Consider the following 215,579-nt stretch of genomic DNA (forward strand, 5'->3'; position numbering starts at 1 on the left):
ATATATATTTCAACTAACAGGACGCTCTGCATGCACCTACACACCTGCACAGCAGTGCTCCAAGGGCGAGTGTTCGTGCTCCTGAAAACTGATAGAGAAGCCCAACATCGTGCTGCAATGCAGAGTTTAGAGGCAGCATGGCAGGGAGGGGAGGACAGAGCATCGTAACCTTGGGCAGGCTCAGATTAAAAATGGCTATTTGGCATCCCCTGACTCTGGGCTGAGTCCTGGTGAGCTGCTGAACAAGAGGGATCTGCCTCCCCCTCTCTGTCCTACCAGCTTTTCCTCTGGAAAACGCTGAGTAAAGGGATGCACAAAACTTCTGTTCAGTTTTGGCAAGGGCTGGCGGGCAGCTTGCTGACCCCTGAGTGCTCTGGGGTTCTGCTCTGGGCTCAGGCCCCTTGGGGGCTGGTATGCTGCTAGCCACATGCTAAAGAGGTGATGCTGGGCTGCTAATTAAGCACTGCAATCAGCTGAGCTCTCAGCAGAGCACGCTGCAATGAACCCTGTACAGACAGAAATTAATACCCAGCAACCTAATGGGCAGAAGTGCCCTCACCTGTATTAGCCTAGGAGGAAGCCAAAGCCTGTGGATGAAGCTTTTGGCACCACTGCTCTAATAACCAGCAAAGGTCTCAGAGCTAGCTCTAAACCCATCCATAATTTGGGAAGATTTCCTCAAGGTCAAGCGTGGGGCTTTTGCTTAATCTGCTTGTACTGGATGCAAAAAGAGGTGTCTGTGGCATCACAGGGTTGGATCAGACGCTCATGGAGTGGGACTGGTGGCATGTACAGTCATTAAAACATAGGGATTAGAGCCTTCATCCTGAATCTGAGTCTAATCCATTACCCCCTTCACAGGGTATCACTGGGAACAGGAGCTGATACCCTCCCTTTAGGCTAAAAAAAGCTGTTCTGCTTTAAAAAGTTTGGTTGGGTTAACAGCACTGTGTCCAAGATTTCTGCTACAGAGATGCCCAAGCCATAAAATACATAAATTGCCTCTTTCTCCTCATTTTAGCATGTCATTTCATGCTTTTATATAGACATATATTTTATTATGCACTCTGTTCCTTAAGATATCATTGCTTTTATCTTGGCCAGTTTATTAAAGATAAAGATATGGCCATTCCCATGCTTTCTCCAGGGTTGCAATTGGCTGAGCAGGATGAGAACATTACGTTAACAAGAACATATTTTGCTGTACACGAGACAATCTCTTTGGGAGGGGAAGATGTGAATCATTTTCCTTCTCTTTTTCTCCCTTCCGATATTTCTCTTGAAGCTCATTTCAGTAGCGAGACATCTTCGGCTTCCCCTAAACTAAAGCGAGAGACAAGATGCAAGAGCCATTGATTCACCTTAGGGAATACTTTGGAGAGATCAAAAAGTGCTCATGTGCAAGCTGTTTCCTGTGGGAGGAGCGTGGCAGCACAATCAATCCAGGAATGCATTGTAAAATCAATGCTCTGTATAATTAGGGCACTCCAAGGGTAAAAAAAAAAGAGAGAGATCTTCAAGGCATAACAGGAATCTTGAAGGCTGGAGAAATCACAAGCCCCTGAACAAACAGATTCTAAGTCCGTTTTGAGGGCAGGGAGGGAAGATCTTGGGGGGATTGATGCAAACTCTTTTTATCTTGGTCCTGGCTGCAGAATGCAGGGAGCTCTGGGATGATGATCACACGTGAGATGATCTCCTCCGTTCTCAACGGGGACTACCAGCACTTCTGCACCCTGACCTGTTTGCTTTGGGCTGCTGAAGGAAAATAATTTTGGTGGCAAACCTCTTTGGCACCCGTAAAAGATGATTTGGGAGGAAATATGTGCCCAGGAACCAGCTTGGCTGTGCGTCAGTGGCCAGGATCAGGCCTCCGTGTTTAAATCCAGGCAATGCCAAGCACAAATCCAGGCTGAGCAGTCAGTGGCTGGAGAGCAGCACTGAGGAGAAGGACTTGAGGGTGCTGGGGGATGAGAAGCTCAATGTGAGCCAGCAGTGTGCACTTGCAGCCCAGAAAGACAACCAGATCCTGGGCTGCAGCAGGAAAAATGTGGCCAGCAAGGGTGAGGGAGGTGATTCTCCCCCTCTACTCTGCTCTGCTGAGACCCCTCCTGGAGTACTGCATCCAGTTCTGGAGCTCCTATGACAAGAAGGATGTGGAGATGCTGGAGTGTGTCCAGAGAAAGGCCACGAGGAAGCTCAGAGGGCTGCAGCAGCTCTGCTGTGAGCACAGACTGAAAGAGTTTGGGCTGTGCAGGCTGGAAAAGAGGAGGCTCCCAGGTGACCTTCTTGGAGCCTTGCAGTATCTGAAGGGGGCTACAAAAAGGCTGAGGAGGGACTTTTTAGGCTATCAGGGAGTGATAGGACTGGGGGGAATGGAGCAAAGATGGAGGTGGGGAGAGCCAGGCTGGACATGAGGAGGAAGTTGTTGAGCATGAAAGTGGTGAGAGCCTGGAATGGGTTGCCCAGGGAGGTGGTTGAGACCCCATGCTTGGAGGTGTTTAAGGCCAGGCTGGATGAGGCTGTGGCCAGCCTGCTCTAGGGTAGGGTGTCCCTGGGCATGGCAGGGATGATCCTTATGGTCCCTTCCAACCCTGACCAATTCTGTGATTCTATGAAATCCAACCCTCCCCTTGCAATACTGTTGGTGGTGGAGATCTTTCCCCATCCCATCTGCACCTCCAGGAGCACAAAAAACCTCTCCCATCAAAGGATTATTATTTTTTTGCATTTCCATACCTCCAGCCATTTTTGAGACACTGAACAGAGCCAGCTCATAATTCCCAGCTAAACACAAATGTTAACTATAGATCATGAAAATACAACGGGGCGTAAATAGTTTTCTTTTATATGGTGCTAAATTATAAGCAAAACCAATTAAGTTGGAAGACAAAAACTCCTTTAGATTAGCAATCACTTTTGCAGGCTCTTGGTGAAAGCAATAATGGGATTTTGCCTGAAAAAGCCACTTTCTTGGGCAGAAGGAGGCCATTGCGGGCTGCCAGCTCCTTAGCAAAGCTCTCTGTTGCAAATTGGACTCTTAAATTTAAAGGCTAAGCCACCCTTCAGCCTGATTTTTAGTTATTCAATGCTAAAAGACCTCTGAAGACCCAACTCAGCCCCCAAAGATCGTCTCCAGAAATTAGACTCCCAAGCAGGGCAGGGAAAAGAACAAACAAACTCTCTGCCTGAAATGGCCACCGTGCTGGTTAATGTTCCTCAGATGGGTCATTAGGTCTTTTATGGATTGTCAGCATGGAGAAGTGCTCCTGGTTCCAGGGCAAAGGAAAGTACTTCGTATTAAAATACATGGCTCTTGTGGGACCCAGCACTTTCACGGGGCTGCCTGCAAATTTGGCAAGAGCCCTGAAGTTGAGAAAGACAGATAACCCTGCAAATCAGGAGAGGCAGGTTTTCATCAATAGAAAATTACAGATCCCTGGTGAGAACTCCCATCATTATCTATCAAGAAATAAATTGGCCTGAGTTCCTCTTAACTGGTTCATCTGCTGGATTCTTGTGGTGGGGAGGACCTTTGCCTTCCAACCAGGCACGGGTTTATTGGGTGGTTTAATTGCTTGTAAGAATAACTCTTGTTGGAGTGGTGGTAAAGCTGTTTGTGCCCCAGTTTCAAACAAAAGAGGGTTTTTTGGAAGGGTTTATTGGCCTGGAGTGCTCTGACCAGTGGCCCAGGTGGGAAGGGAAAGGTTTCTGTGGGGAAGTGAAGTATAAAATCACCTAGTTGGAAAGAAAAGACCTTAAGATCATTGAGCCCAGCCATAACCAAACTTCTCCCTGTACACAACTTTTAGTCCACGTCTCTAAGCACCTTGTTCAAATGTCTTTTAACCACCTCCAGGGATGGTGACTTGGTCACCTCTCTGGGCAGCCTGTTTCAGTGTCTGGTAACCCTTTTGATGAAGAAGTTTTTCCTAGTATCTGACCTAAACCTCCACTGGTGCAACCTGAGGCTGTTTCCTCTTGTCTATCACTTGCTACCTGAGAGAAGAGGCCAGCCCCCATCTCACTACAGCCTACTTTCAGGTACTGCAGAGAGCAATGGGATCTCCCTTGAGCCTCCTTTTCTCCATGCTGAACAGCCCCAGTTCCCTCAGCTATGCCTCCTAAGACTTGTGTTCAGAACCACTCACCAACCTTGTTGCCCTTCTCTGGCCATGCTCCAGCGTCTCAATGTCCTTCTTGTGATGAGAAGCCCAAAACTGAGGTGCAGAGGTGCATCCAGTCTGCCTCTATAAATATAAGGTTAGACCAATTCCCATTCATATGAAACCAACTCCAGGAGCAGCACTTGGTGCCAGAGAGGATGAGGAGCATTCTCAGGGGGATGAGAAAGACTCTGGCAGGGCTGAGGGTCATCTTTGCTGTGTCAGCTTTAAGTATTTAAATAAAATCTTTTTGACTGGAAGGACCCTTTAAGGCCATCAAACCAAACCATTATCCTAAATAAAATACTCAGGAATGTGAAAGCTAAGTATCCCTTTTCCTTTGGGATACATAGGGCATGCTTGGTGTCTGATAGCAAGAACAAAGTTTGTTGGCCATCACCCACATGCACAGCACACAGAGTCATAGAGTGGCTTGGGTTGAAATGGACCCCAAAAAACACCTAGTTCCAACCCCCTCCTGCCATGGACAGGGACACCTCCCACTAAACCAGAGTGCTCAAAGCCTCATCCAGTCTGGTCTTAAACACTTCCAGGGATGAGGTGTTCACAGCTTCTCTGGGCAACCTGTTCCAGTGTTCCAGCACCCTCCTAGTAAAGAACCTCCTCCTAATGTCCAATCTAAATCTGCCCTGCTCGAGTTTAAAACCATTGCCCTTTGTCCTGTCACCACATGCACTTGTAAACAAAACATGGGCAAGGCCAACTCCATCAAAACAGTGTTTGGGCTCCCTTGGCAGGAGAAAGCTGCCGTGCTAAAAGGGTTGATTGTGCCTTCAAATAAATGCAAGGGTATGCCTGGAGAAAAGAACTGCCAGGAGGGTTCCTGGCACCAAAGCGTGTACTCGGTGGCCAGAGGACAAGGAGGTGGGGGTGATGCTGAAACATCCTCGCTATTGAGCACGAGTGTTTGCTGTCCTTGTCCGGAGAAAGGCGAGGATGGGGAACATGTGGAGAGGAGGCTTTTTCCAGGAGAGGGCACTCGTGGGAAACCGCAGCTCCAGCAGCTCCGGCCCCGGGCGGCGGGACCCTGCCGCATCCCTCCGGCGCCCGGCAGCAGCGCCACCCCGCTACCCCCTGGGTCCCACCAGTCCGGGGCAGAGGGTCTCCCTCTACCTCTTCCCCCTCCCCCCCCCCCCCTCCCCCCGACGCCCCAGTCTCGGACAGCAGGATCCACTTGCATCTCCCTAATCCCTCCAGTCTCGGGCAGCGCGAATCCCCCGACCCCCTCATCTCTCCGGTCCTGGGTAGAGGGGCATCCCCTGAGCTCCTGCATCCCTCAAACCCCGGACAGGGGCAATCCCTCTCATCCCCCCTGCTACAGACAGATGGCCTCCTCCGCTGGTCTTCTTCATCCCTCCAGCCTTGGACAGTGGGACGCCCTTGACCCCCCACATCCCTCTGCCACCCTCTGAGTAAGGTCAACAGCAACTGAGGAATTGATTAGGAGATGAATTCTCTATGCCTATCCATACGGCTCCTCTCTTATGCCCCCTCTATGCCGGATGGGTGCTGTTGTGTGCTTGTATTTCCTTTTGGTCCTGTTAGAAAAGAAAAGAAAAAAGAAAGAAAGAAAGAAAGAAAGAAAGAAAGAAAGAAAGAAAGAAAGAAAGAAAGGGAAGGAAGGAAGGAAGGAAGGAAGGAAGGAAGGAAGGAAGGAAGGAAGGAAGGAAGGAAGGAAGGAAGGAAGGAAGGAAGGAAGGAAAGAAAAGAAAAGAAAAGAAAAGAAAAGAAAAGAAAAGAAAAGAAAAGAAAAGAAAAGAAAAGAAAAGAAAAGAAAAGAAAAGAAAAGAAAAGAAAAGAAAAGAAAAGAAAAGAAAAGAAAAGAAAAGAAAAGAAAAGAAAAGAAAAGAAAAGAAAAGAAAAGAAAAGAAAAGAAAGAAAGAGAAAGAAAGAAAGAAAGAAAGAAAGAAAGAGAAAAAGAAAAGAAAAGAAAAGAAAAGAAAAGAAAAGAAAAGAAAAGAAAAGAAAAGAAAAGAAAAGAAAAGAAAAGAAAAGAAAAGAAAAGAAAAGAAAAGAAAAGAAAAGAAAAGAAAAGAGAAGGGAAAATAAAACAAAAAGAGGGAAAAATAAAAAAGAGGGGGAAAATAGATAAAGAAAAAAGACGATGTAGAGAAAAAAAGCCCTCAGGCCAGTGGTGCACTATGTGAGAGGGAAACATCTTGTATGCTAATTGGCTTTTGGTACTTACAGCAAGATTGAGACTTGTAGCGTTGCCACAGATTGCTGGAAATTCCTCCGATAAGCTGACAGATGAATGTGTCTCTCTCATGGAGAGGTGAGAGAGCAGCAAAATACTTCCAAGAGCACAGGCAGCGAAGCAGAGATATTTCTGGCATGTCAACACGCTGGGGCGGCGAGAACGCTGACCACTCGCTGCGGGGAGGATGGGGGGAGAGGGGGAAGAGAAGGGGGGAAAGCAGCGGGCAGGCACAAAGCGCTGATCCGTTGGCCACGTCCTGCAACCCCCACACTGGGAAGCAGCTTTTTCTATGAAGAGCTCCATCAGATTGAATTAGTGCTTGTAAAGCAAGGTGGGGATGAGCAGGAGTCGTTCTGCCTGAATCTGGCCCATAGCGATTTGTACACAGGAGTGCAGCCAGGAAAGATGCAAGCTGAGATTAAAGTCCCAGCAAAGCTTCTTGTTAGGGCTTTCTTTATCCATAAACCATGTTAGTTTGTTTGGCTGAGTTTTGGGATTTCCCCCCCCCCCTTAAATTTGAGAGTTACTCTTGCTCATTAACATGGGCAGGGTTCACCTCCCCCAGGTCCTCAGCCCTGCTGTTAAAGTGATGCTCTTTGGATGCTGAGCCTAGCAGGATGGCAGAGGACAAGGCTGAACCGCGCTGAAGCTTTCTCCCCAGCACCCACCCTTCAGGCTAAGCCTCTGCCTTCCCTCTGTGCTGTAAAAAATGAGGAGAAAAGCTCTGAGGCACAGGGATCTTAGGCATCTAGCACCAGGGCACAAAGGCTGTCACTCTGCCAGAGCAGTGCTCTGTCCTGAAAAAACATCAGACCCTGCAATTTCCTCTTTCTATTCCAAACACTAGGAACAAATGCCATGGGAGCAGCAAGTTAGAGTCCCAGAGACAAGGTGCCTCGCTGGGCACTGTGCCACCACACTGCTCCAGCTGCTTCCACCTGCCCCCCACAGCTCTTGGGCCTCCCTCTACCTGCAAAGACTTGAGTGCCATTTCTGGTGGTTGAGATGATAGCTGCCATTCAAGACATTTTGCATGATATTTGGGGTCATTTCTGAAGGTTTTCATTTGACTGATTTGTTATCTTTGAGTAGGAAAGGGTGGCTGAAACAGAGTCTACCCCCAGCTGTCAGCCATGTGCAGTGGTGGCTGTGGATCCCTCCTCCCCATTTACCCCAGAGTAGCATTGAGACCTGGGCAGTGCTCAGGTCAAACAATATTGCTTCTTCTTTCCATCTACCCAAACTCATTTGCAGAAGGGTTTTCCTATTGGTTTTGAGTGCACAAGGAGCAGAAATGATCCTCTGGCTTTTTCTTGAGCCCTCAGTTTCTAGACTTAGGTTCAGCTTTGTATTCCCTGAGAAAACTCTGCATCTCACCTTGAGCAAGGTCACTTTCTACTGCTGTGCCTCAGTTCCTCCATCAACAAAATGGGCTTAATAAGACTTCCCTTCTCCAAATTGAAGTTTTCCTCACTGTGTCTAGTTTTGTGTCACTTGCCCACATCTGCACCCCGGATCCCATGGGACTCTTCATTTAATGAGCACGAGAGAGCCTATTATTATAACCTTCATGCTGTAGCTCCATCTTTATCTCTGTCTGCTGTTTGCTGTGGGAAATATCTCAGCTTTCTCTTTTCGTTTGCCATCAGCAGTCGCAGCAGCTGTGGTGCAGGACGCAGAGATCTGCAGCTGAAGTCTAAATGCAGTTGACAACTGTATGAATCTTGCGGCCAATGTAAGTAGCTAATGCAAATATCAACAGTGTAGTGAGAAACACTCGGAAGCAGTAAGTGACTGATAGAAAAGTGATTATATGGACTTTATGTTGAAAAGTAAATATTTACTCTCCAGCATTGACAGATGCCTCAAGCACCATAGATCTAAAAGGGCATTGATTCGCGCTCCTCCAGCCTCTCTTATCTCCTACTTATGAAAGTATCTGGCAACTAGTACATCATCTGCTTCCTCCACAGCCCAAGTGCCTCAGAGCAGCCACTCAGGTAATTTGTTTGGTATCCAACAGAGCAATAGTTAATTGTAGTGCTCGTGGTATCGCGTGCGGGGCTCTGCCGGAGCCTCCTGAAGTGCAGTCATCCAGCGATGCTCCTGCTCAGACTCTGGGCCAGCTCCTGCCTTGCTCTGCATCCAGCCAGGCATTAAAAAGGAATTAAAAAATAAAAATGAAAGAGTCTTAGCTGCATGAAATTTTATCCCTCAAAGAAGAAGCAGGAAAGAAAACGAGGGTGGGAAAATGCGAGCGTGCTCTTTAAGAGCAGGCTGGTGGCCGTGGCTCCCTGTGCTGCTCTCCTCTTTGCCCTCCTGGAATTGCCTTGAAATAACTGAAATGAAGTTGAGCTGCTGGGAGGCTGTCAGGTTTGTAGGACCTCCTTGGCAATCAATTTAACCTCCTGGAATAATTTTTTTTTCTTCTTCTTTTTTTTTTTTTTCCTCTGCTGCCTGAAGTTGCTGAGTCAGTGGTGGGCATCCGGGAGCTGCCTGTAAAGCTGGTCCCAGTCCCTCTTCCCCGGAGAGCCACCCAGGGACTTGTCTCCCATGCAGAACTGCCAGTGGATAAAGCACCTTGCATTGCTCCTCCACCTCGTTATTTCTGGAAGGGACGCTCACGGACGCCGTGGTTTAAAATGACCCGTGTGTGATTATACTGTCATCAGCAGGGGGTGGGATGCCCTTTTGGGGATGGCTGTGGCTGTGTAGACTGAGTGTAAACCAGCTTCAGCCTTCCTGCTCTGCTCAAGGGGCTAAGTCCTTCGGGATGCTCCAGCATCAGACTTCCCCTGTCCTTTGAGTGAAACAGGCATCTTCTCCCAAGCAATCAGCAACAGAAGAAGGGGACACAGTCTCAAGCTGTGCCGGGGGAAGTATAGGCTGGATGTTAGGAGGAAGTTCTTCACAGAGTGATTTGCCATTGGAAGGAGCTGCCCAGGGAGGTGTTCAAGAAAAGCCTGGGTGAAGCACTTAGTGCCATGGTCTAGTTGACTGGATAGGGCTGGGTGCTAGGTTGGACTGGATGATCTTGGAGGTCTCTTCCAACCGGGTTGATTCTATGATTCTATGATTCTATGATTCTATTCTATGATTTTTGCATCTTGTTGCCTCTAAAAGAAAGAAATTAACTGAGGTGCCTCACTTTTGTCCCCTTTTGGGGTTCTCCTACCTCTAGAATAATGGTTTTTGCTGCAGGTGGCATTGGTGAAGGCTGACAGGGAACGTTTGTGCATGGAGGCAGTGAAAGGCATCGCTCCTATTCATTGGAGCTTCTCCACGCTTCACACTGCAGCAGTTTTGTCTCCACAGTTGATAATCACTCACCTCAGAAATAAATAATCCCAAAGTGGAGGATACAGAGAGTCATTTGCAGAAAAAGGGAACTAAGAGCACTTTATGTCTCCTATGGAGCCTTTACATCAGTTGGAGGAATCCACCCAAGCAGCTATCTGTATGTTGTACTCAGAAATTACTAACTACACAAACACTTCTCTTGTATTTTATTTGCTTGATGACAATTACGACTGAGAGTCTTATTCAGTACCTTCTTATCCCATGCTCTGCCTGGAACAGAAGATGGACTTGTCTTGAAATGCTGTGATCCAGTGAGATGCCACCCAGTAAGGACAGTTTACTCTGAGAAAAGCAGTCACAGAATCAAAGAACCATGGAATGGTTTGGGTTGGAAGGGATCTGCTGTTCCCTTTTGGTTTGGAAGGGAGGCTGAGGGAGCTGGGGTTGTTTAGCCTGGAAAACTGGAGGCCTTGTTGCTGTCTACAACTACCTGAAGGGAGGTTGTAGCCAGGTGGGGTTGGTTTCTTTTCCCAGGCACCTATCAACAGAACAAGGGGACAGAGTCTCAAGTTGTGCTGGGGGAGGTCTAGGTTGGATGTTAGGAGGAAGTCCTTCCCAAAGAGCGTGGGAAGAGTGGCATTGGAATGGGCTGCCCAGGTGAAGTTACCATGCCTGGAGGTGCTAAGCAAAGCCTATATGGGGCACTTAGTGCCATGGTCTGGTTGATTGGACAGGGCTGGGTGCTAGGTTGGACTGGCTGATCTTGGAGATCTCTTCCAACCTGCTTGATTCTGTGATTCTCTGACCTTTAAAGGTCATCTCGTTCAAACCCCCCCGTAGTGAGCTGGGACATCTTCAAGTGAATCAGGTTCCAACCTGAAAAATCCTTCAGATTAAGCCTAGAAGACAGCTGCAGTGTCAGGCTTTCTTCCAGGAGTTTCACCTAAAAGTGTGTTTAAGGGGAAAAAAAAAGAAAAAAGGGAGTAAGAAACATATTTGCCAAATTCATCAAGCTGTGACCTTGAGACATAGGTCAGTAGAACATCACTGCCTCTGACAACAGGGTCGTGGCACAAGGGGACAACCATAGCGACTTGGAAACAAATCTTTGCTGAAATAAGACATTTCAAGGAGAAATTTGCTGGCAATGGGGGTTTGGGTGTTTGCAACACTTTCAGATTCTGCCTTTGCCTTCTCCAGAGCATCTAAAGCCAATGAAGTAAATGAAGTTATAGGTGTTCTGCATCTGTATCGGGTGGCTCATTGCATCCAAATTGTGCTGCGAGTCAGGGCTGGGGCTTGATACGTCCTGCACCCACATAATTTGCAAGCTGCCTGTCCCTATTGCTCTCCTCCTCCATCAAGTCCTTCTGCCTGCATGCAGGAAAATGACTCCAGGGACTCTGATAAGATTATTCCTGTGAAGGAACAGGCGAGATAGGACCCCCCCCTCTGGCAAATCCACTTCTTTTTCCCCCTCTTTCTTTTGTAGGTGCTCAGGCAGGAAGAGCATGGGCCAACAGAGACATGTGTGTAAAGTCTCCCAGAGCAGAGAGGTGTGTGGCTGGAGAATTTTCTTAATATATTTAAAATTCAGATATCTTTTTTATATATTTTTTTTAATGTCAAGGTTTTGGGTTTTTTCCTCCCCTCTTGCTTCTTCACTTTTCCTGCAAAGCCAGCAGCAACGAGAGCTGCTGCCTGCAGTCTTAGGTGTGCATTAGCTTCCATTTGATTGCTGTGCAGCAACTCTTCTTATCTTTGGAAATTAACCATTTCCTAAGCACAGAGGAGATGTCTCACAACGTGAGCGTAATGCACCAGGCATTGCACCAAAGACTGCAGAGTGCACCACTCCTTCTGTCAGTGCTGAGGCTTTGACACCTACAAGAAAAAGTATATTCCAGCCCTGTCAGACGTGCAGAGCAGTTATGCAGAGCTGTCTTTAAGAAGATATTCTTCTCAGGACTGGTTTTGTGGTTGGGGGTTGGTGTTTTGGGGGTGTCTTTTTATTTTTTTAGGGGGTGTGTGTTTCTTTTTTTTGGTTTTGTTTTGGTTTTCTTTTTTTTTTTTTTTTTTTTTTTTTTTTTGGTGAGAGAAAATATTTCACAAAGATCTTCACCTTCTCTCTGTTACACAATTCAGTGCCACTTACAGTAAATTATTTCTGTGCAGCTTCCTTGTCACACCTTTGTAAATTCTGCTGCCCTCCGGTAAAATAGCCTCAGACTTTAAGATGCAAAATGATGTTGTTAAGATGGGGGACAAGACACAAGGCAAGCAAGGTGGCTCCTTTCTCTGTGCTGACTGCATGGATGTTAATGAGAATCATCCCCATGTACAGGTCTAGCAGCTGGTTGCTGTGCTTATTTTAACTGTAGGTGGTGTTTGGGGTTTTTTTTTTGGTTGTTGTTTTAAACAGGGAGAACTCCAAATCCCATTTGGGCTCTCTTATGTCACTAACCCCTGCAAATCAGGAATAAAGCTATTGATGAAACATCCATGTGCTTTTTAATTGCTTCCTTCCTGTTAACTAAATATTGTGGGATGCTTTAGGGTGAGCTATGAACTTTCCGGCTTCATCTCTTTTCCACTCCGGTGTTGTCCTAGCTGCCTGCTGTTGACTCCTTGTAGGTCATTTCCAGCAACATAAGCAAGACAAGCAAACAGCAAAATTGCAAGATGCAAATGCCCTTCATTTTTTGGCTTGGAGTCAAAAAATAATAAGTTGACAATAACCCTGCCAGAATATGCAGCAAGGGTGACTGCATATTTCTTCCTGCTAGCGTGACAGTACAAGGGAGCCAGGCACAAGCAAGAGACAAGCCTGTATTCCCCTGGATGCTGCAGCATGTGCCTTGTCTCAGGTTTTAAGGGGTTTTGGGGATAAAGCAAAATGATTCCATGCAACCAGCAGCTCATTTTCCTTTCTTCAGCAGAAAAAATAGGGGAGGGGGGAGGGGGAGGAAGAAAACCAGCAAACAAGCAAACGAAAAGAGCAGATGATTTAAAGTTTTGTAGAAATGATATTAAATGAAGCACAGCCTCGTTTGGAAAAGCTGCTGTGGGTGTAGGGAAGAAGTACTTTTCTGGCTGATGCTGCCAGTGAAGGTGGAAAGGCAGATGGGGACCACAAGGGCTGGAAGCGTGAGCCTGACCCTGCCTTGTTGGTCCTCAGCCCTCCATTGAAGTACCACCCATGTGTTTCACGGCCCCCAAATACTGCAGGGTGGAGTTGTCTGTATCAGCATCCAAGTTTCCGTGCCTCAAGGCAAACTTCATTCTGGTTGTCAATCTGGGGTCTGTTATCTCTGTGTTTCTTCCACCATCCTTTTGCAGGGGTTAGTGACATAGGAGAGCCAAAGTGGGCAGCTCTCATGCTGACCTGTCTCTTTTCCTCCTTGCCATGCTTTCCTGCCTCCACCAATCTCTCTACTTCTCTTCTAGAGTTATAACATATTTGATATCTTGCATTAGCATTCTTGGAGCTGAAGGGCTTGAGGTGGTTCCTCTGGTGCTTTCTCTCCAGAGAACACCTGGTTTACCACCACCAGTCACTTGGCACCAGGTGTCCACAGAAGCTGACTGCCATGCTGCCATGCTACCTGCCACAACCACAATGGGGACGTCCTTATGGTGGGGATAGATTAAATAGTTGCATGATCTCCTGGACTCTTTGGAGGTCAATATTTGGAACCCAGCAACCATCTGAAGATCTAGAGCTGGAGGTATCAGGATGCTGCAAAAATACTGCATGCAAGAGGAAAAAGCAATGGAGCCTGGCCATGGAGGGATGCTTATCTGCCAGGACTCAGATTTCTCCCAGCTAACCCCCATCTCATAGTTAGCTGAGGTCCAGTGCCAGAGGCTCTTTATCTCCAGCCAGGAAGAGACAGTGGAGAAGAATCCTGCAGTGAGCAGCACTTTGGGAGTTTTTGATAGATGCTGTCTACCTCATTACTGAACAATGAAACTTTATTGTTCCCTCTGTTCTATTGATTTTTATGTCTCCAAAGCACGCTGGTGAACTCTGAAATGAGTATCTGTCAGAGGAGGAGGACCGCTGCTGCTGATCTGCATCTTTGAAGTGAGTGTCTATGGATCAAGTCTTGGCATGCTGCTGCTGAATGCCCCTAGGAGGGAAGGGTTTCCCCAGCTCCTCCCCGGGGGGTTTGCAGGGGTCAGGGGCTGACAGCATGCTGAGTGTTTGTCCTTCCAGTGCACTCGGGTCGAGGGAAGGATTTACCAACCCAGAGAGCTGGTGGGGAGGGCTGCACCGCAACATGTCTCCTGGAGAATGGCAGCTCTTTGGCCAATATCCATGAAATTCAGCATGGATCTTCTACAACTGGCTTGGCTTAGAGATCGAAACTCCATCAATAGGACTTCATTGTAAACTCCAGCCTGGGGTAGTGCTGTGCCTGGCAGCTGCTCTCCATGGGCTGAACACTGGGAGGGGACTCTACATCTAAGATGAGAACAGTCTTTTTAGTCTTCTGTGACAAGACCAGGGGTAATGGGTTTAAAGTAAAGGAGGGAGATGTAGACTAGCTAGAAGGAAGAAAATATTTACACTGAGGATGGTAAGGTTGCCCAAGGAGGTGGTAGATGTCCCATCCCTGGAATCATTCCAGGTCAGGTTGGACACTGCTTTGAGCAATCTGCTGTAGTTCAAGGTGTCCCTGCTGACTGAAGTGGGAGGAGGGTGTGTGTGTGTGTGTTAAACTAGATGACCTTGAAAGGCCCCTTCCAATGTAACCCATTCTACAGTTCTATGAATTTATGATCTGCCCAGGGAGATGGTGCAGTCACTGTCCCTGGAGGTGTTCAAACAAAGCCTGGATGAGGCACCTAGTGCCATGGTCTGGTTGATTGGACAGGGCTGGGTGCTAGGTTGGACTGAATGATCTTGGAGGTCTCTTCCAACCTGGTTGACTCTGTGATCTCCATGATGCTCTCCCATAGATGCTCGTGGCCTCAGCCTGTGGCCACCCTGCCTGCAACACCAGATTAACTACGTGTGTTATTTGTTTTGTGTTTGTATATAGCCCTCAGGCGGGGAAGCATTTGCCCTGCAGTCGACACAGATATATATATCTGGGAACTCCACAATTAGTTAATATTTTATGCATAATTCATACAATTATACTAGATTTTCTGGGAATAATTAGCTGACTCTGTACCTCTAATGAACTGCAGGTTCAGCTACGACAAACACATCGGGTGACTCCAAGGGATAGCAACACGCAGGCGCCTTTAAGCAAAGTTCAGGCAGCTCCTAAATTAACCAAAGCAAATCCCTGAAGATGCAGTATTTATGTACTGAAGCAGGAGGGGAGGGCTCTCCTCTCACAAGGCTCACCAGCTACCACAGCCTGAGAAGCAAGAGAGAGGAAAATAAGAGTTACTTACCTTTTGCTAATTGGGAGCTGGGCAGCTCAGGTGAGACTTCTCCTCCTTCTGCTTTGATGTGGGTGATTGTGTGGAGCTGTGATGGGAATGATCCCTAGTGTGGAAACATCAGGCTGGAAATGGGTGTAAATGGCACTGAGATTTTCAGGATTAAACTGCAAACTTTTCTTCTTGTTCTGGTTGCAAAATTAAATCCGTTTGAGTCGTTCTGGGTTTTGAAACTGGAAATGAGCAGCTTTGTCAAAATGGTCATTTCCATCACAGCTCTCCTGCCTCTGCAGTATGGGCAGCAGGTCAAGGGAGGTGATTCTCCTCCTTCCTACTCTGCTCTGGTCAGACCTCACCTACAATGCCGTGCCCAGCTCTGGGGCCCTCAGCACAAGATGGACAAGGAACTGTTGAAGCAGGTTCAGAGGAGGCCACAAAAATGACTACAGGGCTGGAGCACCTCTGCTAAGAGGATATGCTAAGAGAGCTGGGGTTGTTCAGCCTGGAGAAGAGAAGGCTCTGAGCAGACTTTATTACAGCCGTTCAATACTTAAAGGATGTCTAAAGGAAAGATGAGGATGCAGTTATTATCAGGGATTGTGGTGACAGGACAAGGGGTGATGGTTTCAAGCTGAAAAAGAAGAGATTTAGATTAGATATTAGGAAAAAATTCTTCACTGTGTGGGTGGTGAGGTGCTGGAACAGGCTGCCCAGAGAAGTTGTGATGCCCCATCCCTGGAAATGTTCAAAGCCAGGCTGGATGGGGCTTTGAGCAACCTGGTCTAATGCAAAGTCTATCTGTCTATGGCAGAGAGCTGGAACTAGATATCTTTATGGCCTCTTCCAACCCAGACTATTCTGTGATTCTACAGTTCTAGGACTCCTCTCTCCTCTTGCTTTCAGGCTGAAAAGCTGACACAAACCCTGGAGCAAAGCCAGCACCCTGAGGGTGCTCTCAGCACCCAGCTGCTGCCTGCTCCCAGTCAGGGATCCTTGCTCCATTGTCACTCGCTTATGACATTAAACACAGCGCAGTGATCCCAAGGCAGGAGAATATCCTCTGCTCCATCTAAGCCCTCACCAGCTCTTCAACCAGGTGCCACAATGCTGGATGCCTGAAGCAGCTCCAGGGCACAAATTCCTCCTTCCAGCTCCTCCCTAGTTGCCTCCTGTTCCCGGATGTGGGCAGAAACAAACTACTCACTGAAGATGACCTGAGAAACCTGGAGATCTAATACTCTGCTGCTAGCAGTCTGAAACATTACATTTTCCCTGGCCAGTTTGCTCCATAAACGAGGAGCAGGGCGAGCCTGTCCCACAGCAGGCAGCCACGCTGCTGGGGCATACATATCCACCACCAGTAATTGACTCGAAGAGGAGGGCTGGAAACTGGTAAGTATATTAACTTTATGTGCCTCTCTGACATTTAAAAAGTTAAATTAGATTTTCAACTCTGTCCTGGCTACAAAGGAAGACACAGAGAAAAGCCACGTGTGTCAGGGGGTGAGCACATTAGGGCAGGAGATGATGACACCTGTCTGGTTGAGTTTAGACTGACCAAATTCAGCAAAGAGACCTCGGTGGAGGGAAAAGGATGCTCAGGAGAATCATCCTTAAGGTTGGAATAGGCCTCTAAGATCATCGAGTTCAACCATCATCCCAACGCTACCTTGATGTGGTACTGGCAGGGTAGGTATAGGCTGGATGTTAGGAAGAAGTTCTTCACAGAGAGAGTGATTTCCCATTGGAATGGGCTGCCCAGGGAGGTGGTGGAGGCACCGTCCCTGGGGGTGTTCAAGAAAAGACTGGATGAGGCACTCAGTGCCATGGTCTAGTTGACTGGATAGGGCTGGGTGCTAGGTTGGACTGGATGATCTTGGAGGGCTCTTCCAACCTGGTTGATTTTATGATTCTATGATTCCTCAGAAGCATTTCTCATTTTTTATTAATTAGGTTATAACTCAATTACAAATGCAGGGCTCTTCATTCCTAACAAGTTTTCCATAATCTTAATTTGATCTCGTGTCAGAAGGGTACTTTCCTCTGATAACTAAGCCCAGCTAAGAGTTTAACTGGAATAATAGCCGATTAAAAGGGGTTAATAGATACACCTCAAACAGAAGTAAATTAACGGGAGACGCTGTCTGTTGGCTAATGGGATCAGAACAGTATTTGTTTAGTTTATGAATGATTAATCTCCCTCTCTTGGCATTCCTCAGATGCTAATTGCACTTAGGGAGCCCGTGTTTGTTTTCACAAGAGTTGGAGGTGGCAGGAGGAGGGCAACGGTTGGCCCAAAGGGGAGCTCCTTCACCCCATGTAATGGGCTCTTGGCACAGCCTGGGGGAATACCAGGAAAACCACACAACACCAGACCTGACCTCAAATGTGTGAAGCTCTTGAATTAAAGATATGATTAAAGTCAATTAAAGTATTTTATGAGAAAACAGTGGAAGCATACAGATGCACCCAGTGATGAGACTCATTTCACCCCACTGCCTGGAGGAGGGGGGAGGAATTTCACACCGCAAAACTCCTTGGCTTTTACTCTATGGAAACACTCCAAACTGATCACAGAAAAGCTAAAAGAAAGGCCAAAGGAGGGAAACCACTTCTCATGGCAACTTTTGCATTTGACAATTCAAAGCAGGAGAGCACAAACATTTGTCAGAAGCGCTGGGAGGGAAGCAGTAATTGCCTGGAAGCAGCCACAGATGCGGGGATCACTCCAGCTGCTGCTGCATCGCTAAGAGGTAACCAAATCATTTTCCTCTCTACACACTTGTCAGCATTTTAATCCTCCATTATCTTTGTACCTAACAACACAAATGTGCTATCTCAGCCATACTGTGAATTTACTAGCAAACAAACCATTTTAAACCAAAAAAAAAGGAAGAGTTTTTCATCCTAAGCTTAGCACGTGGAAGGCATTTGTTAAATAAAGCCCTGCTAAGCGGGGGCCCTGATTCAGAGAGGTACCAAGATGCGTGTCACCAAAGCCAGCTGGCACCACCCAGCTCAAACTTTCAACATGTTTGCAAATTGCTCATTGAATTTGGAGCCAAAAGGAGAGGTTCTGGAAGGCAGGTACCTATCCCAGGCTCAGCACCCTTGCAGATGGGCCAAATTAGCCTTGAAGCGATGACTGTCATCTGAAGAGGCTGAGGTACCTGGGCTCACCACATCACTGAGCTGTGACAGAAGACAGTTCTTTGTCTGGTTTTGGTTTTACATGACCCAGGTGATGGTGGGGTATGACTTTATGGATGATTAAGGCTCATGAATGAGAAAATTTGCCTAGTGGAGGGGAAGACTGGGGTGCTCAGTCTGCATCCATGATCTTCCACACCTTAACTTCAGCTGAGGGGAGGCTGTAGCCAGGTAGGGTTGGGCTCTTCTGACAGGCAACCAGAAACAGAACAAGGGGACACAGTCTCAAGTTGTGTCAGGGGAGGTCTAGGCTGGATGTTAGGAGGAAGTTGTTGCCAGAGAGAGTGATTGGCATTGGAATGGGCTGCCCAGGGAGGTGGTGGAGTCGCTATCCCTGGAGGTGTTTCAAAGGAGCCTGGCTGAGGCACTTAGTGCCATGGTCTAGTTGATTGGCCAGGGCTGGGTGCTAGGTTAGCCAGGATGATCTTGGAGGTCTCTTCCAACCTGGTTGATTCTATGATTCTATACCAAAGGATGGATGCTTGAACGGCACAAGGGACACGGGGAAGACCAAGCCATCACCATCATCACTTCTGCACAACACCTTTCTAACACCTTCCTTTCTCTCTCTCTTTCTTTCTTTCTTTCTTTCTTTCTTTCTTTCTTTCTTTCTTTCTTTCTTTCTTTCTTTCTTTCTTTCTTTCTTTCTTTCTTTCTTTCTTTCTTTCTTTCTTTCTTTCTTTCTTTCTTTCTTTCTTTCTTTCTTTCTTTCTTTCTTTCTTTCTTTCTTTCTTTCTTTCTTTCTTTCTTTCTCTCTTTCTCTCTTTCTTTCTTTTTCTTTCTTTCTTTCTTTCTTTCTTTCTTTCTTTCTTTCTTTCTTTCTTTCTTTCTTTCTTTCTTTCTTTCTTTCTTTCTTTCTCTCTTTCTTTCTCTCTTTCTCTCTCTCTCTCTCTCTCTCTCTCTCTTTCTCTTTCTCTCTCTCTTTCTCTCTCTCTTTCTCTCTCTCTTTCTCTCTCTCTTTCTCTCTCTTTCTTTCTTTCTTTCTTTCTTTCTTTCTTTCTTTCTTTCTTTCTTTCTTTCTTTCTTTCTTTCTTTCTTTCTTTCTTTCTTTCTTTCTTTCTCTCTTTCTCTCTTTCTTTCTTTTTCTTTCTTTCTTTCTTTCTTTCTTTCTTTCTTTCTTTCTTTCTTTCTTTCTTTCTTTCTTTCTTTCTTTCTTTCTTTCTTTCTTTCTTTCTCTCTTTCTTTCTCTCTTTCTCTCTCTCTCTCTCTCTCTCTCTCTCTCTTTCTCTTTCTCTCTCTCTTTCTCTCTCTCTTTCTCTCTCTCTTTCTCTCTCTCTTTCTCTCTCTTTCTTTCTTTCTTTCTTTCTTTCTTTCTTTCTTTCTTTCTTTCTTTCTTTCTTTCTTTCTTTCTTTCTTTCTTTCTTTCTTTCCTTCTTTTCCTTCATTCCTTCCTTCTCTCCTTCCTTCTCTCCTTCTCTCCTTCTTTCTTTTTTGAAGTTTGGGATGAATTGAAATGATTGGAGGGGAATCTCATTTTAATCTCAAAATTCTGCTGTTGCCAAAATTGCATGCAAAGAAACAGGATGCTCTTTTACTCTTCTCCATAAATAATGTTACTTTGTACTGTTCCCAGGTATTTCATTCATCACTGGATCATATAGAAAGCCTGAGCTGAATAAAACCTTCTGAAAGAAGATGAGGAGATGCACTCTGCCTTATAGATTATTTTGCAGTTACTGAAGTCATTTGTTTTCTCTGCCTGCTTTCCACAAAGCTGGAAAATCAACCCTGTACCTGGAGGCGTGACTTTTACTGGCATAAATTCCCTATTGAGGGAGTCACCTAGAAATATTGTGTTTAATAATAAATTATTGGATTATTTGCTTTCTAACTTGATGATACAAGGTGGAGGAAGTTCTAGCAAGACAGGTTTTGGATAAGGTTTGATAGTGAGCTCAGAGCAGGGGCAGAGTGGAGGTATAAAGCTGTCAGAGCCTTTGCAAAGTCTGAGTTGGGGGGTCTAGGTGTTGTTTGTTGCTGGCATATGGGAGCAGATGGGAAGTGGAGAAGTGCCAGAGCCTTTATGAAGCACCAGAGCATTTACTGAGCACCTGCAGGGATCACCTTCCTGAGCCATTTGATCTCCTGAGCTATAAGTATTTGTTTTTCAAACCAAACACTCCAGCTGAAGGCTCCTGAGAGCTTATGGCAAAATCTTTGGTCACAATGCTTTGTAAACCCACCAAGACGCCCATGAGCACAGGAAGGACCTGCAGACATGGCATTCAGCCATCTCACACACCCACCCTCACATCCACAAGGATTATTGCCTGCCCCTGCCCTGCAAAGTGAAGTGGACCTCGTGCTTGGAGGTCTCAGAAGTATAAGCAGATATGGGTGCAGGTGTGGAATGGTTATGCAAAAAGGAGTGAGTCTGTGCTACACCCTTCGTTAAAAACTGCTAAACTCACCCAAAGGCAGCCCTGGAAGAGCAGGTTAGACGTGGTGACAGATTTTGTGTGCAGCGGCTGAGCTTCAGGACCCTGTGGATGGTGCCCAGGGGCAAGCCCGGGGCTGCTTCTGAGGGACTGGTTGAGTAAGTGGTGCCCTCCAGCCCTTCTCCCTCCTGCTGAATGCCCACATCTTCAGCCAAAACTGCCTTTTATACAGCCCAGAGCAGCCTCCTAGGCAGCAGGCTGAAAATAGTCCGGCTTTTGCAGGAGCTTACAGCGGCAGGTAGGTGCCGAGTGAGGTTTTCAGAAGTGCTTGGGCATGTAAAGCACCTCATTCCAGTGCAAATGCCACCGGGCGTCTGCCTGCATCATTAGGCACCTAATTGCCTCTGAAATCAGGCTCCTGGGAGCGGGACGGCTGCTGCCAGCGGCACCCCGGCGCCAAGCGTCCTGCAGAGCTGCACCACTCTGCAGATCCCATGGGGCATGGAGCTCTCGGCACCGCTCTTGCACCCAGGTGCCCAGCTGGCTTCTCCCCGCCTCACTTTCCTCATGCAGTAGCTAAATTACTCACGTGCCTTTGGGAAGTCACAGAGTTGCAGAATTCCAGCAAGGTGGGGGTTGGAAGAGACCTTTGGAGATCGTCTAACCCAACTCCTCTGCTAAAGCAGGGACACCCACAGCAGGCTGCCCAGGATTGCAGCGTCCAGGCAGCTTTGGAACTTCTCCAGAGAAGGAGGCACAACCTCTCTGGGCAGATTGGTCTACAGCTCCAAGCACCTTCAAAGGAAAGATGTTTTTCTCACGTTTAGGGCTCCAGCTTGTGCTCATTGCCCTTTGTTCTGTCACCAAGCACCACTGGAAAGAGTTTGGTTCCATCCTCTTGTCCCCTGCTCATGAGATGTTGATAAGCATTGGTTCTCCCAGGCAACCAGCAACAGAACGAGGTGATAGATTCTCAAGTTGTGCCAGGGAAGGTCTAGGCTGGATGTTAGGAGGAAGTTGTTGGCAGAGAGAGTGATTGGCATTGGAATGGGCTGCCCAGGGAGGCGGTGGAGTCGCTGTCCCTGGAAGTGTTGACGCAAAGCCTGGATGAGGCACTTAGTGCCATGGTCTGGTTGATTGCCCAGGGCTGGGTGCTAGGTTGGACTGGATAAGCTTGGAGGTCTCTTCCAACCTGCTTGATTCTATGATTCTAAGATCCCTTCTGTGTCTTCTCCAGGCTAAACAGACCCAAGTCCTTGGCCATGTCCCACTGATGAGCTGTGCTGGAGACAGAGGTGTTACCAAAGGGCTGATTATTGCAGCTCTTACTAAAAAAAACCCCAACCCTTTTACCTGTGAACTTAGAGCACAGCATGACACTGACTCCAGAGAGCTGGGAGTAGGGTTAAAAACACCTCCCAGCAGAGGGTGGCAGGAGCTGCCCTTTGGCCATCCCTATTTCTAACTTGTCCTTGTGGAAGGGGCTAAAAGGCAAAGGGGGAGGGGGGGGTTGTTTCTTGCTCAGTGATGAATGCCCTGGCCAGGTAACAAATTCCAGGCTGGAATCTGCCTCCTCAGCAGCCCAGCGTGTGATTGCAGTGGGCACTGCATTAATTCCTGATATGTCGTTTTTAAATTGGTTTTACAGTTCACTGGGAGTGTGAGGCTGCAAGTGCCACTCACACACAACCAGGGGAAATAATACCAGAAACTGGTCTCTGCTGCTGACCCTCCGTGGCAGGGACTGGCAGGAAGGAGCAAGGACCAAGTCAGGTGTGAGCTGATAAACTGTGAGCAAGGAGCACGCCGTATGCAAACATGGAAATGCACACAGGCGCAGCCAGCTGGGGTGATGGAAATTACTCCTGTGCAATTGTTTGCTCCCATTACCTGAATTTCACCTGGGTGCACTCTGCAGGATGAGATTTTGTTTCCAAAAGTGCTGGGCAGAAACCATGTCCTGGGTAGGCAGAAAGAGTAATTAAGGGATGTGGAGCTGCTGTGCCAGGTGGGAAGGGTGGTCCTTGCACTGGTGCAGGCACCACCTTCTCTCAGACTAGTTCAGGTTGCCCAGTGAGGCTGCAGATGTCTCATCCCTGCAAACACTCCAGGTCAGGCTGTTTGGGGCTCTGAGCAACCTATTCTAGTTGGGGATGTGCCTTCTTACTGCAGGGGCTTGGACTAGGTGACCTGAAATGGTCCTTTCCAACCCAAACCAGTCTGGAATTGTAGAGCTTAGGGTCACAGCAGGATGATGAGAGCTGCAGGGATCATAAAGGGCTTGATCTGAACCAAGGACATGGGAAGTCCTTCTGGTATTGAGGAGTTAAGCACCATCTATGAAAAACTTAATTGTCAGATAAAAGAAATGGTCCAAATGGCACAAACTCGATGACACACTTGTGCAGAGACCCTGGAGACTCCAGCTAACTCCTCCCCTGACTGAAGACAAGTCCCTTTCCCTGCTGAGCAGCTGCATGTGTGTTCTGATTCCACGTTAATGCAGGCTTAGCAGCTGCCAGGCTCAGGCCCGAGCCTGTGCTGCCCAGGTGTGCCACCAGAATCCCCTGGACCACAGCATGAGCTGGTTGCCTCCATGTCCATCCCTTTAGGTTAAAGCATGGTCACACACCAGGTGTGCCTGCAAAAACCAGCAGCTTCCTGCCTCACTGATCTGCATGTTCATCTTCAGCTCTGCTGACTGCAGGGATAAAACATGTCTCCTGCTACATTTGGCCCCTGTTAGGACAGCAGAGCCACTGCAGCAGTTATTTCAGGCCAGGAGCTGCCTCCCTTTACCACCTCTGTGTCCCACTGGCTTGAAGAGCTACAGCTCCTCTTCACCACACACTTGGGGTGAGCTGCCTGCCAGAAAACAAGCAAGTAAAGAAAAATCCCAAACAAACAAAAAGAAAGAAAATACACACACACACACACACACACACCCCCCTTCATTTCTGTTCTGTGGAGGTGTGGGGTTTTTTTTAACCTGGAAAATGAACTAGAGCCTGTAAGTCCAGAATCCCACAAGGGTTGTAACAGTAAGTCACTTTCCGGTGTGTAATCACACTCGGAGAGACAAATATCTGCAGCGTGTCTGCATGGGCAGGATTCATGCCTGGAGAGCCACCAGCCTCCTCCAGCCCCTTTGAGCCATCCAAAGGCTTTGAGAGACCTTGGCACAAGTTTGCTGATTCCCCCTTGGTTGTCTTTTAATTTTTTTTCCCCTCTGAAGCAGACCCTGCTCTGAAGAATAATTTGCTCTCCATTCTGACGTGCCTCTGAAGGAGCAGGAGGCTGCGCTGATCTCCGTGCGATGTGTCTGTCATCTTAGTTCAGGCATTTTAATTTACACTGCAGTAAAAAATTTGGCACCCAACATTTTCTACTTTGAAGCACAATGGAGAGGCAGTGCCAAAGCTTTGACTCTGCTTGTTTCCCCCTTCCCATTTGCTGGGTGTGTGTTTGGAAGAAGGGACATCAGAAATACAACCCCACCACCACCCTCGCCACGCACCCAAAATCTGGGATGACAGTTTTTAATCCCAGCAGCTCAGGATTGCATTGCTGGCATGACTTTGCCAAGTGAATACCTCTGTGTCAGTCCAGAGGAGCTTTGCAGCACGCAGGAACACAGATGAGCTACCCTAAAGGATTGAGAGAGGCTGTTTCACTCTAGGAGTAGCAGAAAATGTGGCTTGCTTTGCTAGAGGACTTTGCTACCAAGGGGCATCCTAACTCCCTCGGGTGTCCTTTGGAGCTGAATTGGGAAAACCTCTGCTGGAGGGATGGAGCTCTGGGAGTCCCTGGAACCTTTTGCCTTCCTCTTTCCTTCCACCTCTGAGCAGGCTGAGGGTTGGTGCAGCCCCACTCTGAGCTCCAGGAGCCAAGCAGCCGAGGGGACTCCTCTGCTGCTGCAATGCAGGGCTGAGTGCAGGTTGCAGAAAACGAAGGACATACAGACACTGCAGAACTAGGTCCGGAGGCTGGAGGGGAGGATCAGAGCCCAGCCCGGTGCTGTTTTCCCTTTCCCATCTGTTTCTCTTTGGCTGTGCCCATTTTAAGCCAACGCTGTCCATAAAGAAGCAGCCAGCAAAGGGCACCTCAAGCACCGTTTAGGAGGTGAAAGGGCACGAATGCAACCAGGACTGCTTTGCACCGTCCTGCATTGCTTCCCTAATGCTTTGGCAAGGACCTGGAGCAAATTCATCAGCGTTTATCCCCAAAGCAGCTATTACCTTTGCCAGATAATATCTGGGGAGAGTCACCTCTCCCCTCCTGGGGCTGTTCCTGCTTTGCTTTTCAGGCAAGTAGCACTAATTGAGCTGGGCACAGGGAAAACGCAGTGATAGGAACACATCGATCCAAACCCCTTAAAAAAACTTTGGAAAAGAGGGGGGTAAAAAAGGAAAAACAAACAAACAAACAGATAGGAATCAAGCAGTTCTCTCTCTCTTGTCTTATTTATCACCCTCACTATTTTCAATATAAACCAAGGAGAGGATGAAAAAGAAACAAAAAGCCACAGCCAGTGGGGAGAGAGCAACCTTTCAGTTTATTTTATGCATATGAATTGTTCCTATGAATTAGGATTCTTTTGTTGTTGTTGTTTTGGATAATTTCCCTATAATTAAAAGAAGTGAAAGGTCATAAAGAGCTTCACAGCTCCAAATTTCCAAGCAAGAGGCTGTTTTCCCTGCTGCTCTTACCTTAGCCTTGATTCTTGCTGATTCCCACTGCCTTACTCCTGTACTTTTATTGAGCATCCTCCCCCACCCCCAACATAAATTAGCCCCAGATTTATTTATTTCTTTCCCACAGACCATCTTCAAAACTGCATAAAGAGGAATTTAAAAGATGAACACACCTGCAGAAGACAGAGAAGATAAAAGATAAAGAGGGAAGGTGGGGATGAGGTATGTTTGCTATTGCAGAGGGAGATGGGGAAACAGCCAGGCGTGAGGAACGGCGTGAAGGATTGGAGCCATCTTGGCGGGTCGCATGCTGGTGATGCCTCAAGGACAAGAAACAAATGATCAACTGTTGTGTTTGTGATGGGTTGGAGGGTAATGGATGGTGGGCAAGGAGATACAATCCTGTGGCTGGAAGGAATTAGGAGGGAAGAGCTGGTGGAGATGCAAAGAATCCACTCCCTGTGTAATGCTTTGGAAAATGTTATTGCTTCTGTTTTCTTCTGTCTCATATGCTGTCCTGATGGAGCAACTGAGGTTCTGGGTGTCCATAGAGTGGAATACAAGAGAGATGTGGAGGTGCTGGAGTGGGTCCACAAAGCTGTGGAAGGGCCTGGAGAATAAATCTGATGAGGAGTGACTGAAGGAGCTGGAGATGGGTTGTGTGAGAAAGAGGAGGCTGTAGGGAGACCTCATTGCTGTCTACAACTACCTGAAGGGACATTGTGGAGAGGCTGCTGCTGGGCTCTTCTCACAAGTAGTTGGAGACAGAACAAGGGGGAATAGCCTCAGGCTGAGACTGGAAAGGTTTAGGTTGAACACTAGGAAAAAGATTTTTTGAGGAGAGAGTGGTCAGGGACTGGAATGAGCTGCCCAGAGAGGTGGTGGAGTCCTCAACCCTGGATGTGTTTAAGGGTGGTTTGGATGTGGCGCTTAGGGCTATGGTTTAAGGTGAATCTTGTAGAGTAGGGTTCTAGGCTGGACTTGGTGATCCTGAAGGGTTTTTCCAAACTGAATGTTTCTGTGATTCTGTGAATGAAAAGTAACTTGGGCAAGGGATGGGAAACAGGGACTGAAGACCCAAAGGGCAAGGAGAGGAGGCTGCTAAGTGGTGGGACATGAGATTTCCCCTGAAAGCACCTTGGAGTGTCCTGGGGAGAAGAAATGCTGAGAATGGAAGAAGGAACAGAAGACATCAGGTGGAGACACAGCAGTTGTACGTGAGGTGAGAGGCAGCAGGGACCCTCAGTGCTATGGAGCACAAGGGAAGCAGTAGGGAGATGGGCAGAAAAAAAGCAACCATAAATATTTGAGCACCTGTAGTGCTGGTGACAGCTGTAATGGGTGTATATCAAAAGCTCCTACAGACCCTGGAAATTTCATTAACAAGTCCACAATGCCTGGACACATATGGAATTATGATACTCCTCATCCTTCCCCGTGTCAAAATCCTCCAAGCCTCAGCTACCTGAAAAAGTTGTTTATAATAGATCTGAGAGTTTACATCTTCTTAATGCTACCATATAGGGTATTTGCAGCTGGATATATTTGACTGATATAGAACATTCTTTATGGTGATCACTCCTTGATTAAAAAAAATATATTTTCTGTGTCAGGCACTTTCTGTCACCATCTGCCATAAATCAATTTGTCACATAGATGGTAATAAAACAAGAAGGGTTTGTTCTCTTTAAACATCACATCCAGGTGGGGTTTGCAGCATTGCTGTAGCTCTCCTCAAGTGCTGAACTCGGTGGTCCTTGTCCTGGTGGTCCCAAGAAAGCAGCATGGCTCAGAGAGTGTAGGAGGAAGAGGCAAGGATTCTCTCAAGCATCACTTGTGTCACAAGGATCACAGATGTGTCCCAGCAGCAGGGGTGAGGACTGAGTCCTGTGCCAGCCCTTCACTGCAGACCATCTCAAACAACGCAGATCCAGAAGGAAATACTTAAGACACTGAGATGTCTTGTCCTGAGCAATGGTCCCACAGGACGAGAGTCAGTATCTGCGAGTGTTTCTGTCTAGCTTAACAAGAAAGAGTCCTTTCTTTTACTGCAATGGCTGGCAGAGTCCCACAAAGTGATTCCAAAGCTGCATCTCCCCTCTGCATTGTATTCTCAGAAGTGCTACTCTGCCAAAACAAAACAAAACAAAACAAAACAAAACAAAACAAAACCAGCCTGAAACGTGCTACTCGTAGTGAAATATTCCTGGAAAGAATTTCCCAGCCTGGAATCACAGGACGAAGTTGCCTGTGCTGCAGGAACCTGCGTACCAGCCTGGCTCTTTGGCCATCCATCTCCCACTCCTCACTTCCAGAGCTTCTCAAGTTTCAGGCTGGCATCTCTGATCGTAAGTCTACTTAAACCGTTTTAATAGCACTAAATGGAGTCTGTGTTAGTGCCCTTATCTGCTCTCTATGTTTTCCGGGTCATACATGCTTAGTTTACTGTCAGAGACAAGTTTTTACTGCTGTCAGCACTGCAGCGTGGCAGTACCTGCAGAGCAGCAGGCTGCGGGCTGGGCTCTGCTCCTGCCTTGTCAAGAAAATTACCACCCGCAATCTGATTCCCGAATATTTGTCTGGTGCTTGCTTAATTGGTGCCGTCAAGAAAATGCCGGAGAAAGGAAAAAACAAAACGAACAACAAAACCGTCCCAAAACCCAACAACCGAAACAACCAACAACCAACCCGCTACTTAATGCAGAAGAAAAGGTGATGTTATCTGTTTACAGTCCTTTTGTGCAATGGCAATAATCATTAGCATAACAATGACTGACAATTAGCATTGCCCGCATTAAGTTTAAGGACGTGGTTTTGTTTTCCTTTCCATGCAAACCAGGGGAAAAATGTAGGAGAGGAGAATAAGCCCACAAGCATTTAACTAGGCATATGCAGAGGCTCTGGTTACATCCCCAGATCCTCACCTGCTCCGGGCAGGGGTCACCTCCAGCACACATCCAGGGTTCCACTCAAGGTGCTGGGGGCTGAGGGTGAGCACCCTGCCTTCAGCAGCCCCTCACAGCCCCCTCTGCCCCCCCGGAAACTTGGCCAGCTCTCTTTCAAATCATACCAGGCAGAACAATGCAGGAGAGGATGACAAAAGATGCAGAAGAGATGCACGCGTGGCTTCGTTTTCACCCCTGCTTCCCTCTGAGCGCTGCGGGCTGGATCTGCAGCTCCAGCAGCTCAAGGGGGAAAAAAAAAAAAAAGCATAATATAAAAAAGTCTTTGTCAAATTAATAGATTTAAAAGTAGAAAACCCCAGCTGAGAGTCCAGGCACGCTTCTGAGATCACCCGCTTGGGTTTTGCACCAACAGCACTGATGGAATTACTTTTGCTTTACACCAGCATAAATAAAAGCAAGATCAGGTCCACTATCGGGAAGATAAGGATGAAGTTTTACAGCCTCCTTTTCCTTATCACACTCAGACTTTTTAATACTTTGGAAGTATAATGAGCAAGGTTGTGCCAGTGCCCAGCTCTCCAGGCTTGTAAGTGCTTCTCACCCACCCCCACCGCTGAGTGGGCTCCCATTCCCTTCTTCTCTAGAAATTCAGAATGCAAGCTGCACCAGGGCTGGATAAACGATCAGTTGTTTATGAACAGATCATTTATTAAATCCTGTTTGGCTACAGTAATTCCTGCTGGTGTGAAGGTACAACAAATTGAAAATGAATAATCTCTCCTGCAAGTCGCAGGGGCGAGAGACCGCACTCCCTGCTCCCTCCCCGACTATATTTAGCACAGATACAGTAAGCTCATTCCTACATGGAAACCACTCTGCCCAAAGATCCTTTTCTTCGTGTCTCAATAGCAGGCTGCTGGGAGAGGCTGCAAAGCAGTTTGATGAGGAAGAGGAGGTCTGAAAGGAGGTTGTTGTAAAGTGGGCATGAGTCTCTTCTCTCTAGTACCAGGTGATAGAAGGAGAGGAAATGGCCTGACATTGTGCCAGGGGAGGTTGAGGTTGGAGATTGGGATAAATTGCTCTGTTGTAGGGGTGGTCAGGGATTGGAACAGATTGCTCAGGGAGGTGATGGAGTCACCATCCCTTGGCAGCGAGGTTGGATTCAATGATCTCTGGAGGTCTGGAAGTTCTGTGAAATGTGTAGACATGGCACTTTGGGACGCAGTTTAGTGGCCATGGTAGTCTTAGTTTGAAGGCTGGACTTGATGTTCTTAGAGGCATTTTCCAACCTAAACAATTCTATGATCCTAGGATATCCCTGAATGTGTAACTGAGGTTGCTTCTGCTGCAGGAGGCTGGTGGTGGGCATGGAGTTACTATAAACTGATCCTAGAGGCACAGCCCAGGAGCTGGGATAAATCCAATGGAACAGCTGTGACTTACCCAAGAGGTCATTCCAGCTTAGGAGTTATCTAGTTACAAGCATGTTGCTCCTGCTTCATCCAATGTGGGTCTTAATATAACTTTCAAATCATTGCAAAATGAACTTTGCATTTTATGTCCTGGGACTGTGAAAAAAATACATTGCTGCAGCATGCCCTGGGATAGGGACAGAGACAGCAATTTATATCATTTCCAGCAAAATGCCCTATGAAACATAAAGTAAACTGGAAAATCAATAATTATTATTAGAGTATCTCTGGCTCTCCAATGTGTGGAGCACTGTGCACCCCCACTCCTGGATCCAGCTCCTGCTCAGAGCATTTGCAGCCCTGGTAGCAGTGATGCAGCATGGAAAGGAGAGGAAACAGCAGAATAAAAACTGAGGCAGAGAGATATTTCTAGAAAGAAATCTCTGGCACAGCAGTAAGTGTCTATTCTCAATGCCCAAGTGCCCTTGCAGGGAATGAGGTGTCCCAGATCAACAGAAGCATCTTGGTTGCTCTCATGTGCAAGGCACCATGGGGATGATGCTTTTGGAGGCTAAGTGTTTCTGGCAGTGATATAAACCTACTGAGATGATGCAACTCTACCCTGGATCATTTCACATCAGGTTTTGTGCCATGTACTCCAGATCTGTCTGCTTAGCCAGGATATACCCCTCCCCAGGAACCCCTAGCCCTGTACCTTTCCTTGGTGCCGGCAGAGCAGGAGGAGGCAGTGGGACATTGCGATCCTTCACACAGGTTGCCCATCCCTTGTAGAGGGTAAAGCCCCACAGGAGTACCTTAGGATAGTTTTCATCAAGGTGGTATTGCTCTGCCACAGTGGTCCAAAGCCTTCCAACAGACAACAGATCCTATCCATGGACAGGGAGGAAAGGAGACCTAGGCTAGGATGACCGTAGGACTGCAGTCAGTGCTATCTGACTGCATGGGTGATTACCACCCCCTAAAAACATTGATCTCACTCCACCATCCAAGCACAAAAGTAACCCAAGGTAAAAGTAACCATCAGAATGAAATCCCAGGAGATTTTCAAAGCTCATGGTACACACAGATTGCTCTTCATAGAACAGAATCAAAATGATTTGGGTTGGAAGGGATCTTTAAAGGCCATCTGGTCCAACTCCCCTCCAGTGAACAGGGACATCTTCATTTAGACCACGGTGCTCAAAGACATATCCAACCTACCTTGAATGTTTCCAGGCAAGGAGCATCTATTATTTCTTGGTAACCTGTTCCACTGTAAAGCATTTCTTCCTGAATCCACCCTCCTAATCTTCTCGATTTTGGGGGCAGTACTGAAAAAAAACCAACAACCCAAACAAACAAACCATTGCTATTTTTTCTAATTGAACCAGCACTGCTGTTCTTGCCACAATAGTGACCTTGGGGTAGAGATTAACTCAGTGGTGGTGAGTCAATGTAGCCATTGCTCCTTGTCTTATTTGCTGGTCAGCAGCAGTCAGATGAGGAGCAAATAGCTACAAACTGGGACATAGAATCATAGAATCAACCAGGTTGGAAGAGACCTCCAAGATCAGCCAGTCCAACCTAGCACTCAGCCCTATCCAGTCAATTAGACCATGGCACTAAGTGCCTCAGCCAGGCTTTTCTTGAACACCTCCAGGGATGGTCACTCCACCACCTCCCTGGGCAGCCCATTCCAATGGCAAATCACTGGCTCTGTGAAGAACTTCCTCCTAACATCCAGCCTAGACCTCCCCTGGCACAACTTGAGAGTTCCAGCCTCTAAAGTTCTGTGACTCTGTGAGTCCATGTTCTTCCTTCCTTCCTTCCCCTGCATCCCTGATGCATCACAGAGCAAGACACGCTCCAGCTGGCACCTCGATGGGCTGGGTGTGTGAGCCACCCCTCTGCCTGGCTTTATTTTTAGTGCGTGCACAGAAGGCAGATAATGGCAATTGATGTGTTTTTTCCTTCAGGTTTAGGTTTCCTGTCAGCTGAGCCACAGATAAACCATAAACACGAAGAACAAACAAACAATTAGCCTCCCTCGGACCCAGGCGCAGAGGCACTCCGCTAAGGTTTATAGCCCTTTTCCAGCTTTACTGCCAAGATAAATCTTTCACCACCCGTTGCCCAACCAACCCCAACACAAAAAAAAAAAAGAGAGAAAAGTTTTTGTTAGGTTCTTTCCCCCCTTGCCCTTTTTTTCTTACAGTAAATGTTTGGGGGGGGTTGTCTTTAAGAAAGACTCAAACAAGGGTGCAGACAGATAGGTGAGGAGTGATGTGTAAATTATATATTGATCTGGAGGATGTGCTGGCTTAATTCTTCCTGGTGTGGGACCAGATGAGAGGCAGAACAACCTCTGCTTCCTCTGAGCTGTGGTTTCCACCACCAGTGCATCTCTGTGCACAGCATCCTTCAGCCCCATGCACAGTTCACACATTGGTGAGCAGGTGAGGCCAAATGCTGCCTTGTACAAGCTCCATCAATGGATTCATTACTCAAATTTACTTCAAAAATGAAGAAAAATTGAATAAACCTGTTTGGGAGTTTGTTTCACACAATCACAGAAACATCCAGTTTGGAAAAGGCCCTCAGGATCACCAAGCCCAACCTAGAACCCTACTCTGCAAGATTCACCTTAAACCATATTCCCTCAATACTGCATCCGAACAACCCTTAAGCACATCCAGGGTGGGTGACTCTACCACCTCCCTGGGCAGCTTATTCCAGTTTGTTTCCCATCCTCCATTTCTATTTACTCCCTCAGGTAGATTTTTTTTTTGGTGACTGAGTGGAAATTCCACTGAGTGGAAGGTGTCCGGAGAAGGATGACAAAGCTGGTGAGGGGCCTGGACCACAAACCCTATGAGGAGAGGCTGAGGGAGCTGGGGGTGTGCAGCCTGCAGAAGAGGAGGCTCAGGGCAGAGCTCATTGCTGTCTGCAACTACAGGAAGGGAGGCTGTAGCCAGGTGGGGTTGGGCTCTTCTGCTAGCAATAGAACAAGAGGACACAGCGTCAAGTTGTGCCATGGGAGGTCTAGGCTGGATGTTAGGAGAAAGTTGTTGTCAGAGAGAGTGATTGGCATTGGAATGGGCTGCCCAGGGAGGTGGTGGAGTCACTGTCCCTGGAGGTGTTGAAGCAAAGCCTAGATGAGGCACTTAGTGCCATGGTCTGGTTGATTGGCCAGGGCTGGGTGCGAGGTTGGACTGGATGAGCTTGGAGGTCTCTTCCAACCTGCTTGATTCTATGATTCCCTTCATGGTATCACTGGTGCATCACTGGTCTGAAAAAGACTGGTTCAGTTCTGGTGGTAAATTACTTCTGGCTTTCTATTTTATTTTTTTTCCCTATGACTGTGAATTTTGTCCAAACTTTGTGTGGCAGTTTCAACTTTGTGTCTTTATTGTCCAGTGAGGGAGAGCTGGGAGTGCTAGATTAATTTCCGTGGTGAGACCAATAAATTCAGCTCTCCTGCTGTAAAAGATACATTAATTTTGCTACATTCCCTTTTTTAATAGGCATGAAGCCACCTGGATAAATACTGGTTGCACACAGAGAGCAGCCATGGACCTGGGCACAGAGACTGTCAGCTAAAAGAAATAAATCAGACGTTAAGAAAACAATATATGCAGGGAATTTTCACTCTCCTGACTTTGCTTTTTAGCATTTTTTATGTGAGGTGAGGGAAAATTGTAGGCTCCAACATTCTCCTCTAGCTCAAAGACACCAAAAGGAGATGAAGAATATTCCCTGGTTTTAAAATATTTAATGCTTTGGATGTTTAATGGTGATTTTGATAAATAGAATAAAGGAAATACTAATCCCACGTGTGGTGCACTTGCACACAAGGGTATTCCCTCATTACAGCTTCACTGCCAGTGGGCAGACCCATGGACCATTTGTAATGGATTCTCTTAGGGATAAACAAAGACACTCAGGACTGAGCCCTGTGCTCTTCAGGAGTTCACAGAATTAGCCAGGTTGGAAAAGATCTTTAAGATGATCGAGTCCAACCTATCACCTTCTAGTTAATTAAACTATGGCACTAAGTGCCTCATCCAGCCTCCTCTTAAACACCTCCAGGAAAGGGGACTCCCTCACCTCCCTGGGCAGCCTGTTCCAATGCCAGTCACTCTTGCTGTGAAGAACTTCTTCCTAACATCCAGCCTGAAACCTCCCCTGGCACATCTTGAGGCTGTGTCCTCTTGTTCTGTCACTGGATGCCTGGGGGATGAGACCAACTACAATCTCCTTTCAGGTAGTCATAAAGAACAGTAAAGTCTGCCCTGAAAGTCCTCTTCTCCAAGCTGCACACCCCCAGCTCCCTCAGTCTCTCATCACAGGGCTGTGCTCCAGGCCCCTTCCCAGCCTTGGTGCCCTTCTCTGGACACATTCAAGCCCCTCAACATCTTTCTTAAATTGAGGGGTCCAGAACTCAACACAGAACTCAAGATGTGGCCTGACCAGCCCTGAGTTGAGGAGAAACTTTCTGCTGAGCAACAGAGGCTGACTGGAGATCCCCACTGGTATGACTGGCAGAACAAACTGGTGGCACCCATTGGCATGTCAGCTCCAGAGGCAGTGTGGTAGTTGGAGTATCCATAAAATAAAATCCCAGCCAAGCTTGGGAACTTGACTGCATGGATGAGGAATTTGGCTTTGGTACACAGCTCAGCATTCCCAGGGCAGTGCCTGCTGAGAGCTGGGGGAAAGTGCTTCTATTGATGTTGATCATACTAATGGCAGCTGAAACACACTGAGCTGCAGGCAGATGCTTTTGCTAGAGAGAAGATGCAGATAAGACACAATTTGGTACTTGTCACATTTTGTGGCTGTGCAATCAGCCAGCTCTGCAGCCAGCACTGGTCAGAATTGAGATGTGATTCTGTTGAGGAGGAACATCATTTAATGGACTCATTGCAAAACCTTCCTTCCTTGTGCTAGGAGTGGAAAGTAACAAATCTCAGGTTAGTGGCTGCCCTAGGGACATGTCCCTCCAAGGTCACTTAGCTCAAAGCTCTGAGTTTGAAGGAGATTCTCAGAAAGTGTTTGTTTGTCTGTTTTGTGGTATTTTTTCCTGTGTGTTTTGTGGTTTAGGGGTTTTTTTTGTGTGTCTTGTTTGGGGTTTTGTTTTGTTTCAGGGTTTGTTTGGTGTTGGATGCTGGTGTGAAGAGGGTCTCGGTATCACATATTCAGATGCCAATCTGAATGTATCAAGGATACATTGAACTGGTCTTTTTTTTTTTTGATGAATAATTGGATGGTTCTTTAGTCCCTGAGTCTGAAAATCAAACCCAGAGGTCTCTGGAGGCTTGCTGAAGTGAGGAGAGGCAGTGGTGCCAAATGGTGTCTGAAAGAGCTCCGTGTCCAGAAGAATCCTCTTCATGGCAACGTGTTCCCATTTCTTAGACGGATCTCTGTCCTGTGCTGTCTAGCCAGCTCATAGACTGCCTGCCAAATTCTCCTCACTGTGCTATTACCTCATCCCTCTGACACACCACTTCTCCAATTTGACCAATTTTTCCTGTCCTGTCTGAAGGATGAACTCTGTGAGACAAGGACTTTGCATTTGTTGGTACTCTGCATCCTCCCTATGCTCAGCCCAAGCACTGTGTGGATGGGTGGATGGACCTGAGGTCCTGCAGCAGTTTCTCTGCAGGGATCCCAGGGATTGAGTTTATTTGGGGTTTTTTTTGGGGGTTGTTTTTTATTTGGTTTGGTTTGGTTTGGTGGTTTTTTTTTTGAGTTAGTCTCATGGAATTCTAAAATAGTTTTGACTGGAAGAGACCTTTCAAGATGATCCAGCCCAACCCTCTTGCAGTGATCAGGGACTTTAACTAAAGTAGGTTGTCCAGAGTCCCAAACAACCTCACTTGATATGTTTCCCAGGGATAGGGCATCTACCATGTCTCTGGGCAACTTGAGTGAGTGACTGACCACCCTTACTTGTAAAAAACTTCTTTCTTCTGTCTAATCTAAACCTCTCCTCTTTTAATTTGAAACCATCACCCCTTGCCCTGTCACAACAGCCCCCCCCCAGCTTTCTTCTGGCCCCCTTAAAGCACTGAAAGGCCACAAAAAGGGCTTTCCTTGTTTTGCCTTCTCTTCTCCAGGCTGAACCACCCCAGGCTCCTCAACCTATCCTCAGAGCAGAGGGGTTCCAACTTTCTGATCATTTTTTTGGTCTCTTCTGGATCTGCTCCACATCCTCCTTGTTCTGAGGTCTCAGCTTGTTTCAGGTAGACAGGAGCCACCATCAGCGTTTGTCAAATGAAATAGGAGAAAATCTACAGGACAAAAGGTACAGCCATATTTCTTTAAAGCTCATAACACACTCCCATCACTGGCAAGAAGGAAACAAAGCAGGGAAGTGGAGAAGAAAGCCTACAGACGCAGTAGCCTCTGTGTGGCAGAGCAAACATCGAAGGCATTGCATGTAAATCACCATGCAAATGAGGCTGGCAAAGCTTTAACGAGATAAAGCTACCACCAAGCTTCCTGATGCAGCCCCAAGGCTAGAGAAGAGTATTTCACTCTATGTGAGCATCCAGAGCTGAGGCACAAACCCTGCTTGCAAGGAGCAGAATAAAAAGGGCAATTTAAGACAAGGGTGGCTGTAAGTAGCAGATGAGAAAACACAATAAAAAAGAAGATTTCTTACTCAGCAAGTGAATCCATTTACTTCAAAGGTACTACATTTCTTGGATACAACAGCATAACGTTTTTATTGGGGACTAATTGAGCCAGCGATATAATTACAGCAGTAAATTAAGGCCTGAAGTATACTTTGAATTTAGGAATAAATTTGTAAATACTTCCTTATCAGTGACATGTGGGAAAATGGTCAGGCTGATTTAGCAGGGAGCAATCCTTATGGACTGGCCACCTCCAGAAAATGATGAGCCTTCTTTCCACATAAAAATGAGTGATACATTAACTGCAGCCCTTTTGTTCATTGCTTGGTGCAATCAGCTTTACTAGTGGGTTAACAAAAATCTAATTAATAGTTAATTAAGGCTTGCAATCAAGTGTATCCGTTTTTGATAACTTCATTTGACTTTGACACACTACTGTGTCCAGTTTTTGGCTCCCCAGTTCAAGAGAGATATTGAGATAGAATCATAGAATCAACCAGGTTGGAAGAGACCTCCAAGATCAGCCAGTCCAACCTAGCACCCAGCCCTATCCAGTCAAACAGACCATGGCACTAAGTGCCCCAGACAGGCTTTTCTTGAACACCTCCAGGGACAGTGCCTCCACCACCTCCCTGGGCAGCCCATTCCAATGGGAAATCACTCTCTCTGTGAAGAACTTCCTCCTAACATCCAGCCTATACCTCCCCTGGCACATTGTGTACAGAGAAGGGTGATGGAGCTGGTGAGGGGCCTGGAGCACAGCCCTGTGAGGAGAGACTGAGGGAGCTGGGGGTGTGCAGCCTGCAGAAGAGGAGGCTCAGAGGTGACCTCATTGCTGTCTACAACTACCTGAAGGGAGGTTGTAGCCAGGTGGGATTTGGCTCTTCTGCCAGGCAAGCAGCAAGAGAAAAAGGGGACACAGTCTCAAGTTGTGCCAGGGGAGGTCTAGGCTGGATGTTAGGAGGAAGTTGCTGTCAAAGAGAGTGATTGGCATTGGAATGGGCTGCCCAGGGAGGTGGTGGAGTCACTGTCTCTGGAGGTGTTGAAGCCAATCCTGGCTGGGGCACTTAGTGCCATGGTCTGGTTGATTGGCCAGGGCTGGGTGCTAGGTTGGACTGGATGATCTTGGAGGTCTCTTCCAACCTGGCTGATTCTATGATTGTTGCAATGTTTACACCAGTGTGCAAACCACAGGTCAGAACTGATCCCTGTCTCTCAGTGCTGATGTCCACAAGCCATCAGGCCCTGGAATGGGCTGCCCAGGGAGGTGTTTGAGTCACCCACTATGGATCTGCTTAAGGGTCATTTGGATGTGGTGCTGAAGGTGAATTTTGCAGAGTAGGGTTCTAGGTTGGACTTGGTGATCCTGAGGGGCTATGCCAACTTGGATGTTTGATTCTGTGATTCTGTGAAATGGTTCCCAGATAGAGCTTCAAAGCTTCCAACTCTTTGCTGAGCTGCATATACTTGCTTACCTCCAGCTCTCAGAGCACTCTGGGATCTCCATGATGAGATGCAATCATTGTCTTTGCACCCAAAACAGAACAGAGCCTCACTGCTCCTGTCCCAGGTACCCACCTTTGAATGGGGAATTGTGGGTGCAAAAGCAAGGGAGAAAAGCTGCGTTGTTTTTGAGCCTCAGTAAGGAGCATGAGGTGGTCAGAAAAGCTCTCCTTCGAAGGACAGGCTGAGTGTGGGCCTTCAAGGCTGAAGCAGAGCTCTCTCTGCCTTTTTCAAGTCTGCCTTTTCTTGCTGCTTCCATCCATATCCATCTGAACCATTTACCAGGCAGGAAAATGAAGGTAAAGAAGCAACCAGCCAAAACCACTCTCATTTGGGTTGCTCCTTTCTCAGTCACTCTGTAGACAATTTCTGTCCAGGATAATCTCAGATTAATAAATCCAACTCCAGTTATGCCACTCTTGGTTTTGCTTTTGGGTTGGTTTTTCTTTGCAGTTCAGACAGTCTGAATATCTGAAGTGCAGAAGGAAGCTTCAGCCACAGAATACCCAGCAGAAAGTGCATCTTAGAAAGCAGAGAAGCCCTTGAATAATATGTTCCATGCAGAAAATGCCATCAAACTCTGCTTGTTTGGTGGGGTTTTTTTTCTTTCTTTTTTTTAATGCAAGTGTCTCCCTCAGAAACTGCTGACTTCTCTTTTATTATATTTAGCAATACAAACCAGCTGAGGGTTGTGTTTGGGCCCACTGCAGATAAAGTGGTGGGAAGACAGCGGCGGAGTGAAGGGACACTGATTTCTCTGGCGAAGATCCGCGCCGCGCTGCCACAGCTGGTGAATCTTATCTCAGAGGCTTTTTCTTGGGCATAAAACATTTAGCCTTTTGTGGCTGGGTCTTGTTACAAAGAGCTGAAGAGAAGATTCAATTATGCACCACGGCACGGGGAGAGGGAACGAGCGACAGCCGAGTCCTGACGCAAAGGGAAGAAAGTTGTGCAGGAATCAGCAGCTCCCTGAAGTGACCACAACGATGTGAAGCTAGAGAGAAAAGGAAAGATGAGAGCCTCAGAGTACCCTCCAAGAGAGACATGATCTTAGGAATGGGCTGCTTGCAAATGTGCTGTCCTGTGCTATCAAGATCTCTCTAGTGTTTCTCCTTGGAAGGGCTTGCAGATAAAGCAATACTGCTCTCCCCAGAGATTCCCCTCTGAAACAAAAGCAAGAGCTCAATGAAGCTCCCTCAAGTGAGACAATGCAGCTCGGGCTTTGAATTTATTATTGTAATTGCTACAGGCATTACTGATATCCTGGCTGCATCCTTGGCTGTATCCTTGCTAACCTTGCCTCAAAACCAGTCAAGACCAGGGGATGATATTGCACGAATGTAGCCCATTAGGCAGTTTTACACTCTTGCAGATGGACCTGACAGTATTAAACCCTGGCCAGATTTGGCCCAACACGGTGCCAATCCCTCGCTGAGCTGGAAACCTGCTCAGAGGTCGGCGTTGGCACCAAGCTGCCAGAATGCCCTGTGCCCTGCTGAGCCTCACCTCCATGTCCAGGCAGCCACTGGCAGATCCAAGAGCAGGGCAACCTGCTGGGTTTTCATCAAAGGCTCATTTATCTCTTGTGAAAGTACATGGCGTATCAAATGTTTTGCCTTGATTAACGATGCTAATTAAGCTAATGGATTTGAGTAATTTTACAAATGATATTTTCATGTAATTTTGTTTTTGCTCTGCAGTAGCCAGAGCTTACTGCCCTGTCAGCTTCTCTCCCTCATGTTCAACAATATGCATGGACATCATCTTAAAGGTCATAAAAACAAACAGGAGAGCTCCTCATGCTTCCCTCAGCCCTCCCCTTGCTGCCCGCTGCATGCTCCCTGTGTGTGCAGCAAAGCAGAAGGCAAAAGCAGGATGTGAAGTTGACAAAAGCCATAGCCCAGTGGAGAAAAAGGCTGGATTTGGGGGTAGGGATGTTAGATTGGGCTTCTAGAAATTTGGCTCCTCATCCTACTTCTACTACAAGTCTCCTGGGAGCCATCAGAGAGCTGTTCTGTTCTCCATCAGTAGATAGGATAAACTAGGTAGGCTGTTGTCTTGCTAAGGCAGAGGCTGAAGATGAATTGTGCACAACAAAAGTCCAAAAGTTTGGATTTGATGATCTTAAAGGTCTTTTCCAGTCTAAAGGATTCTATAATATAACTCTAGATGTGTAAGAGCTAGAGATGTTGAGCTAAATTTGAGCCCTGAAGGTGATGCTGGATTGCCAGATGAATAGAATCATAGACTCAAGCAGGTTGGAAGAGACCTCCAAGATCATCCAGTCCAACCTAACATCCAGCCCTGGCCAATCAGCTAGACCATGGCACTAAGTGCCCCAGCCAGGCTTGGCTTCAACACCTCCAGCCATGGCCACTCCACCACCTCCCTGGGCAGCCCATTCCAGTGCCAATCACTCTCTCTGCCAACAACTTCCTCCTAACATCCAGCCTAGACCTCCCCTGGCACAACTTGAGACTGTGTCCCCTTTTTCTCTTGCTGCTTGCCTGTCAGAAGAGACCAACCACACAGATTAGGTGGTGTGGCAAGGAGAAGCTATTTGCATGGCACAGAGGCTCCATGCACATCTAAGAGCAAAAGACATGAGTTGGGCATGCACTTTGGTGGGTGCAGCATTGCACACACTGAGGAGGTTTTAAAACCCTTGTGGCTTTTGTGTCATGCCTGAATCCTCCCAGGTGGAACTCATAGGTCTTTGTTTACAGGAGGCCATCAAGCAGAGAGCCACGTAACTACTGACCATGTAATTACACTGTAAGGCAAGTTCCACATGCTGACAGGGTAAATAAAATACTAGGTTATTTTTTCCCCTCTGCAAGGGAGAGAGTTATCAAGAGATATTAGGATTGCAAATTATGTAGTAATTATGGCTCCAATAACCAGGCAACTCCCACTGTCACTGCCAAGTGTTTTCCAGCAACAGGAGACTGTTGCATGCTGGGCCAATGTGAACCATGGACGCTGGGGACTGACATGAAAGCTCCAAACATCATTCCCACCTGTTCAGTGCCCAGGTTTGTCCAGTGTAGTTTCCAAGTACCTCAAAGGGTGGCTTCCACCACCAGCCCTGGGAGATGGTTCTGCTCACTGAAGGATGGATTAGATGACCTCAAAAGATCTCTTCCAATCCAAACCAGTCTGAGATTCTGTGGTCAGGAGAAGAAATGCTGAACTTCATCCCTGTAGCCTTGACTGTATTTACACCCCACAGTCCTCAATGGCACAGGTTGCTAACAACCACTCTGGCCCCTGGCTTCAGCCTCCTGAGTGCCTTAGTCTGATGGCTTCGGAGGAACAGAACAAGGTGCCAAAAGCAAGCAAATCTCTGTCCAACCTTACTAAGCAGCCTGCTAAAACAGTCATTACATATGTAGAGCTACACTCAGCTGATAGCACTGGGCACTATCTGCAAGCTTCAATCTTGGCCAAACTCACATAGATGTCTCATCTCTCATGCTGAGCATGCTTGCAAGAAGTGGCACACCTGGCAAAGGAGGCGGCTGTGTGGGTGAGGAAAAGGAATGAATAATGATTTGAGGGGGTTCATGCACTTCAGGTTTTGTGCTTGAACTAGAGCAGCATTTGAGGAAGCAGCACAGGTTTAGTGAACACAGAAACCAGGTCAATGGGTTAACAGTTAAATTGCATGGGGACATCAGGGTGTATGTCCTGATCTGCATGAGGGCCCCAAGGAAGCAGGCAGCAGTTAAAGCTTGGGGTCTGCCTGACTGCAGCAGAATTGTGCTGTGAGATGGTCCCTGTTTAGCCTGGGGAGCTCAGTCCTCTTCCCAAGGGATCTGCCCTCCAACAGCTCAGCTGCTGGAGGAGCCTGGGCTTTACAAGGTGTCCAGATTTCACACCTTATTGGGGTGCCTTTGCAGATGGGCCATGGCCAGGTCTCTGCTGAAGCTGAACGAGGTGTACCTGGCCCACTGCCCCAGGGTATCACACGGCATCAAACCTATTTCCTTGGCATTGTCACTTCCATATGAGCATAGCCACATACTGTTCCTGAAACTCTACAACCCTTTAATTCAGATTTTAATTATTATTCCTTATCATGCTCAGTGTGTTTCTGCTGCACTTTAGAAGCTGTCTCTTGTGGTTAATTTAACACCTGCAAATTCCCAGAGCTGTTAACCTAAATCTAGTGGATAAAGTCTTTGCCATGCATTTAAAAGATCACAAGGTCAAGTCTACCTGGGGCTGAGTTTTTGTTACAGAGGGTATCTACTGCACTTCCTCTCTAGGAGAGACCACTGTAGGCTTCCTACTTATTTATCATCATTATTGGAGACATTCTGCAGTTGGCTGAAATGTTATGCAACAAAACAAAATCTCAGTAGTGAGAGCTTGTGGGAATATTTCCTTACCATACCCTGCTTGAGAAGGATAAATGTTGATTCAGAGACTTTGGGTAGATCCATTATCCTTTTAGGGAAAGCATGATAGCGTTAATAAATCTTGGAATTCTGCTCTTTTTGTTTCTTAAAGACTTTCCCCAGCATGCTGACATGCTGAATAACTGGTTGGGATGTCTTTTATTTGTTTTGGGGTTTTCCCTCTAACTGGCAGCATTGTTGAAATGAATGGGAGCTTTTTTTACTGCTGCAATGCAAAGTCCTGCCTTTCCCCCTAAGCACATGTACAGTATGGAAAGGGTCACTAATCTTAGCTCATAAACCTCTTTCAAATGACAAGCTATTACTTCCTTGGCTGATAAGAAGAGAGACTTGGCTGCCCTTTTGCTTAAAAATGGAGGGGAAAAAAGAAAATCCTCGAGGGGTAAACTAAGGCCAAGCATTTCAGATGGTGCTAGAAGGAAAGAGAAGAAAATTCCAGCATCCAAGGTCACCACTTGTCACAGACTTATTGCCATCATCCTCTTCATTCCCACTCATCACAGACTTCTTGCCATCACCCCCCTCATTCAAACTAGAAAACTGTTCATCAGAAGATCTCCTCTACACCTGCAACTGTCTGAGAGGACTCAGTATTGTTGGTAACCTGAGAGAGAAACTGTGAGCTCTCATCATGGACCTTGGGTGTAATCCCTTGACCTCCCTCTTGTGAAATGCCAGATCCAGGTGCCTGACACTGAAGCCAGCCAAGAGATATATAGAATCACAGAATCATAGAATCAACCAGGTTGGAAGAGACCTCCAAGATCATCCAGTCCAACCTAGCACCCAGCCCTGGGCAATCAACCAGACCATGACACTAAGTGCCTCATCCAGGCTTTGCTTCAACACCTCCAGGGACAGTGACTCCACCACCTCCCTGGGCAGCCCATTCCAATGCCAATCACTCTCTCTGCCAACAACTTCCTCCTAACATCCAGCCTATACTTCCCTCAGCACAACTTGAGACTGTGTGCCCTTTTTCCGTTGCTGGTTGTCTCGGAGAAGAGACCAATCCCACCTGGCCACAACCTCCAGCACACTTATAAACTCCTAGGCAAATAAACCAACAGAGCTGCTCCAAAACCCCACTCCTTCTACCTTCCCTGAGGGTATAGAAAGTGGATGATGGGTCAAAAGGATCAGGAAGAGGCTCTGAGGTCTCCTACCAATGGCTCTAAAGGAGTGTCTGTTTTAACTTGAGTGAGGAGCAAGCAGGACAACCACCACAGCAGCCAATTATGCTGCTCTCCTTGAGCTTAAAGAAAATCTTTTAGAGGACATCCATGACCCCCCAGAAGTTCAATGGCAGATCAGATGCTGCTCGGAAGCACACATGATATTGGCACCTTCCTGGCACACCACTCCAAGGAAAGCCACCCATGGCCAATTCCTCCTGAAGATGAGGCAGCTAATTTGGGCACATAAATCATGGATTGTGGGGAATTGCATCGGTGGACTGGACTTGTAGTTCACTCTTATCAGTGTTTCTCAGGTCTCTGCTGGCGGTCAATAGCACTCCATTTGATGTGCCAAGGGGCATTATAATACAGCTGTAATTGCAGCCTGCTCATTTTGGAGGCTCCTCAGCAGTTGCAGATATGTGTTTAAGTCAAAGGAATTGTGCTGATGTGTGGCTGATGAGGATCTGGCTTTCAGGTTTAGAGGCACCATTTAGAATTTGCTTCAGTCATTTTGCTGCAGGGAAGCAACAGGGCAAACTGTTGGCATGCAGATGAGAAGAAACCAAGGTTCCTCCCCACTTCTGAAGAGATTTAAGAGTGTTGGTTTATAGCAAGGGGACCTATGCTGACCAGGTTAGGAGATCCAGCCCCACACCAACGGTACCACCTTCCCACCAGAGCATGAAGCACAGTTGCCTGCTCAGGTTTTCTCAAGTCTAGCTGACATGTAGACGTTCAAAAAGAAGTGGGAAGCTTTTCATGGTGCACTTGCCCTCTGGGGAGCTGGGAAACAGGAGCTGCCAGGACAAAATTCAGACCCATCTCCTGCCCTGCAGAAAGCTGGTTGGATGCCAGGGTTGAATGCAGGGCAGGAGTGGTACTTGATATGTCCTCAAACCCTTTCTACTAAAAAAAAAAACAAACCCTCTCATTTGCAGCTTGTCAGTACTGGGACCAGGCTGGTAGCTGGGAGTGTCTTGGTGTGATGCCACCACGAACATTACAAACTGGAAGGCATCTCATAGTCGATGTTCAGCCCCTACAAACGCAGCTGCCCTTCTCTGGTGCTTGCTCTGTGTCTTCCCCAGCGAGGAAGGAAACCTGAGAGCGCTTTCTGGTGAGAGCAGCCAGCTTGACAGGCTCATAAATATCGCACTGCGTACCCTTTCCTTGCTGTCCTTTGAAGGAAAAGAGTGACACTAGCAAACCATTTGATCACACTGGATTTGTGCCTTTTTGCAGTTCGCTTGAATGAGCTGAAGGGGAGAGCTGGGAGCAGCAGACACCAGGGGAACCACAGAATCAGAGAATTACAGAATGTCAGGGGCTGGAAGAGACCTCAAATGTCATCCAGTCCAACCCCCCTGCCAGAGCAGGATCACCTAGAGCAGATCACACAGGAATGCATCCAGGCAGGTCTTGAATATCTCCAGAGAGAGAGTCTCCACAATCCCCCTGGGCAGCCTGTTCCAGGGTTCTGCCACCTTCACAGGGAAAAATTTCCTCCTCTTGTTTACATGAAACTTCCTATGCCTCAGCTTCCACCCATTGCTCCTTGTCCTGCCATCAGGCATCATTGAGCAGAGCCTGGCTCCAGCCTCCTGGCACTCACCTTTACATCTTTATAACCATTGCTGAGGTCACCTCTCAGCCTCCTCTTCTCCGAGCAGCACAGTCCAAGCTCCCTCAGGCTCTCCCCATACCAGAGATGTTCCATTCCCTTCAGCAACTTTGTGACTCTGTGCTGAACTCTCTTAAGCAGTTCTATGTCCCTCTTGAACTGGGGACCCAGAACAGGATACAGTACTCCAGATGCAGCCTCACCAGGGCAGAGTAGAGGGGCAGGAGAACCTCTCTCAACCTACTAGCTACAGCCCTTCTAATACACCCCAGAATGGCATTGCCCCTCCTGGCCAAGAGAGCATTGCTGGCTCATAGTCAACCTCCAATCAGCTAGGACCCCCAAATCATTTTCCTCTTCTCTGCCTTCCAAGAGGTCAGTCCCCAACCAATACTGATCCCTGGGGTTGTTGTTTCCCAGGTGCAAGACTCTACCCTTGTCCTTGTTGAATTTCATTAAATTTCACCTTGCCCAACCCTCAGCCTGTCCAAGTCTCACTGGATGGCATGGACACAGCAGGGTTGTGGCAGAAAGAGAGGGCAGGCAGCACCTGCATGAACTCTTGGTGGCTTCATGGGTCAGGTCAGCTGGAACCAGCCCTGTTGTCTGTTGGGGACCTGGAGACAGGAGGGAGCAGAGCAGAACTGGGCACTGGAAGTGGTCTTCTTTGGAGATGTCATTGCTGGTGCATGTGGCTCCTGGGTCACACTGTTGACTTAAAGTGAGGGAGGATGAGGAAGAGGGATGAAGAGTGTTTTAAGCTACCTCAGTGTATTTACAGCACGAAGTGCATGACTTCTCCAGATACACCAATACATCATCATTCTAGCTGGGATTGCAAGGTGATGTGAGATGGGTTTCACCTTGATGACCCCAGGCATTTGGTGTCTCTGCCCCACGTTGCACATTTTCAGCCCCATTTCCCCTAACTGCACGTTTATGCATGAGGGGGATGAGTGCAGGAACAGTGCAGTGCCTTGGAAAACTAGTAAAAATCCAGCTTTAACAATGGGACTAAACCTCATATCTAATTTCTCTTCATTTTCAGGCTTTGTAGCTGTAAATTTTAGCTCTTGACACAATCTCTAGTTGGGACAGATTGGCCTTTCGAAAGCCATTCTTGCTCTCACTTTGGAGCTCTGGTTTGCCCTAAGATATGGGCTCTTAGTTTGCAAATGCAGTGTAAATTTATAGTGCTATGTAGAAGAGAATAAATGAGTCTTTATGCCAGGTCCTTGGATTTTTTACAGCTCCTATGAATAAAATACAAAGAGACTTGAAAGGCTTTATTAAATAAGAAGGTGGGTGTCTTGAGAATGATCAGTTGTAGGCATTGTAGTGGTGTTGCAAATTGTTGGTTTTAAAGCCTTTGGGGCAATCTATAGTTGATCCAAATGATAAACCCTTTGTAGGCTTCAGGGAGCTCTGACAGCTTCCCCCAGCTGGAGCTCTGTCCTGCATTTCCAAGGAGATTAATACAGAGCTGCATTTTTGTCTGGGTTGTTTTTTTTTTTTTGGCAAGAGGATGTCTCCTGACAACCCAAGAGAGAAGGAGAATCAATTCTTCATGTGACTAGTGGCTTGGGGTTTGAATGCAGCATCATGACCCCTCTGTGTTTGTTGAGGCTGCTCCATTGGTCAGGTCAGCTGGAAACAGTCCTGTTGCCCCTTAGGGAACTGAAGGCAGAAGGGAGTGAAGCAGGGCTGGGTGTTGAAGGTGTCTCCCTTTGGAGATCCCAGTGCTGCTGCATGTGGCAGCTGGGTCACATTCTCTGGTCACTTCAACCGAGGAAGAATCAGGAAAAGGGCTGAATAGTGGTTTAAACCATCCCAATGTATCTATGGCAGGTAGTGTGGGACTACAAGGGGCTGGGGAACAGTTTATGTAGAACAGAGCCAGTGAATGCCGGCAGTGAGCCACCACCACAAGCGCTTGAGATGGAACAGGGAATCTTTTTGTCCTCTCAGAGCATCTAGAATCCATCCTGTACCTTTCCCAAGTAAGAGCACCTCCACCCGTGAAGCTGATTTCATGACACAAAGCTTCATCCTGAGGCTGATCCCAAGGGCAAGCCTTGGCACTCAGTTTTCTGCACTGTGGTGTGCTTTCCAGCATGCTGCTTTCTCCTTTGACTTCTTTGTCTAAATGCCTTTAAAAAAGGCTCTCCTCCATGCAGAATGAAGCCTTTCTTCCTCTTTTCTTTCTTAACCAATATCACTCATTAGAAGAAGTTTTGTTACCTTAATGTCAGCCTGGAGCTGGATGCTTGAAGCTAAGGACCTTCCCCCACATCCTCCTCAGTGCAGCACAGAGCTGAGTCTAGCCCAGCAGCTCACATTGGTGTGGGGCTGAACGTCCTTCCCAGCATATCCTGGGAGCCTCACATGGAATGGGATGAAGCAGGGCTCCCCATTGCCCTCCAGCTCTCCAGGTGCTGCAGGACTGCATGCCAATGAGAACCTCTCCTGGCTCTTCCAGCTCAGAGCACAGAACAGCTTTTAATTACCCACGGAAGGAGAGAGCTCCACAGCCATCCCATACTAATGATGACCTAGCATCATTCTCCACACCACCTTCCTCTCTTAATGTGCATGAGTCCATATGGAGAGAGTGGAGAAAGTGAGAGAGAGGAATGTATGCAAGCCATGTATTGCAGAGCTATAGAAACTTACCTGACTATGTACAAATGCCTCCATATCCATAGATGAGAAATCAGTTGTCTGCTTTGTCTGACAAGGCCATGACCCAGCCATGATGAAGCAGCAACAGTAAATAACATTGTTATTTCATAGGACAACAGTATCACAGAATGCTTTGGTTTGGAAAGGACCTTAAAGATCATCTATTTCCAGCTTCCCCACCATGGGCAGGAACACCTTCTGCTAGACCAGACTGCGTGTCCAACCTGCTCGTGAACACCTCCAAGGAAAGAGCATTCACAACTTCCCTGGGCAGCCTGTTTCAGTGTCTCATCACCTTTAAGGCAAAAAAGTTCTTCCTAATATCCAATCTAAATCTACCTTCCTTCAGCTTAAACCCATTTCCTCTCATCCTGTCACTACGAGCCCTGGTATAAAATCCTTCCCCAGTTTTTGTGTAGCCCCCTTCAGGTAGTGGAAGGCCATAAGAAGGTCTCCTTGGAGCGTTCTTTTCTGCCACTTCTTGATGTGAGATGTTAAAATATCTACATCTAGATATATCTGTATCTATATCTCCATATCTATCTATATCTGCATCATCTCTAAATCTATATCTAGATATTCTATATCTAGACTATCCAAAGACTTCACTGACCCACTGCCCTCTCCCCCAGCCCCTTTCCTCTTTTCCAATGAGGAAATGCATGATTTGAAAGAGAATAACTTTGGGGAAGGGGAGGGACTTTTCAGGCTCTCAGGGAGTGACAGGACTGGGGGAATGGAGTGAAGCTGGAGATAGGTAGGTTCAGGCTGGACATGTTCAGGTTCAGGCTGGATGTGAGGAGGAAGTTCTTCACCATGAGAGTGGTGAGAGCCTGGAACAGGTTGCCCAGGGAGGTGGTTGAGGCCCCATGGCTGGAGGTGTTTAAGGCCAGACTGGATGGGGCTCTGGCCAGCCTGATCTAGGGTAGGGTGTCCTTGCCCATGGCAAGGGGGTTGGAACTGGCTGATCTTTGTGATCCCTTCCAACCCTGACTGATTCTCAAACAATTGACAGCTTCATGTCTTACATGCAGGGCCACTCACCTTTCTTGCTAGGGAAATCCCAAACCAAGCTCTTCCTTACTGCATTCACTTTCCTGTCCACATAGAGTTGGATGCTTTTAGTGTGTTTTTCACATTTCCACGTGGTAAATCTATCAGAGCACATCATTTGCTTTGCTCTGAGGCTCCCAGACCTCTGCCTGCCTTTCTCTCCTCACAAAATGAATTGCTGCCTCAAATATTTAAATACAAAAAAAGAACAGCACTGTACAGTATACAAGCAATTTGTTATCAGAGTCTGCAAACAAGGTAGAGAGGGGGAATATGCTAAAGTAAATTTTATGTATGGCCACTGTGTAAATTTGACTCTTTCCCCAGAGTGGTATTGTCACTATTAATCGTAATAGCGTTTCTAATATGGCACATTTCCAATAGTCCCCCCTTAATTAGGATTCTGATCATACAACCCCATTTCATTCCTGTTGTGCTTCCCCTTGGCTTTCTGAAACCTGCCCAGCTCTTGTGCAAAGGGTCATGGCTGATGGCAGGGACAGCCCTGCCTGCGGGTACCTGTCTGAGCCCCTCACACCTTGCATTCACCACATCGCCCAAGGACAGCCAGCATGTCCTTTGCACACCTTCTGCATGTGAAGCTCCCCCCCCCCCCCCCCCCCCCCGGCTCTGTGTTTGCAGAAACTGCCCCCAGTCTCTGTTTCTAACAACAGGCAATCAAGCAGGAGCTTTCCACTGGCTGAAGGGACAGGTTGTTATTCGCTCCTTGCTGGTTACTAAAAGGAGCATTCATGTTTGGGGAGGGGGGGGGAATGAGACAGTTTGGAGAGCAATAAAAGAGTGATGTAGGAAGAGAAAGGGAACAAGATCATTTCCAAGCAGTTTTAGCTGTGTGGAGTGTCCTTGACCGTGACTGCAGAGGGTTTCTGACAGCACAATGATGTGCAGCAGCCTTTCCTTGCAGGCAGGAGCCTAGGGACCACAGCTCCAGGTGAGCTCCACAGGGCAGGACAGGGCAGGGAGCTGAGGTGTGAGCATGAGCTGTCCACCTGAATGATGAGCAAGCTGCTGTCTTTAACTGCTTTAAATTGTGAATTCTCCACTTATATACACATGGTTTCATACAGGCTGTTCTTACCGCTGCCTAAAGCCTGCTACTGTGACTTCTGTGCCACCCTGATGCACTCATTTCAGTCTTCCCTATTTGCAACACACAACACTCTCTAGAACCCCCTCACCTCCCATTTAAAAGGACAGAAAATGCAACCTTGCACACAGGGAACACAACACACGTGTGCATTCCTGCCACCTGCATCAGCTACAGGCTGCTGCTGCTGTGCCAGCAGAAGGATTTTCCTGGGAAATATAAGCAGATTAATAAGGTTCAGATGAAAAGAGAGGCAAGGGAAGACAGCAAGTAGCACTGAAACAGTTTTGTTTAAAAGTGAAAGTAAATGCTAAAGGGAATCTTCACATATGCTCTTGGTGGGAAAGTGGGTTTTTGGTAGTAATCTAAGTGAGTTCCTGCTCTCAAGCAAGACCTTTGACCTCCTCTACCTCTCCCCACTCAAGCACAAAAGGAGAACACTAGTCTTATCCTGCCTTGGTTATATGCTCTGTATACCATGGAAGAGATGCATGAAACAGAGTCCTGTATCCCCACGAGATGAGAAGGGCAGGGGAGAAGATCTTCACACACCAAGGATCAGGAGAGCTCCTCTGCTTTCAAGGGAAGCATCATCAGTTTGTCTCTTCTTCTGTTTCACGTGTCCTTGGGAAGGGCAGAAAATGGGTCATTCTCAGCTGGGCTTGAACCAGCACAGCCAGGACTGGGGCTATTCCAGCAGTTCCACTATTAACCCTCCAGGGTTATAACCTGCCTTTAGAAAAGACCTAGAGTAGATGATCCTTTTCTTTTTTCCACCCCTGAGAAGTGCAGGAACAGAGCAATTTATATGACACCAAAAATAACCTGCAGTCCTTTCAAACACCCAGAAGAAAGAGAATATTCAGGGGTCTAGTAAATAAAGAGGGACAGAGTGGCTGTGACCCTTCCCAGCCTCTCCTGGGCCGAGTTCTCTGTTATTGCAGTAAATAAATAGTGATCTGCTCTATGGCTATTTTTTTTAATTTGGTGTTAATAAAAACACTTTGAAGTGCTTTGCTTTTCCTTAATTAAAAACACATCAAGCCATGGATAAAGCACCGTGGCACAGCTTGTTGTGGCATTGCCTTTTATGGCTGGCAAGCAAATTTCTAATAAAATGGGTTTTGAAAGGAATATTGCCTTCATTCAAATCTCCTATAAAAACTACCCATCCATTAATTCCAATTAATGACACTACAGCATTTCCACTAACACTGGTAGTAATTCTTGGCTAATGGATGATTTTCAACAAAATCAGAATCAATGGAAGTTTGGACAGGACCCTTGCAGAATGAATTTACTGCCTCAGTGCTAGCTGAAGCAGAGCACAGTGGGCTTCTCAGGCAGATAAATCAGAGTGCTTTGAAATGGTTTCTCAGCACCACTGTACAAAACCTATGCTATGGGTTTTATGGGGGCTTTACCGAGAGATAAAACATCCTTTGCTGCTTGATCCTGTGGGTGCATCACATGAAAACTGCCTTAGAACCATAGAATCAACCAGGTTGGAAGAGACCTCCAACATCATCCAGTCCAACCCAGTACCCAGCCTTATCCAATCAACCAGACCATGGCACTAAGTACCCCATCCAGGCTTGTCTTGAACACCTTCAGGGACAGCAACTCCACCACTTCCCTGGCAGCAGTTTCTGGATTCACTGCTCTGAATGAGCCTGTGACTTTTCCATTTGTATTTAGTTTTTTAATAAATACATAACATTTATAATATTTGCTGTTCTGTCACCAAAAAGAGGAGAGCTGATTACATACTGACCTGATCAGGAGGAAAAAAGAAGTTTCTGTCTGATAACTTCTAATAAAAACTGTGGAGCAGAGCAGGCAAGGCACTCTGATGGGGACAAGGGAAAGAGGAAAGGAGAATCATAGACTCAATCAGGGTTGGAAGGGACCACAAGGATCATCTAGTTTCAACCCCCTGCCATGCCCAGGGACACCCTACCCTAGATGAGGCTGCCCACAGCCTCATCCAGCCTGTCCTTAAACACCTCCAGCCATGGGGCCTCAAACACCTCCCTGGGCAACCCATTCCAGCCTCTCACCACTCTCCTGCTCAACAACTTCCTCCTCACACCCAGCCTGAATCTCCCCACCTCCAGCTTTCCTCCATTCTCCCCAGTTCTGTCACTCCCTGAGAGCCTTCAAAGTCCCTCCCCAGCATTTTTTAGGCCCCCTTCAGATACTGCAAGGCCACAATAAGGTCATCTCGGAGCCTCCTCTTCTCCAGACTGAAAAGTCACTCTGTGCCTAATAAGGGGCTTCAGCTTGTGATGGGAAGGGTTAAATTATTTCTTCCTCCTCCTAAAGAACTTTAATTAACAGCTGATCATGTTGCTTAATCTATGCATCTCTGCCTACTTGCCTGCTGTTCTTTTGTCCTTTTGGAGCAGGAGTGGTAAAACTGAAATTGTTGACCTTGAAAAGCAATCACTCTGCAATCACCTCATTGGAAGGGCTAACAGCATCTCTGGGAGCTCCACATAAACGCCAAAAAGGAGTGGACAGCAGTAAAAGTGGGATAGACTTGGACCAAATAATGCCCTTTTCCCCTTTTGCATACTATCAGTTTTACATCCTCACCAGTGTGACCTTACTGCAAGTGGAAACCTTTGTGTGTAAGAGCAGAAGGCAGTGTAGTTAATGTAAAATGAGGTATTTAAGGGTGCAGATCTGGGATGCAGTAATTTGCATCTGGTGATGAAAATGTGTCCAGCCCCAGAACATGAGCAACAGTAGCAAGGCAGTCACACAGGATGCCACACATAGGATCACACAGGATGTTAAGGATTCATAGAATCAAGCAGGTTGGAAGAGACCTCCAAGCTTATCCAGTCCAACCTAGCATCCAGTCGTAGACAATCAACCAGACCATGGCACTAAGTGCCCCAGCCAGGCTTTGCTTCAACACCTCCAGGCACAGCGACTCCACCACCTCCCTGGGCAGCCCATTCCAATGCCAATCACTCTCTCTGTGAAGAACTTCCTCCTAACATCCAGCCTAGACCTCCCCTGGCACAACTTGAGACTGTGTCCCCTTGTTCTATTGCTGGTTGGGAAGGGACCCAAGGAGATCACTGAGTCCAATCCCTCCTGCCTGAGCAGGACAATACTATCTAACACAGATCACAGAGGATCACATCCAGACCCCCTATCGAATCTATGGGCACTGAATCAGCATGGTCCATACCCTTGAAACACCCCAAAGTACTGACTCCATCCCACGATTGCTCTTGTCTGGATAAAAATCTCTCACTGTCCATGTGGCAGATGACTAAAGAAACGCCTGATGGGATGACAGCACATCCTGGATGGTGACAGGGCAAGTATTCAAACCTTTTCCTAAGCTCATTGACTGTTGTTGGCTACTTCCAGGCCAGCGGATACTGAAAATGTCCTTATCAGTAAAAGGCTTGGAGTGATCTGGGATCGAAGGCTTAAGAATAGAAAGGGAGGTTATTTATGCTTTATTTTGTGTATCAATACTGTGAGAAAAATGCAGAGAGCAGCAACATGAGAGATTGCTGAAAGAGAAAAGACACAATGGCAAGCTGGGAGATCACTACTGTAATTCTTTTCTTTTTGGTTTGGTTTTGCTGCTTTTTCTCTCCCCACCCCAGGCATTCATTTTCTAATGATTCAGCCAGGCAATTCAAGTCAAACCCCTCCTCTTTTGTAGTGTGGATTTAGGCAGAAACCCAAAGGGTGTTTATTTTACAATGTATTACAGAGAAATGGCATTAACAGCTAGAAGCACAAGCATCATGAGAGAGGGCAACAAAGCTGGTGAGGGGCCTGGAGCACAGCCCTGTGAGGAGAGGCTGAGGGAGCTGGGGGTGTGCAGCCTGCAGAAGAGGAGGCTCAGGGCAGAGCTCATTGCTGTCTACAACTCCCTGAGGGGAGGCTGCAGCCAGGTGGGGTTGGGTCTTCTGCCAGGCAAGCAGCAACAGAACAAGGAGACACAGTCTCAAGCTGTGCCAGGGGAGGTCTAGGCTGGATGTCAGGAGGAAGTTGTTGTCAGAGAGAGTGATTGGCATTGGAATGGGCTGCCCAGGGAGGTGGTGGAGTCACTGTCCCTGGAGGTGTTCAAGAAAATGCTGGATGAGGCACTTAGTGCCATAGCCTGGTTGACTAGATAGGGCTGGGTGCTAGATTGGACTGGATGATCTTGGAGGTCTCTTCCAACCTGCTTGATTCTATGATCCTATGGGCATCAGCTGCTCCCACAGCAGCATGCTCGAGGGCTCGGCTGGGTCCCAGCCTAAGTATCAGCATCCCTCCTGCTACCACTAGACGTGGAGGCAACTTAATAGAAACAGTCTTCAAATCACAGAGCCCTGTAACCTGTCATTTTCTGAATGGCTTTATTATAGCTTTCTGTGTCTGAAACAACCCAGGTTCATCCCTTGCCAGGTTAAAGGGATTGCAGGGGTTTCCCAGCTGATGGGAATGCCGTGCTGTGCCAGAGCTGGCAGCAGAGGGAAATATTATTTCAGCTGGTAATAAGGAGCATTAATGAAAGCAGCTACATCTGCTCAGTTGTCTCAACACAAGCTCAACCAGGATGTTAGAAATCTTTACTCTGGCTTTGGCATGGCTCAGGTGAAGATCTGGAGGGCTGCAGGATGCACCTGTGTACCACTCAGAGGCTTCCCAAGGAATCTGATCTCAAACCAGGGGATCTAGTCTCAGACTAGGTTTGGATGTTGTATTTTGAAAACTCGACTCCAACCTTCTCTCAGCATAGAAGGTGCTTAATGCTGAGCCATTCAGTAAGGTTTAAGCACTTGCCCAAAGCAAAGCAAATGCTTAAGCATTCACCTGGTTAAGGATTCTTTCCTGAACCAGGAATGAGACATGGTGTTTTTTAAAGTGATTGATATATTTGGAGTAAGTCAGTATTAATGATCAAGTAAATTAAAATCTGGAAGGCATCCAACTTTATAAAAGCTTCATCTGACACTGCAGCTCCTTGCAAATCGACTTTGTGTTCTGAAGATACCCACATGGAAATGGGCTTTCACTGACAAAGAAGTCTGGGGGCAGGATGCCTTTTAAAGAAGCTCCAGGAATTACACTGATGAGGTGATCATGAGGGTCATCTGGTGTTTAGACCAAACTGGAATACATATTGTTCAAAATAACCCAAAAAGAAGCACAGAATCATCGAAGACACTGATTGGAAGGGACCTCTGGAGGTCATCTAGACCAATCCCCCTGCAGTCAGCAGGGACTTTCCCAGCTAGATCAGGCTGACCTTGAATGTCCCAACAACAAATGAGGTCTCCACAACCTCTCTGAGCAGCTTGTTTCAGTGTTCCACCACCTTCATAGTAAGGAACTTCTTAATGGGAAGGGAAATACTGGACAGAGTCCAGAATAGAACATCTCTCTGTGAGACCTGGAGCTGTTTAGCCTAGAGAAAGAAAGTTGAGAGGGGATCTGATCAATATTTACAAATGCTTTAAGAGTGAGTGTCAAGAAGATGGGGCCAATCTCTCATCACTGATGCCCAGTGATAGAAGAGGGGCAATGGATACAAACTGGAATCCAGGAAGTTCCACCTCAGCATGAGGAAAAGCTTTACTGTGAAGGTGATGGAGCATTTGGACCAGGCTGCCCAGAGAGATTGTGGAGTTTCCTTCTCAAAAGACTTTCTAAAACACACCTGCATGTGTTCCTGTTGGCCTGCCCTAGGTAATCCTACTTTGGCAGACAGGTTGGAGTAGACGAGCTTCAGAGGTCCCTTCCAACCCTTACCATGCTGTGACTCCATGATCCTATAATGTCCAATCTAAATCTACCCTTCTATAGTTTGAAACCATTGTGCTATTGCTACATGCCCTTGTAAACAGCTTCCCTGCCTCAGCTTTCTTGTCCACAATTCATAGAATCATAGAATCAGTCAGGGTTGGAAGGGACCACAAGGATCATCTGGTTCCAACTCCCCCTACCCTAGATCAGGCTGGCCACAGCCTCATCCAACCTGGCCTTAAACACCTCCAGGGGTGAAGTCTCAACCACCTCCCTGGGCAACCTATCCCAGGCTCTCACCACTCTCATGGTGAAGAGCTTAAATGACTACATTCTGCTTTAAATAATCAGCTGCATGAATGTTCTTTGCCTTGTTTGCTTACTCCTCCTTACAGCAGGATGAGCCCAGGGTATTTGTGGAGGTGAAGATCAGCTCCGAATATGCTGCAAGAAATCTGAGCCAGGGAAAACAAAACTGATGTAAAGACAGTCCTACAATTCTGTGTTGCATGCTAATTGTCACTGAGAAAGAATGCCATTGGGCTTCCTCCTCGCTGATTTCCATTTGTCACTCATCCAGGGAAGCCTGGCTTGCCAGAAATCAGCCCCTTGCATTAGTCAGGGTTTGTTGATCAACCCAACCGAAGGACACAGCATTGCACTTATGTTTCAGAGCACATGCAGATTACTAAGAGCAAAATGGGACTCTGCCTGCTTAGTCCTGCCAGTGCACCACGAAAATTAATGCTACTAGAGAACAGCTAATCAAAAAATGCAGTCTACTGGTGACTGGAGATGTTTCAGACTCCAACCTTGATGCACTCAATGTGCTGTCTGCATAGGCGGAGCAGTCAATAGCATGAGGTTTTGTGCTGTGCTTCTCCTAGAAGGAGGTCAGTGGCTGATGTGGGCACAAGGGCTTGGACAGATAGACAAACAAATGAGAATGTGGAATCTGCTCAGGGCAGGAGGGTTTAGGAGACTTGTCAGAAGGGCAGACACACCAGGCTGGCAGGAGGTACAAGAAAGCCAGGAGGCCTCATGCTGAGAATGCCAACAGTTACCCCAGAGTGACAAAGATCATAGAATCACGGAATCAACCAGGTTGATTCTAAGTCCATCTAGTCCAGCCTATCACCCAGCCCAGATGTCAGGGTTTAGAACAATCCACCCTCTTCATGCATCATTATTGTGGACTCCACCAAAAGCCTGCACTCCTCACCAGTGCAAGATCCAGCAGCTACTCCCCCTTCCCAGGGCAGCGCACATGTCCGTGCCAGGGCATTGCACCCAAGGGCACCTGAAAGCCCCAGATACATCCCCCAGTGCCAGTGCTTTTTACATCATCTCTGTCCTTCAGTGATGTCCCCTTTGCTCCATCTAAAGCCATTCCAAGGGAGAGATCCCAGAGCTGCTGCGTATACTAATCTTGTAAAGGAGCCTCATTTTTGCCCAGGCTATCAGAGTAAAATGTCTCTACAGTGCAGTACATTTATTAAAGCCCTAATGGAATTAGAGTCCTCCCACCAAAAAGCCAGATGGTTGGTGTTTTTATGTTATTAGTTAATGCAATTTAGTATTAAAGTTTAGTTCAAAACAGTGTGGGTTGTTTTTGATACGGTATCTGCATAAACCCTGCCAGGAAGATGGAGTTAGGTTTAAATAAGGCCTTCCCTTCCCTTTATTAATGAAGTCAATTAAAAGAATGACCCAAATGAAGGGGTTGTTGAGGTTTGGAAACAGCCACCTTTTATTACTGCAGCCAGCACAGGCTCCAGGAGCTGTAATGCTGAGCATGAGCTGGGAAAGGGCTTTCAATGTCCATCGTGTTTAAGAGCCAGGCAGGGGAAATAAAAGCTGCAGAGTGTCGCAGGGGACTTCATGTTTTTGTCACCCTAAAGTATCTTCTTTGTGGTGATTGGCAGCTGCCACTGGCATGCGTGGGCTTGAGGAGGGATGTCCTTGGGCGAAGAGCACTCTGGTGGCCTCATGGTCCTCAGTGCTCATTGTTCATTTCAAAACCCTTCACTATACAGTGCAAAGGCAAACTCCAACGACCATTTCCAGGAAGGCAAAAGGCTGGATTGCACACAAAGTCACTTCCCTCATTTTATCCTCTTTCTGTCTTCTTCATTTTATAGATGTATTTTATGAGATAACATCAAGGACAGGCCCCTCTCACCAATTTTAGCAGAGAATTGGGGATGCAGAGCTTCCCCACTACCAGCTAAGAGATGCTCTTAGGGGCAAGCTGGATATTGTGTGCAAGGATCCAAGGGATGGTGTCCATCCCCAGGTGCTAGGGGACCACAGCCCAAGTTTCCTTGGCCGTTATGGGCAATAACTCTGCCCCTCAGGTTGGTGTCACCTAATTCCCCAGTGCAGTTTTATGTAAGACTGCTGTAACTTACTGGTGTTTTCCTTATATCAACTCCACAGCTTTTTCCTTTTCACAGCACACTGGTACTGACCGTTGACATTTAGGATTATAGAATCATAGGATTATAGAATCAGTCAGGGTTGGAAGGGACCACAAGGATCATCTAGTTCCAACCCCCCTGCCATGGCCAGGGATACCCTACCCTAGATGAGGCTGCCCACAGCCTCATCCAGCCTGGCCCTAAACACCTCCAGGGATGAGGCCTCAACCACTTCCCTGGGCAACCCATTCCAGGCTCTCACCACTCTCAAGCTGAACAACTTCTTCCTCACATCCAGGCTGAACCTTCCCACCTCAAGCTTTCCTCCATTCCCCCTAGTCCTTTCACTCCCTGAGAGTCTTCAAAGTCCCTTCCCAGCTATTTTGTAGGCCACCTTCAGATACTGGAAAGCCACAAGAAGGTCATCTTGAAGCTTTCTCTTCTCCAGCCTGCACAGCCCCAACTCTTTCAGTCTGTCCTCACAGCAGAGCTGCTCCAGCCCTCTGATCATCCTCATAGCCCTTCTTTGGATACACTCCAGCACATCCACATCCCTCTTGTAACACGGGCTCTAGAACTGGATGCAGTACTCCAGGTGGGATCTCAGCAGAGCACAGTAGAGGGGGAGAATCACCTCCCTCAACCTGCTGGCCACACTTCTGATGCAGCTTTACAGCTGCTGACTTGCAAATCATGAATTGATACACAATACATAATGATTCTCCCCTCTCCTCTCCTCTCCTCTCCTCTCCTCTCCTCTCCTCTCCTCTCCTCTCCTCTCCTCTCCTCTCCTCTCCTCTCCTCTCCTCTCCTCTCCTCTCCTCTCCTCTCCTCTCCTCTCCTCTCCGAAGCTGAATAACTCTAACTCTCTCAGCTTGTCTTCATAAGAGAGGTACTTCAAAGCTCAATGGTTATGGCTACCGAGATCACCTGGCTATGGAGTGCTCTGCATCTGGGAAATCTCAAACAGTCTGATGCAATTAAGATAAATTTCACCAGTGCAGAAAAAAAGAGTAGAACTCAACTTATCATTTACATGCCAGAAAAGCTTCAGCTTGATTTGTCCTTGCCTGTTTTTGTATTCTGTGTTAGCTTGCCAGCTGTCGGAGAGGACCCTGGGAACTCATCGAGGTGGCCCTGAAAAGGCACAGTGCAGCCAGCATAGAGCCTGGGGCAGTGCCCACCAGACAAAGGGCAGTGATCATGTCCGAGCAGAGCTCATCTCCATGCTCCTGACTCCAGAAGCAAAGATTATTCCAGAATTCCCAGTTAACTCAGGGTCAGGCTGGGGAGTCTTGCATATCCTATGCTCTTGCACACCCTAGCATGGGTATGAAGGGTTGAATCTTGGCAGGAGAGAATCATAGAATCATAGAATCAACCAGGTTGGAAGAGACCTCCAAGCTCATCCAGGCCAACCTAGCACCCAGCCCTATCCAGTCAACCAGACCATGGCACTAAGTGCCCCAGTCAGGCTTTGCTTCAACACCTCCAGGAACCACGACTCCACCACCTCCCTGAGCAGCCCATTCCAATGCCAATCACTCTCTCTGCCAAAAACTTCCTCCTAACATCCAGCCTAGACCTCCCCTGGCACAACTTGAGACTGTGTCCCCTTGTTCTGTTGCTGGTTGCCTGGGAGAAGAGCCCAACCCCACCTGGCTGCAGTCTCCCTTCAGGGAGTTGTAGACAGCAATGAGCTCTGCCCTGAGCCTCCTCTGCTGCAGGCTGCACACCCCCAGCTCCCTCTGCCTCTCCTTGTAGGGTTTATGTTCCAGGCCTCTCACCAGTTCTGTCACCCTTCTCTGGACACATTCAGAAGTAGCTCCTCAAGCTACCAGAAATTCTCATACCAAGGCATGGGTCACAGACGTTGCCTCTTAGTGCCTCTCCAGTAGGAAACAGCATCTGCCCTGGCAGGATTGCCTTCACCACAGTGGGATTTAAGGAGCTGCTGGATAAAATGGAGCCTGTTTCAGACGTAGGAGAAAGTTCCTTCTCCTCTCAGCTCTGCTGCAAGAGAGAAGCACTCCTTGGAAATTATTCTTGTTTCTTTTTTTTCCCCTTTCCCCTTCACTTGAAGCACTTCCTGTAAACCAGAAGATATATGACTCTTTCAAAGAGTTTTAATACTTTTACCAGTAACTCCACTGCACAGTTATGAAGAAGTGAGGCACTGGGGGTGAAGAAGTGCATGGCAATTTAGAAGATTTAATAGAAGTCGATTTTACACTTACACACATTAACATTCACATGGACTTGGTAAGGAGGGACTGGGGAAGGGGGGGGGGGTGAAAAGCACCATCCAGTCTTCTCGCAGCTACATGATGCTGTTTGCCAAAGCCTTTAGTTATAATTAGTCAGATTAAACTCCATCCATAGATAGCTTCAACTCCATCCAGAAAAGCTACCTCACTTTCTATTTTTACAAAGCATGCTGACAATAAGTACTCTCACATCTGACAGGATATATTGTCTTTGCCCACTGCCTCTTATAACCTGACAGTGAAAAATGTACACTTCAGCATCCAGGGAGTCGTTTGTTACCTCTCCACTTCCTTCTAATTAATGAAAACATAAGGGAAGAAACAATAACTGGGTCTACTCTTCAGGCAGAAAATGATTATTGCTCAGATGAAATAAAAAAAAATAGTATTTTTGGCACCTGATTGCCTCAGCAATGACATAATCAGCAGGGATTTTTACTGACGAGGCAATAAAAGTCCCTCTAACTGTAAATGCAAAATGCTTAAAGGTTTCTCCCTCCTCCTCCCTTTGCATGAAGTTACACCTACCATAAGGGCTACCTTGAAGGTGCTGCAGAAGAGGTGTGCTTTGTAGACAAATAGTCTTGTATGGAAAAATGAGAGGATGGACCCAAAAAACCAGCCCAGCCTGGCTTCACTCACAGAGCCCTGGAGTTTGGCATGGAGAGCTCTGACATTGCTGTCTTTGGGCCAGGGAGCTTATTTTTGAGCTGGTACATGGGGAAATTATTGATAGAGATGGAAACTGGAGTTCAGTGATGCACATCCCAGGCTCTTACTGCAACGAGAGCCAGCAAAGGGGCTGGGGGGGAGGACAGGGTGGGGCTGAGAAAATCACACTCACAGACCCAAAATGAGCTTTCCCCATGGCTTTGGGGTGAAAGGTGGGGGCTGCCCCAGGCTCTTCTGCATTTCACTGGGTTTTTTTTCCATGAGCATTACACCTGGCCAGAGCCTTTCTGCTTGAGATGTTCTTACCCAAGATCCACCTGTGAAGCATCTCTGGGGTATCTGAAGTCATTTCAGAAATGTGATATTCCCATTCATTGCCCATTCCATGGGACTCCTCATAGAAGTGTCCTGGATCTAATGACTGTCCTGACCTCCATAAATACAGGGCAGTACTTTCTCAGTTGATCAAAATCGCTGAAATGGTGCTAATCCATTTCTCAGCAAGCAAGTTGCAGAGAGCTGTTGGGATGAGAACAGATGTCTTCATTACCCACCAGAAGTAAATGGAAAACCAGTGCAATCCAAGGGAAGAGGGGAAAAAAAAAAGGGAAGAACAGCAGTGATATGTTGATATTCCAGCTCACGCTGAGTGGTACTTTATAGCCTGGTCTTGAATGAGACTATGAACAGCACAAGAGAGTTTAGTACTTCCAGGTACTAAACCCAAGCCTCAATTAACCTGTGCCTGTGTTTCATCTTCTCTGTAAATCCAGTGTTTGCCTTGCACCAAGTATAAACAACATATCAAACCGGGAAAGCATCATTATTGACCGGACACAGTGGCTTGCAAGGATGGATGCGTGGCTACCTGTGAGTAACTCACCCTAAAGAGGTTGAATGTCTTTCATCCTGTTAGGAAAAGGGTGGCTACTCAAGTTAATAATTGTGATGCACAGCCAGAAATAATTAGAGGCTGCAAGACTGGCAATCATAAATTACTTTTCTTTTAATAACATAACGAAGGCAGAGTCGCAGAGGTAATAGAAAAGTGTAGCTCAAGCAGAGAAGTTCAAATGAAAAAACCAAGGCCAAATCCATTTCTTTAATTCCTTTCTTGCACAAAGGACAATATAATATTCATGGTTTCCAATGGACTAACTTTAACTAGAGGTGATTTTTTTCCTGTCTAAGGGAGAGGAAGGAATAAAACCTTACAGGGGTACAGGTTTTATTCCTTACCTTCTGCCTATTTAAAGAGAGATGTGGAGGTGCTGGAGTGGGTCCAGAGGAGAGCAACGAAGCTGGGGAAGGGCCTGGAGAATAAATCTGATGAGGAGTGACTGAGGGAGCTGGGGGTGGGTAGTGTGAAAAAGAGGAGGCTGAGAGGAGACCTCATTGCTGTCTACAACTACCTGAAGGGACATTGTGGAGAGGCTGCTGCTGGGCTCTCCCCACAGGGAATTGGGGACAGAACAAGGGGGAATGGCCTCAGGCTGAGGCTGGGCAGGTTTAGATTGGGCATTAGGAAAAAGTTTTTTGAGGAGAGAGTGCTCAGGGACTGGAATGAGCTGCCCAGGGATGTAGTGGAGTCCCCAACCCTGGATGTGTTTAAGGGTGGTTTGGATGTGGCGCTTAGGGCTATGGTTTAAGGTGAATCTTGTAGAGTAGAGTTCTAGGCTGGACTTGGTGATCCTGAAGGGTTTTTCCAAACTGAATGTTTCTGTGATTCTGTGAATGAAAAGTAACTTGGGCAAGGGATGGGAAAAAAGGGACTGAAGACCCAAAGAGGGTTCTAGGTTGGACTTGGTGATCCTGAGTGGCTCTTCCAACCTGGATGTTTCTGTGATTCTGTGAAATGTGGCAGTGGAAAGATTTCCTCCACATCTGCAGAGGGATGCTCTGACTGGGTGTGAGTTGTAGGCAGGAGTGAGTTTGGCCTAACGAGCTGACTGCAGCTTGAAATTCCAGGAGAAATTCTGGCTATGAGCCAGGACTGCTAATGGGTGCACCAAAAGCACAACTCTCCCCGGGGAGATTTTCTTCAGATCCATCACCGTGATAGTTCTTCTGTCGCTGCAGACATGCTGCCAGCCTCCTGCTCAGCTTGCTCCCAGAGCTAGCACAGGAGAAATTAATAGGCTTAACACAGGTGGCTAAGATAGCATGGGACAAATTATCCTACAGTGAAACTTGGAATGATCGACTTAGAGCCTGTCTTTAGAAGCTGAAACTGAGGGAGGTGAATCCTCCTGAGAGCAGCAGCCTGGAGTCTGGCTTAGCTCCGGCTCAGAATGGAAGGAGTGGTGGAGTTGGGAGTGGTGATGGCAAGATCATCGAGTTGCTGCTCTCCATTGTGGTAATTTTCTTTACATCAATAGCAGAACATCCCTTTTGTCTGTAAAGTGTGACAGACTTATTAAAGCATAATGTAAAACTTGAAATGCAATAAAAGGAGGTGAAATCATTCCTAAATCAGCGTGGTTCTTGCAGCGAAGAGGAAAGGCTTCGCTTCCATGCCCAGACCTGTCTTGCAGAGATAATATCAGGATTTCAATTAGGAGTATCTTAAAGTCCTGAGCTCGAGGTTCAGTTGTCTTGGGTGGCATCAAGGGAGAGGGGAAAAAAAAAATAAGGCAAAAAGTATCTTTCCACATGAATATCATTAAATACAGTTTAATATATTTCCCAATAAGAATGTAAACATGTCTGAGCTGCAAATGGGCTCAGCTTGCATTTTACAGATAATGTGGGCTGGAGGTTCCAGTGTGACTTTTAAGTAGGAGTCTGCAATATCTTCTGTTTTAATTTGACCCATCCAATTTGATGGGCAGTCTTATTAATGCAGCACAGCTTCACATCAGAAATAGCCCCTCTGAACGATATGAAGCCTAATGCATTCCTCCCACGCTGGCATAAATATAATGTGTGGTAAACATCTTACACTTGGTGATCCTTAATGTAACTGATCAATCATCAATTTTCAAGAAGGGAAACCAACATTGGGTAGAAAATAGATCCACTATTGAGCCAGACAATTATCTTCTCTCCTGAATGAGCTGTTGCATGCCAAACCAGAACAAAACAGCTCTTTGGCAGAACAGTAAATGTAACTAATACCTTGAGGATGTGTTGGACAACATTATTTGTTAGTAGTGCTCCAAGAACTGGGAAAAGCTTCCAGGACTAAGGTTCATGTCCCATTAGTGGCACAAGAAAACACCTCATGGCACTACAAGGCCCCACATGAAGCAAGGAGCTGTTGCTGCCAATAATGGCACCTGATGACTTCATGGCTGCTAGAAAGACCAACTGCTGGAAGGACCAAACTCCAGCCCTCCTTGCTTCCATCAAGGCACCTTTCTGAATGGGAAAAGCAACACCAAAACATTGCTCATAATGGCCCCAGTGAGAGATGGGTGGTGAAGGTGGGCACTGTTAGGTAGGCACAGGATGAGCTTGCTGTCAGAAGCTCATCACCATTTTGGCCACCTACAATGTCTATGCCACCCCATGTGGGCTGGCTCACCTCCAATGCTATATGGATGGAGCTGTGGGACAGAGGAACTGTGTTTCACCTTCCTGACTGTCTTTGACCTTGCAGGGGAAACTAACTCAGTCTTTCCTATGGCAACTGTGACTGTTCTCACTGATATGAGAATAAGGGGAGAGATCAAAGAGATCATTGAGTCCAAACCCCCTGCCACAGCAGGAACATACAATCTAGCTCAGGTCACACAGGAACACATCCAGACAGGCCTTGAAAGGCTCCAGAGAAGGAGACTCCACAACCTCTCTGGGGAGCCTGTTCCAGTGCTCTGTGACCCTTACAGGAAAGAAGTTCCCCCTTGTGTTGAGATGGAACCTCCTGTGCTGCAGCTTATATGCATTGCTTGGCCCTCTGCAGGGATTTCTAAAGCATCATTATACTTTCTTCTGCCATGAAATGTGGCTGTTGGACTTGGCATGTTCCCCATATTTCAACCCACCCTGGAGCAGGACTCATCATCAACCTGCCTCTAACTCCTGCTGGAGATCTTGGCCTTGAGCTAAAAGTAACATGATAGAAATCCTTCAGCAAAATGAGATTATCAGCTGGTCAAGCCAGTTTGCTCTTTTAAAAGATGTATGTCAGTTTACATCAAACCTCTGTTGACTAATGGAATGTATCAAAGAGGCACTGTCAAGGATTTTGGGGCCACAAGTTTGACCTACCTTAAAATAGCTGTTATTAAATGAGAGAGTTATTTGAAACCCAAATGTCTTCTTCTTTTTGTTGTGGTTGTTTTAAGAGGAAAATGATACTCTGCCTGTGTATACTTGATGCCTTCAATTAAATAAATGTTGTGCCAGGGAGGTCTAGGCTGGATGTTAGGAGGATGCTCTTGACAGAGAGAGTGATTGGCATTGGAATGGGCTGCCCAGGGAGGTGGTGGAGTTGCTGTCCCTGGCAGTGTTCGAGACAAGCCTGGATGGGGCACTTAGTGCCATGGTTTAGCTGATTGGCCAGGGCTGGGTGCTAGGTTGGACTGGATGATATTGAAGGTCTCTTCCAACCTGGTTGATTCCATGATTCTAAAAACAAAAGATCCAGATCAGAAGAGAAAGAGAAGTGCTCTTCTTTACAAGTGGAAGGGTCTCTAGAAACAGAGACATTTCTCCTTCTGCAGCTTCCAAGCCTGGCTGGGTAAAGCAGCCTGTTGCTGGAGCTGCACTGTCATCGCTGCTGAGGCTGATGCTCAGGCAGAGAGATTCTGGCATCAGCTCCCTTCCATTAACATATTTTTTCTGTGAATGGCAGTGTTTGTCCTGCGGAGTGGAAAATCCCTCTGCTTGAAAAAAACGATCTCAAGGGACCACCTCTGAAGGGAAGGAAGAAATTTATTCGTTCAGGCTCACACAGTCTTGGTCCCTCTGCTGAGAATGACAACCAGCGTGACTCCGCGTGTCAGCAGAGGTCCTGGCTCAGGAACTGGGCTGAGAAATATGAGGTAATTTGATGGTGACATTAAAACCTGTCACCATCTGAAATAGCAAGGGGCAAAAAAAAAATAACAATATTTGCTAAAAGGCTGAAGATAAAATCACCAGATGAAATGACTGCTCCAGAGTGACCTTCTAAAAATACCCGCAGCGATCAGTCTGGGAGGCTGCAGAGATACACACCACAAAGTTGGAGGCTGTGCTCTGAAGCCAGGTCTTCCCTGGAGGAAGGTAATTTGCACCTTGCAAAAACGCTGTCCCCAAATAAATTACAGCCAGAAGGAATGGCAAAGACAACAGTCAAAAGGAGCCCTTTCCCTGTAAACAAAAGAGCAGAAGGGAAGGCTCCAGCTTCAGCCAAGAGCTTGGTCACTAACTCTCATTAGGGCAGAGGCTAAGGAAGAAGGTCCTAGAAAGCAGATTGAGACTGCAGCCTGGACAGACCCAGGTATTTTTCTTGGTGCTTGCTGCAAATGGGTATCCAACAATCAACTTTCCCTGCAAAACAGGCAACAATTAATTTGCTGCTCTGTTTTTCCTGTGCCAAACAACACAGAGAGAACAGGACCCCTTCTGCTGTGAGGACAGGCTGAGAGAGTTGGGGTTAAGCCTGAAAAGAAGGCTCCAGGGAGATCTTGTGGCCTTTCAGTCCTTACAGGGGATGATAAGAAAGAAGAAGATGATGTTTTTAGCAGGCTTTGTTATGACAGGACAAGGGATGATGGATGATGGTTTAAACTAAAAGATGGGGCCTTAGACTGGAGAGAAAGGAGAACATTTTTACACTGAGGGTGGTGAGATACTGGCCCAATTTGCCTAGAGAGGTGGGACATGCCCCATCCCTGGAACCATTTCAGGTCTGGTTGGCCAGGGCTCTGGGCAACTTGATGTGGTTGCAGATGTCCCTGCTGGCTGCAGGGTGATTTGACTAGACAGCTTTGAAAGGTGCCTTCCAAACCAACCCATTCCATGATGCTATGATTCTGCTGGAGTTTTCCAGGGAGCCCTTTGCAGCTGCAGCCCTGCCTGAATTCCCTGCTGACTCTCACCAAGGATGACATTACTGATAGACCCATGATAGGGCTGCATTGCCTATTCCTTGCATAAATCCCTTTTAATTCCACAATCTCTTTGCTGTAGGCAGGAGCACCAGTTTGCAGGCCCATGTACACTCTTAATTTCCAATGCATTAGCAGCACACTCCAAAGCTTCATTTCAAGACACAGCCAATAAAAATGAATTAACTGAACAGTCATTAGGATATAATGTGGTAGCGTTAAGGTGAGTCACAACACAATTACCATTATTTCTAATGGAGTTACCATGCTGTTACTGCAGAACAACACACCTCACCTCTGCCTTCCAATGGGCACACACCTCATTGCACACACACTGTGGTGCACGCTCAATTCAAGCACAGAATCCAAGGAGAGATCCAGCTTGCTTAGAATCATAGAATCAACCAGGTTGGAAGAGACCTCCAAGATCATCCAGCCCAGCCTAGCAGCCAGACCTAGACAATCAACCAGACCATGGCACTAAGTGCCTCATCCAGGCTTAGCTTCAACACATCCAGGGATGGCAACTCCACCACCTCCCTGGGCAGCCCATTCCAGTGCCATCACTCTCTCTGACAGCAACTTCCTCCTAACATCCAGCCTAGACCTCCCCCAGCACAACTTGAGACTGTGTCCCCTTGTTCTGTTGCTGGTTGCCTGGCAGAAGAGACCAACCCCCACCTTGTTACAGCCTCCCTTCAGGTAGCAATGAGCTCTGCCCTGAGCCTCCTCTTCTCCAGGTTTCACACCCCCAGCTCCCTCAGCCTCTCCTCATAGGCCTTGGAAAATTGCAGCCTAAAGTCAGATGTGTGGAAAAACCACAGATGCTGTTGGTGGGTGAACTTGTTAGAAAATCTGGGTATGTTTCAAGGGCATCAAAATGAGCCTTTTACTGACTGCACCAAGTTTTGGCTCAAGACCCTCAGGCTTCTTGGCATGGATTCCTAAAGAAAGGTAGATTAGACACTCATGATCTGTGGGCATCTTAGTAGGTTTTGAACCTGAAAGTCAGATTCAGCTTCATTCATGGTAAGAGCAGCAGGCAGGAGGTTACAGAATCACAGATTCACAAAGTGATTGGGGTGACAGGGATCTTTGGAGATAATCTACTCCAACCCTGCTGCCAAAGCAGGTTCACTTAGAACACCTTGGATAGGACAGTGTCCAGGTGGGCTTTGAATGCCTCCAGAGATGGAGAATTCACCATCTCTTTGGGCAGCATTTTCCAGTGCTCTACTGCCCTCAAAGTAAAGAAGCTCCTCCTCATGTTTAGATGGAACTTCCTATGTTCAAGTTTGTGCCTGTTACAGCTTGCTCTGTCACTGGGCACCACTGAAAAAAGGCTTCTAGCAGCCTACAGCAAAACATGTTGCTGAGGCAGACGTGGACTCCTGATGGCCCCATTAAGGAGAAGACTGCAGCAGCTGCTCCCTACTTCAATCTCCAATGAGACCTTTGGCTTTAGCAGTATCCTCCAGAGAGCTGGGGTTTGCTTCTCTCAGAAGTCCTGGTTTACAAGGTGGTCAGCAGACTTTTCACAGTGTTCATTTCACTCCTAGCTTTGAGATGTGTTAGCTGGTTCCTGGGAGATTCTTCATTAGGAGCCTGCAAAGGCAGAGAATATGGGATGTGACACAAATGTATTCTGCTAATGCTATAAATTAGTCATCTCAAATATGTATTTAATATAATAAATTTGGAAGACAGCTACTGTAGGTTAAGTGGCAACTGACAGCACTTCTAATGAGGATTAATATACATACAGGACCTACAGATTTGTTAAACTTCAATAAATATTTATTATAATCCATTGGTTTCTAACTCACACTTGGATAAATTGGCTAATGTTAAAATAAATAGAGAAGCATGACCGAAAGCAATGGGCAAAGGCCTGATGGTGCCACAGTAAGCTCATGGCTCATGACTGGGATAGAATCATAGAACAGAACTATAGGATCATAGAATCAAGCAGGTTGGAAGAGACCTCCAAAATCATCCAGTCCAACCTAGCAGCCAGCCCTGGCCAATCAATCAGACCATGGCACTAAGTGCCCCAGCCAGGTTTTGCTTCAACACATCCAGGGACAGCGACTCCACCACCTCCCTGGGCAGCCCATTCCAATGCCAATCACTCTCTCTGCCAACAACTTCCTCCTAACATCCAGCCTAGAGCTCCCCCAGCACAGCTTGAGACTGTGTCCCCTTGTTCTGTTGCTGGTTGCCTGGCAGGAGAGCCCAACCTCACCTGGCTACAGCCTCCCTTCAGGTAGCTGTAGATAGCAATGAGGTCACCCCTGAGCCCCCTCGTCCTAACAAAGACCAACTGACTTATGTTTTGATCCAGTGCCAGCTGGTTTAACATGATTTGCAGTAGGGCTTCATTACCAGATGTGCTCCAGAAGAGAATTTCTTTACTACTTTAGAGAAGATGATCCTTTTGAGCCAGGGCATAGAACCATAGAGTCACTGATTTGTTTTTGTTGGAAACAAACTTGAGGATCACCAAGTCCAACCAACAACCCAACACCATCATGGCTGTTAAACCATCTCCCCCAGTGCCATATCCACTCATGTCTTGAATATCTGCAGGGATGGCGACTCCACCACCTGCCTGGGCAGCCTGTTCCAATGCCTGACCACTCTGGCAGAAAAGAAAATTTCCCTAATATTCAACCCTGGCACAATTTCAGACTGTTTCCTCTTGTTCTATCACCTGATAGAATGAAGAAGAGACCAATCCCACCTGGCTACAGCCTCTCTTCAGGTAGTTGTAGAGAACAATGAGGTCTCCCCTCAGCCTCCTCTTTTCCAGACTAAACAACCCCAGTTCCCTCAGCTGCTCCTCATAAGATCTGTTTTCTAAACCAGTCACCAAGTTTGTTGCATTTCTCTGGACACAGTCCAGCAACTCAATGTCTTTCTTGTGTCCTTCCTAAAGAGCAGCCTTTGCTCCAATTATTCCAACAATCCCAGGAGGAAATTAGTTATTCTTGACTATATTGTAGCCTGAGCATGAAAAACTAACCTAACTTCTGCAGCTTGAGGAAAAGATATCATTTACTTTCCCTTATATTGGCTCCATATTTTTTAGTGGAAAGGAGCCAAGGCTGTAGCTGTAAGTTTGAAATGTAGTAAGCACAAAATTGCTCCCACCAAGCTGTGGTGTCCCACTAATCTGGGAAAGCTCCAGCTGGAGATACCTGGCCAGGGTCTGAGTGAAATGATGCCATCTGACCAACAGGGCATCTCTGACATAGCTCTTCCCAGAATTAGCTTGGTCACAATCAATCTTCATAGAATCACAGAGTAGAAGCATAGAATCAATCAGGGTTGGAAGGGACCACAAGGATCATCTAGTTCCAACCCCCCTGCCATGGGCAGGGATACCCTACCCTAGAGCAGGCTGCCCACAGCCTCATCCAGCCTACCCTTAAACATCTCTCTAGGCAATCCATTCCAGGCTCTCACCACTCTCAAGCTGAACAACTTCCTCCTCACATCCAGGCTGAACCTTCCCACCTCCAGTTTTGCTCCATTCCCCCCAATCCTGTCACTCCCTGAGAGCCTAAAAAGTCCCTCCTCAGCTTTTTTGTAGGCCCCCTTCAGATACAGGAAGGCCATAAGAAGGCCACCTCACAGCCTCCTCTCCTCCAGACTGAACAGCCCCAACTCTTTCAATCTCTCCTCATAGGAGAGTTGCTCCAGCCCTCCAATCCTCCTCATGATCCTGCAGCATGTCCCCATCCCTCTTGTACTATGGACTCCAGAATTGGATACAGTACTTAGAATCGTGGAATCATAGAATCAACCAGGTTGGAAGAGACCTCCAAGCTCATCCAGTCCAAGCTAGCACCCAGCCCTGGCCAATCAACCAGACCATGGCACAAAGTGTCATATCCGGGCTTTGCTTGAATGCCTCCAGGGATGGTGACTCTACCACCTCCTTGGGCAGCCCATTCCAATGCCAGTCTCTCTGGCAAGAATTCCCTCCTAACATCCAGCCTAGACTTCCCCTGGCACAACTTGAGACTGTGTCCCCTTGTTCTGTTGCTTGTTTAACTGGAGGCAGAGCACTGTGCCTAGAGGCAGCAGATTTGAAAGAGGTTTGAGCCTTTTAAGGTATGGGAGGAAGTTCAGTTGAATTTCAGAAGTGCTTTGCTGTAAGCAAGCATCTGATTCACTGCTTGTGCTTATGGAAACGTTACCAAGCACCTATCTGTCTGCATGGGTTGGTGCCTAATTGCCGTTGAAGGTCTGGCAGGAGCAGGGACTGCGTTAAAAGCTCCTCAGACATTGTAGACCAGTGTGGGAAGCACTTCACAAGAGAGACATTAAGAAGAGCAGGACATTTTTGGACTGCCTCTCATGGTGAGTGCAGAGCACCTTGGTTTGTGGTAGTATTTTTGCTCATTGCTTCATCTATGCAGTTTTTTGTTGTTGATATTTCCCCTCACTGAAGGATTCTTGGACCTTCCAGAAGAACTTTTACCCATATCTGATGATGAATTGCCTTCTCCTGTAAGTGCAACAGAGTGCACACACTGCTGGCTGGCACTGCTGTTCATTACCATCTTTCATGGATCATCTTGTTGGCTTCCTTTCCCATCGTTAGGTCTTTGCCTAAGATAACCTCCTTGACATTGTCTTACTGATATTTTCTTAACCTTCCTGGACCCTTTTCCTACTGCCATCACACACAGGCTTGCAATGAATATTTCCTCAATCCCAGGTGACAGATAATAATGTTTTCCTTAATTGCTAATCACATCTATTAACAAGATACTTTCAGGAGAGCAGTTCATTCCAGGCCACTTAGAAATTCTACAGGAGGGCTGAGGGTACGTGCCCTGCTTCCCAGGGAGACTCCTGAGCCTCAAGCCCTGGTGAGCTCTGTGCCACCACCACCGGACCTAAAAGTGGCATGTTTCACTCCCAGCTCTGGACAAAAGAGGAGGAGATATTAACCTTATGGATGATGTTGCTTATGGATGATGTTTACTTCTGCCTAGGAGCAGGTGTTGGTCTGTTGGAAGGTAGGAGAGCCCTGCAGAGGGACCTAGACAGGCTGGATGGGTGGGCAGAGGCCAATGGGATGAGATTGAACAAGGCCAAGTGCAGGGTTCTGCACTTTGGCCACAACAACCCCAAGCAGCACTACAGGCTGGGGACAGAGTGGCTGAGAGCAGCCAGGAAGAAAGGGACCTGGGGGTGCTGGTAGAGAGTAGTCTGAAGATGAGGTGTCTTCCAACCTGGTTGATTCTATGATTCTATGATTCTATGTTGACCCCATTCAGCAGTCCAAGTCCTATGTAATACATTTGAAGAGAGGGATCACAGACCCTAAAGGAAAGATGAACTTGTAGAGAGTGACTGATCTGAGCAAAGGCTTAGCTCAGCAGAGCATTGGACACAAAGCTGTTGGCACAGGTCCCTTGGGGACATTTCGCCTGCTCCTGGGCAGGCAGTGGAGCTTCACTGATGCTTCTGGCTGCAGTGGGTTGCTTGTTTTTAACACACTCAAAAAAGTGCTGCAGGATTTTACAGAATCACAGAATCCCATCACATCAGAGGTTAGAAGTGACCTCACAGAGGTTAGAAAGGTCACCCACAGCAGGCTGTCCAGGATGGCAATGTCCAGGCAGATCTGAATCTCTCCAGAGGAGACTCTATAATCTCTCTGGGCAGCCTGGTCCAGTGCTCCAACACTCTCACAGGAAAGAAGCTCTTCCTTATGTTTTGGTGGAAGCTCCTGGGTTCCAGTTTGTGCCTGTTGCTCCTTGTCCTGTCTCTGGGAATCACTGGAGAGAGTCTGCCCCCAGTCTCTCACCCCTTGCCTTTTAGGTATCGATGGGCATTGGCTCAGACGTTGTCAGAGTCTCAAACCTAGCCTCGTTGGTTAGGTAAAGCTGATGAGCAGATCCTCAGAGTTAGGCAACCCCAGCAACTCCAAGGACCTGAAGTGAAGGCAGAAGTAAATCCTGAATGAGAACCTCTAGGGCTACCAGAGGCAGGGTGAGGGTAAAATAAGGCAGTGAGAGTTTGGAAATGGGACTCCTCAGGAACTGAACATGATGCCTAAAGCCTCTCACACTTCTCTGAACAGCTGCTTTCTCTGTGCTAAATCAATCATACACCTTGTTACCTTACCTTGTATGCACAGAAAAGATGTGTTTGAGCAAAAAGGCTCAGGGTCCTTCCAGCATTCTTTGTCCTCACCAACCTGCATCTCTCTAGGTCTCTTGTTTGTCTCCTATCCTTCCCCCCAAACAGCCTCTTCCAATCCTGGCTCTGACCAGCCATCATCTGTGAGTTCAGGCATTCCTAGCCTGAGATTTGCCATGGAGGAGTCTGATGAAAAACCTGAGAGCTGGTTCCTGTTTAGTTGGGGTGGCATGGAGGTGCTGAAGGGAACTTGCACCATCTCCACTGCTGTTCTTGCCAGAGCCCTCATCCTTCTAAGGATGCTCTTCTTGCTCCTCTAAACCTTGCCAAGGATAGTACCTTGACATTTGAGGGTGCAGAGGGCACCATTGCATTTTGGCTGTGAGTTATTTAAGGTAGTAGATCTTCACAGAGCAATGCTGCAGTGCTCTATTAACCTCAGGAGATATTTCTGCAGCGTGCACCAAGCCAGGAGTGTCCTTTTTTTGCTGTTAAGCACCAGCACCATTAAGCTGAGAGGGAGCAGGAGGTGTCCTTGCTCAGGGAAGATGTGGGAAACCAATTACAACTTCTTATACAAATCCAAATGTCTCTCCCTAAATACTCTGTCTCTCAAACTGAGGCTGAGATTTAGCTTCTACAATAAGCCTGAACTGTGAACTTCTTTAATTTGCACATGGTTTCAGGAAATCTAACTCATCCCATCAGGAAAAGGAGGGGGGAAAAAAAGAAAGCAAGAAGAAAAAAGCCACTTTATAAAATGCTCTTTTGCTTGTTTCTTTATTCCAGGAGCAGAGTAATTTATGTACTCATTTAATTTTGCTCTGCCACAAACAAAACCACAGTATATAATGTGATCTCTGCTGCTGGAACACTTATTGTTGGAAGGACATCGGAGAAGACATAAATGTCCCTGATACAAAAGAAGATTCCCAGGTTTCAGAGAGATCAGGCAGATTAGAAAATATGGGAGTTTTGGTGAAATTTATGAGTGGTCCTTTGTTCTCTCCTTCATAGTATGATAACATAATAATCTTTTAAAACCACAGTAAGAAGCAGGTACCTGAGAGATTGGTGCTCTATAAATACTTAAACAGCTCGACCGCTATGAAGATCTTTTATTCTGCTGCATTTTTGCCCATTGTTAATATTGCTCCAACAATACAGGGGAAAAAAAAAACCCCACCCCAACCCTCTTATTACTGCAAACCAGTTGTGCTTGGAGGTGAGGTGGTTCATGCTTTCAGAGAAATACCTTCCAAAACAAAGAGCTTTCTATTGCCCAGGCAAACTGCAGGACCAACGTGCTGCTTTTGCTTCTATTTGCGTGCAGAGATACCCAAAACCTCCCAGCCAGCCCCTGAAACAGACCTGTTTTGTGAGGATGATGGTTGTATTTCACAGCTTCTGAAAAGGCAGAGAGAAAACCAACCCTTACCTCTTGCTGAACAGAAAATAACAGCCCACAACATGTGAATGGACTCACTAGCTGGTCAGTAACAGGCCAAGTTATCTCTAATGTCACCGTTTCAGCCACCAACAGCGAGATGCTGATAAGCCCCGGTGGCGGCTGAGCTCACCAGGAGGATAGGGGGAAAGCACACTGGGTTGCCCCAGCACCACCACCACCCATTCCAGCCATCTGCTTTTCCTCCCCAGGCAAAACAATCTCTTCTCCTGACTTGGCTTCCCAATTAAAGAGTGGAAAGCATCACACCATTGTCTCTCACAGTGGGATACGGAGAAGGAAGAGTGTCAGTTGTGTGCTATCAGTGATCATTGTTTCTGTTCGTTGTTAGCTGTGAATGTAATCTAATTCTCCCTCTCTTGCCAAAAGCACCAAATGGGAAGAAAAAGTTTAGGGAGGGGATGATAACCACATGAACTGTGGGTATTTATATCATAGAATCAAACAGGTTGGAAGAGACCTCCAGGCTCAGCCAGTCCAGCCTAGCACCCAGACCTGACCAATCAACCAGAGCATGGCACTAAGTGCCCCAGCCAGGCTTTGCTTCAACACCTCCAGGGACAGCCACTCCACCACCTCCCTGGGCAGCCCATTCCAATGCCAATCACTCTCTCTGGGAAGAACTTCCTCCTAACATCCAGCCTAGACCTCCCCTGGCACAGCTTGAGACTGTGTCTCGTTGTCCTGTTGCTGCTTGCCTGGCAGAAGAGACCAATCCCACTTGGCTACAGCCTCCCTTCAGGGAGCTGTAGACAGCAATGAGGTCTGCCCTGAGCCTCCTCTTCTGCAGGCTGCACACCCCCAGCTCCCTCAGCCTCTCCTCACAGGGCTGTGTTCCAGGCCCCTCACCAGCTCCATCACCCTTCTCTGGACACCTTCCAGTACCTCAACATCTCTCTTGAATTGAGTAGCTCAGAACTGGACACAGCACTCAAGCTGTGGCCTGACCAATGTTGAATACAGGGGCAGAATAACCTCCCTTGTCCTACTGGCCACATTGTTCCTGATATAGGCCAGGACGCCATTGGCTCTCTTGGCCACCTTGGCACACTGCTGGTTCTTGCTATCCATGTGGATAAAGCTGGGGCTGACCCCTGGGAGAAGTTAAAGAGACATGTTTTTAGGCACCATTCTACTGCAAAATGGTGATGCAATTGCTGCTTTCCACTTGTGGGAGAGTCACACCAGTGATCCCCTCTGGATCTCTGCACTGGTGGGACTGAAGATGTTCTCAAGCAAGGCGACTCTGTGCAATGGGACCAGCTAAGAGAGAGGTGGGACCAACCCTGCATGAAACAAAACAACAAAAAAGGTGCTTTTTTATTTTAAAATTCAACTTAAAAGAAACAAAATGGGGGAAAATCAGCTGCAGGAAGATGAAACTCTTCTTTTGAGTCAAACTATATATCAAGTCTTGTGGTGGTGTAAGGTAAAAGTCAGATCTCACAATGACTGAGGTGACTTTGAAGGTAGTTTCCAAAGCCCAGAATTGCTCTTTCCCAGTCATTAATAAAGGATAAAGCCAAGAAAAAAAATTGCTTTTATAAAATAAAGAATAACTTCTTTTCTTTTCTCCCACTAGGTGGTTGGGGTATTTGAGTTTTGGTAGGGATGTGCCAATTTGTCAGAAACTTCATTTCTGGAATGAATTTATCTGCACTGAGACAACTGCCACTGGTAAAAGCTAATTCCACCTACTGATGGAATTTTGGGTCAAAGTAAGAAAAAGAGACAAAAACAAAAACCCAGAGAGAAGGCACATCCCCAGCCACCTTATCAGCTAGGAACAGGACAGAGCCACACTCAGGCTTCTATGCCAATAAAACAATTAATTATTCATACAAGTTCTTATGAAGAGCAGAGGAAGACCAACCACTGGGTGACCAAGAGCCTACTCATCACCAGTGAGGTGGGGAGGTGACTGGGCCAGCAGGTTGCTGGGAGGTGTCCAGATTTTCCAGGAGCTCCCTTCAGCTGGAGGTGTTTGAAGGTTCTGGGAGGTTGAATGGGATGCATGATTTAGACACTTTGGCTTCATCCCAGGAAAATGCTGCAACTTCTGCAGGATGTGAAAACCTGATGGACCAGACTCTTATCAGAGGATGCTCTCCAGTCTTTTGGTTCAAGATCAGATTTTGGCCAAAAAAAAAAGAATCAACCCCCCAGAAATTAACACACACACACACACAAAAAAATATGCTCCAACTGGGTCAATAGTCTACATTTTTAGGGGGTTTTGTTATTGGAAATATTTATATTACAGTAGCTTGGTATTTTAAAAGGCTGTAAATGCATTTTTATATAATCAGCATTTTTAAAAGTCTATAAACATCCACTATGTTTGCCTGATGTACTATAAAAGCTTCCCAAGGAGCTGTTATTATCCAACTTGTCACCTCACACATGCTCTGAGGAAGACTTTCCCCCCCACCCCCCTTCCCTTCCTTGTCTGCTGTTAATAAAACGAAGCAAACCATTAACAGCTTTGGAGCCGCAAGGAGAAGTAGAGGGGCTTGCAATCTTGGACTCCAAAGGAAACGTCTGCAGCTTTGCTCCTCGCCTCTTTGAGATTCCCCACACGCCACAACAATTTCAAACAGACAAAATCAGTTTAGGTTACATAAATTCAAAAGCCCAAGCCTGCTTCTTTTAAAGTAACATCTTGCATTTTCTGTTTGGAGTGTTGCAATCTCTCGCAGAGCGCTGGGAGCTTGCTCCGTTTTACAGCCTGCTGTGCATCCTCCTCAGCTTTCTGTGCTTAAAGGAGCTTTAATGCAGAGTGATGATGCGTGCACATATGTGTGTAATTGTGGATGCATGGATCTAGAGGTGTATATATGGATGTGTGTATGCAAATATATACATCTCTATAAAGTCTAGCAAGACCAGAGGGGTGGTTTGCACATTCAGGACCCATCTCTCCTGGCATTGCCTGCATGCCAAAATCCTGGGGTTATTGGCACACAGAGCAAGCGCTGGCCCAAGCCCTGGTAAAAAGATCTGGTGTGTTTTGGTGAGCAACACAGATCACAGAATTGTAGAATCAACCAAACTGGAAGAGACCTCCAAGATCATCCAGCCCAACCTAGCACCCAGCCCTAGACAATCAACCAGACCATAGCACTAAGTGCCCCAGCCAGGCTTTGCTTCAACACCTCCAGGCACAGCCACTCCACCACCTCCCTGCGCAGATCATTCCAATGCCAGTCACTCTCTCTGGGAAGAACTTCCTCCTAACATCCAGCCTAGACCTGCCCTGGCACAGCTTGAGACTGTATCCCCTTGTTCTGTTGCTGCTTACCTGGCAGAAGAGTCCAACCCCACCTGGCTACAGCCTCCCTGCAGGTAGTTCACAGAAGCTATGAGACAGGAGGCAGTGGGTTTAAGGACAAAGGACAGTGGTCTAAAACTAGAGCAGGGTAGTTTTAAATTAGACATTAAGAAGAAGTTCTCTGCTATGTGGGTGGTGAGACACTGGAATGGGTTGCCCAAAGAGGTTCATAGGTTGTTAAATTCATAGGATAGACTGGATAGGAAGGGACCTTACAGATTACCTAGTTCCAACTCCCCCCTGCCATGGGCAGGGACACCTTCCACTAGACCAGATTGGTTAAGGCTTCACCCAGCCTGGCCTTGAACACCTCCAGGGAGGGGGCATTCATGACTTCTCTGGGACCCTCTTTGTGGATGCCTCATCCCTGGAAGTGTTTAAGACCAGACTGTATGAGCAGCCTGGTCTAGTGGGAGGTGTCCCTGCCCATGGCGAGGGTGTTGTAAAGATGATTTTTAAAGCTGGAAGGATGATCTTTAAAGTCCCTTCCAACTCAAGCCATTCTATGATTCTTTGATATTTCAGTCCCTTGGGGGCCCAAGGGTGACTATGGTGTAAATCAGTGGGCAAAGAGAAGACATCTGTGTGCAAAATGCAGGTTTGGGTTTAAAACAATCTCTTATTTGATGTCTCAGGCATTTGCTTTTGGCTCAGCTCTGTTCATAGTTTACTCCTATTCCCAACGTATCTTGGTGTCGGGACAGATTCTCAACCCCAGGGAACCTGTCAGGGCTGTGACAACAACTCCCTCACTGCAAAGAAGGGCATGATTGTGGCTGTGATAGCAAATGGCTCTTATCAGCTTCCCTGTTGCTGGCGTGGGGTCCTGCTGGGGCAAGGGGAGACATTCCTCCTGGGGACTTTGTGACATTCCTCCTGGGGACTTTGTGACATTCCTCCTGGGGACTTTGTGATTTTGGATGAGGCTGAAAATAAGGTGAGAGCCTGTTGCCTTTGCCACTGGGATTCTCTAGAATCCCAAGATGCTCCCAAGAGGGTAACAGGCAGCAAATTGCCCCCGTGCTGGCTGAGCACAGTATAAAGGCCTTTACCAGATGAATTTGGGGTGGCCCTGCAGAGAGCTAGGTTTGAGAAAGGCTTCCATGGTTTCAGTTATTGAGAAGATATGGGCTGAGGAAGCATCAAAAGGTCTTGCTGATGACTGAGGGGGAGCAGCTCTGGACATCTCTGTGGTGGTGGGAAAGAGAAAGATTAAAAACCAATGGTTTATGACACTGCAGGAAATTCCCAGTTACTCTGCAGGAAAATGAGCTGGATGTTCAAAAGGGATATTGATGGTCACAAGGACTGGGCTGGGGGAGAAGAGTGGGGAGAAGCACTCCTACAGGCTCTGTGCTGATTGTCAGTCCCTTTGGAGACAGCTAGTTTGGTCTCTAGAGTCAGACAGAGCTGCCTGAGGTCTGCTTTATGTTGTGGCCACCACAGAGATACCTCTGGCACCTCAGGGACACCAGATTTCATGGTTTACCTGCCACACCCCCTGTCCTGGGCTGAATGGTGACACTGTGGAACAGCCTGTCCTTGGGATCAAGAAGGTAGAGGGAAATCCAAGTTCCCAGTGTAGGTTCAGGAGAGCCATTAGCTGAGACAGCCAAGGCAGCCCAGGACAGTGAGCAGATATGTCAGCCGTAGTGGCTATTTCTGGCACTGCCCTCAGAGATCATGACATAGGGAAGCACTGTTGGGACCTCCTGGGAGCCCTTCCCACCTCCTGGCACTATGAGGTGGTTCCTGCAGGCGTTTCCCATCCCTAGATGACTTGCTATCAGCTCCCAACAAGTACAACAACCTCAGACAAGTGTTGCCTGACAGCCTCACACGGATGTCCTAAGTGGAAGTATCCGCTTGGATCAGCACTGCTGGGTCTCTGCACAGCTGTGCACAGACCCTGTGGGTGGTTGTCTCCATCACACATCACTTCATGTTCACTGATCGCTGGTGGGAGCAAATGGTGCTGTGCATATCATGTGGCTTCATGCAAACTTCACACCCCAGCTCCAAATCCAGCCACTGCCACCCAAGGATGTGTTGCCAGATAATGGCCCTGCCAGTCCCAGTCCCTCAAAGCCTGCCCTCAGCATTGGTCCATCAGGGTGCAATGTGAGGTGTCGTGATCCTTTTGGGTGAGCCTCAGCGTGGTGTAAACGTCTGGTGTGGGCAGGACAGGGCAGAGCATCAGATACAGGATGTGCTCCAGTATGGATGAGGGTCTGCTGCAAACAAGCAACCCAGAGTGGCTGAATGCAGCTAATGCCATGTCTGCCTTCATTTATCTTATCCAAGGTGACCTCCCCGGGGTTCTGCTCTCCTGCATGTCTTCACTTTGATGCTTGGTCTAACCTGAGTTTGCAGAGATGTTCACCTGCTTCTCTGGGTGCAAGCCCAGGACAATACTTGTGCTGCCAGAACTGACCCTCCTCGTACCACAAAGCAAAGCTTTGAAGGCTGGGAGGCTGCCATGACCTCAAGGCTCAGGAGTCACCACTGTGTTTGGTGACCCACATTAAACCAATGTGGCAGAGAGGGTTTCCCTGGGTAGCCATGGGGCTCCCCAGGGCTCCCCGTGTAGGGTCCAACACCTTCCCACCCTTCAGGTGCTGGAGAACTTGAAAGATGTGATGGAACAATGAGGTGCATAGGACCTCACGGTGAGACTTGGCCCACAGGACGAGGTCTTAAATCTCAGTTCTTCCCTCTGTGAGGCGAAAATCAGGATCACAGCTTCCTTCCTACTTTCTCACCTGAATATCTTTCTGCCACAGGGGAAGAAGCAGAGAATAAAGCAAGAAAAGGAGAGGAGAAGAAGAAATACAGGACGGAGCCAAAGGTCTTGCAGTGGGGACAAGGTCTTGCTCGGTGTCTCCCAACGCCGTTGCTTACCAAACATAGCCAGGGCCCCGTGCAACCTCACGCCGGTGGAGAGAGTAGTAAGATGAGCTTCCCTCTTTATTTGGCCTAGCTAAAAATAGCAGAGGGGAAAAAAAAGGCAGAGTCAGGACCCTGCAGGACCAGTAGTCAATGGGCTGCGAGGAGCGATTGAACTCCAAATACTGCTCAGCAGGCTCCAGCTGACGGGCTATTTTTTGCCGTGGTTGACTAAATATGGTCAGGGAGGGAAGAGCAGGAGAAGGGGCCACTGGCCCGGGAGTGCGTGTTTGGGATGCTTCGCTGGGTATATAAGCACTGGAAAGGTGGACTCGCTTTCTGACCAGCGCTGCCCCCTCCCCTTCTCCAGCATGCCCCTCACACACCCCGGGCTGTGCATCCCTCCGGGCAGCATGACACCCCCACCCCCCCACCCCCACCCCCGGCACTAGCCCCAGCCCGGGCTGACCCCCGGGGTTGGTGGTGGAGGTGGTAAGGGGCGGGGGGGGGGGGGAGTGATGAGGAGGAGGAGGAGGAAGAAGGGGGGAGCGCAGGCACTTCTGCAGGCGCAGCCCTTTCGCATCAAGGTGTGCTGCAATCCGGGCGGGCAAGGTTGCTGCTCCTTAACTCCTGCCTGGCCGGCAGCGCTCCACCGAGCCCCGCTCTCCCCCCCCCACCCCCCTCCTTCCCCAGCCCCGGCTCCGCCGCTCAGCCCCCGCGGTACCGCGCTGCCTGCTTCCCCCCACCCCCCCTCCATCCACCCCGCACCCAGCCGCGATGCAGCAGCAGCGGGGATGGAGTTGTAGTGGTGGTGCTGGGTGGAGGGGGTGAGGGAAGGGTGGATGGGGAGGGGAGGGTTTGCCTGATGGGTTGGATTTTTTTCCCTTTTTTTTTTTCTTCCTTTTTTTTTTTCTCCTCCAAGTGAGGACTAATCCCATCCCTGGGCCTGCTCTCTTTTTCCCTTCCTGCATTAGAGATTGGCTATAAGGAGAAGGCTGACGGCTGCAGCATGAAGCGCATTATTACCTTGTGATTCCATGACCCTCCTCTATGCATCCCTAACTCTCGAAAGCTGATTCAGCTTTCAGCTAGTGCTCTGGTGAGTCCTCTGCTGCAACAGAAGCTCCTAACTGGTATGTCTTTTTTTTTTCCCTCCCCCCCCCCCTCTTCTCCCTGCCTTGCCTTTAACCGCTACCAGCTCAGCTCGGTTTTAAACACTTTTCCTGGTCAATGCAGGACTGAGTGTCCACCCAACTTAAATGTGAGCTTTTGCATCCAGCAAACGTCTGTGTGTCTGTCTGTGTGTGTGTGCCGCGTGTGTGTGCCTGTGCAGGGATGTGCTGGGTGTGTGTTTAATCTGTGGATGGGTTAAGAGATCTTCTCCTCACCAATCTCCCTTTCTGCTTTTTGGTGGGGTTTTTCTGTGTATGTGTGTTCTGCCGTGGCACACTCTGCATTAAAACAAAAAAAAAAAAGGAAAAAAAAAAAAAAGGAAAAAAAGAGAGGAAAAAAAAAAAGCCCTAACAAACTGCAGAGCAAGCAGTGCACTAGAATAATCTGAACTGAAATGTTAGAACTTTGACATGCAACCGTTCTGCAAGGTTAAACCGGCCTTTAAACGCCTAATTCAGACACAGGCTGGCTAATGACACCTGGGGGGATTGGGGCTTGCTTTATTTATTTGCAACCAACTAGTGCTATGAGCTAAGACCAGCCGGAGCAGAAGGGTGAAATGTGGTTAAACTTAGCCTAACTTGCCGTGATCTCAATGCTGCGGTGATTAACTGTTAAAACGCTGAGAAAAAGAGCCTTAATTACAGGCGCATGGGTCAGGAAGGGAGCATGAGGAGGAGGCGAAGGAGAAGTTAGGTTTTCCCTGCAAGGGTTTGGAATTCAGGTTACACTTTCGATGTCAGTCGGCTGTTACTGCTTCTGCAGCTCGGAGTGGACTGTGGTCATTATGTTTCATATGAGAGTGGTGCTACCTTGTCACATAAATATAGAGACATAAGGGCTGTGAGGTGGATGCTGTGCTACATCCACACACGCACACCAGCGTAGGTATGTTTTACAGTGTGCATATGTATATTGTACACATCTTTATATACAGGCATATAAACGCTATATATAACTGTAAGCAGGTGTAACATATCACCCAGACACAAGGCATCTCATGACTGTGCTTAGAGTATGGATACAAGCAGATATCTGTATTGGAGAGAGTGTACACTCAGCAGTCATGTGTGACTGTATAGACAGAAATCTGTGATTTGTGCTGCCATTGTCATCACCAGCTTCGGACAGTTGTGTTTGCGGCTCCCTAGAACTGAGCCCCATGCCCAGCCCAGGCCCTCTGCCATGGGCTGTGCTGGGGCCAACACTTAGCTCTGCCTTGGCCCCACTTGCATCTCCTTCCTCCAGCTCACAGCCTGAAAAAGGGCTGTCTCCAAAGTCCCCAAAGTTTTGTGCTGCACTTTATCTGAACTCGAGCAGCACCTTGAGCCTGTGAGCCTGGGACAGAGCAAGAATATATTATACAGCACCCTGCTTTCCATCCACACTCCTCCTTCCCCTTTCACCTCTAGACTCTTCCCTTCTGTTCTGTATGCCCTTTGGCCTCTACACTATCCAGTTTTCCATTCATTTTTCTCTCTGGAACAGCTAGTTTTATTGAGCATGTTTTTCATCTAAAAGCAAACCCAAGAGCTCAGCAAGCCTTGAAGGCTGGAGTGAACCGGATGATGCTCACCCACCACCAGTTACTTTTGATGGTAGATGCAGGGAGGGAACCACAGGGTGCCTCTGGTGTCATCATTAAAAGCATTGTCACACCATTTGCTTCTCTACCAAAAGGCACAGCCCTGGAAAGCATGAGCCCTAAAGCAAATTTAAATCTCCAGGATGAACTTTGGTGTCGTGGTTGTGTCATTGGCTTCAGTCTCAGTAAGGATTTAAAAGGTCTCACATAGTCATCTCTTCAGTGTCCAGCAACCTCTGTCCCATTCACCTGCCTAAGCTGGGGACCATTCAGGACAGCCTGTGTCAAACTCATTTGAAGAGAGCAAATTGAGTACAAGTTGCAGATGTTTAATGGTCCAAGAAGTCTAGTAGCTGTCCTACTGTTGGCAGCCTGAAGGAAATTCAACGCCATGGAGTGCTTTGGCTGTCCAGAACCCCCCCAGCAGCACTTTGATTTTGGCTGGGTTTTTTGTTCGTTTTTCATCCAGAGCTCTCAGACTCTCCCTCACACTCCTTAGCTCTTTTTGCTTTAATTTCACTGCAGTCATGCATTACAATGGTGCCACAGCTCCATCTCTCTTCTCCTTAATCCAAACTAAAGGTTGAAATTTGCCTCGAAATGAGACAAATGCTGCTGGTTAAAAGGGCCAAGAAACTCAGGAGCTGAGGAAACAAGCTACACCAACCCGGGACCAAGGCATGTGCTGGTGTTGCTTGAGTGGTGTAAACCCATTCTGGGGGGCTGGAGGCTGAGCATGGTGGATTTACACCCCAGCTCCATGTGACCTTTGCTTTTTGGTGGTGCTGGAAGTCGATGGGGAGCGGGGAGATATTTACTCCCCAGCTGGCAGCGGTATTTTAAAAAGCAGTGGAAAAAGCATCGATGCAATTAGGTATTCCAAAGTGCTTAGTTTGCCACTTGCTAAGTTTACTTAAACCCTCTTTAAAGGGTTCATTAGAAGACTGTGAGGAACGGTAGCATTCATTAAGGCCAAGGCAGCCATTCTACATTCGCCTGCAAATTGGTATCGACCAGCGGCAGCGGGGCTAGGGGCGGCGGGCGCAGGTGAGCACACCCTGCCCACCCTGCTGAGCGAGCAGGCAGGCAGGCAGCAGGCAGCAGGCAGCACCAGCCATCCCCAGCCATCCCCTCCGCCCTCACTCCCTGCCTAAATCCTGCCTATAATAGTCTCCTATTCAACCCGGGCAGCGCTCGCAGCCCTGCCACTCGGCCCACATTGTTCGGGGAGCTTTAAAGCTCAGCGCGGCTGCGAGGAGGAGAGGGGGAGAGCGGGGCCGAGCCCCATGGGTGCACATCCCACGGGCAGCTGAGGGAATAACTCAGAAAGACTTTGGCCCGAGCTCTCGGCACCTCGCTTCGGATGCCTTTTGTGTTGCACAGCTGCAGGTGTCTCCCCAAAACCCTGCAGCTGGCGTGGAGCTCAACCAGATGACTTATGAGAAGTGATTTTTACTGATTTCTTCTTCTTTTCCTTTTTCATTTATTTTTTAAACACCCTGAACTGCCTCAAAGGCATATGCTGTCATTTGGGGGTTGCTTGTCTGCGAGGTAGTATCTCACTCCCAGTGACCAGCAGAGGAAAAAATCATTGGATTCACTAGGTAAGATGCTTTCTTCTTCCTATGCTTTAATCTCGAGTTCGTGATGACAGTCAATTGCTTGTCTGGAGCTGATGAGTTTTCTTACTCTGGCAAATGGAGCAGTCCTTCCCAGTGTCGGTTTGTAAATCAGGAGCTGGCCATTTGATTTTGGGCTTTCTGAAAGCAAATTGGCTTTTTGTTTCCAAATTGCAGGATGGAGGCAACTGGGAAATCTTACCTATTTAACTTTCCCTCACATGGTTTTGTTTCAAATGATACCTCTATCAGTATAAATCCCTTCCACTAAGCCACGTTTTGGTCTTTTTAATTGCTGGAAGTTTATGATTTGGAAGGGAAACACCTGCTTTTAGGTGGTGTGGGAGGTTGGTTTTTACTCTGTGCTGGTGATGTGACAAAGAGCCCCAGCCAGGGCAGCCACCGGACCTGCTGCTGCTTTGTGTCCAGTGAATTATCCAATTCCTCTGCTTAGGGACCAAAATCCATCACCTGCCGAGGGCAAAACCTGGGTTCCCCGGCAAGGAACGGGAGCTGGGGTGGGTGCATGTGTGTGTCTGCACATGGGCTAGGCAGGAGGAAAGTCTGCTGGTTTAAACTGAGCCGTAACTCACTCTCGGGATGCAAATTGTAAATCAGCCTTATTTTTCCTCCTGTGACCATATAAATGCGCATATTGAAACTACCTGCTTGAGAGACATACTTCTTTATATGCCCATATGAACCTGGCAAGCTATGGAATGTAAAGAAGTATGTATTTCAGGTGGGAACCCTTCTCAGAAGAGCAATGTGTGACCCCCCCCCCCAGGCAAAGCAGGGGAGAAAGACAGACAGATTATTTTATATTATGATGATTTTTTTTTAACTGCCTGACCTGGCAGACCGACTGGGGAGTCAATTGATGATCTTGTTCCAGCGCGTGTATTGTTCTGTCACTTTGCCTGTGTCAGCAGGTGGAAATGCTCATCAGGACATTAAATATTCAATATGCTGACTGCGGCATGGGCTTTGAAAGGCAATGCCAGAGGAAAGCTGCTTGTCCGCTCCTGGGTTTGAACAGGGATGCAGGCCAATCGCTCCCTTCTCCTGTTTCCCCCCATCAAGCCTTTTTACACCCCAAAATAAGAGCAGATAGCAAACAGAGCTGATTGATCCTTAGATCTTGGAAAAAAACAAAAGGAGGTGGAAGGGAATGGAAAGAGGAGAGAGAAAAAGGCTACAACAGTTGTGACTTGGGCGTGCAGTGGTTTAGCTGTAAATTCCTGTGCAAACTCCACTTTTTGAATCTTTCCCACATTAAAACTTTTTGTGCCTAAAACTTGGTGGTGTGACCGAGTCTGCAGGTCACAGCTAAAGCCAGAGGTGTAGAGGTGATCTATTTTCCCAAAGGAAAATAAGAAAATTAGCTCCTTTCACTAGTTTTTGCTTTTCCTTTTTGCCCTTTTCTGGTGTAAAATAGTCAGCCATTATTCCATGACCATACAGTCGTAGGTGAGATGAAAGAGACTGGGTTTAAATACAAGTTGAACACCCATCCTAGGTGGCAGTTGTGTCCAAGGATTTCAAGCTTTCAGCCCCACAGAGCTTCTGTGAAGCCTAGAAGGATGGGAAAAACCAGTCTCCAGCTTCCCAAACTCATCTTCCCATATCCATGGGGCAGCTGAGAGAAACGTTTTGCTTTTGAGTGATTTCGCTCACTTAGCTAATGGGCTCTGAAGGTGTCTTTTGGTAGACGTGGTGCCACACTGAGGGTCTTACCCGTTGTGGCATCCTCCCTGGGCATGGGGAGAGTGTGAGACTCAGAGGTTGGGCTTTGCAGAGTCTTTATCCAACTCTGCTCGTGGTGAGTGAGGTCAGCATTTGTTACATGTACGTTAAGGGGGATTGAACTGGAAGCAGAGGCTGGTGAATAGCAAGTTAGAAAAGCCAAGTTGGGCAATTGGGAGGTTTCCTATGTGTAGGATTTGGTGAGGTTCATTAAGAGTTTGAGGTTGTTTCAAGTAAATACCATGGCTGATAGAGACATGGGGAGTGCTGAGCCCCTTCCTCAGAGAGGAGCCTTTTCCTTACCAGCTGGCTTTGGGAAGGCTGTGTTTGCGCTGGATTACACGTCATCTTGTTCAGCATTTTAGGATGCTCTGGCCCCAGAAAGCCAGAGCTTTCCTGGCTAGCCCCAGTGGGGACTCTCTAGGCCTCACTGAAGGGATGCAGCATCCTCTGGGCTCAGCCCCACCAGCAGCTGCCCTGCGTGGAAATGGTCCCCAGTTACCCTACTTGGAGATATCCACTCTGTGAGTGGATAGTCCTCAGCCTTGGGTCCCCACAAGTATGGATCCTGATCATGTCCGGCCCTGTTTTGAGATCAGATATAAGTATGGAGCTGGTGGATGCTGGGAGATGAGTTAAGCCCAAGCAGAAAAGCTCTGACCATCAAGTTCTGTTGCAGTTTCGCTCCCTTGTAAGTCACTGATGATAGACTGAGTCTCTGGATGTAACATTAAATTACGTGTTACTTATCATTTATGTATAAAATTCCCTTCCTTGCCTTGCTGACCTCTAGCCTCACCTCTTCTCCTTTTTCCATCTCCTTCATTACCATTCCTATGTTGCTCTTTTATGTATCTTTTTGCTTCCCCCCCCCTTTTTTTTGTTTTCCCTTTTCCTTTTCCTCACTCCCCTTCCTCGCCTTCCCTTCCTCGCCTTCCCTTCCTCGCCTTCCCTTCCTCGCCTTCCCTTCCTCGCCTTCCCTTCCTCGCCTTCCCTTCCTCGCCTTCCCTTCCTCGCCTTCCCTTCCTCGCCTTCCCTTCCGCGCCTTCCCTTCCTCGCCTTCCCTTCCTCGCCTTCCCTTCCTTTTCCTTCCCTTCCTTTTCCTTCCCTCTCTTTCTTTCTGTTCCTCAGTTCCTCTTCCTTTCCTTCCTTTCCTCAGTGCAGGCTTTACTTGAACTCCTCCGTCACTGCTTCCCAGAACGTACAAAGGTGCTCATGGGCTGATTTACAGTAGTTACCTGCATCCCTAATGCAATTTTTATCTCCTTCCCCCCTCTCTGAATTAATACGCTTGTTAATCACATGGAATTGCTAACTTTAGGAAGTCACTAAGTGCTCAGATTTATTTTTTATGTAAATATTTTCAAAGCCATAATTCTGCAGGCTCTCTCTCAGCATGGGAGCGGAGGTGACAGGGGAGGTTTTGCTGTGGCACATGCCTGGAGGCATCCAGGCTGGCACAATAACAACAGCAAACTGGGGTGTCTGTACGTGACACCTCCAGAGCCATGGCATCCCCTTGCTGTTGGCACTGATGGAAGCAGATGATGGCTGCAGGCCTTCAGCAACCAGTTTATGCCATTCCTCTGCTTCATGGCAGAGCCACTTCCCTTTTGCACCTCTTGGGACTCAAACTGTGAGCATTCTATTGCACTAGATCCTCTCAATCTGGCAGCTAAAATTAAGCCTGTTCTCTTTTCATAAGCTGGTGAGCATCTCCCAGCCTTGAGTGCCATAGCGGGTGCATGGTAAGGAGCATCCCTTCCGGCCCTGCTGCTGTGCAGCCGCAAAGGATGCTCTGGCGCTTCCATCCATCCTGCCAACTGCGACTGTGCAGTGGTGGGCACAGAAACAGGAGCTTTGAGAATTGTAAAAGCCATAAATCCAGCAGACCAAATTAGTTAAATTTTTCTATTCTATGCCTCACAAAACCCAGCCGTTCCCGAGATGAATTCTCCACGAGTAAGCGGAACTACAGGCAGGTCTAAGATGGATATTTTGCACGTGCAGATGAGAGGACAGGGATGAATTTGTGCCACGCAGTTGTCCCCAGCGGATTGGGTCTTTTTCAGTTGTGTGTGGTTGTTCTGTTGATGATCTGTTATTACCACTGTTACTATTCCTTAATATAGGTAGACAGGTTGGTCCCATAAATTCCAACATCCTCTTTTATTTTTTTTTTTTGGGGGGGGGGGGAAGAAAAAATACAAGAAAAAAAAAGTGGTGGGGGGGGTGGGGAGCATGTTTGCAATTCAAGTTTAACAGTGCATTCATCAAGAGCAATAAAGCATTTTATTGCACAAGTATTTCAAGGGATGTGCTGGCCCCAGTAAAAGCATTAGTAAAGGGGTGCATCAGCAATCTCATTTAAAACTGTCGACCCAACGTGAAAAATGTTGCGTCGAAGAATAAACTGCTATTAAGCATGATTAGATTGACCTGCAGGACAGATATTTTAGCTGCAGCAGCACAAGTCGATCAAAGTGAGCATCGCTTAGATTGCAAATTTTTTTTTCTTTTAAAATATTTTTTTTCCTTTTTCTTCTTCTTTTCCCTCCCTCCACCCCCCCCCCCCCCCCCCCCTTTTTTTTTTTTTTTTTAATGCCCTAAATTAAAAATGAAAGAGCCTCGGAATATTTAAGACCAGAGAGTGACTTTCAAGGGGGGAACTGAGAATCGTGCATTCGATTCGAAGTCATTTGGAAAGGTGGGGAAAGGAGGGGGGAAGAATGTATTAATTGCTGCCCCTTTAGCATACATTGAAAGTATGTTACTCAGATCAACCAATCAAAAAAGAAATTGTGCTGACTCAGCATTCGGGCTAGTCTGCACGTCCGATTGCAGAAGAGATCAGCACTGCACTGCAGTATCTTTCCCTGCCTTTGACACCAGACTAGCTGGGCAGGGCTTCCCTTGTGTTTCCCAGGACTGGTTTAGGCCAAGAACAAGAGAAGGCCCTGAAGAGAGGAGGAGAGAGTCAAGGTTGCATGAGCCTCGAGCTGGTAACGATGCTTTTTAGTCAGTTAGAAAGAGCTTCCATGCGAGGTTCGCCCTGCCAGATGCAAGCGGCATGAATTGCTTGGGAATATATCTATTTTTAAAGACTTTCACCACATCTTGCACTTAGCAGTGACTGTGGGCGAGGGGGTGGTGTGTTCCTTGCAAGAGAAATATCCTCGCTCCTCAGCTCGGATCCCTCCCCTGAAAGCCCAGGGCTGATTTAAGTACCACACTTGTGACTGCCTCCCAGAGAAGATACTGGGTTTAGTATTTGCTGCGTTGATGCTGAAGCTGCTCTTGACCTCGGACAAGCAGGCAGTGATGCTGCAAAATACTTTCCCATTGGGGTGAGGAAGGTCACAGTGAGATCAGCCCAATGCTCCAAGGATAGGAGCTGAGGGCATGAACTCCACTGCCAGCTCACTGGGCTTGCAGATGAGTCATGTAGATCTTCTGCCTCAGTTTACCCCAGAGACAGAGTAGGTGCGGTGTTCAGAACAGAGTTATTGAAGCTGTTGCTTGCACTGCCAAGCTAAAGTTAGAGAAAGTAAGGAGAAAGTTCTTTACAATGAGAATGGTAAAATAGTGGAACAGTTTGCCCAGGGATGTGGGTAGGCATTCGGGATCAGACTTGATGTAGCCCTGGGCAGCCTGATCTAATTGGCAGTGTCCCTGCTCACTTCAAGGTGAGGTTGGAGCAGATGAGCTTTGATGGCCCCTTCCAATGCAACACAATCTGTGAAGCTGTGAGTCTGTGACCAAGGCAGGTTGATGCAACTACCTAAGGACAAGCTTATTCTGAGTTTGTAAGAACTTCCCTGCTTTGGTGTTAGCTTGCACAGCGATGCACAGCATGGATGTCGGGGAGATGGTACAGGGCTCTGCTGTGTCCCCTCTGCCCTCATGCTGAGCTCCCCAGCATCTCTGAGCAGGTGCAGGCAGAGTGTGATGTGCCAACGTGGGATCTCAGCTGAGACCTAGGGGCTATTGAAGTAGGAGTGAGCTGGGTGATGGGGTCTGTGAGCTGGCCCCACTGGGCAGATCGCTGCCTCGTGGGTGCTGGTTGGCAGTCTGGGCGCAGTGCCGCACCGTGCCGCATTGCTGGGACTGCAGAGCTTGTGCAATGTCTGCGTGGTCCCCAAGCTTGCCCAGTCACACCCACGCTCTGTGTGAGCACCTCAATGGGTATCTGCATGTACAGGCAGAGCAGTACCCCTATGGGCTGCTCCTGCTGACCGCTGCTGTGCCCCATGGTACTTTGAAGACATTTTTCTTGCTCAGTTTAACCATCATCAGCGCATGTCCCTGGGTCAGTCTGTGCTTTTGCCAAGTGGTCTGGATGGAGGAGCAGAGGCCTATGGTGGATATCCTTGTGTACAAGGCTTTCAGGCACAGACATCTCTTGTATGAAGCAGAAGTTAACAGTCAAGGAATTTAGCCATTGGAGCAGTTGCTGGTGGTGCTCAGCAGGCAGGCACACACCAGGGCTCAGGGGAAGCAGGACAGTTGACATCTCCAACAGATGCAGGCTTTTCCCTTTATTCCCACCCCCCTTTTTTTTTATCTTTTCATGAAGCACAGGACCCTGCCTGCAGATGCCTCACCATGCCCAGATATGGCCTGGGCTGCTCTCTAAAAAAGCCCTGGGCAGACTGATGAGCCTAGGAGAACTAAGGAACAACTGCTATAAATAGGACTCATTCTCAGCTGCCCTTCTGGTGGGACTGGATTAGGTGGCATCTGGGCAGCCAAGAGGCGTGAGACTCGTGACCACCGACTGCAGAAGTCACCCAGCAGCTGTAAGGGCAGCAGCCATGCCTGTGAAGCCCGTACATAGGCACGTCAACCCTGGCATTTGGGGAGCTGGATAAAGCTATGGGAGCAGGAATTCAGTGACCTAAGAGCAATCAAGAACAAAATTCACTGCAATGACTGGGACAGTGCTTCCAATCTGAGAAGTGGCCTGGTGTTGGAGGCAGGACTTGGCTTTTGGCTGTTGGTGCTGTTCAGTGCAAGCAAAGGAAGGTGATGGGAGGGATCTGGTGGCATGGGAAGCAAACTGTCTCAAAGAATTGTTGAGATGAAGAGCCTGATGTCCCCTTCTGGGGTGCTGTGGGTTAATTTGTTGGCAGTGAGATTATTGGAAGCTCTGATTTAGTGCTTGTGTTTACTTCAGGTAAACAAATTAACACAAAACCTTGAGTCTTAATAATTTAAGGCACCAGTTTGATTGAGGCTAGTAGAAACTAATGAGTCCCATGCAGCGATTTGATTCCTGACCTTGCAGAAGGTGGACTGTGTGTGTAGCTTATGTCCAGGTGGATCTATAACTGGTTCCCATATGTGAGGGGTACGTGCAGCGAGGCTGCAGGAGAGAAATCCAGCTCTAGTAGCAGCAGTGGAAAAGGACTGTGTTGTGCTTAAGCTCAGCCTTGAGTATGTGAAGGGAAAAAATGGATCAGAGAGCAGGGATGGTTTGGATGAACAGAGAAGTTGGCTGTGCAGGTGATACTTGGAGAAAACGTCCTGAAATATGTGCACAGGTGGAAAAAAAGCAGGGAGTGATGCTGCAGCTTGTCCCTGAGAAGGTCTGCTGCCGGACAGGAACCGGGATGTGTGGGCAGGCTGGGCAAGAGGAGTATTTCCATCCAGGCTTTGCCCCTTCTTGTCCTCACCGCTGTCAGGGCTATGGTGCCTGCAGCACGTTGCTTTCTTTAAGTGAAGCCTGCTTTGTCCTAAAGCCTTCTCTCTTGAGACAATAAGACTCACCCACGAAAATCTATTGTGCCATTTCTGCAAAGACCAGCAAAAGTCGCCCCTGTGTCGTCCCCTCCCTGTCCTCCACGCTCATTTGGCCTGCTTGAAGCTGAATTTATTCCTGGGAAGGTCCCCATCAATTTGCCTTGCTCTTTTGTTGACAAGTTTATTAAAAACCTGGACAACTACATATTAAACTTTTATCAGTGTCGAGGAAGAATACGTCCTTTGAGCGGCCACAAAAGTTATGGATTGGGTCTTAACGTTTCTTGTTCCCCCATTCAGCTGAGTCAGCATAACAAATAAAAGCTGCCACTTCTTTTTTTGCTATTCTTGAGAGACAGTTCACTTAAAGGTGTAAGTAACAGTGCCCAACGAGGCAAAAAGGTTTCAGGTCTGGGTAAACATGAGCTGGATTTCTTTTCTTTTTTTTTGGTTGGTCTTTTTTATTTTGGCCATAAGTCTTTAATAATTTGAACTATTAAATTGAAGCAGGAATAAAGTAGGAACCCTGAGGAAGGTTGTTTCTGGATGGCTCTGAGGCAATAGTATTTGGTAAGACAACTGGTACTTCGTAGTGTTTCAGTGAAAAAATGCTCCTGAGTTAATAATCTTTGTTGTACCACAAGTGATGTGCTTCCACCCACTGCAAAGGCGTGAAGAGGCTGAAGTGATGCTTGGTTGGGGATCATAGAATCATAGAATCAATCAGGTTGGAGGAGACCTCCAAGATATCCAGTCCAACCTGGCACCCAATCCTGTCCAGTCAACCAGACCATGGCACTAAATGCCTCAATCAGGCTTGGCTTCAACACCTCCAGGCACAGTGACTCCACCACCTCCCTGGGCAGCCCATTCCAATGCCAATCACTCTCTATGCCAAAAACTTCCTCCTAACATCCAGCCTAGACCTCCCCTGGCACAACTTGAGACTGTGTCCCCTTGTTCTGTTGCTGCTTGCCTGGCAGCAGAGCCCAATCCCACCTGGCTGCAGCCTCCCTTCAGGGAGTTGTAGACAGCAATGAGCTCTGCCCTGAGCCTCCTCTTCTGCAGGCTGCACACCCCCAGCTCCCTCAGCCTCTCCTCACAGGGCTGTGCTCCAGGCCCCTCCCCAGCCTTGCTGCCCTTCTCTGGACACCTTCCAGCACCTCAACATCTCTCTTGAATTGAGGGGCCCAGAACTGGACACAGGACTCAAGGTGTGGCCTGACCAATGTCGAGTGCAGGGGCAGAATAACCTCCCTTATCCTACTGGCCACACAGTTCCTGATGCAGGCCAGGCTGCCATTGGCTCTCTTGGCGTCTTTGTGCCACTGAGATGTGGATTCTTTGCTCCTTTTTCCTTAGTCATGAGATGAAACAAAGAGGAGGCCAATATGTTGCACCAAAGATGTTAAAAATAAAGCGTTAGAATCGCATAACCCAGTTCCCGTTTTGCCGTGAAGCTGAGTTTTTAGGAGTTGAAAGAAGCCTGAAAAATAGTCGGTGAGCAGGAGTTTGAACTGCTGCAACAACAGAGAGGCAGGGGGGGCAAAAAAATACAGTGAGGATCCCTGGGACTGGGCCACGGCTTTTAAACTCTGCCAGCTAAATAAATAATTAACTGCCCCGCAAACAGCAGCCTTGCCTGCCTGTCACCATGTCCAAGGATTTTTTAGTTCTTAAACAGGTTTGCTGGAATAATTTGTCAAGTCCAACAGGGAGGTTTCCATGTGACAGAGGATCATTTTTCAGCCCGCACCGCGGTGCGCCAAGGCAGGTCTGCAGGCTCCGAGCGACGCCGTGCTCGGAGAACAGTTAACATAGGTGTGCTTAGATAGATCATCACTCCTGCCCTGGGACGCAGCACAGCCCACCCTTGCCCATTCAGGGCCGTGCCAGGAGCAGGCAGGGAGTTGCATGGACAAATGCATCTTCCTCCAGGAGTTTATCTGCATCACCATTTGCTCCAATTATAACTAATTGGACACATATTGCATTTTCATAGCATCTAATTTTCTATTGATTTTAACGGGACTGCTGGTGGTTTGTACTATTAAGTGGTAGCTCGTATCAGTTGCTGTTTGGAAATGCTGAGTGCACTCCCCTGTATGGAATTATGCAGTCAGCACATGTTTTAAAACCTCTTTAATTGTTTGGCCCATAAAACGCACAAACTGTATTAGGGAATGGCTTTGTTCTCTTTTGAGTGTGTGAGTTGGGGAGGGGGGGCAAAAAAATCCAAGCTCCACAACTATTTCTATCACCAGTTTTGGGAGATGCAGCAGCCAGAGACCTGCTCAGAGTTTTAGATGATGCAGTTCCCAAAGATGTGCTCAGAGCAAACTGCTTTGGAGGGTCTGTCTCGGTCCTGCACAGAGCCAGAATATTTGCAGCTCCCTTCAGGTATGGACGGTCTGATTTGCCAGAACTGATCAAATTTGTGCTCAGAATGAGGCTGTTATTTATTTACAAGAGGCCTGGGATCAAAATTTAGATGAAGATAGAGATTCTCATTAGTAGCCAAGATTTTGATAAGGTAGCTTTTGACTATCTGTGTAACTAAGGAAAAAGGTGATTGATAATTGTAGGGTCTGGGGCTTTATCCTCCCTCATAGATATTGCTGCCTACCTTGGCAATCTATCCAAATAAAACCAGACTCTCAAATTAGCCGTTGCATTTCAGCACATACTCAGTGAAGCAGGATGAAAGCAATAGTCCCTTGTTCAGCATCATTTAAAGAAGAAAAGATTTAAAGGAGAGATTTAGGGGAGCAATGGAGAAGTAGTCTGGTGAAAAAAAAAAAAGTGTTTCTAGCAAAGCCTGTTGGATCATGGATATTGGATAAAGGTGTTAATGGCAGAGAAGGCAGATAAAAGGTGATGGAAATTCTGTTGTGGGGCAGCTGAGTTCCCCTGATGTGCTGGGGGCAGGGTGGGTTGCCACCGAGTTGCCACCTTTGCTGGTCTTTAGCAAAGCCACGTTGTGTCTGTGGGAGACAGGTGAGTTCATGGGGTGTATAAATTAAATAGACACTTTATTAAGTCCAGGTAATAGTTTTGGTTTGAAAGACTGAGTGGCTACTGCAATGTCAGCAACTACTTTAGCTCACCAAAGAACAGAGTGCTTTTTAATTAAGTCAAATAAAACCCAAGCATAAGACTCTCGAGCTTCACCTGGAGTCTCCTTTTTGGGTGGAATATCCATGAGTTTAGAAATGTTAATAACATTCAGTCCGCTTCCCCTGCCCACCCCCCCCCCCCTCCCCACAAAAAACCAAAATAATCTAAGTGGAATGAATATTTGATGTCTGCAAGGGAAAAGGGAAAAGCAGCAAGGTTGTATTTTCTGGTTTACAAATGGCACATTGTGCAGAATGCAGCGAGTGTGGCATTGATTTAAGCATCCTCGCAAAGACACCGCACAATAAAGTTGAATCATCTTGCAGTACAAGTATGGCTCTCGGGTGGGAAAAAAAGAGCAAAAGTGAGAGAGTAGACATTTTCCTGCCTTATCAAAAGCCACTTCATTTTGGGGAAATTTCCTCCAATTTAGTAATGTTTGGATGGAAATCAAATAACACATTAGCTTGAGGAAAGGGGGAGTGGGGAAGAAAAAAATCCCCCTTCCAAAGCTAATTACGGAGGGAATGTGCACTTCATTAAGATAAAGCTGTAGGAAATCAATGTTCTGTATTGTTGTTTTTTGCCTTTTGATTGGATTTTAGAATGATAAATTGTTAATGCATTTGATCTAAAAATGATTTGTTTATTCAGATGAAGAGCAACAGTACTTTGTCTCATTTGGCCTTTTAGCTTATAATGATAATGGCTTCAAGGGATGCTCATTTCTCAAAAGGGTATCGGACTGGAATAGGCAGGAGATTTCTGGGCTCAGAAGGATGGGCCCTATGCAAGAGTTCGTTGTAGGCTAATTCTATTGCATGTTGAATCTTCTGCTTCATTAAGAATATCGACAAATGCTGATAAATTCTTTGGCTTTTCTGTACTGTCTATAACATGTCTTTATTAGAATATTGAGGCCAAAGTGGAAAGCTCTTCAACAGAGCAGCTCCTTTTCTATTGCCTGCTAGTGATCCTATCTGCCACAGCAGTGATTTGGCAGTGGGCTGGAGGGAGTTGCCTATTCTTATGCCTGGAATAGTAACCAGCATAGTTGACACAGGGCCAAATGCAAACCAGAGGCACTGGGTGAAGGCTGGCAGAAAAGGAAAAGTGCTGCACAGGTTTGTTTAGTTGTTCTTGCCTTTGATTCGCCTCCAATGTGTTGCTCACTCAGTTTGCCTATGATTCTGCAATGCGTGCAGCACGTGCAGACTTTGCACAGCTCAGGGATGTGCCTGTGCTGTGGGCAGGCAGAGGTGGAAGCAGGTTCTCTGTGGGGCTTGATTCTAGCACCTGATCCTGGACCTAGTGCCAGAAAAGACCTCTACAATGTGTGACTCAGTTTCGTGAGGAAATGACTGGACCTGCTTTCACTTGGGACAGCAAACCTGAATTTGATGTTGTTTGGTGTGTGAGTTTTTAAGCCTATCTTCTTGCCCAGGTGGCTTCTACACCTCAGAAACCAACCTAGTGGCACTTGGGCTGATGGAGAGTTATACTCTCCTTGCTGGGAATCTACAAGCAAGCCCCAGCATGTCTCAGCCCTCTCCAGCCTATAAGATGGGCTGCTCTTTCTCAGCTGCTGGGAAAGCCTCAGCACCAGAGAGACATCATTAGTTTTGATTAATGGCATCCAGGAGAGAAAAACTAATTTTCTAAAAAGGAAAAGCTCACCCATAACTCACTGCAGAGAGTTTAAACAAAACGTTATGGAACATCCATGCCAACTCACATCGATTTCAGATCTGTTTCTGGGCCCTCCCCAAATCAAAGCAGGGGGGAGTGGAGCCAACACTTGTCCCCAGCAGAAGATGCTTGAGATAATCCCTGCACTGCTCTCCCACAGTTCCCCTTTCAAGAGATTCTATCCAAATCACCAGAGGTAGAGCAAATTCAGCTGGGGAGAAGAGCATGTTTTACTTACACAGCAGTGATGTTCAGACAGCTTGGTGCACACTAACCCAAAATCCATCTGCCCGTCAGGGTTTAGCTTGCAGGCTTTGTGCAGCCTCGGTCACCGGTGGCACTTCCACCTCCACCCAATCACCAGTAGATAATTGCTTTCCTTTGCCTCCTGCAAGTCACCAAAGGACGAATTTAATGCTTCCAAGTCTTTGCTGTCTAAGTTTCCATTTAGTTCCTTGGCTTGATTGTCTCTTGAAGAGGTACCTAGAGATAACTTGATTAAATTAATTGTGGACCCCTTTTACAAAAGCTATTCTCTCTCTTTCTCTCCCTCTCCATTTATTTATAGGCAGCTTAGAGTAACGGGTTTGGGCAGCTGAGTGATCCGCAGTGCTCACTGCTACCAAGCAGAGCCTGTGTTTCTTGGGAAGCTGTAGTTCTGGCCCAGTGTTGCAATATTTCTGTGTACAGTGGCTATAAGCACAGGTGCTTCTCCCTAGTATCATCTTGCAGTGTGGTGGGCAGTGAGAAGAGGGGAAAAGTCACCTTTGCCTTCCGATGCGTAGAGATTCTTTCAATAGGTTTATGCACATGGCAATGTTCAATATCTCTGCCCAGCCCTGGGTTAAGAGGGAAGGGCCTGAGTTTACTTGCTTCCATTGCAGGAATGATGGGAGCTGTTCTGATGGTTTAGATTTGATTTATGGTGTTATTTTTAGCAGTGGGGTGTTGATGCTGCAGGACTCTCCAGGAGGGAATCGGCTCCCCAGCATTGCAGCAATCGCACTAGTGACCTGGGCAGCAGTGGTGTGACAGGCATCTGCTTTTGAGGGCAAATTGCCTGATGATGAGATTGCCAGAAAGAAAAAAACTTGTGTTTTTAACATTTCCACCCCCACCTTCATTTCCATTCCACCCCTTCCCCGTTGGATGGCAAATGCAACCATCGCTTGTCTCAAGCAGATCTTAAACCCGGTGGAACCCCTGATTTTAATGCCAGATGAGAAAACACAGGAGGCTGCAGGGGAGGGAGGCAGAGTTTGGCAACCTCTAAAGAAAGAAAGACTTCAGGTGTTTCAACCTTTTGTCTCCTGTTTGCTAAGGAGAGCCCTGAAGGGAGAAGAGCTCTGCAGCTGAGTTACTTGGTTGCAGTCTGGGCTGGTCCTAGCAAAGGACATCTTTGCTTTACCTACTGCTGCATGTCAGGCGGCACCTGAGACAAGAAGACTCAAGGCACGGAGGAAGAGAGCAGCCCATAAAATACTGAAAAGAAGAAGGCAGGAGATGATAATTAAAGTATATGGATTAAAACAATAGCCTTTACTTATGTCACACTGTAATAGCAATGTGGCTCTCAAAACAGAACCAAATATCAGATTTTAAAATGCTCCAGGCTGTGGTTGCTGCTGCAGACTATTCCACTGCTGTTAAACCTGCCTCTTTAATTCAGACCTGCTCTTCAGCTGTAGCCTCTAAGGAGCTTAAATAAATCCTGACTGCCTGAAAGTGAAGCCATTTGAACCAGTGCAACGTCAAGCAGCAAGTTCAGAAGAGGTCCAGGCAGCTGGGAAAGAAAAGACACTGAGGAATTCCCCTCTTTGCTGGCTACAGCTCATGAGGCCAAATGCTTTGCTAAAGCTGGTAAAATGGAACCAAATCAACTGTTCAATGGATTTGGTCCCCTTCAACCAGCTGTAGCTGTGCATTGATCTCTCAGACACACCTTGGAGGATAAAACACTTGAACTGGACCAAGCCAACCCAGGTAACAGAAGACAAATGGCCACATGAAAACCGCTGATAAGGAAATTATGATGACTGGCACCTGCAGATCTATCACTCAGGCTCTAAACTGGTGGGCTGAGCCTGAGTCATTATGTGGTTGCCAGCCAGTTCTGCCTAATGGAGACCACTCAAGACTGATAATCTCTGTTGTCCTCCTATATTGATCTCAGCTATAATTCGAGTTCAACTCCAAACACTGCATTTCCTTGCGTATTTGCCCATGCCCACCCAGGAGCCTTGTGCCTCAAGTGTTTCATCTGCTGCAACAAAAAATAAACCTTTTGATCTGAAGCTCCCTCCTTGTGTTTTGTACCGTGTGCCAAGCTGCTTGTCCAGTAGGTTCTAGTGAAGAAATGAGTTGTTATGGGGCTAGAAGAGCTGGGAATGAGCTGGCAACACTCAAGGATCCCAAATGCCCCAAAACACAAATATCCATAGCCTGTTGTAGCCAACAGGTTTCCACTGTTTGGGAGATAAAATCTATGCTCCTAAAACAGGGTTTCCAGTTTGACTTTGTGGACCTAAAAGACTATAAACCATACATCCCAGTCTGGTCCTTATAAGCACTAATGTTATGCTAATGGACTTAAAGAAAATCACTCTTTCCCATGTAATAATGATTGGTGGGAAAGTAAGCTGGGCGTCATCTTCTCCTAACCATCGTAAATCTATAGGACTACCACAAGCTATGAATATTGCTGCTATAATGAGCCATTTGGATGCAAAAGCCTGATGTGAGGTTATTCATATCCTTATTTCTTCATGACACCTGGCCCAAGTTAACCCCTACCACAAAAGAGTGCAGAGAGATGCTTTGTTTCACACACTAGAAATCTGGTTCTCTTGATTCCATGTCGTTGGTCCTTTAGGTACCATTTAAATGTTCTTACTAGGGCCAAAAGTGTTCATATGCTTTAAGATAAGGATACTTGCTGGATCTAATGCTTAACATGCATCTAATATTTATGTCACTGGGTATTTAAAAAGACAAAGACATCAGGAGCAATGTTATTGCTGGAGTACCTCTTCTTGGCTAAAAGGAGAACAGTGCTTACCCAGCTCTCCTGGCTTGTTTTTCTGTACTTTAACAGTGTCTAAATATCCATGCTGAAATCCTCCTGAAGCCTACATGGGTTTATTTCCCCACATGTACCCAGTACTTCTGCCTGTGAACAAGTTCAGCCTGAAAAGCGCCAGTGGAGCTGGGAGCTCAGGTCTCCAGCTCACTCTTTTGGGATGCACGGATCAGTTGTCATACCGAAAAGATAAGGATGGGGACAGATCTTTTAGCAGGGTCTGTGTGACAGGATGAGGGGTGATGGTTTAATCTGAAAGAGATTTAAACTGAAGGAAGAATTTTTTTGCACTGAGAGTGGTGAGACATCAGCTCAGGTTACCTAGAGATGTGGCAGATGCTATATCCTTGGACCCATTCCAGTTCAAATTGGACAGGGCTCTGAGAAACCTGTTCTAGTTGAAGATGTGGCCAAGAGGATCAATGAGATCCTGGGATGCATTAAGATCAATGTATCCAGCAGATCATGGGGGGTTCTCCTTCACCTCTACCCTGGTGAGACCCTGGCTTGAATACTGCATTCAGCTTTGGGCTCCCCAGTTTAAGAGGGACAGGGATCTGCTTAAGAGGGTCCAGTGAAGGGCTACACAGATGATTAAGGGACTGGAACACTGCCTGACGAGGAGAGACTTGGGGCTGTTTAGTTTGGAGAAGCGAAGACTGAGGGGAGATTTAATAACTGCTTGTAAATATCTGATGGCTGCTGGTTAGAATGGGGGGGACAGGCTCTGATCACTGCTCCCTAGGACAGGACAAGGAGCAATGGATATAAGCTGCAGCATAGGAGGTTCCACCCCAACACAAGGGGGAACTTCTTTACTGTAAGGGTCGCAGAGCACTGGCACAAGCTCCCCAAAGAAGCTGTAAAGTCTCCTTCTCTGGAGACTTCCAAAGCCTGTCTGGATGCATTCCTGTGTGACTTGAGCTAGATTGTATGGTCCTGCTCTGGCAGGGAGGTTGGACTTGATAGTCTCTTTGGGTCCCTTCTAACCCCTAACATCCTGTGAGCCTGTGATGTCCCAGTAGGGTGATTGAAGTAGATGACCTTCAGAGATCCTTCTCAACCCAACCCATTCTGTGTCAATACTTCACCTCATGTGACTAGTTCCTCTACAGCTGCCACTCCATGAGACCATCTTTCATGATGAAACTGCTTTTTGTTAGGAGCTGTACAACAGGGATGTCAAACGGGGATGTCAGACACATTTCCATTGCTGCTGGGAAGATGCAGACACTCAGTTGTTACATTACTTTCTTCCTTTTCTGTGGTTCATCAGTAGTGAAGTGTACATACATCAACAAGTAGAAAGGTTGTATCAGAACTGAACAGAAATATTTCCTGTTTTTTTTTTTCCCCTTCTTCTTCTTAATGAAAAACAAAAACATAATGGAAGAGTAGGAAGCCACAGATGAACTCTTGGAGTTTATCATACTACCAGTTGATTTCTAGGAAACATGTAAAAGAAATCAGGGGGGATTTTATTTATCCATTTTTCACAAATGCAACATCTTTCTCAGCATCCAATAATGCAACCAAAAGAGTTTTGACTTGGCCTAATAGAATCACAGAATCCCAGCACGGTGGGTTCTGGAAAGAACCTCTGGAGATTATCTAGTTCAACCTTCCCTCTAAGGCAGATTCACACAGAGCAGGCAAGATTTGAATCATAGTATCATAGTATCATCAGGGTTGGAAGAGACCTCACACATCATCAAGTCCAACCCTTTACCACAGAGCTCAAGGCCAGACCATGGCACCAAGTGCCACGTCCAATCCTGCCTTGAACAGCCCCAGGGACGGCGACTCCACCACCTCCCCAGGCTGCCCATTCCAGTGTCCAATGACTCTCTCAGTGAAGAACTTTCTCCTCACCTCAAGCCTAAATTTCCCCTGGAGCAGCCTGAGGCTGTGTCCTCTCGTTCTGGTGCTGGCCACCTGAGAGAAGAGAGCAATCTCCTCCTGGCCTCAACCACCCTTCAGGTAGTTGTAGACAGCAATAAGGTCACCCCGAGCCTCTTCCTCTCCAGGCTAAACAATCCCAGATCCCTCAGCCTCTCCTTGTAGGGCTTGTGCTCAAATCCTTCCATTGAAGAGGACTCAAGCCTTTGCAACGTGAATTTGCTGACAATTTTACCTACAAAGAGGCAAATAAGCAGCTCCAACAATCCTCACATGAACATGGAGCCACCTTGCAGCCATGGGTTGTAAGGATGCTTGTGGCTTTCCAGACACAGCTCTACCCTTGGCAAAATAGACAAGTTGCCAGCATCTCTATAGCTCCAAGCCACACCTTGACACATTATCTTTCTCAGTCAATTATTTGCTTTGCAATTAGCAGTGGTGGTTTCTGAGCCCTCCCCAATCTCACCTCTAATTTCCACATCAGGAGCATCGAGTGAAGGCGTCTGCTGAGACAGAGATGCTGGTGTGAGCAGCAGCCGCCGAGTAAACAGCACCTTTATGCTGTCGATCCCAAGATTCACGAACAAGGAAGGATGGGGATGAAAGCACAGGGGAAAGGGAATCCTTAGCATGAATCCCTAATTGCTGGCAGTCTGGGCTGTGAATGATAGCGGGACTCTAGAGGAAAAGGTTGAGTAGAAACAGATGCTTCCAGCAGGCTGTGGCCTGGGTTTCCAAAATACCACACTCCTCCCTCCTGCTCCCACAATCTGGGTTATACTTTCTCATTCCCCAGGGCTGCCTCCAATGTAAACAACACCACTATTAAAATTCTTCCTTGGTAACGATAATTAAGTTACTAAAAAATGTCAAATGGGGAAGCTGGAGGCATTGTGACTTGAACAAAACCATGGAATAGAAATGAACATGTTTTCTCCTTAAAGAAGTGTGCTCCATATTTAGGTAACTCTAAAGCCACCTGTGCCTTGATGAGCAGGAAAGCTTCCTCTTCTGAAGCTAGAGAAGATGTAGATACAGGGAGATCCCAAAAGTCAGGAGGTGTTTTAGATACTTAAATGTAGGTCCCACCTATGCCTGAAGGTTTCTGATGGTATTTTTTATTGCCTAATGGAGAAGATCAATGTGTTTAGCAAGGACTTTCTGTAACAGTACTGCCTGTTATGGCCTAGATGAGGAAATAAGAGGTCCAAGCAGAAGGTGGTAGGTAGACTTCAGGGGAACTCTCTAGGGACTGCTAATATTCAGGGACAAACCAGAGGCAAGGGACTAAACTTTAGAAATATCCCTTCCAACAGTAAGTGCTTCAGTTCTGCTCACTCCCAAGTCACTCTTTATGGAGCTGCAGGGTTTTGGAGCAAATGGAGCTCACTCATGGCTGTCCACTGCATCTAGTTGCTGCCCAGGTCATGAACTCAGCCACAGTCTGAGAGTCACAGGATCACAGAATGGCAGAGGTTGGAAGGGACCTCTGAAGATCACAGTATCACAGTATCATCAGGGTTGGAAGAGACCTCACAGATCATCAAGTCCAACCCTTTACCACAGAGCTCAAGGCTAGACCATGGCACCAAGTGCCACGTCCAGTCCTGCCTTGAACAGCTCCAGGGACGGCGACTCCACCACCTCCCCGGGCAGCCCATTCCAGTGTCCAATGACTCTCTCAGTGAAGAACTTTCTCCTCACCTCCAGCCTGAATTTCCCCTGGCACAGCCTGAGGCTGTGTCCTCTTGTTCTGGTGCTGGCCACCTGAGAGAAGAGAGCAACCTCCTCCTGGCTACAACCTCCCTTCAGGTAGTTGTAGACAGCAATAAGGTCTCCCCTGAGCCTCCTCTTCTCCAGGCTAACCAATCCCAGCTCCCTCAGCCTCTCCTCATAGGGCTGTGCTCAAGGCCTCTCACCAGCCTCGTTGCCCTTCTCTGGACATGTCTAGTCCAACACCCTTGCTAGAGTAGGATCATCTAGAATAAATTACTCAGGGATGCATTCAGGCAGGATTTGAATGCCCTCAAAGAAGGAGACTTTACAACCTTTCTGGGTAGCCTGCTTCAGTGCTCTGTTACCCTCCAAGTGAAGATTTTTTTCCTTATGTTTAGGTGAAAACTCCTGTGTTCCAGTTTGTGTCCCTTGTCCTGTGACTGGACACCACTGAGAAGAGTCTGACTCCATTCTGCTGACACTCACCCTTTAGATATTGATAAGCATCCTAAATTGGATCTGCTTTGGTCAGTTTCCCATAAAGCACAGCTCTGAGTGGAAGTTTTACCACTGACTTTGAAAACCCCAAGATCAGGTCCTGGCTAAGTCATTGCAAGCCTTTAGCCAACCATCCTTAACTACATCAAATCTAATTGTCCTCCATATCCACTCAGAGGCTGCTCTGATGGCCCACCAGTCAATGCTGGTTTCCTGGAAACCCTATTAGCTTCTCAAACAAAGCAATCCACAGGACTCAGTCTTGCAAACCTTTTGTGCAAATATTAAATAACAGGGAATAATTAGCAGGAATAATCCTTTTTTGCTTGACCCTGCTCTGCAATAAAGACCTTTGTGAGCGAATGCAAACGTTAATTTGAGGAGCAATTCATAATCTAGAGCTGCTAAACACATCAGCCTAAGTACACTAATACTCTAATATCCTTATTTAGAGAGGGCTTAAGACAGATAAAAACAGGCACATTATCTGTCCCAAAGACTTGAGTCAAGTGTAGGAAGAGAAGGTGGCAAAAGGGGTGGTAAAGAAGGGAGCAGCTTCTACCTGAGGAGAGGCTGAGGGAGCTGGGGGTGTGCAGCCTGCAGAAGAGGAGGCTCAGGGCAGACCTCATTGTTGTCTACAACTACCTAAAAGTAGGCGTAGCCAGCTGAGGTTGGTCTCTTCTGCCAGGCAAGCAGCAACAGAACAAGGGGACACAGTCTCAAGTTGTGCCAGGGGAGGTCTAGGCTGGATGTTAGGTGGAAATTCTTGCCAGAGAGAGTGATTGGCATTGGAATGTGTGGCCCAGGGAGGTGGTGGAGTTGCTGTCCCTGGAGGTGTTCAAGCAAAGCCTGGCTGGGGCACTTAGTGCCATGGTCTGGTTGATTGGCCAGGGCTGGGTGCTAGTTTGGACTGGCTGATCTTGGAGGTCTCTTCCAGCCTGGTTAATTCTATGATTCTACTTGCAAACACATCTGTGGGTGGTGCAATCAGATCAGCTGTGCTCTGTGCATGGATTTTCATTGTGTGCATCTCTTTCCTTCACCTGTTTCTTGTGGATTTTGTGTTTTGGTTTGGGTTTTTTTTTTTGTTGTTGTTGTTGATTTGTTGTTGGTTGTTTGTTTGGGGTTTTTTTGTTTGGTTTTTGAGGTTGTGTTTTTTTTTTTTTTTTTGGTTTGTTTGGTTTTGTTTTTCTGAGAGGAGAGAAAGGAAAGGACAAGCAAACCAACAGGCAGATAATTGTTCTGCACTGACAGTTTGTCAAGTGAAGGAAGCACAATTTCAGCGAAGAGATCTGCATTACCGCAGCTCTTTGGCAGAAGTCAGTTCTCTTCCTCCCAGATGGCATTGACATATAGCCTGAAGGGGCTATCAGGATACAAAGCTAAAGATGGTTAAAGACATTAAAAACTGCACAGTGTGAGCACCATCTAGACCAGGACCATCACCTAGGAGGAAGATTCATCCTGACGTATGGAGCAGAAGACAGACCTTCTCCTGGTGTTATGTATAGCTGTGGAACCAAAGGTATTTCTGAGATAGAGGAAAACAAAATACATATTCCTGCTACTAACCATGTTTTTTCTGGTGGGTCTTTATTGACTCCTGAAGAACTACGACCAATAAATGTAATGATCTGCCTTCCTCTTTCTTTCTGGGTGAATGATAGCTCCTGCTGGGTGTTTATCACCGAGCGCAGTGACTGGCTTGAGCTGCTCATGTCTAACTCTGCTTCCCGGCAAGCTATTGAATGCATCCTCTTCATCACAGGGCCACCAGCGTTTCCCAGATCCTGTCAAGATTTCTGTTAATAATGAATATTGCACTCAGGATAAGGTCATAAATCTTGCCACAGGATGGAGGGAATTTGAATTTCTGCATTTCTTGAGTTTGGTGCTGCGTAAGTTGCTGTAATTAACTTGCAAGGCGAAGGGGCTTAATACTCTTGCGTCTTTTTAATGAGCCGCGCAATGGGTGCAGCTGGAGGGATAGAGAACTGCAAAGAGAGGACTTCACCTGCTGGAAAATAGCCTCAACATCCCCCAAAAGCAATGAAAATGTCAATACTATTGACACAACCCCTGATTAAAAATGACTGCCATAATCATGCATATGAGAGCCGTAGGACATTAGTTTGGATTTAGCACAAACAAGATGTGCTGCACGTGTTTTCCAAAGGCATGAGGGGCTGGGTGATGGTATCTTCTGTGCACCCAAGCAAGAACAGAAGAAGGACACCTCAGCTCCTACTCACAGGCTGCTCCTTTGCTGCCCAGCCCCAAACAGCGACTGCCTGCACGGCCTGAGCAATTTGCAACCAGAAGATGAAACGTCTCCGCGTTCACTTCTTTGGCTGAGGTTGAAGCAAACGTCCTCTGCTCTGTGTTTGACGTGGCCAGACAGCCTGTGCGTGGCTGGGCACAGCAGCCTGGCGGGTTCCAGCATTACCTCAGTTACTGCGGCAGCGCTGAGCTGTAGTAACACCCCTGCCTGGGGTGTGGGGACAGCCTTCATTTTGGGGCGTTCAGCAAATGGACTTACAACAGAAAACAGCCTGGCAGTGCCCCATGTACATTGTTTTCTGATGCAGTTGGTCTGCCTGGGTTGGACAGACTCCCTGTTTTAACGTTCATCTGCTCTTACTATATTCTTGCGATATCAAGGTACACCCAGGCATCTCAGCTGGCTGTAGGTGGCTGTGTTTTATTGTACAACACCAAAAATAAGCAATGCAATGCTCCATGTAGTCCCAGGACTGCAAGGTATGATTGTATCACAGAGCTGGGGCTCAACACAGAAGCATGATCTGCTGTGGGTGAGCTACTATGAGCTGCGTGAGTGATGATAGAATCATAGAATCAGTCAGGGTTGGAAGGGACCACAAAGATCATCTAGTTCCAACCCCTCTGCCATGGGTAGGGACACCTCACACTAGATCAGGCTGTCTAGAGCCTCATGCAGCCTGGCCTTAAACACCTCCAGGGATGAGGATTCCACCACCTTCCTGAACAATCTGTTCCAGGGTCTCATCACCCTCATGGTGAAGAACTTCCTAACATCCAGTCTGAATCTACCCACTTGTGGCTTTGTTCTAAGTGATGGAGGCAGAGCATGGCCAGCCTTTCTCTTGAAGGTACAAGAGATTGAACAGCACTGATTCTATGATTCTGTGATTTCTTTCCCATCTCCATGTGGGACAGGCATTTCACATCACTTAGCACCTCCTGTCGATAACATTTTGCTCCAGCTCTTTCTGCCCTCTCCCTCCTATAAATCATTTTTGCAGTGCATGACAGATCGCTTCTGCTTTCTCCTTTTCCCACTGAGGGGTGGGAAAAAAAAAGAGTAAGAGGGAGAGATCTGAAACTGTTTCCCAAATTATGCAAGTGTTCAGCTGTTAGCTGATATGCTGCCAGGGGTAAGAGGTGGCCCCGTGCTGCACTCACTCAGCAACAAATAATCAATTATCCTGCAGTCCTTTCTCAGAGTTGTGAAAGGAATTAATTTCTATTCCCCTTTGGCGAGGCAGCTCCTTCTCCTGAGCTTGGGATCCTTTCCCCCAAACCTCTGTCACCTCTTTGCTGAGGGACACTTAGTTGCTGAACAAGTTGCTGTAGGACAATTAGCTGGTGCCGTCTGTTCCTGGTCACAGCTGTAGATGGAAGTGCCTAAGTTCCCCCAAACCCCTGCTATAATGACCACAGCCATCCTTTTCATTCTCTTTCACTCTGCAGATTGCCAAAGCCCCTGATTTTGTGCTGTTGCAGCTTTACTCAAAGAGTAGGGAAAAAAAGTGGTACCCCTTCAAGGGGTGGCTTAGGGGACTGATCATGTCCTGCATCAAGTTGATCTGCCCACTGGCTTCAGTGAGGTGTGCTCTGAGTGCTGATAACTCGAAAGTGGTTAATGAAGAATCTTGCCATTACAGGGATTTCTGCAGATTTTAAAGGGAATTTCCATCCCTGAGCCCATTTCTACCTTTTCTGTGCTAAAAGTCCTCTTTTGTGAAATTCCAGCATGCTCCACGCTTTAGGAATGAATCACAGCAATGAAATACAAGTAGACTTTTGTCTAATATCATGGCAGCATTATTCCCAGGTGGACAGTAATCACAGCTGGTTTGTCCCATTTATCTTTGCAAGGGAGGTAGAGGCTTTTACACAAAGAAAAGAAAGGAGGAACATGTTGGCTCTTAAGTATTTAGGGGGAAAAGTGGATCACTTGAAAAATAAATGCATAATCCATCTTGCCATGGTGAGAGGCATGATCCAATGAGCCAAAAAAGCCTGGAAAGGACAAAACCTGGGACAATCCTTTGAGCTGGGATATGTCAGCCAGAGAAAGAAGCAGGAAAAGAAAGAGAAATAATGAATAAGCCATTTGTGTCATAGGACAATATTCAATAGCCAGCATGTCCCAAGTCCGAGGACCCTGACCCCAAAACTACCATTGCAGAGGCTTAAGAGTTAGCTGTATTCTTAATTTTAAAGCAGATGGTGGAGTGTGGAGCATTCAGTTTATAAAAAAGGGATTTAGGGAAACCAGGGAATAACCAGAAAGCAGCTAATTAGCTAATGCTGGGCAGAGAATGAGAGCAGCTCCAGACCCTGTATCTCTTAAAGCTGGGAGGAAAGCTGAACCTGGATCCAGAGCTTCTGCATCAGGCCTCAGGTTTATTGCCAGCCACTGCACAGAATTTATCTGGTGAATAGCCCAGCCTGACTTTGCAGATTTACCATGGGCAAACACCCACAGTGATGTTGACAGGAGCCTTGCCTGAAGCAGAGATGCTGGAGCTTGCTGAAGCCTCTTCATAGATCTGCCAGCAGATTTACTGCAACATCCAGCTGATGGTCACTGCAGCCATGCTGCCAGGTCCCTGGATTTGGAACAGGTTGGCAGGCTACATGGTGCTGTTAGGAAGCTGGAAGATATCTTGGCCCTTGTTTTAGACACCGTTGCTCTCCGAAGCATTTCTGTTTGCATCTGTAGGTATTTTTTTGCCCTTTGGACCAGGCAGGGTGAGGCTGGAAAAGCCCAGAGTTTTCCTGCTGATGTTGCTGGATAAAATTCCATGAGTTTACTAAAGTAGCACCAGCTTCTGTGAGTGAAGCTGCAGTTAAGCCTGTTTAAACACCCTGACTTCACTTTGAGGATGACCATTTCATTCTCAGCTGGATTGGAAGTGCTAAAGACTTGCCCATCTTACCTTTCATTTTACAGCTTGGATTGTTACCTCCAGTGTGGAGTGTGACACAGGAAATCTCTCTGTGGGGTGTTGGTAGGGTTTCAAGCATGAGCAAATTGATTCATGACTGGATTAATCTGATGCACCTTTTAAATGGAAAACTGACATAATTTTCCATCAGAGACCTGCTAATAAAGTGCATTTACTTAGTTAATCCGTTTTTTTCCTGTACTAAGTGCTCCACATATAAAAGTATCAAATCAATAGTCAAAGAGTATATAAAAATGAGACTGAGTGATCAGAAATCAGATGTGAGTTACTTGCAGCTTCTCAAAGGACTCTGATTTCTCTTTCTGCTGCTGCAAGTCCCATCCCCAAAGCTGCCCCAGGACTGTGAGGCTGCAGAACCGCAGGTGTCTCTGCAGGTCCCAGGGGAATGAGGGTGCACCGAGACACCTGCTTACAGGACTCTCACAGCATCAGCTCTCCTAAAACGCTCCCTATTTTTAGAAGCACCTAGTTTGAAGGTGCTGGGGTTCTCTTCTTTGTTAGGCTTTTATTCTTATTACTGCAGGAGGAGCTGAGTAGCAAGAGTGTGGGTAAGACAAAGGCATTTTCCAGTAGGTTTGTGCAAGGAGGATGTCCCAGCCTGCCAGGGAATGGGCACAAACTCCCCTTTTCTATCTTTTTGTCTGGAGTAGAGGAGTGCTATTTCAGAGGAAATGCCTGCACAGCCTTCTCTCTGCAAACACTGCAGCCATCACTCCACCAGTGCAACTCTCTCGTGTGAGCTAATTTAACAAGCGGTTGCTTTGCAGGCTGTGGAGAATTGCCTCTTACCTAATAATTCTGCTAATTTGCTTAACTTGCCCAGATTGCAAACGGCCCTACTCTGAACAAGCAGCTTTCTAAATGAACCCCCTGACAATTTCTTGACAAGAGGGGGAAGGAAGGGTGGCTGGCTTGGGAGGTTGATGCTCACAGTCTTTTATTTCTGACCTTTGGGCCAGCATTTCCGATTTTCTTGTTGGGAAAACTGCTTTCAGGAGGTATTTTCTTCAGGGATTTATGCTACCCTTTTGCTTGTAATTATTCTCACTTGATGCCTTCCATAAAGTAAAGATGCTTCTATTAGTGAGCTCTGGTCCTCTCAATTATCTTCCTAAGTCTATTTGTGGCTACGAGCCACGCCATCAGGACTGGCACCCTTGCAAAGCTCCTGGCCCGTGGCTCCAGGCAGAGAAAGAAGGAATGTGTATGGGTAGTACAGATGTCTGGGCCACCCCAGAAAGAAATGAAAACTGCAGTAAAGGTAAATGTCAGACTATTTAAAGACAATGTTAACTATTGATTTTTTAGAGGAGACTACCTCTTCAAAGGATGGCAAGCATGCCTTCAGATACAGACGAGGCAACCTAGATGGATGGCAGAGAGAGGGAGGTGAGCGAACTGGGAAGACGGAGGGTTTTCCCAGAGAGCAAACCGAACCCTTTATGAAGCCTCTGGGATTAAAGAGGTGGATCACTTCTTTCACAGTGTCCACCCTTCGACCCAGTTAAGAACCATGCTTTTTCCAAGAAACAAAGGGCAAAGAAGCACTGATGAGCAATAAAGAGATAAGCAGCAAAGCACTCCTTCCACCGGTGCTTTCCGGTGAAAAATGAACCCTCAAGCACACCCAGTGATTTGTTGTCTAAATGGCAAATCTCACCCAAGTTCCTGATTTTGCTTCCAGCAGAGCTGCTCATTGCTCATTCTCACACCCTGGAGCAACTCAGACTCATTACACACTGCTGTATCTTCCCAGCACCTGGGGTGGGATCTGTGCTTTCCGCTGGGGTGGCGATTTGGCCAGCTGGCAAAGAGGAAGGGGCAAAACTATTGTTGTCTTTTGTACCTACAAGCAGGAATTTGTGGGAAATTACAACTAACTTGTTTTTTTTTTTCTTATCCTTTAGTACCCCAAGATAGACTCTGATTTCATATGGTGTAAGAGAAAATTGAGCCTAGAATAAAAGCTTTGTTCTTTTAAGAAATACATATGTAAGGAAAAGTACACAGATGTGCAATTATATGTTGTATGCAATTAATATCTAGCATTATTAATAGCTATCATTGCTAATCAAATATCTAGAATGATTAGTATATCTATAGCTATTAATATCTATAATTGTTGATCTAATATACAGAATTATTATTCTAACATCTATAATTATCAATACCTATAATAATATGCAATCAATATCTATATTTGCATATATCTATATATGCAAATCATTTTATACCTATTAGAATCACGGACTGGGTTGGGTTGCAAGAGACCTTCAAAGGGCATTTAGTCCAATCCCCCTGCAGTCAGCAGAGACATCTGCAACTCGAGCAGGTTCCTCAGAGCTCCAAACAACCTGACCTGGAATGCTTCCAGGAATGGGGCATCTACATCTGTGGGCAACCTGGATAGAGTTGTGTAGTGTATATATATATAGTATCTTGTAGGATGCATATAGTGTGTACCTATAGCTTCCTTATGGCTTGTGCTGTGATATCCCTTCCAAAGCACCCGGGAGCAGATATTCCTGGCCTCAGATGCTGCATCTGCAGGGAATTGTTCCTTTCAGGCTGTAGCACAGCCGCTGCTATACATGGTGCTTTGGGAAAACGGCATGCTAAGAATTTAGTGAGGGGATTTAAAGGTCTTCCAGACCTGCATTTTCAAAAAGGGAAACTTCTTATCTCGATGGGTGTTTTGGAACCGGAGGAACAAAGAATCTAATCCAGCAAAGTGTAATGTCAGAGAGGGCAAATTAGTTTTGCGTTTGGATACAAGAGCTTTTTTTTTTTTTTAGAGGCTTATTTGGGGCTTAAAAGGCAAAAAAATTGCTATACACACCCACACAGCAAAGGCAATGGGTGATGCTGGGTGGTCACTGCTGACTTTGGCAGGTTTTGAATCAGGTATAATGAAATGATCAGACCCTCCCAGAGCCCTGCGCTTCCCCTTTACAAGGCTTCTGGGTGCTTTCGTTCGATGATCCCCACGGGGTTTATAACCCCCAGCTCACCTTCTTGGCAGCCAGCTCATGCTGCAGAACCCCCCCCAGCTCCTGGTAGATCCTAAACACAGTGCAATACGGTATTACTGCCTGGGGTAACTTCTGGTTTAGATGTATTATTTCAATAAGGAGGTCTTCAGACAGTGTTAAATGACAGATGATATAATTTTTGAACGCGATGTTCATCTGAATTTTATTTTCTGATGTTTTGACTCATTGACTTGATGTCTCTCTATTATGCACACACCTCTGGAGATGTTGCTGGCAATGATTATGCATAGCATTGAGTTAGTGAATAAAACCACTCCAGGAAGTGCTTTACAGATCACAGTATCGTTTTCTCTGTAATTGTCCCACAAACGGTGGAAGTTATATGGAGAGAGCAGTGTGCTCTGACAGACTGCATATTTCTGCAGCGTGCATCAGCTCTCACTTTGGCTTCTGAGACTTATTTCTGATGGTTCTTGGGGATTTAACTTTAAGACCAATGTATTTTAGTATCCATATACGCTCCACTGTTCATGTCATCCGGCAGCAACTGAGGATGAGCTGTCTCCTTAATATGGATGAGACACCAATTTATCTAAGTTATCACCTCCCAATCTCTCATTCGTCTCTGCTGTTAACTGCTGTGTTTCTGACATCCATACTACCAGCAACTTCTTCTCCTTCAATTGAAACCATAAGTAATTTTTGGCTGGAAGTTCTTGTTATGTATATAATGGCTTCTTCATCTCCCAGCTGGAATTCAACCATCAGGTGACTGAATCAGGCTCCGGACACTGCATTTGAAACCCATAACATTGCATAGATCCACGCAGTGCACTAAATCAAAAGTCAGGGTTTTTTTCTACCATCTGAAAATATATGACCAAATTAACATGTCCCAGGCTGACTTTGAACAGCTCTGCAGCCCTGATTGTGTACAGCCCAAGCATCTGACTGCAGAGTCAGCAATTCTTTCTCCCTTCCTGATGCGTTCCCAAACCACCGAAACTTAGCCCTACTCCTGGCATTCTCTTTATAGAAGGTCCTGCTGGTGTTATGTATCAAAGAAAGGTCTCATTACTTAGTTTCTGGTTCCTTCATGCCATTGCTCTCATTAATCATCCTGCTTTACAAGCCAGTACTGCAAGTCCTTAGAGCTGGCTCTCTCCTCACCCCTCAGAATGACGTTCCCTGCCCTGCTCCTCGGTGCTGCTCGAGCCACGGGGACCACTGACCCAGTGGGGACCACTACTGCTGGCTAGGCCAGTGCTGGGTGCCTGGAGATCTCTTGGCTGTGAGCTCTAGGCTTGAGCATCAATGCAGAGAAATGGTCTCCCCTTTATGCCAAGCTTCATCTCGGAGTGCCCAGAGATGCTCCTGCTGATAAATACCCCAACGCTGTCAGCTTTGTGTCTTGTAGCACCTCTTGGTTCCACCCCTTTTGCAGAAAAAGAAGAAAACTCCTTGGCTGTGCTCCAAATCTGTTAATCTAATCCCTAATTTCCCTCAAAAAATAATAAAACTCAAGTTGTAAATGGGGACAGGGAATCTCCATCATCTCCTTGTCTCCCATTTGAACTCCCATTTGATTTTATTTCCAGGTAGTTCCAAGATCTGGAAAAAAGATGACTTGGAAGGGTCCATCTCAGCATTTCCCTTTGGAGTGTAGCTCAGCTGTCCCAGCCCTGCTTCCAGAGCCCTGCCCTCTCCCCACAGTGTGAGATGCAGGCAGTTGCTACTTTCTTTGGCTGATATATTTTTCAGTCACACAAATTACTGACTTAAAGCAGTTGAAGGTGATTCTCTTTGTGCTGAGGATGAAACCTGGAAAGGCAAAAGAGCAGGGGAGAGCAGATCCTGCCTCAGCTGTAGGAATTCACCAGATTAGATGGTTTATCCATTTTAATTACCCTTGGAATTCATACATAACTCTGTGTGTGTGTGTGTATATATATACACACACATGAATTCATATAATGGCACACAATTAATTTAGATTTGGGGGCATTTCAGAGCAGGTAGTTAAAATAGTTTGCTGTTGATTAATCACTTACTAAATAAATTATTAGCAATATCACTGTTAGCATTATGCTTATTGCTACAATTTAGAGAAATTAAGGCAGTTCACTTACATTAAATTAAACATGAAAGCACAGATGTAATGTACCCCAGACAATATCTATTTACTCAGAGAACAAATGTGATGTGTGCATTACAGTACATTCGCTAGGTCATACATCTTGGATGGCCTCTTCATGTCACCACTAGAAACCTAATACTGACACACAGACGATTCCCATCTCTTTCCATAGGTATAAAAATAGGATCTGCTGGACTTTAGCCCTGGCTCTGCACTGCAGCGTGCTCCAGGCAGCTCTGGCTGCTCTGCGGATGCTGAAGGTAGCTCAGATCCATGTGGGATAGAGGGTGGAATGCAGCACTGCAACACGGGACTTGGGGAACAGGAAGCTCATGGGAGGGTAAAGGGCCGCAGTACATGTGTTCAGTTTTGGACCCCTCACTAGAAAAAGGACATGGAGGTGCTGGGGTGTGTCCAGAGAAGAGCAATCAAGCTGGTGAGAGGCTGTGAACACAAGCCTTATAGGGAATAGCTGAGGGAAGTGGGGCTGCTTATCCTTCAGAAGGGGAGGCTGAGACACCTCATCATCCTCCACAATTACCTCAAAGGAGGCTGGAGTGAGGTGGGAGTTGGTCTCTTCTCACATGCAACAAGTGACAGGACAAGAGGAAAGAACCTCAGCTTGTGCCAGGAGAGGTTCAGAATCATAGAATCATAGAATCAACGAGGTTGGAAGAGACCTCCAAGATCATCCAGTCCAACCTAGCACCCAGCCCTATCCAGTAAACCAGACCATGGCACTAAATGCCTCATCCAGTCTTTTCTTCAACACCTCCAGGGACAGTGACTCCACCACCTCCCTGGGCAGCCCATTCCAATGCCAATCACTCTCTCTGCCAACAACTTCCTCCTAACATCCAGCCTATACTTCCCCCAGCACAACTTGAGACTGTGTGCCCTTGTTCTATTGGTGGTTGTCTGGGAGAAAAGACCAACCCCCACCTGGCTACAACCTCCCTTCAGGTAGTTGGATATCAGGAAAAATTTTTTCACAGAAAGGGTTATCAAGCATGGGAACAGTCTGCCCAGCAGGGTGGTGGAGTCACCATCCCTGGAGGCATTTGGCTGACCATGGTGGTGAGGGACATGGTTTAGCGGTAGTTGTTTAGCAGTGGTGCTGGAATTGTGAGCTCAAGGCGAACGGTTGGACTTGATGATCTCAAAGGTCTCTTCCAACCTCAACAGTTCTGAGACTCTGTGAGTCTGTGAAATGCAACCCCCACAAAAAAAAAAAAAAGAAAAAAAAGAAAAAGAAGCAGAATTACAAAATAATCTCAACATTTTATCTCCTCAGCAGGACCTGGGACTCCTGTTACGAGCCAAATTATAGCCAAACTGCACAGAAACAGAGTAAATCTCAGCCCAGCTCTGTGAGGTGCTAAAGGCTTAAACAGATCATTTAAGCTGAATTTGATTTTTAAGCAGCTCTCTGCTGTGGTGGGAAGAGATTTTGTCCTGTGGGAAATAGGTATCCCTTGCTTTTGACAGCTGTCGTGTCTGGAGGGCATTCAGCCCGGAGTCTAAGGGAGCAACAGGGAGAAAGTCAGTAGAGATGAAGAGGACACAGAGCACCTCATGACACATTTTCTGGGTCTGTCTCTCTGTGGTTTTATAGCTATGGGAAATAATCTATAATTAGGTGTATAAAATAGCTCTCTGATCTCTTTGCTTCCGGCCCAAAAGAGCACAAAATTGATAACTCAATTATCGCTGCTGGAAATACAAATAAATTAAAAGCACCTGGTAGGAGGAACTCTAAGGGAGGGACACCCATGCAGCACAGCTCTGTAATTGTGAGCTTGGAGGCAATTAAAGCCTTGGGACTTGGGCTGGAGCAGGAGTGGTGCAAGACTGAGCCCTTCGCTCTCAGGAGAAGAGTCATGTTTGTTGTGATGGAGCCAAACATCCCCCTGCATGCTGATGGTACAGATTGGGTGAAGCACTGGGGCTGGTGATGTCACCTTCTCAATGCAGGAGTAAAGGCAGGGTGAAAGCTTTGGAAATGGTGGCATCCAGAGTCATTAAGATTGGAAAAGACCTCTAAGGTCAACTATTAACCCATCACCCACCTCCCCCACTAAGGCCAAGTCCCGAAGTGTCATGTGTACATGTTTTTTGAATGCCTCCAGGGATGGTGACTCCACCACCTTCCTGGGCAGTCTGTTTCAATGCCTGACCACTCTTTCAGGAAAGAATTCTTTCCTAACATCCAACCTAAATCTCCTCTGGTGCAAATTAAGGCCACTTTGTCTCATCCTACTGGTTCAGGAGAAGAGACCAACATCCACCTTATTACAAACTCCTTTCAGGTAGGGGTAGAGAGCAGTAAGGTCTCCTCTCAGACCCTTCTCCTCCAGAAAACAAGCTCCAGGAGAAGAGGATGAGTTTAGGTGGGTTATGGGATGAGAAAAAAGGCAGGGCTGGCTTTTAGCACTGTTCAGCATAAGAAAATAATTAGTGCCAAATCTTGTCTCCAGCAAATTCCTGGGAGATTTTGTTCTGAATTAACAAGCAGAGCAATGTAGGATACTGAGGGTCTTCTTCATTTTTTTGCCAAGTCATCCAGCACTTCCAAATCCCCTCTGTCCACCGAGGCTTGTGTTTAATGACTCCTGTGCCAAATTAACAGGCTATGCTGGTGTGACAATGACAACAGCCGTTAATGACCACCGTTAGTCGAAGCCACATGCTAAGCACTGATTTCAGTCTCTGCCACAGACTCTCTTTGCTAAAAGCCTTCTGGGCTTTTTAAAGCAATTTAAAATGTGTAGGACGAGCTGGCCTGTCCATCCCAGCTGCTTTGAATTCTATTGCCTGCAAGTGTCCTTGAATCAACAGGGAGCACCTGTAGGGAAGTGTGACCTGGAATGATGTGAAGAGCAGGAGGAAAAAAAGCCTTTGAAATGTCATATCCCATTCCAATGACCCGCTCAATAACCACTGAAATTATATTTAACAATCTGCCCTTTGATGCAACCTCAACCTGATCAGAAGGGCAGGTGCAGTTCTGTGGAAAGGTCTGGGTTTATGAGGTAACACACGCCGTGACCCCATGGAAAGCCTCTGATGGTGCAGCCACCCGAGATATGTGTGTTAGCCGCGGATGCTCCCTTCAGGAGCGCGGCGCAGGTCACCACCTGTTTAGCGGTGGATACCACATGGACTCCACACTATTCAATGTGGATCCCACCAGAGGCCTTTATTGTTCATTGTGACTCCATTTATATGGTCTTGAGCATAGAGCACACACCTAGACAGTAGCTGTTCAAGGCAAGATTGGACGTGGCACTTGGTGCCATGGTCTAGCCTTAACCTCTGTGGTAAAGGGTTGGACTTGATGATCTGTGAGGTCTCTTCCAACCCTGATAATACTGTGTGATACTGTGATACTGTGATAATCTAGGCAAGCACAACCCAGTCTTTTACATACATCATGCCTTGCTTTTCTCCTTAACCAGGTGTCCACTATCTCTTCTTCCCCACGGGGGGTATCCTGAAGCTGAGTTTGGATGATGGGATTACAAATGCACAAAATTAATCCAGGTTGGAAAAGATCTTTGAGATCGTCAAATCATAGAACAGTTTAGTTGGAAGGGATCTCAAAGATCATCCAGTTCCAACCCCTCTCCATAGGCAGGGACACCTCCCACTAGAACAGATCGGTCAAGGCTTCATCTAACCTGGCCTTGAATACCTCCAGGAAGGTTGTGGAGCACCTCTGTGCTCCATAACCTCCCTGGGCAACCTGTGCCAGCATCTCACCACCCTCATTGTAAGAACTTCTTCCTAACATCTTGCCTAAATTTCCCCTCTGCCACTTTTAACCAATTACTCCTCATGCTGTCACTACAAGACCTTGCAAATAATCCCTCCCCAGCCTTCCTGTAGGCCCCTTCAGATACTGGAAGGCCATGCCAAAGTCTCCTCAAAGCCTTCTCTTCTCCAGGCTCAAAAGCCCCAACTCTCATAGCCTTTCTTCACGAGAGAGGTGTTCCATCCCTCCAACCTATACCCATCCCATCCTATAGGCTGGATGTAAGACTGGATTTAGGTGTGGTTTTGGTGTGCCCTGAACAACAACACCACCAAAAAAGGTCCAAGTTATTTCAAAGGAACTAGCTTGGCACACAAAAAACTTTTAATAAGGAATATCTGCATAGCTAGAGGAGAGAGGAGCAGCCCAACCTGAAACAAAAGGGTTTCACAGGAATTAGTGTCTCACTGTCACATTTGTAAAAGGGACACATGCATTTTTCAGATCTTTGCACATTAATGGCTGTATTTGATTCAAAATACAGTCAGTGAACCCTCAGTAAATGGAATTAAATGGTATGTGTCTGATTTGAGGGTGACAATCCACCGATTGTTTCTTGTTTGAATTACTACCTGCGTGGCTGGGCACAGCGGTAATTGAAACTATAATGTTTCAGTCCTCTTCAGCTATAATTTATCTGAAAAGTTCATTCACTGCTATTCTTTTCTCCTTCCTGAAATCTCTCCCTTTACCATCAGCCATCTATCAGGCACCATATCCTTTCTGCATGTACAGATTTTCACCTGGCTTAGACTCAGCAGTTAAAGCACACGACCAACCAGCACTTCACTGAACCACCCCCTACCTGCTCCCTTTTACCCCCACGGGAGACTGGCTGGAGCCTTGGCTGCTCTGCAGAGTGTGGGGCTGCTTTTATCAGCCTCAGGTTCTGCCTTGCCTTTGGTTCAGATCACATCCTTAGAAAGGTTCTTCACATTTCCTTTCATAACCAAGAATTTCAGGTCTCGAGACCATCTCATTGCGTATGACCACAATTAACTGCAAGACCTGGACCTACCTCTGCAGCAATCGTTGTAAATGGAGAAAATCATAGAAGTGGAGGTCTAGGCTGGATGTTAGGAGGAAGTTGTTGTCAGAGAGAGTGATTGGCATTGGAATGGGCTGCCCAGGGAGGTGGTGGAGTCACCGTGCCTGGAGGTGTTGAAGCCAAGCCTGGCTGGGGCACTTAATGCCATGGTCTGGTTGACTGGCCAGGGCTGGGTGCTAGGTTGGACTGGCTGAGCTTGAAGGTCTCTTCCAACCTGCTTGATTCTATTCTATGATTATAACCAGGGTCATTTTCCTTGCAAATAATGCAAACCACAGGGTCTGGACACTCTCTCCCAGGATTCTTCTTTCTCCCATGGGACTAGACTGAGAAGCCCTTGCTAGCAGTGAGGCAGGTTCTTGGCAGAAGCATTTCTGTGAAGGTATTTGCATCTTCTTGAGTTGGTGCCACTGTCTGTGGTTTGGTTGTGATCAGGAAGTGATGAACCTTGGATTTTGTCTGTACTTTTGTAGTGATTTAGATGAAAATCCCACGTGGCTGGTGTGCAAGATGTGTGGGAATGTGGTAAAGCTATGAGGAGCTGTGGGGAGAGGAAGAGCTCTCTGTTGCCTGCAGACACAGAAGTGGAAGGAGGAACAAAGAGAAGATCATAGGAAAGATAATGAGATTAAAAAGATAATTAAGGCTTCTGGTTCCCAAACACCACAGTGCTCATAGCTGGGCAGGCAAGCCCAGAGGAAAGCCAAGTGCTGGAGTAAAGCTGGAAGCTGAGATGAGGCTGTAAATGTGAAAATGCTGATGCAGGGAGGGTCCTCAGCACCTCCAAGCCCAGAGCTGCTCTCTATCTCCAGGCATAAAATGTACAGAGATTCTTATGCTCTGGGAGGCATTCACAGCATTGATCTACCAACCTTCATCTCCACCAGCAGACCCTGGCACCTTGATGAAACATTTCTGTTTGAAGCTGAGCTGAGGAGATGGGTGGAGAATAGCAATGAGCAAGGACAGACTGGCATCTAAATGTGGAAGAAGAGTGGCAGCCCATGAAGAGCAGTCTGGGAAAGGGTTGGGGATGGAGTAAAACCTGAAGGACAAAGGCTGAGAGGGGAACAGGACAGCAGATGACAATTCCTTGGGGAATTCCTTTGCATGCTAGCACCAGGAAGACCCTCTTGTTCCTGTGCTGATGGTAGATCAGGAGAAGGAAAGCTCTCTTCCATCTTTTTTTCTGGGCCCTAAGGGCCTTGAATTGCCCCTTGAAAAGCTGGTGATGTCACATCCACCACTCAGGTGAGCACAGATCTCTTGTTGAGCTCCAATATAGTAAGTGTGATGGGCAGAAAGAAATACCAATCCAGGTCATAGAATCAAGTAGGTTGGAAGAGACCTCCAAGATCATCCAGGCCAACCTAGCACTCAGCCCTAGCCAGTCAACTACACCATGGCACTAAGTGCCTCATCCAGGCTTTGCTTCAACACCTCCAGGAACAGTGACTCCACCACCTCCCTGGGCAGCCCATTCCAATGCCAATCACTCTCTCTGCCAACAACTTCCTCCTAACATCCAGACTAGACCTCCCCTGCCACAACTTGAGACTCTGTCCCTTTGTTCTGTTTCTGGTTGCCTGGGAGGAGAGACCAACCCCACCTGGCTACAGTCTCCCTTCAGGTAGTTGTAGACAGCAATGAGCTCTGCCCTGAGCCTCCTCTGCTGCAGGCTGCACACCCCCAGCTCCCTCAGCCTCTCCTCACAGGGCCCAGCACTGCTCCTTGGGGCACACCACTAGTGCCAGCTGCCAGCTGGATGTGGCACCATTCACCTCCCCTCCTGGGCCCAACCTTCCAGCCAGTTCTTGACCTATATCAGAGTGAATCTGTCCAAGCCACAAGCTGCCAGCTGTGCCAGGAGCTTGTTGTGGCAGATGGCATCAAAGGCTTTGCTGATGTCCAGGTAGACTACATCCACAGCCTGCCCCACATTCACCAGCCAGGTAACCTGATCATAGAAGGAGATCAGGTTGGTCAGTCGGGACCTGCCCTTCCTAACCCGTGCTGGCTGGGCCTGATCCTTTGGCCATCCTGTAGGTCATGAATCTCCAACCAAATCCCCAGGAGCAAAAGCAATCTCAGCTGCCTCAGATAGGATTTTCACCCCAACTGAGACCTCAGGAATTAGCCTGCAATGTCCTCCCACCCCTTCCATACCTGCACACAAAAAGCACTGCATACACACAGACTATCTTTGGGGCTGTACTTCTTCATGCCTACAGTCAGAGCTGTACCAGTTTAAACCACCTTTTGCCCTTTCAAGTTTACAGGGTTTTTTGCTTGCTTCAGAGTGCAGGCTGAATAATTAGAGCAAGTGGCTCCATTTCTGAAAATAAAACTGGGATTTGTAAGTGTCAGAGGATGTTGGCAAGGCTGGAAGGGAAAGATAATTGACATCCCATTTGGGAGTCCTCTTCAAAATTTTGGGCTTTGGGTTTATTGTCAGTGGTGCAGTTCAGGCAGGAAATATGATAATCCTTGCAAGCAAACAAACAGCACAACCAAAACCAACCAAAGCAGAAGCTGAACTCTGTTGTGTGTCTGGCAGCAGAGGACTGGCCATGACCTGGATGATTTTCCAGCTTCTTTATACCAAGAAGGATTTTAGGGCATTGTAACACACACACAAATACCCAATAAAATTCTTCTAAATGGGGCTGGAAGCTCCCTTCAGCAAACCCAGGACCCTACAGATGAAGCCCAGCTGGGGTGCTCAGGGGTAATGTGGTTGTCTGAGCTATGGCTGCTCCAGGGCTACCCGAAACGCCTCAGTGGAGCCCTGCTGCGTGCAGCAACGCGGGGCTGATGAACTGCAGGCTCCCCTGGGCTTGCCAGGATCTCCAGGGAAGCAATGGAGAGAATTCATGTGGCATCCCACACCCCTCTGTGGTGAGAGGAGAGCCTGTCTGCTCCCCAGCCCACATGCCATAGATAACTAAATATCTGTATATATGACATGTATATATCTATATGCACCCACACTGCTGCTAGTGCAGGGGAGCTGTGCTGGGTGCACGCCACAGCCTGCATTAACCCTTGCCAGAGTCACCTCTCTTCTTGCAACAAACTGTGCATTAAATGCAGCTCTTAGGAGATGAGTTTGCATCAGCCTCTCAGCAGCTCCTGCTTAAAGGGCAGCTCTGCTGGGATAGCTCCAAAAGGGAATAAATTGTTACCCCTTATCCCACTTGCCCTGTTAGAAAATGCTTAGTCCTGAGATGGGCACCTACTGTTGGCACTTGTGGCAGGGCTTTGCAGTAGCCAACCATCCAGCCTTCAAGGCTTAGGGTGTTCTTGCTGCCAGTTGGGTTGAAGCAAAAATCTCAGCTATTTCTCATTCATCTGGATTTACAGAGCATTCACAGTGCCCTCAGCAGCAAATGAGTAATAGAAAAAAAGGATTAAAAAAGAGTTTTGAAATCCAAATGAGAGTGGAGCAGCTCACCACAGCACAGCCCCAACAGCCCCACTGCATCTGCTAAACCAGCTCCATGGTGCTGGGGGCCAGGAACAGTTTGCTAGATGGCCAAGAGAGCCAATGGCAGCCTGGCCTGGATCAGGAACACTGTGGCCAGTAGGACAAGGGAAGTTATTCTGCCCCTGTACTCAACATTGGTCAGGCCACAGCTTGAGTGTGGTGTCCAGTTCTGGGCTCCTCAATTCAAGAGAGATGTTGAGGTGCTGGAAGGTGTCCAGAGAAGGGCAGCAAGGCTGGGGAGGAGCCTGGAACACAGCCCTGTGAGGAGAGGCTGAGGGAGCTGGGGGTGTGCAGCCTGCAGAAGAGGAGGCTCAGGGCAGACCTCACTGCAGTCTGCAGCTACCTGAAGGGAGGCTGTAGCCAGGTGGGGTTGGTCTCTCCTGCCAGGCAACCAGCAACAGAACAAGGGGACAGAGTCTCAAGTTGTGTCAGGGCAGGTCTAGTCTGGATGTTAGGAGGAAGTTGTTGGCAGAGAGAGTGATTGGCATTGGAATGGGCTGCCCAGGGCGGTGGTGGAGTCACCGTGCCTGGAGGTGTTGAAGCAAAGCCTGGATGAGACACTTAGTGCCATGATCTGGTTGATTGGTCAGGGCTGGGTGTTAGGTTGGGCTGGAGGACCTTGGAGGTCTCTTCCAACCTGTTTGATTCTATGATTCTATGACCTGTTAGGTCACTTACCTTGGTCACTGACCCAATTAGCTAGGGGATGGTTCTGGAGGCTGTGAGACCTCTTAGCAACCCCACCTCCCCCTTTCCCACCTGCAAAGGATCTGGGGGAGTTTTCTAGTGATCCCCCTTCAGCTGCTCATTTACTGAGGGCAGAAAGAAGCCTCATCCCTTGCCTGCTTCAAAGGTGTTGCTCCCCAGCCTGGGCTGCACAAGCCTTTGGTATTACCACATGTTAGCTACTCACGACCTGATGGACCACACACCACCTTCTTGCCCAGCATCTCTCTCTTCCCATTCAGGAATTTTGCAAAAGACTGTCCCCAAATCTCCCTGTGTTGTATCTCCATTTCCAAATTGCAGTTGGGTGTCTTGCAGTTTAACAGCCACCGAGAGTTCAGCAGCTATGTTGCATCTAAATAGCTGATTTTTTCAGGCTCTGATTCAGGTCTTGCCTCCAGTGATATCAGCCTGGCTGCTGTGGTGGGAACACAGTGTGAAATGAGTTGAAGTGAAGGACAAAACCACTTGGGAGCACCAGCTGCAGCATGGGGAAGAGGCTGGCAGGCTGCACCTTGGCTCCACTCCACCTGTGCTGCCCTGGACATCGAGGTCCCTGGGCCTCTTGTTGTTGGCCATCTAAATTTGGTGCATGCCTTGAGTGCAAAACAATGTCTGCCCTCCTGGGCTGTTGAGCTTCTGCCTGAGAGACGAGGAACCTGGCTCAGCCCTGGTGCTGTTATGGACACCTCACTTTGCCTCCAGCTCAAATGCCAAGGTGCTGCCGTGACATCGTGCCCATAGCCCTAGAGGTTTTTTCCATGCCCCAGGAGCACCCAATGCACATGTGGTAGCCTTGTGCACCATCCCCTTAACCTGAGGACATGAAGCACCAAGAATTGCCTGGGCAGCTGAATTCTTCCCCACGTGGGGCTGAGCAAGGGAGGGTGGACAGAGAGGCTGTCCACACCTATCACAGAATCATTTCAGACCATCAAGTCCAACCATCAGCCCAGCACTATCAGGCCACCACTAAAACATGTCCCTTAGCATTTTCCTGTTCCAGGGCTTGACAATCCTTTCAGGTAAGGAACTTCTCATAATCTCCAACCTAAATCTCCCCTGGTGCAAGTTGAGGCCATTTCCTCTTCTCCTACTGCTTGTTCCTTGAAAGAAAGGACTCCCACCCACCTGTCTCTAACTTCTTTTGAGGGAATGCTAGTAAGCCAGAAAGTCTTCCCCAAGCCTCCTTTTTCTCCAGCCTAAACAGCTCCAGTTCTCTCAAAAGCTCCTCAGAAGACTGTGCTATAGACTCACTGCCAAGAAACAGGTTGTACCCTGATGCTTTACCCTGACCTGAGCAGGATCTCTCTGCAGAAGACCCAGAGGAGCACTTCAGATGCAGCTGATTCCCACAGCCCTGCACACACACGGGAAGAGGCTGCATCTCTGTTCTCCAGCTGCTGCTGTAGCTCCAGGTGTGCTTTGGGAATGCAATGCAATGATTAAGTTTTGAAAGAGCCCAAGGCACTTAATTCATGATTATCTGCAAGTCACTCATCCCATGGAAAAGTGTCTGCAGGAAGCCAGGCATGGAGCAGGGTGGCTCCAGCAACATTTAGCATGAATAACAATGATTATCTTGAGACCTTCAGCAAGCTGCAGGCACCACGACCTCCTTCTGGTTGTATGAAGAAAGGTCTGATCCAGCAGCATGAACCTTGCAAACTTCAGTAGGAGTGGTGCTGCAGAGCTGGGCTATGACAGACAGGGAAGGAGCAAAGCCTCTGCTGGGACAAATTCATCACTATGAGGGTGGTGGAGCACTGGAACAGGTTGCCCAGGGAGGTGGCTGAGGCTCCTTCCCTGGAAACATTCAAGATGAGGCTTGACAGGGCCCTGGGTGACCAGGGCTGGTGGGTATGTCCCTGTTGGACTAGATGACCTCTAGAGGTCCCTTCTGGCCCAGACTTTTCTATGATTCTGTGATTCTAAGATTCTATGATCCTATGATCCTGTGATTCTGTGATTCGATGACACTGCTGTGAGAACTGTGCTGCTCCTGACCAGTCCTCAGCGAGGCCACGCACCAGCACCCCTGCCCATGGAGCCACTGAGGCTGTCCCCAAAGGCCACGGTGGCTGTGCTGGCCAGGGGTCTGCCCAGCACATTCTCACACATAATTCCTGACCTCGAGTCGAAAGCATAATTCTTTCTGCCACGTCTGACATTTAGCTGTACAGCGATCCCTGCCAGGAAATTGCCATCATTTCAGTTCTGCTCCCAGCTACTGTTCTGATTTATATTTTTGTTTTTATCCAATTTTTCTGACTTGTTTTGGTAGGGTGGACAAAATGTTCTCACTCAAGACAGATGACAGTTTGCCGATAAGAGGAGCAACTTATCACACACAGCTCCGATCCTTTCTCAAATGCTTAGTCTGTTGGAACAGCTTTAAAGTCTAATGTGATATTGTAGGTTAGCCCCAAATCTGCTTTCCCTCCTGTATTTCATACTTTATGGCTCTGAGCATCAGTCCTGTTAAAACAAAACACTTCAATCTTCTTCAGATCATCCATGCTTTTCTTCCATTCCCCCCCTCCTTTCCCCCTCCTCTTAATTTAACTCTTTTAAAACTTCTTTTGCTTGGGCAAATAAAATAAACACCGAAGATGAGTGACCTCTTGCAAGCTTGGTGTCCTTGAGTCTAACTTTAGAAATCATTTGTCACAGGCACTGAAATGTGCACTGCAATCAGAATTAGCTGCCAGAATATTTTTTTTTTTCACCCAGACAATTATATTGTAATTTGAGTGGCATTCTTGAGGAGAGTTCATGGGCTCCAGCTTTCCCCATGTGCTCCAGCAAACTCATTGCCCTAAGAAAGAAAACTTCTGCCCTATCCTGCTTGGGAAAAAAAAAAACATTAAAATCCTTTTTGTTGTTATTTATCATATGGAAAAGAAATGAGAGGGAAAAGGAGTGAAGGAAGTTGAAGAGCTTTGAAGCCTGGACATAAGCCCAGTAGGCTAAGAGGGTATCACACAGCTGGGTTTGGCTCAGCTAAACCAGGCCATTCTACCAGAATTGGGTGAATAATTTACAATTAGCAATTTGGGCCAGGGAAAAAAAGAAAAAAATCAGGTTATTTGAAAACTTGCAGTTTTCCTGAGTGAAATGCCCTCTTCTGCTCTGCATTTGCATGCCAGCAAAGCACAATGTGCTCTGATCAAGTGCTTTCGCTGCTTGAAATTGTAGGTTTTGCCAGCGTGCCCCAGAAAGCTCCTGAAATCCTTGTGGGAGCTCCTGCTCCCATGCAGAGAGATTGTGGGTGGGTGTATGTCATACCAGGGTGCATGGGAAGGGGGAAGCATATTCCTGATGGCTGGATTTGGGTCCTGGGTGAGGGCTAGACAGGGAGCTCAACTGAATGAATGTATTTAAGGGGAAAAGCCTCTTTATCTGGCTCGCTAAGAGAGAGACAGAGTTAGTGTCCTCAAACTAAGAATGCTGAAGAATACCACAGGGGAATGCCCAGGGGTCAGGTCTCTAGGGGAATTTTGGCAGTCCAAAACCTTCAAAGATCTTTTGGGGGCTCAAATTGCAGCTGCCACTTTCCCTTTCTAATGGCAAGGCTACAAACGCCTCTGGTACAGATCTGGAAGGAAGGTGTTGGGTGAAAAGCAAAACTGCCTGGGCTCTACTTACCGCAGAGTGTCAGGGGAGGGCTCGTTCATCAGACATGCTGGAGCATCGCTCCTAGGTGCCACTGCAAAGCGGCTGCACCTGAGCAGCAGGAACCTCTCCCAGAGGGGATTGCACAGCTGCAGCCTTGCCGATGCAGAGCTGGGTCGAGCATCCCAGCCAGCACGGCTCGGGTCCTGCCAGCGCGGGGGACATCACCAGCTGCAGCCAGCAGCCGCCCTGCTAACCTCTGCCAAGGTCAAATCCCCCCAAGCAGCACGAAGGAGCCTCCAGGGACTCCTAAGACTGGCGAAGTGTGAAATTCAGGTCTAAACACATGTACAGGCAACAAGGTGCCTCTTTCACACCCAGTTGTTACCTGGAAATAGGGCACATGGAGTCTCTTACGGGCACAACCTTCATTTTCCCTCGGCTTGAACCCCTCTCTCCAGTGCTGGCAGCTCCCCCTGTGACTTCCCAACCCCTGTGTGTGCAGAGGCAATCGAAGGAGACATATTCACATATTTGTGTGATGGAGTGATCCTCCCTCCAGTAAATAAATGTCCATGTGTGTACTTCTCCCTTGTATCTGAAGAGGAGGTACCCTGTGCTCTGCTCTTTCAATTTGTCATCCTCCTGGGCAGAAAATGTGATAGGAAAAGCCCCAAAATTAAAAAAAGACAGAGTGAGCAGCCACACTTTGCACCTTTTTTCAGCACAATCCACCCCATTCTTTCCCTTCCTCTGCCTTTTTTCATTTTAAAGCTTCCTCTGAATGTAGGTCCCAGGTCAGCAAGGCATTAAGGCACTCCTGAAGTATCTCGGCCTGAAACCATATCCCACAGAAAGGCCACTTAATCATCTCTTGCATCTTCAACTAAAGACACAGTATTTTATCTGGGATCCAGAGTGTGTCTATAAATATCAGCCCATCTCACAGCCAGGCAAGTGCTTGGTCCATTAAAGAAATGGGTAATCTAAATCATGGAGCTGGCTGGGACTCACCCATGCTTAATCTTTATAATAAGAGGGAGCTGGACCAAAATCTGCCCATAGCTGAGACAGCAGGTCCACAGGACATATAGGAAGCTGCTGAGAGGCCTGGAACACAGCCTCTGCAGAGAGGCTGAGGGAGCTGGGGGTGTGCAGCCTGCAGAAAAGGAGGCTCAGGGCAGAGCTCATTGCTGTCTACAACTACCTGAAGGGAGGCTGTAGCCAGGTGGTGCTGGGCTCTTCTGCCAGGCAAGCAGCAACAGAACAAGGAGACACAGTCTCAAGTTGTGCTGGGGTAGTTCTGGGCTGGATGTTGTTAGGAAGTTGTTGTCAGAGAGAGTGATTGGCATTGGAATGGGCTGCCCAGGAAGGTGGTGGAGACACCGTCCCTGGAGGTGTTCAAAAAAAAGACTGGATGGGGCCAGTCCAACCTAGCACCAATCAACCAGACCATGGCACTAAGTGCCTCATCCAGGCTTTGCTTCAATACCTCCAGGGACAGCGACTCCACTGCCTTCCTGGGCAGCCCATTCCAATGCCAATCACTGTCTGGCAGGACCTTCCTCCTAACATCTAGGTCATACCTCCCCCAGCACAACTTGAGACTGTGTGCCCTTCTCTGGACAGGTGCCACTTTTTGTGGAGTGGACTGTGGTTTGTGCTGGTAGAGGAGCTCTGCCTTCTTCCTCATGTACAGCCTAAGCTCTATCTGCAAACCTCAGGGCAGATGCTCACCTGGAAAGACTATTTCCAGGAACATGATGCCATGGGTGACAGTGATGCCAGGGACAATGTCAGGCCATGAAGTGTGATGTGCTGCTCTGTGTGTTGTTATGGGTCATTTGATGTGGCTGGGAAGCAAAAGCACTGGAAGCCATTTCTGTTCTATTGGAGGAAGGGGAAAGGTGGTACAAAATAACTAACTTCAAGACAACCTGCCAGGGAGTTTGGATATGATCAAGAGGTCTGCAAAAAGTGGGAACAGTTGCAAAAATCTAACATGGAAATATATCACAAAGCTACAGAATGCCAACAGAGTGAGAGCAAAGTGTGGTGATTTCAAGGCATTTGGCATGTCTACTGATGATAAACTGCCCCACACCCATCTGCCCAGCCCAGAAGCTGGCGAGTTTGATGGATTTTTGGTCAAATCTCAGAGGGATGTCACTGCACCAGTTGATGGCTCCTTGGCAAAGATTTCATCTTGAGGGTTGGCACATACAGGATGTGATCCTCCTCCTTGATCAGCAACCACATGGACCTGGCACAGGCCCTGTTGCTCTTTTTTTGTTCCAAATGTGTCTGGGGAAATGTGAAGAGATCAAGGGTGGGCTCCTCTGTCTAAGAGGGACAGGGATCTGATCAAGAGGGTCTAAGGGAGGGCTACAAGGATGATGAGGGGACTGGAGCACTGCCTGATGAGGAGAGGCTGAGGGACCTGGGACTGTTTAGTCTGGAGAAGAGAAGACTGAGAGGGGATTTAATCCATGTCTATAAATATCTGAGGGCTGGGGGTTGGGGTGGGGAGGGGGGGGGGGCAGGCTCTGCTCACTGCTGCCTGGGATAGGACAAGGAGCAATGGATGGAAGCTGCAGCACAGGAGGTTCCAGCTCAACACAAGGGGCAACTTCTTGACTGGAAGGGTCCCAGAGCACTGGAACAGGCTCCCCAGAGAGGTTGTAGAGCCTCCTTCTCTTGAGCCTTTCAAGGCCTGTCTGAATGTGTTCCTGTGTGACCTGAGCTAGTTTGTGTGGTCCTGATGTGGCAGGGGGGTTGGACTGGATGATCTCTTTGGGTTCCTTCCAACCCCTAACATCCTATGATCCTGTGATCCCGTGCGAAAGGTCCCCTTCCTGTAAGACAAAACACACAAGAGTCTCCCTGAACACGGAGATCAGTTCCAAAGCCACCACGCCAAGGCAGCCATGCCCCATAAAGTGCTGGCTGCTCTTAGGAGCAAAATGGAGAGTTCTCCTGCTCATTACAGAAATGGCAAGCCCAGCCCTGCACGGCATGATTTCTTACATTAAACAATTTTTATGGTGGAGAAGACTTTTAGTGGCACTATTTGCAGACCTGGCCTTTCGCCAGCTCGCTGTCATTAAATCTGCCCATCTTAAGTATCAGCTGCACTTATTCAAAGGGGCTATAAATAAACCCCTGAAGCCTATTAAAGGAGCCAGCTTCCTCGAGCTGTTTGTCAAGCCCTCGGACAGGTTGGCATGGCCAGCGTTGGGGTGACTCTGGTTGGTGGCTGAGAACGGGCAGCACATCTCGGGATGGGTCTTCACAGGCTCACAGGTTTGTCTTCCACACTGCAAGATCCATGAAGGTTTTTGTGAGAGGGCAACCTCAGTTCATGCTGGCAACAAATAGAAGGCTTTCTGTTAGAGCTGGACAAGTCATAGAATCAGAAAATCAGAAACTTGTTCTGGCTGGAAAGATCTCTAAGATCACCGAGTCCAAGCATCAACCTAACGACACCATGGCCATTAAACCGTGTCCCCCAGTGCCATGTCCACATGTTTCTTCAACACCTCCAGGGATGGGGACTCCACCACTTCCCTGTGAAGCTTGTTCCAATGCCTGACCAACCTTGCAGGTGAGAAATTTTTCCTCATAGCCAACCTAAACTTCCCCTTGTGCATCTTCATGACATCTCCTCTTTCTATCACTTAGAATCATACAGTCATAGAATCAAGCAGGTTGGAAGTGACCTTCAAGCTCAGCCAGTCCAACCTAGCACCCAGACCTGGCCAATCAACTAGACCATGGCAATAAGTGCCCCAGTCAGGCTTTTCTTCAACACCTCCAGGCACAGCCACTCCACCACCTCCCTGGGCAGCCAATGCCAATCACTCTCTCTGCCAACAACTTCCTCCTAACATCCAGCCTAGACCTCCCCTGGCACAGTTTGAGACTGTGTCCCCTTCTTCTGTTCCTGGTTGCCTGGCAGAAGAGCCCAACCCAACCTGGCTACAGCCTCCTTTCAGATAGTTGTAGACAGCAATGAGAGCCTCCTCTTCTCCAGGCTAAACAACCAGAAACCAGCCCCCACCTGGCTACAACCTCCCTTCAGGCAGTTGTAGAGAGCAATGAGGTCTCCCCTCAGCCTTCTCTTCTCCACAGCAATCAATCCCCCTCCTTCCCTCAGCCACTCCTCATGACACTTGTTATTTAGACCCTTCATCAGTCCTTAACTACATATCTGAAGCTTTCAGGGATTTAACCTTCCCTTGGATGCAGGGGTTAAAATGAACTGCAGAGTGGGGTGAGAGGAAGAGATGGAGGCAGGATATTTTATAAGACAGGGAGGTGCTCCGATGTAAAATATGGAGAAGTCACCACTCCCAGGACGTTTATATGCCATCAGTCACACTCACACTCAGGACTGTCACCGTTCTGCCTCTTCTCTGGGATTTATCTGCTAAAACCCTGTCAAGCCCACAGGCTGTGGGTGCCCCACCACCACCCTGAGATGCCCACAGGTCACAAGCAGGATGCTCCAGGATGCAGCAGCCGCGCTTTGTGTCGCTGGTGCAGCCCCTATGAAAAATGGCTGGCAGCACTAATGTGTGCTTAATGACCCATGCTTCAGAAATGACTAAGATGCAGGAATTAAATTTACAATCAACTGCTTTTTTTCCCCCCCCTTCTTCTCTCTGAAACCTTGAAACCAAAGTTCCTTAATCAGAAAAGTCCATGAAAGTACCTCTTGGCTCCCAGGTGACTGCAGGCAGCCGCAGTCCTGAGGTTGGGTGTTGTCACCGTGCCAGGCGTGACATGGGGCTGCTTCAGCAGCAGGGTAAATTGATGACACAATCTCAGGAGAGCTCACTAGTTGCTGCCAGGTTTATTTTTGTAAGTGCAAACTAATGAAATTTAGAGGTTTTAATAAAAAAGGGGAAAGGGAAAAAAAAAAAAAGAAGAAGAAAAAATGATTAAAGAATAAAGAGAAAAAGAAAAAAAAGTAGAAGCTCCAATTTCAAAATGGGATTCGTAATGAAGCCTGCACCAATCACATTAAGCAAAAGAGCAGCTCAGGCTTTTTTTCCCAGAACAACTCCCTCAGTTTTTGGCAAGAGGCAAGGAGCTCCAGTTTGTCCCAGTAAAGCTCCCTGCTCTGGAAAAGCGATGGACCAGCAGAGTGAGCAAGGAGGGGCTGTGCAGGGTCCCTGCGGGTACCACACTGCCTGTCTGTCCTGGGATCAAACAGAATCATAGAATCAACCAGGCAGGAAGAGACCTCCAAGCTCATCCAGTCCAACCTAGCACCCAGCCCTAGCCAGTCAACCAGACCATGGCACTAAGTGCCCCAGTCAGGCTTTCCTTCAACACCTCCAGGGACATTGACTTCACCACCTCCCTGGGCAGCCCATTCCAATGCCAATCACTCTCTCTGGCAACAACTTCCTCCTAACAACCAGCCTAGACCTCCCCTGGCACAATTTGAGGCTGTGTCCCCTTGTTCTGTTGCTGCTTGCCTGGCAGGAGAGACCAACCCCACCTGGCTACAGCCTCCCTTTCAGGTAGCTGCAGACTGCAATGAGCTCTGCCCTGAGCCTCCTCTTCTGCAGGCTGCACACCCCCAGCTCCCTCAGCCTCTTCTCACAGGGCTGTGCTCCAGGCCCCTCACCGGCCTTGTTGCCCTTCTCTGGACACCTTCCAGTATCTCAACATCTTTCTTGAATTGAGGAGCCCAGAACTGGACACAGCACTCAAGCTGTGGCCTGACCAGTGTTGAGCACAGGGACAGAATAACCTCCTTTGTCCTGCTGGCCACACTGCTCCTGATGCAGCCCAGGATGCCATTGGCTCTCTTGGCCACCTGGGCACACTGCTGGCTCATCTTCAGCTACTATCTACCAGTACCCCCAGGTCCCTTTCCTCCTGGCTGCTTTCCAGCCACTCTGGCCCCAGCCTGTAGTGCTGCCTGGGGTTGTTGTGGCCAAAGTGTAGAACCCTGCATTTAGCCTTCTTAAATCTCATCCCATTGGCCTCTGTCCACCCATCCAGCCTATCTAGGTCCCTCTGCAGGGCTCTCCTACCTTCCAACAGCTCCACAGCTGCTCCTAGCTTGGTGTCGTCTGTAAACTTACTGATGATGGACTCAATCCCCTCATCCAGATCATCAATAAAGATGTTGAACAGGACTGGGCAGGTGGAAAGCAGCACAAGGGGCCTGGGATGATGCCTGACCCCCGGCAACCGACCTCTTCCTGGCGAGCATTTATCCCTTTCTCATTCTCCCATCACTCAGCCAAGGGGGCACCTCACTCACCGTGGCCTGAATTTTAAACAGCAGCAAAGAAATCATTTTAAAGAGGAGGGAAAGTAACCACAAACCCCCAGCAGAGGCATCTCAGAAAGTGAAGGTGAATATCCAGGAGAGCTGCTCAAAGGAAAAGACAACCTTGAACATTTCCCAACAGGAAGGATGCATAATTTAGAGCAAGCTGGAGGCATTTTGTAGCTTGTTTATTTTACAGCCTTTCTGCTCTCTTCTCTTGTATTTCTCCTCCTCTCTACTCACAGATTTGCCCCTAAATGCTCCACTGAGTTGGAGAAGATGGAGAAGATGTTTCCAGGAGCAGGGACAGGCACATTCCCAATCACCAAGCCCAGCAAAGGCTGAATATGGGGAATTGCTGTGATTTGCTTTTGCTCTGAAACAGCAGTTCCACAACCATGCTACATTAATGTGCACCAAAGGAAGTCACCCAGACAGGGAGATTTTCACCCAGACTCTCCAAACTCCTCAGAAGTGTCTGTTGCAGCCCTTCCCTCCAAACTGCTGAGCACCTGCAAGAGCAGAATTGGTTGTTTTTACTCTTGCTCTCCAACAGAGTCAGTTAAAATGCATGCAAGCATTTCAGGTGGTCAGCACAGCTTGGCCTGAGCTGGATTCAAGCCAACACAACCTTGAAGTACACACCAAAGGCAGGAGACGAGGAGGTGAGAGGAATCCTTCAGATCTCAAGCCACAGGTGCAAGTTCCCTAAGCCCAGTTTGTCCTCTCTTGGCTTATCTCCTCCACCACTGGGATTTGCAGAAGCCCTGGATATCTCCTGGGGACCAAAAGGCAAGTGAGATAATTCTCCAGATGAGATGTTTTAGTGGCAGCCCAGTAAAAGCTCTTGTGTGTGCCTGAGAAATGGTCACAGCAGGGTGAGCTGAACACGGGAAGTGACTGTCAGAAGAAATCAGGAGGTTAGAGGAGATCAGAGACCAGCAGACAGATTGTATTTGGGTCATTCTGTTATAGATATCCAGCTGTGCTGCAACTGGCAGTGCCTGGGCTCAGGTTTTTCCTATCTAATGTGTTTCTCCTGCCAGCTCTTTGGGCTGGTGGCCTTTCTGCAAGGACAAGGGAGGTTATTCTGCCCCTGTACTCAATACTGGTCAGGCCACACCTTGAGTCCTGTGTCCAATTCTGGGTTCCTTAATTCAAGAGAGATGTTGAGATACTGTAATGTGTCCAGAGAAGGGCAATGGAACTGGTGAGGGGCCTGGAGCACAGTCCTGTGAGGAGAGGCTGAGTGAGCTGGGGGTGTGCAGCCTGCAGAAGAGGAGGCTCAGGGCAGACCTCATTGCTGTCTACAACTGAACATGAAGGGAGACTGTAGCCAGGTGAGGTTGGTCTCTTCTGCCAGGCAACCAGCAACAGAACAAGGGGACACAGTCTCAAGTGGTGCCAGGAGAGGTCTAGGCTGGATGTGAGGAGAAAGTTGTCGTCAGAGAGAGTGATTGGCATTGGAATGGGCTGCCCAGGGAGGTGGTGGAGTGGCTGTGCCTGGAGGTGTTGAAGCAAAGCCTGGATGAGGCACTTAGTGCCATGGTGTGGTTGATTGTATAGGGCTGGGTGCTAGGTTGGCCTGGATGATCTTGGGAATTCTCTTCCAATCTGGTTGTTTCTATGATTCTATGACACTTAAACTGGATGAGCACTGGAGAGCATGAAGAAGCACAGAAATCATTTGGCATCCATTCTTAGCCCAATGAAGAAAATGAAGCTGCTGAGAAAAGAGCTAATGAGCACACCTAGGCAGCTGGGAAGAGCATTCATTGCCTGTAGAGCAGTGCAGAGTCTGAGCAATAAAATTTATAAAAAAAAAAGAAAAAAAAAGTGGAACCACTCATTTATGAGTATAAATTCTGTCTGGAGATCATGACTTAAACTTGGGGAGAAGATCCATGTGCCTGAAATATTAAAATCAATAGTTGTAACCTATTTAGAAAGAATTGAGTGGGCAAAGAAGGTGCATGAGGGACAATCAATACCAGAAGTGACATTGCTGCATTCCAAGCACCCACTAGAAACTTAAGAGAAAGTGACCCCAGGCACAAATAAAAGCCAAAAGAAGACCTTCAGCTCTCACTTGAAACCCAAGGATTTCTCTCTCCTTCATCACACATCTATAATATTTAAGAAAATCTCCCTACACTGTCCTGAGGAGCCTTTTTTATCATTATAGAATCCACCAGGTTGGAAGAGACCTCCAAGCTCAGCCAGTCCAGCCTAGCACCCAGCTGTGGCCAATCAACTAGAGCATGGCACTAAGTGCCCCAGCCATGCTTGGCTTCAACACCTCCAGGGACAGAGACTCCACCACCTCCCTGGGCAGCCCATTCCAATGCAAATCACTCTCTCTGATGACAACTTTCTCCTAACATCCATCCTAGACCTCCCCTGGCACAGCTTGAGACTGTGTCCCCTTCTTCTCTTGCTGGTTCCCTGGCAGAAGAGTCCAACTCCACTTGGCTACAGCCTCACTTCAGGTAGCTGTAGACAGCAATGTGCTCTGCCCTGAGCCTCCTCTTCTGCAGGCTGCACACCCCCAGCTCCCTCAGCCTCTCCTCACAGGGCTGTGCTCCAGGCCCCTCACCAGCTTTGTCCTTCTCTGGCCACCTTCCAGTGTTTCAACATCTCTCTTGAATTGAGGAGCCCAGAACTGGACACAGCACTCAAGGTGTGGCCTGACCAGTGTTGAGTACAGAGGCAGAATAACCTCCCTTGTCCTTCTGGTCACACTGCTCCTGATCCAGGCCAGGATGCCATTGGCTCTCCTGGGCACCTGGGCACACTGTTGGCTCATGTTCAGCTACTCTTTACCAGTACCACCAAGTCCCTTTCTTTCTGGCTGCTCTCAGCCACTCTGTCCCCAGCCTGTAATGCTGCTTGGGGTTGTTGTGGCCAACCTCAATTTGAATGATGTGAGCTGGAGGTTTGGGATGTTTTAAATGTTGTAGAAGAGCATTTTTTAACCAAACCAGGAGGATGCTCAACAATATCATCTTGACACCTGGGCAACCAATCACAGGTCCAAAAACTAGCTGCAGGCAGCACAGAGGTGATCTGTTTCCATCTTCTGTGATAGGTGCTGAGGGAAGAAAGCCTGAGCTGCCAGCAGGTGCCTTTGCTTTTCAGCAGTGTGAGGCAGGTCACCTAGAGGACTTCAAACAGAGAATATGGGGGATATTTGGTAACTCTTTGTTTAAAGGCTTCTAGGGGGGGAATCTGGCAAAATCTCAGTTGGGGAAGAGAGGAAAAGTGATCTTGGTTAAAACCAGAAGCTCAAAGGAGAAAGTTGGTTGAAGACACAGAAATTAAGGAGGAAAATCGAGTAACAATGAACAGCAACGAACCTCCAGCTGAAGGCTGTTAGGTGAAACCTGTGTCTGGCAGAGCTGGGGGCAAGAGGGAAGTGCTCTTTAGCTGTCAGTGACTGAAAGGAGTTGTCTAGACAGAATATCAGATATTAAAACAAGAATGCATAAAAGGCAGACACTAAATATTTAATTTCTCTATTTTTTGGGGGGGGGGGAAAGCTGAGTGATGTAATATTATGATGTGAAATACCTTCAGTTCCAACTCAGGTTGTTAAACTGCTGCTACAGCTAGAGGACTTGCTTTTGTTTTTTAACCAACAGCAATTGAACACAGAATCACAGTACATACCTGACTGGAAAAGACCTCTGAGATCATCCAGTCCACCTTTTAACCCAGCACTGAAGAGCCAACACCAAACCATGTCCCTAAGCACCAGATCCACACACTGCTTGAACACCCCCAGGGAAGGTGACTCCATCACCATTCTGGGCAACTCACTCCAATGTTTAAGAACCCTTTCAGTGAAGAAATACTTCCCCCGTACTCAACATTGCTCAGGCCACACCTTGAGTACTGTGTCCAGTTCTGGGTTCCTCAATTCAAGAGAGATGTTGAGCTACAGGAAGGTGTCCAGAGAAGGGCGACAAAGCTGGTGAGGGGCCTGGAGCACAAATCCTACGAGGAGAGGCTGAGGGAGCTGGGGGTGTGCAGCCTGCAGAAGAGGAGGCTCAGGGCAGAGCTCATTGCTGTCTACAACTCCCTGAAGGGAGGCTGTAGCCAGGTGGGGTTGGGCTCTTCTGCCAGACAACCAGCAACAGAAGAAGGGGACAGAGTCTCAAGTTGTGCTGGGGGAGGTCTAGGCTGGCTGTTAGGAGGAAGTTGTTGTCAGAGAGAGTGATTGGCATTGGAATGGGCTGCCCAGAGAGGTGGTGGAGTCTCTGTCCCTGCAGGTGTTGAAGCAAAGCCTGGATGAGGCACTTCGTGCCATGCTCTGGTTGATTGGTCAGGGCTGGGTGCTAGGCTGGACTGGCTGAGCTTGAATGTCTCTTCCAACCTGATTGATTCTATGATTCTATGATTCTAATATCCATCCTAACCCTCTCCTGGGACAACTTTCAACCATCCTCTAATCCTGTTACTTGTCATCAAGAAGAGGCTGGCCTCCTCCTCACTCCAACTACCCCTCAGGTAGCTGTAGAGAGTGCTAAGTTCTCCCCCTCATCAGCTGAGAGTTTCAAAGCCTGACCTGAGAACATCCTGGGCTGGCAGCATCTGCAGCATGAGGAGCTCTGCAGAAGACCAAAGCAGTGCTGACTTTGTGCCAAGGCATGAACGTCGCTGAGGAGGACGACTCATGTAATTATAAATCTGATTGTTTGATGTTGATTTGGTGGAAAATAATGGAGGAGCTGATAAGGGACTTGATTAATAACAATTTAAGGAGAATAACTAATTACAATCAACACCAGTTAATGGAAAGAGGATCTTATTAAATGAAATTGATATAATTTTTCATGAATGTGATTATAGATTTGATTGATTTAGCACATTTCATCAACACTGCTACGTTTGACTTCTGCAGAGCATTTAGCTTCATGTTGTCTCATTTGTTAGGGAGCTAAGGCAATGTAAAACCAACAGGACGTGCTAAATGGATGAACCCCCCCATGCAGCCTCCATTGGACACTCTCTAGTATATCCCTGCCCCTCTCGAACTGGGGAGATCAGAACTGAAGGTGTTCAAGGTGCTCAAGAAAAGACTGGATGAGGCATTTAGTGCCATGGTCTAGATGACTGGGTAGGGCTGGGTGATAGATTGGACTGGATGAGCTTGGAGGTCTCTTCCAACCTGCTTGGTTGTATGATACTATGAACACAATACTGCAGAAGTGGTCTCAGCAGGGCAGAGTAGAGGGGAAGGAGAACCTCTCTTGCCCTGCTGGCTATGCTCTTCTTAATGCACCCCAGGGTACCACTGTCCTTCTTAGCCACAAGGACACATTGCTGTCCTGTGGATAACTTTTTGTCCACCAGAACTCCAAGGTCTTTCTCCATGGAGCTGTTTGCCAGCATATCAGCCCCTAATCTCTACTGGTGCATTGTGTTGTTCTTCCTCAGGGACAGGACTCTACACTTACTCTTGTTGAACTCCAGTGGGTTCCCCTTTGCCCAAGTCTCCTGTCTGTCTAAGTCCTGTTGAATGGCTGCACAGCCTTCTGGTGTATCAAAAACCTCCTCAGGGACAAGACTCTACACTTATTCTTGTTGAACTCCAATGGGTTCCCCTTTGCCCAGCTCTCCTGTCTGTCTAAGTCCTCTTGAATGGCTGCCTTCTGGTGATTCAGGCAGTCTTCCCAGTTTGGCAGTATCAGCAAACTTGCTGAGGCCACACTCTATTCCCTTATCCAGGTCACCGATGAAGATGTTGAGCAAGACTGGACCCAGTACTGACCCTTGGGGAACAGGAGAGGAGAGATCTTATTACACAATGCTGAAAACTTGATAAACTAGGGGAGTGAAATATCTCTGCTTTAACATCTTGTGGGACACTGCAGCTATTTCTGGTGTCTGTGCCTCAAGAAGGATGGTGATGAATGGGAGAGGGCACACAAGAATGGCTGAAGCGTTGCAAAACATGCCTTACAGTGACAGATTCAAGGACCCCAATGCGCTTAGCTTAACAAAGGGAAGGTTAAGGGATGGCTTAATGACAATCCAAATGTATTCAGACAGGGTACAGAAATGCAGAAAGGGAGAGCTCTTCAATCTAATAGACAGAGCTATAAAAAGAGCTGGTGACTGGAAGCTGACACGGTGAAATTCAGACTGGGAAGGGTGTGCTTCTTCAGTTGGGGGAAGTAGCAACAGAACAACTTCCCATCAAACATCCTTTCATCACCATTGGCCACTTCAAAATCAAGCCTGCCTCTCTTTGTGTTTTAAGCCTTATCCTGGATCCACCAAAGATCACTGTGGATCAACACAGACACCCACACTGCATGGCATGGATGGGGTGATCCTTATTTGGGTTTAGAATGCTTCTAACAATGAATATTTACATCTTTGGGTTTATAATGTTCCTAATAATGACTATTTAGGTCTCTGGGCTTAGAATATTTCTAATAATGACTTAATAAGTCATTTGGTTTATAACATTCCATATAATAATGACTATTTACTTAATCTTCTCTGTGCCCTGAATGGGACAATTCCCTTTTCCCAGAGTTATTGGTCTGGCCTTGGTGAATATTCACACAAACACCTCAGAGTATTAGCACTTCATCTACAGTAGAAAAAGTACATCTACAGTAGGGCTGGAAAAGTACTGGAAAGCCAAAAAAAAAACCCCAAACCAACAACCCAGCCTACATCCTTCTGCTATTAAAAAAACCCCATGCAGCACCAAAGAGAGCAGCTCAAAGCAAGCACAAGAAGGACCTGCAATCCACTGGGCCAGTTAAATCCTGCTGATCCCCATCTATTGCTTTAATGTGATCGATATCTCAGGGAGGTGACACATCTGTGTTCTTTCAGAGCTGCCAAAGCTGAGTAAAAATGTGTAGCCTGATAGCACACTGATCTGCACCCAGGAAATGGCAGAAGAAAGGAAAGCCATGATCTGGCACAGCAGGAGCTCTGCCTGCTCTCTGTTCTCTGGTTTGGGAGCTGCTGAAATGTGTCCTTTTATGGGAATTCTTCATCAGGAGCCTTAGCTACAGACCCCTCACTTTGGCAACTTCATGAGATACCCATTGACATCTCCTGGGGCTGGTCTGCAAGCCAAAGCTGACATCTTACTATGCATCCAGATGCATGCAGCCTCCCTCTCTGGGGTCCAACAGGTACATATATATATATATATATATATATATATATATATATATATATATATAAAACTTTGATTACTTTTCATTTTTACTTTGGATACTGGGACATTATTGCTGGGTTTTCAAACTCTGAAAACAGTGCCAGGAAAAAAAAATATCCTTCTAAAGAAATACTCTGATGGATGGAAGTGGTTTGATAAGAACTGATATCCAAAAGTGGGGCAATTGAAGTTGTTCCATAATTGATTTATATAAAAGGGGTTTTATCTTCTGGTAAGGTCTTTACCTTTAAAAGCAGGTCTTTACCTTATATAAAGGATATAAAAGAGATGTAATTTGTTATCTTAACTTGTAATGAGATCAGCAAAGAAAGACTTTTAAGCCCCTCCACAGCTTATTCATGGTTTCACTGTGGTTCTTCAATAGCAAAATCTATGAGCTGTAAGTTTAGAGTCCATGAAGCTGGGAGGTTAGGATGGTGTCTTCTCCCTGCTGCCCACATCATGGACCCAGCTGCCTGTGCTGAGCACTACCAAGGCTCTGGGTATTGAGCTGTGCTGGATTTAGCTTTCACATGATTCAAGCCACCACTGCTGTCCACACCAGCTGCCACCTTGGGTGACAGGCAACCAAGAGGCACAGTTAATAATCCAGATTACTGATTAGTGAGGAAGAGGCAGAACTGTAGGATGCTGATGACTGCAGTAGCTAACCCCCTGTTACACACACACACACACACAATTCTGCATCTCCTGCTCAGGGCAGAGGGCATCACAAAGCAACTTCTCCAGCAGCTCCAAATCAATCTGCAAGAACCCTCTGCTCAAAATGCCATTTAATCCAGCTCTGTGTTAGCCAGCCAACAAGATTTCCATTGATTTCAGCTTTTGGCCCAGGAACTCCGCAGATGCTTTGGAACTGAAGAACTTAAGCAGAACGTTTCTGTTTAGTGAGAAAAAGCCTGAACCAGCACAAACTCTTTTAAAGCCAGGGCAACATCATTACCATAGAGATAAACACTGCTCTAATGTGGTTCACCCTAACAACAGCCCGTTTATTTAAACACTTCACCGTTTAATTTATGCAGCATTTTATATCCAAGAGTATTTTCATTAGGATTCCACTGCAAAACCGAAGGAGGCATTAAATCATTTAATATACTGACAGCTCACTTAATTTATTTAAGCACAGGAGTCTAATTCAAAAGAGGAGACCTTACATAGAGCCCTGTCTTTACAGTCCTGGCATACAAGGTCCTATTAATTTCAGAGCAGGGTGTTAGGTGAATTTAGCTTAAGATCCCTCTACGTGCTCTCCTTTAGGCAGCAACCTGCTGCATTGCTGCAATGGTCAGAGCTACCTTTAGGAATCCCTCCTGGTTCACACCAGCTCAGCCCCACACCTTTTGCTTCTGCTAATGGCTGTGGGCATCTATTCCTTTACATCTGGCATCTGATTTTGCTTGGTCCTTGATGAACCACAGAGCCACCTAGCACGGCTGAAGCAAGAGAGATCAGCAGGGTAACAGTGACAAATGAAGCAAGCCCTGAGGTCCTCAATGAAGCCTTCAATTTAACTCTTCCTAATTGGTGTTCTTGGCTCTGGAGTGCTCAGCAAAGCCTGAAGTATCCACTGCAATACATTTCTATCTCAGTTTGTATTGAATTAGCTAACAACACTCAACTCTTCAGCTCTGGGGTGATGTATGGTGAGGCACCATCAGCGCTGCCCTGGGGAGGCATGGAGCAGCATCAGGACTGACCACAATTGTCACATCAAAGCTGTCACATCTTGCCTGAAGCAAATCCTCCACTTGGTATTCTGGATGCTTGGCTCCTTGGACAATCAAGTCCTTGTGGTTTATTACCATGTTCCCAGATCTGCCGTAATAAATGGTGGAGAAGAAAATTGTCACCTATGACAAAGCTCTGGGTGATATTGGGGTCCTTGCTGGCTCCCAGTCTGGCTGCTTTCCAAGCCTAGTGTTGAAGCAGAACCTCAGAAACAATACCACACTGTCAACAGGGACATCATTAATAAACATTAGGGAGCTTGATATGATCTGGCAAAAGCAGTGCAATGAAATGAGGCACCAAAGGCAGGTGAAGAGAGAGGTAGAAGAGACCTGAACAGAGTGTTTAATGACTCACCGGACTGTGAAATGCAGCAGAGAGCAAGGCTGGGATAGAAAACCTGTTAATGAATTCAACATGTGTGCACCCTTTGAAGGCTTAGCTCCCTGTTCCCCAGTAATGTTTGACCCACCTGAAGATATTGATCATATAGAAAATAATAACCAGTAAGTAATAATAATAGCAATAATAGGGAGAGCAGGACCCTCATCCCCAATTCATATTTATAATCCAGCAAATATCTCCCCTAAAGCCAGAAGATTTATAGGTTTGCATCTATAATTAATAACCTTCTGTAAGCAAGAAAGGGTATATTTTCAGAGAAATAAATCTGGTGCTCTAGACCTGGATTTTGAAGACTAATATTTAAATCCCCAGCAAGACAGGGTTATTGATTGTATAAATGCTTATACGACAGAGACACACCACGCAGATAGAGAGAGAGAGAGAGCACTGTTCCTTTAGTTTTGAATTACAGAGAGAGGCTCACTTTTAAATGCAGTAGATGAAGGGAAAAGGAGGAAGATGGGGAGTGTGGCTTGATGTCTGCTTCAAGCTGTCCCCATTTCCCAAAGATCCATTTTGCATTAGTCCTGTAGCTAAGGGCAGGGCTGCTCCTGGGCGCCAAGACACATAAAGGGCTTTGAGACAAAGGCAATCGATCCAGGTTTAGTTTTATGGGAGAAATCAACAGTTAGGTTGATACAACAGTAAAAGGGCCAAGCAGGGTCAGGGCTAATGAAGTGACTCACAGCAGGGTAAAATTAAAACACCTCTCCTTTTCTCTGTCCTCCCTCACATACCTCTGCTCCATAAGTGACAGTCTGCATCTGCCTAAAGTCGCATGTGTGAACAACAGCAAAGCTCCAACTCGTTTGAGGCTGGGGACAGGTCTCTTGCCTTGGATGAAAGTCTCCATCTCCAGCAGCGATGGATTCACTGAGCAATGGAAACCCCTGGCCAAGGCAAGCACTGCCCTTCAGCTCTTTGTCAATACCACAGTGTGGATCACAGCTACTGCACACTGCCAGTAAGGCTCAAAGGTGCTCAAAATCACCCCTCTGGGACTGAATTTGCTGCTGGTGGTTTGAAGCTTCCTTCAAGGAGATGTCTTGTAGGCTTAGAAGCTTTGTAACTTCAGGTCTAAATCAAGAGTGTTGGGGTAACCCCCCCTTGCTACCATGCAGTTGTCCAACACCAGCTCATTCACAGAATCATAGAATCATAGAATCAACCAGGTTGGAAGAGAACTCCAAGATCATCCAGACCAACCTAGCACCCAGCCCTAGACAATCAACCAGACCATGGCACAAAGTGCCCCAGCCAGACTTGGCTTCAACACCTCCAGGGATGGCAACTCCACCACCTCCTTGGGCAGCCCATTCCAATGCCAATCACTCTCTCTGACAACAACTTCCTCCTAACATCCAGCCTAGACCTCCCCTGGCACAACTTGAGACTGTGTCCCTTTCTTCTGTTGCTGTTTGCCTGGCAGAAGAGACACTGGTCTCTTCAGGTAGTTGTAGACAGCAGTGAGGTCTGTCCTGAGCCTCCTCTTCTGCAGGCTGCACCCCCCCAGCTCCCTCAGCCTCTCCTCAAAGGGCTGTGCTCCAGGCCCCTCCCCAGCTTTTTTGCCCTTCTCTGGACATCTTCCAGTATCTCAACATCTCTCTTGAATTGAGGAACCCAGAACTGGACATAGTGCTCAAGATGTGGCCTGACCAGTGTTGAGTACAGGGGAAGAATAACCTCCCTTGTCCTACTGGCCAGCACCTGCATGCTCTGGTCTGCACTCCAGGGAGGTCTCCTCACTCTCTGAGCAGTCTCTGCAGTAAGGCTTCAAAAGGTTTGTTTGTGCTTTTTATTTTCTCAAGGTTTCTTTTCACTTTCCTGAGTTGTAACTATCAGAGAGGGAATGTGCTGGGTAAGCAGTCAGACCAAAACCAGGGAGGGACAGCTTCTCTGATGCAAGCAGGGCTTTACCTGAAAAATACTGAGAATTACTGGAAATTTAAACCTAGGCACTGGTCCAAGGTCAGGGGTGCAACCACCACCTCACTTAGCGGTTCACTTACCAACAGAGGTAAAGCACTTCTGCTGTTCTGGATCCTTAGATGCAGCCCCTTGTATTTCTGCTGTGCTGAGCTGTAGAACATCCACATTTCACTGGGATTTTACTTATTCAAGTTTAAACACTATTCATTTAAAAAATAAATGTCTTATGTGCTCAGCCATTTAAGGAGCTTATCCCTTATCCTGTGCCAGTGCTAGAGCCCTGTTCAAACCACATGGCACTGGCTGCTGTGAGCAGGGAAGGAGCTTCTTCCCCCAGAATTATGAGCTCCCAGAGGAGACAGGAGAAAGGAGGGAAATAGCAGCAGTAATGGTGCAATGCAGCAAAGTGGTGGCAACCCCCCAGGCAGGCTGGCTGGACCCTCCTTTGAGGTGTCAGTTCCATCAGCTCTGAGCTGCACGGGTAGGCAGATGTTCTCCTCCCTCCAAACATTACTTTCCAATGTCAGGAAGCCTCTGTGGATGGAGAAAACCTTCTGGTAAGCACACAAAGGAGTTGTGACGCTCCAAAACTCAGTCACCATGGAAAACCTTTTCCTATAGACATGTTGCTCATTGCATTCTCCATATGATTTCTAGCTGCATGAAGAACATGGGCTGTGAGTGTCCAGACTCTTACCTGAGGCTGTGAAATGGGGAATAAATTCATGGCTGTTGCTCTGCAAGGCCAAGGACAAATAGTACAGGGACGGGGGAAGCTGCAACCAGTGTGGGGTACTTAGCCAAGGCAGAGCTTTGCTGCAACTTCATTTTCATGATTTAGCATTCCTGCTGTAAATAATTGATACTAATGTAAGTGAGATAAGAGACAGGCTGTCTGTGGGCCAGGAGGAAGTGGATCCTGGTGACATCCACCCGAAAATGCACTTGTGGATTTATCTGAAATAAGAAGGGTAAAAAGCCAAATGGGAAGTCTGAGAGGTGGGAAGGGAGGAAGGATGAGGAAGGTGATCTGTGGATCGGCTCTAAGGTCTCTCATCTCTTTGAGAAAAAGCTACTGGCAATCATTTCCTTAACAAGAGAATTCCTGCACTAACGAGCACCTTTTAGCTCTCCCTGAGCACTGCTCTCACACTAGTCAATAAGCTGTGGTCATGCACTGCCAGAGAGCTGGGTGGGTAATAGCATGGTGTAAGGAGATGTCATTACAGGGGATGCATGGAGCAAACTCCTCCTGGTAAGAGGCCATGCTGACAGGAGAATGCCAGTGGGCTCAGTATATTTGATGCCTTAGGCTTTGGTTATCTGCAAAGCAGCTGAGTACCAGGAAGGAGCTCTCCTGCATCTTAGTCTTTGAAATTGGAGAAGGCAAAATTACATATCTGGTGCTGTGAGGGCAGCGGTGAGACAGGCCATGGAGACGTCTGGGGTGGAGAAGGGGAGATTTCCCCACTGGGAAATTTCAATCCAGCCTGCCCCAGGGGTCGTTTCACAGTATCTGTTTCTAAATCCTGGGTTTTGAGGCTGCCGTTGGCATTTCACATCCTCTGTGCAGCCTGTGCCTGGCAGCAGGCATTCACCTCATCTGGCATGATGTACTGCCTCTGTTCTTCTGCCTAGCACATGTGAACCAAGATAATGTCAGATGAAAAAATTACACACACCCCCATCAAGCCACCTCATGGGTCTCCACTTCTCTCCTCTATGTCTCCATCTTTACACCCTACCTGGCTGTACATCAACCCAAAGACCTTCTTGCATCCACTGTAAAAGGTAAGTACCTGATGGTTTGAAATCACTGGAAGAAGCCACCCATGTGTGAAATCTGAGTCATAGAATCATAGAATCAAGCAGGTTGGAAGAGAACTCCAAAATCATGCAATCCAACCTAGCACCCAGCCCTGCCCAATCAACCAGACCATGTCATTAAGTGCCTCATCCAGGCTTTGCTTCAACATCTCCAGAGACAGTGACTCCACCACCTCCCTGGGCAGCCCATTCCAATGCCAATCACTCTCTCTGACAACAACTTCCTCCTAACATCCAGCCTAGACCTCCCCTGGCACAACTTGAGACTGTTGCTTGTTGCCCTTGTTCTGTTGCTGGTTGCCTGGGAGAAGAGACCAATCCCACCTGGCTACAGCCTCCCTTCAGGGAGTTTCAGATCATTTCAAATTATCTTGCCTGGTGCTTCATGCTGGGGGAGACTTGCCTGAAACAAAAAAGGGAAAGCTAATAAAACCTGTGTGGGACAGGCTGAGTGCTTCCAGGGAGGCATTCCAGAGTTCTTCACTGTGAGAGTGGTGAGAGGCTGGAGTGGGTTGCCCAGGGAGGTGGTTGAGGCCCCATGGCTGGAGGTGTTTAAGTCCAGGCTGGATGAGGCTGTGTCCAGCCTGATCTAGGGTAGGTTGTCCCTGTCCATGTCAGGGGGGTTGGAACTGGCTGATCCTTGTAGTCCCTTCCCACCCTGACTGATTCTATGATTCTAGATGAGGAGAGCTGCTGAGGAGATGCCTCAGAAGGAGCAGCACTGACCCACCAGTGATACAGATGGAGAAAGCCAGAGAGACTTTCTCATCTCTAAAGTGACTTTATGAGTGAGTGAATAATGCATATTAGCATAATCCTAACTAAAAAAAAATAAAAAAATCCATACTCAGCATTTACTATTAATTAGTTATCAACATTAGCCTATTATTAATTATTAACATTTACACTATCAATCAACCCCTGGCTGACTGATAGCTTAAAGTCTTGCCTGAAGACTGCTACAGCAGTAGCTACAGCACATCACATAATGTGCTTTACAGTTGGGTTGTCATATCCTCATCTATAAAGCTCTTTACTAATGCACTTTACAACGTATCTTACAGTACATGGATGAAGAATGTGGCTGCACCCAGTAATAATTCCATTAATTATGAATAAAGCATTTACAAATGACATCCTTATTTAAAATTGGTGATGAACACATTCTGGTTTAATGCAGATGCACTGTGTAATTTGTAATTCCATAAAAAGCACTGCTGGCAGCATGGGTCAGGGGAAAAGGGCCAAGATCTTATGATCTTTATGTTGGAAAGGGAGAGCAAACAAACAAAGAAACAAACAAAAGGAAACCAACAGCAACAACAAAAAAAAAACAGTCCAAAGAGTGGAGAAAATAATTGACAAATAACAAAATGTTGGGATCAAAGCAGCCAAAATCCAAGGTCATCATAGAATTATCACAGGATCACAGGATGTTAGGGGTTGCAAGGGACCCAAGGAGATCATCAAGTCCAATCCCCCTGCCACAACAGGACAATCCTATCTAACACAGATCACAGAGGAACACATCCAGACAGGCCTTGAAAGTCTCCAGAGAAGGAGCCCCCACAACCTCTCTGGGGAGCCTGTTCCAGTGCTCTGTGACCCTTAGAGTAAAGAAGTTCCTCCTTGTGTTGCGGCAGAACCTCCTGTGCTGCATCAAACTGTTTTGGTTGTAAAAGACCTCTAAGATCACCCAGTCCAACCATCAACCTAAGACAATGGATTCCAACCATTAACCTAAGACTACTATGAACATTAAACCATGTCCCAAAGTGCCTAGCCCATGTCTCTTGAACACCTGCAGGGGCAGTGACTCCCTAGAGGACAGAGATAGGAAGAGATGTCTAAAGGTGCCACACAAAGCTGAAAGACCTCCTCCAGCGACCTTGCATTGCGGTTGTGCCAATAAAAGTCTCTCCTACATGAACAGTAAGTCCATATCTTCCTTGCTTTCTCTCATTTGCAATGTTTTCAGCTGGCTGGCAGCTCACCAAGACTCGTTATCCACCTAGAGTCTGCCTTTGCAGTACCTTGGTACCACTTTGTCCTATAGGCTTTTGGAGACGGCGGAATATTTATTGCACGCAATATTTCAGCCAGGCTACTTACGTCAAGAGGCTATAAATACACTCCTCTTCCTAGTTTACTTAAGGGATAAAAAGTGAGTGGCTAAGTTTGCAGACCAGGCTCAGGCTCCATTACTGCATGGCCTGTTCACTTTCATATACATCTCAATTGTTTGAAATAATTTTGCAGATTAATCCCATGAGTGGTTCTTGACTCTGCGATCATTTCCGAGTGCTGCTGGTCGAGCTGTGCTGTGGTCATCTTCCAGTTATTCCATATATTATGCAAGAAAGGTTAATTTAAACTCCTGATGTTTTTTTGGTAATAAAGCTGTGAATATTGATGTTGGTTTAGTTTTCAGCTGAGAGCCATGAGCCAAGAGTTTCTTATATCAAGAGTCAACCATTTATATGTCTGTTAACTGGGGATATAAAAATCCCAGTGTCTCGCTTCTGGCCATGTTGGTGGATGATGGAGAGCTTTGGTGGGTAGCAGAAAGTCAGGAAATTCCTCCTGGTGATTGCTCTCCTTAAGTTCATCAGTGTCTGCAGGAATTGGGATGAACAAGGTGCCTGGATAACCCACAGGCCATAATGCCATGTGTCTGTTAGCACATAGCCAAAGCTGTGCATGGGTAGTGAATGCTGAGGGTGGTGCAAATGTCTTCAGGCATAGAGAGAGCAAAGGAAAAGAACCACAAAATCCCAGCATGGTGGGAGTTGGAAATGACCTCTGGAGATCATCTAGTCCAACATTCCAGCTCAAGTAGGGTCATGCACAGCAAGTTGTCCAGGATCACGATATCCAGGTGAGTTTGGAATCTCTCCAAGTGAGAGTTCACAACCTCACTGTGCAGCCTGACCCTGGGTTCCAGGACCTTTGCAGGAATGAAGTTTTTCCTTATGTTCAGATGGAAGTTCTAGATATGTTCCAGTTCATGTCCATTGACCTTGTCCTCAAAGACATCTGAATCCATCATAAGAAAACTCATTGCCTTGGGAGGGACCTAGCTTTAGTTTCAGCCAGACCTTTTAGTAGGTGTCCCATGAAGATGAGCCTGCAAACCAGAGTCAAGACAGGCAGCAATTTCAAGTGAATTATAGACAGAACCATAGAATGGTTTAGGTTGGAAGGGATCTCAAAGATCATCCAATTCCAACCCCCTGCCATAGGCAGGGACACCTCCCACTAGAACAGGTTGCTCAAGGTCTCATCCAATCTGGCCTTGAACACCTCCATGGAGGGAGCATCCACAGCCTCCCTGGGCAACCTGTGCCAGTGTCTCACCACTCTCACTGCAAAGATCTTCTTCCTAACATCTAGTTTGAATCTCCCCTCTTCCTTTTTAAACCCATTACTCCTTGTCCTGCCATCACAAGACCTTATCAATAGTCCCTCCCCAGCCCTCCTGTAGGCCCCATTCAGATACTGCAAGGCCACTCCAAGGTCTCCTCTAAGCCTTCTCTTCTCCAGGCTGCAGAGCCCCAACTCCTGTAGCCTGTCCCCACAGCAGAGCTGCTGCAGCCCTCTGAGCATCTTTGTAACCTCCTCTGGACTGGCTCCAACAGTTCCATGTCCTTGTGCTGGGGACTCCAGAACTGCACCCAGGACTCCAGGTGGAGTCCACACTCTCTTTCCACATCCCATTCTGGCATTCATGGATGACAGTGCAAAGCATGACAGCTGCCATAGGCCTTTCCCCACACTTTTAAGTGAATAAACACAGGGAAATGCAATTGTTTGAAATTACTTCTGGAAAGGGAAAGGAGAAGATCCTTTTGTTTGTTGCCAGCATCACCAAAGAGGACATTCTGCAGCCCCAACCCAGGGAAAGCCAAGCAGCGTTGGAGAAGCGCCGTAATTCCCGGTCCCACTGTGGAAGGCTGCTTTGAAATTCCCAGTCTTTCTCCAAAGCAGCAGCAAGTTGGCTTTCAGAGCTGGCTGCCAGAGGATTTATTTATCAAGGCTTTGGCTGTTTGCAGCAGTGGCTGGGCAGCAGCAGCAGCAGCAGCTCCGCAGAGTTATCAAAAATCTATTTCCTCGGCGAGTCACAAGTGAAATATCAAACCCACTCTGAAAAGCCAAGTGCAACATTTACATTTTAATCTCACAAAACACTTTAGTTTCTGACAAACTGAGTTTTTTGGTCTGTGTGTTATGGAGAGGAAAGGCAGCAGGTTACAAGAGCCCTGGGAGGGAGAGAGGCTGTTTCGCGTGTGTGGTAGAGAGGCACAGTGAAGTCCCCGTTGTGGTGACAGCACAGATTGTCACCCTTCAGCACTGCTGGGGCCAGGGGAAAAAGAAAAGCAGCCTGGCCCCAAAAGCCAATGGTGTCTGTGCACCTTGGCCCAGGTGGCCAAGAAGGCCAACAACATCCTTGATTAGCCAGAAGGACCAGGGCAGGGATTGTCCCTCTGTCCTGGGCACTGGTGAGGCCACACCTCAAATCCTGAGCTCTGTTTTGGGGCCTTCACTACATGAAGGGCATTGAGGTGCCAGAGCAGGTCCAGAGAAGGACAATGAAGCTGGTGAAGGGTCTAGGGCACATGTCTGATGAGGATAGACAGAGGGAACGAGGACTGATTAATCTGGAGAAGAAGAGGCTGAGGCTCACTCTCTACAGCTCCCTGAAAGGAGGTTGGAGCCAGGTGGGAGGTGGTCTTCCATGTAACTAGCAACCCAACAAGAGGAAACAACCTCAAGTTGCACCAGAGGAGATTTCGATTGGACATGAGGAACAATTTCTTCCCCCAAAGGGTTGTCAATCCTAGATCAAGTTGCCCAGGGAAGTTGTGGAGTCCCCATCACTGAAGGGGTTTCAAAGCCATGGAGATGTGGTGCTGAGTCATTTCTGACTACAGACAGAGCCAAAACAGAGCTCCTGTGTGGTTCATGGTAGCCATCATTGATCTTGGCTGCCAGTTTAATTGATTAGAAGGGTTGGGTGATAGGTTGGACTCAATGATCTTAGAGGTCTTTTCCAACCTGCTCAATGCCATGATTTTGTGACCCAAGGGCAAAGAGCTACCAGGATACCCAGCTGTGAGCTCCTCCTGCATTGTGGAGGTTTTTCTGCCACCCCTCAGCAGACTGAATGTGCACTGGCAGCTTATGCTTCCCCAGACCCAGCCACAGTCCTCACTCCACTGCCTATTGACATTTTTGCCTAGAGGGATAAATTGGAGGTGTTGGCTGGACCCAGGCTCTACACTTTGCTGTCTGGTGACAAAAAGACTCTCTCCATTTCTTTTTTTGCTATCACCTGTAGTGCCTCCATAGAATTGCTGCAGCAGGATATGAATAATGGATGAAATGAAAAATCCCAGCCCAGTGCACAGAGGGAATATGCAGAGCGCAGAGCAATCACCTCTGTGAGCCTGGCTCTGTGCTGCCTTCAGGGGCCTGATGCCCACAAAACCCAGCTCAGCCTGTGACTCCCTCATAGAGTCACTTTGGTGGGAAGAGACCTTTAAGTTCATCTAGTGAAGCCATTAATTCAGCACTGCCAGATCACCACTAAACCATCACCCTCAGCACCACATCTGCACAGGTTTTTAATCTTTCCAGGGATGGAGTCTCCACCACTGCCCTGGGCAGCCTGTTTCAGGGCTTGACAACCCTTTTGCTGAAGAAGTTTTTGCTAATGTCCAAACTAAATGTCCCCCGGGGTGACTTGAGGCTGCTTCCTCTTGTCCTATCACTTCTTGCTTGGGAGCAAAGACTGGCTTCCAGGTCAGACCCCCCAGTAGGACTCAGGATTCCCTCCTCATCCTAATGTCTTTGGGATGGTCACATCCATTAATTTGAAAAGCCTTCCTTTGTGCTCTGTGGGATTTAATCTGGAGTTATGTGTGTGGACAAGCTTCCTTTGAATCTGCATGCAGAGCATCTCCAGTGGTGCAGGCACCAGTTAGGATGGGTGTCTGCTCCCAGCATGGGATGTGCTCGCTCTGGGGAACTTTGGCTTATCACAGATCCCTCCACTCCGGATTCACTTCTTAGCCTATTACTGCAGGTTTGCAAGTGAGGTAATGCTGGCAGCTGTGGGCAGGAGCCCCCAACCCAGGCTTACTTGCAGAGCTGAGAATGGCTCAGCCTTGCCATAAGCTGAGGAGCTCTCGGGGGCTGCAGAGGCGAGAGCTGGTTTCTGCCAGAGCTCACTTCTGCAGAAGCAAAGCAGTGAAATGTTGGACAAGTGCTTAAAGATAGTCCCAGAATGACTTTAAGGGCCTGTGATTTGGGGAAACTCAGTCTCTCTGCTCATAACTTCTCAATCAGAGAAGAAAATGCCTTTCAGAAGGCATTTGTTAAATGTCTTTTAATTTTTAAATGCTTTAATTTCTCCCTTGCAAGTGCAGCTCTGCTTTCGTGCACCACCTAATAGCACACTGCAAATGCATTTCCATGCAGCCATTTCTGAGTGTGCAATATCAACATTTGTGCTAAAACCAAGCAGAAATTTTTCCCTGAAGCAATATTTTGCTCAGTATTATTGTTACTTTTTTTTTTCTTTTTAATGATTTGTTTGTCATGGGGGCTCTTCAGCCTCCTGGTTTCAGGAAAGGAAGGTTCCTTGCTTCTCCTTTGTTTTCAAAGCCAGCCCTGGCAGCAAGAATGATTGTCCTTGTCCTGTCTCCTAAAAGGCTTTTACTTAGTGCTCGCTAAAATTAGGCTGCACTGAAAGCATCTCATTGAACCAGGGTTGGCCACCCTAGAATCATAGAATCAGTCAGGGTTGGAAGGGACCACAAGGATCATCTAGTTCCAACCTCCCTGCCATGACCAAGGAAACTCTATGCTAGATCAGGCTGGCCAGAGCCTCATCCAGCCTGGACTTAAACGCCTCCAGGAATGGAGCCTCAAACACCTCCCTGGGCAACCCATTCCAGGCTTTCACCGCTCTTATGCTGAACAACCTCCTCCTCATATCCAATCTGAATCTTCCCACTTCCAGCTTTGCTCCATTCCCCCTAGTCATGTCACTCCCTGAGAGCCTAAAAAAAAATCCTTCTTGACCACCACACAGAACCCATATTCACAGAATCATAGAATCAACCAGGCTGGAAGAGACCTCCAAGATCATCCAGTCCAACCTAGCACCCAGCCCAAGCCAATCAACCAGACCATGGCACTAAGTGCCTCAGCCAGTCTTTTCTTGAACACCTTCAGTGACAGCAACTCCACCACCTCCCTGGGCAGCCCATTCCAACAGCAAATCACTCTCTCTGTAAAGAACTTCTTCCTACCATCCTATTGCATGGGAGAAGGGCCATGCACTGCAGCCCGGTCAGATTTCCTTCTTCAGAGCTCAGCTTTGCAGCAGATGAGGGCTTCTGGTTGGAATCTGAGATGGAAAATGTATAAACATAGAGGCTGCTGCCACAAAAATATCCACAGGAGTTAATGGTTACCTGAGATGCTCCAGCTGCTGTGCAAGGTGTGCTTTAGTTAATCCCCTGTAGTGTTGTTATCCTGTCCTCACCATGAGTAGACAAGATGGTCAGAGTTGGTCCTGGTCCAAAAGCAAGGCTGGGGTAACTGCCGCTACAACAGCACACACAGAAGCACCAGCAGGACCTGTGTTGAAGGCACTGAGTAAGGTCACAGACAGCTGATCAAAGTGAGCAAAGTGCTGATTTCTGTCTGGGAACCAGCATTTAAGTGCTGATATTTTACCAGGGTCCTCCTGTAGAAGCTTCAATAAGCTCCTGTGCTTGCCCTGGCTTGTTGCTTGCACCTTTCCTTTGAGAACTGCTTTTCCAGGACATTTCATTGCTCCTGGTGCTACCATCAACCTGTACTTCTCCAGAAAAGACCAGGATTCACAGGCTGTGGGATGCTGTGCAGGTGAGAAATGCCTTCCTGAGAGTGGGATGATGAGCAGGATTGATCCAGGACAGGAACAGAGGGTGGGAATCAATGGTTATGTGCAGCTGTAGCATCATCTCCAGTGGGAGAGAGCATGACTGATGTTTAGCTCTCTAAAGCTGAAATAGACCTGAATCCACTTTTGGTTTTTCTCTAACTTGTGCCTCTGTAGCCCTGTAAAGGCTTTGAGAGATGTGCTGTGATGGACAGAGCTCTGCCTTCCCACACACCCTATCTTGGAGGGTCTTTTGTGATGATGGTGCAGTGATGTCCCACAGGGTCTCCTGCAATGAAGGCAAAAGAGAAGGTCTGAGATTGCACTTAGAGGTGGAAGCAAAGCAAATGGCTCACATCTGAGTAAGACTTGAGGTGACTGCAAGTGGGGGCTCAGGCTTGGTCTTCTCTACTGGCAGCTTGCAGGTCAGTGGTCAATGCTCTTCTCATCACTCATCAGCCTTCTGTCTCTTAGGCAGAGGGAGGCTGGCAGGATTAATTGATCTGTGTTTGATTTTCTCTTTTTAAGAGAATAATAACAACAACAATAGTGAGAATAATAGTAGTAACAATAATAGTAACCTTTATTATTCTCCACCATAAGCACAGCAGCAAACATTCCCCTGCGCTTGCATTTCAGCTCTCCAATGTGGGCCACTTTGTTCTTAATTCTGATTATTTTAGGAAGTCCTTTAGCACCTCAAACAGTCTCTGTAGATGAGGATTTATAGGAAGGTCTTGAGAGCTGTCAGAGTAATGTTTTTCCAGCAGTGAGAACTTAACCTCCCTTTAGATCTTCATTTCTGCTTTGTCCTGGCTTTGCCGTGTGAAGCTGTAGCCACGGCAAGCGCTCAGTTACAGCTATCAGGATGAAGGGGATGTGTTGTCAGTTGGTTCATTTTTGATCCCACTTGAATGTGCCAATCAATTGCCTCGAATCAAAGAAAGTGAGAAGGAGCCTTTAATATTTGTGGTTTGAAAACTTCAAGCTTACCTTTTTCTTCTCTTTGACTCTGAGTAAATGGTTGTTGGGCTCTCAGAAAACGCAACATTCCTAAATATCTCGAAGGCTCTCTGCCAAGCTGCTGGTGAAAAGAGTGTCCCTTCTCCTGGACTTTTTCTCCCCCTTCAGCTACTTCTGCATTGAATAATTTTAAATCATAATGCAAGAAAAATAATAATCAGGGACTTAACGAGAGCAGCGAACATTGTGATTAATGGAAGCGTAATGCGAGCTACTGTACAGCCATTAGAAGCCAGTTAGCTAATTAGTGTAATCACAGAGGTGGAAATAATTAAAAGACCATAAAATAGAGGTAGCCCAATAACTGTTTTCTTCTGACCCAGAACTGGTGAGAAGAGGATGGCTGTTGGGTTAGGAACAGAGAAGAGCAGAGACAGGAGGGGCTGGGAGTTAATCACAGTCAATGAGGACTCGGGGCTGAATCAGACAAGTATAAACAGAGAAGAGTTTATAGCAACATGACCCAGACTGCTGCAGAGTCCTCTGGCAATGATGCTTCACACTGCAGCATCCCTCTGCTGTCTTTATCCACTGCCACAAGTTTTGTGGCAAACTTCAAGCCACTGGTACCTGTGGTGAGGCAGGATCTCTTTCTTCTGTTCCCTTTCCTCTTTTCCAGCTGTTAAACCATCACTCAGCTTGCACTCCTGAGCTCTCTAGCTTTGGTTTCAGGAAAGGGAGAAATTAAAGTCCTAAGGTGCTCAAGATTAAATCCTGTTCATAGAATCAGTCAGGGTTGGAAGGGACCACAAGGATCAGCCAGTTCCAACCTCCCTGCCATGGCCAGGGACGCTCTAGGATCATCTAATTCCAATCCCCCTGACATGGTCAGGGACACCCTACCCTAGATCAGCCTGGCCACAGCCTCAGCCAGCCTGGCCTTAAACACCTCCAGCCATGGGGCCTCAACCACCTCCCTGGGCAACCCAGTCCAGCCTCTCACCGCTCTCATGCTCAACAACTTCCTCCTCACTTTCAAGCTGAATCTCCCCACCTTCAGCTTTGTTCCATTCCTCCTAGTCCAGTCACTCCCTGGTAGCCTAAAAAGTCCCCAGCTTTTGTGTAGACCCTCTTCATAAGGGGGCTGGAAGGTCACAATAAGGCCACCTTGGAGCTTCCTCTTCTCCAGACTGAACAGCCCCAACTCCTTCAGTCTGCGCTCACAGCAGAGCTGCTGCAGCCCTCTGAGCATCCTCGTGGCCCTTCTCTGGATATGCTCCAGCATCTCCACATCCGTCTTGTCCCAGGGGCTCCAGAACTGGATGCATTGCTCTAGGTGGAGTCTCACCAGAGCAGAGTAGAGGGGGAGAATCACCTCCCTGGCCCTGCTGGCCTGTTAGAGGATTCCCTTTATTTATATAGCTATGTATGGTTTCATTATGAGTTTCAGAGGACTAGAACAGCTGGCTGGAAAATGACTTGCTAAGAGGGAAAAGACTCTCTGGGCTAAGGAATTCAGCACAGTGGCTAGTGAGGGTGGCAGAGTTCCTCCCAGGAGCCAGACGCCAAGCAGACCTGCCCACCTTGTTCAGTCCTCCCCTACAGCCTTTGCACCCATTTGGAGCAAACAGATACAAATTCTTTGTCCAATACCAGCACAGAGGTGGTGTGGTGGTGAATCCTAAACAAGGCTCCTCCAAGGCTTCTCCCGATGGGATTGTTCAGATTCATCTCTCATTAATGAGAGCTGCTGGATGGTGTGATGAGCTGGATCTCACCCCTCATGATTAGAAGTGACCTACCTCTTGCAGATAGACAAAATAGCTCTGTGAAACAGGCTATAAAAAAAGCCTAACAGGTAATTTTCCAGTTGGAATGGGTCACCACTATGGCCACCTTCGTTGGCCCTTATCATTTCTGCCACGGTTTGTGTGTGTTTCATTTGACCTGGGTGTAATGAGCAAAGAGGAATAAAGTGGCTGCACACACACAATCAGTGATCATCTGCTGAAGCTGATGAATATGCCAAGACTGTTAAGTGGGGCTGCATTAGCTATTCACATGCCAAGAGCCATCCTTATTTACTTCTTCCTAGGTGAGTCTATTTTCGAGCATCTTTTGTACTCCTCTTGCCTGAGGGGTGGGAGGTTGGACAGAGGGTGTCACCACTGCCAGGTAACCAGATGATTTTCAGGAAAAATAGATCATTACAGCAAGCTGAAAAGAAGAAACAATGTGATGCCATTTAATGAAGGAAGGAATCATTTTCCCTGGTGACATCTCTAGTGGGAGGCAGAACTTTATCTCCTCTTTGCAGCTCAAATGAAGCATCACAGCAGAAGCATTAACTGTGCTTTCACGTTTCCAGGCTGTCTTTTCATTAACCTTTTTTTCTTTATTGCTGTAGCAGTGAACACTCTTTCCAGGGAGGGTTTGCAGGGCCATTGCTGGAGATTCGAGTCCAGGATGTCCCACCTGGGTCCCCAGGCTATGGCACATGTGGTGCAATTACAGCCCAACAGATGAGCCTGGTGGTTTCTGATGCATGTAGATGAGGTTGCAGTGAAGGGAAATCTGATATATGTCTACCAGCCTTCTGGAGAGGGGCTCTTGGAGCAGCAGGTCATGGTCAGCATTGCTCCAGGGACCCTTTTGCTCTCTCCAAATCCATTCAAGTGAATCTCATCGCAGGACATCCTTGAGGATGCAGATGTGAAAGTGTTGAATTCCTGGCAACGACAGTGTCTCCATAAGATAAAGGTGCCTTTTTCATCTGCACAACTCCCCTTGCCTCACTGGGCATCACTTAAACTTTCTGATTAAAGCTTTTCTAGAAAGCCACAGATGCTGCTGTGCTGGGGCTGATTGGCTGCGGATGCTTCTCACCCTCCCAGCCACATCCATCTGTGGTGAAGGCTGCCCTCTCCCGTCACACCGAGTGCCTGAGGGATGCCTTGGCTGAGCTGCACCCCAGCAGTGCAAAGTGCCCAGCACCCTCAGCCAGCACCCACCCTAGTCCCAGCTTCAGCATGCACAGCTCAGTGATGTCCCAGCCCAGTGAGCACAGCCCAACATGACTGTAGTTGTCTGGTGCCTTCATCTTCTCCTGGTGACAGTGGTCCAACCTGCATCCCCCTTTTCAGCAGCTGCTTAAGAAATCACTCAGAGTGCTGCATTCCCTCTGCAGAAGGAATTTTGTTGGACCAATTCCTGCCCTTCCAATCCTCCCCAGCACTTCTGACCATGTGGGAGTAGCTACCATACTCATCTGAGTTCTCTGTTTCCAGCTGAGTCTATCCACATGTAGACTATGTGGATGACAGCCTGGAAAGGCCACACTTAGCAATGTGCTGCTCCAGGGAAGTGTTTCTGTATGAGCAACAACGTGAGTCAAGCACCAGTATCTCTGGGGTTTGTAAACAGCTTATCTCTAAGAGATGATGAGGATTTCCCCCACCCCCTTGTGCTTTTTGACCTTATTTGCTGAAAATGAAACAACCTCTGACCTTCTAGGAGACACCATGGTTCTGCCATCTGATGTGACAACAGAAAACTGCTGTAGAAGTGTGAGCATTCTGCATCTCAGGTCTTTGGAACTGAGTTCTTGGACACTGGAGTGAGAATTGCAGCATCCCAAATCTGGAATTCAAAGCCTTTCCACTCTCCAGCCTGGAGCATGTCATCCTTCTGGGGCTAGTCACTGGTTCTACACCAGTATCTCATGTTAAAATAGAGATTTCTTAGACCTGCATCACCTGGAGCATCTTAAAGTTTTATGGGAGAGGTCAAACCCTCCCCATCCACCTTTCCCTGCTTCAGCCTCCTCTCACCACCTCCTAGGCTTCTGCATGGCTGCAGTGTGGGGCTCTGCAGCCCATGCTGAGCAAGCACAGTCCCCAGCTCGCACTTTTGACAGCACACTTCCTGAGCAGGATGCTTGTGGCTACCTAATCTTGTCTGTACAATCAGCCTTTGAGGGTTGTCCCTTCCTCCTCTGCTATTTGAGGGGACCACAGAGGCCTCTTCAAGAAGGCAGTGGGGCTCACTTCGGGGGTGGCTGGCAGGGAGAGCTGCAAAGCCATGTCTGTATCAGGGCTGGAGCAGCAGAAAGGGTTCTTTGAAGGTAAGAGGCTATTTGTGGGAAGATCTGGTTCTTGTGTTGCTCTACAGCTTTCCACTTCCCACCCATCACGGGTAGTTTAGAAGCTGTTCTTTCATTTAAGAAGCCTCTTTTCAAAGCCAGACTGCTTTACCTGGGCTGTGTCCACCAGTGTGCAGCTCTTTTCCTTTATGACTCATCCCCCGAGCAGGGACACCCCCCAAAAAACCCCACAGATGCTTTTGCCTTTTGCTGTGTTTCCCTCTAGATCAGGCTGGTGACATTCCCAGTCCCTGTGCTGGGGAATTATATCCCCTCCAAAAGCCTCGGAAAGCTAAAATGCCTTTCTGCCGGGACCATCTTCCCTTGTTTTACCACTAGATGGGAGAGTGAGACTGGGCTAACTCAGCTGCTCCCTTCTCATCCCAATAGGAATTACCCAGAAGGGATGAAGAATGCCTACAGGGCATCCTGCAGATCCTTCCACCTCTGGAAAGGAGAGTAACCCCAAAAATGCTTTGTCCTTGTTATTGCTAGCCTCAAAAATACATGGCTGGGAGGGACTGATGCTTGACTGGTAGTTTGCCATGGTAGTGGTGTCCCAGTGGTAGCCCCTCCACTCTCATGCAATGGGGATTCACTTAGACAAGGACTAGATATATGCTTGGGGTGAAATACTTCATTTAGGGGCATATCCACCCATCCTAGAGCAGAGGGATGTGGAGAAAGTGCTCATCTCTCTCATCCACGCCCCCACTCCTGCTTCCAGGAATTTGGGTGACCCCAAAAATTGTTTGAGGGAAGTAAAGAAGAAACCAGAATTTTCTCCCCTTTTCCTTCTCTCTTTCCAGGAGGAGAATTCATGCCCTGGTCTGAGGCTGCTCACCCCAGGAGCTGCTGCAGACAAGGCAGGGGAGAGCACCTGGTTCATTAATGTCTTATTAAATTTACTTTCACTGCGGCACTTGGCACCTCCTGAGACACTTGCCAAGGTGTTACTGGGGCTGGGTAGGTTTGGGAAACATAGCTGCAGAAGCACTTTCTTGAGCTAATGAGATTTCCCAGCACAACTGCTTTTATTATTATTACAAGATTTGGGGCTTTTAAAAAAGAAATGTTCCTTCCTTCCTGGATTTCACAGCTTCTGGAAGAAATCTGAGAGCAACCAAACTGCCCAGCTGCCAGTGTGACTGTGGCAGAGCATGACAGCCCTCTAACTTGGAAATTCTCTTGTAGGGGGTTTTGCAGTTTACTCAACCTTCCTAATTTGCAAACTTTTAGAGAAGTGACTCAACTGATTTGTTTAGTGCCTGGCACAGTTGTGCAAGCAGGTGAAATAACTCTAGTAGCCTCCCTGACTTCAGTGCCCTGTTGAAGCTTTCTGGCCTTGCCTCCACAGACAAGGTGACATTACCCTGTTAGAGAGAAATAACAGTGTGCTAGTTGGAGCCTGGCTGGAACGTTTTGCTGAGAAGAATTAGATGCTAGGCTGTGAAAAGGAAACAATGGTGATGGCTACTGCACTCATAGGCTTGCTGAGATGGATAAGAACAAGAACACAAACATAGATAACAGAGTTGCTCTCTGTCTCTGGGGCTGCATGAACTTCTTGGTCTAGTTGACTGGATAGGGCTGGGGGATAGGTTGAATAGGATGATCTTGGAGGTCTCTTCCAACCTGGTTGATTCTATGATTCTATGATTCTCTCTCTAAGCTAACTTGCTGCCTGACTAATCCTTCTGCTTCTTAACCCCCCTGGCCAATCCTCCAAACTCACCTTGAACGTAAGGCAAAATCTGGGGTAAGGTAGAGGGGTGGGAAGGAGGTGAAAGGGTGGTTGGGAGCCCCTCCTGAGGAGTCTGATTTCTGGGAGGGCTGCTGTGTTTCTGTATCACTTTTTAACTTGTGTATTCCTGTATCTAGCTGTACAGATTGTAAATGTCTGCTTGAATATCATGCTAAGCTGTAACTATAAAGCTTCATTCAATTTCCAGGGGCTGAGTCTAGTCTGGGCAATTATTCACAAGTGTGTGTGGGGGAGACAGGGAACACCCAAACCATCACAAACAGCTTCTTTGGAAAAGGAAGTTTGTTTTGCAGGGGACTTGTGTTTTCCATAAGCCGTGGTCACCCCACCCTGTACATGCAATGAAGCTACTGAGTCACCAGCATGAAGAAATGCCCAGCTTGAGCACATTGCTGAGGAGGACCCAAAATCCCCACCAGAGAGAAGCAGAGACATCTTTCTTCAGCTGATAGATAGAGTTGAAGAAATGTTGCCTGGAAGCAATGAAGAAAATAGACATTCCAAACCTGGCAGGTCTAGGGCATGTTTGTTTGTTCTAGCTGCTAGGGAGAGCCTGGGGTGACAGCAGCAAACAGGAGAGCTGGGCTGTGAGCATCCCCTGCCCCAGAGGGCCAGGGCTGGGGTCTATCCCATTCTCTGTGAAATGAAGATCTGATCCTGGTGGTACTTTCCAACCATAGTGATTCATAGTGATTAGGGAGGTAGTTCTGCCTCTGTACTGCCTCTGGTGAGGCTCCAGCTTGAGCACTGTGTGCATTGGACTGGCTGATCCTGGTGGTCCTTTCCAACCACAGCAATTCATAGTGATTAGGGATGTAGTTCTGCCTCTGTACTGCCTCTGGTGGGGCCTCACCTTGAGCACTGTGTGCATTGGCCTGGATGATCCTGGTGCTCCTTTCCAACCACAGTGATTAGATGTTGTGCTGAGGGATTTGGTTTAGGCAAGGGCTTGTCAGTGTGAAACTAATGATTGGACTCGAGGAGCTTGAAGGTCTTTTCCAGCCTGAGAAATTCTGTGCAATTCTGTGATCCTGTGAAGGTGAGAGTAGCCTTAAGATGTCCCTAATGGGTGGTTATTCACATACCTGCTTCTGGCCACGGGTGCTTTTGGAAGAAGACACTGCCTTTGGCCAACTGCCTGCTGCTCCCTGTACTCCTCAGCTGGCAGATACTGGGTAAGCAAGTGGGGAAAACAGCTCTCAGATGCTCAGGAACACTGCAATAACTCAGAACTGCTTTGTTATGATCCCAGCCTTAATCTTCTTTTCCTCTTATCTTCTCCTCACCAACCTAGAGGAAAATTAAAACTGAGGAAAAGCATTAAGAGTAGCTACAAAGTACCCCGTGGCAAGGTGCACCTTGTGAATACACAGGGCGCAGGAGGAGGGATGAGGACACCACAGAGAACAACTGCAAGAGATGCTGCAGCATGTCCTGGGTAATGGCTTTCAGCACACTGAGAGCAAAGTCAGACCTACTTCAGCAAGAAGTTAGGCTGATTAACTTTCTCTTTAATTACAAGAAGGAAATGACACATGCAAGTGTGCTAAGATAAGGGACATGTGGTGATCACCAAGTTAAAGCTGTGCCCTGTGAATCTATCCAGTTTGGGAGACTGAATCTTGAGCTCCTGCTGCTGTTGCAGGGCCAGAGGGAGGAGAGGCAAAAGGATTTAAGAGTGGCCAAAGCTGTGGTCCATGGGACTTGTCTGAGGAAATCTCTGTTACCTGTGAAATTTGAGCACTGATGAAAGGTTGGGACAAAGTCTGGCACAGCATGTGGGCATGCAAGGCATTTACTGCACTAGCAGCAGCCTCGGCAGCAGCAGAGGGTGCAAAGTTCAAGCACAAAGGCAGAGACCAGGATGGAACAGGGGATTAGCACAACACAGCCTGGCTGGGAAATATTGTGTCCCTGCAGGTTGCAGCCTGATCTCTTTGGAGACATCATGGCATCCACATGGACCCTCATGATGGGAGTCCACGAATTTGGGAAGGGGACAGAGGGGTCAACCTCTTTCCTAAGGTCCTTTTTCGCTCCCAGTTAAGCACAGAGGGATGCCTGTGCTGGTGAAGTTCATGGGAATTGCTCCATGGGTCTGGGACCTCTTTGGATGTCCAAGAGACAGTTGCATGACAGGAAGCAGAGAGCACAAATAAAGTGAAAACTATTAGGAAAATCAGCCTCAGGACCTCAGAGCATCCCAAGCCACAGGGCTATGTGCCACAGGGGCTGGCTGATGCTTGCTCTGATCCTGATCCAGCTGAGGTGCAATCGAGCCTTGCAGATGCAGAATCCAATCTCTCCTGTAGCACTTGATCCTGCAAGAAGTGGTCCTGCAAGAGGAACTACAGGGATGAATTCTCAGAAGCAACCAGAACTGGTGGGACCTAGGCCTTATAGGAGACAGCAACAGAATCAGCCTCATGATTTCCTCCCCATGTTTATAGGGACAACATTTTTCCAGAGTTCAAAGTCTTTTCTCTGCAGGAAGCATGTGATGTGCTTTGCAGTCAGACATAGTTCTGCTGCTCTGAACAATTAGAGAAATCAATTTCTGGAGCAATATTTTCTATGTTTGTAATCTCTGAACTAATTACAGGGCTGAAAAGGGAAAAAAAAAAATCAATCACTATCTGGAAATCTTTCCAACAGGGCTCACCACATCACGCTGGAATATACTCCTCACCAAGCTGTGGTGCTCGTGGCCACCTCTCAGATCATAGGGCCAGATGCTGTTGCTGTCAATAAATGTCTGTAGCTCACCGTGCTGCAATGGCAACGTTTACCCAGATCTGCAGGGCAGATTGGGCAGAGCAAAGGGCACAGTGCGTGAGAAGGGGAGCCACAGCCGTGCCAGCCTTTTAAGCCAGCAACAAAAAGAGCTCAAAAGGCTGCAACCCTGGGAAGATTATGAAGTGAAGTCAGTAAAAGTTCATGCCTCGGTTAGAATGTTGGGGCTTTTTGTTTGGTTTTTTGTTTGGTTTTTGAGATCAGGCTTTAGTATGCAATAGAAGAATTCAAGGTGAGACCCCGTCTTGAATGCTGCGTTCAGTTTTGGGCTCCCCAGTTTAAGAGGGACAGGGATCTGCTGGAGAGGGTCCAGTAGAGGGCTATAAGGATGCTGAGGGGACTGGAGGGGATGGCTTATGAGGAGAGGCTGAGAGACTTGGGACTTTTTAGTCTGGAAAAGAGAAGGCTTAGAGGGGATTTGGTAAATGTTTATAAGTATCTGAGTGCTGGCCAGGTAAGAGGGAACAGGCTCTGCTCACTGCTCCCTGGGATAAGACAAGGAGCAATGGGTGTAAGTTGCAGCAAAAGAGGTTCTGCCTCAACACAAGGGGGAACTTCTTTACTCTAAGGGTCACAGAGCACTGGAACAGGCTCCCCAGAGAGGTTGTGGGGGCTCCTTCTCTGGAAACTTTCAAGGCCTGTCTGGATGTGTTCCTCTGTGATCTGTGTTAGATAAGTATTGTCCTGCTGTGGCAGGGGGGTTGGAGTCGATGTTCTCTTTGGGTCCTTCCAACCCCTAACAACCTGCAAAAAGGGAAAAAAAAGGTAGAACTTTGGTGACTGAGAACAACCTCTTTAGTCTCCTAGCAAGAGAGGAGTGGTGTTAAATGGATATTTCAATGGCTATTACACTTCAGAAACACACAGAAAGAGGAAGGGTGTTCCTCTGATTGTGATCTCCTCTTGCTGCACAAACATGCTGTGTTGACCATGGCAACTCGGCTGGAACCAAAGCCCAAACTCTTATGCTGATGCTCTGCACTGCTTCCTGCACTCCACAGGCGTTGCTGGGATCTTACTTGAGGTGCTGGTGCCTTGCTTGTGCCCTGCAAGACCTCAGCATGTCCTTCCTTGGTACAGAGCTCTGTGGTAAAGGGTTGGACTTGATGATCTGTGAGGTATCTTCCAACCCTGATGATACTGTGATAGAAGAGTTTGTGCTGCTACTACATGAAGAACTCCCATCAGACATTGTTGGAGAATTCTTGTTAGCAGAGAAAAATGATAAGCATGAGCAACCCGTGCTGGGAAGACCTTGAATCCATCCTGGGAGCTTAGATAGCAGGCACAGGGTGGCTTCCCCCCACATGCAGCTGCAGGGGGTGGAGTGCAGCTGCAGGTGGGCAGAGTTTAGCCAGCCCCAGAGGCTGACCCTTAGAATGTTATAGTATGCTGACCTATTGATGCCTTACAAGTAACTCTGGACCCTCTGACTGTAACCAATCTTGGTGGAGCATGCCTCTTGCTAGAATGCATATAAGTCACTGTATCACAGAAATAAAGTGGATTTGACCATCCAACCATATTGGTGAACAAAGAGTCATCTTCCCATAGCACTCCACTGGATAATGCCAAAAGCACAGCGAGTGGTCAAGAGGCAAAGACCACGGTACAGATGATTCCCCTGCTGCAAACTGATGGTTGAATTTTGAGCTGTCACAACACCACAACAGATTTGCTCTTTTTTTTATTTGCCTTTTCTCTGATTATTCTTTATAGCTTTTTCCCCCAGAGCAGAGGAGAAGTGGGACTGGGGTGCATCCCTGCCCTCAATCTCTCCCCAAGCTGGGAGATTTGCACAGCTGCACCCTCACTGGCAGGACTTCAAGGTGATGATCCTCATTCAAGAGTGCAGCAATTCACGAAGGTAAAGTTCAGAGCATGCATTTGTCCAGCACTCACCTCAGGAAATGGGCCACAATTTATAGCCCCCTTTAAGAGCTTAGCAGGTTAGTTCTACCCAAAGAACTCAGATTTTGGAGCGTGAAATGAACTGGATTGTTAATTATTGCTCTTATTAACTACTGTTTGCATTTCTGCAGGACTCTCACATCCAGCTCAGAAGTTCCTGTGCATGGTACAGCACACTGGACACAGAAAAAGAAGCCCCTGGAGCTGCTGCCATCCTGCTCAGTGCAGCAGAGCCAGCCCAGAGCATGACCAGGGGTGTTTGTGGTAACAACTCTGCCTCGCCCCTGCCCGTTGCATGCACTCCCATGGGGTGGCCTTGATAAGCTGGGCTGCTTTCTGCCAAAAAGCAACAGTTAGAAAAGAGCAATACAGAGCACAGAGGCAACATTTCCCTCTTACATCCTAAGGCTGAAGTGACTTTAAGGCTAACAGGGAGCTGCTGGTTGCCATGTACTGTTCAGACTCTATGGGAACACATCTACAGTTGCTTCAATGTGTCTTGTCCTTTGGATTTTTACATGATTCTTCCCAGTGTAATAGCTTACTTCAGTCAAATAAAACTTGGAGTGCAAGAAAAACTACCTTGAAAGAGCACAATGATGTGAAGGCTAGAAACAATCTACTGTGATAGCAGGCTGGGAGAGCTGGGGTTGTTCAGCCCAGATTAAAAAAGGCTCCAGGGAGACCTTCTGGTGGCTTTTCAATACTCAAAGGGGCTGATAAAAAAGGTGGGGACAGACTTTTTAACAGAGACTGTTGTGACAGGACAAGGGGTAATAACTTCAAACTCAAGGAGAGATTTAGACTAGAGACAAAGAAGACACTCTTTACAATGAGGGTGTTAAGACACTGGCCCAGACTGCCAAGAGAGGTGGGAGATGCCCCATCCCTGGAAACACTCCAGGTCAGGTTGTTTGGGGCTCTGAGCCACTTAAAGATGCCCTTCCTGGCTGCAAGAGAAGTGGACCAGGTGACCTTGAAAGGTTGCTCTCCAACCCAAACCATACTGTGAAAGCACTTCCATTTCTGCCCTAGTAATGAAAGGCTGCAGGGTCTCTCTATCACTTGTTGGGGAAGACCTAAGAAAAAAGAGCTCAGAGCCATCAGAGAAGCTGCAGCTCTCCCTTATCCCTTTCACAATGACCACATCACAGTTCATACATGCTCATCAGCATAGTCCTGTTACTGTTTCCCAATAACCCAGAGGAACAGCATGGCAGTGCTGTTGCAAGGAGGGTGGGAGCAGGATAAGCAGGGAGGGATCACTGCCTTTAGCAACGCTCCTCTGGCCACCAGCCATCATCACATCAGGGACATCCTGAACTACAAGTTTGCATGGAGGTTATTTGGCTTAACAGCCACCAGAGCATGTGTCACCCATGAATTAGTCTAATCCATCCTTCAACATGTTGCACTTTTGGCTCTACAATGCCCTCAGGCAGCAGTTGGTACTCTTTAATAGGGACCGGTGCAAGAGTTTGCTGTAAGCCTCCTACCTCATCCTTTCCTCTGCAGCATCTTTTGCTCTTATAATAATAAATGCAGCGTGCAGTGCTGGGCAGGATGGATTCTGATGCTCCAGTTTGCAAAGGCAGCAGGGTCTTACAGAGGTGGGATAACACAAAGCATGGTAAAAAAATCCTCTGTGTGTGTGTGTGTGTGTGTGTGTGTAAAAAATCCCACTGCAAGCCAGCACTAGCCACCACTCTTGAAAAATCCCATCTTTATTCATGATATGTTTCCTGTGAATGCATTTCTTGCTCAAATTAGAGTTATAATAAAACTCTGACAGAGAGGGGGAAAAAAAATCTTGTAGGAAGAAATCCATTTCTGTGCTTCCTGTCCAGAGATTTGTTGCTTGATCTGCAACAGGAGATGTGAACCATGGATGTATTTATAACAGTGATAATAGGAAATGGTCATCCAAGCACCAGAATTCTGTACTGGACTTTATGCCTGTAAATAAATTGTTCATTACTCTGTTAACCTAATCCTGTAAATACATGCACACTTAACTGTATTAAAAATGCAAACGTTCCCAGGACCAGGCTTGACATGAGGAATACATTAACAATCCCCCTTCTTCCCTAGTCAGCTCTGTGGATCTTGTTAAAATGAGGATAGTAACCCATTTGATAGGCATTAATAAGGTTTCTGGCTGCACAGCCCAGAGATCATCAGGATCATCTCAGGTCCCATGTGGTTTACAGGAGTGAACTTGAAGAAACATCTTTCAACAGCCGCTAGTGACGGAGCAATTCCAGCTCTGGAATGCCTCCAGCCAACTGACTTGCCTTCTGTGGTACTACATTTGCATTCATTAAAAACAGAGTTTTAATGATTTATGGAGATTTGTGGAAGGGGAAAAAAAAAAAAAAGGCAGCCTGGAGCTCCTGACACTCCCAAAGCTTCTGACAGAGGTACAACACAGCATAAATCCACCCCGGTGTGAAATGCTGGATGAAAATCAATGCAGGGGGAGCTGCAAGTGTTAACATGACTTGTAAAATCAGAGTTTAGTCAAGCTGAAGTGCTCAAGGCTTCCCAAACCTGAGGAGATAGTAAGCCATGTAGTAACAACATTCTAAGCATTATAATGTTAGTAATGATACAATTAATACGATTAGTAGTCTCCTTGTCGTTGTTTATTACCATCACTGTCCTGACAGTTCTCAGCTCTAATGACAGATGGGGCAGGGATGGCTCCATCCTTATCAGAAACCACCTTTGTTCTCACCACTAAGCCCCAGCCAAGCAAAAACTTCCCTCTTCCCCTTCAGTTTTAAAACCAAAGCCACCAGCAGTGTCAGCCATGAGCAGAGCTCTGTATCCAGTCTGGCTGAGTCTGACAGGCAAGGGAGCGAAAGGAGATTGTCCTGAGATGATAGACCAGCAGATGTGAGGAATATCGAGGCCAGATGCTGTCAGCAAAAGCTGATGCATGTTCCCAGCAGTGCAGGGGACAGGACTATGCCTCCTGGTTACCTATTCCCACCTCCCTCGGCACAGGTGTCTGTGGATCACAGCAGGATAAGAACTATGCTCTGGCAAGCACTTTTCTGCAACACAGAGGATCATAGAATCATGGAGTGGGTTGGGAGAAGCCTTTCAAGGTCATCTGGTGCAACCTCCTGCAGAGACAAGGGACATCTTCAACTTGAGCAGATTGCTCAGAGCCCTGTCCAACCTGACCTGGAATGATTCCAAGGATGGGGCATCTCCCACCTCTCTGGACAGCTTGGGTCAATGTCTTGCCACCCTCAGTGCAAACAGTGTCTTTCTCCTCTCCATTCTAGATCTCTCTCTTTTAGTTTAAATCCCTCATCCCTTGGCCTTTCACAACAGACCCTGAGAAAAATGTTGTCTCCATCTTTGTGACTGGCCTTTTAAGTACTGAAAAGCCACATAAAGGTGTCCCTGGAGCCTTCTCTTTTCCAGGCTGAACAAACCCAGGTCTCTCAGCTTGCCCACCCTGACCTGGAATGTTTCCAAAGATGGGCATCTCCCACCTCTCTGGGCAGCCTGGGCCAGTGTCTCAACACTGCCAGTGTGAAAAATATCTTCCGTAGATCTAGCCTAAATCTCCTTTTTCTACTTGTCCCATTCATACCTTCCCCTTCACTCCTATTGCATCTTTCCCCTTCACACGTTTGCAGAGCCAGGAGAGAAACAGAGCAAGGCACGACTTGAGCTTGTGCTCACACCCAGGGCCCTGCCACCCTGCTCATGTTCCCTTCTGTGTTCATCAAGACTCTGCCCAAATCTCTCCCATCCTTTCCACCTCTGCCTTCCCCAGCTTTCCTTTCATCACACACTGTTCTCGCCTTTCTATGACCTTGGCATATGAATTCCAGCTTCTCCTATCCCTTACAACAGCTACAAAAATCCCCAGGATAAGCCAAGTCCAGGGCTCCAGAGCAGCCTTGCAGCAAAGTGAAGATTTGCCTATGAAGGCTGAGTCCTGGAGGCCTTAAATAGAGTTTGAAACTCAACGTACCCCTGGGGCAGACTCCTTTGCACTCACAAGTGAATCAACAAAGATGCTGCTTTACCATGCCACTGCCCAGCATCTTTTAAAGGCTTTTGTAGGAGATTTCTTTCAGGTGACCTCTGTCCTTCCTTGTCACACCTCCCTTGGACATGTTATCACCTCATCCAAATCCATAGGATAAGCTCTATCCCTTTACATCTCCCTCACTCAAGAGGTAGCATCTTTTGAGATGCTATATGAAAAAATCACCCCCAAAAAGTGATAGAATTCCTCTGCAGCTCTGAGGACAACCACAGCAGAGGCAAGATAGACAAAAAACATATGTGGAAAAGTGGGTAGAGCTGAAGAGCAGGGATGCATCACCCTGAAGGTGGAGCCAGTGATGAATGCAGCTTGGCATTCAGCTGAACAGGAAACATGGAGGGGTTTCCCCAGCTCAGATGCTTTTGACACACCACCACCTCTGCACAGCTGTTGTCCTTTCCACCCTGTTTATTTAACATCTAAACAGTCTGAACCAGGGCCTTACTCATCAAGCACCAGCCAAAACAATGTCCTAATGTCAATGCACAGGGAACCAATCTCATCACTGGCAGTGTGTGTCCAGGGAGCAAAAGTTTCCTGGTTTTCTTAACCACAGCATGTTGCTAACAGCATTTGACTCTGCACTCAAAAGTTGACTTTGCACTCCCAGTTTAGCCCAGTGAGTGAAAGCAAAACTTGTGAGAAGCTCATTGGACTCCAATGGGCACAGCAAGGAGGAGACAAAAAAGGCACCACTTCCCAGCTCCATCCTGGAGTCCTTACTTCAGAGGACAATGCAGAGGCAGCAATGCAAGCAGCACATTGTCACAGCCTCCATACCTGCTGGTGGACTACAAATTCACCACAAACCAGCAATGCTCTCAAGGCCAAGAAAGGCAACAGTGTTCTGGGGTGCATTAGGATGAGTGTGGCCAGCAGGTTGAGGGAGGTTCTCCTTTGCCTCCATTCTTCCCTAGTGAGGCCACACTTGGAGTATTATGCTCAGTTCTGGGCTCTCCAGTTCAGGAGAGACAGGGAACTACTGGAGAGAGTCCAGTGGAAGCCACAAAGATATTTGGGGGGGCAGGAGCGTCTGTGTGAGGAGGAAAGGCTGAATGATCTGGGGCTCTTCAGCCTGGAAAAGAGCAGACTGAGAGAAGATCTTTTAAATGCATATAAATATTTAAAGGGTGAGGTGATGAGAATGAGGTTGAGCTCTTTCCAGTGGTGGGCAGTGAGAGGACAAGGGTCAATGGGTATGAAATTGAACACAGGAGGTTTCACTTGAACTTAAGGAGAAATTTCTTTACTTTGAGGGTGATGGAGCCCCAGACCAAGCTGCCAGAGAGTTTGGTGGAATCTCCTTCTCCTTGAAGACTTTCAAAAGCCACCCTGGACTTGTTCCTGCTTTAGTTGGATGTCAGATTAGATGATCTCCAGAGGTGTCTTCCAACCCCTACCATTCTGTGATTCTCTGATTCCATTACCCAGGTTATCCTGTGTGCTCTGGATAATGAAGAAGTGATTGCACTATAAAGAGCTGAACACACAGTGCCTGAATTATTTATCTCTGAACATGCAGAAACAGGCCAAACTCCCAAGTGATGTGAAGCAGATCTCAAAAGAAACACAAAGGGAGCTGCAGAAGCTGCACTGGTAGGCAAGGAAGGGCTGCAGGATTAGGACCTCATGCATGCAGGTGTAACATCTGCTGAGATTCTTCCTGCCCAAGTGATTTATGTCCTGGAGGGTGTGGAGGTCTCAAGCGTGGGTGCTGGTTTAAAGACTCATCTGCATCACCAAGCACACCAAACCCTCTGCTGCCTATAAACTGCCCTCTGTGGCAGCAAGTCCCCAAACAGCAGAGAAAAAGGCCCAAACAAATGCATGTATGCAAATCAAAGGGCTCTGGGGTGCTCCCACAGCTTTCCTGCACAGCACCCCCCAGCTCTGGAGGGAGTTGTTCTTCCCCTGCAGCCACGAACCTCACTGTGCCCAGCCTCAGAAGGCCTGGCACTGGATTGCACCAATAAAGATAACACCGTGATAGCTCTGTGCCACAGGAAAAACAATACCCATATGTCTGCTGTCCAACTTCTTTCCTCTTTTTCAGTGAGCTCAGCTGGTTGCAGTAGCTGGAAGTACAGATTAAATTCCTTCCACTCATCTCTGCCACCACAGCCAGGCACACGGTTCCTACACAGTTTCTCTCGTCAATTTGATGCATGGATGCATCCCAGAACTTCTTCTTGAGCATCCCAGGGGTATGAGGAGACTGGGATACCCGCGGGGTAGGGGACAACAGGATGTAGGGGCAGCCCAGGACCTTTGTGGTGGTTGCAAGGCACCAGATGTGCAGTGGGATAGGACATTTGGGCATGTTTCTCAAGATGCACCTGCCTCCACCCCTGCTCTTCACTTTATTTCTTCTCACTCCTTCATCCCTCTCTTCATCCTCCCTTTGCTTGCCCCTTTTCTTCTTTTCAAAACAGGATTCTCTCATTGCCCTTCTCCCCCTCTCCCCTCTACCATCCTCACCCTATCCCTTCCATCCCGCTCCCTACCCTCCTCTTAGTGCCCCCTCTCCCTTTTCTTCCCCCAACACAGAACCTTCCCCCTGTCCTTCCTCTCCCTCCTCTCCCTTTCCTCCTGCCCTGCTCTCACCCATCTCGACCTTCTCTTCATCCATCCTCTCCCCTCGTCCATCCATCTCTCCTCCTGCTCCCGTCTATCTTTCTGCCCCATCACCTCCTGCCTTTACTCCCACTTTCGCGTTGGCTCCGCTCGCCCCGCTATTGGCCGGTTCCCCACCGGGTTCCACCTCTGATTGGAGAACCGGCCCGTCGGTCATGGCCGAGCGCCCGCCCTGCCTGGTGGCGGGGGCCCAGGAGCGCGGGGGCGGTGGCGAGAGGGCAGCTGCGGCGGCCGGTGGCAGGTACCGGGGCCTGGCGGGGGGATGCGGGAGGGATGGAGGTGACGGCGAGGTGGGAACTGTCCGCATGACTCCCCCCAGTACCACGGCAGGACCTACCGGGCGGTGCCGCACGTGTCTGCGGGAGCGGTGCGGCGAGTCGCGGGAATGGGCGCGGAGGGGCGCGGGACTCGCAGCGTGGTGAAAAGCCCCGAGAGGGGGCTCGCAGCGGCACGGAGGACGGGGGACTCGGGGCTGGGGAAAGGGCTTCGGTGCCCGGAGGCAGCGCTCCAGCCCCAGGCGTGCGAGCTTTTGTGTGAGAGCGGTGGTTTGATGGAGGGAGCTCCCGGTCCGCGCTGGGCAAATCCCGTTGGATGGCAAGGGAGAGGGGGGGAAAGTCACCCAAAGAGCCGAACACATTGAGATTTTTCCGTTTGCGTGTCATCTCCGGGGATGCTTCAAACACGGTGTTAGCACCTTGCAACTGAAATTCGTCAGAACTGATTCACTGTGGTCTGATGGATTTCCTTTTGTCGAAACCTTGCTTTTCTGCTGGGAATGGGGAGGGAAAGAAGGCAGAGAAGATAAGCGAAGGCACTAAAGTGGCGTGGCAAAGCGATCCTTGCAGCGAGTGCCAAGTGTGGTAATGATAAACCGGTCCCTGTTTCAAGAGGGTAATAACTGAAGTTAGGGAAGGAAGTAGCAGGCAGCATGCTGAGCTGAAACCGGAGCGCTCATCACCCGACCTACATATTGCTTCCACTAACCCATTTGTTACAGATCAGAAGCAATTTTATAATGAAAGTGTGGGGTTCAGTCCTGAGAGCTCAAAAGGCACCAGCAGGCAGCAGCCGCATGAGCTTGTTGTATTAATGTTTTATCACCACCGACTTGACTGCCTGATTTTCCCAGGCAACGTGCTGCAAACGTGAAGTTATCCCAGCCTGGCACCTCCTTTTATTTTGAATTTCTGGGCTTCTGCTTTCTCTGGTGCCACTTGGTTGTAAAAACACACCTTAAATCGGCCTGTAAGGGGAAGGAACACAAAGATCTTTAGAGAAGAATGGACCTGAGCTGTTGTAAATGTGAGGGAAAGGATGAAAAGGATGAAGTGGGGAGAGTCAGATAATGAAAGAGGAGGAAAGAAGTGTAGCTATTTATATGCAAAGAGACCTAACCCGCGGGCTACCAAAACCGATGAGAAACTGAAGCGGGCTGTGGGGGCCAGACCACATCCACCTGCTATAGGCTGACTTGGTCAAAACCATGCTGGCGTGCAAGGAGCATGTCGAAGTGTGACGGCAACATCCGAAGCCCTGTGAATTCAGCTGCACCTCTGCTGCTAATAACCTTCAGTTGCCCCGCACGTGTGGATCCAACCCACAAAGTGGCGGTGGCAAAAACATTAGGCAGGACCCTGGGATGACAAATGAGAGGGGAAGCAGCAGTTCCTGTGAGGGTTTGATATTCTTGGCCAGCAAACCCAGGAATTACCTGTGCAAGTACTTACTAGAAATCTTTGCAGAGATTAGAGACTTGCAGGCGAGAGAGAAGATGGGGATCAGGCACTAACAAAAGAAATGCCCACCGGCTTAGGGAGATCAGCATCCAGCTGCTCAGTGCCTCATGATTTCCGATTGCAAACGCCTCCAGGCAGCTTTAATCATTTTCTGTGTGTGTCTGTATGGTATGGAGTGTGCTGGGGATCATCCTACTCTCCCCTTTGGGGCTAGTGCCCTGCAGTAGCACAAAAAAATGAGTCATGACTTTGCTTTATGCCACTTAATTTGCTCAGTCTGCCCCAACAAGCAGAACTTGTTTTCCTTTCCTCTATTGTAATTGAGTGTATCAAGCCCTGAAGCCTGCCTTTGCCTTCAGGTTTAGTCACAACCCGTAGATGAAGGTGCCTGTTTCCAAATTTCCAAATATTCTGCTTCAGCATTTGGGTTTCTTGTCTTCCTCACCTGGTTGCTTGAGCTGCTGCCCCTAAATCGATTAGTCAGAGCCTGGGACACTCCCATCTTGCAGAATCCCACTAATGCAAGAGTTTCCCTGCACCTGCACTTTGGCAGGTTCCCCAACTATCCCAGCCCTCTCTAGCCTGGGATCTCCAGATGCCAGAGCTGCTCCTATGCTGGAGCCATTCTCCTTTCCCTTTTCAAAACTGGTTTATTGCAAGACCTCCCCACGATGTAATTAGTTTTATTCTGTCTCGGCTTTGAGTGACCTCCCAGCGTATGGGTGGTGCTGCAGAACTGGAGGATTTGAGAACAAAGAGTTTCTGCAAACACTTTGTGAGAAAAAATGCTTTGAGAGAGGTCAAGAACTTCATCTGGTTTATGAATCCTGGACAAAAGCATCTATCCTACTTGTGTAGCTGTGGTGAGTGATTGTAGGCAAGTACTGGGAGACAGCCACTAACTTTAATAGCTTCTGCATCAGACTTCTCGTTAGTACAGTGGAGAGCATGAGATGAGGCAGTGAAGTGTTTAATCTTAACAGAATAATGTTATTCTAACCTCAGATCTCTCTTCAGGCTGAATCTGGAGTACAGCTATGTTGCTGTTGTCAAAAATAATGCTGTTCCATGTCTAGGTTGTAAATGAGTTTGAGCAAGGGGAGTGTTTTAGTGATGGGAAATGCTCTACTTATCCTTGTTTACTTCATTTAGCAGCACTGAGCTATTCCAGCAGTTTTGGAAATCCGTGGAGCAGTGAAGACATTGCTCCCATATCTTCTCCTGTGGCACATGTAATTGCAGTAAAATTGAATTTGATTGCTATGATTAATGTATATTGCTGTATGGCATCAGTAGCCTTTGGGCATTTGAATTCTCAGGTCTTACTTTGTCCCCTTTGAGAAAGAAAATGAAATGCTGACAAGCATGTGTTGATGGCATCCAGTGGTTTGAAGAAGTGAAGACACAGAACAAGGAGACACAGTCTCAAGTTGTGTCAAGGGAGGTCTAGGCTGGATGTTAGGAGGAAGTTGTTGGCAGAGAGAGTGATTGGCATTGGAATGGGCTGCCCAGGGAGGTGGTGGAGTCGCTGTCCCTGGAGGTGTTCAAGACAAGCCTGGCTGAGGCACTAAGTGCCATGATCTAGTTGGACTGGATGTTCCTGGTGGTCCTTTCCAACCATAGTGATTCACAGTGATTAGATGTTGTGCTGAGGGCTTTGGTTTAGTCAAGGCCTTGTCAGTGTGACACTAATGATTGGACTCGATGAGCTTGAAGGTCTTTTCCAATCTAAGAAATTCTGTGATTCTGTGATTGGATAGGGCTGGGTGCTTGGTTGGACTGGATGATCTTGGAGGCCTCTTCCAACCTGGCTGATTCTATGAAGGAGTCATTTTCATGTTGAGAAATCAAGGGCAAATACTTATTTTCCCAAGAAATACTTTGATTTTGCAATGCTTTCCAACAAAAAGTACTTTTTGGCATTTTTATAGCCATGCCTTCCTGTTTGTGAGCTCAAGTGCTTTGGGCATGCTCTGAGGTTAGGAGTTTTATTTTTCTAGATGTCACTAAGAGATTAAAAATTACATTTAGATTCTAGAGTTCTGATCAGTGATACTAACCCACAACATCAAAATAGTCTCCAAAACATCCAAAAGCTCTATAAGATTTTCTGTTCCTTCATAGTCTCTCCTTACAAATCCAATATAGATCAGATTAGAAAACTGAATTTAGGATTTCTCTTTATTTTAAAGCCCCACAGAAAGCAGAAGTTCAGCTCTTGGCCCAGCTGCAAGGCTGCTGGATGGGTTTGCTGATGCCTGCTCTCTGTCACCAATCTGATCTCACACTGCTTCACCATAGATGAGGAGAGAGCAGATGCCATAGGGATTTGTGTTAGCATAAGAATTCCCCCAAAGTGGGATTTTGCCACAGTGCTTTCAAAGCAACTGTATGGCCTTTGTATTGCTGGAGCAGATTTAGCCTGGAAGAGGGTTTAGATCCTTTGGGCGAGATGTGGGTCTTAGTTGCAACAGAACCAGTCTTTTTGGGGGTGCTGCTATAACCCTGATCAACCTGTGATCCCTTTAATGTTGAGTATTTTCCTCTTATTTGGTGGAAAACCTTGGAAAGAGCATTTTAAGATGCTGAAGGAACTGAATTGAGGGGAGTGAAAAGTCGCTCTCCAACCTGGGCTACACTGATTATCTGCCTCCAGCATTCTTGTTTTAAATGAGTGTAAATTGATTTAAAATGCTACCTTTTTCCTTCTTTTTCAAGGAACAGTAAGGAATCTTCCTTGCCTAACCCTGCAAACCAGCCAAAATTTATTCCCTTGAGTGCTTGTTTGCTTTCTGGGGACAGGCTTGGGAACCTCACTTGAATTCCTTGTGTGAGCAAACCCCACAGTGGCAGGATCAGGTTCACCATTTCTTAGCGAGCACTGATCAAAATTCACTGATCAAAACTCAGACCTTAGTGAGGCTACAAACACCAAGTCAAAAATTCTACAGCTGGATGTGTTTAGAGGTCATTTGGATGTGGTGCTTAGGGCTATGCTTTAAGGTGAATCTCATAGAGTAAGGTTATAGGTTGGACTTGAAGATCCTGAGAGTCTTTTCCCACCTGGATGTTTCTGTGATTCAGTGATCTTGTCCAAACTCCCTTGTGCCACATCAGATTTGTGCTGCAAGGGTTAATTCAGTGCCATCTGGCTTTGTGCTTGATCAAATATTGTTTGTGTTGTGGTAGCCAACATGAGGCCAGAGCAAGCTGCGGGTAATATGCTTGGCTAATCCAACAGAAATATGATTATGTCCTGTTCCTGCTCCAGATCATATCTGCAGTAATGAGTGATTTAGTAACACACAGTAGTGGCTGTGCAGACATGGCTTGAGGGCTGTAGATACCCTCAATGCGATGATCTCTGGCCAGTGGGCAACAGAGAGACAATAACAATGTGTAGCTTAGGTGCTTCACTTGAAATCAGTAATTGAGAGAGAGAAATCCCAGTCCTGGTGCAGAATGACTTCAGGGAGTCACCTGAGAAGCAGAAATTGGGGGTATTTTGCCGCAGTGACTTCCTAGGTGCTAATCTGAGGTTAAGCGGAAAAAAAATGGGCAGCTGGAGTTTTACTGCACTCTGCAAAATGGTCCATTTCAAGCAGGGAGTTCATTTAAGTGCTGTGCTGTTCTCGTGCTCGACAGGAATCTCAAGACCAATACCTAAGAGGATTAGAGAACATCACTGAGTGTTAAACAAGATCCAGGCTAAGCGGTGTGCACCAGTGAGCTTCTGCTCCAGGGGCTGTTTGAGGAAGCTATTACTTGCTGATGTGGAAAAAAAAGAGTGGGCTTGTGTGGGAAATACTCTTCCCTTGGCTGAAGCCTTCCTGTGGTTTATCTCTCTTGTATTCCCACTTGATGCAGCGTTTCCACCCTCTGCCCATCTTATGGACTTGTGTGCTCGCTGAGGGTGGTGATAGCTGCAGAGGATGCTGACGATCACCACATTTCTTCTGCTCTGATGCATTTAGCAGTTTTAAAGAGCTCTCCCTTAGATCTGTGTTGCCTGGGTTGAGAAAGGAGTGGGTGAGCATCCAGCCCACCAACGTAGGGTTGAGCACCCCAGGTGTCAGTATAGGTTGGGGACTGGCCTGTTGGAAGGCAGCAAAGGGAAAAAGGATTGGGAGTCCTAGTTGATGGGAAGTTGACCACGAGCCAGAAGTGTGCTCTTGTGGCCAGGAGGGCCAATGCCATTCTGGGATGTATTACAAGGGCTGTGGTGATGAGGAGAGAGGTTCTCCTGCCCCTCTACTCTGCCTTGGTAAGGCTGCATCTGGAGTATTGTGTCCATTTCTGGGCCATCCAGTTCAAGAGAGACATAGAACTGCTTGAGAGAGTCCATCACAGAGCCACAAAGATGATTAAGGGAATGGAACATCTCTGTTTTGAGAAGAGCCTGAGAGAGCTGGGGCTGTGCTGCTTGCAGGAGACTGAGAAGTGACCTCAGCAATGGTTATAAAGATGTAAAGGTGAGTGCCAGGAGGCTGGAGCCAGGCTCTGCTGGGTGATGCCCAGTGACGAGACAAGGAGCAATGGGTAGAAGTTGAGACATAGGAAATTTCATTTAAACATGAGGAGGATTTTCTTCACTGTGAGGGTGAAAGAACACTGGAACAGGCTGCCTAGGGAGGTTGTGGAGTCTCCCTCTCTGGAGATATTCAAAACCCACCTGGATGCATTCCTGTGTGATCTGCTCTAGGTGATCCTGCTCTGGCAGGGGGGTTGGACTGGATGAACTTTGAAGGCCCCTTCCAGCCCCTGGCATTCTGTGGTTCTGTGATTCTGTGAGCTGGAGCCCTTGCCACAGAAGGCTCGAGCTAAAGGCAGTCATTGGCAGGTAGAGCAATAAGGCCTTATGGTGCATGATTTTCCCTAGGAAGTCTCCACTTACTATGAAGAAGAGGAGCTGGGAGGCAGCCTTTTCTCAGAGTAAAAGAAATGCAGCACAAGGTAGTTTGGATGTTGAACTCCAACCTTTTGTTCCCATTGTGTAGAAGAGGCAACATGGAGACTCTGGCCCATGCCAGAATTCTCTTAAAAACACTTTGTAACACCTCAGGACATCACATAAAATTCTTCCCATGCTGCAGCAGAAATCATGACTTGTATTTCATCTCCAAGTATTTGAACCTTTGGGTCCATTTGAAAGGAAAAGAAAAAGCCCTGAGACCCCATGATGGAATAGTTCTTCAACAGCAAGGATTCATGTGAAACCCTCTTCTGGCTGACAGTCTGCAGTAGCACAGTGTGATGGTTTGGGAGTTACCTCCCCCCCCTCCCCTCCCCTCCTCTTATGAAGTCACCCAGACTAGGCTCAGCCAGCTGGAAGTTAGGGAATGAAGTTTTACATTCACAGCTTAGCACAATATATAACCAGATATTGACAACATATTACAAGTAGATACAGCTATATACAGAAATGTGCAAGTTAAAAGTAATACAGAAACACAATCCCCCCCCCCCCAGAAATCAGACTCCCCAGGAGGCGCTCCCAACCACACTTCCACCTTCTTTCCACCCCTCTGCCTTATCCCAGAGTCTGCCTTACGTGCAAGGTGAGTTTGAAGGATTGGCAAGGGGGGTTAGAAGCAGAATTAACTGGGTTACACAGCCAAAACAGGGAGAAAAGCACAGACACTGACTCTGACAGGTAGAGACTCTCACACTGTCTCATCTATGGTTGTGTCCTTGCTTTTATACATCTCAGCAAGCCTACGAGTGAAGTAGACATCACCACTGCTGCTTTTTCACAGCCTATCACCTATTTTTGATCACTGAAATAACCCAGTTAGCCTCACACTACACACAGAGGCATGGGGGGGAGATCATAGAATCAACCAGGTTGGAAGAGATCTCTAAGATCATCCAGTCCAACCCATCCCCCAGCTCTATCCAGTCAACTAGACCATGGCACTAAGTGCCTCATCCAGTCTTTTCTTGAACAATTTGCAGTAGAAAGGAGGGTCCAGGTTAGGGTATAAATAGTTCTGGCTTCCAGCCCAATTGTGTTTCTGCTTTTGCTGTTACAATCAAGCCTAAAAATAGATTCCCAATATCCTGCAAGAGGAGTGCAGCTTGGTGTGACACAGGAATTGATCACTGAGCAGGGAGGGGGAAAGACACATAAAGGAGATATCTCAATGAAAAAGCTGTTATGCAGCAATGTCAGTGAAAAGCCTGTGGAAAAGCTTTGCTACTCCAGCCTGTCTGTTGTCCTCTGCTTGTGAGGAGGATGCAGTAGTTCTGTATAATATTAACCACCTACAGCAGAAGGCTCTGGTGTTATTTGTGCCAAATCCATCTTTCCCACACAGCATTTCATGGTCTCATTTCCTCTTGTTTACCCTATTTGTTTTTACCTTCGTTGTGATGAGCCCAGGAGGATGAAGAGTAGGTTTCTGTAAACCATGGTAGATGTCAGTGTTATTGGGTTATATTTATCCTGTTCTCAGCATCCTTGTGTTGTGTAACACAGGATATTGCAATTTCTGCATTTTTATTGCTCCTATCTTTAGCAGCAGCAGAGGATCATGCCTCACATTCTTCATTCAGGTTTTGGCCAGTTTGTTTTGTTTCTTACATCAGAAAGGACTTGCCTGAATCATAGAATCATAGAATCAACCAGCTTGGAAGAGACCTCCAAGATCATCCAGTCCAACATAGCACCCAGCCCTGGCCAATCAAGCAGACCATGGCACTAAGTGCCCCAGCCAGGCTTGGCTTCAACACCTCCAGGGGGAGCGACTCCACCACCTCCCTGGGCAGCCCATTCCAATGCCAATCACTCTCTCTGACAACAACTTCCTTCTAACATCCAGCCTAGACCTCCCCCAGCACAACTTGAGACTGTGTCCTCTTGTTCTGTTGCTGGTTGCCTGGCAGAAGAGACCAACCCCACCTGGCTACAGCCTCCCTTCAGGTAGTTGCAGACAGCAATGAGGTCTGCCCTGAGCCTCCTCTTCTGCAGGCTGCACACCTCCAGCTCCCTCAGCCTCTCCTTGTAGGGTTTGTGTTCCAGGCCTCTCACCAGCTTTGTCACCCTTCTCTGGCCACATTCCAGTATCTCAACATCTTCTGCATGGAACCAGAGAAGGGATAGGAGCTAACTGGCAATCACTGGAGAAAGCTGACTAATGGCTCCTGAATGATGTCCTGAATATTAAGCATCTCTAATTGGGCTGTAAAATGATGGAAAAAGAAGAATCTTATCAGTGCTTATTGATATCTGAAGGTTAAGTGTCAAGAGAATGGGGCCAGACTCTTTTCAGTGGTGCCCAGTGGAAGGAAAATGGGCAGCAGCCAAACTAGAACAAAAGAAGTTCCACCTAAACATCAATTCTTTTCTGTGCTGGAGCAGGCTGACTGCAGAGGCTGTGGAGTCTCCTGTGGATAGATTCCAAACCCACCTGGACATTGTGATCCAGGGCAACGCTGCTGTGGCTAAGTCTGCTTTAGCAAGGGGGTTGGGCTGGATGATATCCAGAGGTTATCTCCAGCCTCCACCATCCTGAGGTTCTGTGTGATTCTGTGACAGTAGCACCATGCTGGACACAGAAATCACTGTTAGTGTGTCTGTAGTGGAAGAACCATGGAGTCACCCAGCTCTGTGGCTGGAGAGCTCAGTACTGTGCCAGCACAAACCCGAGCTTATGGGCAGGAAAAAGATCCTAAAGCAAGAGTGACATTAGGGAGAGGGAGTGAGGTATTAAAGCATAAAAGAACCTTTTGTCTGCCTAATCTTTGCTATGGCAAAACTATAGTGACCAAGTTCAATCTGCTTTGTGCATTGGCACTGCAAGGTTTTAAGGATGGTCTAAGGCAGCTGCAGCCAATTGTATTTGCACAGATAAGCTGGAGCAAAGAATTAAGCTCAGAAAATCTGGCTAGGTTTATCTTCAAAGCATTTCCAAGCAGCTAATTGAAAATTATCCAAGCCACCTTCCTGATTTCTTGCATATTATTGCCTTAATTTGCCAGCAAATGGAAAGTGCTTGGAAAACTCACAAAGGATTTGTGAGTGCTAAGCTTTACTACTTGGAATTTATTTAATTATAAATGTGTCCTTGCTCATGTGATAACTTAAAGCCAGTTTGTGCTGCTCTCATCCATGCTTCAGACTCCAGTGGGACTAACCATGTAAAAACAGGTCTCTGACATGAGCAGTGGGCCAGGGTATTCCTGTTGTCATCTCATCCAGATCACTCTTTCTCCCTGTGCTTCAGCTGTCCCTGCAGCACTGATGGTGAGCACAGTGTTGGGTGTATGGTCAGCTGGCTGCTCTCTTTCTCATTCATGAAACCTTTCCTGGTATGTGGGATCATAGAATCAGTCAGGGTTGGAAGGCACCACAAGGATCATCTAGTTCCAACCCTCCTGCCATGGGCAGGGACACCCTACCCTAGGGCAGGCTGGTCACAGCCTCCGCCAGCCTGGCCTTAAACACCTCCAGGGACGGGGCCTCAACCACCTCCCTGGGCAACCCATTCCAGGCTCTCACCACTCTCATGCTCAACAACTTCCTCCTCACATCCAAGCTGAACCTCCCCATCTCCAGCTTTGCTCCATTCTCCCCAATCTTATCACTTCCTGATAGCCTCAAAACTCCCTCCCCAGCTTTTTTGTAGGCCCTCTTCAGATACACAGTGTCCCTTCAGGTAGTTGTAGACAGCAGTAAGATCTAAACCAGCGAGTGGATTACACATGGCCCATGTGCCACAACAGAAGGAGTACTGATAATCCTTTGAAGCCAAACTCTCTGAGAAAAACTCATTGTGTCCTACCAGGAGAAATTAAATCATGGAATCATTGTAGAATCATAGAATCAATCAGATTAGAAGAGATCATCCAGTCCAACCCAGCCCTGGGCAATCAACCAGACCATGGCACTAAGTGCCTCATCCAGTCTTGTCTTGAACACCTCCAGGGATGACGACTCCACCACCTCCCTGGGCAGCCCATTCCAGTGCCAATCACTCTCTCTGGCACAACTTCCTCCTAACATCCAGCCTAGACCTCCCCTGGTACCACTTGAGGCTGTGTCCCCTTGTTCTGTTGCTGTTTGCAATGTACAGACCCAGATGGATTTGTCTCTTTCTGAAACACTGTGAGCTTGATACTTGGCTGGTGACTTTCCCAGATTGAGAGCATCTGTTCAGTAAGGTCAGGCTCATTTGTATGTCAAAGAGAATAACTGAGCCGGCCCTTTGCAACCCCTGAGCATCATCTGAGGCTGCTCCTCCCTGGTTTACAGGATGTTTTCTGATCATTTTTAATGTCCCATTCCTATTCCTTAGCAAATATCTCCAGGTATGCCATAGGATCAGAAAAAAAAAGATTAAAATTGCTCATAAACCATAAACTGTGCTCAGCTACGGAAAGCAGGAGTTATGAATAGATGTTATTTGCCACAATAATACCCTATAAAAGTCAAAACCCATAGAATGAAAGGGAAGATTAACTATTATTGGGCATGCTTCAGCAACTGGAATTATTTTGCATGTCAGTTACGAGTTAATTTGTAACATTAATCTAATCACAGACCTCAGCTGGGGCACAAAATGTTTTTAATTAGTCCTGTGACTTTTAAAATGATCACCTGCTGAAAAGCTTGCAAGTTTTACTATGATTTAATGCTAACTATTAGGGAGGGGATATCTTTCCAATACAAATCATATGCTGTCATTGCCTTGCTGGTTTTGTTGTGTCGAGACTTGGTAATGTTGGCAGCCTGGTAGCAGCTGTGCAGCTGGGGGCAGGGGGGGTGGAAATCGAGTTAAAATCTTGCTGCAAAATGAGCTGTGAGATAATAGCATTGGGACTGAGTCAATGTAAGCAAGAGATCACCAGCTGAGTCATTAAAAATAGAGATGAATGGGAGGCAATAAATGGATGGCTCGGATGAATAAGAATGATTAGGAAGTGTAGTGAAGTTGGTGGTGGGGTTTTTTTTTCCCCTGAAGATTATATTTTGTCCTCTAAACTGGCATATGGCTCCTATGAAAGCTCATATTCCCAGGGGATGTGTCACTGCCAGCTTATAAATACTTCAAGAGATAAAAAAGCAGCTTGGTGGGCAGCACTGGTGAGCAGAAGTGGGCATCCTGCCCATGGCACCTGGTTGTGAGTCATTAGCCCAGGTCCATCAGAAGATGGCCAGGATGTGGGCTTTGGAGGCAGAGAAGGTTTCTGTGGGGGAGGAATCTGCTTTTTGGAGGGGAGGACTGGTTGATTCCCTGGAATTGTTTCATTTTGTGCTTGCTGTTAAGTAGGGCTAAGAGTAAGCAAAGTCAAAGGGAGGATGATGTGGGTACCTGAGGGTGATGTGGGTGCCTGAGGCTGGCAGCCAAGACTTCTGCTGCTTCAAGGAAAAGAAAACTTCAGTGAAAAGCTTTAATCTCTTTCCTGACTCATGAAACATCAATATATAATCATGAAGTATCAAAGGAGACATCCCAGTGCTCATGAAGAGGCAGTAGGAGTGTTTCCTGCAAGGTGAAGATGTGTCACTTTGGGGCCTCTTGGCTCCTGGTCACATCAGCTAATTAACAGATGGTCTTTTTCTGTCCATTGAAATCAATGACAGCAAAATCAGTCCCTAGCCAAGCAACTTTTCTTTACAAGTGCAGTCAAAAGTAATACCAGAGTTATGCTGGACATGGGGAGCATGCAGCTGAAGTCAGCCAGCTGCTGATTTGGATGAACATTTGATTTACAACAGGGTAACAGGAACAGTTCCTCCCCTTAGAGCTTTATCCAGTACCTAATCATCCCTTCTGGCTTTAATAACGGGAGAGAGCTAAAGCACTCTTATTTATCGTTGCCAATATTGCACCCAAAGATGAGAAAACAGATTTAAAGCTGTAAGAGCCATAAGAACATTGGAAGGATGAAAAAGTGAGGGAATACAACCTTTCATCCAAGGCATTATTGGATTACCCATAGGAGTCTGGACCTGAAAAGCAGTTCCCTCTTGGCTTCCTGGCTCACCCTGCCCTACACAACCATCACATTCCTACTCAGATCTGGACCTTGAAGTATTCTGTGCACTCTGCTGCCCAGGCAGGGTAATTAAGATAGAATTGTCAGCCAACAAAAATTGGATCTCATTTGTTCAACTTACCTTAAGGACCAGACCTGTTGTAACACTGCTGACCTGGATGTTTAATATTTGTTTGTCTATATGGTCTATCCTCTGCTCTTTTGGGATGAGAGCAGGACTTTGATGCTGCTTTAATCATCATGCTTTGCCAGGTCCTCCTGCCCTGGTGCCTACAAGAGGTACAGGAAAGCACACAGGTGCTTGTACATGCCTCAGCTACCAGTATGTGTCAATAAGTTGTTCCAGCCACACACAGATGAGTATTAAATTCCTTACCAAAGGCTTCTCTGTTCCCAGTTTACAGTGTTCTGAACATGATTTGTCTTCTTGGGGAAGCAAAATGCTCTTCTTACCCCATTCTCTGCTGATGAGGCTGTTGCCATCTCACAAGGAACCTCTCAAGTATATATTGGGAAACACAGGATGCTTTGAAGAAGTTCTCTAACCAAAGGACTCTTGCCTGGCACTTGTTGTGTATTTAAGACCAGCATTTAGAGCTCTTTTCCAGCCTTAATGATTGTATGATTTCATGTTAATCATGGTACTGTTGGGTTGATGTTTGGATTTGATAACTTTAGAGGTCTTTTCCAACCTTAATGATTCTATGGTGGTCATGGTAGTGTTAGGTTGATGGCTGAACTTGATGATCTTAGAGGTCTTTTCTAACCTGAATGATTCTATGGTGGTCATCATAGTGTTAGGTTGATGGTTGAACTTGATGATCTTAGAGGTCTTTTCTAACCTGAATGATTCTATGGTGGTCGTGATAGTGATAGGTCGATGGCTGAAGTTGATATCTTAGAGGTCTTTTCTAACCTTAGTGATTCCATGATTCTATAGTGGTCACAGTAGTGTTAGGTCAGTAGTTGCACTTCATGGTCTTAAAGGTCTTTTCCAACCTTAATAGTTCTATAGTGGTCACAGTAGTGTTAGGTCAGTAGTTGCACTTCATGGTCTTAAAGGTCTTTTCCAACCTTAATGGTTCTATAGTGGTCACAGTAGTGTTAGGTCAGTAGTTGCACTTCATGGTCTTAAAGGTCTTTTGCAAAGTCTATGATTCTATAGTGGTCACAGTAGTGTTAAGTCAGTAGTTGAACTTTATGATCTTAAAGGTCTTTTCCAACCTTAATGATTCTATAGTGGCCATGGTAGTGTTGCATTGGGAGTTGAACTTTACGATCTTAGAGGTCTTTTCCATCATTAATGATTGTATGATTTTATAGTAGCAGTGGTAGTGTTGGGTTGATGGTTGGACTTGATGACCCTAGAGGTCTTTTCCACCTTTAATGATTCTAGGAACCTTAATGCTTCCATCATTTAGAATTCAGCCAAGGTATTTAAGCAAACATGCTGGCGGGTGCCTCATGATCAGGTGCTGCAGTGCACAGGAAGCAGTCGAGAGGCGGCAGTCTGCATCGGTAATCAGGTTAGAGTCAGCTGCCTGTGCCCTGCAGCTCGCTCCCAAATGGCATGTAGTCTAATTAGTTATAGAAAGGATTTTACTGAATAGCTGTAAACAGATCTGAGGGCTTGGAATCAAATCAATCTGACTGTGGAAACTTTTCAGGATAATTATAAACTGTTATTGGCAAAGGACTTGTAACAGTGGGGAAATTTGTAGCTCTGATGCTGTCCTCTGTGGTGGGAGGAAGGACAGAGGGTGTGAGGGTCCATGTCTAAGCAGGGTCTTCCTCAGAGGAGGAGAAGGGGCTGCAGCTGATAGAGACCTTCTCTCTTGAGAGATTTTTTTCCCAGTACTTTAGGTGGAGAGCAGGCAGGAAGAAAGGGATCTGGGGGTACTGGTAGATAGTAGCTGAAGATGAGCCAGCAGTGTGCCCAGGTGGACAGGAGAGTCAATGGCATCCTGGCCTGGATCAGGAACAGTGTGGCCAGTAGGACAAGGGAGGTTATTCTGCCCTGGTACTCTGCACTGGTCAGGCCACACCTTGAATACTGTGTCCAGTTCTGAGCTCCTCAATTCAAGAGAGATGTTGAGGTGCTGGAAGGTGTCCAGAGAAGGGTGACAAAACTGATGAGGGGCCTGGAGCACAGCCCTGTGAGGAGAGGCTGAGGGAGCTGGGGGTGTGCAGCCTGCAGCAGAGGAGGCTCAGAGCAGACCTCATTGCTGTCTACAACTACCTGAAGGGAGGCTGTGGCCAGGTGGGGTTGGTCTCTTCTGCCAGGCAACCAGCACCAGAACAAGAGGACACAGTCTCAAGTTGTGCTGGGAGAGATCTACACTGGATGTTAGGAGGAAGTTGAGAGTGATTGGCATTGGAATGGGCTGCCCAGGGAGGTGGTGAAATCGCTGTGCCTGGAGGTGTTGAAGCAAAGCCTGGATGAGGCACTTAGTGCCATGGTCTGGTTGATTGGCTAGGGCTGGGCAATAGATTGGACTGCATGAGCTTGGAGGTCTCTTCCAAGCTGGTTGATTCTATGATTCTTTGAAGATACCTTTAAGATCATCATGCCCAACTTAACCCAGCACTACCAGGTCTAAGAAAACCTTGTCACTCAGCACCACATCTGCATGGCTTTTAAACCCCTCCAGGTATGAGGATTCCACTACTGCCCTGGGCAGCCTGTTCCAGACAACCCTTTGGGGGAAAAAATGTTCTTAATATCCAACCTAAACCTCCTCTGATTCAACTTGAGGCCATTTCCTCTTGTCTTATCACTCATTAATGGTGGCCCAATACCTGAGGTCCCTCCACACCCCAATAGCAGTAAAATGTATACTTACTAAAAAAGGAAAAGATGAACAACATTGGAGGCTTTTGAGCATGGTTTTACATAAAAGCATGTGCAAAAATTCTCTTTTCACAGATCAGGATGGTCCTGGCCCAGACCTTTGCCATCTTTCTACTGATGTAAGCACCAAAAATCTCATCTCCTGGACAGGCAGGTCCTCACTACCCCGCGACGCCACCCTAGCCACTGGCCCCACCTTGACCTGCTGCTCAACTCTGTGTTCCCGTTCATGGCAATGCCCCGGAATTCAGCTGGAGAAAATGGCTTTTGCTTCACTCAGACACTTGATTTCTCCTGCCCATCTCCTTGTCCCAGAGAGGTTGGTCAGACCTTCGATGCACTGAGTGGGGAGGAGGCCTGCAGAACCTTGCTGAGCAATGGCACAGCATCCTCTGGTGTGCCCAGCCCCTCTGATTCTTGTGCCCATCCCCTCTGCTCCACCACCCCAGGAGAAGAGGAGACCCAGTTCAGCGAAGGGATTAAATACGTCTCGGCCGAAGGGGAGGAACTGGCGTGCGGCTGGGGGGGCTTCACCCCTGGGTGCTTGCAGCTCTTTAACACATCCAAGGGTGTCTTGTTCTTCCTCTGCGTGGCCTCCTTCCTGCAAGGCATGACGGTGAACGGCTTCATCAACACGGTCATCACCTCCATCGAGCGGCGCTTCGACCTCCGCAGCTACCAGAGCGGGCTGATCGCCAGCTCCTACGACATCGCAGCCTGCGTCTGCTTGACCTTCGTCAGCTATTTTGGGGGCAACGGCCACAAACCACGCTGGCTGGGCTGGGGCGTGCTGGTCATGGGCCTGGGCTCCCTGCTCTTTGCCTTGCCCCACTTCACCACGGGACGCTACGAGGCACGTTCGGCAGCAGAGGTGGGCGTCTGCGGGGGCAACCAGAGCCTGCCCTGTGCCCAAGCTGCCTCCAGCCTTTCCAGCTACCGGTTTGTCTTCATGCTGGGGCAGTTCCTGCATGGAATGGGGGCCACGCCGCTCTACACACTTGGTGTCACCTATTTAGATGAAAATGTCAAGACTAACTACTCCCCTGTGTATATTGGTGAGTCAGGCTGGAGGGGCAGCTCAGACCCATGGGCTTGAGTGATGGGCTGGTCCACCTACCTCGGCAGAGAACCATTTGCCTTGACTCAGAGCCTTCTTGGACAGTTTCATGGCAGACACTTTTAGTCTTTTGCTCCCCATAGCGGGTGAGGTGGTACTTGGAGGGATGTGGCAGCTTTTGGGGAGGTTTTGATTATTTCCAGGCATGAACTGTGGGTGCAGCCAAGTGTTTTTACTCCTGTAGCACATGCCTTGCAGATCAGGAGGTGCCTCCTGATCCTGGCACGGGGCCAGCTGTCCAGCATGCTCCAGCACGTGTGTGGCATTAGAATCTCTGGCAAACAACCACAAAATCATGCCCTGTCCATGCAAAGGGACATCGTCCCTTTAGCACTGCAGCAGAGCAGGGATAGTTGCTGGGCTGTGCAGGTACTGCTGGTGCAAAGCACAGCCAGGAGAAGAGGTTCAAGCTCTGTGTTGCTGATCACTTCTTCGCAGTGAAACTGGTGGAAAGTGGTGACATCTTAGCAATTAGTTCATTTAGCAGAAGGCTGTGCAGAGAGAGATCACAAGGTGATCATCAGCAAGTGCACAGAATCACAGAATTCCAGGTTGGAAGGGACCCTCAGGAGCATCTGGTCCAACCTTTCTTGGCAAAGATCTTTGCATGGCAGCAAACAAACAAAATAAGTGCCAGTGGTGCTGTAGCATCAGTGGGGAGGTAATGCCACTCCTCATCACACAGGCAGTCAGGCTGTGGCTTCAGGATCAGGTAGATCCCTGCTAGGTCTGGCTTTCCATTGAAGCAGTTTTGGTTGCCCCATGCTATCAGAATTCCCTAGGATGGGTGTGAAAGTTTCCCTGGGACTTAATGTGAGAGGAAAGACTTGTTAAAACTGGAATGTCTGTCTTGTGGGGAAAGACTGAGAGCCCTGGGGCTGTGTAGCCCAGAGAAGAGCAGCCTGAGAGGGAATCTTAATGCTTATAAATATCTGAAGGTTGAGTGTCAAGAAGAGGCCAGTCTCTCTTCAGTGGTGCCCTGTGACAGAACAAGGGGCAATGAGTACAAACTACAGCTCAAGAAAGTCCACCTCAACATGAGGAAAAAGTTCTTTGCTGTGAGGGTGCTGGAGCCATAGAGCAGGCTGTCCAGAGAGGTTGTGGAATCTCCTTCTCTACAGAGATACCAAACCCTGCTGGCCATTGTGATCCTGAGCAAGCTGCTGTGGCTGACCCTGCGTTAGCAGGGGGATTGGACTGGATGGCATCCTGGCTTGGATCAGGAACAGTGTAGCCAGTAGGGCAAGGGAGGTTATTCTTCCCCTGTACTCAACACTGGTCAGGCCACAGCTTGAGTCCTGTGTCCAGTTCAGGGCTCCTCAACTCAAAAAAGATGTTGAGGTGCTGGAAGGTGTCTAGGGAAGAGCAGCAAGGCTGGGGAGGGGCCTGGAGCACAGCCCTGTGAGGAGAGGCTGAGGGAGCTGGGGGTGTGCAGCCTGCAGAAGAGGAGGCTCAGGGCAGAGCTCATTGCTGTCTACAACTGAACATGAAGGGAGGCTGTAGCCAGATGGGGTTGGTCTCTTCTGCCAGGCAGCCAGGAACAGAACAAGGGGACACAGCCTCAAGCTGTGCTGGGGCAGGAGGGAGTTGTTGTCAGAGAGAGTGATTGCCATTGGAATGGGCTGCCCAGGGAGGTGGTGGAGTCGCCGCCCCTGGAGGTGTTGAAGCCAAGCCTGACTGGGCCACTTAGTGCCATGGTCTGGTTGATTGGCCAGGGCTGGGTGATCTTTTGGACTGGATGATCTTGGAGGTTTCTTCCAACCTGCTTGATTCTATGAGGCACTTAGGGCCATGGTCTAGTTAATTGGACAGGGCTGGGTGCTAGGTTGGACTGGTTGATTCTATGATATCCAGAGATCCCTTCCACCTCCACCATTCTGTGATTCTGTGAGCTGCCTGCCTTTGTTTCTCAGTGGTTCAGGGGTATGTGAGGTAGACAGAGGCTGAGCATCCCACGTCCAGGAGTGACTGGGCTGGCTCAGGGGGGCAGGGGCTGCTGGGCACTGGCAGCACTGGGCAGCAGCCCTGCCTGAAGTGCTGCTGTTTCTCTAACCAGGGCTTCTTTTCCCTTTCAGCTGTGTTCTACACTGCTGCAATCCTGGGGCCTGCAGCGGGTTATCTGGTAGGAGGAATGTTTCTAAATATTTATACTGAAATTGGCAGAGAGTAAGTGGCTGAAAAATCATCTTGTTCCTTTTCCTTTATGTTTTATGTTGCCTTTGGGGTGAAAAAAAAAAAAAAACCAAACCCAACCCAACCAACCAAAACAAGAAAAAACCCTACTGATGATCTGGAAGTATGATCTGGTGCCTGGGAACATGCCATGGGTGTTCAGTGATGTTTCTGGGGGTGTGGGGAGGCTGAAGCTGGAAGGGTGGTTCGTGTTAGTGCTGTGGCTGGAAGAAAATTGCTGACAAACCTGTCAGCTTGGATCCTTCCTCACGCTGCACTGCCTGGCCTAATGGGGCTGTGAGCAGCAGGTGAAGTTTCTGAGTGAGTTCCCTGATGAGCTCCCAGTAATGCTGCTCAGCTCTCTCCTTATCCAGCCAGGATGCCTGGGCCCCCTCCATGCTTTGTAGTATTTGGAATTTATTTTTATCTCTTTATAGGCTCTTTGGCAGATGAATGGGTTAAAAAGGGGGAGAAAGTTTCCAGGGCATGCAATGGATTATTTCCACCAGTATTCCATCAGTAATCTAATTGAGGATGCCTCTGCTAACTGCAGAGGGGGTTGGACTAGATGACCTTTGGAGGTCCCTTCCAACTCACACCATTCTATGATTCTATGCTTGCAAAGGATGACTTTGGGGTGGAACAATGGTTGTAGCAAGCTCCAAAGTGCATGTGAGATGCGGAGAGGTGAATGTGCAAGCTGGAGATGAAGGGAGGATCAAATGTTGTAATTTCCTGGGTTCTTTCCTGTGCTCTCTGGGGAGGCAGTGCTGTGGTGTGGCAAGGAGGGCTGATGGCTGCCCTGTAGATCACAAAGGAAGAAACCAGAGCTCCATGACATCCCCCTTTGTGTCCCCCCAGGTCCTACCAGCTTCACACTGAGCTGCCCTGCTACATCTCAAACCACTTCTCTCCCTTGTGTCCTCTCCACTTTGTTTCTTGCAGGACCGACATGGCCCCAGAGAACACACTGTGGGTGGGGGCATGGTGGATTGGCTTCCTCGGGGCTGGAGCAGCCTCCCTCCTCATCTCCATCCCCATCCTGGGCTACCCCCAGCGCCTCCCAGGTACACTGCTCGAGGGACTTGGGGCTAGACTTCATGGTCACCATGGGACTTACATCCTCACACACAGCTGTAGCTAGGGACGCTGCTGGGAGAGGAAGATCTCCCAGTGGATTTCATCCCCATGGCTTTCCAGCTGCCTGTTTCCCTGCTCCTCCCTTGCAGCTGTTGGCAGCTGGAAGATGTCATGTTGCATCCTCCCCTGGCAAATCCAGTACTTCCATTGCATCCCATCCCATGTCTCACTTGCTCCTTGTTCCCAGTTGCCTTTGCTTTTCAGGATCCCAGCGGTACATCGTGATGAGAGTGTCAGAGGCTCATCAGCTCAAGGATGGGAGCCACAAAAAAGCATCAGATCCAGACTTTGGGAAAACAGTTAAAGATCTACCTCGGTAAGGACCCCACATCTGAGGTTCAGGGAACCCTCCCCAAAGGCAAGAGCAGTGGGCTCCAGCTGAGCTTGCTTTCTGTGGTGCTGGCTAAAAGGTTTGGCCTGTCTCCAAACATGCTTTCTCACAGGGGAAATTGCAAAGTGCCTGCTCCTATCAGCAGCCAGGGGCTCTTGGCAAATGGGCTGAGCTAGACACTGTGCTGGGGACCGTGTGGGAGAGCAGGGGACAAGTGGCTGTTCCTGCCTGTGGTTTTCAGAAGCTCATGTCTGAGTGTGATCCACCTGCTGTCACGGGCATCGCACTGAGGTTCACTGAGAGCAGCTTGGTGCCAGCTTCTAGGTCACAAGACAAGCACAGGCATTGCCACCTCCTTCCCTCTCCCTGGCAGCTTTATTTCCTCCAGTCTGCTTGTGTTAGCCTCTCCTGGGCAATCGGGTGTTGTTCGAGGTCTCCTTCTCTCCATTCCCTCAGGGCTTTTCTTCCTTCCCTCTGCTTTTGCCTGTGTTAAATCCCTGTTCTGTCCTTTTAACATGAAAAGAGTGGAAACAAACCCTTCAGTTCTTACAGCTCCATTCCAAACCCAGGGAACAAGATATCCTGCACTGGAGCTTTCAGTTCCCATCTTTCCTTTTTTTGTTTGTTTTGCCTTTTCATCTTGCAGCCACATTTTATGTGTTACTACTTCTCATCTCTCTTGCAAAGCAGTGACACAGCAGTGTGTTTGATCGCAGCGCCGCTGCTTAGCTCTGAGGTGTGGGTGGGGACCAGAAGGGGTTTGATGAGAAAAGGTTTAAAGGGATGCTGGGTGGAAACAAGTGAGTGAATGAAATAAAGCGTAGCCTTTTCACCTGGAAACATTTGCTGTAGGTCTTTGAAATTCTTTGATGTTGAGTTGCATTGGGATGAAGGGCAGAGGGAGAGATCCTTCTTTATTTACAGCTGGGGTTTAGCTGATGTTCAGGCTCAGGATGCTGCAGAGGTCTCTGAGCATCTTTCAGATCTTGCAGTCCAAGAGGAGATCTTTCCTTTTTTTTTTGTTTTTTGCATTGTCTCCCAAGACTGCTCTTAGGGAAGAATTTGCATCCATGTTTGAAGGCCGCCCCCTGCAAAGGCAGACACAGAACCCCAGCATGGTGGCGCTTAGCAGGGACCTCTGGGCATCATCTAGTCCAACCCCCCTGCTAAACCAGGGCCACCCACAGCAGGTTGCCCAGGAGCACAATGTCCATGCAAATTTGTAATCTCTCTGGAGAAGGAGGCTCCACAACCTCTCTGGGCAGCCTGCTCCAATGCTTCAGCACCCTCATGCCAAAGAAGTTTTTACTGCTGTTGAGGTGGAAGTTCTGGAGCCCTCAACATGAGAAGGACATGGAACTCTTGAAGTGAGTCCAGAGTAGGGCCACGAAGATGCTCAGAGGGCTGGGAGCAGCTCTGCTATTAGGACAGGCTATGAGAGTTGGGGCTCCCTAGCCTGGAGAAGAGAAGGCTTCGAGGAGATCTTATAGGAGCCTTCCAGTATCTGAAAGGGGCTACAGGAGGGTTGTGGAGAGACTATTTACAAGGTCTTGTAATGACAGGATGAGGTCTTGAGTGACCTGTTCTGGTGGGAGGTGTCCCTGCCTATGGCAGGGAGTTGGAACTGGATGAGCCTTGAGGTCCCTTCCAACCTAAGCCATTCTATGATTCTGTGATTCCTTTGTTCTATTTCATGCCCATTGGCCCTTGTCCTATCACTGGGCACCTCTGAAGAGTCTGTCCCCTTTAGCTTGCTGAGCATTAAGAAGATCCATCTCAGGCTGTTCTTCTCCAGGCAGAACAGCTTCAGGTCTCTCACCCTTTCCTCTTCACAGAGATGCCCCAATCCCCTCCACATCTTGATGGCCCTCCACTGGACCCTCTCCAGTGATTCCCTCTTTCTCTTGAACTGGAGAACACAGAACTGGACCCAGTACACCAGATGAGGCCCCACTAGGACAGAGTCAAGAGGGAAGAGAAATGCTGCCAAACCCTGTTCCTCTGCCAGCAGTGACTTCTGAACCTCAACTGTGGTGTTTGCCTTTGTGCTGGCAGAGGAGGCTTGCAGCAGGTGCTCAGCACAGGAGTTTTCAGCAGCAGCCACCCTGTGTTGTGTCAGCACAACCACTCACATTGGTCTGAAAGTCTTGGAGACTTCATAGGAAGTTTCCCAGGGGTTAAGGCAGCTTTATGATGAATATTACATTGAAGAGCTTTCAATACTGTTATTAAATGGCATTCTTGACTGGCTGCCATGTTCCGAGGTCACAGCTTATTCTCCACCAGGAAATTAAATCCAAACCCTGCACTGAAATAATGATAAGGTTATGACTAAACCCAGCAGACACAGGGCATCAGAGAGGGATGAAATTCAGTGGTTGGTGCTTTGCTTGCTTATCAGGAGCAAAGCTCTCACTGTTTCTCAGTGAAGGCTGGCTTGACAGCAGGTGTGGAGGCAATCCTTCCCCAGGAGCACCTTCCTTCACCCCTTCCTCCTCGAGAGAGAAAATACTGGAGGTTGGCAACTCACATGCAACAATTCAGACCAGTCCAGACCTTGGTGTGGTTATCATTTGAAAGCAGAATTTTGTGTTCCCTGCTTTTGATTAGCAAAAGGGAAGTGCCTTCAAGGCTCGCTCCTCTGGAAACTCGCAGTCAGGAGGAGGTCACATCTGTGCCTGCAGCTCGTGGGGGGGACACATGGACCAGGCTGGAGAACAAGGCCAAAGGACTCTGTTGCTTTTGTTTTCGTAAGGGATAGGGATGCTGCACATTTTCTCACAGTAGGGACAGTTAGAGGCTGACAAAGATAAGCAGATGAAACAAAATATCCTCCCGTGCCAGCAGGTTCTTTGTAAGCGAGCTTAATGAATTGCTGGATCCACAGTGCTGCCCCAGAGCAGGAGCTTGCAGGAATGCAGCCCGTGCAGCTTAATCCTCTGCCCTCAAGAGACTTCTGTCTTAATTCTTGGGTTGAAAAGGCCTGATAAAATTGCATTTTCCTTTCTCTGGTTCCATATGGTTGCTCTCATGAAATAACCCCTGCTGTCAGTGCAGAGGGATTCAAACAGAAGACATGTGGAGCTGTGCCAGGAGGGGAGGCTTTGTCCCAGTGAGCTGCAGATCAGTTTGTGAGGGTCACTAACTTGTGTCAAGCTCTCAGCTTCAGGAGGAGAAGCTACAGTCAGTGTTTCACTCATCCCTCCTGGCTTAGCTGGCAAGGTGGGCCCTGGCTTTGTCTCATGGCTTTACTACAGCTTCCTGTGTCATAAAGGGAGGTTGGTTTATGTTCCTCTGGGACACAGCTGCTGCCCTATGTTCCCTTGGTGGTGGTGACAGCAGGTGTGCTGGAGAAGACCCCATCCACATGTTCTAAGATTGCTTAAATACCTGCCTGTCATTGATGGCTCCTTAGCCTGTGGCCATGCTCAGGTACATGCTGGGATGCCCTGGGCATGCAGATGTTCCTCAGAGGAGCAGGCTCTGCTTACACAGGTGGTTTCACTCACTCAGCAGGACCACTGCCTGAGGAAAGCCTAACCCTATGCACCCATTTCAGACTCATAGAACCACAGCAGAATTTCAAGCTGGTTACAAAACGCTGCCTGCAGAGCAGTGTCAGCCCTCTTAGTCCAATATCCGAGGTAGTGGCAGATAATTGAGACCATCCCACAAGCCTGAGGGCCTTTCTGTGTCTCAGAGCTGGAATCAGAGCTGGATCATCTTTCTGCATATAAGCTACACGTGGCATTTTTGAGCCATATCTGTGGCTCTAAATCCCAGTGGGTAGAGAAGAAAATGTATTTACTCAACTTATATATTAAGCTTTAAGTGTGCTGAGATTGTGGGAGAGAGCTTGCTGCCTGTTTTCCAGTGGGATATAAGGTGCCTTGAAGGTGCTTCTTCCATACAGAAAGGCTTGCCTGGTACTTCCCTCAAGCTGCAAAAGATCTGTGGTTGTCAGAGATTGTTATGAGGCTGTGGGTGTGCATGAGCAGCAGGTGTGTACTTGAGGGTATAAGACAGCTTTGTTGTTTGACTTGAGCATCCCATGATAGCTACCATCAGGCACTAACAACACCTTGAAATGCTTGAGATGTGGGGAGAGTGGTGTCCTTTCAGTGTTACCCCATTTAGGAGGGGAAGATTCTCAACCTGGCCCTGGAGGTTGCCACTGAAATCATTCAAACATAAGTGGTGGGCACCCTGGATGTTAATTACATCAGACACTGTGGGTGTCCAGTCCTCATTTTGAACATACAGACCCATCTGGTGCCTTTATGAGGTCCACAGAGAAGAGTCTCAGATTATTTACTCCTGATTTAGGGGTTTGGTTGATGTCCCTCAGATTTCCCTGGCCACTGGCTGTAGCAAACAAGTCTGTAAAATGTGGCTAGTTAAGTACATCTGAGGTGCCTGAAGTTTGTCAGCACAACATCCAGCAGGAGCAAGAACCAGAGCAAGTTAGCACATGAAAGACATGAAAACACTGGCACAGGTTGCCCAGGGAGGTTGTGGATGCTCCCTTCCTGGAGGTGTTCAAGGCCAGGATAGATGAGGCCTTGAGCATCCTGTTCTAGTGGGAGGTGTCCCTGCCTATGGTGGGGGGTTGGAATTAGATGATCTTTGAGGTCACTTCCAACCTAAACTATTCTATGATTCTGTATTTAAAAGGGGGTTTTAAGGACAGACTACACCCCCCAGAATGAAGTTCTTCACAAAGAGAGTGATTGGCATTGGAATGGGCTGCCCAGGGAGGTGGTGGAGTGGCCGTCCCTGGAGGTGTTCAGGACAAGACTGGATGGGGCACTTAGTGCCATGGTCTGGTTGATTGGACATAGCTGGATGCTAGGTTAGGCTGGATGAGCTTGGAGGTCTCTTCCAACCTGGTTGATTCCATGATTCTATGATTCTGTATATGGAGAGGTGAGGGTATCCTCCACATCCTTCCTTGGTTGGTAGGACACTATAAATGTAAGTGGAGGAACTCACTGCCCTTTTGTGCCCCCATTAGCAATATTTTGGGGGTTTCCTTCAAAGAGCCACACCTCAGTGGGATGCTGCCATGTCCTATACATGGTCCTGCTGTCTTGATGCTAGGGGACGGACCTGAAATCAAAATGTGCCACAGTGATTCAATTCCAGTGTGCTTTTCCTTCCCAGATCAGTACTGCTGCTTCTGAAGAACCCTACCTTCATCTTCCTCTGCTTAGCAGGAGCAACTGAAGCCACCCTCATCGCTGGGATGTCCACATTTGGACCCAAGTTCCTGGAGTCTCAATTTAGTTTAAGTGCCTCTGAAGCTGCTACCTTTTTTGGTAAGGAAAACAGATCTTTGCAAGCTTTCCTCCCTTCTGCTTACCAAGAGAAGAGCACCACAGCCTCATTTAGAATGGAGACAAACACTCTTTGCAGTTCATTTACAGAGCAGTTCCCATCTTCAGCTATTAGCTATGATCGTTTCCCGTCAGCACATCTGCACCAAGTGCATTTTCAGAGCTGTATCTACTGACATCAGGAAGAAATATGCCACTTCTGTAGCCATCTGTTACCCTCTAGAGGAAGGCAGGATTACTGTAGGCTGTTCCATCACCAGACAGCATTAACTAGATGTTTCCTTGAATGAGGAATAGCCAAAATGGAAGAGCTGTTTTGTCAGCATCCTGAAACTGGGAAGGTCCTCACTTAGCTGCTGTGTTGCAGACTGAGGAAGTGCTGTCCAGCAAGACTCAGTACTTATGATGTACTCCTCACAGAGTCTGATTTGAGATATCTGGATAGGAAAAGCACCCTCACTAGGCTCATAGCACATTACATGAGCTCTTGTGGAGGACCACCTACTGCAGCAAAGTCCATTGAACTTCCACCAAGAAGTCACACAGCATCCAGGGGCTTACTTTCACACAAACACTTTGCAGTCAGTGTGTTTAGAGGTGAAAACTCTTTGCTGACATTGCTAAACTTCCTCGTGGCTTTTTTATCCCTTTTTTTTATCCCCAGGTTATCTGGTTGTTCCAGCTGGAGGAGGAGGCACTTTCCTGGGAGGATTCCTTGTGAATAAGTTTAAACTCCGCTGTTCAGGAATCATCAAACTGTGTTTACTCTGCACAGTGTCCAGTCTGCTGGCTATATTCATCTTTTTTATTCACTGCCCCAACATGCCAATGGCAGGAGTAACTCAGATGTATGGGGGAAGGTAAAAATATTCATCTTTTCAGTCTTGTGCTGCATGGCCCTGGTCAAGATAAAAGGCTAAGTCAACATATGGTGCTGATGGTAGTCATATGTAGATGTGTTGGTGATGGAAGATGATGGCCAGTCAGTCTTACAGGCAGATGCTGAGGGTGAGACCCAAAGCACAGATGATAATTTTTCCATCTAGTTGCAGTTTATGGAAGAGGCTCCCTCCTCAGTGAGGGAGTATGAGGTTCTCACACATTAGAGTGTGAGGTTCTCTACTCCTCAGTTGCCTTTGCAGGATCCCCCATCTCTGTCCATAGAGATCTCTATCCAGTGGGATAAACTAGACTCAAAGTGGGCATCTCCTTTCCAAATGGAAGTGTCTCCCTCTGAGCTGGTCACTTCAGTTTAAGGAACCTTGGTAGCTATAGGAAAGAGACAATTCCAGGACATGACTCCTGTTCATGGTGAAAATTGAGTGAGATGAAGCCCTTCTCAAGGCTGGCTTTATGCTTCCTGGGGTTAAACCACATCTCCTGCCATTCCACCTTCTCCTTCTCTTGCTTCTACCCATTTCCTCCTGGGAAGTGATGTTCAGTGTCTTCCCTCTGACTGAGTCTGTGTTTCCCTTAGTGCTTTGCCTGGTGGCCAGCTAAACCTGACAGCAGCCTGCAATGCTGAGTGTGGCTGTCTACAGGAGACCTACAGCCCTGTCTGCGGGAGTGATGACATTATGTATTACTCTCCCTGCCACGCTGGGTGCAAAGAAGTGTCTGAAAACCTTAGGAATGGTAAGAAGGTATGTCTGAAAGTACTGTGCATCAACAAGGTGGTGCCACATCTTCCTAGGAAAGTTTTGGCCAGCTCTGCAAGTCTCCACAGGTTTGAGCTTTGCTGCAAATCAATGTAAAAGCTTGGTGCAGGATGGATGCTCTCAAGCACCACCTGGGATGAAGGCAGAAGGTACCCTGAGGTCACCCTGCTTTGTTTCTCTCAGTGTGTCCAATGGGTTTTGCTTTGCTCTGAGTTAAATTGGGCTGAAATCTTTGGTCCCAAAGTCACCCATGCAAGTGGGGAGCTACTTTTTGCCCCAGTTCTTACGTTTTGGGTCTTCAATGAACCAACTCATCCTTCCTGCTTCTCACTCACAGAGACAGGCACAGGCTTAAGAAGGATCTTGGTGAGAATTAACTTTCAAGGGCAGCCTGGCTAAGCTCATTTCTCTTATTGAAGAACCTGTTTTGAAACAGAGTGCATTGAGAATGCATCTTGATTTTTAGCTTTGCTTTGCTCTGAAAGAAAAACCAGCTGGTTTCTGTGCTCCCTGAGCTTCATTCTTTCTGAGGCTTTGACTTCCTCCATATTCTCTGTGGCAAACCACCCTCTGACCTTTCTTTCCCAGGTCTACCACGAGTGTAGCTGCATTGAGAAAACCCTCCTGCCTGGCTCTGGTGATGCAGAAGCAGGGAAGTGCAATTCCTCTTGTGCAAAAAGACCCCTGCTCCTCTTCTTCATGTTCATGGTGATCCTCTTCACCTTCCTGAGCAGCATTCCTGCCCTGACCGCCACTCTGCGGTAAGCATGGGATCATCTTGTCCTGCACCAGTGCTGAAAGAAGCCCCAGGGTCCACTACTCATAGAATCACAGAATGGTAGAGGTTGGAAGGAGCCTCTGGAGATCATCTAGTCCAGCCACACTACCAGAGCAGATTAACCTAAGGCAGGCCAGACAGGCATGCATCCAGGCCAGTTTTGAAAGCCTCCAGAGAAGGAGATTCCGTAACCTCTCTGGGCAGCCTGCTCCAGAGCTCTCTTGCCCTCACGGAAAAGAAGTTTCTTCTCATGTTGAGGTGGAACTCCCTGCGTTCCAGTTCGTATCCATTGCCCCTTGTTCCATCATGAGGCACCACTGAAGAGAAATTGAGCCCTTCTTCTTCACATCCACCCTTCAGATGTTTGTAAACCTTGGTCAGATCCCTTCTCAGCTCTTCTTTGTCCTTCTGGCCCAAGCTGTGAGGAAAATGTGTTGGGAACCAACTCATCACTGGCAGCTTGAAAACATCTGCACCAACTCCCTTCCTTGTCTAGCTGGGAAAGCAAATTTAGCACTGGCAGTTCTGTCCTCTGATGGGACACACATGTGTGCATTCCAGTTGGCTACAGCTGTGGGTGGTAGACATTGCGCTGGGATGAAGCTCAGTCTCCAAAGGCAGAGGAGGTCCCAAGTGTTCTGGACCCAAGTGTGTGGTATGGTGGGGTGGGAGGTGCCATGCAGTCTGGCAGCCTTTTAAACCACCCCCATTCTGTTCCCCAGGTGTGTCTCCGACAGGCAGAGGTCTTTTGCACTCGGGATCCAGTGGATTGTGGTACGGACGCTAGGTATGGAGCAGGGTGAATCTGTGTGCCAGCGTGGCCCGTTGCCTTTGTGCAGCACCTGCCAAGCTGTTACTCAAGACCAAAGCACGTTGGGTTGGAAAATAAGTGGGTGGGATGTGAGCTGTTGAAAGGAGTATGATTTCTTTTGTCTGATGTCATTCATTAGAACCTAATTTCCTTTTCATGTGATGTGTAAGCTGAGGGAAGGGTTCCATAACATGTCACAGATGAGGTAGGGGAGCAGTGTCCTGGCAGAGTGCCCTTACTTACAGAAAACAAAAAGAGGCAGAGGCGATGAAGGTCCTGTGTATGTCTTTTGGTTCTTGTGCAACACCTAGGTCAGGTTGGTCAGAAGACCCACTGGGCTCTCAGGTGTCAAAACTTCAGCACATTTCAGATGCTTCTGGCTTTAGATATTGTGGGATGACTGTGCTTAGTCATGGTGGTAGCAGATCCTGATGCTTTGCTTAGTCATGGCGGTAGCAGATCTTGATGCCTTTCTCCAAGCATCTTGTCTCTGACAAGGCTGGTGCACAGGTGCTGCCCAAACTGAGAGTCCTCTCTCTTTCCCCACAGGAGGCATCCCTGGCCCCATTGCCTTTGGGTCCATGATCGATAAATCCTGCCTGTTGTGGCAGGACCAGTGTGGTGAGCAAGGTTCTTGCTACGTGTACCAGAACTCAGCCATGAGCCGGTACACCCTCATCGCTGGACTGGTCTACAAGGTGATGCTGCCTGTTCCATCCACTCTCTGAGCAAGCCAGCAGGTCTTCAGGAGACAGTGTTTTGCTTTGGCATAGAGTGTTACAAAATTAGGTTTTCCTGATCTGTTGTGGTCCCCCCAGCCCAAATTAGCCCTTCACATCTCTCAGGGAAGGCAAAAGCTCTATTTGCTTCTTGCCAGGTAATGGTGCTCCGGGCACCATCGCTCTCTAAAATCCCCATTATTTGCTAGGCTAACAGCTACTGCTGCACCATATGAAACAATCTCCTCTTCTCCCAACAGTTACCAAAGTGATTTTTGCTTGGAATGGAGTAAAATACACAACTGCAGTGTGTTAGTGAGAGTGAGGGATGGCATCGTGGGCAGGCTGTAAAAAAACATTCCCCAGTCTCTGCTAGAAATAAGAGTTTTACTCTCTGTTTCTTATTTATTAGCTGAAAACCATCATTTTAACTGCTCCCAAGCAAGCACTTACCCTAGATAGTAGTGTTTAGCAGTTGCTGTGATAAAAAGGCTTTCAAAAGCCTTTCAGCAAATGGCTCAGGTGGTGTCAATCCACAACTCTCTTCTCTGAATGACTGTGGAGCTGAACAGCTTTTCAGATTCTCACTATCCCTCTGCTATGGGGCTGGCTAAATTCAGATTCTTACTCTCTCCAGCTCTGCTGCCCTTCAGCATCATCTAAGATCTCAAATTGCACCAGGGAATGTTTAGATTGGAAATTAGGAAAAATTTCTTCCCTGAAAGGGTTCTTAAACAGTAGAACAGGCTCCTCAGGGAGATGATTGAATCTCCATCCCTGGAGGTGTTTAAAAGAGGGAGAGATGTGGTGCAGAGGGACAATGGTTTAACACCAGACCTGATAAACTTAAAGGTCTTTTCCAACTGAAATGATTGCATGATCTTCCCAAAACCTGCTCAGCAGATCTCATCCCAGATGAAAGCTAAGCACCTGGTTGGAGGGGGGCAGAGAGTAATGAGATGTCTTCATGGCTGCAGGTGCTTGGGACAACCTTCTTTATAGTCGCCTGTTTACTCTACAAACCTCCACCAGCAGAGTCAGCTCCGGGCAGCTCAGACACGTCCGAAAATGGCAACGGTGACCTCCAGGAACACAAACCTTCACTGCCAGCTGAAGAGGACAGCTAATGCTGTGTGTGTGCAAGTGACTTTCTCAGCCTCAGAAATATAAGCAGAGGACATTATGCAGTAATATTATCACTTATTTTCCCCCCCCTCCCCTTTTTTTTAGTTGAAGATAAATAATTTAATTAACCACTGGTGTACTTTTTACTTTCCCAACAGCAGAAGCACCTTCCAAGTGGTGTGCTGATGCCATATGCAGTTCTTTAATTTAATTTAATTTAATTTAATTTAAAGAAAGGGCTACCATAGCTTTATCTCTGTGGCAGGCCAGGACCACATTCACCACTTGTGGAAATAAGCACCGGTAACTCCAATGGAGCACATGGAATCATCAGAGGATCTGGGCTCTAAACATCTCAACTGTTAAGTCAACTGTAGCAAAGATTCTGTTGGGACTTCCTAAGCCAGAGAAGAGCCCTGCTGTCCTGAGGTCTGCATGGCAGAGAGGACAACTGGTCCTTAAAGCTACTGTATGCAAAGCACATGGTGCCAATCTGCCTTCCTCCTTTCTGTGACACACAACATTGCTCCTTTTGTTCAGGAGCAGGTTATCTAATTATGCAAATTTGTCTTACTGTGCAATGGGAGATGGGTCTGAGGGGAGATTTGTCTACCAAATTCATCAGTGCACTACAGGCAGCCAGCTCCCAGAGCTGCTGAGTGCTGCACCTCCACTGCCTCACTTCATCGCAGGGTTTACACCGTGGTGACACTTCGGTTTCTTTTCTTGTCTCGTTCCAAGCTGATGCCTTTTGTAATGTACTGTGCAAAACTTGAACTTACCTTTTGCTGGTTTTGGGTGTGGGAGGACAAGGGGTACAGATCTATGCATGGTGTTGGGAGACAAGGGGTACTGATCTATGCATGGTGTGGGATGACAAGGGGTACTGATCTATGCATGGTGTGGGAAGACACATCTATGCAATGCTTCTCTGTGCTTGCTTCATAAAGACATTGAGTTCAGGTAGATGAGAAAAGTCAGAGTGGATTAGGTTTGTCTCTTGACCTCTAGCTTAAGGGCTAGCTTGCCCTGAAGACAGACTGCCTTGTGGACAGGGGATGCTGACTTGTAGCTGGCTCGTTTGTGAGTAGAGAGGGCAGCATTCCCCAAATGACTTTTGACTGTGCACTTGCAATATTGACCAGGGCCTTTCTGAGGGGAGAGAAGTGGAATTTGGATGGGTGTATGTCTGGCTTCCCTCTCAACCCAGCTCAGGTGAGGTTAGTGCTTAGTCTGCCTGTGTTTGCACAGCCATACAATCCATGTACAGCTGAGAGGGAGGGCTGTGGCCAGCCTCTTGACACCTACACTGTATAAATCATGTTTCTGGGGACAGGACCTATCTTGCTGAGCTGCAAACTGTCCCTTCTTTTGTGTCAGCCACTACTTTGCAGATGTTTCCGTATATTTTGTGTATTTATGCTTTTGTAAATGGACATGGAATGGGCATTTGTTTCCTTTGTTAGCAAAGGACCAACTCTCAGAGAAGAACTGAGGCCAATCCTGTTGCAGACAGGAATGGTGGCACTGGGAGTGTAGTCAGTCTTCAGTGTCAAGAAAGCAAATTCCCTTCCACAAAGTCAAGTAGTGACCCTCTTGCTTCTTCCACACTTCCCAGCCTCTGCTGGGAGAGATTTGAGCATCCTCAGTAACTGCCTGAAAGGCTAAAGGTGCTACGGGTGAGTGGCTTTTGGCTGCTTGAACACAGGCAGCTGGTGCAGCCTTGATAGGGCACAGCATGCAGGAGAGCCCTGTTTTTCCAGGGAGGCAGGATTAGTCTCCCTGATGCAGGAGGTAATCCTGACACCACCCAAACGTCAGAAGCTTCTTCACAACCTCCACCTGGGTTTGGAGCTACTTGCAAACATGAGCCTGTCTCTAAGCCTTGCCCAAAAATCTCCCTTCCCAGCTTACAGGCACTTAGGGTACAAGCAGGGATCTCAGGTGGGGAAAATGCACAAATGTATTTGGGAAACATATTTTGTGTCTGATGTATTTATGAAAGGAAGAAGGTTTTCCATATACATATATATGGATATTGCAATGCAGTTCTAGTGTCTATAAAATGAGCTTTATTTGAGTGTGATCTTTCCAGAGCAAAAGAAAAGCTCCTGGGATTTAGGGCACTGTGTTGCTCTGGGACTGGTAAGTCATGGATTTAAGTAAGCAACAACAAAGTGCTCCTGTTCCACAAACAGGTTATGTAGTTGTACAGGTAACTTAAAATGTTTGGAAGTACGTTTCCCAGTCTCAGCTGAAGTGTTATATTGCTATAAAAGCATAGAAATATAATCAGTGTTTCACAGGTACTTGTGTGTGTGGTTTTCCTCAGCTGTCACCCTTTCCCAGATGCTCTTCTCAGCAGAGGTGGGCTGGATCTGTTCTGCCTGGGAATTCCATCCTGAAGCTCGTAGGGTCAGCCTTCACTGTAGGTCATCAATGTGTCTTTATGACAGAGTGGCTGGAGAGCAAGCCAGGAAGAAAGGGAGCTGGGGGTGCTGATAGATAGTAGCTGAACATGAGCCAGCAGTGTGCCCAGGAGAGCCAATGGCATCCTGGCCTGGATCAGGAGCAGTGTGGCCAGTAGGACAAGGGAGGTTATTCTGCCCCTGTGCTCAGCTCTGCTCAGGCCACACCTTGAGTGCTGTGTCCAGCTCTGGGCCCCTCAATTCAAGAGAGATGTTGAGGTGCTGGAAGGTGTCCAGAGAAGGGCAATGAAGCTGGTGAGGGGCCTGGAGCACAGCCCTGTGAGGAGAGGCTGAGGGAGCTGGGGGTGTGCAGCCTGCAGAAGAGGAGGCTCAGGGCAGAGCTCATTGCTGTCTGCAGCTCAAGGGAGGCTGTAGCCAGGTGGGGTTGGTCTCTTCTGCCAGGCAAGCAGCAACAGAACAAGGGGACACAGTCTCAAGTTGTGCCAGGGCAGGTCTAGGCTGGATGTTAGGAGGAAGTTGTTGTCAGAGAGAGTGATTGGCATTGGAATGGGCTGCCCAGGGAGGTGGTGGAGTGGCTGTGCCTGGAGGTGTTGAAGCAAAGCCTGGCTGGGGCACTTAGTGCCATGATCTGGTTGACTGGATAGGGCTGGGTGCTAGGTTGGCCTGGATGATCTTGGAAGTCTCTTCCAGCCTTTTTGATTCTATGATTCTATGATCATGTTTTCTCCAAGGAAGAGAATTAGGATATAGGTTTGTACTTCAGTTGTAGTGTTAATAAACCCTCTGGTGGATACAGAAGCTGCAGGAAACATCATCTGGCTGGTGGAGCCCTGTGGGTTGCTGTCTCTTACAGACTTTCATTCTCTTTCTGAGAGTGTGGATGATTGCTTTTAAAGACAAAATGAGGAGTTTGGTAGCTGGGGAGGAATAACAAAAGGGGAAAAGGACATCTCTTCACTGCCCTCCTTTGTCCTCAGACCAAGCCCATTGAAGTCATGGAGACCTACACTAGGTAGATGAGGTCAAAGTCCTGTGTCACCTGTGGTTTGTTTAAGAAGTGATTTAATGCTGTTAAAAAGCAGTGACTGCTATTGAGGAAAAGCCACAGAGAGGTAAAACAAGTGAGCACCCAGGAAGGAGTGCAAGCAGGAAGAAGTGGATGTTATTTACTGGAGACAAAAGCCCAGGTAGTCAGTGAGCCATTTTTCTCTAGTGAAGAGTTTGTTTGGAAGCTTCCTGGAGGTTTTAAAATGACAGCAAATTAAAGCTCTGAATGTGGTACACAGATGGGTTTTGCCCTGTTCCTGCAAATGCGACCTCCCTTCTGTGCCCAAGTGTGTAGAAGAGCCTCAATGCTCCTTGTAGCTCCTCAGCTTTCCCTGCTCCCTCCCTCTGCTGCAGACAGGAGTGGGGAAAACCACTGATAATTTACTTTTTCTACTTAGATTACTATAATCCAGGGAGGAAAAGAATTCCCAAGGGATTGGAATGGATTGATTACACAAGAAAACCTCACATTTTGGGGGGGTTCGTTGCTTTGTTTGTTTTTCCCGGGAGGCAGAGATCCTCGTCCTGACCCCATGGCTATAGGTCTGCGTTTTGCGTGGGATGAGGTAGGGACCACGGCTGATGCCACTAGATGGCAATGGAGACACAGCACGGTGGAGAGGGGCTTGTCCCAGCATCTCTGTGTGCTGGGGACGAGCAACTCCTTGGTGCTTTATAGAGCAGACAGAAGCAGACTGGTGCACTGCATTCCGGATTTGCATTAGCAAAGCCCCCGATGTGTTTTATAAGGGCCAAGGTAAACGTCTAGCGTCTAGAACCAGATCACTGCAGGGAGAACAGATACCCTCTGTGGCCAGAAACTGATGCAGCAGGGGAGAATTCGAACAAACCTGCTGCTGGCTTCTGCAAATATTGCTAAATTCTTCTTTGAAGCTTTCCTTTCCCAAACAGAATGGAGAGCTCTGAGCTGTCACTCCAAGGGCAGTTTTTTCTCTTTACGACTTCCCTGCTTGATTTTCTTCCTTCCCTAAATGTGATTGCTGTGATCCCTGTTAGTGTGAGCCTCTCACCTTGCTCTGGGTGCTCTCCAAAACAGCACCATGCCTGCTCTGTAGTGCATTTCAGGCTCATCTTTGTGTTCTGCCTCGGTTTGGGAGGTAACCCTTGCTGATGCCCCTTTGCTGTCATGCATCATCATTGTCCTGTCATCACTAAGCTGCAAATCATAGAATCATAGACTCAATCAGGTTGGAAGAGACCTCCAAGCTCATCCAGTCCAACCTAGCACCCAGCTCTGCCCAATCAACCAGACCATGGCACTAAGTGCCTCATCCAGGCTTTTTTGAACACCTCCAGCCACAGTGACTCCACTATCTCCCTGGGCAGCCCATTCCAATGCCAATCACTTTCTCTGCCAACAACTTTCCTCCTAACATCCAGCCTAGACGTCTTCCAGCACAACTTAAGACGTGGCAGAAATCTGCTCTAGTGGAAGTTGTCCCTGGCCATGGCAGAGGGGCTGGAACTAGATGATCTTTAAGGTCCCTTCCAATGCAAGCCATTCTATGGCTCTGTATTTTTTGGGTGAAGAGGCATGTCAGTCACCTCAGCACTGGAGCATGTCCTGGGTCAGAGCTGGAGCTGTGTAGCTCTTTCCCCTTCCCTGGCAAAGCTTTGGGTGGTGGAGATGCCAGGCCTTTTGGAAAGCATAACAGGCAAAGGGCTAAAAACTGACCCTGGAAAGGAAGAAGGGCTGCAGTGGGAAGCAGTGAAGCTGCCTCTGCCTTGCCACAAGCTGGCAGAGGGGTACCTGGCAGAACCAGATCCATCTGGACCATGCAAAGAGGAATTCACAGATTATTTTTTAGCTGATTCTGCCCACAGCAAATCTCTTTCTTGGCTATCTCACTCTACTCTGCTCTGCTGAGACCCCACCTGGAGCCTCCATCACAAGAGGGATGTGGAGATGCTGGAGAGTGTCCAGAGCAGGGCCCTGAGGATGCTCAGAGGGCTGCAGCAGCTCTGCTGTGAGCACAGACTGAAAGAGTTGGAGCTGTTCAGTCTTGAGCAGAGGAGGCTCCCAGGTGACCTTCTTGTGGCCTTCCAGGATTTGAAGTGGCCTCCAACAAAGCTGGGGAGGGACTTTTTAGGCTATGAGGGAGAGCCAGGAGTGGGGGGAATGGAGCAAAGCTGGAGGTGGGGAGAGTGAGGCTGGAGGTGAGGAGGAAGTGTTGAGCATGAGAGTGGTGAGAGGCTGGAATGGGTTGCCCAGGGAGGTGGTTGAGTCCCCATGGCTGGAGGTGTTTAAGGCCAGGCTGGCTGAGGCTGTGTGCAGCCTGCTCTAGGGTAGGGTGTCCCTGGGCATGGCAGGGGGCTTGGAACTGGCTGCTCCTTGTGGTCTCTTCCAACCCTGACTGAGTCTCTGATTCTATCCAAGCTGAAGTGGTGTTTTGCCCATTTAGTATCAGACTTCTCAGGTCTGACTTTCCTCTAGCTTAGGAGAGAAAAAGAATTGATTGAAATCAACCGAGCGAGCTGAGCCAACAGAGGAACAGAAGTGAAAAAATAATTAAGCTACAGGAGGGTAAAATCTTTACATCCCCACAGGAGATCCTTGTTTGTGTTTGTTGTGCAGCAAAGCTTGCCTGGCTTCCCTCTGGCTATGAAGGATGCTGGGTTTGGAGGACAACAATAACCTTGGGGTGCTCCAGGCTAGTGGAGAACCTTTTATTGAGCCCAACAGGCTCTGAATCAGGCTCATAATTAATAACTCCTCTGGCTTGCTTTGAAATCAAGCAGCAATAAAGAAAGACTGGTGGGTGAAAGGAAATGTGTGTGTATCACCAGGCTGGCAGACTCAGCCCAGGAGAAGTGGTGGTGTTGATGGTGGTGGTCAGGAGGTGTGTGAGGTGGCTGTGGCTCTGCTGCAGAAGCAGTGATGGTTTGCAGAGATTCACAGCTTGCATCCAGTTGAAAGAGGCCCTCAAAAGTCATCTTGTCCAACTGCCCTGCAGCCAGCAGGGACACCTCCAACTAGGTCAGGCTGCCCAGGGTCATATCAAGTCCAATCTCGAATGCTTCCACCGCATCTCTGGGCAACCTGTTCCAGTATTTCACCACTCTCATAGTAAAGAACTTCCTCCTAGTGTCCAACCTACACCTACCCAGTTTCAAACTGTTGCTCCTTGTTCTGTCACTACAAGCCCTCCCTAACCAGTCCCTCCCCAGCCTGTAGGTCACTTCAAATACTGAAATGTGTTAGAAGGTCTCACCAGAGCTTTCTCCAGGCTGAACAGCTCCAACTGTCTGTGAAACTCTCTCAACCTGTCTTCACAGGAGAGCTGCTCCAGTCCTCTGATCATCTTTGTGGCCTTTCTCTGGACCTGCTCCAGCAGTTCCATGTCTCTCTTTTATTGGGGGTCCCATAGCTATCAACAGTTAAGTTCTACCAACAGCTGAAGGGGATGTGAGAGGGCTGAACATACTGGTAGTTACTGGGACCAGATTATTCCCTCTGGAACAGAATAAATGTTAACATTTTCTTGTGTTCCCTTCAAGTTTTCACACTGACCTGCACAAAGCAATTCCAGAAGATGAAAACAAGACCATTCTGCTCCTTGTAATAAGATGCTGCACTTCTTCTCCAGCCAGTGACCCTCTGTCTAATCTCCCTAGAGGTACTTGGAAGGCTACATGAAATTACATCTGTCACTTGTGCTACATTTTGCCAGCTTCATTCCCAAGCAACATTCTAGTTAGGAAACAGAAGGTCCTAATAAACCTAAAAGTTGTCTAGAACAAGATGAGGCCACCAAAAAAAAAAAGATCTCATTATGATCCAATCTTTCTACTAGGAGGGAAGCAGAGCTACAGTCAAATTAGTATTGGAGGAGTTCAGTGAAACACCAATGCACTAGTAACTATAGAAACTGTAGCTCCAGACATGAGTGTTCAACATATTAATGTGTCCTGGTTCAAACTAAGATGAAAAATGTCATCTTCTACCATTCCAGCAATTTGCTTTAAGGATATAACATCTGCCCTGAGTGGAGCAAAGCTTGGAAAGTCAAAGAAATCACAAGGAAAGCTTTCCCCCTCAGCAGAGGTCAGCATTAAAATTCAGGAGCTATCAGAGACTTTAAGGCATTTCCAGATAAAATCTGTCCAGCAGTTGTCATCTGTGCAGCATCTAAGAGAGAAAAGATATTTCTAATAGGAGAAATGAGCTACCCAGCATCATGTGCCTGTATGCCTAAGGGTGGGCTGGTGATGGATTTGCCTTGGGAGAACATAGAATCATGGAATCAGTGAGGTGACCTCCAAGATCATTCAGGCCAACCTAGCACCCAGCCCTATCCAGTCAACCAGGCCATGGCACTAAGTGCTTCATGCAGGCTTTTCTTCAACACCTCCAGGGGCAGCGACTCCACCACCTCCCTGGGCAGCCCATTCCAATGCCAATCACTCTCTCTGACAACAACTTCCTCCTAACATCCAGCCTAGACCTCCCTTGGCACAACTTGAGACTGTGTCCCCTTGTTCTTTTGCTGGTTGTCTGGCAGAAGAGCCCAACCCCACCTGGCTACAGCCTCCCTTCAGGTAGTTGCAGACAGCAATGAGCTCTGCCCTGAGCCTCCTCTTCTGCAGGCTGCACACCCCCAGCTCCCTCAGCCTCTCCTCACAGCCCTGTGCTTCTGTCACCCTTCTCTGGACACCTTCCAGCACCTCAACATCTCTCTTGAATTGAGGGGCCCAGAACTGGACACAGCATTCAAGATGTGTCCTGACCAGTGCTGAGCACAGGGGCAGAATAACCTCCCTTGTCCTGCTGGCCACACTGCTCCTGATCCAGGCCAGGATGCCATTGGCTCTCTTGGCCACCTGGGCACACTGCTGGCTCATGTTCAGCTGCTATCTACCAGCACCTCCAGATCCCTCTCAGCCACTCTGTTCCCAGCCTGTAGTGCTGCTTGGGGTTGTTGTGGCCAAAGTGTAGAACCCTGCCCTTGGCCTTGTTCAGTCTCATCCCATTGGCCTCTGCCCATCCAGCCTGTCCAGGTCCCTCTGCAGGGCTCTCCTACCTTCCAACAGCTCCACAGCTGCTCCTAGCTTGGTGTCACCTGCAAACTCACTGATGCTGGACCCAGTCTCCTGGTCCAGATCATAAATAAGGATATTGAACAGGACTGGGCCCAGCACTGATCCCTGGGGCACACCACTGGTGCCAGCTGCCAGCTGGATGCAGGCACTAATTTTAGTGTAATTTGAAGAGGGGTTGGAAGGAAGTGACAGAGTTGGGCTTGATGCACCAAAAAGGTTGGATTATTAATTTTAGGGTGAGCAATTAATTAACTTCCTTCCCTGAGCAGTAAATCTGCAGCAGCTCGAGGGCAGGTTGTGGCACAAACCATGCTGAAGGCAGCAGCTGAGGGAGTCAATTGAAATGGTGCCTCTGCCACTGCTAGCAGAGAGCTGGCACTGCATGGAGGTGTGGTAAGCTAGAGTCAGAGCAAAAGGGTATTGAGCACCTCTTTTGACATCAGTCAGGCTCAGTTAGGGCTTGTCCAACTGGCTGCTCCTCATAAAGAAGGGCAGCTCCTCCTGGGGAACATCCCAAACTGCTGAAGAAATCCCACCTGGGACTTTCTGATACACAGATAATTTGTATGTAGCAGCCTGTAAAAACTTGATTCTCCTCTTTGCTATGGTTTGGTGGTTTTTTTCCCCCAGTTCCCAACCAGCTAAGCTGGGAAGAGTCTTCAGGTTTGTGCAAGCCTTTTAACACTTCCTTTGGTTCTGCTCCTGGAGTATTCCCACCCTAAACCACTGCAGCCTCTGTCTTTGGTTCTCTCTCTCCTCTGGGGCACTGAGCAGTGTGTAAGCTGTATCTGCATAAAGCAGATAAGCAGGAAGAGAAGCGATGAAGAATCAGGGCAGTTTATCAGTGGTTTTCAGCTATCTGACACACGGTAGGTCAGTATTGTTCTGGACTTGAGAGCATTTCTAGCATCTTATCTGCTGCTTGTCTTGCTCTGTTTCAAACGATGCACTCCTCTTCGAGATAAGCCTCACCTCATTTTTTCGTAGCCCTGTTGCTGTTATCACTGAGATCTCAGTAGCTCTGTGTGAGATGGCTCACGGGAATGCCTAATTGGGCTTTACATTCCTTGTGACTCCTGTGAAGGCTCCAGAAGCAGGAGGGGGTCTGGTCCTTCTTGAGATGCACCCAAACTGCATGCTCCAGCTCTGTGGGTGCTGGGGCTCAGGGGAGTCCCTGCTGCAGCCCAGAGTGAGCTGTGAAGCCTCTCAGCCTCTGCCTTCAAGCCTCAGAAAACCCAAAAGCCGTAGGGAGAAGCAGAAATGTTCCCACATCACTCCTGCAATGCTCTCCTGTCCATCCCCGAGGGTGAGCACAGGGAGTTGTGGGTACAGGCAGGATGCAGCTGCTCTCAGCCCTGGGGGTACCTGGGGAATCACCTCCCTTCAGAGCATCCCAGGGCCAGATGGGTGGTGTGATCCTTGGGAGGAACAAGCTGGAGAGCTGGAAGGAAGGAGATTAAAAAAATGGTAGCTTGTACTCATGTTTTGCTAATCTAATTAGGCAAAAGAAGCATCATTAATGCTCTGCATGTCTAATTGATTAACATTCCCACTAAGCACACATTAGCAGGGCTTCAGAGCTGCAAATGCCTCTTTGCCTGAAGTTCCAAATGTGTTGCTATGTATCTGGAAGGTGCATCTCATTTCTGTCTTTGGGAAGTACTCAGCATCTTTATGTGACTGTTAGTGAGGAGAGGAAAGAGAGGAGACAGGAGAGCAGCCCAAACTAGGAGAGGAGCTTGGAAAGTGAGGGTTTCTTATTTCTTAGGTCTCGTTAGCAGTGAAAAGCAGCAAGGTTTTTTGGTGGGTTTTTTTGGGGGGAGTGTGTGTTGTTGTTTTGTTTTTCATTCCATAACAGTTGCAAAGGTTTTATTTTAATGATGGCTTTGCTCTGTCACCCAGAGGACTGCAGCCAGATCTACCTGTCCCAGTTTTCCCCAGCAGCAGAAAATAGTCTGTAAGTCACACAGATCACAGGATGTCAGGGGTTTGAAAGGACCCGAGGAGATCATCAATTCCAACCCCCCTGCCAGAACAGGACCACACAATCTAGCACAGATCACAGAGGAACACATCCAGACAGGCCTTGAAAAGTCTCCAGAGAAGGAGACTCCACAACCTCTCTGGGGAGCCTGTTCCAGTGCTCTGCAATCCTTAGAGTGAAGAAGTTCCCCCTTGTGTTGAGCTGGAACCTCCTGAGCTGCAGCTTCTCCTCACCAGGCAGTGCTCCAGTCCCCTCATCATCCTTGTAGCCCTCTGCTGGACTTTCTCCAGCAGATCCCTGTCCCTCTTCAACTGGGGAGGCCAAAACTGAATGCAGTACTCAAGATGAGGTCTCACCAGGGCAGAGTAGAGGGAAGGAAAAGCTCCCTTGATCTGCTGGACACACTCTTCCTAATACACCCCAGGATCCCATTGACATTCTTGGCCACAAGGGCACATTGCTGTGCCATGGATGTTCTCCACCAGCACTCCCAGGTCCCTCTCCACAGGGCTGCTCTACAGCAGATCACCTCCCAACCTGTCCTGGTGCAGTTTATTATTCCTCCCAACCTGTCCTGGTGCAGTTTATTATTCCTCCCCAGATGGAGGACTTTGCACTTGTCCTTGTTGAACTAACACCTGGTGCATCTGATTCCAGACAAGGCAAATAAAAGCCCAGGACAATGCCAGTGACACAAAAAAGCTCCATAACTGGCACAGACATTGCCTTTCCCTGGTCTTGTCCCCAGAAACATGTGAATCTGGGTCATGCTAGGACAGTGACAAGCAAGCAGCACAGACTGTGTATGCCTCAGCTTTTGCTTGTGTCCAGCCCCTCT

General features: G+C 47.6%; 1 protein-coding gene and 2 long non-coding RNA genes across 4 annotated transcripts; 2 read left to right on the plus strand and 1 right to left on the minus strand.

Moving 5' to 3' along the window:
* Window positions 1–84,671: 84,671 nt before the first annotated feature.
* LOC135188196 (uncharacterized) lies at window positions 84,672–167,314 on the plus strand. Of its 2 annotated transcripts, XR_010307604.1 has the most exons (5): window positions 84,672–84,718; window positions 85,187–85,275; window positions 149,038–149,162; window positions 166,545–166,692; window positions 166,868–167,314. It is a non-coding gene; the product is annotated as an uncharacterized LOC135188196 (long non-coding RNA). The 2 variants fall into 2 exon arrangements; XR_010307603.1 differs by lacking the exon at window positions 84,672–84,718 and having other exon boundaries at window positions 84,918–85,275.
* A 6,302-nt stretch (window positions 167,315–173,616) lies between these two features.
* Window positions 173,617–206,529, plus strand: SLCO4A1 (solute carrier organic anion transporter family member 4A1). The gene is made up of 12 exons (XM_064167575.1): window positions 173,617–173,686; window positions 189,109–190,088; window positions 192,226–192,316; window positions 193,268–193,389; window positions 193,667–193,778; window positions 198,957–199,111; window positions 199,794–199,989; window positions 200,607–200,772; window positions 201,376–201,548; window positions 202,288–202,352; window positions 202,926–203,074; window positions 204,073–206,529. The coding sequence occupies exons 2-12, from the start codon at window positions 189,263–189,265 to the stop codon at window positions 204,220–204,222; spliced, it is 2,205 nt and encodes a 734-aa protein (XP_064023645.1). The 5' UTR covers window positions 173,617–173,686; window positions 189,109–189,262; the 3' UTR covers window positions 204,223–206,529.
* Window positions 174,362–175,111, minus strand: LOC135188256 (uncharacterized). The gene is made up of 2 exons (XR_010307635.1): window positions 174,841–175,111; window positions 174,362–174,688 (listed from the first exon to the last, which is right to left on the minus strand). It is a non-coding gene; the product is annotated as an uncharacterized LOC135188256 (long non-coding RNA).
* Window positions 206,530–215,579: the final 9,050 nt, after the last annotated feature.

This window comes from Pogoniulus pusillus, chromosome 29 (assembly GCF_015220805.1).
Source record: "Pogoniulus pusillus isolate bPogPus1 chromosome 29, bPogPus1.pri, whole genome shotgun sequence".
NCBI lineage: Eukaryota > Metazoa > Chordata > Aves > Piciformes > Lybiidae > Pogoniulus > Pogoniulus pusillus.

Bases quoted from the DNA above. Each gene is read 5' to 3' on its own strand.
- SLCO4A1 (XM_064167575.1), top strand. From the start codon at position 189,263: ATGGCAATGCCCCGGAATTCAGCTGGAGAAAATGGCTTTTGCTTCACT. The intron at 193,779-198,956 runs GTAAGGACCCCA...TTTCCTTCCCAG, and splicing joins ACAGTTAAAGATCTACCTCG to ATCAGTACTGCTGCTTCTGA. The intron at 199,990-200,606 runs GTAAAAATATTC...TGTTTCCCTTAG, and splicing joins ACTCAGATGTATGGGGGAAG to TGCTTTGCCTGGTGGCCAGC.